The 252,960-nt window shown below is 40.3% G+C and overlaps 5 protein-coding genes and 3 long non-coding RNA genes across 16 annotated transcripts; 3 read left to right on the top strand and 5 right to left on the bottom strand.

Moving 5' to 3' along the window:
- The first annotated feature begins 1,233 nt into the window (after positions 1-1,233).
- On the top strand, positions 1,234-114,150 carry SMPD3 (sphingomyelin phosphodiesterase 3). Of its 3 annotated transcripts, none has more exons than XM_064160435.1 (8): positions 1,511-1,777; positions 78,053-79,693; positions 90,772-90,847; positions 97,880-98,035; positions 102,138-102,227; positions 102,986-103,049; positions 108,069-108,231; positions 109,755-114,150. In XM_064160435.1, the coding sequence occupies exons 2-8, from the start codon at positions 78,356-78,358 to the stop codon at positions 109,854-109,856; spliced, it is 1,989 nt and encodes a 662-aa protein (XP_064016505.1). In that variant the 5' UTR covers positions 1,511-1,777; positions 78,053-78,355; the 3' UTR covers positions 109,857-114,150. The 3 variants fall into 3 exon arrangements, with proteins under 3 accessions (XP_064016507.1, XP_064016505.1, XP_064016506.1); XM_064160436.1 differs by lacking the exon at positions 1,511-1,777 and adding an exon at positions 16,499-16,575; XM_064160437.1 differs by lacking the exons at positions 102,138-102,227; positions 102,986-103,049; positions 108,069-108,231; positions 109,755-114,150 and adding an exon at positions 101,682-101,831 and having other exon boundaries at positions 1,234-1,777.
- LOC135184559 (uncharacterized) lies at positions 72,438-90,949 on the bottom strand. Its single transcript, XR_010306092.1, has 4 exons — positions 90,832-90,949; positions 89,980-90,063; positions 83,962-84,140; positions 72,438-72,692 (listed from the first exon to the last, which is right to left on the bottom strand). It is a non-coding gene; the product is annotated as an uncharacterized LOC135184559 (long non-coding RNA).
- On the bottom strand, positions 101,607-122,524 carry LOC135184558 (uncharacterized). Its single transcript, XR_010306091.1, has 3 exons — positions 122,328-122,524; positions 103,304-103,406; positions 101,607-102,200 (listed from the first exon to the last, which is right to left on the bottom strand). It is a non-coding gene; the product is annotated as an uncharacterized LOC135184558 (long non-coding RNA).
- Positions 122,525-122,579: 55 nt separating this feature from the next.
- LOC135184560 (uncharacterized) lies at positions 122,580-123,557 on the top strand. The gene is made up of 2 exons (XR_010306093.1): positions 122,580-122,854; positions 122,948-123,557. It is a non-coding gene; the product is annotated as an uncharacterized LOC135184560 (long non-coding RNA).
- Positions 123,558-127,585: 4,028 nt separating this feature from the next.
- PRMT7 (protein arginine methyltransferase 7) lies at positions 127,586-146,275 on the bottom strand. Its single transcript, XM_064160434.1, has 18 exons — positions 146,159-146,275; positions 145,156-145,322; positions 143,917-143,953; positions 142,713-142,862; positions 141,428-141,536; positions 140,995-141,107; positions 138,957-139,198; positions 138,637-138,814; positions 136,702-136,829; positions 135,893-136,034; positions 134,860-134,943; positions 133,629-133,676; positions 132,467-132,556; positions 131,654-131,815; positions 130,398-130,472; positions 129,512-129,672; positions 128,330-128,426; positions 127,586-127,799 (listed from the first exon to the last, which is right to left on the bottom strand). Exons 2-18 carry the CDS (start codon positions 145,248-145,250, stop codon positions 127,641-127,643), a joined length of 2,070 nt encoding a protein of 689 aa, XP_064016504.1. The 5' UTR covers positions 145,251-145,322; positions 146,159-146,275; the 3' UTR covers positions 127,586-127,640.
- A 29-nt stretch (positions 146,276-146,304) lies between these two features.
- Positions 146,305-152,028, top strand: SLC7A6OS (solute carrier family 7 member 6 opposite strand). 2 transcript variants are annotated; one of them, XM_064160441.1, is made up of 5 exons: positions 146,305-146,503; positions 147,485-147,862; positions 149,622-149,822; positions 150,569-150,698; positions 151,134-152,028. In XM_064160441.1, exons 1-5 carry the CDS (start codon positions 146,342-146,344, stop codon positions 151,253-151,255), a joined length of 993 nt encoding a protein of 330 aa, XP_064016511.1. In that variant the 5' UTR covers positions 146,305-146,341; the 3' UTR covers positions 151,256-152,028. The 2 variants fall into 2 exon arrangements, with proteins under 2 accessions (XP_064016511.1, XP_064016512.1); XM_064160442.1 differs by having other exon boundaries at positions 146,307-146,503; positions 149,625-149,822.
- A 1,325-nt stretch (positions 152,029-153,353) lies between these two features.
- On the bottom strand, positions 153,354-182,869 carry SLC7A6 (solute carrier family 7 member 6). Of its 2 annotated transcripts, none has more exons than XM_064160438.1 (10): positions 182,618-182,869; positions 175,383-175,946; positions 171,903-172,028; positions 170,107-170,251; positions 167,826-167,949; positions 157,677-157,780; positions 156,743-156,839; positions 156,345-156,494; positions 155,273-155,456; positions 153,354-153,977 (listed from the first exon to the last, which is right to left on the bottom strand). In XM_064160438.1, the coding sequence occupies exons 2-10, from the start codon at positions 175,903-175,905 to the stop codon at positions 153,883-153,885; spliced, it is 1,548 nt and encodes a 515-aa protein (XP_064016508.1). In that variant the 5' UTR covers positions 175,906-175,946; positions 182,618-182,869; the 3' UTR covers positions 153,354-153,882. The 2 variants fall into 2 exon arrangements, with proteins under 2 accessions (XP_064016508.1, XP_064016510.1); XM_064160440.1 differs by lacking the exon at positions 182,618-182,869 and adding an exon at positions 182,382-182,399.
- Positions 182,870-191,851: 8,982 nt separating this feature from the next.
- Positions 191,852-213,283, bottom strand: LOC135184235 (receptor-interacting serine/threonine-protein kinase 2-like). 5 transcript variants are annotated; one of them, XR_010305932.1, is made up of 13 exons: positions 213,197-213,283; positions 210,893-211,054; positions 209,835-209,988; positions 209,485-209,640; positions 209,199-209,347; positions 207,032-207,081; positions 204,151-204,312; positions 202,982-203,067; positions 201,421-201,489; positions 200,512-200,656; positions 199,791-199,922; positions 193,004-193,239; positions 191,852-192,428 (listed from the first exon to the last, which is right to left on the bottom strand). XR_010305932.1 is itself a non-coding variant. In XM_064159790.1 (12 exons), exons 2-12 carry the CDS (start codon positions 211,042-211,044, stop codon positions 193,208-193,210), a joined length of 1,287 nt encoding a protein of 428 aa, XP_064015860.1. In that variant the 5' UTR covers positions 211,045-211,054; positions 213,197-213,283; the 3' UTR covers positions 191,852-193,207. The 5 variants fall into 5 exon arrangements, 3 of the variants coding, with proteins under 3 accessions (XP_064015860.1, XP_064015858.1, XP_064015859.1); XR_010305933.1 differs by having other exon boundaries at positions 192,734-193,239; XM_064159790.1 differs by having other exon boundaries at positions 191,852-193,239.
- Between the last annotated feature and the right edge of the window lie 39,677 nt (positions 213,284-252,960).

A 252,960-nucleotide genomic window follows, 5' to 3' on the forward strand; every position in this document is an offset into this window, starting at 1 on the left:
TGTAGCAAAGATTAGAATAATTATCAAACAGCTGTAGGTATTCCATATGCTTTACCTCACTGTGATCAAGTTAGTATGCTGGTGGTGTATAACACAGAATCAGAATTGGCATCCATTACAACACAAACCTCACTGCTTTAAATCCCAAAATCACTATGCAACATGTACTACCAGACTCAGTGTCAATCTCTCACCATTTAAACTAGCCATAGAAATGAACCTGCACAGCAGGGCACAATTGCATGATCCGGATGCCAACAAGAAAGACTGTTAAATTTAAGAACTACCCAAAAAAGCATGTGCAAGCAGATGAGGAATTTACCTGTTGCAAAAATAGAAGCAGTAAACCTAACTTCTTCTGTGTCACTGACATGGAATAAACCACACAGGAATGAAGACAGTCCACTAAAACACTCTGCGTAAATTTGGTAGTTTTAGCTTTCCATCGTACGGTTTGCCAGGCTGCACCACAGTTGATAAAAACCTTCTTCTAGGTGAGGTCTATGGCCAAGAAATCAGGAATTCAAAGCAATAACGGAAGCCTAACTTAAAGAGTACTCTGTATGTAAGCCCTCAGCACCTTTCAACACCCCAACACTCAGGGTAAGAAATGGGATAGTACTCAGACTTCTTCGCTAACTTGTTAGGAACATCTTTTGCAAGACTCTTGCATTGTGGTCATGAACCAAAGTGTAAATTAACTTCTAACTAAGACTACACTGAAAAATTACTTTTTCTTTAAATGAGCAATTAGATAACTTTAAAATGAACTGATACAGTATTTAACTACTTCCCCTGCTTCACAAGTATCTGAAAAACCCTGTATAAACATTAGAGGCCTCTCTGAATGCCAGATGTAACTGTGTTACAGTGTATTTTGTAGTGCTTTGCTTTTCATTAGCATGGCAAAGTCCTGATTCTATCTGCTTACACCTATCTCCTAGCTACCGAATCTCGGTGAGAAGGAAGGAGCGCAGCTTTCAGGACATTCTCAGATCCTTAAAACTACTAATATCACTTTTTTCACCGCCCCTAACACTACGGAAGCACTGCAGTAGACTTCCGATTAAAATAAGGGGTGGAGGGATAGGGAAGAAAGCAAACAAGAACGTTTTGAAGCCTCTACAACAGCACACCAGTGAGGGGCAGCCTCGGCACCCGAACCGCCAGCCGCGAAGAGCTCTGCGACTCGCAAAGAGCGGAAAACAGCGCTGAGGCGGCGGATCCCTGCGTCTCTTGCCGGCCACAAACCACGGTGAAGCGCAAGGCCCCAGCTGCATGGGGGCCAGAAGACGGCCCCTCTGACGGCGCCCGGCGGGAGGCACCGCCCAAACGAATCCGTCCACAACAGGACTACACGTCCCGGCTGCCCCCGCCGAGAGGGCGGCTGGGAAGTGTGGTCTCTCCGGGCCCTTCTGCTCAGCCCCAGCCTGAGGGCCGGGTCCCCGCCTGCAGTTGTAGCAGAGCGCAGCAGGGCGGGGCGGAGTGGCTGCAGCGCAGCGAGAAGGGAGGCGGGCGGCGGCGCGGCCCTCCCGCGCCCAGGGGCGGGGAGCGCGGCGCTGGCCCCGCCTGTGGTGCTCCGTGGAGCTGTTCAGCGCCCAGGTGCTGAGTCTCCCCCCGGCTTACGGAGGCTCCGGCGGCGCTCCCTCCCCGGCGCAGCGATGGCTCCGGCGCCCAGCCGCCTCCGCCAGGCACTCTGAGCGCCCGTCCGCCCGCCGCGCCCCGGCGTGAATGCAGCAGCTCCAAGCGCCTCTGGCTCCGCGAGGGAACGTGGCAGGTAAAATCTCTCCTTCCGCGCCCAGCCGCATTGCATCCCCACCGCCCCCCAAGCCCCGAGGTGCCTGGGGGCCCCGGTTCCACAGCAGAACGGAAGGCTCACGGACACGCGAGTTGTGTGACGGGGAGCGAGCACCGCGAGGCGGACCGCGGGGAACAAAGCAGTGCAGTGCATATGCTTTTGAAATAGTTTCGTTGTTGTAATTTCCGGGAGTGGCCAGGGGAATAGAAGAGATGCTGACTGATTTGACTGCAAATATCTGAGCTCAGTTACATGCAGAGAAAAAAACCACCCAAATATAATTAATTTGCTCTTGCAATCATGTGCTTATCCTCACGGTTCAGGCGTGTGAAAGATAAAGGCAGTACTTGTCATACAGGTAAGGCGGTGGTATAGTAGAGTCTGCAAAATGGTTTCCTAGAGTACCCTCCTTAACTGTAGTGCTTGTACAGATTTTGCACAACAATAATTATTTCTGTATGGATTACCAGAGCCATCACAGAGCTAGGACATGCAGGAGAAGGTTAGAGAAAGACTAGCATACACATTGTTTCTGTGAATAGGTGTCAGAAAAGGGAGGGAAAAATTCCATTAGCTTTTAAGGCCAAATGACAAGTTCCATCCTACATGAAATCAGTCATTTGCAGCCAGGCACTGTGCTGCTATCCCTGATGCTTCAGGCTTCCTCTTAGTGCTGGGTGATGAATAGGGAATCGAGCAAGCATATTAAACATGCATAATCAAGCAGCAAGTGTTCTTAACTGTATGTGTAGTAGCTTCTGTTGTGAAAGGACTGGCGAGTATTCCTTAGCTGTCAAAAGGTTGTCTGTTCTAGCCTAGAGAGGAGCAAGCTGCAGCCAGACTTCTAAAATTATTACTACTAATGCAGGTTGCCTTATAATTTCTCAGAGTGCATAGGAAGGAGGAGACTGGCAAAACAGAAACTCAGCAGTTTTCTTGGGTGAGAAAAGTTTAACATAGCAGACCTGGATGCAGCCACACCAGGAACTTGTATAGATTTCTATGCAGATTTTGAAAAAAAAAAAGAAGAAGAATCAAACTAAAATTACAATATTGCTTTCCTTAGAGAACCAAATGCCATCTGATTAGCATACTTTTAACACTTATGTCCTGTATCAAGGAAGAATTTCTTTGTGCATAAGGCATCCCCTGCTCTCCATGTATTAAACCAGAGACAGAAAGGCAGTTGCTGGGATCAGTACAGCAGATGTTTAAAAGTAACTTGATGGGACTTGCATCATCTCTTCCGTTATTAAAGGATCTCCATTCTCAATAGAAGCTTAGTTCTTCTCATGCTTTATTGCCTAGACTTTTTTTATACTAAGTTTTAAGGCTCACATATGTAATTCATTTCCAGAATAGCGTGCCTTCAGTTGGTCTTATAGAGGATTCAGTTTCACAGTTCTTGTGCTTTACTGTAATAAGAAGTGGAACAGATTTGCTACCACCTCACAGTCATTGCATATCAAAAAAGTCTCCTTCCAGTGGGCACCTTGACATGCAGGGGCATAATAATCAGGCCCTTAAAAGTAGCCTAGTAGCAACTGAGTTAATCATAAGAGCCTGTTACTGTAAAATAAAAATCTATTTGTGCATATGACTGTATGGAAGACAAGCTTTCCCACAGCCAGTATCATTAAGATTGTCTGACACAACTCCTCCCTGCCTCTGCCTTTTAGTCTCAGCACCACAGAAGCCTCAGAGCACGTGATCAGCTATGTGTGATTTAAGCTGTGCTATTGAATTTTTTCCACAGGGAACAATTACTATAGAGTGACAAGTCAACCATTTTGATCTTAACGGATCTAGCTCTGTTTAGTAACCGTAGCATACACTGCCTAGCCCAGTCTGAATATCTCACTGTGGCAGTTTGCTTCTAATTTAAAAGGACACTGTCAAACCTTAAAATAGGATCTCATTTTTGAGTGGGAATGCAAGAGGCTTAATACTTGAAGTGCACTGTAGACATTTCAGTTGTATATTTTCAGCCCTTAAGAAGCCACTAAATATCAGGAGAGCTAAGAAGCATGCTCTGACCACACCCCTATCCTGCTTTAATTCATAAACCAACACTCAGTGCTTGCTGCCACATTCCTATTTTCACCTGGTCATTTAGGACAAAGACAAAAGCTGCCTTGTGCCAGTGAAGCTTGTGCAGCATGTTCTTAGAGCCAACAATGTGGCCTGCCCAAAATACTTTAAAAAGGACACTTCTGTTACCCTAACATTGTTTATGCTGAAGGCCCTTGCGAATAGAACATTTATGCTAATCACATGTCTGCTTGGGCAATAAACATTATTTTCCTGATGCAGGATCTACAGCAACTCTCCCTGTGTAGTTATCATGCATCCAGCACAGTGCAGTAAATCTCAAGTTGCAATCTCTTAGTGGGAATGTTTATTTTAACTTCTACAGTAGGTTGCTGAAGTCATGGAAATGTTTCCATTACACTTAAGTAAAAGTCTCTTTTTCAAAAAGACTTGCACAAAAACCTGACCTGGAAATATTTGTAACATTAGAGCCACCGCTATGATCACTGTACACAGCATGGCTTTCTTCTCTCAAATACTTGAAAATCCATATAAGCACAACATGTACAGAATGGCTAGGGTTAAAAATTAACATGTGTAATTGAGAAGCAGAGTGGTTTTTTAGTGCTATCTGTACGAAGGAGAGTGACAAGACATATCTTTATAAAGGAGAACAAAAGTACCCTGTATTATCCAAATTATCTTGTACTAATGTTATGCATTGTACAGTGCCAATTTTCTGCTTGAAGTCTGGCAATGCTTCACTTTAAATATAACTAGATTTTGCCTATCCTCATAAATATCTTTAAATTGTTAATGATACTCCCAACTCTACCCTTCAAATAATGTATTTAAATGCACAACGCAATAAACAGTTACTGAACTGCTGCTTCTTACAAGAGGGGGCCTGCTAACCTAAAAGTTAGGTTAGCAGTTCCAGAGGCTTGCTTCAAGTAGATAGCAATATTCTGGGCAAGTTTTGAAGGTATACCTCTTAGCTTGCAAATTCTTAACTACAGATTTTAAATATTTGCAGCAAGTTCTCTGCAACACAGAAGAAAAATTGTAGTCACTCTGCAAGCACAATTGCTACAATCAGATACATTTTTATACTGCAGGTCAAACTCACTGTAAAATCACAGGATCACAGAATATTAGGGCTTGGAAGGGACCCAAGGATATCATCGAGTCCAGCCCCCCTGCCAGAGCAGGACCACACAATCTAGCACAGATCACAGAAGAAGGCATCCAGACAGGCCTTGAAAATCTCCAGGGAACTCCACAATCTCTCTGGGGAGCTTGTTCCAGTGCTCTTTGACCCTTACAGTAAAGAAGTTCCCCCTTGTGTTGAGGTGGAACCTCTTTTGCTGCAACGTACACCCATTGTTCCTTGTTCTATCACAGGGAGCAAGTAAGAAGAGCCTGTCCCCCCCTCTCCTGACCACCCCTCTGATGTTTATAAACATTTATTAAATCCCCTTCTCAGTCTTCTCTTCTCCAGTCCTAGGTTCCCCAGCATCTCCTCATAAGCCATGCCCTTCAGTCCCCTCCTCATAGCCCTCTGCTGGACCCTCTCCAGCAGATTCCTGTCCCTCTTCAACTGGGGAGCCCAAAACAGAAGGCAGTACTCAAGACTTTACCAGGGCAGAGTAGAGGGGAAAGAGAACCTCCCTTGATCTGCTGCACACACTCTTCTTAATACACCCCAGGATCCCATTGGCCTGCTTGGCCACAAGGGCACATTGCTGTCCCGTGGATAACCTGTTATCCACCAGGACTCCCAGGTCCCTCTCCACAGCACTGCTCTCCAGCAGATCATCTCCCAACCTGTACTGGTGCAGTTTATTATTCCTTCCCAGATGTGGGAACTCTGCACTTGTCCTTGTTGAACCTCTGTGCCCAGCTCTCCAGTCTGTCCAGGTCTTGCTGGATGGCTGCACAGCCTTCAGCTGTATCAGCCAAGCCTCTCGGTTTGGTGTCATCAGCAAACTTGCTGAGCAGACACTCTGTCCCCTCATCATTGATGAGGATGTTGAACAAGACTACTGTTAAACAATACCACTGCTGTAAAAAGGCACAGTCCATAATGTGACTGTCCAAACTATGCTGACAAAGATTGATGCAGGAATATTTACTTCCATTTTATTTAGCCTTGAAGAACTAGTTTGTGAGAAACTAATAGTTTGGAGACAGTATTGATGTAGAATTGGAGTGAATATGAAGAGTTTCCCTCTTAACTAAGTTTTGCTCAACTTTGTTTCTAGTGCTTGGGATGGGGTAAGTAAAGGAACAAGAGGGGATAGCAGGTCAGCCCTGCACATAAAGTTCTATTTATCTACTGGCAAGTCACCAGATTTTGGTGATTCCTGACTTAGTCATGCAAACACTGCTTTTTGGTGGCTACGCTGTTGGGACTACTCAGCTTTTACTCTAAAAGCAGGCAGAATGTTACCTTACAGGAATGAGATGAACAGCAAACATCTTCTTTAGTCAAAGCAGGAGCAAATGACTTCCATAATTATAGAAAACCTCAGTGAAGGTGAGAGACATTGAGAAATCTCAGTCTTGTGCTACAAGTCTGAGGTTTAGCAAGTATATTTAAAGGACAGAAAGCAAGCACTCTCTGTGTGAGCTGAACTCTCTGTCCTCAGCGGCAGTGAAAGCCTGGGCAGTACGCCTGCTATTCTGTCTGTTCCGCCCACCGCCTGCGGGCATACTGGGCTTCAAGTTAAAGGCTACTTTGTAGTTTGTGCTCCTCGCTCGTCTGCGGTTCGACAGATAGCATAGATGATGTGGCTGGACTAGAACCCGTCGATGAGAACTGCAGAACATTTATTCTGTTATTCTTTAGGTTTCTTACTTTGAGACTTGTCTGAGGCTGCTCTCAGAAAGTTACAGTTTCTTGGGGTTTTGTTTGTTTTTTTGCTTGGTTTTGGGAGTGGGGGCTTGATTGTTTTTGTTTGGTATGTTTGGTTTTTGTTTGCTTTTTTAAACCTTCTTGCTACTTGTCCCAAAAATGTACAACGACAAAATTTGCAAATACAGCTATGTTAGTTATTCCACATAAGACATCAAGACTAAATTCTGTAAAATTGCTGAAACAGACAGACTTGGACCCAAGACATCCCAGATGTTATAAAAGAAGAATCATATATATTCACACATACAGATAGTCACAACTGATATTCACACATTTCATCAGTTTGGAAAGGACCCTCAAAGGTCATCTTGTCCAACACCACCAGTCAGCAGGGACACCTCCAAACAGATCAGGCTGCCAAGGGCCACATCAAGTCCGATCTTGAAAGTCTCCAGGGATGGGGCACCAACCACATTCCTGGGCAGCCTGTTTCAGTATTTTACCACTCTCATTGTGAAAAACTTCCTTCTTAAGTTCAGCCAAAATCTACCCTGCTTTAGTTTCAAACTACTGCCCCTTGTCCTATCACTGCAAGCCCTTCTAAACAGTCCTTCCCCAACTTTCCTGTAGGTCTCGTTCAAATATTGAAATGCAATTCTAAAGGTCTCTCCAGAGCCTTCCCTTCTCCAGGCTGAACAACAGTTTGGCCTCTGCTGTTCTCTTAGCTTTATGCCTGCAGGAAAGGTCTGTTCTTGCTTACATTTGCAGGTAAAGAGCAGCTCTGGTGACATGGTTTTGTATCTTTGCTTTGGAAGTGCATTAAAATTTCAGCATCATAAGTCCAGAGCAGGTGACATTAAACTGGCATCCTGAAAATACAGGAAACGATTGCTAAAGGTGCACTTTGTTAACATTCCTAGAGCATCTGATGAAAGTTGCACTTTGGAAACTCGTATGTGACCTATGACACAGATCAACTACAGAATTAGAACAAGATTTGACAACTCTGTTTAGTTTTGAGATCATTCAAAGATAACAAAGAAGATATTTACTTCAGGAATATGCTATTAGAGAATGGGTTCCAATTAGACAACATAAGCTGAGAAGTTCTGATTTAAATATGAGGTACATCCAGGCTTAGACTTAGATTAGTGCCTCATTGGAAAATATCACAAGATACAATATAAGTCCAGTGCAAACTGCAAAGAGTGTGTGCTAGGCACCGTTCCAAGTAGCTGAATGCTCACTTAAAGAAAGTTTGTCACGTACAATTGCACCGACTTGAACAGGATTCTATTACTGTTATGTAACTTCAAGGTTTAACCACATACAGCTCCTTAAATTTGAAAGCTGAGATATTAAATGCAAGGTAAGCATTTTCCCTGCGGTACTTCAGACTTCTGTCAGCTGCTGTAACTCAAGAACAATCTATTTCAGTATTAACAATAGCAAAAATAACTTCTGAAGTGACGTGTTGCATCTGCCACCCTAAAGTACACAATCTTTTAATATATTAAAAAAGCTAACTCAAGTTGAAGAGAAAGAATTGCAGCATTGCATTACATATGTCCCTTTTGACTATTTCTAAACAAGTTAATATTTGATTAACAGTTTTTCTTCAACACAGGCTGGGACTTTTGTTGTTTTGTTACTGTTGTTGGATTTTTTGTTGTTGTTGTTGCTGCTGTTGTTCTTTCCCACCTATACTGTGATTCAAGTGCCGTAGACACTGAGCACTTTTAAGCAGGATCTCTTGGTTTTATGTTCTCTCTGCCAAAAGAGGAGTTAAGTAGTCACTTTACTCCACCCACTTAAACACAGACAAAGCTGTGTTGGAAAAAGGGGTAATAATCCATGGACTCCCTTTGGATAACTACCAGCAGAAAGATTCACGATCACCCACCCAGAGTTCAACCTTGCCTGGGAAGATATAATATTAAAGAAAAATTAGCAGCCATCAGTTGAGGGGCTGAAGCTTTCTATGCAGATTACTCCACCCTTCCTATATTGCTAAGCAGAACTACTGAAATGTCACTGATACCAAAACCAATGAGAAATTTTGTCTCACAGAGAAATGACAAGTGAAGATACATTAAACTACTGAGTGTGCCTTAAAATACTTCAAATATCACAGATTGGCAGAAAAACTAATCAGTTCCTGACTCCTCCTGTGAAACCAGGACTGCCATACTGACTGAAGATCAGTTTCAAGCTTTGTCTGCAGAAATGTTCATCCAGCTGAAAGCTGAAGTTGAGTGATGACTCTACAGCAGAAGGGAAAGACAGGGAGAGTCTAGGAACACAATGTAAGCAGGAGTCTCTTATCCAAGCTAAAGAACTGGCAGCAACCAATGAGGAAAGATAACAAGCTAAAGTTTATTATTTCTGTGTAGGCTTCAACACATTAGTAAATCTATTCAAAGGACAGAGAGAAGTCTCTCTTCCCTTGTCCCCTTGAGTGAGAGCAGTGAAGGACAAAGTCCATGCTGGAGTCGCTCAGATCCTCTTTGGGAGGGAAGGAGAGAGAAGAGATCCTGAGAATTAGCACCCATAATTCATTCCTAAGCATAAGGATGCATATTTTACCAACAAACACTGGAGATGAGGATTCTTGTTAGTCATAGAGGATGCACATATCACCACTTTTTTTCCCCCAAAACTTAATGCTCTGTAGAGTTTTAACTTTAAGCTGAAAGTACCCTTCAAACATGGCAAGAAAATGCAAAAGTAAAGATGACTGTGTAGTCTAAAAACAGCAGTTCATTGTTTCTAGTCCCAGGGAAACTTTTTCTTACTCCTACACCAAAGGTGAAAGAATTACTGAAAAATGCCTGTCCTGATAAGGTGCAATTATGTAGATTAATTGCTGCCAGGGTATCAGCTTTATGATAAGCATTCCTTTGAAAGAACAATGACAATGGAAATGAAGCACAAGTAGCTGGCTACCACAGACTCACAGTCCTATACAATTGGAATTAGTGCTGTAAATGGATGGGCATATCTTGGGAATAAAACAATTTTTGTTCACTGAGAGCAGGCCCTGAATTTGTTATTTCAGCTTCCTTGTTAAACTATTCTTTTCCAAATAACACAAGCAACAGAAACAGATAGGTACAACTTCTTAAAAGCCAGCCTTCTAATCACCTCTCAGAACTTCATCTTTGGCCTAATATTCATCTCTCAATATTTTCTGAAGCAAACCAGTAAATCCATCAAAGGTAAAAAGGTATTTCCTGAAATAAATACTTAACATAGAAACCTTTGCTGAAGGTTCCTTTGGCTGTTGATTACAGCAGTCTGAATTTTGGTCTGGTAAGAAAAGGCCATGGAACACCAGAGCAAATCCCTAGGAACACCAGAGAACACTACCATACCAGATCACTGTGTCAGGATAAGTATTGCCTCCTATGCTCATTGTTTTGACTTCCAAGACAGTCTGCATAAGCAGTTTACAACAAATATGGTGAGTTCAACTCTGCCATCTGATAAGATGCTTGAATTCATCATTTCACAATGGTAAGATTGTTCAAGTTTAGTTGGTGGTCTGTCAAAGCTACCTGAAGCTCTTGGAAAGTGTTTCACAAAGAAAGCTTTCCCAAAGAAAGCTTTCCTCCATGCAGTCAGTTTCAAATGTAGATATTTCTTTCCCAAAGAAGCTAGGAAAATCCTGGCAGATGGAAGAACTGGTAAACAGCTTCAGCTCTGGAAAGGCTGCATATTAACTCTATGTCAAACAGAGATTACAGCTCTTAATTTCATAATCTGCCCTTGGACAGCAACTTCTGATAGTGCTGCAGAGTCCATTTCCAGATTTCTTCATTCAGTGCTTATGTCTATGCTACAACAGGAATTATATCATACCATTCACTCGTACAGAGTATGGAAAGTTAATTTCTTATTGGACCCATTATAAGTAAATGAAACAGCCTGCCTTGATTTAGAAAGTATGAGGAAGATTAGTAAATTCTACACAGTGATGTTTCTCTTGCTTTAGGATGTTGAAGATGAGCATGCCTTCGCCAGAAGTGTGACTCATTCAGACAGTTAATATAAATGTAAATCTATTTAATTAGAATACAATGTTAAAACTAAGAAGCTAAAGCCTCTTTATTTTCTATGATGGAAAAATATTATTAACCTATTGCAAAAGTTAAGGTTTTCTTCACTTATACTTCCTTAACTATATTGGCTTAAATTTTGAGAGGCTTGCAAGCAGGAATTTACTTTGATAACTGAGATTTAAAGTATAACATTTTTAAAGTTTGTGAGACCTAATGATTTTAGAGGGAATTAATTGGGAGATTCCTTTTAGTTAATAGGATGGTATGCTAATAGTAGCATCCAGCTCCTTCTAGCCTAGCATGTAAGTAGATTTGGTCTGCTCTTAAAATATCCTTCCAATCACATTCTAGTGAATAGGTTTTGTTTTTTTTTTTTCTTCTGTAGCAAGTTTATTGTTATTTCCAGCACAATAAATTACATAGGCAGTGTGTTCATCTAACAATAATGATATTCCTTGACATTAATGAGGATACTGCTTAGTTTGAACTTAGGCTACACAGTACAACCCCATAACAAGAAGGGAGATAAGTTGTAGCTCATCATCTTGTCTGAAGCTCTCCTGGGTTTGACTGCTTGCTCTTTTTAGCATAAGATACCTGCATCTTCACTTAGTGAGAGGAAAAGTTTATTAGTTACCAGTTCACACTTGCAGAGTTGTGGACCTTTTCAAATTCATCTGCCTCTCATGGTCATACTTAATCATAAGGGCTATCATGACACATGAGAACCTCTCTTAACAGGGTTTTACAGATAATAACTTCTGCAGCCTCAAATACTAGCAATATGCCACCTTCCTACTGGAAATCACATCCTAGGTGCAGGAAGTTGACTTGCTTGAGAGAGACAGAAAATAAATTAATTTACTCTCTCACTCCCTTCCATGCTGCTTTCTAACTTGAAGGTTTTCACTTTCTATACACACACACAAAAAAAAAGGGAAAAAAAAGAAACAGCCTTGGCAATGCATAACTTTTAGTAGAGACTAAAAGCTCTACTGCACCACTGGGATTACTATACTAGCATAAATTCTTTACAATATAGTAATACTGCTTTAACTTCCTAGCCCAGAGCAGACCAATCTAGCATGAATAGACCTTTACCAGCATAACAGCATCACAATGGGAGAAGACCTGTTTAGTTTGGAAACAAGCCTTCCTTGCACAGACAATCCCTCACTGGAGGTATTTAATGACAGGTCTAAATTTACCCTGGAGGTCAGAAGTACAGTGGGCAGATAAAAATACAGCTTACTAATTATTAGATGTCACTGTAAGACCTCTCAGTTGTCTTTATCATCAAGAAACAGCATGAAAGATCCTTAGAAGATGACAAACTTTCAAAATCTAACATGCAAATCAGTGCCCCAAGAGTGTTAATCTCCTGGGGCCTTCCTCATAAGGACAGCTATCAGCTTCAGATGCCTGGCTAATTTGCACTAGCAATAAATGGTATTTGAATTGGTCCAGGAAAGGAGCAGAGGGTCTGAGAAAGGCTTATCAACACATATTAAAAAATCTGCTATGCCTCTATCTTTATTGATATTATTACCTGTGTGATTCATTTCTACCCCTGAAAACTGCACTAACATCAAGTAGCTGTTTATAATACTCTAGACACTAAATGAACCTTGGCTATTGGCAGATTATAAAGCAGATATACTGTACAAAAACACAACAAAATGCTACTATAATAAGGGATACTGTACACTTGAGGCTTCATAAAGCAATTTTGCATCCAGGCTTGACCAACTTACAAGCAAATAGAACTTTTCATCAAAAAGATTGCTAGATTGCTTAGCAATATGCCAGCACCTGAGCTACAAGGCAATCTATCTTATCTGCAACACTGATACTGCTATAAAGAAGCTGTTGTCTAACTTCTTGACAAAAGATACCAATCTTTGGTTGCTCAGGAGCTATTACCTGACTTACATAATATCAGAAAGTATTTAGATGCCTCTTATTTTTAAAGAACAGATTTACCACAGTATCACCAAGGCTGGAAGAGACCTCACAGATCATCAAGTCCAACCCTTTACCACAGAGCTCAAGGCTAGACCATGGCACCAAGTGCCACGTCCAATCTTGCCTTGAACAGCCCCAGGGACGGCAACTCCACCACCTCCCCAGGCAGCCCATTCCAGTGTCCAATGACTCTCTCAGTGAAGAACTTTCTCCTCACCTCGAGCCTAAGTTTCCCGTGGCGTAGCTTGAGGCTGTGTCCTCTCGTTCTGGCGCTGGCCACCTGAGAGAAGAGAGCAACCTCCTCCTGGCCACAACCACCCCTCAGGTAGTTGTAGACAGCAATAAGGTCTCCCCTGAGCCTCCTCTTCTCCAGGCTAAACGATCCCAGCTCCCTCAGCCTCTTCTCGTAGGGCTTGTGTTCAAGGCCTCTCACCAGCCTCGTTGCCCTTCTCTGGACATGCTCAAGCATCTCAATATCCCTCCTAAACTGGGGGGCCCAGAACTGAACACAGTACTCGAGGTGTGGTCTAACCAGTGCAGAGTACAGGGGCAGAATGACCTCCCTGCTCCTGCTGACCACACCATTCCTGATGCAGGCCAGGATGCCACTGGCTCTCTTGGCCACCTAGGCACACTGCTGGCTCATATTCAGGCGGGTATCAATCAGCGCCCCCAGATCCCTTTCTGTCTGGCTGCTCTCCAGCCACTCCGACCCCAGCCTGTATCTCTACATGGGGTTGTTGTGGCCAAAGTGCAGCACCCTGCACTTGGAGCTATTGAACCCCATCCCATTGGACTCTGCCTATCTGTCCAGGAGGTCAAGGTCCCGCTGCAGAGCCCTTCTGCCCTCCAACCCAGCCACATCTGCCCCCAGCTTGGTGTCATCTGCAAATTTACTGATGACTGACTCGATGCCCTCATCCAGATCATCTACCAGGAAACAACAAACAGAATTGGAATAGACTTTCCTAGCATTCAGACCTGCACTTTCCCCATAGAATTTAGGGGCAAACTGGGTGTCAAATGGAAGAAAATGAAATATTTCAGGAAAAGAAATTAAGTGATAGACAAATAAGTTGTGAAAGAACCTAGGAAAAGGAGAAGAAAGCAACTGAGAGTGCCAAGAACTGAAGGGATTGAAATATAGGATATTGTGTGCAGCCATGAAACAATCCTTTGCTTTGAAAGCTTGTGAATAGAAAAATTAACAGCTGATGGTGTACTTGCTAAGACTTGCATCTAGTCTGAGAAGGAGAGTTGTTAAGGTAGTGAGCCAGCAAGACAGATGGCTGGTGAAGGAACTGACACTGCAAGAGCTAGAACATTCAGTAGAGAGGAAAAACAACAGCTATACCCATGAAGGAACTGCTGCCAAGCACAAGCACATAAGTGAAAAGGAATCATGCAATTTCAACAATTTCTGTAAAAATGTGGATGATGTGCTGAACTGCAAGCAACTTACAAGGCCTCAGGCCTGACAGTTCAGTATCAGTGAAGAAGCAAAGAGACAACGGAATGATTAAAAGGTCAATCATTACCCCAAAAAACAGCAGAAAGTAGTTCAGAAGTGTGTGATTTCCTAAGTACACAAAATGCTCAATAGACATAAGCACTGAAAAGATTAATCAATCATTTAGAATTCATTTATGAAAAGCTTGTTCCTAGTATTAATATGAAAAATAGTGTCAGAGGCTAAGATCTGTGAAACCCTGACCCCAGATTCAGAGTCTGTGTGCTAAGAAAATAGTTTCCACAAAGCTTGCATTTCTCACAGCTACAGATTTACTATCAGTAAGATCCCAGGCATTTATAAGAATCAGCTGACAATGCCCATATCTTAAGACTCACCTATTATTTGCAATCAGATTTCCACACACTTTCTCATGTTTTTAGTGCAATTCACTTCTCTTCACATTTACATAAAAAACTCTGGTAAATACGACCATAGCATATTCTTGGAAATAGGAGTAACTGAAATATACAGGGAGTGAAGGTTGCAAGAAGAATGATTTTGAGAACTCAACAGTTTTGCCTGCTTAGAGAAGTATTCTGAGGTCTCAAAAAGTGTTATCAAATTTTGTTACCACTTGATAGCATCATAAGAAGCAATAGTTCTGAAAAAAAGACCTGAGTTGCATAATACCAAAAAAGGCACCTAAATTAGTTTCTACATCGATTAGCAAATTTACTTTTTCTTACAGTTTTTCCAGCCCATTACTGCTGACAGTCATTGGGAACAAAAGGAAAACTGCATACTTCTGAGTCTTGTCATTGTGTTTATGTTTTTAGAATTGCATTACTCCAGAGATACACACTTGAGTGCATGGTGTACAGTTCAAGAAGAAAGCTCATTGTTGAAAATAGCTCTTGCAAAATTCTTTAAGCTATGCTGAGACTTCCACCACTACTGCAGAAGAAAAATGGCTGTGGCATAGACAAGCAGAATTTTTTAAATCCTGTCAAATTTCTTACAGAATCAGATTATCTTTCTGGTATTTGGAAAATCAGATTACTTTCCAAGATGCAGAAAGATTTTTAATACACAGGCCAGGCAACCTAATTAAATAAACAGTATGGGATGGCTCCAAAGCATTATAGATCACACGTTAATGTAAAAAGCAACATAATTATGAAGTATCTATCCCAGACTTTTGGGTACATAAAATAGATTTATGCAAACCACTAATATAATAACGAGAATAAAAAACATCCTCAGAATGACAAAAAAAAAGTCAGCGCAACTGACAAGAACTAATTAATATGTTTACAGTTCACAGAAAAATAGCAAAAAAAGCTTAAGAGTCATCACCAGTAGGACTACCTAAATCTACTACTAATCAAGTTAAAGATGCAGGGAGTACAAATCTTAGAGAAAACCATTCTCTGAAAATTATAGAGATATTGCAGATCAACTGGAATGGAAACAGGCACACAGACAGGTGATAGAGCACAACCCTCCACACCCCACTAGCGAACTATCTACAGCTATATTGAAAGTCAAAACACACTTTCACAGTATTTCTCTTCTTCTCAATCTCCCCTTTTCTGCCTTTCGGTAACAGTTCAGTTCACGTTGTTGCAACCTTACAGCAGTAGTAGTGACAGGGTAGGAAAGCTATTGCTGCCACAAGGAGGTGCTGGGTGAGACTGAACAACAAAAATGCCAGGTGGTCTCTCTGAGAGGATTACTATCTCGCCCATGCAGCACTCATTTAGAGCAGCCAACGTCTGTCAGGTTCACAATCTTTTCAGTCCATACCGAACCATTTCCCAGTCTAGGAACCAGTAGAAGTAAGCTAATAGTCAGCAACTGAGCCAGCTAGATTGGCAGCAATAAAGATAGGTAGGCTTATTAATCATTATCAGCTCTGCTATCAGTTACGGCACCATTTTCCTGGTTTAAAAGTGTACTGTGGTGTTAAAAAGCTTGTTGCATGGCTATAGCAGATACAGGTAAGGCAAAGCAGGGCCTCTCCTCAGGAAGGCACTTCTGAGGCTCGCATTAGACATCTCTAAAGAAACGTAACACTTAAAAGCTTAACATACAAATCGTACTTCACCTGGAGAACACCTGCTGATGGCTCGCTCTCCACTAAAGCTGAGCTGCTGGCTCTTAGCGACAGCAAAATCCTTCTTTCACGGAGCGGCCGCACGTCACAAACCGCAGCCCTGTGCGGTGCTTTCCCGCCGTGTCACCGCCTCTGCTGCCGACCAGCCAATGAGAGCGAGAGTGGCGGGAAAGACGGTTCTCTGCTACCGCACCTGTTGAAGGGCGCGGTCGCCATTACAGCTCCCGCACGGTGGGCGAGGATCCGGTGCGTCTGTGACCATGCCATCTCGGCGGGGAACGTTTGTAGCCAGTAAGCAAAAGGGACTTCTTGCTTTAGCTTTTTTCTTGCAGAAGAAGGAGGGAAAGAAAAAAAAAAGGGGGGGTGGGGGTCAGGGAGAGAGAGAAAAGCCTGCAGCAGTGGCGGCAGCTGAGTAGGGCAGGAGGTGTTCGGCGTATCCGTGAGGGCAAGGCGTGGCCTGCTCTGGCCGGGTTTCCTGCGTCACTCTGCTCCTCACGGTGTGGGTTTGTAAAGCTCTTAGCTCTGTTTCTTCAGTATCAGTTGTTGGAAATAAACCTTGCTAGGTAGCATGGAGCACCGGTGTTTCCACGGCCCAGGCTTTATTAAATAATTCAATCTTTTATTAATTAATTTGTTACAAAGTAAGCCAAGTTTTATTAGTGAGGTCGTATGAAGCGCTGAGGTTTGGGGGTTTTTACTAAGGTGGAAATCCCTACCCAGACTGTACTTGATCGCTGTTTCAATTTGCTGGAAGTGGGGGGCTGAGGTGCTTATGGAGGCAGATGTGCCCTTTGCAGTGCACCTCATGAACAGCCAACCCATCTCACAAGACATAAAGGCAGTCAAAAGGAGCAACAGATTATAAATAAGTCTTAAAGGCTTATTTATTTCTGCTGAATTTATTGAATGAAGGAGGCACAGTCATCGGCCATCGTTCCTGCCTTAAGGGGGTGAACCTGCAAGTTGGGTAAGTACTTTTAATCTTTGCTGGTAGGCTGGGATGCTCTTCCCTGAGTCTTTGCAGCAGATTTTATTGAGATGGTGAATTTTAAGAGCTCAGGATCAAATTGATTAACTATTCTGTGTTGTGTTTGCTCAAGGGGCAGGAAGGCAACATTAAATTACACCCGCTTGAAGTTACTTGCTAATGAATAATGTAATTATACGCTAGGGTATTTAGGAGGTTTTTACATTAATTCCCTGATGTTTTTGCTGTCTCATAAGAACCATCTATGTTTAGATAAGTGAGAATTAACATTGCTTCTTTAGAAAGTCTGTATTTGTAACTGGGATAAAAAGAGTTTGTGTTAAGAAAATAACATGTTTAAATTACCAGGGCAGGTTGTAACAGTAAAAAGCCAAACACTTGCACATTAGATGTCATGCATCTCTTTTGAAGGCAAGAGTTCCTTAGAAGATACATTGAGATTTCTGCTAGCTCAGATCACAGTGTGCCATACAAGTCTGATGATTCTGCATTTTCTGTATGGCAGTTCAGTGATCTAATGGAAACTGACTTTCTGGTGTAACAAGCATAGGAATTGGCCAAAGCTGTCATTTCAGTTTCACGTTAGAACAGAAAAGTGTAAGCATCTACTGTACTGTTGAATTCGAGCATCTTTGAAGAAACTCCAATAAGAAAACAAATTTTATTTGTGTGATTGGGATAAAGAGTTGTGCTGAAGGCAGAACTTTGGCTTTGGTATTCCATATTTTATATTAAAGAACAAAATTTTGAAATCTTTAAAATGTATAATTAAATCTCATTTTGCCCAACGATTCCTGGAGCATGTGTTAATGCTAGGCCCCAGTCAAATAACAAATGGCTATGTTCACTTTCAGAACTGTGTAACTTATGAGTTGAGTGAATATTCTATTGTCTTTTTTGCCCTTGTTATGTAAACTCAGTTCATTTACATAGATGCAATCTGATTTTATTACAGAAAAAGAAAGGTGTGAGGAATTTCTGCATTTTATTTCAGGCCAGTTGTTCTGGCTCTCATCTACTATCATAGCCACATCCTAGGCTGATGTCATTGAGGATCTGGCAAAAGAAGTGCTCAGTCTGGCTCAGAAAGACTAATACATAAAAGAGGGCCTAAACCCAAAACTGGCTCATGGATAATGCTAGCAAGTGTAATATTAGAAGTAGTAAGCATTGTAATTTAAACCAGATTTATTCAGCCTGTTCTGAGTTACCTCTTGTCTTGCTGCTCCCCTGGTAGAAGTACGTAGTGTCAGGAGTCCCAAAACCTTTAGTGGCTGCAATGTTTTGAACATATCGGGGGTTTTTTAAGGGTTTAGGGGCAGGTTTTCAAGTACTTAGCATCTGTAATTTGGAACAGATTTTCAAAAGTGGTTAGCACTGACTATGCTGAGCTCTTGTGAAGATTTGTCCATTTTGATTTTGTGCTGAACTGAACTGATTTGTTGAAAATCTGGTCCCTTACATCTGAGCATGACATTCATAGAATGCTGTGAGGACAGTAATAACATATACAAAAAAACCCCAACCATATACAGCAGCTCCAACTCAATTCAGTACTCCAAAGCTGCCACTTAGCACAAAGTAAGACTGGACTGAACTCCCTGGTACGTGCAAGCAAAGTATTTTCTAGATTGAGAGCAAACTTAACAGCGAAGGTAAGTGTTGTTTTGATACCGCTATTATGCTATACGTGTTTGTATAAAGTATTAGGCTTTTGTGAAAGGGAGGCTACAAGTTCTAGGAATGCAAACTGTCATATGCATTTGGGTAAGTATAGGAGTGAAACGCTTTCATGAAAATTTTTTTAGGAAACCTTTTGTATTATAGTGTCATGAGTTCTGAGACACCACCACTTCTTCTAGCCTAGGGGCTGCGATAAACATTTCGATTCCCTTTCATAGTTATCAGTAGTGCAATTGTCACTGAACTGATTTAGCAGTGTTGAGTCCTGTATTTAAGTAGTTGCAGAACAAACAAAATGAATATTTTGTGTTGGCAAAAAACTCAGTTCGCCGTAGTATTTACTGTCAGAGCTATGAACAGGGGAGTTAAAACAATTCGTGTCATCTTTCTGTCTGGTTATGAGACTTACTATTGCAGATTCAGGCATTGTAAAACATCCTTATTTCTGTTTTTGAATAATTGCTTTAATTTAAATGAATTGTCCATCTGTTGTCTGAAAAAAATGATTCTTTTGCTCAGTGTGCTGCAGCTGATATACTTACAGAGCCAATATACTGATTTTCTACCAAGATTGTGCAAGTTTGGATGTTAGGCAGTCACAAAGCTAGCACACATTCCAAAATTTCTCTCATACTATGTACAATTTCTTATCACAGAGCTACCTGATTAGTTTACAGCTTTGTTTTCGACTATGGCAACAGTATCTGTGAAATTGATAGTGGTCTTCTAGGTAAAGGGCTTCTCAGCTCAAGAGCCTGTGTGGTTTTGTATTATTGAATTTGTAAATGAGTAAAGCTCACTCTTTGGGTTTGGACAAGAAGACATTTGAAAGATCCCTTCCAATGTGATGCAGTCTGTGAATTAAGAATATAAGTTGCCATGATTTTTTTGTCACCGTGGTTTACTGACAAAAGCTTCTGTTGAGAAATTCTTATTTCTGTAGATCTTGATGTCCTTGGTGTCATCATAAAGACTTTTATTTTAGTTGGATGGCACAGGCTAGGCACCATCAATCTGTCTTATCAAGGACATAGTTGCTAGCAAGGCAAGCATTGCTTATTCAAAGTGAACAGCTTTATACCATAAAGCCTCTGATCAATGGTGCTCCTTAGAAGACCAATACAATATATTTGACTCTAACTTAAACAACATCACTATAGCCTAGGTATTTATGCAGACATTTTCACGTGGATAACACACCTGTGCAGTATTTTGGCCTTGTCTTTAGTCCTTTAAAAATCACTATGATTAAGTATCACATAGTCAAGTAAATTCTGTATGGTTGGAGAGCAGTCTGCATTTGTAAGACGTATTTACTGTAGTTATGTGAATTCTGTATAAGAATGTAATGTTTTACTTTTGTTCAGGACACACATAATTACAGATTGTCAAAGTTTTATAGATGGATTTGTAAGTAACATCTGTGTCAAGTCAAGCCATGGAAAGATATTTTCCTTATGCTTAGTAATGTTTTTTTTCTTACTTAGTTTGCTGTCCTTCAAACTTTACAATGCTTTATTAGCATGTAGAAGCTGTGCATGATGTGCCTGCTTTGCCAAGTGGGAATGCAGTGTGACAGTCCTTGTAAAACTTTGCAGTCATGCTTCCTTAGAAGCAGAAAAGCAAAGGTTGCTCAACTTTACTTGATAGAAAATGAATTATTCTGGAGAAGTACATCCCCCATTTTAAATGAAGGAGATATTAGCATGGCTGTTTTACAACAATTTAGGGTACCTTTGTACAGAACTTCCTTATGCACAGTCTTTATCACTTTGTCAATGTAAACCCTGGGAAAATGAAATATTAATTGTTGCAACTGAAGAAACAAACTAATAATGTTCTTTGGGGAAAAAACCAACAGAACAAATTAAGACAGAGATGTATTTTTGCATGAACTTCTGTGCGGTGCTTGCACAGTTTAAATATGGAGTTGAAATAATCCAGATTAAGAATTACAGTTTTTGTAGGAAGGATAGGATACCTGTGTACATGCTAGTGTTGTGCTTGTAGAACAGCTGAGTGTATCTCCAATACACAAATGAAACTAAACTCCAAATGGCTAAATTTAAGTGAATAACTCTAAAAGCAGCAAGATTCAGAAGCATTCAAATAGAGGTGATAAAGGAAAAGAGATTAATTGGTAAAATGACTGCTTTATAGACCTTTCAGGAAGTTGGACTGGAGACTTCAGACATGCTGTTTCTAGCCTGCCAGAGTTATCTACAGCAAATTCCAGGCTTTTAAAAAATGTAATAAATTACATTTGCAATTACATGGTGATTATACAGGTCAAAAAAACCTTAAGATACCTTCCCATAAACAGTCATGAATTTCTGAAGTTTCAGAGGCCATGTAGTTGAATGGAGATTGTATTTTACTTGCCAATTAGCTCTGATAATATGACATTATTTTGTTTATGTGACATTCATGCAGGTTTGGTATTAAAAAAAAATTGACTGTGAGATGTAAGAAAAAATTTTGTTCATTGCTAGCATGGACATAGGAGTATTTGAGTTTCACTTTTCCTAGTGTTGCATAGATGCAAGATATTAGACATGTATAATATACACTCTGAAATTAGAGTGAAATAAAGTTTCTAAAAGTATTGAAATCAGTTTCATGTAGCAATTGATAATGGTTCATCTCGTGGTTTGTTTGTTTGGGGCTTTGGAACACTATAATTGCACATAGCCTATGCATGCTCTGTAGATCAGTGAAAGCTGTTTTCCCAGACACATCACTAGGTTTCTGTGCTTTATCTCTTGTGGTATGTACACACTTGTCATAGTGGTAAATACAGAAGGTTGAGAATATGAAGGGATGTGTTTTATTGATCTTTACTCTTCCAACACAAATACTGAAGATGTTTCAAAATATTAAAAAAAAAATCACCACAGGCTTGAGAAATTTTGTAGCAATTGCGAAGCTTTGTACTTTGATGCACGTACGATGAGACTGGGGCTTCCTTTGTCACTCCCGCACTTTTGAAGGGAAATAACGTAGCCCTATTTTACATCTGTATCCCTTGAATGTCCTTCTGCAAATGAAGATTTAATTTGGTGAGGCTAATCTAAGTGAATCTGATTCAGCTCTCACCTCAATGACATTGTGAGCCCATTATGGCATTATTACTCTCCAATTACAGGCACAAAGGTAAGAAGTGGCCTAGTAATGAAGGATACACACCCAGAGCAGTGTGGCAAGAATGAGAAATGAGGCAAAAATATAACTCTACTATGCTGATACCTATCAAAAGGCCATTTCCTATAAGTGGTTGCTTTGAAAAAGTCTCAAAGAAGTGTTAGCACTAAACATTACTGTGCCACTGCCTGTTCATCTAGGCAACAGACTGGAACTTGTCTGAGATACAGCCATCTACAATTCCTACAGTTCTTTGTGCTGCATAGTACTTGTACTGAAACAAGGTCAAGTGGTTTGGTGTAATTTTATTTAATTTGTGAGAATTAGTGAGGTGTAAGCTACACTGCAAAAAAAAATCTCAACATGGAAGCATATTTTTCTGCTTTAGTGTATAATGTGCTCTCACCTTTGGCAATCAAACGTTTAGTGCCAAATTACTTACTTGTGCCCTAGAAAACACAACTATTTACTGGCATTGTTATTAAATTGATTACGTGTGGTTTAGGATGTTAGAAGTTAACTTTGTGCCTTTCTAAAATCTTCTTTGCGTGAGTAGAATTTTGTAAGACTGACTGAATGTATAGGACACATTTTTGGAGAAACTTTGTTGTAAGATTGCTTCATTTAGACGGTTTTGAATGTGTCACAGTAAACTAAATAAAAGGATTAGAGAAGGAGAGGGATAGTGATTGTCAATACAGGCTAGTGCCTCTATATATTCACATGTATGGTATCAAATGATTTAATAGTGATTCAAAAGTATCAGCATTTCCATACTGAAGGGAAAACAGACCCACAGAGGACTGGTGGCCAGAGAAAACTGAAAAACTTGAGTAGCAAGCAAATAAATTTTTGATGTAGCAACAAGTGAAATCTAAGAAAAATGGCAGAAGCAGAGGCAAAAGTTGCAAGTTCTTTTCAGAGGAGGAGCATCAAACTTCAGGTACTTCTGACAGAAGAGATCCGATGGAATATAAATAGGAGGACTGCCAGCTGGCAGAACAGCAAGTAATAATGAGTTCCACTTAGATACTCTTTTTGCTCTTTCTACCAATTTATCTGCAAATAGTGACATGAAGATTTCAAAGTTGTCAGCTGAAATGTGACATGCTAGGATACAATGAAGTACTTTGGAGATGCAGATCAATGCTCAGTCTTAAGATAGTGCAAATCCGTCTTTAACTACATCAGTTTCTGGGTTGAATTCACTGTTTGGGGCTGCTTGAGGTGCTCATATTGGTGCAAAGGACTTTGTGATAGTGCATATATCAGGAGGGAAGAAGTGCAAAGCAGTCCTTATTGGTGGATGCACACGTTCACACTGGCTAAAGTAATTTTTTTGTGAACATACAAAAAATGGACTTGCACACAGTTTTGTTATTCCTTCCATTTTGGAGTGGCTTATTAAATTATTTAATACTATCTTGCATATGAATCTTACTGGTTTTCTGCTCTGATTTGTTTTAGAGCTGGAAAAATATCACTTAAGTGTTCTAGGTGCTCTGGATACAGTGCTGATGTCAGAAATGTTTTCAGTCCTGGCAAAGGGAAACAGGTAGCCGCAGTTACTGATGAGCATGTTTGGTTGTCAGTGTGTAACGTGGAGCAATGGAGTGCAGTACAGAATTGCTGAACTAGCAGTGGATATGGTAGACTGTTGGGAAGGTATCAGAGCTTGCAAGGAGGCAGAGATAGTTCACTTACCCACCCACTCCCAGTGCTGGCTTTACAAAACTCACTTTCTTTGTGTCCCGTTGCATCCACACAGGGCTGAGCCACATCTTTTGGATGCATTAGCTTGAACTGATGCAAGCTCAGGTGTCTATATTATTTGCAGACTTGGGATAGATGACACTGCTTGTTTAACTCTGACTTTTCTTGTCCCTTGAAGTAAGTATCTTTCTGGTACTTAGATTGTCTTGAGCTTTATAGAAACTTATTTTCTAGGTAGCTTCTCAACTTGTAGGGCTTTTGTAAGAACTGAGTCAGAAGTGAAAGTGTTAAGCACAGTTTGCAGTGCCACTGTTAATGAAGTATGTGCTTGGAATTTTTCTACACGTTGAACTTTTGGGTGATATTAAATGCTTTTGCTGTTAATTGCACATCACAGTATCTTGCACTGAACTGGACCCAAACCAGAAATGGAACCCTCCCTAAAGGCTTTTTCCTCACTGTAAGAAAACCTTCTTCTTCTCTGAACCCTGATTTTTTTTTTTTTTTAATACAGAACATCAATGTAGAGCTCTGTTGCTGAAGTAGTTTGCTTGATTCTTGACTTAGCCACCTTGCATGTTTTCCCTACATACCTCTTAAGTACACTAGCATGGCAGAATCTTTCTGGTCTCTTCCAAGCAAGGCTGCTTAGTTGTGATTTGCCTTACCTTATCTATTGCTGCACTTGGTGTTAGTTTTTATTCTGAACTGCATATGTGCAGTCCAAGTGTCTTGGTTGTTTATTTACCAAGCTTTCTAATGAGCTGCTTTTGTTTTACTTTCCATTACCTTTAGAAGAAGCTGCCTCTAAGTATCCCTTGAGATCATCATCTTCCCTTTCAAGTCCATCCTTTTGAAACTCTCATTTGCTGTGATTCCTATAAAGCCTTTGCAGTGATTAAGCAGTGCTTATCATGATGTTCAAAATCATCTTGTTACTTGTACTTCCCAGTCACTCTGTGCTGTTGTCTAAAAATAAAATGAAAGGTTCTGTAAGCTCTTCAGTGTAGAAATTGTCTTTTTGTACAAATGTTTAGCACAGCAGGCCCAGGAATCCAGGCAAGAGACTTTAATATTGATTTGAGAGAGAAGAAAAAATTGTTTCCAGGTATAAATTATTTTCTGATAGGAAGGTAAGCATAACGTGCCTTCAAAATTAAATGTGTATTAATGCTAACAATATGCAATCATTTTAAATCAGGCTGGCATCCCTACAATGCAAGGAACAAGGAGTTTTTCTTATTAATGGATTTTGTGCACCAGTATCATTTATGTGAGCTAGAATGGTCTACGTGACAAAATAATTCTGTACTCAAAAGCAGCAGTTATTCTGAAAACTTCATAATCCAGAATTCAGGATTTGAAGAAGCAGAAAATTCTTGCATTGGATTGTCTGAGGCTGAAAGCTGGAAAAGAATCACTTTGCCTCTTATGCATTCTGTCAGCTACAAAAGAGCTAACCAAGGAAAGTGTCATCTCCCTAGAGTCTCTTTCCAGACAGAAATACTGTAGGGCAATAATGAATCTCTGAAGAAATTAATGATTGGAAAAAACCAGTGTTTTGCATATAAATGTTTCTAATGGAGCTATGAGCATCACTCTTGCACTCTACTACTTTGAAAAATACTATGTGAATCCCCGTAGCTTTTAGTGATTCAAGACATGAAAGGTGTTGTTTATTTTAATTTATATTATATTCCTCATAAAATATTAAGTAATTCTTTGGTATAAAAAAACTGCTACTGGGTCTTTAAGACTGTACTGAAATATTACTCATAACTTCAAAAGCTTAATTTGCTAATGGATGACATATAAAAAAACCATGATCAGCAGAGCAGTTCCTACTGCCCTTGATGGTAATATCTGCAAGTGTAGAATAGAATTTGTAGGAAATACATGTTTCTGCCAGTATTGTTGACCTGATTAAATGTTTACAAAGAATGCTACACTTTACAGCCACATGTAAGTGGCTTAATTTAAAACTGTTTATCTTACTTTTTTTCTTCTGTGTCATGTCCTTAACATTTGGACCTATACAGCACAGATTTCCAGCTTATCTCTTCAGCCATGGGGAGCAGACTGCCTAGCTATTTTTTGTTTTAAGAGAATTAAGATTCATATAATACTCTGGAACCTTAGAAGAAGAAGATCTGTTAGGTTTTTTTAAGATTAAGGCTATAAGATCACCATTAAATTAAAATGAATGTTAGACAATATGACATGTGAAAATGATGGCTGTTTTGATTGTCTGTCTTCCTGCCATAGCCATCTCCAAACTCTACCCACAAAGTTTACCTTTGTTTAGCAAAGCAGGACTATACAGTAACCTGTACTTTGGTGCCTATAGGTTATTGTCTGGTTTTGGAATGTTGAGAACAAGTAGTTTGATTTCCTCTTGGATAACAGTGACTTATTTACATTCTGCATTACATTTCCCCCAGTTTCAGTTTTACTTTGGAAATAAACTCATAAAATTTAAGCCACTCTGGGGCCTATGACACTTGTTACAACAGTGATGGGTTGAGGATCTCAAATAATAGGCATTAATTTCTGTCTGTAGTATATTTTTAGTTCTTTATCAGGAAGTGCTGTAGTGGTGACTGCTTTTTTTCCTAAGCATTGTATGCAGCTGTTCTTTTCCCCTGGGATAGGTGGACTCCAGTGGTGACTACAAATGTTTTTCGCATGAAGATAGAGCCAGCTCTAACATGGCTTAGTCAGTGCTTATTTTGCTACTGTTTGGCAGCAAGCTCCACCTAATTACTAGGTAAAAAAAAACAAAACAGTGCAGAATCCTTTGGAATAATAGAACTGCTTTAAAAGTAGAAAGGTTCTGATTTCAATGTGTAGTGCAATTCTGAAACAGGATAAAGTGCATCTGATGGGTAAGATCAGCAGTTAGTTCTAAATAAGCCAACTGTATTCTGGACTGTGCCAAAACAAGTGTGGGCAACAGGTTAGGGGAGGGAATTAATCCCCTCTCCTCTGGTGGGAGTCTAGCTGAAGTGCTGTGTCCAGCTTTGGACCCCTCAACACAGGAAGGACCTGGAACAGTTAGAGCAGATCCAACTAAGATGATCAGAGGGCTGGAGCACCTCTCCTATGAAGACAGGCTGAAAGAGTTGAGGGTGTTCATCCTGGAGAACAAAAGGGTCTGGAGAGACATTAACATAGCGTGAGAGTATTTGAAGGGGATGCAGAAGAGCTTGAGCAGAACTCTTCCCAAGAGCATGGTGTGATGGTTAATGGCTTCAAACTCAAGCTCAATTCAGATTGGATAACAGGAAGAAATTCTTTCCCTCGAGGGTGGTGAGGCACTGGAAGAGGTTGCCCTGAGAAGTTGTGGAGGCTCCAACCCTGGAAGTGTTTGAAGCCAGGTTAGGTGGTGTCTTGAGCAACCTGGTCTAGCAAGAGATGTCCCTGGACATGGCAGGAGGATGGAAACTAGATGATCTTTTAAGGTTCCTTCCAACTCAAGCCATTCTATGATTCTAGGAATTACTTCAGTGTGCAGGTATCATCTGCTTTGCCATGTGTGACCTGGATTCCAAAATAGAATTTCTCTTGTCTGGGTTTCTTTCCCAGACTATTTTGATGAGTTTTTTATATTAAATTTTAAATACAAGAAATAATAAATTAGCACCTAACCTAAATCTGCTTTTTGCTTTCAAATAGTTAACCAATAAAAAGCCTTCGTATAGGCTGGCATTTCACTCCTGCTTTCAGAACCAGAAGAATTTATGAAAGATGAGTGGTTGTAAATAATTGTAGAAGTGTTTGTTGCTAGGCTATAGTTGTGACCTCTAAGATTTAGGTGTTCTTTGTCTGTGGCTCTTTGGTATAACTGGAAGCTATCCTTTGTATGATGAACCCTTTCATGTTATCTGAGAAATTTAGAGAGAATAGCAAACACACTAGAGAGAAGGAAGGGAATGCATGGGGACGTAAGACATTGGTTTAATTTGTAGTATAGGTTGGTTGTGAGGTGGTTTTGGTGTTTTTTTGATTTTTATTTTTTTTTTGTCTTCCTGAGTATAGGGAGTTTAATTATGGCTTGATCTCAAACATTACCCATATTTCACATTACTCAGTATTTGTCCATTGGCAATCACCTTGGTATCCTTCATTCTTTACTGCTGGACATTGGAAAAAAAAAAAGTGGAATACATTAAAACTGTTCTTAATGGTTTTAGAATGACTAATTCAAGTATTTTCAAGTGTCAAATCACCAGAAGAGTACTTTTCTCTAAGACACAGTATAACTTTTCTCACATTAAAGGTGCCATCTCATGGAAGTGGCAGATTTCCAGTTACTGTTCATTCCTTTGTGGAAAAGTAAAATTTACGTAAGAGATTCCTAGTTCTAATCCCTGTTTGAGATTAGCATTCTGTGTAGCATGCTTTCTTTTCCTTAGTAAATCCTGTTTGAAAGACTTTGCTGGTTGCAGAAATTAGTCCTATTTTAGTGTATACTCCACAATTTCTCATTTTTCTTTGCTATAAATCCAATTTATGAACAAAGATTGTTTTTCAGACAGGAGCAAAATAACTTCATTTTATTTTTTTTCCTTTAATTTCAGTATGAAGCCTTCACTTTTAGTCCTTGGTGTAAGAAATGGTGACATTTAATTTTACTTAAGTTGGAGGTGTGTAAAATTAACATAATTTGGCTGTCTTTGTATTAAACTGTGGCTCCTGAGGGGGAAAAAATGTAAAATTTGGGAACTGGGATATCTGAATTCTTTCCCTGGTATTGCTGCATGTTTTCTGTGTGACCTTTTGAAATCTTGTTCTCTCCTGCCTTTAGAAATGCTGAATAACTATCTGTGGAAAATCTAGCAATTTATAAATGACAGAAAGCATATACACTGCCTAGGTTTATTTTTAAATCTTTCAGTTATATGAGACCTTGTTCCGTCCATTTACATAAAAAACCTGTTAATTTTGAGTAATCTTAACTCTCAGTATTTTCTGTAAATAGAAAGCCATTCAAAGTCAGGTATTTGTCTGTCTGTGGTTGTGTTTTTCTACAGGTTTAGTTGCAGATATAATTTTTAAACTGTCATGGATTTATTAGTATAAGTGACCTTTTCTGCTGGTTTCTCCAAGACAACAATGACAAAGGAACAGGTGTTCTGGCAGAAAGTTCAAACCAGAGTAGTTCAAAGTAGTTTCAAAGGCCAAGGAAAATGTACAGGTTACACTTCTGCAATGGATACTCAACTTGTCTTACTTTATACAGCTACAGTATCAACACATTGTCTGCACAGCCTTTATTGTCAGTGGAAAGACATAAGCACTTCCATGTGCAGTTCGATTCAGCTTTGTAAATCTGAATGGAAATAGCTGCTTCACAGAGATGAGAACAGACTGCATGGTTATGTCTTTAAAACGTCCAACTTAGTGTGAAAGAAGAGCACAACACATTTGACTGTCTTGTATCACTTTATAATGTTTCAATTCCATACGTCTGTCCTATATGCTTAAACACAAACCAGATTTGCTGCAGTTCTAATATATATTACAGCTACATGACTGTCACTTCCTCACAGAGTTGCACCACATGTCATACTTGTTCTGTTAAATCTATAACATAATTCTTTGATTTTAGAAGTCAAGCATTTGCTTACTGATTGTATTTATCAATTCTTCATGATATCAGGTGCATATTTATGTGTTGTATTGTTAATCCTAGTGCTTATGCTAAAGGCAAAAATTAAAGGATATCTAAAAGAATGTATGAAGAAAGAACATAACTAGAGAGAGAGAGCACTGTAGCATTACTTCAAAATGAAGTTACTCCTTAAGTTACTGTTGGTTGCTCTTGTCTTCTTTCCTTTTGATAACAAGTATGGAATACTAAAGAAATCAGTTGGTTTTTTTTTTAATCATAGAATCAACCAGGTTGGAAGAGACCTCCAAGATCATCCAGTCCAACCTAGCACCCAGCCCTATCCAGTAAACTAGACCATGGCACCAAGTGCCTCATCCAGTCTTTTCTTGAACACCCCCTGAGATGGTGACTCCACCACCTCCCTGGGCAGCCCATTCATTAAAGACAACCTGTTAGGTTATGAATACAAAAAACTTGTGTAATTATGGTAAGAAATACCATTTTCCATCCCAGCATCCTGCTTATATATGTACAGAAAATGTCTTTTCATGGATGTTTTCAGCCTTAATCCACCAGCACTGTTTAGATCTCTCAGATGTCTGTTGTTTCCCAAAAAAGCACATGTGCTTTCACTGAAGATAAAGGACCATAGGCACTCTTTTTTTTGTTATGGTCACTCTTCCACAGGTAGTTGTTAAGCCTGTTATCTGAATAATGTCCAGTGAGAGTGAAGTGTGAAATGTGTTGTACCTTTATTTTTCCATTCATATGATGTCAAGATCTTCCTCTAAAAATAAATACTTAGTGCTCTGTACTTTCTGATCGATTACTATTGAGAAAGTAAATTAACTATATATAAAATGTAGTTTCAATAAGCACTGAAAAATGTTAAATGCTTATTTAGAACTTTTAAAAAAATGTAACTTACAAAGAGGACACACTGAAGCGTAAGTGAAGCTCAATATCTTATGTTGGATAGGATGAAAGGAGAGTATTCCATAAAGGGTTTAGATGTACAGTTTGGATTACAGAGAAGAGCATAAATCGGCAAAGCAGTGCCATCTCTGTACATTCTACTGTAATGCTGATTTTGGCCCAAAGAACATAATTTCCCACTTAAAACCTTCCTTTTTGTAAAAATTAATGAGTAATATGCTATGATTTTGTCTTTTCAGAGGTGTGGGAGATTTGCACATTCTGTATAAACTGTGTGTATGAGAGACTGATTTATGTATACTTATTTGGATTATGCATATGCAGTTAGATACATAACAGATTAAATTTATGAGGTTTTTATTTTTCAAAAGAGCTGGTCATGTATATTCACTGCCATGAAGTAGTATCTCTCTGGCTTTTTCTATTTAAACCCATGTAACATTCATGCCCATGTCCTGTTATTACTGTTTCTGGGTATAATGAATTCTGCCTTTAACACTGCAGGAAGGCAAGTTTCAGAAGGTAGTTACAGCTGTTTTTAATGGTACATATGCAGAAATAATCAATAAGGTGTGATTATGCCTAAATAACATGTCAGGTATCTCCATATATAATATGACTTTAAGCTACTTTAGCAAGTTGGTTTAAAACAAACAAAGTAGTGTAGTCTAGCTAAGCTCCTGGACCTGTGTTTTCACATTCCAGATGGTGTCTTGGTGTATTGAGGAAATGTGCTCTGACACATGGTCGTCCATCACTGTGTGTCTGGGATCCCATAATAAGAAGCACAGAGATTAATGTTTTAATACAGCAAGGTAGCTTTACAATTACATGCATAATGAGAGAGGAAACATGAGGATTGTAAAGCCTCTATCTTTCTATAATTAATATGGAACTCGAATGACCTAAAAATGAAGAACATTATCATCCTGGAAAAACTATCTGTCTTAGGTTTCATTCTCCCCCCATCATGGTTTGTTAATGAGGAAAATCCTTTCCATTGCTATTTTGTACAAAATTACATTCAGCAAGGACAGCTCATTGTCTCCTGAATTATACTTAACACTACCAACTACCGTACAGAACACTTTCATCTCTGCAGTGAAATGTATGTAGCTTATGGTATGGTTCTTTTACTGTGGTTCGTAGTAGTGAGCTAGTGCCCTTAAATAGCTGTATTTTTTGGTTCTTGTATTCTACTCCTGAGAAACTACTTGCAAGATACAAAGAACAGCACTAGACATGCTCAGTTCTGCTCTCTGTCCTGTTCTTGCCCTTTCCAAGATTAGTTTTGAAGGATAGCACAGATTCAGAACCAGAGTTTGGTATAGAGAATGATTATTCCCCGAGTCAGTACTGTTTTCCTCATTAATTTGCAGTTAAGAATGGTTGGAAAGTTTTTTTTTGTCATCCCTTCATTCTCTCAAACTGATTACAGTAAAAGCAAGTTTGGCCTGAAAATTGGGAGAGAGTAAGTTAAGAAAATCTATCCATAGTGAACAGAATCTGTTGTCTGATTCTAATCCAACAGCAGTTCTTGTTGTGACTCAGGAACAGAGCCAGTGATTTAGCTTGTAGCCTTTACAACATAGTAAAGGTTTCTTAGAGCTACAAGATGGAAGTATGTATCTGATTATGCTTGATTCAGTCAGTAAAAGACTCACCAATTTCATAGGATGCAGTAAAACGACTTAGAGCCTGCTACATATTATACAGCTGTCTCTTGAAATGTTAAAAGGTAAGGTCAGAGGTTGAGGCAGTTCAAAAAAGGACAAGAGCAATTTGTATTGAAGAAGCATGGTGGAAAGGAGAGAGAAGATGATTAGCTACCCAGAATCACAGCTTATCAGGGACACAACACTAATGCAGCTAATCCACATAAACCTATTATAGCTAGCAACCATCAACAAGGGAAAAGATGTGCTTCTGAAACCTGGGAGTGAGGAGCATTCATCTAGGTATCAAGTCATTGGAAGTTGGGCATGTTGTGCTGAGGTTGAAGGTGAATGCTAAGTTTTTTATTACTTCAGGAAGACATTTAAAGGGCTGAGATAGAAGAACAAAGAGAAGATTAAGTAAATCCTTAAAATGCTTTACAAGCTAAAAATACTCCATATCTAGGTCGCTATAAGTAAATAAAATATGGCATGGTGTATTTTCATCAGATTGAACCACAAATCAAGTGTTAAATATTGTCAGGAAAGGCCTTTAATATTCATAGCTAATATTTAGCAATCCACATGGAAAACAATTATTAACTTCTGTCAGAGAAAAAACTTTTGTTATTCTTACCTTTAAAAAAAAGGTCTCCTTTTGCCTTGCTTGGCAGCTTACTAGAAGACTTCTGTAGATTTTTTTCATGCTACATCTATTGAATATCTCAATGGACATCTTGCTTGGTTTTATAGCTAATCTTTAGGAAGTAGGCCCAGTGGCAGTAATGCTCATAATTTCTGTTATGCATCATTTCTTCAGTAAGAGTGTGATAGCTTTCCATGAAATATTGTCATTGTGCAGTGTGAAAGGAATGTGAACAGTCCTAAACTTACTGAAATTGTTAGATATTTTGTCCATTTGCTTCTTTACACTGAAAGTGAGTCCGTTTTGTGTAGAAATTAAACATTCTTGAGCTGACTTCAAGCTTGTTGCTTTTTCCTATTAAACTGTTGTCAGGGAAAAAAAAAACCAAGCGTAGTGTCTGTTTCTCATTGACAGAATTAATAGAATAGAATGCTGACAGGATACAGAACAAGGGTAATTTCAGAACTGCTGTTGTGCATCATTCTTCTCTAGCAGTGGAATAGGCAAGTACAACTTGATATCCTTCGACAACCCTCAAGGACAATTCCTTTATGTAAAGTTCTTAATTTGTTTTTTGTATCTTAATTTATATCAGAAGTCCTAATGGAAATACATGTAGCCTTTTTAAACTGTGAGTTCCTACATTGATGTCACTTACTGTCTCAGTTCAGAGACTTGTTGGTTTGGTCACCTACCTGCTGTTGACTGAGAACTGCAAAGGTGTGTCACATTCTGTGGATGTATGTGAAGGATTTATAGCATCATTTTTTTCCATTCACTGCTTTATTATGATGGGTAAAACACCTCGGAGCCTACTTTGAACCATCTGTTAAATAGATTTAATGTTAAATTATTGAGCTGACACAGTGCTCAAACCAGCAGATACTCTTTTGAATGGGTGTAGCAGCATGCTTAGGCTGAGAAGTAAGAAGTGCAGTATAAGCAGGAGAGTCTATCTTTTAATTGAACTAGCTGAAGCTCGTTAGTGTCTTACCATTTATCACTTTTCTGGAGTCAGAACCAAATACTGTGGGAGCTGGATAAGGAGCAACTTCCACTTGGTCTTTTATTTGGGTGCAGTTTTTGCATTAATTATTTTAAAAAATGACTGGAGATATTTGGAGGAATAGGTCCTTTAAAAAAGTAACTTTGTATTTGCTGCTTTCTTATTAATAAAGTGTAATTACTGTCTTGCTATAATAAAGTATATTAAAATATTACTTAAAATACATCTTGTTCACCTCTCAGCAATCCTAGATATTTTTTAGCAGAGAAATTAACATTTATTGAGAGCAAATACCATTTTCTAGTTAGAAAGAGCTTGTAGAGTTAAAGCTGCACAGGATGATTTTTCTTCCATTTTTCTTTTTACCACAGTAATTAGGCACAATGCCAGGCAGCATAATGGAAAATAAAATTTCTTTAATAGAATTTTTTTTCAGGCACTGCTAGACACATACAGACATCTTCTGTATTTTTCTTCCTGGTGAGCCTCTCTTCTATGCTATCTACTATGGGAAAGGCTTTTGGTCTTTAATAAGTTTCTTGTGGGTTTGTTTGTTTTTCCTAAGGTACTTCCATGCTTTTTTGAGGTTTGAGCCATTTTTGTTAGTATGGTGATCAGTCACACTGACCAAAATATGTTGGGGTCTTTTTTGTCTTCAAGCTATCTTAAGGGTATTTGGGGCAGTGATGCACAAAGAACATTTTGGAAGTAACCTCATGTTGTCTTTTATGTTTCTAGCAGAGTTAAATGGGGAGTAGAAAACAGGAAAAAAATGTTTTCAGTCCCTTACATCACTATAACAATGCTTCTGCTGCTCAGATAAGTAACTCTGTATCTGCTTTTGATTTCTTTCTTCACATAGAATCATGCTAGACGTGCTTTTCTGTATTAGTTTCTTAAGTTTGTATTTGCATTTTATGGTGCTTTTTGTGCCTGTGTTTGAGTATTTTCTTTGACTGGTATGTTAAGACCTATTAGCAGACAAACTGTAGAGAAGGTTTTTTCTTTGTTCTATCGGGTTTAAAAGGCTGTAACACCATTTAATTCATGTTGCTGGTCTGTGGTACATGAGATTTTCAAAGCCTTCAGTTTGATTTAGATGGTATTTCTGATTTTATTGAAATCTAGTTTACATGTTGTGTGGGTCTGGTAGTATTCACTATTCATTCTGCTGCTGTAGTTCAGCTATTAGAGTATGACTAATCAAGTTTGGAGTTTAAAAGCTCTCTTAGCATCAGCGATTCACTCAGGAATTAGAAGTGCATTTATTTTCCTTTGCATACTTTTAAAGGCCCAAGTTAAAGCTTTCAGATATAAAATTTGAGTTGTTTAGAAAAAAGGTAGTAGTACACATATAATTGAGTTTAACAAGATTGCTTTTCATGAGTTTGAAATGCATGGGCTTGAAAAAGATTTTATTCTGTCTTGTCAGCTTTCATCAACACTAGTGAACTATATAGCAAGAGACAACCATTTCTCTTCCAAAGCCTGCTGTGAAGCCAAAAGTCCTCTTTTCAGTACTGTAATTTTTTAAAATTATAGTTCAGAGAGTCTCTTAGCGAAAGTTTGACTCTCTTATTGCCAGGACTGCTATCTTCATCATGTCTTTAATTTAGGCTCAGGTTTGCTTCGTATTGACCTTTCAGCAGCATGAAGTAGTGACTGTAAAAAATCAGTCTATGAGGTTTTAAGATTTTACAGGTTTGTTTTGGATTGAGCAAATTTTGTAGCTGCTTTGAGATACTAATTGCAGCCATAGAAACTGTGAAAGTGTTAGTTACCTTGAGAGCTCTTTCCTTACCTCCCATTTCTACAAATAAAACGTAAACATTACTTCTCTATTCTAGAAGATCTGTGCTCATTTTTGTATCTGGAATGAGTTGAGTAGTTCTGACCATTTAATACAAGATTTAAACCATTTCAAATCCTTCATGCTTAGCACAGTAATAACTGAAGTTGTAGGTTTGATTAGTGTCTCTCTGAATCAGCTTATATAATTGGAGTCTGAGCAATGTGAGGAGTTCATATATATGTAATGTTATGCAGTAATACACAGTTAATAGTATGCAACCTGGTGTGTAGCTTGTCTCTCTAAGGAGAATAGCACCTGACCATGCTGCCCAGAGAGTTAATGGAATGTCAATCCGTGGAGGCATTCAAAACCCTGGATGTGTTCTTGTGTGATTGACAGTAGGTGATCCTACTCTAGAAAGGGGTTTGAACTAAATGATCTTCAGTGGTCCCTTCCAACCCCTACCATTCTGTGATACAGGATGCTCACTTTCCCAGTCCTCTATGTTTAACTAATAAGCTTTCGTTGCTTTACTGTGGGAGGGGCATGGCTTCCAGAAAGATCCACAAAATTACAATAACAAACTGTAATGTTATGAACAGGAAAACCTTCCTTACAGAGATGGTGCTGCTTCTCCACAGTGCTTGCAAGTCAGTCTCAACCCTTCTGTGAGGTATATCATGAAATGGGAGAGGATGGAATCTGTAATTCCAGCCTGACTTCGATTTCTTCCTTTCTAGTTACATGTCAGTTTCAGCTCGTGAACTTAGCTGGAAGAATGCAGTTACATGCATTTTTTTCATGATTATCTAATTCCATAATTTGTATTCCAGACATGATTTTCTTTGCTTGAATTTTTGATAATATTAAAATTCAGAGATAGTGAAGGTAAGGATATGTAGGACATTTTTGTATGTGAAGGGAAGAGACTTTAGTATTACTGTGTGTAAGAGGAGTTAAAAGAGATCTACGGTCCAAAATGAATTTGATCTAGAAAAATACATTCAAAGCTGCTGGTAAAGATGATGTTTAAGGTTTTGTTCATGGAAAATATAGTACATCTTCTGCTACTTAACTTCAAGTGTATAATATACAGTCTTGAAGGTCTCTTCTGAGGTGGAACTATTTCTTTTATAGTACACAAAGCTTAATATTAGTCTGGTACATATCCTGCTGAAGAACCTGGGAAGTGTCAGAGATTGGGCTTCTCAGGTTGAAATGTCTTCTCTTTCTTGCTTTGTTTGTATAAGGGATCATACAACACATGCAGGCATTTGTGTGTATGCTATATACCTGCAGACATTCTCTGTGCACCTATAATATGAACTGATCTTACTGATTACAGAAAAGTGGAAGAAGAATAAAGCTACAAACCAGCCAAAACACCCCAAACCAAGCTATGAGTTGTATTACTTTGAGAGAAAAAATCATATGTGCTATTTGTAATTTCATCGCAAAAGTTCTTTACCAAAAATTAGAACTAGTACTCCTATTTGTTACACCTTCATTCTACTCTCCCACTTTAGCATGTTTATGAAAGTATGTGGGAATGCTCATTGGTTGTTTTTTAATCAAGTTCTCTGACCCCTTCATGGACCACATTCAGTTCTTGTAGATATAGTTAGCAAATGTGTCACAATGGGGGAAAGTTGTTCATAGGCCTCAAATATTTAACTTGTATTTGGCTGGTAATTGCTTAGAAGCCAGGACGATAGTAAACTTGAGCAGAAACTGCATAATTTTCTTCAGTGGTTTCTCTTAAGGAGCAGACAAGAATTGAGCACTGATGTACCAACAATGGCAGCAGTTATTGTTCTTGTGTCCATTAACACTGGTGGAAGTCATTTGCCATTCCCTTCAACAGGAAAAAGGTCATGGCTAATAAGTTCTGGCAATAACTTTTTAGCTTGTGTTGAAAGGATGTGTGTAGATATTTAGCATACAAATTAAACAAAAATTGAAATTAGAGTGTGGAGTGTGCTCAACCCCTATCAGGCAGCTGATGTTCTAGTTCTTTGTTGGATTTTTTGCCTCTAATTTTAAAATGCTGCAGAGAAGGTTCAGAGGCTTGGTAGTTTTCCAGCCAGGAGTGTGAAGTAGCAGCTGCATTGAAGCAATTCCTTAACTGTGTTTTGCAAGCCTATGGTTGGTGGTTTATCTTATTTTGCTGTGTTGAATTAAAGGTTGTTGTTCAGAGTTAGTACAAACAGGAAAGACTTTGCCTATTTAGTGAAGGTGGTTTCATTATGTAGCTTCTTTTATAACTCTATATGAAATGCAATCACTTTGCAAAATTGGCAGTCACCTGAAAAAATTCTTTACAAAGGCACTTTGTTATTTTAACTATATAATGTACAGTTGGATTATTTCAGACATACATGAACCAGTTTAAAATAGAAAGCTAATAAATGCTTTCCCTTAAATCTATTGATATTTATTGACTGAGAGCTATGTAAGAATTTCTACATTTTTAAGTAGAAAAATTCTTTCATTCTTTCAGTTATTAAAAAAAAAAGTTTAATAATCTTCATTTGTTCGACTTTGAATTGGCTCTTTTTGTCAGAGATTTGCTGTCTTATGTTTGAAAAGCCCATTGTTTGCCTCTGTAAGGTTCTTAATAGAGCTTTAACAAGAGGCTAAACTTGAACAGACAGAAATGTTTAACTATAAGGTTTGCTCATTCTTGCTCTGAATTGCTTAAATTTTAATCTTATGAACGGCAGCAAGAAACTTCCAGATCTATCCCTTCTCCCTCTTCTGCAGCTTTAGCCCTTGAATTTATTCCCTACTAGTGAAATCCTATAAGTGCTACTGATTCTCTCTCAGCATAATTATTATTTGTGTACTATACATATGAAAACTTACTTCTGTATCTAATTTAGGAAATCTAATTTTGATTGACCTGTAGGGAGAAAAAATATAATACATGTTTCATAAATAGACTGTTCTAAAAATGTTTCAAATATTAGATTGTTAAGATTCTTCAAATAACTTTCATTTGATTAAAATAATGTTTACTTATTCCTAAGTAATTCTGAGTTACATTAATCTAGTTTTGGGTTAAGAAACAATATTTCTACTTAGATAGATAAAAGAGGACTGAAAGGAAACTTGAAATATGAAGCACTAGCATTACATCTTGCTTAGGAATGGTTTGGGTTTTTTTTACTCTGTTTCATGGTCTTTTCATGTAACAGTGTGTGAAGAGCCAGACCTGGGAAACAGGCAGAATTAGCTGGTTATTTTTTCCCAATAAAATTGCACTTTTGTTTTATTCATAAATTTGAAAAAATGGATAAGCTCTTCTCCGATGGCCTTAGCTAACAGTTTAAAGGAAGAGGAGCAAATGCCCAAGTGCAGTACATGCTTCTTAGTTTGGGAACCAGAAGTACTGTGGTAATTTCATTGTAAACTCTGCTGAAATTGATCAGCCTACAGAGGGTTTCTGGAATAAACCTGGGTCATGTAGATCCAGCTCAGCTTCCTCTGAGCTATGGTCCTGGTACTGAAGTTTGATTCTGCTGAGCTAGTTCAAAGAGTCTTTGGATGTGCGGGCTAAATACACTTATATTTGTTCTTGTTCTCATTAGTGAAATGACTTGAGATTCACAGAATCACCCAGAATGACAGAATGTTAGGGGCTGGACATGACCTTGAAATATCACCCAGTCCAACCTCCCCTGCCAGAGCAGAATCACCTTGGATAGGTCACACAGGAAAATGTTCAGGTGGGTTTTGAATGTCTCCTGTGAAGGAGGCACCACAGCCTCTCAGGACAACCGTTTCCAGTGCTCTGTCACTCTCACAGTGAAAATTGTTTTCCTTATGTTCATGTGGAACCTCCTTTGCTCCTCTTGCACTCATTACCCCTAGTCCTGTTATTGCACATCACTGAGAAGAGCCTGCCTCTGTACTCCTGACTCTCACCCTTCATGTGTTTACAATGAGGTCACCCCTCAGTCTCCTCTTCTCCAAACGAAAGAGCCCCTGCTCACTCAGCCTTTCCTCATAGGGGAGATATTCCATTGCCTTAATGTGCTGTACACTTTCAAGCAGTTCCCTGAGGTCCTTCTTTGACTGAGGGACCCAGAATTGGACACAGTATTCCAGATGTGGCATCACCAGGCAGAATAGAGAGGGAGGAGAAACTCTCTAAGTCTATTATGCCCCTGAGTTCCATTGGCTTTCTTGGCCCACAAGGGCACGCATCCTGCAGACTACCAGGATTCTCAGGTGTCTTTACCCAGAGCTGCTTTCCAGTAGATCAGCCTCCAACCTAAACTGCTGCATGAGGTTATTCTTTCCTAGATGCAACACATCTCCTTGTATTTAATTAAATTTCTCTGCAGTCTGTCCAGGTCTCTGAGAATGGCAGTACAGCCTTCACATGTGTCCGCCACTCCTTCCAGTTGTGTGCCATCAGCAAACTTGCTGACAGTGCACTCTGTTCCCTCATCCAGATTGTTGATGAATATATTGAATAGTTTTGTTCTCCATAGCACCCTCTGAGGGACTGTGTGATTCTTTGGCTACTAGTCATCTGTGGGGCTGGTTTTGATGAAACCCTGAATAACCTGGTCTGACCTTATAGCAGACCCACACAGGTGTTGCAGCACAGACCTCCCAAAGTCCCTTCCAAATTGAATTTCCCGTGATTTTATGGAGAGGACTTTGGCATTCTATGCATTTCCTTCATTCATACGAAAATAAGCTACGTTTTTTTAGCTGAATAATTCTTAGATGAGCTATGCAAAGTAAAAAGCTTACTTAATTCAGGCAGGTACAGTGTCTCCTGAACAGAGTTGGTGCTAAACAATACTGATGCTCAACCCAAATGAAGGTGATTTTTGAATAATCAAATTGCAAGAACAGCCAGCAATAATGTGGCTCATTCGTATGCCACAATTGTTGTTTTATGGTAGTAGTTTGACACATCTCATCCATTAAAACGATGATGCAATTACTGTTTACTACTAGTCCAAGTGGCTGGCAGCTGTAATAACGCCAAATAATCAGAAGACTGTGTGCTGCTTACATCATTGAATAAATTACATTTATTATTGTTTAGTCAAGTCAGTTAGCAGTTACCATTTCTTTCAAAATCCAAGTCCTTACCTCAGCCCCAAGTGTTGAAGTCAAATTAATAGGGAGTGGGAAAGTGCAGGCTGAATGACTTTAAAGGTGAGCCAGCTACCAACAGACTGTGCATAACTGGGAGCACTGTTTGGTTGTCTCTGAGGGTGGTTTCATGATACTCTTTAGCCAGTCTAATGGCACGCTTGTACTGTCTGTGCAGGCTTGCCTTCCCTTTGAGCTGATTTAACTCACCATTAACACCATCACAAAGCAGCAATACAGAGGAGAGGAGAGAAGACTGCATTTTCAGCTGCAGCACTGAGCTTTACCTTTACAGAAGTTATGTTAAGCTAACGTGGTAATATGAACTCTGTAGTTACCTCTGATACACTTCCTACTCAGGACTCTGCTTTGAAAGAGGACGTGATGTTCTTTCTTTAATACCTCACAAAATCCAAAATGTCCACAATCTGCTGTGCTGTACTTGGCAATGTTGCAAATTATCATATAATTCTCTTGGCTTGAGGAGATGTGGGACTTTGGCTGGTGCTCTAGTTCTACCCAGAATACAGGCATTAGGCCTGGGTTCCTAAATAATAAGAGAGAATGGTTTCAGTCCATTGATCTCTCTGTTTGCCATGTGTGTTTCTTCCTCACCAAATTCATTGTGTATTTAAAAATCCACAGGGATTTTTTTTGCAGTCACCTTTCCCCTTGTGCCAAGTTGAGGTATATGCCACAGGATAAGCACTGTTAAGTTTTTTAGATCCCTTCTGTGTTCCAGACAAATAATGTTGGTGTGGCTTGTTGTTTTCTCTCCCTCCTCCCCACCAAGAGGCTGAAACTTCTATGTAAATGAAAAATTTGATTATGCAAACTCTGAATTGTCATCAGACTTTACTGAAGAATACTTTAGACAAAGGAAATAGATATTCCTGATGACTTTTCTACATAGCCTATGTATGTCAAAATATGGATTGACAACAAAATAATTTGCCAGATTGTATTACATTAATCTCCCACCTTAAGGAAGAACAATTTTGAATCAAAATTAATCTAAGTTTACATTTTTATATTTTCCAAATGAAATATTTAAGGTTGTCATTCAAAATCCTTTTTTTTCTCAGTTATTTTCCAGAGAAGTCCTAAAATAAAAATGCAGTTATTTCAAATTAAGCTAATGACTTTGAACCAAAATTAAGGTGGATGTGGTAGACACTCAATTCAAAACTTTCTACTTTTGGGGAAGTATTTCAATATTTTAGACTGTTTACTGACCTGAGAAAATAATTTTGTACAGAGCTTTTCACATGACTTCACAGAAGACAGAATCTTCTGTGTTTTGGATTTCTTTTAAAACCTAAACTCTTATGTAGATGAGATCAGCAGCTACTGTAGCACTGGATCACGCTAAAATCTTGATTCTGAACACTTTACTAGCAGATGGATCTTATGGGCACTAGTAATTTTGACTGGTGTGTTGTACAAAAACGTGAGACAGCAGCATCTGCTCCAGAAAAGTCTATCTTATCCATTTAGGTTGGCAAGAACATGTGGCAAGGCAAGGGGATGGAGAGGGGAAAATGACGTGTCAAAATCCCAGAGGGGGCTGTGAGCAAGAGCCACAGACAGAAGCATAATCTTAACATTAGTCAAGGGACATAACCAGGCAGTTCCATCTGAGTAATTGCCAGACTTGATGTGGGGAGGGGGGAACAGATCTGCTCTTTCCCGCAGGCTTTACACTGCATGTTTTAGCTCTTCTGTCACTTACATGGAGAATTCTCTCAACTTTCTTCCATCACTTTGTGCTCCTTTTTTTTTTTATTATTAGAATAATTCCTGATAATTTTTATAAAGGATGTACAAAAGACAGAGTGTGCCCTAAAAACTTGACAGTTTGAATGGAAACCATCAGAATGGTCCAGATAGCAAACTGTGAAGACCAAACTTCATTTTACCAGCACGCACAGGCCCAGCAGCTGTGGGAAAAGAAAGGACTGGACTAGAGGCACACAGTGTAGTGAGTAAGGTGCTTAGCTATTGCCTGAAGACTGTTTGCCCAGAGAGAAGTTGTGTAATGAAGATCTGTCTCTGGACATGTCTGATTCCTTCTGAAATAAAACTTGGAAAGGAAGGCTGTCCTTCATAATGTGAAGGACTTAGTGCTTTTAGGGCTGCTACTGCTTCCATTATTGACAAGAGAGGGCTAAAAACATGAAGCCCTTTTCCTGAACATACTGAGAAAGATGAAACCGTTTCTAAATGTTGTATGTTGGTAAATAATGTGATCCACTTAGCCTGTTTATTTCTTTTATATTGTTTGGGGAGGTCACTACTAGGTTGATTTATTTTTCTATTGGAATTTTCCAGAGATCTTCACTACAAGGTCACAACTTTTAAGGAGTGTTTTGGGTTTTGGAAACCAGAACATTTGTGTATATAAGTTTGTCTTTTTCAATCTCTCAAGAATTCACAGACATTGTGGACTTGAGTTAAACTGATCAGCTCATCCATACTCACAGGCAGACTGTAAAATTGTACTTGCAGGTCTTGCCTGTATAGAGCCAAGTGTAATTGCTAGAGAAGTCAGCAGGAAATCGGACTCGCTTGTATGTGAACCAAGTTCATAAATGGCTGCAGTGATTAGCAGCATGGCTTTTGTACATCCAACTGTTCCCCTGCAGTAAGCCTTAGAATGGTTCTAGAACCTGTCATCATAAAATTGTCCTATTATTGCAAAGGTTGAACTTGTCCCATGTAGAACAGTACTTAAATCAGTCAGTTGTCCCAAGCTTCTTATTTTCTTTAACATCAGATTTGACCAAAATATTAGCAACCAGCGTGGCATTTTCCTTTGCTGAACCACAGGGTACAAATCTCAGGATTTTAAATGCTACTAATCTGTTGCTGAATCCCACTGAGGAGAAAAGGTTGCTGCATAATGATTTCCAAATGGTCTTTAAAATGAGAAAGTAATGTGTTTATTGGGGAAAAACACAAAGTTCTTGTTCTCTAGTATTAGATGTTAAAGTTTTGTGTTAAAAGTAGTTTGATGAAGCACTAAGTTGTCTATGCTGCAGTTGTCCTGAGACTCAGAAATTATTTTGGGGGACCAATAGCGTAGTCAGCATTTTCTGATGAAACACAGAACTCTTCAATTTGGAATGTCATTTCAAATCTTCTCAGGAATTTTGTAATGGAATGTGTTCTGGAAAGTTTGCATATACAAGTAGCTGGGGAGACTTCCTAAAGGTAGGCTGCGGGGAGGGCTTTTATTCAACTTACACATGCAGATTTAAGATGCATCTCTACAGTTAACTTTTCTATCATATTCAGAATGTTGAATCAGTGCCTCTGAAAACTAATAAGAAGAGTATGTCTGTCTTTCTGGCTGGCTGCTTCAGAACAAAATGGTTCAGAGGCGCAATGAAAAGCAGTTATTGTGTTGTCTTATCACTTTTATGCCATATGTTCATTTACACAATTCAGATGGTGACTGTGTAATCCTATCAAGGCTTCTGTAGTGGATGGTGTGGAACTATGTAGAGAGTTTTTGACAAGTGTTTGTGATAACTGTTGAGCTTGGAACTCAGTTGTACATTCCATTTTGCTTGTGACACTTCTTTTGCTAGAAGTTTCAAAAGTAATTAGAGCTCATTTTGCCTCAGAAACATTAATTGTAAAAACCTGATTACTAGGGACTGTGCATGACGTACTTGCTAATTCCATCTAGGTATTCAGTGGCAGAACAAAACCATACAGCTTAAATGTCAAGAATGATGCATTAGTATAAAGTAAAACCCTTGATTACCTGATTACTGAAAACTGCTTTAATAGACTGTGCTTTGCCAAGTACCTTTCTGATGCTTTGCTTAGCAAAGAAAAATATCTACAACTCTGAAAGTGACCATTTGCAGCTTTCCTCTCCAACAGACATTGCTGAAATTTATGAAAGAATAGTAAATATGTCTCATGTGAATGATAGCAAGACAAGCATATTGGTTGTAAACCCACATTTTTTAGTTGGGTTTGTGTTGGATTTTGGTGTGTGGGGTTTTTTTAATATATATTGTTATTATATGGTTGGTTGGTTGGTTTTAAGAATATTATAACTGGAAGATGCTGAGTGTCTCAGTTGTGACAGAAGCGAATCACAGGGTTGAGCAAATGATGCAGTTGGAAGTATAAAACAAATGTAATGCAATTAATTTGGCTTTGTGGCTTACACTCATCAGGAAAATCTAGGGCATCTATTATGTATGACAAAAGTGCTAGTGAATCCAGGCTTGGAAACATAACTTTTTATTACTGTTGGGAATACTGTAGCTGATTTGATAGATAAATGTTGCCAAAAGCATAATGAGAATTGCTATGCCATTTGATAGATACTTAAAAGATGTGGTGGCATCGGATGAGGTTTTGGGGAACTCCATTAGGGAAGTGACTACTCCAAGCCCTAGTGATGCTAGACTGCCAATGACATCTGTATCTTTATCTTCAGATTGCCTTACTTGCAAACTTTCAGTTTACATAGTTTTAGCAGCTGTAATGCTTGAACATGCATTACAGGATCCTGTAGCTATAATAGTTTTTTACAATATGGATGGAGAAATTATCTGTGTACCGACTGTGTCATCCAACTTTAAAGCATTGCTTAAAGTTTGTTTTTCTTTTTTTTTTGCTCTTTCTTTCTTTTTTTTTTTTCTTTTTTTTTTCCCTTTGTGTGGATGGTAATAGAACTCTCTTATGCTATATCTGATATATATTTACCAACTGGTATGCCTAAATCATATGCTGCCAATGATAGCATTTTCTGATTATATGCATCACTTCTGAGGGGTATGATTACAAGTCAGAGACTGTTTGAACGATTAGTGAAGCATATATTCAGGGGATAATTACTAACTTTTGTATGCCAAATCCTGAAGTTTTGGTACTAATTTAAATCTTGGTTATTCTTATGTACAGTACACTTTTGTATGGCAGTTAGGGGACTGACGTATTCTGAGTGATTTTACATCTAAGATGATTAGAATTTTCTAATATGAAGAATTAACAAATAAAGTCAACATTTGTTAATGAGTAAAAAGCATTCTCTGTGTTCCTCAAAGTGCTTAATGAGCTGGCTAAAACTGATAAGATCTATTGGCTTTCACAACAAATATCCTTTGTAGAAGAGAGATGAGGGCACCAGGTGCAGGAGAAAATGGAACTTCTTTTTGTTGCACTATGACTGTTCAGTAATGAATAGTGACAGATATATCAAAACTTGGATACAAAACTGATGTCACAGACCTGTTGCTGTGCTGCTCTGGTATTTCAGTGGTAGAAATGCCATCTCCTTACAGTATTTGAAAGGAACCATGTGTTTAGCATGCTGTCTCAGTATCCCAGTTTTTAGTGTGGCACTTTGTTATCCACTTGTGAGGGTGGACTTCTGGGTGATTTTATTTGAGTCAAAGAAAGAAGTTCTGGAAAAGAGCAGCTCTTTCTAGCGCGTTGCATCTGACCTTTCAGAAGTTGAGACTACAATTTCCTGATCCAGATGGTAGAGGAAATCTTTCTAATAGAGTAAATCTCTACAGATGCAAACAGTTCATTAATAATTCAAATTGCCTGAATTAAGACAGTCATTCCATTCTTTATTTGGTGTTTGAATTAGTGTAATCTTATTTCCTTTATTTCCTGTGCTGCCTTTGCCAAATCTTATTTCGATATAGCATATGATTAGGCCATGCTATGAAATAACATGTTTTAAGGAGTTCTATGACTTTGGTGATAGTAATGTAGACAGCAAAGCCTAGTATGTGTCTATAAACACCAGGAATATTTACAAATACCTTGTGGTATTGTATCATTACAGCCAGTCATTTGCAGTCAGATACCAGTGTGACAATAGGTCTGGTCTAACAGTAATTCAGATAAGAAACTTTCAGATATAAGGCCATCTGTTCAGTGTTTTCTGTTCAGTTTTACCTAATTCGAGTGCTTCTTAAATAATACCTGTTTTAACATTTAGTTTTAAAACCATGCATGATGTTTCATCTTAACAATGAGGTAAACTTGTAATTGCAGTTGATTTTTCTTTTCTTAGTTGCTGTAAAGTTGTGCTTTTCTGTGAGAAAGACAAGAACACACTGCTCAGTTCACTAATAAGATGAAGATGTGTAACTCCCATGTGCTGAGTAACTCTAGATTTCCTAGAGATTTAGGAAAAAACCCAAACCCCCACAGAACAGAAAGGAGAGCAGGTAACAGAGCCTGGTAATATGCAGAAAAAGAATCTTTGTTCTGAATTTTAAAAAGATGTGGTTATATAATGCGAGCTACATTACCTGAGTGATCCCAGCCTACCTAGATAACAAGACATGGTCTCAGCCTTTAGTCAGAGTCATAACATGGAAAAATAAACTAATGCTTGTGCCTGAGCAGTGTTTCAGCTTTCTGGTAAATAGTTTCTAGAGGTTTATAGATCATCTTGGACTGAACTATGGATACTTTACTTACTTGGCCTTTTTTAATTCAAATGCTTCACAGATGGTTCCAAAATGAATTTGAAGAAATGATGTCTTATTTATGATTCATGTTCACTTGCTGCTATCCTTTTTATTAACTCATAAATACATTGATTTTTTTTTAAATTTATCACAGTATTCTACATGTAGAAATACAGTAGCTATGGTAATGAGTGAACACCATTGCTTACAATTCTAACCTTTGTGAAAGGAATTAATAGAAAAAAGGCAGTATCACTTCAAGTTCTAAATTTCCTAATTTCCTACTTGAAAATGAGCAACTCTTCCACCACTAGTTTTTTTTTTAAAGTTAATCATGCACTTCTGTTTTGTGCACCAAAGGTGTCCTCTCTGTCACACAAACTGAAGTGGCTACATCTGGTAAAGACTCATTAAAAATTCTAAATTGCAAAAATAAGAAGATGATCATATTATTTTCTGTAATAATATTTGAAGAAGGGCTTTTCAGGTCAATGGGAACAGTGTTGAATTGAGTGGTAGCACTTAAACTTTATGGGAAAGTAGTTCTGTCTTGGTGGTTTGTTTTTTTTGGGTTTTTTTTTTTCCTCTAATGTCCAGATAACAGAAGTTTAGAAGGCAAACTCGTTTGAAAGCTGCTGTGCAGAACTCAGTGTCACTAAGTCAGAAATGCTTATTAACCCTCACTGAACAAGCCTGGACTCTTGCACTCAAGAAATAGCAGCACTTTGTAGAATAAGGCATATGGAGCTGAACTGAGCTCAAATGGAGGTGAAGAACTGTATTGTTCAATTAAGACAAAAAGTTCTTATATATTTATTTGGGTTTCTGATTGGCTTTTGGCCATATCTGCTTAATCAGTATGCTGCCTATAACCTCTCCTAATAAGAACAGGGCTCACTGAAATAGTGTGAATTGTAAGTGCTAATCAAAACATATTTCCTCCTCTCCACCCTACTAAACATAAAAATGCGTCTAGTAACTTCAGTTCTTCATATCTGCATTTCATACAGATGTTTAAGGATATGCCCTTCTTCTTGAGCTTCTTGTTAGTGGTAAAAGGATATTCTTTGGGAAGAGCAGAATTTTTTGTTTGTTTTCAAGTAGTGTTCTTGGGAGCAAACAAGAAATGCTCTATCACTGGTTTGCAATTTCTTTGAGTTACACACAACCCACAGGTAAACTGAGAGTAACAGAGTAGCATGAAACCCAGGGACCATCCGCCCTCTACACACTGTGGCCATTATAGATGCTATTTCTGCAAACAGCACTGTGAATGACCAGGCACTATGACTTCACTTTGTCAGACAGCAATTGTCAGATTGTGGGAACAGGGACATAGAAGTACTTCTGCATTCAGTTGACCCCGCTGATGGTGACCAAAGCACTTTGAATGCTGGTGAGGAAAGTCAGTTTTATTGGTAGGTAGCAAGATAAAGGACAGTAGGTTTAGAGAGCTAATGTTTTAGGGAATGAGGGAGATAAAGTGGAAAAACTGAGACACAGAAGAAATCTTACATGCAGCCAAGACACTTCTGTTAATTATATTTATTTGCTTATTTTTTAAAAGCTGTAAGGAAGTGGGAAATAATGAAGTTGCAATTTGATTAATGGTTGCCTTCACTGCACTATGAAAGAGATGGATTAAATGCTTTTGAAATAGCGTTGACTTCTAAAAAAGAAAGCAATTCTGTTATTGCTCTCTTTCTTATATCATCTTCTGGTAAATGAGGTACACTTTGGAAGAACAAAACATGGCTGAGATAGCAGTGGACATCATGTCCAATTCAGTCACAGAAGTTTCCAGAAGGTACCAGAATCATGTTTCCTATTTGTTTCTGCAAGAAGCGATGGAGATATCACTACATTTTGGTGCAAACAGACATCACATAAAAGTACTTAACATGCCTGGAGCGATTTTAATCATCGCTTTTTCGAACTACCAGGTAGACCCTTTCATGTATAAAAGAGAGAGTTACATAGACCTTTAGATTGATAGATGACTTATTTTGCTCAGTACTTGTCATGGGGATGTATTCTAGCCCCTCACCATCTCCACACCAATAGGAAATCACTCAGTCACGGAGAAGATGCTTAAGATGCTGTAATGGATAAGGTGTTACTATATGCGTTGTGATTTCCAGATATTTTATTCGGATAGGCTTCTAATCTGTAATATTTCAGTAGTTTACAAGGTACTCTTCTATGGTAATGATATTGAAAGCATGGTATGAGACAGCCTTTGCTTTTAAAATGTTAAACTTGACATTTTTTCTGTATATAAAATTTGATCTACAGATATACTGGATGTTGAGGTATCTCAGGGTCACACCTATTTGAAAAACATCCTCATTTACAAAACAAACAAACAAACAAAAAACACCTAAAAATAATATTTTAAATACTTCTTCTATTTTTTCAATTTTTAAAAAATTTTTTTTTACTAAAATTGATAATGGAGACACCAGAGTGAAAATGAAATATAACTCATTTTGTCCTTAATGTGACTCTGGTCAGATTGACAAAGCTTTTGATTCACATTCTTTCTTGACACTGTATTTAGGAGTACAATCATGTGTATCTATAGCTTTTCCTCCTGCTTTTGTTTGCTGATTTGTTTGGTTTGGGGTTTTTTGTTGTGGAGGTTTTTGAGTGGTTGTAGTTGCTTTGTTTTCAAATCTAAGTTGTGTTTCTGCTTCTCTCTCATACAGGATTGGTTGTTTTCTGAAATATGCCCTCTTCTCCTTTTTGCCCCAAATAAGGAGTCCTCTCAGTCTAAATTTACTTGATCCTGAAGTGAACAAAAATTCATATGACTGCTAACAGGGAAAAAAAAAAGTCATAGAGCCTGCAGTTACCATGCCAACAATGTTCCCTGGGGCGTAGCCACGCTGAGATGAATGCTGTGAAATTAAGCTCTGCATGATAGGTAGGGAGGTACCTTTCCATGTGGCTGTGCGCCATCTGAAGCTTTCAAGTACATTATATTTTAGCATTTGTATGTTTAATCTTATGCATTAATCTGGTCTTTTTGATGTTCGTTTTTCTCTCTCTGTACATACTACAGTTTTGTGGAGTGTGAGAGAATTTGGCCTTTCAGAACACATAGTGTATAGTAAGATCCATGAAAAAGGGATTATAAAATAGATGTGCTATGATGAAGAAAGAGTGGCTTCAACTCAAATTCTGCCTGGCATCTAGTTGTCTTTGTGAAGTTGTCAGAGTTGTATTCTGCTCTCATTTACTTTGGGCATTCACAGACCGTTTGAAGTGGCAATATGCAGGATAAGCAAAATGTAAAAAAAAAGTTTCCCTTTTTAACATGAGGCACTGTCAGAGGACAAAAGCTTACTTTAAGTGTGTTTCTGGGCTTTTGGGTGATTTTTTTTTCCAACTATTATCTAGAGCTGCTATTTAGCTATTTGTCAAATATTAAAGACTGGCCTGCTTTTTCTTAATATTCTGTATGTGTTTACCTAATGCTGCATCCTTCTTTGGAGTCATGGCTTACTCGTCACTACACAAGTACTTTTTCCTTGGATGCAAGAGGGCACTGTTCTCTGTCCTCACTCCTACACTATTTGTGTTTTCTGAGCTGGGGAAGTTGACAAAAGATAAGGGAATGTAATTCTCAGTACGTTTTTAGGCAGGGCATTCACAGACCTTGGTTAGAACTGGGTGTCACAATATCGTCCTATCTGAATGCATTAACTTAGTGACTACTCTGGAAAGGACTTTTGAAAACCTTCCTCACTTTTTGAAGCAAGTCCTTTTGATGAGTTACACAGTTCAGTTGTTTTGTTTGTTTCTCACCCTCCCCTCACAATAGCATGCAAATTAGAGCTATTTATACCATGATGAGCTTATTGGGTGGACCATGGATTGGTTATGTAAGTGAGAACTTTTCCAAGTTCCTGGGAGGTTACTTTGTGCACTAGAAATTCCAATCTTGAAGATTTCGTTTGAAAGCATTGTCATGCTCATGCAGCTCTATAATTTAGATTTTTCTTTTAGGTCATGTTAAACAGTCTTAAAATCAATTACAGCTAGTGAAAAATATCTAAATTGCAATGCTTTCGCATACTGACGTGGTTTTTTTTTTGCTAAAAGCATGAAGTGACAGTGAAATTAATGGTAACTGTGCTTATATAATGTCCCAGTGAGGTTTTCTTCCTTCCAAACCACAGTTACACTGAATGCTCAGCACTGCAGCAAGTGCACTTTGTCAGTGTTTGGTATTAAATATTGAAAATGAAGCTAAAACATGAGATTTCAGCCAAAAAGGTAACTAAGTCTATTACTGTTAGTGATGTGAAATTATAAAAGGGATTAATATATACTGCAATGAAAGTTTAAAAGCTGCTTTGCTAGTGGATAGAAGCTTATCAAGCTGAAACACGTGGGTTGTTGTGTAGAACTGTGGAGTGCAGCCATGTATGCTGGAGACTTAAGAACTGGCGTTTAAAGATAACTAAGATGCTAACAGATCTGACTCCAGTCAACCAGTGGTTTCTTCTGGGAGCAGTATTCTGAGATGGCAGGTGGATCTTCATCTGCTTAAGTCTTTATATTGCACCAAAGTTGCTGAAGTTGTTCTTGACATCTGCAAGCATTGTGCTAATGAAGGTAAACTATAGAAAAGGGACTGAGTGCAGAAAATCTAATTAGGGAACTGTTACACAGCATTTGTTATATTGACACCCAGTACATGGATGATGTGCTCTAATTTTGTGTGATACGTTTCATATGATACATATAACTGCCTGTATTGGATGTATGCCTGATAGGTACAGGCTGTCTTGGACTGCCTCATTTACACAGGCAGCTGTATTCCTATGACTCCGTATGATACATGAATTGTTTGAGCAGTCAGGGCTGACTGCTTACGTGTCCCTAGAATTTGACTGTGAAAGCATAGTAGTTGTAATTCTGACTTAAAGATTTTCATAGCCCAAATTCTTTCCTGTAAAACATACGAATAAGTCAAACAGAGGGCAAAGATTTGGAGCTATCAGTTACTAAAACTTACTTTTTAAATATATTTTATAGAATTCCATTGAATAGATTAGGTTATTTAGACCGCAGCCTGTAGGGATTGTGTGTTGATTAACTGTATAAATGTAATGAACTTCTCACTTGATGAAGAACTTCCATAAGCACACATCAACCTTGCAGAATTTTTCTCATAGCAAAGAAGACTTTGGCTCTAATCTTGTATCATCAGCTTTGGATTTCTCTTGGTCTTTTGGTGACTGAATTGCATAAGACCAAGCAGACTTTTTTTCCTCGTGAATTAACCACATAACATTATTCTTGCATCTCTGCTGCTACTGTATTAAAATGAACTTTGCTGTTATGTTTGTGACCCAGCTTGGAGGAAAACTGTTTTCCAAAAAACTTTCATTTGGTCATATTAGCTAATGAACTGATCATGCCAAGTGTAGTAACTCTGTAAGCCAATATACACACATGTACACACTCTAGAGAATAATGCAGCTTTTACAGGTGCTTCATTGGGAAGAAGCCAGGAAACAGCGGGACATAACAGTAAGATGAGTTCTGTGTACCTGTAGTTAATCTGAAGTTTTTAGTCCTAACTAGCTTTTAATTGTGAATCATAGGAAATCAACTCACAGAGGGTACTTAAGTTTTACATCATGCATTGTCAGGCAGAACACCTGGAATCATGACTGAAGTGGTAACTCTGGGCACTACATCTACCTTCCTCCCACCGCACAGGAAATGAGCTTGGTGCTCTGCTGTGTGAGTGAAGACTTGCCTCTGAATTACAGTGCATCAGATTGTCTGAAGGCGGAAATTAACCACCTGATTGAAAGCGTGCCTCATAAATACTAACTCTAACTGCATTGTAAAAATAGAAAGCATATGACAACATCTAGTTAATAAACAGATGCTTTCTCTTTAGCATGTGCTACCCTTTATCCACTCCCATTTTCTTCAAGGAAGTCACTTGATTTTTCCTGTAGTGGATTCAAATATAGACTGGAATCGTGGAGTTTGCAGCTTGATCCTAGCATGTGCTCATGTGCTAATCTTTATGTGGTGAGCTGCTTTCAGGCTTAAATCCTGAAAGATGTACTTAAAATGGAGATTGGATGTTACTAAATAAGCCTTGATTTATAAAGGAAGATTGAAGAAGAAAATCGCAGTCAAAGAATGGGGTAAAAAGGAGCTGGAAATAGTAGATCCTAATATAGTGCTGGCAGTAGGGATTATAGTAAAAATGCTCCCAGTCATGTTAAAGTGGCAATGGGTTGCTCTCATATTTAAAGCCAGAGTAGCAGAGTTGTGCAATTAGGGCTTCCCAAGATGATGATAAAGTCTGTTGAGTATCCCCAGTGCAATTATAAAATCCAAGAATAAAATTCACCTCACTTAATTACTACTCAAACGAAAAAGCTGGAGTTGAACTCTATGAGTGAGAAAATAATTAAGACTTCTGTAACATGCTTGTAATTTCTGATACCTGGGGAAGGTAGTTCTGAGTGTGTTTATGGCACTGCCAGGCAGATATCAGTGCAGCTTGATTCCTTGCTTTTGCTATTTGAAAAGCTGTTTGGTTCAGCCCTGCTGGCAGATTTGCCTAGCTATTGGCAAAACAAGAAAACTCTAGAGTGTCTGAATGGCTGGTGCTGGTACTAGTAACAAGGTAGCTGTACTTAATGAAGCACCAAATTCTTCAAATTAATTATTTATTGTGCCTTTTTGAAAGGTGCTGTTTTAATGCCAGTACTTAAAATTTCATTTCGGTAATGTTAGCTGTCAGAGTACTGAGAAATTTTATCTAGTTGTCACTCTTTAATGCTGTGTTACACAGATGCTGTTGAACATGTTTAGCCATGAAGAATGTAGTCTCAGTATTCAAGAATTAAAATAACATTGATGTTGCTCATCTTGAAAAATTTGATATAGAACAGTGTGTAGGGTTGCTCCCAACATACCAGTCATTTCAATGAGTTTGTTATTCACAGTATGCTTATATAACAAACTTAAACTGGAACTTTATATAACAGCCTATCAAAATACAGAGCAATAGCTAAATTAAATACAAGTGATTGCAGTGCAGAAAGAGAAGAAAATAAATATGTGATGAAAAAAATAGTGGCAGTCAAAGTGATGCTAAATTTGAGTGGGAGAACAAATGAGATAAACACAGTGCAGGGTGGTCAGTGTAGTGAGATGAACAGTTCAAGTTCAACCACATAGTGTCTTCATAAGAAGACTAACAGATATGTAAGAAATGTTATTAGACATGCTCTGATTTATTTACAGATTCTCTAAAATACTTCAACGTGAATGTGTAAAATGGGAAAGTCTATGCTGGTGACCTTTGAAAGAAAACACAACACTTGAGCTGAAAATGCTATCCCAGGGTTTTGTTTCATTTTCTATTATTTTGTAAGTTAACAAAAAGGAGAGTTCATACTGTGGGATTTTTCTCCATTATTTGTTTATGTATTTATGCCATGGGGTTTTGCTCATGCTTTTACTTTTGTAGTTTTATTTTCCTTGAAGCTTATGCTGTGCAAGTGTTGGCATGCACAAATCAGCAGCCAGGCATGCGGGGATTAGTATGAACAAATAATAACAGCATTTCACTTCTTTTTGTCTCTTCTGTGATGGCAAGGTGTGTTCCATTGGCACTCTGATTGCAGTGCTTTTGTCCAGATGCCTGTTTTTTGGTGCTGCATTCTGAAAGCACTTGATCAATTCATCTTGGAAACATGCTGAGTTTTTACTCAAAGCCTTTCATACTCACTATCAGTAGGTGAAAACTATTACAGTTTGATGATACCTGTAAATCACGAAAATAGAGAAAGAAGAGTCAATAAATGTTTAATGTTTTTTTTACTGAACCAGAGAATAAGGAATCTATGCATAAACAGAAATTTCCTTTCTGCAGTGTTTGTTTGTAAAGATAGTTGAATAGTACAAGGCCTTCAGTAGGACACTGCGTGCTTTTCCTTGCAGTTAGTAAAAGAAGTATTTTTTTCCTACTTTTCTTGGTTGGTTTTTTGTTTGCTTCCAAAGCTCTCCTTTGTTTCTTGAAAACTTCAGCTGTGATGCTGAGCAAATCTCCTAATGTAACTGTTTAGATTAATTTCTTCTGTTCTCTAGTATGCTGCACATTTCACTGGAATCCTAGTTGTTTTCTCATAATTTCCCTATTTTCTGCTCTACTTAGATGTAACTGAGTAAGTTTCAGACTTGTATAACGAACAAGAACTAATTGTATTTAAACCTTCACAAACTGTTAATCTGAGTACTTAAGTGATTGTAACAATTGAATAATATGGAGCAAAACTTTTGACATGAGATAACTTGTACATTCCTTTTAATAATGACCTGAGATGGGTTAAGAAATCTTTCAGACAACAACAACAGATTACTTGAATGCAGTTTATTACATTTTAGTAGTTCATATTTTAAAGGTATCTGTAAAAGTCTGGGTTTCTTCTTATTTATAGAACCAACTTAAAATACTGAGAAGGAGAAGAAATGTGATAGTATAGACTGAATTTTTTTGAAAGTCGCTACTAAGAACCTGAAAGACTTAGACTAAGGAGTGTTAGACCCAAGTTCAGGTGTAGAGTTGCAATGTGATACTTCCACATTTAGCAGTTTGTGCTTATCTGTGTCTGACAGAGCAAGACTTTGGCTTCTGTAGTATATACCCTAATAATTCAAATGTTATTTAGTTTATAAATGCACTAGGAAAGACCCTTTGCAATTGAATTCATTGTTTTGAAGTCCTTTTATGGCAAGCTCTGCTTGCTGCTTCTCTGATCTTTGCCCTAGCCTGTTAGGTTAAGTGTGGTTAGGTGAAGGACAGCAAAAACCTGCTAGCAGCCTTTAATAAGAAATCCTCTAAATGCAAACAGATCAAAGTTACTATGGGAGTGTATTTTATAGAACCCTGTTTTTCTTCCTCTGTTCCTGTTGTCCTGTTGTTTAGCAATAGGAAACAGGAGCCTCCTATCTCTCTGTGTATTTGAGTGCTGCTGCTTTAGTGAAGAAAAAAAGAGAATTTTACACTCTCATTTAGTGATTTAATTGTCTTCTGCTATAGTTTATGAAGTGTTTAGTCTAATGTTTCCAATGCTCAGTGCTTTATACTGGAGAGGTTTGGGCTAATATTTCCTCGACGCTATCAAGTACAAAAAGCTAATGGACCATCTTCCTGTCAGTAGAGAAAGTGAAGGAAGAGAACAAATTGTTAGCTAAATGACTATGATGGGCTGATGCTAGATAATTTAAACACAGGATGATAAAAAGAGATTGTTGTAAAGATAATGGTGTAAACTAAGCAAGGTTACTTGGAGAAAGCAAGTATTGTACATCAACGGCTTACTGGTACTGAAGCCCTGACCATCCCTAGCAGTTTAGCAATATTAGTTTTGGAGTTTTTTCAAGCTCTTCCGTGAAAAATGTTCTGCTTCATCTGCCTGTAGATTCTGTCTATAGAATAAAGTCAAGCTATACAAAAAAAGTTGTTTAACAGTTTTACACTGGAAGAAAATTAAAAAAGCATCTTTGTGGATCAGGAAATATCAAAGAAATGGATTTTTATAAATATATTCATGTAAACAGTCACGGTATACATGCACAACTGATGTTTATACATGCGAAGAGAATGATGGACTAACCCAGTGTTTTCTCTGAATTTTTTTTCCTCCCTGTGTTAAGAATGTTTCAAATGCTACTCTTGATACTTTCTTAAAGCCTCCAGAGTTTCTGAACAAGTCGTTTGCTCCTCTTGCATGTCTATCACATGGTAGTTAGTTGTGCATGGTAGTTAGTTGTGTTGACATCTGTATTAGTAACCTGGGAGGATCCTTTTCTGCCTCCAGAAGCTGTTTTCATTATATAATTTCAAAAGCGATTTCACTTCACATAGCTCTGCTGGCAAATGGTAACTGGTAAGAATGGAACAGATTCCCCCTCCCTCTCTGCCCAATAAAAGTGATTACTGTTAAATGTTTCCAATTCATTAGTGACCTTGAAGAGTCACTAATGGATCAGTTTCCACAGATTGACATTGGAAATAGATTTTGGGATAAAGTCTGTGTCTATTGCAAGTGAACTTTATCCTTAATCCAAAGTGATGTTAAACCTTGAAAATAAATTCCTCTCTACCAACACAGTTTGTATAAAATTTTAATTACCTTTTTATATAAAAATGAGTTCCCCAACAATAGAACATTCAGTAGCACGAACTTTGATGTCTACACATATACATTTTGTTAGTACAAAGATCCATAGCTGAGTTAAGAACCTTAAAGCTTGTATATCACTGCATGTCCATCTAGTTAGAAGCAATTACCTTAAAATGTTCTCTTGCAAAGTAATTACTGAAAATCTCTTGAAGGTAGTGAAATCATTTGGAATGTCTTAGATTTATTTTTCACAACAGATTTTATTTCAGAGCTATTTGTTTTCTTGTGACAACTTTCATTTAAAAAATATGAACTGACCGGATAGTACTGATTTGAAAAAATCAAACCAATGTGATTATACAGAACTGCTAGGTTGATTATGGTCATGCTTTTTATTCATTTGGGCATAGCTACTGAATTCAAGACCCTCAGAAAGGACTTGTGTTCCTAAACACTTGCTTTAGGCACATGGGGTTTTTTGGTCACGTCTAGGATTATTTAGTTTTTAATAATAGCTCTTCAGCACTTCTGCTTTTTTCTTGTGATGACAGGAAAACAATCATGCTGTATCCATATAAAATTATTCAGTGGATTTTTTCACAGAGTTTGGTGTGTGTATGATGCATGCTTCATCCAGATCTTCCTTGCAGCAGCAACCTAATTATTCTCCTGTAAATCACATTGTGAACCAGTCCCTGAACTCAACCTCGCACAGTATTCTAGAGAGCAAACTAGGGGGGAAAAAGGCGATCCAAATGCAGTGTAATTGCTCTTAACCTCCTGCTTACAGAGTATATGACAACCCAGTACTTTTTTTTGCATGTCACCATGTGAAGAATTCTTTTAGCACTGTTTATTGGTGGACTTTTTTATTTAGTTTTAAAGTTTGCTGGTCTTGCTGAAGTAGGTCAGTCTGCATACGGAAGCGACCAACAGGGTTGTTAACTCTTATGCCAGTTAGTACTGGTGCTAAGTTCTCTGAATCCTGTGAGGTAAAGGTGGAGTCTTATTTGACCTACTGAGTTCTAAGGAGACCAGAAAATCTCACCTGTGATGCATTGTATGTGGTGAGGGGTATGTTTCATTCTTCATTCAAGAAAAACCATAAATCTATGTTACTTTCTTGTAGAGGAGGAATAAAGCACTTTCTTGCAGTGTTAGAAAAAGTTAGAGCTGTAACATTGAATGAATTCCCTGGTGACTTTCTAGCAAAGACATTTTAGAGGCACTTGAGCACCAAACTGCATTTTCTGCCTTTTTAAAATCCCTTGTGTGATAACAGAGGTGATTTAGAAAGGCTTTGTTTGGAAAGCTGTTAATAGGACTTTTTACTGGTTTCACAATTTCAGGACAAACATTTTAGCTGCTTGCTTACAAAACAATCACATGTTTTTTTAAGTGCATTCTTAGCATCGAATCAAGTATGAATGTTTGGATACCTGATCTGTATCCCTGAAAAGGATGAACTGTGAGTAGTGAACCTTTTAAGAGATGCCTACACAGAGCAGTGCTTTAGTTCATATTGACTGTTCCATAAATGTGCAAACTGGATTTGGTGCTTTTCTTCCTTACCAGCTTATCTCCAGCTTTTGAACCAGGGTGTCTTTGTTCCTTAGTGAAGTTATGTTTTACGGGCATCATTTGTCACTGGTGTTTTTGTATAGTCAGGGTTATTTATGTGAAAGTTCTTATCACTCTTGGACTATCCATTACCAGCATAACTTCCATGAACAAGTAGAATATGCATAGGAAGAAATGCCACTCCTGGGCTTCTGGCTTGGTTTCTTGATACAGTCAGTTACATTGTTCACTTGTATTGGATGCCATGTAAAGGTTCTGCAAAGTCAGAATCTCACTATACTTGATGACATATTGAGATATCATTAAAAGATAACTGTTGCTGCAAAAAGGTGTAAAACCCAAAGGACAAGATGTAGATCCTAAGAGTAGTAATGGAGAGTTGCTCTGTATTTAGCAAGTACTGATGTCCACACAAAAATACATCTTGGTGGCTATTTTGAACATTAGTGTCAAAATAAACACTATTGTATTGTCAGGATTGCATATATAATCGTATTACTTCTGCTGCACATCTGAGGGACAGTTATCCTGCATTTGCACCTTTGTTTTTTAATAGCAGAGCCAGCTTAATTTCCTGGGTTTTGGAATTTATTAACATCAACTGCAATGGAAAATGTTATTTTTCATTCAGTGAAATTGCATTAATGGGGCTAAAAAGTTGTTCAATAACAATTTTTAATAATTTTGCAGGTTTTTTGTGTGCCATGTGGCATTAACTTAAAGTACTTGGTGTCCTTTTTAAGGGATGTAAAACTAGAAGGGACCATCTGGGTTATCAAATACAAAACCCTCATGATAGTAGACAACATAGTGAGAAACAGAGCTGCTACAGAAGGGCTCACTCAGTATTTTTTTCATGTACCTTCTCTTGCCAAAGATAATGAAGATAAAACACTTCCCAAACCCTTTAGACAAAGTAAAATATATTTTTAATTAAGAAGTGAACTACTGTTACAGGTTTTATCATGGCAAAGAAGCAAAGCTAAAGCATAATGAATGGCATACAAATTGTTAGAAAAAGGAAAGTACTTACAATTAACTCAGAACAGAATTCAGAAGACATGATAGTTTTTGCATATACTTATTGCCAAATGCATTTCTGAAAGCAAAAATGAGCCACTATTTGGCATGCAGAATGTGTATAAACCTCTTAGCAGTTTGGAAGGGACATCAAGAGTATTGAAGAGTGGCTAGCCAAAGCACAACTCGATCATTCTCAGCTGCAAGGAACATTTCATTTCATAGTATACATTATTGTCAAGGTGAATATAAGCTAACAATTCTGAAGTGATAGTCTAATAATGCAGCTGTTCATTGTAAGCAATTGTTAGTGGGTCAACTTCACGTTCATTTGGAAAACCATCCTTTGTTCAGAGAAGGAATGGTGTGTGTTCCTATTACTTTATGCAGATTGGTACCTACTACAGCAGTATTTAAGTTGATTTTAATAAAAGGAGGCTTCTGGAGCCATAAAAGGGGGCAGTCAGTTGTTTAGCTCCTTAACGAGCTCAAAAGAGTGAGATTTTTGTTTCTTACTATCTCTTTAAAGATATATCTTTTTTCTGTATTTGGGAGGCACATACTATATTGAATTAGTCTCTAGAAGAGATTTACAACTGAGGAAATTTCTTCTCCCCCAGCCCTTTCTCCTTTTGGGATCTCTGCACACAGTAGAGAGAGATTCCTATTCTTTTCATATTATCTCTGATAATTCTTCTGATGTTTTTAGGAAGATTTTTGTATCATGAAGTAAAAATACTTTGCTCTTATCTGAAAGAAAGATGTAACTTACTAGTATGGCAAAGGATGGACTTGCAATATTAAATATACATCACAGTAAATCCACCATTTCTTTCCTGCAGCTCTTACATGGGTGATTATAAAACAGCTTATCAGTTCTGCTAGGCAATGGTAATCTATGCAAATACATACATGAAAGTTCATGCACACCTACACACTTGTCAGTTCATATGGATGAAGTCTTGGGTACAAAAGTCATGAGCAAGGTTAGCATGGTATAGAGTCATTTCCCTCTTGAAGACAAGTTTTCCCATGCTCTTTTTTATTTCTTTAACATGTCTTCCAGTTCCTGCCATTTGGCTTCAGTACTGTGAAAGTTGCATAAGCATCATGATCTGCTTCTGTGGAACATATAACACAGGACTGGCAGACAGATTCTGTCCTTGGATCTGTATAGCTCCCACTTGCATAGATTTGAGCTGCTCACAGAAATGCAAAGATAAAAGCTGGCCTACAAGAGTAAAACACACAAAGAGCAACTGCTAACTGCAACTGTTTATTCCCACTGGGAGTGCCTGATCTGCTGAGGTGTTAGGAGTAGATTGTGCTGGAGGTATACAAAATCTAAAAATCAGGCTAGGTTGTTTGTAAACTATCTCCTTAAACTGCACATGCCTATGGATTTTAAGTAATTACATTTCTGGCTGGCTGTACAAATTATTCAGCTCACTTTGTATCTTGAAATGCTTATAAGTGTTACTGTCAGATGATTTTCAGTAATGCCTACAGAAGTAGTTCATTGATCTTGGAAAAAAATAAGTATATGCATTAGAATGATTAAAAATACATATATTATTTATTATTAAGAGTTGATAACTACAATCCATCTCTTCTAGCTCTTATTTGTTAATTTGATTGGGAATTTTGCCTAGCAGAGTGTAAGATTTGTTTCCAAGTGCCATGTTTAATTTATATAGTACCCATACTTATTTAATTTACAATAATTACAGAAATTATCTTAAGACTTCTAAAAAGCCATTTAAAATCATAGCAACATACAGTTAAAGAAGTAATATAGAAAGTTATTAAGTGAATTTGTAGATGCAAACAGAAATTTTAATTACAATAATTGAGGATAATAATTGAGATGCTCCCATCAGGTCAGCAGACAATGCAGGAAGTACAGAACACTGGATAATAAATTCCAGAATGTTAAAGCAGGTGGCAATTAAAATACGTAGCAGAATAAATAAAGAAATTGCCCCCACCCCTCTTCCCCCCCGTTAAAAAAAAAAAGTCCTGTCTATTTGTCCAGTGATCATGGAGCTCTCTTTTCCTTCTTCATGCAGAACATTTCTCTTAAGGCCAATTCTTTCCTAACCTTATCAAGGAATGATACCACCACAGAAATAGGAGCAGATACTGTTTCATACCTGATACTTTGCATAAGCTCAATTCTTATTGGTTTTTTTACCTGTTACTTTCTACATCTGCTTTAAAAACTGTACTGTTGGTGCAAAAAATCTACTTTGCATTTCCAGTACAAGCACATAAATCAGCAATTTCAACAAGTGAGGCACACTAGCAAACACTTAAAATTTGCCAAACAGTGTTTAACACAGAATTCCAAATAATACTGTAGCAGCATTTTTCTTGTGCAAGATAGGTAGGAGCCGTGCTGGTTTAGCAAGCAGTGTTATTTCTTTGTTGGGAGATTCTTGTGTATTTTTAATGAATATAACATTTCTCACCTCTTTGTTTCTTGTTTCACATTGCTTTGCTATTTGCATTCAAAGACTATCTCTTGCTACATTCACATCTTATGTCTGCAGGAGACAAGAAATAGCTTTAAATAATCCCTTTGACAACATTTAGTAGACTCTGCTGGGTGCTAACAGTGTTTTGTATTTCATCTCCAGTGTCTCAGGGAATGATACCAGATACCACTTGAGGAGTTTCAACAGAGTAAGATTGGACAAACCTTCTTTGGTTAGAAATAAAATTCCAAGATATTACTGAGAGGCAGTAGACAGAACTCTTATCCTAGCCTCATCTGTTAAGGAGAAGTAGGCTCTAACATTTATGTGAGTTAAATGATCTCCAGAGGTCTCTTCCAGTCTCTGCCATTGTATGGTTCCTCTCTGTAGGATATGGCAAAAAGTTCAAAGTTGTGGGGTTTTTTGGGAGTATAATTCTTTTGTTTGCTGTATTCCCACGTGCAGTTAGACAGTATGTATTTTGAAAGTTATGACTCTCTGTATTTACAGAATGGTCTCAGTTCTACTTGTAGCTAAAATGCTGGGTGGTGCTGTTGCTGAGGAACTGGTGAATGAGGACTCGATTACCTGGGGCATTATGACTCAAGGAGTGATGCAGTTCTACCTAAAGGGTTTGATCTTTCTGAGGATGTATTTCAAAGAACCTCTCAAAGGTTTTAGACCACAAAGGTGAAGATTACCCTACAAGAGGCATAAAGCCTAGAAGATAATTTTTGGTTTTGTGTAGCATCAGATAGGCTGCCTGAATCAACCTGTTCCTCCCCTTGGTCCTTAGATCTTTGGAACTCAAGCTCCTGGATCCATTGGTAATGACAACCTTTTGGAGGATTCCAGTGTGGTTGTTTACAGTGAACAATATATTAATATGCTGAATGCTTCCAAGTGGATGTTTGAGGTGCACAACTTTAAATAGTCATAGCTGCTATGAACTTTCTCTGTGAACCATAGATTCTCTTGCATAGATTCCACATTTGTACTGATGTAATGCTTACAAAGTTAGAATCAATAAGCTGAGAGAATTAGCCATTATACATGAACAGTTGCCCTCTTCCCAGGGAATCTCATCAGTGACACCATACACAACTAATTTCAACATATCTAAGCAGGTTATAACAGGATCAGAAGCAAGCCTATATTCATAGCACTCAGGTAATTATATTAACTGTTCAGATGAAAGTTATAATTTGAATTAAAATTCGAGTGAAGCCCATTTGCCTTTTAACCAGTTTCTTGGAAATAATCACTGCTGCAGTACACATTGAGCCATTTCATTAACCTTTAAAGGAATGTCTCTCAGTGTTGCTCCTTGGCTGAGATGTTAATATGCTAGTCGTGATGATGGTCTCCTCACAAATGCTGAATTGCCTTCTGCATTTCCATGGCTGTACAGCTGAAAAGAGCCGAGTGTTGTTCTCAAACCACAATTGTGTGTGCTTAAGTGATAAAACAACAAACATTAATTATGGGGATGGAAATGCATCCTTCTTTAATGTGATTAGTATAAAATATAAAGCTCTTATATGTGATGGGAAATCTTGAATAATAATTTGTCTGTCAAAAACACCAAGGCAGACAGTTACTGAACTCCTAGAAGCTTATGGTGTGAAGGGATGAGACACAGAGTGAGAAATAAAGTGATCTCAGTAGGGAAATTTGCTGGACTAGCATTACACAGCTGATCATAGACTCAGTATAGAATTCTCTGTTTTCAGAAGGCAGCTTGTCATCTTATATGCTGGCCAGCAGCAGGTTCAGTAGCTCACTGGGCTCCTGATCAGTGTGATGCCTCCCTAGCAAGCTGTGCTGAAATTCAGGGTCTAACACAGCACAGAATTCAAGAAGGGGAAGTCACCTTGGACCAGGGAACTGGGCAGCAAATGAGGAGGTGCACAGAGAGGTCCAAGAGCTTGCCTTGTGGCAGGTGAGGGGTGCAGGAGCAGGGATGTGCTTTGCTTTGTGTCTCTGCTTCAGCTCCTGCTTAGCAGTTCCTGGGTCGCTCTGTCTCAGCTGCTTATGTTGTGCAATGATAAGGAGACAAAGGCAGGACAGTATTTGAATTGGGACCATGGATGATACCAAGATGTTATAATCACTGAAGCATGCCTTAGAAGTTTGTGAATGAGTGTTTTGTCCTGTGCTGGCTGTTATAACCTTGTGATTTCTCTGATCATCAAACTTATCCTCATGATGCATTAAAACTAATGAAAGTTATTTAGAATTGCAGGGTTAGGCTGTTGTGGAGGTCACCCTTTAATCCTGGCCTGACAGTTCAGTTAGATTTTAATTGAATCATTACCACCGTCTCTTGAAGAGGACAACTAGTTACAAGAAATGCACCTCTGGCTCAGTCCTGTATCATTTCTCTTTAATTTAGCCTGTCTTGAAGGCAGGGTTGTAAATCCAAAAGTAAAGTGCTACCTTGACAGCAGTTGTATGTTGGGTAACTACGAATGCATAGTAGTAACAAGAGGTATTAGCAGCACTTACATCTCTGTGTGCCTTCAAGAGAAAACTCTGAAAGAAAAAATAGTAGGCAGATGAAAAAAAAACAATTCATGTTGCACGATCTGGATTTCTCACTGTGTGAATGGCAACGTCTTTTGTTGGTGATGATCATTTCAGTGTAAGTATACCTTACTTGTTCCTGCTTGGAGAATTTCCATAAAGTAATAGTAGTAATAATACAGACAAGAAGTAGAAGTGATGCAGAAGATTTTTCTTAGGGAAAGAAAGATGTGGTCACAGACTATAGGGGGGAAAAAAATGGGGGCAAATATGTCCTATAGTTGGTATATTGCTAAAAACTAGGCCTGACAAGTTTGTATCAGAAAGCAGACCAGAAAGTTAAGTCACACACCTTGCATTATGATTGCTTTGAGTATTTGATGAGAACATTGCCTAGATTATCCACTCATATGTACTTTTTTTGTGGGGGGTGGTTGTTGTTGTTTTATTGAATTAAAACTTAAAATCTATCCTAGCCTCACCATGTGAAACTGAAATTACAGTAGTTAAACCTAATCAGCTTTCAGCTTCCTTATATGAGGCACAATATCAAATAATCCTCAAATGTCCTTGCTGTGGTTGCTAGAGTTACAGCTGATAACTGCTGCTGTATGTTGTGCTTCCTAGGAAGTCTTGAATGTGTTGCTTCAGAGAGAAGCCAGCTCTTTTGTACGTAACTGGAGAGTTCAAGCTGAGGGTATTCAGAATATAAACGTGTTTTGGTTTAGAGAATTGGTGTCTGCTGATGACAGTGATAGTTTGATATGTGAGGGTTTGACTACTCACTGCCTAGGAAATATGCTGCAGTAAGCTTGTAAGGGAATATGATTTTTACATAGCATAGAAATATACTTAATGGTAATAGTGTTCTATTTTGATTCTTTTGCTAATGGTGTTGTCACATGGGGCATTGTGTTCTTTGTAAGAGCATGCGAAGATGTAATTAGATGTGAACTAACCAAAGCTCTATTCTTTTTGCATTGCAACTTGGCATGCACTTTGCAGGTGGTATGTGCAAGCTGTCTTAAGTCAATTCTATCTGGATTCTCTATGTGTTACTCTTAGCAGTTACAATACTTTAGCATGCCTTTTTTTGGAAATGTAGTCAAGTTAAGGAAGAAAAGGTCCATAAGAGATCTTCCTTGGAGGAGTTTGTGGCATCTGACGTCCATATCCAGGTCTTCGTGTTCTGGTGATGGAAGCAGTATTCAGCTGTTGACTTGCAAGTGACATCATCTTTTGTGTGTAGCAATGAGGAAACATGAGGATTTTGCATTCAGTACTATTCAAGTCCTTTACTCTGACATTAGCTTGAAATACAAAACTCTTAAGGAAGTGTCTGTGCTTCAAAGTACTTTTTTTTCATGTGGCTGTTGGGGCAAGTAGTTTATGTGAGTATTGTGATTGTAGCTGACTGGAGAATTAAGGTTTACAGTGGCCTGCCTGAGAAGCCACACCCACAGTTTGTAAAAATCTTTAGACCTGGCTGAATTACTTGTTGCAGATGTATAGATTTGTGGGTATGAGCCCTTGCAGGTGAACTCCACAAAGAGCTTTCAATCATGGGTCCTAACTAAAACAAATATGTCAGTTTGCAGTGCATACTTGTTATATAAATGCAACATAAATACCTCTTATATAATGATAGCAAGTAACTGTAATGTATCTGGTGAGTGTAAATAGCTTACAAGAGGCCTAAGGCAGGGAATAGCCAATTCACATTTGCCTGTAGACATCAATGTTGGTTATTGCAAAAGCAGTTGTTTCCTCTAAAATTGTTTGTTAGTGATCTTTCAGCTGAAAAGACATGAATGTGGTAAAATAAGGCAGCTATTTGGCTTCCCAGAAATATTCACAAACATAGAATTAGAGCTTTTATTTGTCATTGTTCTGTTTTGTTTGTTTTCACATAATGTTGCAGCACAGAAAATCCTGGTATGTAGAGCTAGAATAATGAGTAAAACTGAATTTAAATAGCAGGTGGCTTCAAAGGACATCTTTCATACTGCAGGAGTGGTTTGGGTACTTAAATGAATTCATTTTGCTGGTATTCATACCTTCCTTTCCTTTGCCAGTTCCTTGTAATTTCACGGATATGTTTGTTAACTATGTATTTAAAAACCTAGTATAATGATGACATAATATACCAAACAGCATGTGAAGGAACCTTGACATGTTTGTGGTTTACCAGCAATAGCTTTAAGGGATTGAACTGGAGTTCTCAAAGTGATCTGAATGTGAGTTGTTCATTTAATTTCTCATAATGCTGAAAATCAAGTTGTGGCACCAGCTGTGTGAGCAGCAGAGTCTTACTGTCCTCATGGCTTACCAGTTGGGCTTCTTTGCCTCAGCAGAGCCAATCAAAATTCTCAATTAGTTTCAGGATAATAACTTCAGAATGCAATTTTGATCTCAGCTACAAAATCACTTCTTTAAATGCAGAAGACAGTCTGGAATACAAAGGAGAAAATATTCATTAGGAAAAATGAACATAACAAAAAAACAGAACACAAACTTTTTAATACAAGGGGCTTTGTCTTTGGAAGGATGAAATGGTTTGATCTTGCTTATATTGGCCTTATGGCTTTTGCCCAGGAGTATTTCCCATCAAAACTGATCAATAATCTCGTTAACCAGAATGACTACTGTAACCAGCTGGTGGGACCTGCTTTTAGGGGTCTGTGTGAGTTCAGCCTGGGCCCAAATTGGCTTGACAATGCTTGCTGCAAAATGCTTCAGCTGTGCTTAGGAACTTTGTGGTTATTTTGGCTGTAGAGCTCAAGAGTGAGTGAACGTGGTTTGAAAATAAATGTCTTCTCTTCCCTAGGAAAAGGTCACTCATTTCAGAGGAGCTGTGTAGCTTGTGGATTATCCTTCTCCCTGGGAATTTCCCTGATGGCAGTCTGCTATTCATAGCTAAGGCAGTAATTTCTCTTGATCATCTTATGATGTGTTGTCCTATTGGCATGGAAAGTTTGATGTTTAATTGCAAGTGGTTTCTTGTTACCTGTAGCCAAGATACAATGGAATTTGAAATTCTAATTTTGTGCTGTGCTGTATAGCTCTGTGTCAGCTTCTGATCTCTCGATTTATTAGCACAACACCTGTCAGAATCAGATAACAAAGAATAAAAAATAATGTTCTCTTCCATGAATTCCCCTCACTGAAGATAATCCAAAGGGTTTATTACTTCAGTTTTGTTGGTGCATTTACTACATGTAGCAATAATTATCTGAGATAAAAACCTACCTACTTTTGGCTCCTGTTGATAGTGAAGTTCATTACATTGCCATTATAATTATTACTCTTTTTACATATACCTTGTGAAACACTTGAGAAGCAGGCATCCAGGGCATGCTGTTTTAAGAAACTATTTAAGTGATCAGGGTGAATTATGTAAGATATTAACAGTATGTTCCCTCATTATCCCTTCAAATCTTACAAAATTTGGGGGTGCATAACAACTGGAATTGTTAATGTCATTCTGTCTAACAGTTCTCTGATACTTTCCCAATGTGTATTTGTTCCTTTGATGCAAATTTACCTCTGGGAGTCAGTACTGTTAAAAGCAATAGAGAAGTACTAACAAATGACATGACTGTCTGCAATACTTAAGTAAATGTATGTCCTGTGAAGTGTTGCATGGGGCAGTAAGCAGGGGCAGAAGTGCACCTAACAGCTAGTAAAGATAACTTTTTAAAACAACAGACACTTGCTGCTCCATCACTGAAGCTATAGGAGTCAGAAAACAGGCTCTCAGATATTAGTGTGAGACAACTTGGGTATGTACTAAGGAACAGATAACCCAAAATCAATGAGACCAGAATCATAGCATTCCATTTAACACCACCTGTTGCATGCAGGAGATAATGCAAATTTACACTGAATATTAATTTCAATTTGGTGCTGAAGAATTTCACCTCTAAGATCATTAGTGACATGTTAAGACCTGTTTTTCTAGTAAAAACAATTGAATATTTTAGGAATGTACTTCTGTCCTTCAAAGTTACTCTTAAAATAGAATTCTGAAGTGAATCACATTGCAAAATGAGTTTATTTAATGGCCAAACAAGACTATGTAGATTTGGAAGATGTAGCAAAAGTCTCTCTGGCGTTAGGCACTGCATCAGAGGTCTGGTTAAACAAAAACAACAAAACAAAAGGATACTTTTCAGGTTTGAGTTCCCCTCTACCCCAAAAAAAATAGCAGTATTCTTGCTGAACAGTTGCAGCAGTAAAACTTACCTGACCAAGTAAAAGAATCATCGAGGATGTAATGTTGTTTATACTGGAGGTAGGCCCAGTTCTGTTTTGGAGTCAACACCTCTGTTTCTCTAAAGCTTTGTGATTTGGATTGATATTATTCTAGTATATGGAAAAATATCATGCATGGAAAATCTAATCTGGAAATGCCATGCACTCATGCACACAGCTTCTGCTAATTTATTAAGTAACATCTGCTTCAATTAAATGTTTTACTTTCAGACACAATGAAAAAAAGCTGGTAATAGTTTGACTCAGTAGAAATTTTTAAAAGCATATTAAATATTTAAAGAATTTTTTTTTAGCTGATGATTTAGAGAAAGGCATCTAGTGTGCATCATCTGTTGGTGATCACACAAGAACACTGCAGGGATTCCTTTTAAATATGGAAATAAACTAATCTGCTCCTTCTGAATATAGAAAACGTGCTGATTTCATTGTAGTTGCAAGAGTAATTCAAAACCAGGGGTCAGGAGTGTGAAATAAAGTGCCTGTACATTGTCCCAGTATTTATAAGTGCATTTAATAACAAACAAGGATGTTTAAAAATCCTGTATTTATAAAGAAAAACAACAGAATAGTAAGGTAAACTTTGCATACAGAAATGCATATCCAAAGTAATTAGTTGCTTGTTTTCACTTGTTCATTATTATTTTTTATATTTAATTCTTGTTAGGTTCTTTCACTGGTTTGTGCTACTCTCTGATTTAGTGGTAGAAGTGTTAGAAAGTTCAGTATTTAGCACAGCTTCTTTTGTTTCTTTTCTGAACTTGGGCTGCTCTGAGTAACAGCACCACAATTTTGCTATTTCAGGGTGTGTTGTGAATTGAGCATCATTTTGTCTGTGCTAGAGAAGTGAGATTTCAGTTTATTCTTGTGTCTTCACAGAGATATTTATGAGCTAAAAAGACTGCATAAGATTCACAGGAGCACAGAAAATGTCCAGTTGTAAGAGACTTCAAAGATCATGCAGTCCAACTCTCAACCCAGGACTGAAGGGTCAACAGAACATGTATAAATGTACTTCAATTTCTTTTATAAGGGTAGCTGTGTTTTCATTCCATTGTGCCATATTTTTATTTCCTTTACAAAGAATTTTGATAATTGTAAGTGAGCTTCTTTTGTAGAAAACCAGATACTTATTGGCAGGGATTTGTGTCAGATTAGCTTTAGGCTAAGATAACTTTTCTTTGTCAGCTGTTAAGAGCAACATCAGCAGTATAAAAATACTCACTGTGGGAAAAATTGATTACTTTTAATTCTGTCTGATGAGCCATGCTGGACTAACCAGAAGCCTGAAGGCTTAGAGTGGTGCTTGAGAAAGTACAGCTTTTCATTTTACAGGAAGCCTCTGCCTCTATTTATGAACTTGACCTGGCTGTATTCAGGCCTCTGAAGGTTTTAAGTGGTAAAAGATGAGTAGAAAAAAATTTTATTTTCAATTCTGTCTTGGACATCCAAAACTAATATTGTTCCATTTCTCTAAGATTTGTTAAACAAACCATCTACAAAGACCAGATTTATTTAGTTATTATTGAATTACTCCAGCTCCTGTAAAATAGAAGGCTAAAGCACACTAAAAGGTGATTTTGTAAATAGAGCCCGTTCCATTTCTATTGTATAAACAGAGCTTAGTGTCACAGATCCATGTATTTGTATGCTGTAGTTATCTCACTACTCAAGTACACCAAATAAGGTCTCAAAATAGAGAGTGTTTAGCTTTCCAGGTACTGAATGAGATCACCAAGTGCTCAGATGTTTTTTCTTCTTCTCCCCCCCTGCTGCCCCCTTAAATCTTCCCTCATGGAAAGCTTTTCTGAAAACTTAAAGCTGCATGAAGTATTCACTATTATTTCCAGCCATTAGAGGATATACTTTTGGCTCTATTTCTTACAAGGCCATAAATATTAATTGATAATTTGGAAATATGTGGTTCTGTCTCCTGTAGCAGGAAAAGCAGTTAGGTTGGTTTGTTGGTGGCTTTTTTTTTTTTTTTAATGAATTCCTGAAGAGGATACTCAAATTATGTACTTAAATTTGTATTGTAAAGTACATTTTCTTGCTGATGACTGGCATTCCTTATTGTGTTGTTTGCATAACTGTGATAGTTTTAGAGGCTTTAGTGGTGTTGGCCCCTCTAAAACACAACAAAACCTGCTTCTATTTCCACTGAAATAATAATTGATTTAAAGTTTTGGCATCTGGATTTTCAGGTGAGTCTTTGCACCTTGCAGTGAAGAAAAACTCAATGCCCTATTAAGAAGTTCCCGCATAGGATGAATCTGGTTGGTCAGTTGATGTTTACAGGCCAGTATTAGTGCAATCACATTCAAATACTAGAATGTGCAGAGATCTCAAGGTTTATTTTAGAACTGGGAGTTAAACTGGTGAGGTTTTCTGGGTTTGGTTCGAAGCTGCTGAAAGCTATTGGTATGACTGATGTGTAGCTCAGTGTATTGACAGCTGTCTAGTCATTGTTGGGTTTGCAGTTCATATGTGTAAAGAAAAGAAGAAATCTTATCTAGGACTGAGAGATATTGAATGTATCTCTTCTTCATTTATGACTCCAGAAGTAAATTTTAGATAAGTAATATCTCTTGTGCCAAGGTGTAATCAAGGTTGCTTGCAAAACTCTAAAAGATGGTTGTTTTCTGTACTAATGGATTCAGTTTCAATTTTCCATCCACTTTGAAAGAAAACTCTCATGTTTTTCAGTTGGTTGTAATTGTTCAGATGTTTTTTAAATGTGCCTTCCCATACATTAGCATAATTTATATTTTAATATTAAGCTTACAAATTTCAATTTTATTTAGATAATAGAAGGTGTGTGGGTATGGATTTTGGCCTAGGAATGTGATCTGGGACTACCAAATTGAGATGATTTGTTTTTGGAAATGAAAAGCTGTTGCCATGCCACCCTTAACTATAAAGCACAGAGCAGGCTTTGCTGTCTGATCATAAGCAAATCTTTCAGTTCTGTCATAGAAAAACTCCAACTTGGGGCACAGAGGTAATGTAAGATACCACAGCAGCATGAAGCTTGGTTTCTCTGCTAAGGTGACTAACCAGGAGACCAGCTACAGCCAATCTTTCGTGAAATGAACAGGATCACTACCTCCCATCCTTGTGGGCAGGCTGTCATGTAAGTGACATGAGCTACCTTAGTCATCTGCCGGTTCCATTACAGAAGAGGTGATGTGCTCTGAGACGTCAAAGGACTTCATGGCCCTGTCTCATTTCCCTTAAGCTACCAAGGCTGTGGTTAATAACAGTGCTGTTATTAGCTTAAATGTATGGCTTTTACAGAGATCCGGTGAGAACTATCATTGAAGTTCCAAAGACTCTTTTCGAGAATTTAGCCTGAGTGTTTGATGCTTCTTTATTTTGAATAGAGTTTGCTTCACCATATCTCTGCTTCTTCCTAAATATACAGGCTTGAGTAGCTCTGTGAACTTTGTGGTTGGTTGGCTGGTTTTTTTTCTGCAGGCACAGACTTAACTGCTGACATCACTGGTATTCAATGGCACTTGCAGATTCACGCTTCTTAATACTTTTTACAGCTTAGTTCAGCTCAGCTAGATGTCTTGTTTAGAATGGCTTCTTGCCTGATGGCAGCCTATGGACATAAAAGAGATTAAAGAGAAAGAGGAAAGGTTAGGGAGAAACTGGTAAACTGTAATGGCAAGTCTGCAAAACCACTTTCCACTTTCCTTTCTCCTTCTGAGACATGCTTAGTTTGAATGGGTACTGCTTTATTCATCAGTACCAGCAACACACCTAATTCAATTTTCATATCATAGTGGAGCCACAATTTTACTGTTTTTCCTGAGATTCTCATAAACTGTAAATTGTCACTGATTTGAGAATTGAGCCAGTAAGTGCTGCTTAAATTCCCTTATCTTGCATCTTGAACTGCTGTGTGGAATGAGCCCTAAAAAAGGATGACAGGATTTCAGTTTAAACATCATACTGTGAAATGATCACAAGGGTACATAAGAAAGCATCTCCCTTAGAGCCACTAACACCTTGAGCTACCTTCATCTCTTGATTACAGTCATGTAATCAAGCATGGAAACACTTCATCTGTTTTCCCTTTTGGAGAAAGTTCTTTTTTTCAGACGAGTAGTTAGTGGTTGAACTAGACTCTAATCAGAAGCATGTACAATAATCATCAGAGGAAAGAGAATCAATGAAGACAGGGAGAATTCATGAAGTGTTTGTGGGAGCACAACCAAATAGAACCATGAGGGAAACCAGAGATTAATTTGTGGTTTGCCTAGTAATCAAGGATCAGAGTCTGAGTGGGATTCTCTTGGGTCTTCATTTTGCTTGTTCTCAGTTTCAAACAGTATTTTTTGCTGCTTTGCTTAGCGTAGTGGTGGCATTGTTGTAAGCTGTGTTTCTCAGCTTCAGATTACAATGACAATAATGAAATAAAGCTGACAAAAAGTCAAGACTACCTAAATAAGCTGTTTCTCTAGAATCCAAATTTAGATATGGAATGCTATGACTTTCTGTGACTACCAAGAAATTGTCAGGATTCAATAAAAAATCTATGATTGTGTGAAGTTATCCACAGAAGAATTTTTCAAATCAGTTAGTCACCTCTGCAGTTTTGTTCTGTTTCTAAACAATAACTGCTCTTGCAGTGATTTACATGCATTTTAAAATACAGCTGAGATGTTAATAGCAAATTGAATTCATATTGCCTGAATTTGAAAGTGGGTTTTAGTTTTCTAAGAAAAATGAAGTTAAAACTTTTCTGACCATTTCTAGACTGCCTGCATAACCTTATTATTGCAGCCTTTGTTGGTTTTCTTCTATCATTTGTTGTCTTATATTGTCCTTTATTTAGTTTGCAAGCTGCATTGGAGCTAGGAGCATCTCTTTTGATCTATGATGTCTCTAGCATACTTCTGGGCATAATTATAATCATAAAAATCTTTGAAACCTTTCCACCTGGTGTCTTGTTATCACTAAAGTTGAGATGTTCTATACTGGCACCATTTAAAAAAAAAGTCTTTCCTTTTTTAGCCTTCAAACATGTAGAAAATAATACAAACAACTAAACAACGCTGTGGTTTACGTCCTTGTAGCACACAAAAATATCTGTTTCATTGCAATATCTTAAATTCTCTCTTAATCTCTCAAACCCCTATGAATAAAGCATTGGATTACCAAGTAATACCCTTCATCACGAGGAATTAGGCACTTTAGCTTTAGGCTCCATCTAAACCATTGCATTAGGAGAGATGTTACTGACGTCATATTTTCCAAGTTGGAGTTGACTCACATGGTGCCTTCTCTCACCCTTTAAGATGTTGCAGGGATAAAATGTATCTGTCATGACTCTCTTAATTCCCTCCTTTTGGGTGGCTTTAGGGCTCTTGCATGTGTACAGTTTCATAGCTAAGAGACACAAGTAGGAAACTTGGTTCCTATTTGTGTGCCAGTCAGTCAGTAACAGCTTTGGCTATAAGATTAATAAATTAGAATAATCTCTTACTTACAAGAGGACTATTTTTCATTGGGGCCTTGATGTGCTGATGTCTCCAGTATGCAAAAATTTAAAGGACATCCATCCCCTTTCTCCAGCTATCATTGTTTAAAGCTTACTGTGGTACCAGAGTTTTTGTTTCCTGCATCATTATTTGTGAGAATTGTTTTAGAATTCATAAATTAAAATGGATAGAATATACTTCTGTACTTGAATCCCTATTGCCTCTACACTTCAACTAGCTAGCAGTGAGGAATGTAGCTGGCCCCTGGTCAAAACCTGTCCAGCAAATCCCTGATTTTTAAAGATGCTACTCTGGTTTGAAGCAGAGAAAGTGTAGAGTCACTAATGTGGCCTTGAACCACTATTCAGTCCTTAATGTTTACCAGGAATTAAATTCTTAGCAAGTGTTTTTAAAACAGGCCTCAATTTGAACAAATTTGCTTTGTGACACTTGCTGTGTAATCTTCCTCTGTGAAAGGATTTCTGATTGCATTCATTTTTCTTCCTTTTTTTACTAATACACTTGATAGTATGTTTGATCTACAGTAAACATTAATTCCTTTGATTTAGAATGTCCTCATAATCTGGATAATTGCTTTAAAGAAACCATTTTAGTTGAGCATTTTATGGTTTGCTGGACAGCTGTGTATCTTGTAGATTATTGATGCTGCAGTCCATTACAGAACCACCAGGAGCTGTGTTGGATTGATTTTATCACTTCATCACACCATTGAACAGGCCTCAACTCCTCTATTAAAATTGTCACTTGCTGTCACATTCCCCTAGCAGTTTTAACACCCTGTCATCCTATACTTAAGGAAGTGCTTATCTGTAGAAGACCTAATTAGACAAATTATTATTATTGCTCCTTTGTGGTTTTTTTTTTTTTTTTTCCTGGTGGGTTATTTCGAAATGGCAGAAGTCAAAGTGACCTTATTGTCTACAAGAGAACTGCAGCACTCACCAGAAAGCCTGGAAGTTGGAATGTAAGGTTTGCAGTTCATCCTCGCTTCACATGTCCCAAACAAACAGTGTTCTGTTTACCCTTGGCACTGTTGTAAACAAGAACCTTTCTGGTCTGCTGAGTGATTATGTACATAGACAGGGCTTCTTTAAAGCATTTAAAAGTAATTACATAATTATATAGGTTTTAAATTGTGGGGTTTTTTTCTGTTGTTATTGGGGGTTTTTTGTTGTTTTTCTAGCTGTAATGTAGACACCTGAGTCTCTTTGGAGCATTCTTCCTAAAGAGTCCTAAAAATCATTCAGGAAAACAAATCTGCTAGGCATTCCCCTATTATCAACATCCCAAAATGCCTTTGGCAATGAGTAAATGCCAAGCATTTGTTACTTGGCACTTGACTAGTCACTCATTTATTTAAACTCAAACATGTTTCATAAGGCTGTGAAAGTTATGTGAAGCTAATCATTAAATCCACAAAAAATAACCTCCTGTGATCCAACCTTTCCAGTTGCTGTCTAAATGGTACCGCCAGGGCAAAAACACATGGGACCTTGTATCCCATGAAGCACAGGTGACTGCCTAGTGTTGGCAGAATGTGCAGCTGGCTGTGAACAGTTGCAGGCTGCTGTACTTGCACTCTGCAGGCTAAGTGTGTGTCGCTGCAGTAAAACACATCTCCTTCTATCTCACCCCCTTTTTTTGTTTTAGTCAGATTTTGGTGATCTTATCCTAATAGCAGTACTTGCATGTTTATTAAGTATAATTTTCTGTCTTGGAAGATTCTATATAAGCTCTCTTAAGATCCAGCTTCCCCTGGATGTCCAGAGCACAGTAGTTAAAAGCAGTTTCCTGCCATCATTTTTATTTTATGTACTTATTGACTTCCTTTTATAGAGTATTTGGGTACTAACCTTTTGGTTTTGCTTTTGGAAGTCTTTATAAACTTATCCCCACCTAACCTAATTTTCCCCCTTTTAGGATTTGATTCCTGTCTTGTTAGTTTTCATTAGAAGTCCTGTCAGTATCTTACTAGGTTTTTCAGACTAATGCTTGATTTCTTGCCCCAGGATTGCCTTTCACTTTCTCGGAAGAAATAGCTAAAAAATCTTCCTCTGTTCTTTTAGTAAAATTCTTCTTTGCCATGAGCCTACTAAAAATATATGTCTGCAAATCTGATGTGCTATGACTACTCTTAGACCTGCAGACTGGGAATCTAGTCTGTGGCAAGAATCGATAAAAAGCATGCGCAGTAAACCGGAGCTAGTTAAGCCATGGATCTTAATGCCTTACTAATAACTTCTGACCCGTACAGTATACTCCTTCAGCACTCTGCTATTGCATGTCTACCACAATTGAAAATATGCTGACAACAAGAACACGAATCAGTTGCAAAGGCTTGGTTTGAAGAAGCAGCTATCTTAAAACTGTGAGAGAAAATTTAAGAATTGCTTTTTAATTCTGATTCTAAGGCAGCATTGCTTTGTAGAACTCTATTTCTCTCTTCTGTGTCCCATATCATTGTTTTATTTGCTATGAAGTAGAAATATTAATGTCATCTCTCTTTATGTCCCTTGTAGAATGCTTAAAATACACATCAAACAGCTGTTTCCATAATTCTGACTCCCTTAGAGTCCTACATTTTAATTGAACTTATGCCAATAAGTATTCTTATGTAGTTTTCATCTCTCCAAGATGTCAAAAAATACAGATGGGTTTGGTAGCACAGTCCATCCTCTCTTTTGCTTACTTAGTAAATGTTTTTTACCTAGCATTGTTCAATACTGTTTACATTCTAGGTTTGAAATTTGAAAGGTTCTAAATGGGAATTCTGCCTTCTGCTTCTCTTACTGGGTAACACCACAGATTAATAACCTATATAATCCCAGGTCAGAATTGCCCAGCTGATGAGACACCTTTGGAAAGTTATCATCTGTCTTCAGAGGAAAGACATAACCCTAGGGTTTTATTTGCTATATTCAATTGGTATTTTTTCCTTCCAAGGTGAAACTTGAGATTTGAAAACAATAATGTTATTGGTGATGAATATTTGAGCAAAACATACAGTAACCGTGTGTAAACATGAGGCTTTTTGGGCTGTAGCTGAATGAAATTGAACTGCAGCTTGAAATAAAAAAATGCTATTAAATACTTGCATATTAAGTGCTAACAACCATTTGCAAGATTGTGAAACAGCAGTGTAAATATTAGTGTGAATGGATTGTAGAATAAACTAAACTCCAAACAGTATTTCTCAGTTTAAGGCCTAAAATTTCATAGCAGGAACATGTTTCATGATACTTGCATTAAATGCTAAATGTACTGGTTTAATTTGCAGAAATAGCAGTCCCTTGTCACTGGAGTTGTCCTAGATCCATAATCTTTAACAGACTATCAACAATGCTAAATTAAACAAAAGGAAAGTAATCTAGAATGTAAGGCAAAGCTGGTATGAGAAAATCCACTTTAAACCTTTAATAACTGTTGCGTGGTTTGTGTCTTTTGTTTTTTACAGATTTCCTTTCTGCCTCCAAAGTGTTCTATTATGGCAGCCTCCAGTGAACAATGACATCCTTTGACAGATACAGATGCCAAAAAGTCAGACAAAAACAGTGGCCTTGTTTCATTTTCACTCCAACACACTGAAATGGTGCTCTTAACATTTTGTTATTAACTCTCACTGGAAAAAAAAAACAAACAACCCAGAACAAACTTCTGACTGGACCTTTTTCCCTAGCCCTCTCCCAGTGTTCTTATGAACTCTTGACACAGTGACATCATGTAGTAGGCCCTAAAGTGTTGTCATAATTAAGTTGCAATGGTTTTATACACTTCCCCATTTCCCAACAGCTTTCTGTCAGTTCTGCATTCTTTTTCCTGGGGCCTGATTTTCCCATGTTACTGGTTAGCAGATAGGCTCGTGGCCTCTTTTGTTCCAACCACCTATGAAAAACGTCAAAGAGCAGATGATCCCTGCTATTTCCATGCACTCTGCATCATTATTACCACTCCCATCTACCTGGCACTATTGGTAGCCTCTCTTCCTTTTGCTCTCATTGGCTTCTTGTTATGGTCCCCACTGCAGTCAGCCAGAAGGCCATACATCTACTCCAGACTAGAAGACAAGCACCATGCCAATGGAGCCACGCTGCTCACTGAATGGAAGGCTGCAGGGAACGGGAAGAGCTTCTGCTTTGGCAGTGCCAACGTTTGCCTGCTGCCAGATTCTCTGGCAAGATTTAATAATGTTTTCAATACGCAGGCTAGAGCTAAAGAGATTGGTCGGAGGATCCGAAATGGGGCAAGCAGACCACAGATCAAAATATACATAGATTCTCCTACCAACACATCCATCAGTGCAGCGAGTTTTAGCAGCTTGGTGTCCCCCCAGGGTGGAGATAACACTAATCGGACTGTTAATGCTGGCATGAAAAGGACAACATCAATGGAGTATAAAGGAGACAATACAGGCTCAAACAACAGTGAGGATTGTAGAGAAGATAAAGGCGTAGCTGGAGAGCCAAACGAGGGAGAAGAGAACACTTGCATTGTCCGCATAAATGGAGAGGATAATGGCCAGATGTCAGACGCAGAAACAGAAGCAATCAATGGCCAGGCTCACGCCAGCGGCCCGGCAGAGCCCTCACTGGAAGGTGATGCAGAGATCTCAAAAACACCAAACCACAAACAGAAGGAAGGAGACTCTGGGAGTTTAGACAGCTACTCTGCCTCACGAGAGTCCTTAGTTAAGGTTCGCATTGGAGACGGTACAGTGGACCAAAGCACTGTCAACAACAAGCTCCTCTACAAAGCTTCGATCATGAAGAAGACTTCAGTGCGGAAAAAGAAACATACAGATGAGACCTTTGATCATGAGATCTCTGCTTTCTTCCCTGCCAACTTGGACTTCCTGTGTTTGCAGGAAGTGTTTGACAAAAGAGCTGCAGAGAAATTGAAAGAGCAGCTTCATCACTATTTTGAATACATTGTCTATGATGTTGGGGTCTACAGTTGCCACAGCTGCTGTAGCTTCAAGTTTGTGAACAGTGGTCTACTTTTTGCCAGCCGCTATCCAGTTATGGATGCTGCCTATCACTGTTACCCCAATGGAAGAGGAACAGACTCCTTGGCTTCCAAGGGAGCCTTGTTTCTCAAGGTAAGAGCCTTTCTGAAGCTGTAAATGTTTAGCCTATCTATGTGACCAGTTATAAAGTTACGTCATTTTCTCTCCGTTGTTTCTATCAGAGTTCAAAGAGACAATATTCAGATCTAGGTGACTTGATATAACCTATATATAGGATCCTGTAGCCTAGATGCTGTGTTGAAAGTGATGGATGTGCATGAAACAGTGGACTTTTGGAGGTAAAACCTGAGTCAAATTACAAGTATCAAAATTGGAACCAGTTTTCATATAATTTTAGTTTCTTTTTTACAGAATCTCTTTGATAACATACACAAATCCAGAGCTTCATAACAGTACAACAGGCAATATTGTTGGAAACCAGTTTGTCCATGCTGTTTGTGGGAATCGAAAAACAATGAAACATCTGACTGCCACTAGAATAATCCAGAAGGAATTGCAATGAAATGTATGGCTGTCCCTCTCTCTTGTTGCTGAAGAACGATTAAGGAGAGAGATGAAGATGAGTAACAAACACAAAACCAAAAGTGCCTGGGACACTGGGGAGCACGGATCTTTTTCCTCTATTTACACAGTTTACTTAAATTAACTAATGGTAGTGAGAATGGGAGACCTGGGGTTATACAGCTGTACATAGCAGAGAGCAGGAATAAAAGCCTGCATGTAGTGAGTTGCTTTTCCAAGACTAGTGGCTGTTTCTGCTTAACTCTTGTGAGAATGTGTCTGTGCTCTTCAGAAACTGCATATTTGGCTCCCATTAATCAAGAAGACAAACTTTATGCAGAGATCCAAATCTGTAGACCCCAACACAGACACATCTGAAAATCTCCTAGAATATTGAAATTTACATGTAGGTGTTTTGTTACAGTTTAGAATGGATTTCACTAACATCTTTCTTAATGCTAGCAAATAAGATGTACTCAAATGGTATCTACTCTCCAGTGCTCATGAGTTCTCAACAAAAGCCACTCGTAGCCATTAAGAATATGGCTTGCTAATAAGGATCAGTGGGGGTTTCTGTACCCACTGTTTGCAATTTGTAAACAGAGCAAAAGAACTTTGGTACTGTGGCTTGAATTGTAAAAGCCAGTATGGGAATTTGCAGTCTGATAGTGGTTCATGTCCATCTGAATAGAGGTTCATAAAACTGGGTCTGAGCTCTCTTTATAACCACATACGAGTGCTGTATATAGCTAAAGGTTATTTTTCCATCATAAAGTGCTGCATGCAAAAACTGAACAGTATTTTGTGCACTACAAATACTACCAGGGTCACAAAGACACCCCTTCAACGTATGCATTTATTAGGGATGAAGAGATTAAAAACAATCTGCTTTCAACTGTCCTGTGCTGAGTCATTGATTTGCTACCTACTGGGCAGGCTGCAGTGCCTCCATTTCTTTTGCAGAAAATTAATCCTCTTTTCAATATTCCACTGGGATGATGAACTTAATTATGGAGTCGCATTGTTAAATAATGTTACAGTTGAGCAGGGAATAGAGACCAGTAATTATGAAGATTCAAAGATGACTACATTCTTTTAAATATGACCATTTTTCCTTGTGTCTGTGTTGTTCTGACACACTGCACTTTGTACTTAAAATACATTTCACTTTGAGTTAAGGCTATCCTATATGAAATTAATTTCTATCTTAATTTTGCGTTAAATGATCATCATTCATTTCTTTCTTTGGAAAAAAAGTCTAGTTAATTTTAGCTTTGAAACCAAGTAAGTTAGAACGTTGCTGGTTTTGATGTGCTTAGTCAGCAGGTGAGTGTGTGTGGACTCTAGACAAAAGCTGCAGGGAGTAAAAGCCTGGTTTGTTTTTGAAGTCTGAAAATCAATCCATTACCTTCATCAATCTTGAGATCTTACACTGGGGTAGCTGCAAACTAGGAAAGTGCATCATAACTGTGGTTGGAAGGTGTAATTCTAACCAGTGCTCTGCCATTCCAAGCAAACAGCTTACATCAATGTTTTTAGATACTTCTTTTGCTGACTCTTTCAGTGTTTGGTATATACATAATGCAGTCCAGTCCTACAATAGTTATCTCAGTGTGGTTTCAATGATAGGTAGGTAGAGAGCCCTGCAGAACAAGACTCCCCTAATTGATTTCCATTAGTACTGGCACGGAGCTAAATCTCTATCCCGTGCAAACTGTGTTGAGTTTCTGACTCCTGTGGAACACTTGGTGTTTCCACTTTTTAAGTGGAAAAGACTTTGACTGGGTTTTATTTAGAGGTATGCTTACAAAGACTGTTCCTTTGCTTAGCTTCTTTCTGTCATCAATGGAACAAATTGCTCTGTAGGTTGTTGAGAAAGAAAGCTGTTAAAAAATGAGTGAGGGGAGAAGACTTGCACAGTTTGAAAACAGGGATAAAACCACTTCATGTTTCCACTCGCTGGGAGGGTGAAACCTTAATTCAAATCTTTTTGGGTCTTGGAAAATACTCAACATCCAAACTGAGAAGAACATCCAGAGAAAGAAGCCATGTTTCATTTATTTAGTAATGTTTGTCTCTTTACTTTATCCCCTTAGTAGTTATATTAAAGAGCTCAGAGCTAAATATTCAATGAAAGTTGCTTTTTTGTTCAAAATTATTCAAAACTGTTTCGAAGGAGCTGCATTACAGAACAGAGTCCTACTGTGCAAGTGTTTAACAAGGTTTTTCCTTTTCAGGTATGTTCTGTTTCCAGTGAAGAAGATCTGATTTTCCATAGCCCCCCGCTTCCTTGTCCTCCTTTCACTATCTAGATTTGAAGTTCAGATGGAGATTTGGAAGGATTTAAAAGATTTGCTTAGTCATACAAATTTATTTTACCTGAGAGACTTAGACAGCTCAAGGGTTATTATTAGTGGTTATAACAACAATGAGCTCTGTGTACTGCTTTTCATTCATATATCTCAGGATGCATAATAAAGAAAGGTCAGTATATGCTTAACAGAAGGAGAAACTAAAGCACAAGGAGGTAGTGATTTGATTGTGGCTTAACACCTGGGGTGTCATAACCAAGGAGAAAAGTTGGAGATAAATTATGGATGCTTTTAACGCTGTTTAATGCTACCCATGTCATGCTATCTGGAGACCTGAGCACAGGAATTTGGTTAGCTTTGGTCTGTTCCTTTTCTAAAGATGTCTGCCACAAAAGATGCTACTGCTGCTTTGATGTAGATCACAGACTGTTTTTTTCCATCTGTATAGGCTAATGCTTTCCAGGTCAGCCCCTGTGAACTCACAGGGATGACACAGTTGTGGACTAGTTATTTGTGTAAAGCCCATTTCCTAGACTTTGATCTCTTCAAACCCTGGCAGTGTTTCAGTCTCCAATCTGAGGGTCTCACTGGGACTTAAGAAGGAGAAAGCCACAGAAAACATAGCGTATAAGAAAGGAGGCAATGTCACTTGCATCTAAGTGACAGTTTTGTGTCTGAAGTGTTAAACCACTGTTCCTAGTCACTGCTAAAGACTCAGAGGAGAAGTTAGCAAATATATAAATCAGCCAATCCATTTTCATACTTTGGCAGTCTGGGCCCTTGGGAGACTCTGCCGTGACTCTCTGTTCTAAGCACTGCATTCCACATTAATTTAAAATGCCAAGGAAGAGAGCCCTTGAGTCTGCTTTGTAGGTTTTATAACTCCAATTGTCTCCTAGAGCTGCTGTGCTACAGACAGAGGAGGGAAGTGGGACTGACACCCATGCTATCTTGTGCTGGTGATTCTAACTAAAAAGCAGGAGGGTATATAGCTGTATATAGCGTGGTGCAGACTGCAGTATATGACATGATGCAGATTGCAGTGTTCTTGGTTACTCTGCAGGTCTTGTACTGATTTTAAATCACAGTAGGTTTGAGGAATTTTAAAGGGAGTTTAAAAATATGTGTCCCTTTCAGAAACTGGATAATGATTTTGCAGTCAAATCAAGTTTAAAAGGTATCAGTGAGTGCTCAGCAGAAGTTGTGTAATGCTTCACCTGGTTGTAATTGACTAGGTTTCAAAATGTCAACATTCATCTTTTGATGGAGGGATTAGCCTGCAGCCTTAGTTATACTGCTGTTCAGGAATGCTGTCTAAGTTCTGGACAGCAATGTAATAAACCCAAAAAACATCCTTAACTTGACCTGATGGGGTACTGAATTGTAGAGCTTGTCCACATTTTCCCCGATATATCAATGGAGTAAAGACTGTCACTGCTGCTGATAAATGTTGTCTCTCTTACCCTGAAATTGTGATAGCTATAACTAACATAAATCTTAAGCCACACAGGACAGGAAAATGCTTACCTGGGATGAAGAAGTGAATGAAAGAGGTGAATGTGCCATTCTCCAAAAGGCTATTAACTGAGGACAGGTTTTGGCGTGGGTTTTTATTCCACTGAGACTGGGAGATATGGAAGTATGGTGCATATAAAGCTGTTCTTCCTACTATTCTTAGCAAGAAATTATTCTGTTTTCTTTAGCATCTGCCAAGGGAGAGAACTTTCAGCGAAAAATAACAATTCTTGCTTAAAACACAGTAAGTGAACATAGAGCAAGAGGAAAACTGCAGTCTGATGGGGTAATTTGGACAGCTAATAGTATTGTAACAAAATCAAAGGGAATCAAAAGGAAAAAAACATGTCTTGTGTTTTTTGCTAAATTTCTGAAAGAACTCGTGTTTAATTAATAATTCCTAAGCTTATTAACAGATTTACTTTTCAAATTCTCTGAAAATTAATGCTGTTCTCAGGAAGTACAGTAATTGTGCAGAGAACATGTTATTATTCATTGCTTAAAGGAAACCTAGCAACCTTTGCTTCATGTGCAGAGCTAAACTTGTTTTCAAAAGAGCTGATATGGTGGTAACAGATGGTAGAAGGAGCAGTAGCTGTGGTTGCAGAACTGCTTTGAAGCACAGTTTTTACTATTTGGCACTCGGGAGATGTCTGCTTTGTACGGTACAATGAGGGTTCCCTAAATCAACCTCTGCCATTCTCCTTCATGGTATTCCTGATGCAGATATATTTTGCTTGGGTAATTTAAGCTGTGTTTACTGTCCCAGGACAACTTCTGTGTGTTGTGACTGAGAGTGAGGGCAGCTTCTGCTGTGCAGTTGCACAACAGAGTGAGGGTGTTTTCACCTGTGGGTGGAACAGAACAGGGGAAAGGCTTTTTAATGACCCCAGTAAAAAGATCATCTACAGATTTCAGTGATTAGATTCTTCTTGTCCTTGATCAGTTTTCCCATATCTACAGTTATCCCCAGATGTACAAAAGAAATGTCTATTGCTGTACATGGATTTGTTTAGAAAACTCTAGAGCTGTGCTGTTTAACTCAGGAGGGTAACCTAAACATTTTCCACATGTTCAGTTTCTGCTCTAAAATGTTAATGCAGGAATTGGGTCAAGGCCAATAATCTGCCTGAGACTTTTTTCAAACAAGAAACAAAAAGCCCCTGACCATGGCAGTGTACTGTGTTCTTTCATGTAATTAATGTTACTAATCGCAGTCTCTCTCTCTTTCACTAATGGGGACAAGTGAAAACTGTTGTGCAGAACAAAATACTGGGTTGAGAGAATGTGAGTTGCGAGCTTTATTCCTCTTCAGAAGAGGAAGAGCCCTTCATTTGTGGACCGATTCGCAGCCACTTCCCCTCACATTTAAGCTTAATGAAATTTTGCCAATGAACTAATTCTGTGAGTTCATGGAAGCATAACTGTTGTCACGTGGCAGGTGGGGAAAAGTAGGATTCTGAAAGAAGTGACTGCAAATGTAGCTGGAAAGAACTGCCAAGCACCAAACAGAATTTTGAGTTGACCTCCAAAACATTTTAAATGTCTTTATTTAATGTGGTTAAATAACATATTTGTAATAATAAATTAGTCATTTTACTAATATGTCTCCTTTAGAAGCTGCTACATACCCCTGAAGGCAAAAGGCAGAGCTGTCAAAGTACTAAAAATAAGACAGATCTTTTTACATTATGCCCAAGCTAACCAAAAATCTACTTCAGGGAACACAAAGCATGGGAATAAAATACATCCTTCTTGGAAGAGTTACCACTCCTCCAAGTCATCTATGTGGGCAGGAATGCTTGAATTGTGAATGTGAGAAGTTTAAAGTTTTCTTTGGCATCTTCTTTGAACAGTAAAAGGGAGTGGGCACACAGTTTGACTGGCTATGCTCATCAGTTTCCTAGGGAAAACTCTTCTGTTTCTCTTGGAAAACTGCTAAATTGAATAATAGAATCAGTCAGGGTTGGAATTGAAAGGAAAAAAATCAAGCAACCAAATAACAAAACCAAAGAACCCATCCAAAACAGACAAAAACCCAACAAAAAAAAAAAAAAAAAAAAAAAAACCCAACAACAATAACAAAGTAAAAAAGGTCCAGTAAGGTTTGATGCAATTTGGGAGATCACCAAAAAGTTGCACTGAAAAGAAAACAGAACTGTCTTTCCACTTTCTTTCCTTTTTCATCTTCCCTCTATTGCTTGTTCACTAACTATGCATAGGATGTCTCTAGCGGTACTCTGACAGTAGCTGAAATCAGGAGTGTATCTGTAAACAGTGTGCTGTTACCAGCATGCCTCAGAGCGTCAAACCCAAGAGGTCTGAACCACCAGCACCTGAGGAGGTATCTCCACTTGTGCATATAGAGTTGCTTTACCTGCAGGAATTCAGTTGAACCTCATGCTGCTGTGCTTTTGGTGGAGCTTCCCTTGAACTTCAACAATACTGGCTATGCATGGTAAGATGAATATTTCTGTGGGAGCTAGCTCCTGTCAAGTCTGTTTCAATGCCCTGCTCTTAATCTCTCTGGGTGTTTTATTTCGAAGGCAAGCAGTAACTAGAGGTCCCTGCTCAGATGATGTTCTTTACAAATGCATTATTCAGGCTTTTGTTTTTAAGGAGAGAGGTGTTCTTTCCACAGAACATGCAGGTGTGCTTTTCAGCCTGGCTAATTTTTTTCCCCCCTAATACAAACACCATCAGCTTGTTTTTTGTCATGAATGTAGAGCTACACACTTTGAAGACTTCTAAAGACTAATGCAAAAGTCTGTGCTACAGTTCACGTTTATTCCAATAATTGGCACCTTCAGTTTCAGCTAAGCTGATGAAATGAGCAGTTTTGCGCATTTACAGTCCCAGATGTGATTAAACTATAATGGCATCCCGGCCTCCTGAAGGATCCTTCTTATTGACCTTTCCCAGCTTTGAGATGATTAGCCATGTGTAGACTCTAGCTCTTGCTACTCACTACATTTCTACTCCAGCCAACAAGACTCTTTCTGCAGTAGCCCTGTTGCCTTGATTTCATGATTTAATTTTTCAATAAACCACAAGTGCTGTTTATTGCCTGACACCAGTCTTACTGGAGCACATACTACTCCTTAGGCCATGTAGGACACAACAGTTACAGGAATCCACATGGTTCTGCATCTTACAGCACAGAATCCAGCACGGTCTCTCCAGCAGATTGTACTAATGTGCTGTGGCATAGAAATGAAATAGTTTTATTAAAAGTACTTCATGTCAAGTGCTGTTATGTACTGACACAGCCAGTGTGCTGAAAACAAAAATTCAGGGCTGTCAGACTGGCACATTTATTTAATTTACAAGCAGGGGACAAATATAAATATGTAGCAATGGCATTCTGAATTCCAAACACAGCCATAGCAGGCTTTCCCCTTTATGGAATTAAACGTCTGCCTCATCTAAAGTGAGTTTTTTTACATACACCAACAGCTAACAAAATGTAGTGTTCAATGGTGTAACTGGCATCAGAATCTAGTCCTAGTTTCCAAATGCTTGACTGGTTTGATTACTTAACCTTTGCAAATGTATGATAATTGCAGTGTATTTTGTACATTTCAGCATAATATTGCAAAATAACTTGTTTCCATCAGAATTATTATATAACTGAGCGACTATGAAACCACAAGTATGTTCCCTAGGTAACTTCAGTTTAACAGGATGTCATAGGCAACTTTTCCCTCTTATATCCTATTTTAAAACACTGGGAACTATAAATGTATTTAAAGCTTAGCTTCCTAGAAATTCTCCTAGATTGGTCCGTGGCACAGCTAATACTATACAGTGATTTTCAGAAAGCAGTATCTAAAATAGTTCCCTACAGAAGGGTAATTCAGTGAATGTATTCCTGCTGCAGAGCTACTAATGTATAATAATTGAGATGAACTGCAGTCAGGTTTATGATGAGGGAGCCATTCTGGCTTCTTTGCTTATATATATTTTCTTTGTAAATGTGAATTTAGAAGTTTCTTCTGTATTAAGCAGAAAAATGTATGTTATCTTTGTGAACTACAAACTTGGTTTGGTGGAATTAGAACCTTTCTGCCAAGATCCACGTTGCAGGCTGTGAAAGGATCACTCTGTTCCTGCAGAATTGCCACATAGCTTCTCAGGCCAAGTCACCACACTCTAATACACCCTTGAAAACAGAGCAGTCTAAAAGTAGTTGCAGTATATAGCCACACAAAGGTAAGTTTTTATGCAGAATTATAGGGCTTGTAATATTCTAGAAGTCAAGTAGGTCTCCTGCCTGCACATCCCATAGTCCTTCTCCATCTGTGAAATGCCAACTTTTAGGCTGGATAATCAGATTTTTGTTACCCATTCAGTTCAGACTGAATTTAATATAGTTTCTTCTGCTGTAACTAGGAATTGACTAGGAGGCTGAAAGGAAATCTGTTTTATTTTCTGGTAGTTGTCACAAATATTTGTCTCTATTGTGATTATATTCTGACTCTGGCAGTTCACATCAGTACTGCCACTCAGTAAAACCCAACTCCCCAGAAGTCTATAGTGTTGGAGGAAATATGAAATCTGCGAGACAGGTTGCTTTGGATGTACTGCTGTGCTGCCACCTCCCAAGGAAATTCTAATTGTATTAATGGCTTCAGCTCTTGCTTTAGAGACTTTCTCTTGTTGTGTTGTTGTTTTTTCTTTTCATTAGCAGAGTGTTTATGAAAGCCCCTTTGCCTCTTTGGCTGTGTGTAAAGTAGCTGCTGTGCAAAGCCGTGGGGTACTGTCCCCCTGTGATGGCAACCCTCAGGTGTATTTATGCTCACCCACTTGTACACAGCAGCAGCCAATCTTTCTTCTAGGCCACCTCTTGTCATTGAGAGTGAAAGATCCTGAGCTGGTTTCAGTACAGATCTGTGCACACAGACACTGCAGGGTACATATTTATGATTACTGGAGGTGAGTGTGATCCCATGCATCCATTGGTTGATGAGTCTGAGGCCTTGTCAAGGACTCCATTAAGGTTACCCAGGAAATTCTAAAGCCTATTTGAGCCAACTTCTTTCTCTTAACTGACTATAATTTAAGTGTGGATGTTCAGCTTTTAGACTTAAATCTTTTATGTGTTTTGGACAGAGACACTGAAAATGATTCCATCTGCTTTAGTCAATAAGAGGATTATAAGCAGCATACCCTTGGTACAAGGCAGAAAACTTTCTGCGCAGTGTTCTCTGTTCCATGTGGCTGCAGTAGATGGCATTGAATGCTGTATGACAAACTTTTTCTCTGCAGCAGGAGACACTGCAAATTTGTAAACTAGTAGAGACTAGGATATATGGTTTGCAGTGCTGAAGACAGAAAATCCTTGTTTTGGTTACTGAGTTTGGAAAATACCATTCACACACCTGCCTGCCCAGGTAGTAGAGGATACAAACTAATGATTTCCCATTTTTCTACTGGAATAGCACACATAGCACAAAATATTGGAGACGGCTCCTTTTAATTCACCTGTGACATGATACAGTCAGGCCAAGGCAGCCTAGGAAGGAAGAAAGAGGCCTGTGTGGTGAAGCTTTTATCAGTCATCTGGCAGATGAGCATCTCCTCTGAGGCTTTGCTACAGTCTAGTGAGCTAAGGAGAATCTGCTGGCTTAAGGGTGAATCCACACTGACCATGTGTCTTCCTTGTCTGCCTCTGTCTTTGCCCTCCCTGAAGCAGGTTAACTGATGGGAACAGCAATGAGAACACCATCAATATCCATTTGGAAAACTGTCTAAAAGGAGACTGAGCAGACTGAGGACAGAATAATGCCAGTTGTTTATTACATACACCCTTAGCTGGAACAAAAAATAAAAGCTAACAAGGCATTGTTGAGTACAAATGACTTCTAAATTCACTTACTGTGAAACTGACTTGCCAGGTATAAAGTGAATCAGACACTTCTTGGCTAGGTGAAAAACAAGAAAACCGCCCAAGCTGACAAAATTGCATCTGTATGAAATAGAGCTCTGCTTGTTATTTCAAGGTGTCAGATGAAATTGTGTGACTCTCACCTGTGGTTTTGTTTTCTGAGCTCTCTGTTTGGCTTTCCTCTATGGGCATTCTCTTTTGTAGTCCAAGAATTGTTGCCACATTAACTGTCAACAGAAAGAACATATGCTCAAATTAGTTTGTTGCCTCTACCTAGATCTTGATTTTCAAATTGCTGGGAATTTTGACTTGAACCTGTATTAGTTCTGAACTGCCAGAACCTTCAGTGGAGTTGAAAATCTAAACCAGCACTTGATATTAATTTTCTTGTGTCCACCAGCACGGGAGGTGCTGCTGTGAGCTGCAGAATGTTAAATGCTTTGCTGAGACATAGCAAAAATCCCCAACACCTGGGGAAGAACGCAAACAAATGCTATGGCATGGAGAAAACAAGGTCAAAGCCACTGCTTGCTTCATGTTTCATCATTCTTCCCAAACTCCCTCAGAATTATTCCTTCTGCATTCTAGTCTTATGCAGATACCAAAATGAGATTGCTGATAATGTTATCATTACATGGCACTTCAGTAATAGGCTTGACTCTTGCATGCAAACAGTTGCTGGGATGCCAATGGGTGGCAACACAACTGTGACAGAACCAGAACCAGTGGGGTGTGTGTGCTGCAGATCAAAATCGAACTGCATAAGTACTGCTGATGAGGAAGGAGTCAGTGTGCTAACAGCAAGTGGAATCCCAGTAAGCCTTTGTGTGTGTGACAAAGGCCAGTGCCACATACAAAGGCTGCACAGTGCGGTTGGAAATGGAGTTGTGTGAACCCTGCTATTAATTGCCTTTTTATTTCCTTCTTCCTTCCAGGTGCAAGTGGGAAGTACACCTCAGGACCAAAGAATTGTGGGATACATTTCCTGCACTCACTTGCAAGCTATTGCAGGTACTGTCCTTATTTCTGTGTCTTGGTTTTTCACTGTTCCTAGGCCTGTAGTTTTATTCCTGTGCAACAGCAGCACACACTGCTCCTCCAGGACTCCCAAGAAGGAAGGTAAGGAAAAAAGGTAGACAAATCTGTCCCTGAACCTTCATGTTTTCAGTCTCCATGTATTACAGGACCCACAAAAATACCCCTTAAGAGATTTCTCTTTGCTTCTTCTTAAACAAGTACTGCTATTTGAGCAAATACTTTACTGTCATCATTACCCAGTAGCCTTTATTGACTTATGCTACAAGCATATAAACTGAAATACGTAACTAGAGGATCAAAAGATACGAACTGGAACAGTTATGCTTATCAGAAATCATCAGCTAGAATAAGTCCAAATTCTCTTACTTTTGACCTGCAAATTTAATCCATCAATAGCTAGTAAGTTAATTCTCTTGGTCATCTTCAAAAGCAGCTCCACTATCACATTTACTACAGTGTGACACAGTGTGCTCTGTGCTCTTCGTTTCATGGAACAGTATTTTTCTAAGGTCATTAAATAAAATCCCAAAACTCTTAGCATGATGTGGAAAGCTTCTGGGGAATTGCCACTGAATTCTCTCAAAAAAGAGTAATTTCTTTAATAGCAAATCTCCATCTGTGTGACATGTGGACTCCAATGCTTCCCATGATCAGACTGGAATTTCATGTAGCTCTGTCAGGTTGTGGTTGAGCCTGTTCCTCCTCAACCATCATAGGACCTTTAATGGCCTTTTGTAATGGTAGTATCTCAATTTCAAGACTCGGCTCTCCTTTTGATTCAAGGCTGAGGTAGATGGGGTGGCCTTATTTTACAACCCAAGCCCAGACAGCAAGGGGAAGAAAAGTTAGAAGCTTGGGCTAATTTTACTCCTTCTTTAGTGTCCCGATACAAAGTTTTTACATCAGGACACTTCTCTGTTTCAGCTGTTTGCCTGAAAACTGACAAATGCTTGAAATTCTTGGGAGATGTTTATGGAAAATTCTCCATGCATGTCTCCCATCTTTTGCATCAAAACTACCAGCTCTATATTTAAGAGTAGGTGTAGTAGTAAAATACAAATCTACCAAGCTTTACTTTGTATAAGATCAGAATTCAATCTAGCCAGAGGGAAGGTGGGCAATCCTTAGTTTTACTTGGCACAGCTGCAGTTCTTGTCCTCCTGAGAATGGAGGAACCAAGACTGCCCTGGAAGGCAGGCCGTGTGCTGCAGTGTGAGGAAGACAGTGATGTATTATAGATGGTAGAACTTTGGACCGACGCGCTGCAATATGTCTGGGTTAACCCAGTCAGGCAGCTCGCATTCATTCCACTTTGTCAGTGCTTCAGCTCCAGAGAGACAGACTTGGGAACAAAACTGCCAGTCCCTGAAGTACATTAGAGAGACTGGATAGTTCTAAAGAAGATTCATGAATTTTTCAACTACACTTTAACAATGTAACATCCTTCTTTGGTTTTCTATTTTTAACTCTGGAATTATGGTAATGTACTGTGAGATTGCTGTTGTGGAGCTGAGATTTGATGCTGTTCTAGTTTAGGTTATAAGCCTCCATTTTTAGTCCTGTTCCTTTTTATTACCTAGAATTGTATTCTCAGTTAGTCTTTGGTAACCACATTGTGAAATCCCTGAAATATTAAAGAGGAATAGAGGGCTGGGAAGAAGAATGGGGAAGTAATGTTCTATTTTCAAAGTCAGACTAAAGCTTCTTCAAGGGTAAAAAGCAACCTTTCATTTTCCTACTTATATTCCTGCTTCATACTTTCAGGCTTATCTGTTTCAAACTACATTCAAATAGAGCAGACAATGATTTAAGAGTCTAACTGTCCTTTGATATATCAGATTAGTTTATGTAATGAAATGGAAAACTAAAGTTCCCAAGTTTAGCAGAACTGTGCTTTCTGATCTGTATCATCTGATTCATAACATTTCACACATTAACAAAATTATCTCAAACCTAGTTCAGGGATGTGAAGCTGTGGTATCTATAAAAACAAGCCCTGTTTAAAAGGTTAGCCATTTAAATCATCCTGCTGTACACGGCTGAGTGCAATTTGGCTTCTCCTCTAGGATACATAAACTTACACTTGACAGTTCTGATACTTAAGATGAGTATAAAATGAAGGGATCCAGCTGCTTCTGGTCAGGGCTGAGCTGCTAATGCGTGTTTCAAGAGATGTGCAGGCTCAGCTCTGTTCAGAGCAATTACTGGTTTTTTTCAGACCTGACATTCACCTTTTTCAATAAAACTTTGCAATTAGGTGCAGCTTATCCTCTCAGTTCTCTTCTTATTACTGAACGGTGCTGTGAAGCAGCTCCTCATTTCCACCATGGAAATAGCTGCATTTCAGTGACAAATGAAGGGATCCTTTAAGGAGACTTGAATGTAATTATTTTCCAAGGAGCTGTTAAGTTTACATGGTTCTTTTATGTCTTTCAATTAGTCCATGATTCATGCTCTGTGCAGCTTTTGCAGCCTAGAATCTGCCCACCTCCCAGTCCCCCTAGAGTCATGCCTCTCAGACCCGACCAAGCCATCAAAATGGAGTAAAGCCAGATTAAAGCCTCAAGCTATTCCAGCCCAGGTCCATATGATGTAGCCGGCAGGACGCTATCTCATAACCTCACATGTCTACTTTGTGTTTAGTGTGAATCTAGTCATTAGCAGAACAGGTACTGGCTACTTGGACTTCTCTAGTACTGGCCTTAGGTCCCACAAGCCTCACACACAGCTTAGGCAGAACTCAGCTCAGGACTGAGAGATCCTTCAGTGTCTGGAATTCTGACTATGCAATCAGAGGCAGCTTCAGCAGTAAGCATCCTTAGGCAGCAATTCCACATTTCTGCAGTGACAAAGCTGGTGTATCCACGCCAGGGTGGCCTGTCCTTGCCCCTTCCTCTCAGCAGTGCTCACACAGCTGTGCCAGACCTGGAGACCTAACCTAGATGAATAAAAGGCTGGGGTTTTTTTTGCTGTTTTGGTGGTCTGCTTCCCCAGCCAATCCTGGACTAAGTAGGTTACAAGTGTAGGGGCCTATCTCATTTGTGACACAGTAAGGTGTGACACAGCCTGCCCAGGACTAAACTGAAGCCTTTAGTTGTGACTTGGAAACAATTTGTTCTTCAGATTAGGCTTTACATCCTACACTTAAAGATTTTTTTATCCTCATCTTCCCCAGGTTCCCTACCAATACATCCCATAGTGCTTATCACTGCTAAGAAGTGCTAGTTTTAAAAACCTCCAGTGGATCTTTTCACCTTCTCTAGACCTGTTAGCTTCTTTGTTCAACCACCAGAGTGCTCCTTCTGAAGTCTTCAAGAGTAGGACAAAACATCTTCCTTTGTATTTAGTACCTACCTGCAGTTCTAAACAAAGCCAGGGTTTCATGTTTCTAGTGACTGGAAAGGGCAAGTATGATTAGCTTATAACCAACAAAGGTGAAGTGTTTATGCCGGCCGAGGTTTCCCACACTACCCTTTCATCCTTCCACAAAATCTGAAGCTGAAAAACTTTTGAAGAATTCTGAAATGCTGACTGCAGCAACCAGCCACAACACAATTATTTGCATTTTTCCAGGCCAGTTGCTGAGGAAAAGGGTGTAGAGCAATTAGTACAAACCTGTGTTCTCTGGTTAATCACTGGTGGAAGTCAATCAAATCAGTGGTTCTCTCTAAATGTTTAATTAAAGCTGAAGGCTGGAAGAAAGAGAATTCAAATGCTAGTGTGCAGAGTTACTACCCAGCTCTTTTCAGTTAATATTTACTTAAGCTATTTCATTCCAGCAGCAGTTTCTGAGATGTCTGCTCCACTGACTCTTCTGGTTTCAGCTTTGGCTTATCCTTTACATAGAAATCTGATTAGTTCAGTTATCTCTTATCTCCAAAGCTATTGATTACTGGGAGCTGGCAAGACTGAGTAACTTTTGCATACAGATGCAAGCAGTGTCTGCTGTATAGCTGCAGTAAGCTGGAAACCATTAGTTTATTAATCTCAGAACACAGTCAGAGGATCCCAACTTTGCCACGGAAATGTAGCTCACTCTATTGTTCGGGCTCCACTAGTGCACTGAGTGCAGTTACATCTCTGACCTCTAGTGGGGATAATCAGAGATGCTAGACTATGACAAGCTATGCTTTGCCTGCAAAGAAATCACAGTAATCTGCTTCTAGAGTTCCAAGGCTGCCATCTCCCTGGGAAAGGGAAACACCCTGATGCTACGTGGTGCACAGGGCAGCTACAAAGGTTCAGCAATCTCACTAAGGTTGCCTTGTGTCACTATATAGTTAATGCTTCTTTAGCAGTAACAACCTATGTTACCAGACACTTCTCACAATACCCTCTCCTAAAATGATTCTGCCTGTCTTTTGTTCTTCCTGAAAGTTTTCTGGTTTGGAGGTTTGTACCTTTTGTGTCTTCCAGTGAAGTGGGTTTGCTGTGTTCTTGATGCTGGTCTGTGGCAGGTTGCTGCCTAAGTTTTATGCCTGTGTGGTAATAATGGCTGCACTGTTTTATCACTCGTCCTAGTGAAGCCACGCTAGATGGATAATTCACAGAAAATGCAAAAGCCCCTGCCAGGAGGCAGTTAAGCAATCTATATAATCGAGAGTTTGGGAGGAGTAAGAAGTTACTGTATTCTTGTCAGCAAGCACCATAATTAAAAGTTTTGTTAGGAGGAAACAAAGGCAGGCCAGGAGAAAATACTGACCTAAGGAAATGAGATAGGAGAGAAAGATTCAGATGCTACAGCAAAATTTGAATAAGCTTCACAGTAATGATAAAGCTGGGATGGTTCAGCATGAGGAGGAGAAGGCTCAGGTGTGTAAATGTCTGATGGGAGGATGCTGGGAAGATAGAGGCAGACTCTCTCCAGTGGTGCCTGGCAACAGGCACAACTTCAAATGCAAGAAGTGTCATTTATACAAAGGAAACTGGTTCTTATTGCAAGGGTGACTAAACACTGGACAGGTTACCCGGAGGTTATGGTGTTTCTAGCCATGGAGATATGCAAAGCCTGACTGGACATGGTCCTGACAATCAGCTGTAGGTGACCCTGCTTGAGAAGAGGAGTTGGACTAGATGATCCCTAGAGGTCTCTTTTCAAGCGCCTGCTTTCTGTGACTCTGTAATTCCGTCTGCATCTTTAGTTAAGCAGAGTGTCTATGCTAGTCACGCACACCTTTTGCAGTTGGTGTCACCTGCTCCAGGCTGAATTTATTCCATGCGACCTACTTCTTGTGCTTTTATCTAGTTATGCCTTTCCTCGGCTTTTGTCACAAGGGGGTCTGTATTTCTGTCACACTGTATCCTTAGGGTACTCTGTGAACTTGAGTGACAAGTAACTAGAACTGTAGGGTAAGGAGTAGATCCAGGAAGCACTTGAACCTGTTTATATGTTACAACCCAACTGGTAAAGATTTATGGCAGTAACACATGAGTGTAACAAAAGAAATAAGATTATTTACTGTTGGCATTACCAATCTGTAAAGATGACCCTGTGGCAAAATGCATACAAAGTTCTCTTTCCTTGTTCTTGTCAATAATTCTGTTAATAATGTAGGATTATATCAGATAACACTTGGTTGAACACTTGTGATTCAGTTTGTATTTAACTGTTGCTTTACCTCCCCCCCTTCTCAAGATGCTTTTGAAAGTCCAGCCCTTCACAGGTTAATGGTGGTAGGAAAGTGAAGTCCTAAGGCTTGAGATTTGTCTGTGTGCTGAGGCAGGTACAGTGCACTGTCCAGGTCACATTTCACAAGTCATGAGCATGCTGGGGACAGCTGTAGTTGAGGTGAGTGATTAGCAAGCTGCAACTCAAATATTGGCCATTTCCACAGTGGCCACTGAAAGCAGCTTGTGTACATACCTAGATGATGTTTTTCATTATGTTGTACACTTTTTTGATAACTAGCACAAAGTCATAGATGAGGATAAAATAAAACTGCAGTCATGGTAAGTAATTTTGGCTTTGCTGCTCTTCCTTCCAGTTGTGACATTGAAAAGAAACCTTTTTTATTCTATAGACAAGTCTCATTGTTCTGACTTGATCGGTCTAGTCTGAATGAACTGTAACTGTTAACTACACATACAGTGAAAAAAAAAACAAACAAAGGGAAGATAATATGGTAAACAACTGTTTCTAGAATGTCTTTCTATTCCTTCCCCACATCAAGTTTTTGCTGTAATCACTTTAAGAGAGATGGTAATTATTTTTTTTCTTAGACGTCAGCTCGCCTAATGTGCCTGAAATGAAGTGTGGTTAGCTGCTATAATTACAGCACTGGTTTGTGTGTCAAATTGTTTCATAAACAAAAACATATTCAGCAACCAATCACTGTCAACCCTTTCCTGTTGCTCTTGTAAAATGAGGGCATGTGCTCAGCACATGTAGCCCGCTGGAAGTTCCCTGCAGCTGGTCAAAAGGCTCTGGCTTGTCTGAAATACTGTCCCCCTAAACCTGCAGAAGTAGGGGAACATGCTTCCCCTTTAGGCATTGTTACTTGAACACAAACAGAACCCTTGCTCAGTGGACTACTACAGTATGAGTAAGTAGAATTTACCACTGAAGTATATTTATTAATAACACTTGGAAGTTAAATGTTTTCATTTCTTGAAATTAGAAAAGTGTCTTATCCTAGAACATGCTGTCCAGTTTTGTCTGAAGTACAGATTTTAACTCTGAACTCGAGATTATAAATGTAGTGCATCAGATCATTCTCCTGTGCCTAGAATTATCATCATTTTGTCTTATCTCTTCAGCCATGTCTGCTATGAATGATTCCACCAGGAGATAGTCAGCTCAGCAAAAAGCATGGTTCCTAATGAGTGTCATTAACAGGCTAAGCACTGTGTACTGAGGATGCTCTTAGCCACACCGTGTTTTATCCTGTCCCCTTTTTCTCAAGATGTCTAGCAATAGCTTGGAAAGTAATATGTGGCTGAGTAACACACTAAAAAGAGGTCCTATTTCTTGGTTTGCTTATCTGTTGGTTGGGTTGTTTGCTACAGGAGATACTACTGTTCGATGTGAGCAACTGGATATGCTTCAAGATTGGCTGTCTGAATTCAGAAAATCTACCTCCTCCTCCAGTACAGCCAATCCAGAGGAGCTGGTGGCTTTTGATGTAATCTGTGGAGATCTCAACTTCGATAACTGCTCCTCTGGTGAGTGTTTCCTTTTCTTGGTGCCTCCCTATTCCAAAAAGGAATGGGAAGGTTCTTGATTCCTGTGGGTATATTCTGGTGACTGGCTTTTGGAGGGAAAGACTTAATTGCTACAGATGCTTCTAAATATGTACTAGCCCCAAGATGAGGCCAGGAGAGAAGCTTATGCTTGGAAGCTCTGCTGAGTTATTAAGCATGGTATTTTTTAAGGCACCAAGAGTAATAATTTGTGACTTGTGGCAGCAATAATGAGGACAGATCCAGTGATGTATCTTTACTTGAATTATGTTGCACTTACTATCTTAGAACTTTAGTTACTGGAGACATACATGTTACAGAAGTTTTCTGGAGGAAGAAGTAGTAAGCCTGTGCAGCCAAAAATAATTTGATAGTGCTTCTATACAGACAGGAGATTAATGCTGCAGAGAGAACTAAACAGTGCTGAATCAATCTTGGAAAAAATTAACTGATCTGTGTACTTTGTGGGGGTTGAGTTTAACAAATTTTAGGGTTTTTTTTAATCTATATTTGAATGTGGAAGGCACTACAAAAGAACACCACACAACCAGTGGCTTCACAGAGATGGTAGCCTTTTCCAAGCACATAGTCTCTGGGTACAGAACACTGTATTTGTGTAGTCTGTGTCTCCCTGCCCAGCCCCACTCAGGCATCCAGCAGTGCTCCATTTTGCCTTTACATGATGGCAGACAACTGCTGGTTTGGAGCTGGGGAATGACTGAAAGGCCTTTTGTGAGACTGGGCCAGAAGCCCTGAGTTAAAGAGTGCACAGGGCAGGGGCAGTGAGAGGGTTTCATCCAAGAGTTCACCTGTGCAGTGTGACCAGGGAGATGTATAGGGAACAAGTGAACTTAAGCTACAGCATTCCAAGTGGGATTCAGCAATTCCAACCAGAGTTTGTGGAGTTACAGGTGAATTTGTGAACAGTGTCTCTACAGGTGTTGGTTCTGTGATCTGCATAAGAAGCCTAGGAAACTGAGGGACAGCAACAACACCACAAAAATAATTGTAAGAAATAAAAAGCAAGCATTGTCTGAGCTCAAAAATAGCCAGTGCTCTCATGCCTTGTACCACACACTTGGAAGTAGAAGACTTTAGCACAGCTGGAGAAACATTTAACTGGGTAGTAAAGATCATCATTCTTCTGCTCATTTCTAGCTCACATGTATAAAAAAACCCCAACTATTAAAACTCAACCAGTCATAACCTCAAAATGGTTGGAGAAGGTGCTGGGCAAGTGCTCTGACTGGTAGAAAAATCCATTATGCACTGTGGAAGCAAAGAGCAAGTGGTAATGGCTACAGAATAATGTAGTTAAATATGTATTAGGATCAAGTATAATGGTAGCAGGCATAGGGAGTTTTCTGGGGAAGAACTGAGGTCATTAACAGGCCTTCAGCTGGCTAAGCTGCTACACAAACAGGCTGAGGAGGCAACTGCAGCAGTCCAAAGGAAGAGAGATAGAAGCTGGGGATGCAAATGGACACATCTGCTGTGATTTGACCGTTTCACTTGCAACTTGCTGTTGGATGGATGGAGCAGCCTGGAGGCAGAGGGAAATTAACAGCCTGCTGCATACTAAAGGGGAGGCTGCCCAGACAGATTCAAATTGAAAGTGAGTGGGGCTGTGCAGCAGGAGTGAAGCTCTGAGGCTGAGCATATGGTCAGTATTCTCTACCCAACAAGTTCTGGCTCTCTAACCAACATCCTGCACAAGCAGAAAAGTATAAGGCATGTTGTTGTGACCTGTCTTCCTAAAGCAGAGGTGAAAATACCACTACTATTTACAGAAGCGAATAGTTAAACACTGTAACTGCTACTAAAGACTGAAAAGTAGGTTCTAAAAAATCCATTTTAATTTTTGCTAACTGCCACTTATTACATCCCCCTCCTCTTGAAAATTTACTCAGCTTGGACATTGAATGAAGCTGGCTATATAAGTTTTTATTTTTAGATTGATTTTTTTCTTCTCTATATGCACCAGGCAATGTGAAAATGAAGGGAGAAAACTTTAAAACATTACTCATTGTTTTAGGGACATTTGTTAGCATTATAGGGAACTGAACATCTTGAGATTTTTTTTTAAGCAATAATCAGCTTCCTGTAATTCTGTGTATGATTTTCTGTATTCTTTCTCCCTCCACAGACTGATAGGGCAAGTAATTAACATCTCTGTGAATATCAAGCTTCTATTCTTAGCTGTATTGGCAGTACTGTTTCCAAAGATCTCTAGGTCTAGGAGTGACCTTATGCTTGTGACAAATTTTCTGCAATTCAGTTTCCCCTCCAGCTATAGACACAGAAGATGATGACAACACTCACATGGTGAATTTACACTTAGTGGGAACATTGCTAGAAAGTGAGTTAATCGGGTTGCTTTGCTCTGACTTGTGTAAAAGGCCATTATGTTTTCTAACCTTTTGTCAAATGATAAAAACCCTTCCAGTCAAATAGGTGAAGTCTATCTCATCAGCCGCATCTTGTTGCTGTCAGTGCCACAGTTGCAAGTTAATCACACCAAAAATTTAATCCATCTTGGTTTGGGGGAAAAGGTTGTAGACATCTGATATAACAAGAGAAGATCTAGAGAAATGAATAAATGCACAAATCTCATCTTCTGCTTTTCCATAAATATTAAACAAACATTTGGCTGTTCAGACAGAAAGAAATCCTCTGCAGTGCATACCAGGCAAATCTTAGGATCAGTCCACCACAGCTCCAGGGGACCCAGGCAAGTTACTTTATTGACCTCCCTGAATTACAAGGATGTTTTCAAGAGACAGCTGTGGCAGGAGATGTAGAGGGAAACTATAAAGGCATAGTGAGATGGATCAGCTGGTGTGGAAGCAGAGGCTGAAGAACGGTCATCTGTGTTAATGACTGTTAATAGCAACATGGCACAAGTGCCGGCAGCAATGAACACAGTGCTGCTGTGCACTGCGGATGTGCTCTATGCCCTCCTGAACAGGGTCAGCGCTTTACACAAGGAGCTCTCGTGATTCCTGCAGCACATGAGCTGCATTCTGTCTAAAGATACACAGCTCAGGGGTCAAAGCTGTGTTTCTGACTTCAAACGAGTCCCTTTTCTTGTGTACTTACATATTCCATTGTCTGGGTGACACAGCAACAGATGTGTTACAGCAGCAGCAGCTCTAAACACAGGCAGATATTCTTTTGGTACCAAGAGACAGCCTTCAAGTGTTGCTGAGAAGTTTTAATCTTGTAGAAGGTGTAAGTGCTGCAAGAAAGAAAGTTCTCAGGAAGTAGTGCCAGTTCCTCTGCTGTTTTACAAAGCCAGAACTGTAGCAGCTGGTATTTTCAAGTTCTGGTTGTGCTTGTTTCCTAGATATGGGGAAGCAGCATGTTAATAGCTCTGTTACACAGCAGGCACAGAGCTGGAATTTGCTTATTTAGTGTCTGACATTCTGATGTATGCATTTTTGTAGATTATCTTACTACATCATCCTGGGGTTTTGATACACTCTGTGCTTTAAATGGAAGATGCACAGTAGCAATGAGATAGAAATTAATTGAAGTTGATAGGTCATGCTGATTGTGTTTAGAATGGCTTTAATGCTGCAGATAATATCCCAAGCAAATTATCAATTGCTTGTCATTTCTCTTACAGCTTCTGAAAAATGCAGTCAATATCAAGTAAAGCACAAGCTTTTGTCTTCAGATTAGGGAGATGTGTTTGTACACCCACAAACAGCCATTTACACCATCATCAAAGTCAATCCAATTCTCCTTGGTGTGATCTAACAACAGTTTTGTACCCTCTACACAATGCAGTATCAAAAAATTGTTGGAAAAGTTTCACTTCAGTTTACAGCTAGAAACTACAAAAGTGTCCTTCACAGGAAGGCTTTATAGGAAAGCACTGTTATTAGCAAGTGTTTGGCAGGGCTTCTGATCAAGAGAAGGTATTGCTGTGCTGTAAAGCTACTCCTGATCTGGGTCAGAGTAGCCCTACAGAATTATACAAGCAGGAAGGAGGATTTGCCTTTTCCATTGTGGCAGAACACACAGTTGTTCACAACATGCAGCTGACGTGCCTTTTCTTCTGCTTGTTCTTTCCCTGCAGAGGACAAGTTGGAGCAACAGCACTCTCTGTTTACACACTACAAAGACCCATGTCGAATTGGTCCTGGGGAGGATAAACCATGGGCAATCGGTAAGACCTCTAGCTGTCTCTGTACAGCACTTAGCTGTCTGTTGCTCAAAGCATGTGGTTCAGTTAACTGGCAGGAAGAGACCTGCCCCTTGCAAGGGTATTTCTGTAGTATGTATTTTATAAACAGAACAGTGTTTTGGTGAATTAAGAAGCAGAGATGTCAAACTTCAGCCCATGTTCTAAACTTCTGCATCAAGCTAGGTGAATGCTTTCCTATACTTGTTTGACTTTCAGAAGTAATCTCCAGATTATCTTAGGGCAAGGGAGAAGGCAGATCCTTGTTTCAGTATTTTTCACATGCAGTGAAAGCCTGCAGCATTTGATCAGAAGTTGGTGTTCTATAAATAATGTAAGAAGACAATTAAAAAGCACTGTCAGCATGTCAGATTCATCTTCTAAAAGATTTGTTACAACTCTGAGAAATTCATACCTGGTGAAATTGAGGGGAACTCAGTGAAGTTTTAGATGAGGAATTAAGACTTTAGAGGAGCAATTATAACTGAGACACATACTAAATTTAAGAATGTGTGGCTGTTTAAGAATGTGGCTTTACAGCTGTGGCAGAAAACCATAAAAATAAAATTTACAGTGGCTGAGAAGCTGTAAGAGAGGAGGCAGTGCTTCAAAGGGGGTCAGTAGTAGGGAGGACTGGAGAGGGGAGAAGCGAACACAAGGTGCTCTTGCTCAGAGTGGTGTCCTCTCCCTCAGACAAGTCACAGGTATGCTGGGACAGTCACATTTTCCTTTTCTGTTCACAGGCACCTTGTTGGATCCTGAAGGTTTATATGATGAAGAGGTGTGCTCTCCAGATAACCTACAGAAGTATGCAATTCCTAATCTTCCTACATGCTTTAGACAATTCCTTAAAAAAGCCAGTTCATTGACTGCTATTTAACCTTTCAAACATTGAAAGCTGCTTATGGGCTATAAACGTGATTTCTTTACTCAGGAGTACTTGGGGAAGAGTTTAAAAAAGGGAAGGAAAACAGCTGCTTCTCTAATAGAATCAGCTTCAGTGGGTGTAAAGATGAGAGCAACTGCAGTCAGTGTTTTTGTGTCTCTAGAGTTGGTCCTACCTGGAGAGGCCCAAATACAAGAAATTCTGAGCACTATGGAAAGGGTGCACAGACAGCTTGTCTGAAAGTCTTCCTGCAGGCAGCCAGTTCCATGATCACAGCACTGCAAAGGACAGCAGGAAACAATACAGTTACTTTTCCTCAAATTAACTCATGAAGTTTAAAATGCCACCCCCAACCCAACATCTCCTTGACCATTCTAGAAAGCCTATAGAATTCGATACACCTCATAAAGCAAGCTCACAAAGAGAGAGGAATTAAATGGTACATCAGATGTGACTAGGAATATGGCTTAGTTACCTATTAACACAGTATTACTTTTAAGCAGAGTTTGGTATTGACAAACAGATATCTTTGATTTCAGCTAGGGGGCTTAAGCAAAATACAAACATCTTAATTTGCAGAAGTCTCAGGATACATTTCTTGAATACCTGCACTCTTTGTTAAATGATGTGCCACTGGAGAGAAATTAAGTTTAAGTTTTAGAGCAGCATGTAATGTAATTCTTTCTGTACCTTCTCTACTCTACCTTGCAGGCTAGTTTAATGCATTAAATATGTTCTTGCCACGACTGACTAGACAAGATGTTCTAGCTGTTTGTTAACTTTACCTCTCTGGTATGTGAATGAATGAGGCTGTGCAGGTGATTCAGCTGACACACAGAACAGAAATGATGTCTTATAGAGGGAGAGTTTTACTAAATACAGTACACTGCATGATACAGATGGACATTCTTCATAGAATTCTTTAGGTGAAGCCTTCAAGTCTTTGTATCAGTTCTGAACAAAGAAATTGAAGTACAGACATAGGGTCAAGGTTTATTTTATAACAAATCCTTATTTTTAATATACTAAGTCACGGTTTGCACGTTACAAAGCCTGGAAAATTCCCAGGCATTTCCATTCACATGTTGAAAACATGCATTCTGTACATGCACAAGGGACTTCTGGAAAGCAATATAAGGTAATTTGGTGCTACAATCAAATCTGTATGGTTCCAAGAGCAGACTTGGAGCTCTTTAAAAAAAAAAACAAGAAAACCTCCAAAAATGCTCTGTGTTTTCAGGTGGCTGTTTGAGATACCAAATTACTTTTGGGGTATTTTATTTTATTCCCTGAAGAGTTACTTGTATGTAGCAATTAAGTTCCACTGACAAATGCTGATAGATACAAAGCCATCAAATGATGAATAAAATTTGAGAGTATTACTTTTGCTACCTCTGTCCAGCACAGCAGTATAACTGCAAAATATTCCTGACTGTTGGTAACAACATAGGCAAGATATTTTGCCTACTAAATGTGGCTTTTGGTTTTCTGCAATACTTTATAGGTCTCCTAAACTGGCAAAACCCCCTCTATTAGACCAGAACTTCCACTAGCTTTTGATGAAAGTCTGCAGGGAAGCAGGAATCTGTGTGTGAATTCCATAGACATGCTCCTATAATACAGGAAACATCACTGTCATCTCTGCAAGGGACTGGTAAATATAAAAACTGCTTCTAAGATCAGTCAGAGTTAAAGCCATTAAGGGAATCCAGTCTTTAAAGACTCTTAAATGTTAGGCAGCACAGAAGCTGTGGAGCACTCACTGCCTAGCTAACAGGATTCACCCATATATGCAGCAGGGTACAGCCTCAAATGGATCCATTCTCTAAATTTCCAATAATAAAACCTTGCCCAAGCCGTGCAGACGCTTAAATTGGCAGTGTAAGCTATCCAGATAATTATTTCTTCATCAGCATTCTTCTCTAGTTTATAAAATAAGCAGTTCACATTACTGAACTAATTAGGCCATAAGAGCAGCAGAACAACTAGTTCTTAAATATCTCTTTCATATTAAGTACAGCATACGTAAAACATCAAACTAGAGGAATACACTTGGTGCAAATAATGAGCCAGTCATTTACAATTATAGGACAGCTAATAAGCTAGATGTAACAATCTGAGCCCTGCCACAGTGCTGGAAGCCACACAAGCTTCTGTTCAGAAGCACTTCCTGAAATGCACAAAAATAAGCTCACAATGATGATTGTCACCTTCTAGCAAAGCAATGGAACAATCCCAGTTCCACTTCTAAACCAAATACAGTCTGGCACAGAACAGCTCATTATAGCACTGCTCAAACAAGATCTCAATGTAAATACTTCCAGGATGCACTGCTGGACAGTACTCAGCAACAGGCTGCAACACCAGTAAGAAAACTCTTCATTAACTTGAGTACCTCTCACCTGAATCAGAGATGGTCCCTTGAGCTTTGTGATGAGAGAGTAAATGTTGCATTATGGCTCCCTTAGCTATGCCTCTCTGGACACTGCAGCACAACAGACCAACCAGCAGCCAGAACACTGCACAACACAGTTTTCACACTTAACCTGGGATTTATTCAGGACTAAAAAATCTTTCAATCAAATTCCAATTGCTTTTTATCCTCTCTTTCCTATAAAGTGAGACAATCACTCTTGCACACCTGAACCTGAGTTTTGTCATTCAGCCAGAGCTGGTTATGTTGACTGACACTGTTAGCATTAGCTGGTAGCACATCATGGCCCCCATCTCCAGTACTTGTGTCTCCTTGCTGCAGAGCCCCACAGCAAGCCATTGCCTGTGCAGTGCGCCAACTTATAGGCAGAAGCAGATGCATCCACATTTACATACTTGAAAATAACATTTTCCTTCCCTCAGCCGTTGTGCATCTTAAATGAATACCCAGCATTCACCAACTTTTAAAAGGAGACAATGGAAGCTAAAGCAGATTCATCTTTTGAATTAATGTAGATAAGTTTTTTTTTCCCAGTAGTACTGCAGCACTAATCAGCACTTTCTTCTGCTTTGTAACTTAATTAGCTTTGCCAAATATAACTACAGTTTTTGAAAGAGGTCAGTCCCATCAAAGAGCTTGCTTGCTGGAACCCAGAAAAAGCATTTCAGGAAGTTAATAATTTGCAGTAGCTCTTTGTAGAATCAGCTTGCAAGGAGAGTGCAAGCAGTAAGCTTATTTAACAAGAGATGGCAATCTAACACTGAACAACACATAGTTCATAAACTGGTTACAATAACATTTAAGAACCTTGAATACCTCCTCAGGTCCAAAGGGATTTAAGAAAAGTTACAATTAAGTAACTACATGACAAGAATTTTTTCATTGTTACTTGCTGAAGGCACATAAAGTACTTCTTGCACATACCAATTTTCACAAGTTTACAGATTACAACACTGCTAAGACATCAGCTGTAGCAAGTGCTATATCCCTTCTGCCACCATTCAGATCCTTCAAAGAGACAAAATTTAGAGAAGAAACCATCTGGATTTCAAACATTAAATCACATCACGAGATGCTGGTGTTCGCTTTTCTTTCATTCTGTACTCACATGCATGCACTAAAACATTCCTAAATGCTATCCCATAAGGCCCATTTAAAGTCAAGTCTTAAAAACTGGGTGATCAAAAGATAATCTCATTTTGTTCCAAGGCGACACTAAAGGCTTTGTACCTCCTAGGAACCAAGTTCATGGCTCAATGTTTCTCCTGTGACAGTTGATGTAGCTTAATGGCATAATCAGCTCTTACAAGGGAAACCACAGAACCTTGAGCTCAGGTTTTGACAGGTAAGTGAAGGGAAATGATTATCAAAGAGGTGGCTTTGAAATCAGTTTGTTTGTGTTTTGAGCCAGAGAGCAAAAACACAGCCTCATCTGTCTCTCTACATGAACAGTTACAGTCTGTCTCTCTACATGAACAGTTACACAAGCAACTGCAGCTGTACACTGTACTTTGTGCATCATGCCCCACATCTGCACCTCCAGCTTGTGCATGCACAGCTGGGTCTGTGGCTTTTAGCTTTGCTTTTGTGGAGCTTCTAGAGGGAACATAAGAAGGTACACTAGCTTTCCTTTCAAATCCAGCCCAACAGCACTGCAACACAGAATGTAAAAACAGAGCAGCAGGGGCCTTTGTGGGTTCTGTGGTCCAAAGATACATTCAAAGCAGGGTTAACTCCAAAGTTAGCTCAAATTGCTTATGGCCCTAAGTATCTTCTGTATAAAACCTGTCATAGTTTAAGCACCCAAACTAAAAATGCTAATGGGAGAGTTGTAGCTCATTTACCTGAACACACAACAGGTATCTAGAAAAATGACTGATTGCCTCTGTGTATGGCCTAAGGTTGGCTTATGTCTGTGCAAGGTGGTGGCAGTACTCATGTCTGCAGAGTACCCTGAGGAACATCATATATAGGAATAAGTTAGCCTGACATTACAAGTACAGTATGAGACTGAGGTCCAAGACAGTAGCTGTTACTGGGGCTTGCTTTAAACCAACTATCACATAACTGACTGTGTGCTCCTGAAAACTATTCCTCATCCAGGCCCTATCTGTAAATTTGGTTGTCCTAGTTTCAGGAGGAGTTGCTCTGATGCCTATCTGGTATCTAACTACTAAGGCTGATCTATGAAAGTTTCCTTCCCTGCTAGAGTAAGGAAATCAGCGGAGAGGCTGTGGGCCGCAGTACATACAGACATCAGGGAGGCATGGTCCTCCTCTCGGAGATTTGTTCTCCTGGCTACAAGGGTAGGTCCACTAACATAGCAGCAGGGATGCCAAACTCATCATGAAGCTTTAAGAGCCCATTCAGCAGTTAGCACAGTTTCATAATGGAAACCACATCTGGAAGACCTGCTATACTGGGGCTGTGGAGAGAGTCTCACATAATGCACAAAGACAGAACACCCAAACATCGGAAGCATTTATCTTGTGTTTTAATGAAACAGGGTGCTGGAAAGTGAAGAAGGAAGGAAAGCATATTTAGTGTATCCCACCAGCAAGAACCACAGTTCCAGTCAGAAGGGGAGGAAGGCATCACTGAAAGGAAATGGGAGGAGGATTGACTATATGCTCTACACAGAAGAGGGTCTCTACCTGGAATGGAAAGTGGTGAGTTCCACTCAAAGACAGCCATAACACACAAAAAACTTGCCTGGATGGCACTACACCCTGTTCCGCTTAGGTTCAAATTCGTACTCCAAGGAGAATGCACTGCTCTGCCATTTTCTACTCAGGATATGAGTACCAATTGGTAAACTTACTTAAGATGAAGTTATGGATTCTGGTAGCAACACTGGTAGATATGCTGCTCTCCACAAACAAACCAACCAACTTGTTTCCATTTCTTACACTTCAGCCAGGCTAATACACCTTTTACACTATCCATTGTTGAAGGACTCTGAAATCTATTATTGTGCCTTTTCTTCCCATGTACAATAACATCTGCGCTGCTCCTGATAAATCAGACTTCTTTGTAATGTAGGTAGCCCTCACCTGGGTTCACGTGCCAGCAGCTGGAATACTTCACAATCTTTCCAAATGTCTGGATGTTCTTTTATTATGTCTGTTAAAACCTACCTGATTTACAGGTGCGTGACACACAGGGAAAAAAATATCAGGAACTACTCCAAATAAGAACTTGCAATCTACTGTCTGCCTCCTGCTGTAGGATTATGCCTTACAGAGAGCTCTATGATGAAAAGGATAAAATTATTTGCACACTTACTGCCCATACGCCAGAGCAGAGCTGCAGAAGCAGGCAGCATGATACCAAACTCTTTGTGCTCTGCAGACTCAGCAGCTAGGTTCTGTTAAAGCTTCCTGTTTCAGATATACAAATGCCCCTGGCACAATTGTACAGTAAAGTAATCTTATATTTTGCATAAACACCAACAAAGCCAATATTTGATTAGTTTTTAAATATTTTAATTATTTGAAGATTTTTAAAACACACATTAAATCTTTGAGGCTTATGCTCGCAGCATGAAGAGAACTAAACCACCTGTGCTTCCTGCAAGCAATTTCCAGAGTACTGGGCAAAGCAACTCCTTGGCCTGCAGGAGGGGATGACTACACTGCATCAAGTGAGCATTAGGGCTGCACCACCCTGCTTCTCAGAAGGAAGGAAGCAAGCAGTGTTTCCTACAGAATGGTCAGTTTGGCCTATGAAACATTGCTAGAACAGCAGCTGCATTCAGAGTCACAAGGAGCAAGGGTTCCAAATTGGCTTAAGTTCCCACAAAGTTCCTCCAATAAAGCCAGGCTTCCTTCTCAGACACATATCATACCCCCTTCTGCCAGGTGAGGATGTTCTCACACCCATGGGTTACCTACAACCATATTACTGATAAGTCTATGGGGAACAACATAGATATTGACTGTAAATGGAAAGAAAAGGTGCTACAGATGTCACACAGACTAGTTCAACTAGTATCATACTGATGGTTCACCTCACCAACCACACCATACCAAGAAGCTACCATTAGTCACACCAAGCTAGACTGGTCTCATGTGTCTGCTAACACAGTAAAGGATTTCAAAGGAAATCGAAAAGAGGCAAAGAAGCTGAGTCCTTGTATGGCACAACAGATTGGTTTTCCAATTCTTGTCTTATATTTGTTTTCTTTCTGCAGGAAGTAGAGGAGTTCAGCTTTATTACCCAATTAGCAGGCTTAACAGACCACCTACCAGTAGCAATGCGCCTTGTGGTGTCTACAGGAGAAGAGGACCCTTAAAACTGACCAGCTTTGAAAGACTAGAAGAGAGAAATGCTAACAATATTAACGAAATATCAGAGGAATGAACTGTTCTGGTGCCACATTAGGAAAGATGACCAGACCTGACCTGGGCTAACCCCAGAATGTACTAACCATGGTGGCTATGAAAAGGGAAGAAAGGGAAAAGGTTGTGGCCACAAGCCATGGTCACAAGTTGCTCAGGCAACAGGGCAGGCCTGTACGACAATGCTTTCACTGTGGACTGAACGGAACCAAGATGGAAGTCCTAATTCCTTCTGAACCAGTGCCATTCTTACTAAAAACATGTTTTTATACTAATATATAGCACAATTTAGTTTGTAATTAGTCTGTGAGTTAGTGATGCTCAATGGTTTTTTGCATAATTTCTTTGTATAACTAAGAAGCTGAAGCTTTTTTCTTTTTTTAGCCTGTTAAAGTTGTAGTAGCGTGCTTGCATCAGTAGCATGCGCCCGCACTGCATGCCACTCTGAGATAAACTAGTCAGTAAGATACTACGGGGAGTATCAGAATGGAATGGAGTTCAAAATTCAGATACCAGCCAAAGCAAGGCATTCTGGGACTGGCAAACTCTTCTGTCATTATAGATAGGCCTCAAAGCAAACAAACAAACAAACAAAAAATCACTGATTTGCAGACCAGTATCATCTGTCCTGACCCATTTATGGGTACTTAAAAGATTTGGATTGAAGACTTTAACAACACAGTTCTACACTTATTTCAACTGTGTTCCCACTGAAATTATAAAGTGTTTTGTCTAAATGATGACTCCAGAATTGGGCCTTTAGCTTTCTAAACTTAACTTATTCCCTAAGAAGTAGTAAGGTTCCCCTCTAATGCCTTTTCTTTTGTTCCCATAGGTGGGGCAGTCCTGAACTATGGTATGGGACAGTAGGTATGTTACAGTAGTGAATAGATTCCTGTAGTACCATTGGTAACACCCAAGCCAACATTCTGCCTTAGCTAGAAAGAGTAATGGGGAAATAGCTTGTAAAATGCATGCTAGATATAGTTAAAGTAACTGTAAGCGACATTTGGGGGGGAAAAGTGTAGAAGTGTATGACTGATAAGGCAGGATAACCTCAGCTTCCTCAAGGAATCAGTACACTAAAGGGAAAGTGTAGCATGACTACCTATAGAGAGTGGATCTGCGACTCTCAATCTTAGGGAGCTACTTCCTAGGATCAGAGGGTTTATGTCTGTCAGACATGATTCTGTTATACACTCACAGGCTTTAATAGGGGTCTTGCCATCTAATTCATGTGTTCTTTCCACCACAGCTCTTTAAATGTGGGGTCCCCTCTGCCACCTTAGCCCAGTGACCTGATGTGCCCAGCCTCTGTAACCTTAAAAACACTGAAAGCTGAGAATTGGGTCCATGACAAGACTTGGTGGGGTGTAGGGGTTTAGACTCAGAAGGGTTTGTGTTGCCAGGAGAACAATGAGATCCCTTGCATTTTAACTCGGACTTAGTTTCTGCTGCCAGCTTTCTTAACTTTAGTGTTATTTCCTCTTACATGACAAATTCCTTGTGTTAAAAAGAGAAGAGTTAGTGTAATACTTGTACTCACTCCATTAAGTAAACTCTTCAGTTATGCCGGCCTCAAACTCCTGAACATTTTAGTTTACACCTGTTGGGAATCAGCTTGAGCTAAATCAAAATAGATTTAAAGTAAAAATCTCAGTCTGTATAGCCTCTCGTACTGGCTTTGTTAGCTACAGTAAAAAAGGGAACTTCACTTAGGTCAGCCTAATTTCCAAGTAGAGAGACTCTTACTAGTGGCAAGAGTACTGGGCTAACAGTACTGGCTAATTCCAAGCAGGTCACAGGCCACTGCTCACACTCTCTCACTGCACTCAGCTCTGACATGTTTTACTCCTAATTTTCCAGTCCTTGGTGTCCCTTCAGCAGAGACTGCCTACAAACGTACTGTGCCAAACCATGGGGTAGTCTGCAGGTGTCACCCATGTGGACTCAAAAATGGAACCAGACTTCATTCCCCTTTTTGATAAAATTAGGAATTCAAGTTTACAGCATCAGAGACTTCATTGTACTATCCCAGTGCATCACCCTTTTCCCACTTTGTACGTTTCTCTTTATACCTATGTGCAATGTGCTTTTCTGGTTTCTTATCTCTCTGCCCAATTCAGAAAAAAACTTGTATCTGAGACAATGCTTTTAATCCTCTTTTCTACCTTGCTTGTATTTTATTAACCTTTTTAAACAAACAGACAGTATTGGTAGCCATTTGTGTGCTGTCCAGCAGCAAGATTAAACACAAGGTACAGTATTTTTAATAGCTTTCCTAACAATGTAAATTACAATTTAGTATCAGCCTCACTGAGTATCAGTTGCAGGAGCTGAATATGACACTGTGTGGGATAGAATAATAAAACTACTGCCAAACAATACTACATTATCTACAGTAAAACTAACATGGTCTCAATTACTTTCAATGAGTTCTGGAGCTTTGTACTGACTCAAAACCAGGCACTTCTGTCAACTTTCTGAGATATGCTGAAAACTACTTTTTGAAATGGGATGTAAACTGTTTTAGAGTTTGGTGTTCTTAGTCTCTCAGTGCTCAAGTTGTGAAATAGTCTCTCTAAACACTACACATACAGTTAATAGGTCTAGGTAGCTGAAGTGATTTACTGTCTTAAGGATGTAACTGCAAGAGTGACTCTGGGAGGTACAGCACTGTGGCACCACTGTGCTCCTTTTTCACATTGATCCTGTGCTTTCCAAGGCCATGGGATGCTTGCAGTAGTCAGCACGTACTTTAGACAGGTACTCTGAATAGGGCATTTGCACTTAAAATGAAGACAAAGAGGATGTTGAGAACACACCCAGGAAATCCAGCCCTGGATACCTTTTTCAGACATCGGTCCCACTTTGTTTAAGGGCAGCATGGCCCAATTTATTAGTAGGACATTATTTATAAGAAATTGGAGTTAAGCCTACGCCACTGTGCTTATCCCACCTGGTACAGGGATTCCAGGTATCCTCAGGAAGTGGGTGGTAATACTGTTCTTGCTTTACTGTACCCCACAGGGATACTGCAGATGAAATGCATCTGTTTTTATAAAAGCTATGGGACATTTTCTGTTTCTCATATTCAATCTGCATTTTACAACAGTGCTTCTAGAACACATGAACAAAAAACACAAACAAGAAGAGCTGAAAACTATGAACTGCCAGAAATTTCGAAGATGTCAGGTCCCTACAAAGTTGGTACATTTAGATCACTTCAAAAAGACAACCTACAGAACACAGCCTCTTGAGCACATTCAGATCCAGTTAAGCTGTGTGCAGTTTGAGGGTCTGAGGAATGTGTAATCCACCTGCTTTGCACCACAGCTCAGCCAGAGGAGCAACAGTGTCTAGTGTAAAAATCATTTACACCACTAGTGGTGGCCAGCTAGTTGTAACTCATCACACACTGGATGCTTAACAGAAGCTGTCTAAAGTGACCAACTTGCACCACAAGAGAAGCTTGCAGTAGAGAAACTGAGAAAGCTGTCTGGTGTCACCAATTTATCTGCCTTGTGCTGGTTTTATGACCAAATTTTGTCTCAGCTAGTCTGGCTAGACCCTTACTTTTGCTTGTTGGGTAAGGCAGTAAGACTTAAGGAACTTACAAATCCAATAAAGAATAACTGTTAAAGACGGCCTTTGTTTGGTGTCGAGATTAAGCTGATCTGGCTGGCCCATTTGGTCTCTGTGCTACCCCAGGATTACATAGCACCACATCAGTGTCAGCACATATCAGCAACTCAGAAAGGAAGCATTTTTACCTCCTCCTGCTCCACAGAATGAGAACAGAAATACAATTCAAGCACTTTTGAAACACTCCCAGTTTTAACAACCATTACAACAAGGGTCACACTGTTAATGAAGGCCTCATGTTTCCACACTATCTTCTTTTAAATATAATCTTGATGCTTTTACAGACTTGTATTATTGCTGAGGTTTAGAAATCCTATACTAAGAATAACCTTTTTTATTTCAATGATTTTTCGGTATTGTATCCTTCTGAAACCTGATGTTTTTATATGGTAAGCACACACCCTCCAACATTTTGTTATAAATGTATTAAAAAAATTTAAAAGTAAATATTTTCCTTGGTTTCTTTGCCTGCAAGAACACCAGAATCTCAGACCTGATAAAAAGAAAGTATTTTGAACAATAGGGAGGGTTTTTTGTCTTTTATTGGTGCTGAAAGGAATAACTGGTTGATGCAAACAAGGTAATAAAATTTCAAGGCTCAAATGATTCTGTGCAGTGCAGTTTTTTTGGTTTTACGATGCAGAGTCTGACACCCTTAACAAAATCTGACTCTAGGGTGCAGTTTGGTGGGTCAGGTATGGTCTCACTGTGTGCTAGGCTTGTTCTAGGGAAGCTGCAGAAACAAGTACTTTTAACTTGTCCTCCTCCTTGATCTCCACTGCTCAAACAGCCCCTGCACAGACACAGCCAGCTCCATTCAGAAGGTCTGCACCTTCAGACAAGCATTCAGAGCACAGGCTGCAAACCCCAAACCTTGCGTGCCTTGCACTAAGGCCACGCTCCAAGTACAAGGCTATCCACTCCACACTGCACTTTGCTGGTGTTTAATATAGGACTCTAACAGCCATTTCTTACTGTGCAACTGCACATACATCTCAACAGTTATCTAATCCCTTTTGTCTTTATATTGCCTAAAGGTTGTTAAAAAACAAAACTACCTTCTATTGTACATATGTCCTTAGGAAATCCAGGAAGAGTTAGACTGAACCATTTAATTTTTGGTTTTCTGAGCAGTCCTCAAGAACTGCTAGAAAATTCCATCTCAGAGAGTTCACTTTTTCCACAGAAAGGAAGGTACCAGTGGAACGCAGATCATAAAGGAAGGAACACAAGTTTCTTGTCATTAGCTTGGGAAGGAACCACTCCATCTTGTGAGCTAGGACATCAGAAGTTGACGTCTGCAGCTCTTTCAGGTTTGTGTATCTGATGCACTGGACTGTAACAGACTTCATTCTCCAGTGGTGGATTCGCAGGACATGTGTCCCCTACCAAATCTATCTTTCCAATGCTTGCATTATTACCTGAGCAGTTTATGAGTTTGAGTTCCCCTCTATGAAGTACTATAGGCCCATGAGGTAAACCACAACCATTTCTCAGATAGTTCCATGTCTGGAACTAAGAACAAGTACAGAAAACTCTAACTCCTTCCTGATCCCTGTGCCCCAGGGGTTATAGTGCACTTTGTTATGAATCCATGCCCACAGCTGCCTGTTGGTCAGCACTGTAATTGCAACACCATCTGCCTCTTTGGCTACTGTACAGATTCTCTTGGCAAAGCACCTTCAACAACACAATCTCCACATCCCACTGAATTTCTTCTCAGACTGCCATTCCTGTAGCCCTTTTGAGTATTTAATACTTTTGTGTTCCATTCTCACAGCTGCAGCAAATTCAAGTTGTTCATCTACATTTCCATGGCCTTTCAAAAGACATACTCTTACCTTCTCCTGCTGTTTTTGGCTGTTCCAAATTTCCCATCCACCACTCCCAAATCTCTAAGCCCATTTTCCTCCATACTGCCCCTGACATCTGGGGAAGGCTTTAAGCAGCCATCTGTGAAATCAGTGAGCAGGGCTGTCTAGAAACACTGTCAAGAAAATGACAATCCTCTTTCTTATCTTTTACATAATTAAAAATCCAATAAATCTAAGGATAGCTACCTATTAGGTCTACATACCCAAAGAGAATTTTCACCAATGTTTCATCAGGGATGTATATTTATTCACTCTTCCCTGACCCCCTGCTAAAACCCTTCATAAGCCTGACAAGTATTCTGTTGTACTGCAGATCATCTGAGCTGCTGAGGTGGTGGTCAGCCCTGTCCATGCTGATACCACTGCCTCTTATAGCAACAGAGGTTTCTCCAGTTCTGCCCTCACCACTTATCAAGTCCCATACCTTCCTCCTGTCTGACTCACGTGCTCTTCAGTGAAGAAGACTGCATCACTGTCCTGTCTTTTACACAGCACCCAGCACTACATTGCCAAGGAAAACCCTTCCTAAGTGCCAAGAACCATCTGAACAGTCAGCTAATAAAAAGATATTACCTGTAGCAGAAAAGTGCAACAGCCTTCCTGTATGCTTTAAGCAACAATTGACCATAATCACACAAAATAAAAGGACCTTTCCCCTTTTTCCTATTAACATAGTATCACAGTATCACAAAGGTTGGAAGAGACCTCACAGATCATCAAGTCCAACCCTTTACCACAGAGCTCAAGGCTAGACCATGGCACCAAGTGCCACGTCCAACCTTGCCTTGAACTGCCCCAGGGATGGCGACTCCACCACCTCCCCAGGCAGCCCATTCCAGTAGCCAATGACTCTCTCAGTGAAGAACTTTCTCCTCACCTCGAGCCTAAATTTCCCCTGGCGCAGCCTGAGGCTGTGTCCTCTCGTTCTGGCGCTGGCCACCTGAGAGAAGAGAGCAACCTCCTCCTGGCCACAACCACCCCTCAAGTAGTTGTAGACAGCAATAAGGTCACCCCTGAGACTCCTCTTCTCCAGGCTAAACAATCCCAGCTCCCTCAGCCTCTCCTCGTAGGGCTGTGCTCAAGGCCTCTCACCAGCCTCGTCGCCCTTCTCTGGACATGCTCAAGCATCTCAGTGTCCTTCCTAAACTGGGGGGCCCAGAACTGAACACGGTACTCAAGGTGTGGTCTAACCAGTGCAGAGTACAGGGGCAGAATGACCTCCCTGCTCCTGCTGACCACACCATTCCTGATGCAGGCCAGTATGCCACTGGCTCTCTTGGCCACCTGGGCACACTGCTGGCTCATGTTCAGGCGGGTATCAATCAGCACCCCCAGATCCCTCTCTGTCTGGCTGCTCTCTAGCCACTCCGACCCCAGCCTGTATCTCTGCATGAGGTTGTTGTGGCCAAAGTGCAGCACCCTGCACTTGGAGCTATTACTTTCAGCTGGCTTTCCTCTCTGTGAACTGCCTGGTTCCTAGAAAACAGCACCTGCTGAGCCTGGTCCTCTGGAAACATCCCTAAGCCAAAGCTTCACCTTCTCTCACTCCACACATGAGCATCTCTTACTTCCCAAAACAAGCCTGAGCAGTTCCCACCGCTGCCAAGCCCTCTCTTTCCTTTTCCTCTTTGACCAAACCTTTGATGTCTCCAAAGTAAAACGCAGCAGAACAACTCCAAACCACCTCAAGTGACAGGATATGGATGGTAAGCCAGAGTGTCAGAATATCTTTTATCTGTATCAAAACCGCATATTGTTACAGCTCCATCAATTTTCATTGTTATACTACATCTGTTACTACAGGCTTTTTGCAAGGCTCTGATAAAGCTCCTCAAGTGATGGCGTCACACACTAAAAGCAACCAGAAGCTTTTAAAGCCCCATTCTATTAGCAAACATTTGACTCTTCCAAAACCCAGCAACAAGATGCGTCACTCTGATGAGATCAGCAGAGACCTCAGTGTGATCCTGACCGCAGTGCTGCCATCAATATACTGAATATTGATACCTCTGACTGCATCCTGCCCTGTTGAAATGGAATTTGCCTCACAGATACACACAGTTAACACTGTATTAGCTAGAAACTGACATAAATCCATCTGCCTTAAGGACACAGAGGATGATGGCTAAGACACTGCAGTGCCAGCACAGAGAGACAGCTGCCTGTAGAGAAGACAGTAGCACATTTGTAAAGCCGGAGGACACATCTACACATTTAACCTGGGAGCTGTGTCTACACAAATGCCAAGCAGAACAACCCACAGGAATTACGATGCAGCTATGGACATAACTGCTCTATTCCATAATTGTTCTTCTGATGATAGGATTCTGGATGATGCAGTAAAACAAAGTGATGGGTTTCCCAGCAGTACCACAGCATCACCTGTTCCAGAACCTGCACAGGCAGCCTCCAACACTTTTGTATTTAGAAGAAGCAATGTGGGAACTCGGAACCACAAATAACCCAACGGCAGCATATTCCAAATGGATCCTACTGCTGTGAATGAGATGAACATGATGAGGAGATGACGACGCCTTTCTACATCACCTTTGTTCTCCCTAACGAGGTTTGTGAACTAAATCAGCACAAGACTCTGACCCTGTTACAATTCGGGGAACATCCTCACTACCTTTTCAGAACTAGGGGCAACTGTTACCTTTTTTGTGTTTGGCTGCAACAAGTTCTTATATACTTTTCAAATGCAAATCCAGAATTCTGTATATCCAGCAAACGCCAACTGGATCTTTCCTCACCATTAAATCTTCTCCCGAGGTCAGCTGCCATACTGACACCAGCTTCAGCAAAGCCATTGCTACGTGTTTCTTAATGCTTAGCAAGGACCTTCAGGATATCAAGGAACAAAAGGCAGCTGTAAAGGTCTGCACGACATCAATTGAAAAAACCCAATCCATCCTCAGCCTAATGTAGTGCCAAGCACTCTGCTAAATATATTGCTAATGAAAGGTGTATCACACGAGACAAACCAATCCTCAGTACACAGCCTGGTCTATTATCTCATCCCCAAAATAAGACTATTATGAAACTGGTTTTTAAAACCTATTTTTTGTTACTCCCTGGTTACATATAATTTCTTTAGCACGTTGGCCAAGAAAGCTATTTACGGCCACAGCAAATTCAGACATTTAACAAAACATGTCTTGTATCTCACAATAAACACATAAGAGGGACTTCATGTGGTAGCTACTTCATTAATTATTAGACTGGTGTTCTTGAAACTCTGTGGTGTTTCTGAAATAATGGTGCTCAACCTGGTGAGATGTCTCTTGCCCACAGCTGACCTTAACTGTTCTTCCACCTCACTGCAAAAACCTCAGCAGCTGTGGGTTCCAAAATTAGAGCAAACTAGAAGCCATAAATGAAGTGTTTATTATACACTGATGGAAAGACAGGCTGAGTCTGGTTAAATGCTGAGCAGCTGCTCCCGGCCTGCTGTAAGAGGTCCTTGTCCCAGCTTAGGTTCTCAGAGGTTGACAATTAGAAGAAGCCTAGTCCTGTGGTCAGAAACCAAGTTCAAAACTAGTTTCCAAATTATCACATTGGAATGCAAAACAAACAAAGAGAAATTCCTCTCTCAAACCCCAGTGCTCTTCAAACACAGTTTGATGTATTTTTAAAAAGAGATTATACAGTACAGAACTATACACAGCAACCCAGAAGGTCCTGCTTTTGGTTTGAGGACAGGAAAAAGTACAGTATTTCTTATGCTTCTGGACAGTTTATTCTTTTTAAAAACTAATTGATAGTTGTATTCACATTTTAAACATGGGCAGAACTGGTGCTTACTAGCAGAAATCCTTCAAGTATTTATAGCTCCTTGTCAAGGCCCTGTATGAGAAGACTCTTAAAGCACAGAGAGGCAGGCAGTTGAATGGAAGAACAACTGGAAAGAGGAGATACTGAATCTGCACACACACTAGAGAGATTTCAGGGCATCTAAAAAATAAAAAGCCCACAACTAAAAGAACATTAAGAAAGAATGAGTAGCCCTTGGTTATTTGGGAAGCATAGTATATACCACTGACTTGTTTTGTGGGTGAGAAACATGATCACACCTTACATTTAGTTTTAGAGATACTTTTTAATTAAATCTTATTTTAAATGTAATTATTTGATTAGCTGTTGCCCAGCCACCACAGGGCACGCAAATACAGACTGTCTCAAGAAAAGTCATAGCTCTCAGCTTTTAAGGGGAGGTAAACAATGGGAGCAGTGTATGTAGTTCCAGCTAGAGGCAGACACAAGTGGAATATTCTCCCTCTAAGCAAAGGGATCTGGGCAGCAGCATCCAAAAAAGCAGCAGGAAGCTTGGCAATGGATGTAAGGCAGTGCACTGATCTGAACAGATGATCTCCTGTGAGAAGATACCTTCATTTATTCAGGCAGCCTAACTGCCTGGCACTATGACAAGTACAAAAATGGCAGTATTCTAAGTAGGAACACACTCTGACGTCAAGGGAGGCTTCAAATAAAGAATGGCCTAAACAGCACCTAAGAGGGTCATGACACAACCTCCATGCAAAACGCCTGGTGGTACCTAGTGAGTGTCAATGTGCAACAAGGAACATGCTGCCAATTGCATCTGCTCATTAGCACATCTACAATGAGTGATTAGAGATCAACTCTCCATACACAACCCTGACAGCAACTAGTTCACAAGTGCATCTTAAACGATCTGAGCTACTGGTGCCTCTTTTGGAAGGGAAACACTACTTGTACCTCTACCCTGCTGTTTCATTCATATCCTCAATAAACAATACATGAAATCCATAGCCTGGCAGTGCACACATTGCACACATTACATTGCCAATAAGAGCCTGGCCTTGGAAGAGTTTCTTGTCTGTGACAAGCACAAAACTCACAGAAATAAAATGCATACACACCTGAAACCTGTGTAGTGCAGCAGTTTGCTACAACGGACAAAGAGCCTATTTGGTACAGAAACATAAAAATCTGCTACACACCATGTCTTTCTTTATCTGCTTACATTTTTGGAGGCTTTTAAGATGTATTTTGCAGGGTATATGCCAAGATAATGTGATAAAAGGTGACAACATAACAATTAACATGGAAGTTCACGCTACAGTTCATTTGTTCTGCTACGCAACATAGAGAGAACTGCTAGGTTTTGTAAAGCACTAGTCAGTACTATGCAAAAAGGGCAGCATGTGGCAATGCAAACCTCTGCGATCTAAAGAATAAAATATTTGGTGTGTGAAGGAGAGGAGACACAACTTCCCAAACAGTTTCATACAAAACAAACTCATGGTATTGCAATATACCAACACAGTTATCAAGGAGACCAAAAGGTATTAACATGCTGCCTTCAACAAGGTCCTCATCCTTCATCACTTCTGTAAACAGAAACACCCTTTGCTGAGTAAAAGTGAGTCTCTGCCTAATTCTAAGAGACTCCTTGGCTTACTTTCCTGTTAGCCTCCAAAACTTCCCATTTGCACTCATGACAGACTGATTGGTTCACAGAACATAAGAGAGATTGGAAGAATGAAATAAATAGCCACGGGTCTTAAGCAAGACCAAGGCTTCATGAGGAATGATATCAACTAGGTGGTTTGAGGGATCATCACCTAACAGAATAAAGCTACTCAATTTGGAGTCCAAAGACAATTTTAATCATTCAGACAAGAACACTGTACCAGAGACAGTAACATAGATAGCTGCGGTTGTAGGCAGCTGAAGCTAGCCTGTGTCACTTAACACAAGAGGTATGAAAACACTGCTACAATCAGTTCTTTTTAGGAGGAGGGGGAAAATGCTTTAAAAAATGAATAAGGGATCAGACTTCGACAACACTTCCCTCAGGGTCTTCAGCCTTGCATGTGTACACTTAAACAGAAGTAACACTAAGCTGAACCTAAAACTGTGCTCTGCAACTAAGTTTCCTTTTCTCCCTCACTGCTCTCTCACTTCTTCTTCCTAGGGCAACGAAAGTTCTGACATAACATGGAAAAGTATCTTCGATGGGGGCAGAACCCACAAATCACCCTTACATACGGTCTTTTTGTCAGTCAACACAGCTGGAGAAATTGCTGATGTACAGTAGTATTTGTAAAGGCATCTGTAGAAGAACAAATGAACCTTATGGCTACACTAGATCTGAAATAAATTTTAGTTAACACTAACAAAAAACCCCAAACCAATCAAAGTGTTTTGGTTTGTACTTATAGAGAAGGTAAGCGTGTTCAAAGCATTTCTCCTTCTTCAATAGGGTTTTTACTACAGGGCCATAGGGCAGAGGCTCCACTCAGAGGGAACAGATGTATTATGAACACCTGAACACTATCAGCTGAGGAGGTAAGAGACCCTAAACACTACTGCTATTTTAACACAGCAGGAACATGAATATTCAGTTCTAAAGCTACCGTCTTGGTTGGTTCTTAGCTTAGTCTCTGCCTGGAATGTTGATTCCAGTATCGGAATACAAACATGACAAAATAGTAAGTAAAATGACACGGTACGAACAGTGCTTCCACACCAGTCTGTCACCACGTATGTGCTTGGCTTGCTCTGCCTCAAAGTCAGAGGCACACTCCACACGCCAGTTTTGTCCAAAACCCACTACCATTCTAAAACAAAGAAGCCTCCAGGCCACACCAAGTCTGTTCCCTCGTATAAACGAGTGGACTGGAAGCAGATGCAGACACGACTTCTTTTACGCAGCCAACGACCAGGCGCACTGGAAGCGCAGACCCAGCAAGGCCGGCCGCAGCCCGTCAGGAGCGGTCACCGCGGCGAGCCCGCCCAAGGCCCGCCCGGCGCGCCCCACAACGGCAACGCTCACGAGAAACCGCTCCACAGACTGAGACACGGCACCCCAGCCGGCCCAGCCCACCCGCGCCGCGCACCGCCTTCCCCAGCCCGGCTTACAGCGGCCTTCCCACGGCGCAGACTCGGCTCGCTGCTCCTGGCCACCGCCTCCTCCGCCGCAGAGGGGAAGGACAGGGGAGAGGACGCCCACCCCTTCCCCGGCGGCGGCCAGGGGTCAAAATGGCGCCCAGCCGGCCCGGGGAGGGGCCTGGCCAATCAGGCCCGCGCGCTCTCCAGAGGGGCGCGGGGGGAGCCGCCGGCACAGGTGCGGGAGCGACGCGGGGGTGGCGGAGTGCCGGAGGCAGGGGCAGCGGCAGCCCGGGCGCGCCGCCACCTCCTGCCTCGCCCTCTCGGCCTGCGCTGGCAGGCTCGGGGCAGTCGGTGTAGTGCTGCTCAAGTCTGGACGCATTAACGGCCCTTTGTGGCTAGAGCAGGGGCGCAGGCATCAGCCCCGCGTTATAAGCGGCGTGTGGTTACCCGTGAGGCGGGCATGAGACTGTGCGTGCAGACCTTCAGCTACAGTCACTTCAACCATTCCTAGAAATGCTGCAACGGAGACCAAACAGGACGCGTTCAAGTGCTGACACGTAGGCTGCTTCCATCTCCCACCCCTTCCCCCTTCAGCGCCGCAGCTTGATTTATTTGCTCATTATAAAGGTTGTGTGTAATTGGTTCCTTAGATACTCCAAGCAGTCACTTTGAAAGAGTAGAGACACAGCAGGATCCACCAGCCTTGAGACACAGGAGTCCCCGCAGCCCACTGCAGCACCCACTCTTTCTTCCAAAGCAGGAGTGCAACGCTTCACCTAGACAGTGATGTGCAAGGCAAGAAAGAGCAGAGGCTATGGGAAATAAGGGGAGCGAGACATGACCCCACAGCAGTCAGGCTGCTGTTGCAGCAGATCACAGAGCTGCGCTCCAGCAAAGCCCCGAGGAAGAATGGATTGGTAGCCAGTCTTGTGTGTAACTGAAGGGCTAAGAAACCCTGGGACTGTGCCCACATCACTGTCAAAAGCACCATCAGACCTGCAATTGTGGGGCTTTCCCTTTGCATGCAGGAAGATAATCAGCTCTCCTTTCATCACTGCCCCTGTCCACAAAAGAGGCATCTTTAAGGCTCTCATATCCCAGACAGAATCCTGCTGGTGGGGAAAATAGTAAAAATGGGTCATCTTCATGATAGCCTTTCCAAACAGAAACAAAGCCCTATAGCCTAGCCTTGCAAATATATAACCTATATACTAAAAATACAACTTGTATCTAAATATACACATTTATATGTGTTTAAAACCCTGTGGTTTTAATTACAGAGGTACCCAAGGATTTGTTGCCTCTCAGCCTTTATCTGCTCTATCTCGGTCAAATCTCATAAGGCTGCATTTGAAATCACACTGTGCTAAGGAAACAAATGATTAAAGCAGAGCAAGGGAGTCAGGGGATTAGTTTATTCTGTGTGGCCTTGAGCAAGTCATTTTTAGCTCTGAGGCCCTAATCTTACAGTGAGCCTGGGGCAGATGAAACACTTGAACGCCCACACAAAGCACACATAGTTTGTTCTTGTCTGGAAACTAAGGATAACACCAGATACCTCTTCCTGAGAAGCATCCTAATCATTACTCTGCACTAAATTGCTTGGAAATGGGGAGTTTTAAGACAATTAAGTACCAAACCAAACTAACATATTGCAATGCCATTGGAATCAATAAGGTAGAATGACAATAGAAGCACTCATTGTATTCATCTCACAATAGTCACTGGAAAAATGTAACACTAGGAAGCTGTGATGGTCTCTTTCCCTCTTACCAACCAGCTGTAACTACAAATAGAATACAAAAGATAAGTGACTAAATGAATTACTCCTGAACTGCATCCTCTATCTTGTTAAATGCAGGAAGGCTACACAGGGCGGTTTCAAAGGGACTAATGAGGAAGAAAAGCAAGCTCCAGGATCTCAGCCTTTGAATTGCCCTGCCTTCAGACAAAAGGTATACCAAATAAAGAAACAGATCTTGCAGCAGCCATGACTTAGAAAACACCCTTACAAATGCAAAATTTGGCCTGCACTGAGACCATGACAATTTCACTGTCTTAAAAGCATTCATTCTGTGTACTCACCCGGAGACAGTGCTGCCTGCCTGCCATCTATGGCAGGTGTATAACTTATTAGTTTTACCAGCAGCTGGCACTTTTTGTACTGGCTTGGCATTTCTGCGCATGTATGTACAGTGTATCTCATAACATCACCAGCATTTGATTTGCACACAAGATGAGACAGGAGCATGGCAAGGCTGGAGATGCGCTAGAGGTGTCACAGCGGCTTCTCAGCACCCTCTTGTGGACTTGTGGCGCAATAACCAGAATCAAACGATTACAATTCAGAGCTAGTTTCTTTGCTTATTGCTTTTGCTTATTTCTGAAGCAAAACTGCAAGAGGGAAGTTAGATGTGAATGGCAAAAGTTTGAGGTTTATAATTATTTAAAATCCCTGAATAAAACCTATGCCTTTAGTGCAAGCATCTCTTGTGCCACAGTAAGGAATCTACCAGTTACACACTGGCTCTCAGGCAGCAGATGAACTTTAACACTATTAGTTCAGTGGTGGCTGGGGATCCTATTTCTATTAAAACATCCATCTATGCCTGCAGGCCTACTCAGGATCACAGCTGTTGTCATTTAGGAAAAAAAAATTGCCCATAGTGGCCACATAGAGTAAGTTCCTTCCAAGAGAAGATAGGATTCTTGTTCTGCTTATTAAGATGCCAGTAGCCAGAAGCTCTTTCTTCTGTCAGGTCTGGGAACAAATGGGAGTCTGAATAGTGCCACTGGGTAGATGTGTTTTTGTGATAAAGAGGCCTTCCTTCCCCATGTGCGTGTTTGCAGTAAAATGCCCTGTGGAAAAGGACAGCAACAGAAGCACTTTTTGTAGTCTATTTTTGTATGCTCTATAAGGAATGGCCAGTATCTCCCTGCAAGCAGCTCTTTTCCACACAATTTACACATCACACTAGATTTTAAAGTTCAACCTGAAGAATTCACAGAAGCCAAGACTGATATATACACTAAATATTCCTAAAGACACGTGAACAAATCTTTCCCCAAGTCATCCAGATTTGTATCAACACAGATATGTTTTGCATGCACCAGAACTTAATGAGTGGTGAGATTTACATGGTAAGAGTGTGCTTCAACTTAACAGCTTCCAGCATGTTCTGACCAAATCTTCAGAGCAGTATCAGTGCCTGTCTAAATGCATAAGCATAACCAACAAGCATTACTAATGCTGATCACATTCACGTGCACAAGGTTTCTTGAGCACATCTATCAGATTTTGTTCCTCTAAGGAACTCCCAAGTGCTACATCATGCTCAGCATTTCAGCTTTCCAGCCTTTCAATTTTTTGGACAGCAGTGATACAATTACTGCTGCAGGTGTTACTGAAATGTGAGCTACTTTCCCTCAGATGCAGAAATATGATTAATTTTAATGGCCACAGTTTAGTTCTCGAAGTTTAGTTCTGCAGCTTTGTGAGATACTCCTGCTAGCCCATGCCCTTCACTTTCACTACACTCACCTCTGAGCATCTCTGTAGTCCCAAGTCTCACAACACCAATAGGATTTAAAAAGGATAACTGTCAGTCACCACACCTAGTATCTACTGCAGTGCCCACATATCTTCACCATACCTAACAGTGGGAAAAAACCAGAAATTCTCATCAATGTGGATTCTTTCCTTTGGCATTTTAGCAAATGCATCTGTTTTTTCTCAGGAAGCATGACTCAGGTACATTCAGAGTTATCTTTGAGATAGTTAACACCAGACATTAAAATATTCTAGCTTTAGTTCTTTAATTTTTCAAACATACAAATTCTAATATATTGCAGTTAGACTTCTCTGTTCCCCTTGGAAAATCGTGTTTCGGTGAGAACCAGTTAAATCCAAAGCACCTTCAGAAGCTCTTCCGACTGCAGAATGAGAACAGCAGCTCATGTGTCAGGAGGCAGCATCTCAGGTTATCTACTCCAGGAGAGGAGAAGCTATACAATGCATGCCTTACCTGTTCAGACTTGCACAACTGTCTCTGTGCTCTTTTTGTAATAACAAGCCAAGCCTTCATCATTTAAAAGGCTTGGCCACATTGTTCCCTTCACAATTGTACAGCTCGTGTTCCCAACATGAACAGATTTGTACTTTCCATACTTTCAGTGGACTAGGCAGAATGTATCAAAGTTAGCAATAATTGTTTAAAGAACAGTAACCTATATATAAGAATATATATGTTCAAAGTCTGTAAGAAAAAAGTCTGAAGTTAAGCATCTTAAAAGTACAGTTTTGAAAAGTGAAATCCACAGATCCCCATGGGAGCTGCAGGTTTTCTCTTCTAGTGAAAAATATGAATCTAATCATAAAAACCTTTGTCAGGAAAATAGTTCTGAAAATTTTGGAAGTATTTCAGGTGGTTCCCAGACCTATCAATAGAAGAAAAAATCCTACTCACCAGAGTTATGTGTCAATGGTGACCAGGAAAGCTACGCAGAGCAGGCTCCTGCTCCCTCATGGCTTCTTTATGGTGTTCCCTTCACTTTACTGAAGTTGCTGCTCAGAGGAAACAAGAGTACCTTTGGTAAGCAGTTATCCCTGCAGCTGGCTGACATCATTTAGGACAGGCAGCACATTGATTTTCTGCTTCCTTTAGTAGGTCACACATACAAAATGGATACACCAATTGACTGTTCCTCTAAAGCAGAATTAGTCACTCACACAAAACTTCTACCAACACAATCTGGAATGCAACTAAGAGAACCTCAGCTGTGGACATGTGCTATTGCAGAACAACACACATCTTGGCTAAATTCTCTGATGGAATAAGGCCACATTTTTGACCATTTAATGCATACTGTGTATCTCCTTAAGATCTACAAGTGTTTTAGACTACAGCTCTTTTTCTTCCATTTTTGGTCAGACCACCATCAATCTGTCACTTTCAATTACCTTGAGTATGTACATTTTCTAATTACCAGTTACACCTTTCCAGACTTTGGTCAGAAATGCATCACCTCAAACTTCAGCAGAACATTAACTGTTTTGCAGCTTCATAGCATTGTTCAAACCCCCAGAGTTTCTCATTGAAACAGATGGCAACATATGTATATAAACCCTGTCAGGAATACTTGTCCCTAAGAAAAGGTTCCTCTCTACTTCTGTATCTATGTATTTTGAAAACAAAGCAATTAAAATTTAAAGTCTGTTTCAGAGCAGTCAGTTTGCAATCTGAGCCAAATAAAAAAACAACAAAACAACAAAACATCTGCCATACAAAAAAAAACCCATAAAAGTTTATTACAATTTAGGAACATGAGCAAAAGGAAAGTATTTTACAATAGCTTAAAATCCATGACAATCTCTCCTGTCTTTGTGTCAAAATTGATAGCATAAGTGACAACACTAGGAAGGTCTGTCAGAGTTTCTGATTCAATAACAGAACTGAAGAAATAGACAGCTTGCTTGCAGTGGGGATTCCATTCACAGTTTCCCTACAGGAAAGAGTTAAAAGTAAAAGCAGTCAAAACTCCAGAATATCATTACTAGGCAGTTAAAAGCATTAAGTTCCCAGTTTGGCACCCAATGATCAAGTAGTTACCACTTCCACTGCCATCCATTTCACTACAGGAATACAGAATTTGCAATACTACACTGCACAGTGAAGCTACAGAGGAAAAAGTAGATTTGGTAAAAGAATATTTAGACAGAATATCAAAACCACTTACTACTGCCCCTCAACTTATTTTGCTTTTGTTAAACTGAGAAAAGGGATTTGTATAAATAAGTTCTACTTTGAGCTGGTATCATATTTAAGTTTGATTGTGGTTCCAAACTATGGGAGCATTTAGATCCAATTCAGACTCTCCTTGCTCCCCACCAAAACTATGAACAGGTAGTTCTACTAGTTTTGTCTATATAGTATTGAAATAGGGTAACAAAGAGCACTACTTAAACCAAGGAAGGCCACCAGAGACCCATTTTTCACCTACAGACTTTGACATAAATTAGATTGAAGAAATACCTTTTCATTGGAAATCTGCATCAGTCCTGTATTAATGGAGATGCCAGCAGCAAGATGATACTCCATCCACAGAACTGCTCCGTGGCTTCTGCCTTTCCTGGGGAGAGGTGGAGGCAAAACCTGTCACTTTATACAATGCTGACAGCTTATACACTGCACCCATTCCTCAATTGGTTTAGGTGAGAGCTGTAAAAGTATGAATAACTTGTTTCCTTAAAAAAGAACAGTTAACAGATGAATGATTTGGCAAATGGGTAGCAACTTCTCAAGTATTTGCATATATGACATCTAAAAAAGACAAGGAGAGAAGAATATGTCATAACTAAATCTGCTCAGAACCACAGTCATTGAACTGGTGCATTGTATGGCAAATTTGGAGAATGCTTCCTTCAAAGACTCCAGCTTCTCTTGTTTCTCAATCTGGAGGGAATATTTACCCCACAGACCATCTCACTTCCAGTGTCTGCTCCACAAGGGTCAGAGATCCTGCCACTTTGTCATCTGTGAATAGCTGAACTAGTGCAAAGGCAGGGAGAACCCACAGAGATGGTTCTGGATTTCATGAAAGCTTGAATTATGTTTCACAAAGACAAAAAATGTACAACTAACTTACAGAAGTGCTTGAGGCACATAGGCTCAAGATAGTTAAAAATAATGTTCCCTTGTTGGTTTTATTCATTAACAGCATTTCAGGTACAATCAAATACCATCTGCAGTTAGAGTGAAAAACATCTCAGAAGACATGTGACAGATCAACACTATCAGTATTACAGTCAAAAAGGAGAACAGTCTACACTTTCAAGCTATTAAAGACAGTAATTTGGAAAGCTAAGTAATAGCTTTTTTCTTCAAGAATTCAGCAACAGAGAACAAGTCATCCAGACAATGGTTTATTTACTTTAAACTATAAAGTATTTAAGGTTTAAATCATAGTAACATCTAGAAAAATGTTATTTTTGAAATACAACCATATTATCTGATTGTTACCCTCACTGGTCTGGCCTGTTGTGAATACCCACAGGAAATTTATACCAGAGTAGCATCCTCAACTTCAGGTCACTGTATTGAAATGTGACAATTATATTCCAACTAGGTAATTGCAACACATAAAGAGTTTGAATATGAGGTAAAAAAACCAAACAGATGATGACAAAGAGTATTTATTGCAATGAGAAAACTCACCGTAGAAGATTTACAGAACCCTCTGTGCTCAGACAGTGCTGGGGTACAGTCTTTCTGAAGTCAAATGTCAAAACTTCCTGGGGGTCAGAGAGTGACTTGCAAGGATATTCCCACAGAGGGTGAGGCTCTGCTTCCTTGGATTCCCTAAAATTCAGAGAATTCTGAAGAAAGAAAATAATAAAACTATCTGAAAACAATCCAAAGGCAAACAGTGTCTGCTCTCAAGTCAATTATGTTTACAAGCTCAGAGGATTTAAGAAATAAAGCTACCAGAGGACAGGACTGCACTTCTTGGACTCTATGCATGAACTAATGGCTACAACTGTAGCTCTCAGTAGTGAAATGGAAACAGGCACTTTTGAAACACAATACATTTAAGTTTTTTCCTCCCTTGAGATAAATTCTACTCTAGAACTGCCTGTACTGCTCCACAAGAACTCTAAAAGCAATCTAAATGGCTAACTCCAATATGGGTTTCAACAATACAGCTCTAGGAATTGGTACAAATAAATCTCTCCCTTCACATTTGTGTCTCGGAAGTTTAAAAGGGCAGTAGGATTCATCTATGAGGAACTTGCAGCTGATTTGATTTCAAGCTCAGAATAACATTCAGTGAACACTGTTTGTCTTTTTGAATGAACAGAAGTCATTTGGAAACAGTGCAAAGTACTGCAGAGACTGACAAATGAAAGAAACACACAAAAACTCACATCCCAGGAGTCACCATTCTGAATCACCACCACACTCAGGCAAAACTGAAACAATGGTCTGCTGCCTAACATACAAGTTTTTCAACACTCACTAAAAACATTTTTAAGCCAAAGTGAGTTTTGCTTTGTTCTGTTTTGCTGAGACTTGTACTGAAACTGTTTTCAGTCCTGCTTACACTAATCATGTCATCCATAGTCTGGACATCGAAACCTTCACAGATGCCACATGGACTCCGGATTCTCCATAAGTCCTACAAAAGAAGACAGAATTTTGTTTGGCTTTGAGGAACTAGGAATCTTTACATAATTTCAGCTGTAGATCAGACATTTGCTCACAAGTCAAATACAGATTCTTGTGCAGCCATACTTCCTAAACCATAAGAACTACAACAAGGATCAAAACTCACTGCAATTCTGGGAAAGTATTTTGCAAAGCAGTTAACTCTCCAGCCACTCTTTCCAACTCCTCCATCTCTACTTTAAGGGAGGTATGGATTTGCCAAAATTAAATCCCCAAAGACCTCACCATTTCCATTACTCAGCACAAGTGCTCCCAGTCTCATCAAATATCTTGGCCTATTGGACCATACTTCATGTTTGCAAGCCAAAGATTAGTAATCACTGCACTCCTGCTGACTTCAGCAATCCAGTGGACAATCTTCCAGTTCAGCTTTGCCTTTTCTTGGACTACATGAATGGTTTCTCAGTAGACCAAGAACATACACCAGCCATGGAAATATATATTTTATTACCTGTTCATTGTTGCACTTAGCAACCTCAAATATTTCTGTTCTAGAAATGAAATTCTGTACTAGCAATTAAAAAAAATGCTGCTGTAATTTATGTCTGAATGCAGTTAGGAACCACAGTGACTATCAAGACTCCCTGAATGGTGTACCTGACAGAACTATCAAATCAGATAGGTTGCATCCTGCTCTCTAAACACAATTATGGACTGAACTAGTTTATTAACAGAAGTAATCAAATTCTTCCTCCTGAATCCAGCTTTTGCCAATTGCTGAACTGTAATGACATATCCCCATTCTGACAAGACAGAACAGTCCACAGAACCAGTTCTGCAGAATACTTTACAACTGCTCCTTCTGTCTAACTGGTAAATGCAGAGGTTATTAAAAAATCCATGGATTCCAATCTTTGAGTCTAGATTCTCACTGAAGAAAGAGGTACATGTACAGATAAAATAACAGCTTTTGAAACAGCTTAATGAAACAGAACAAGTTAAATGTTCTACCAAAGTAGCTACATGGAATTGTCTCTGAGTAACTACATAAAAGAGTAACAAATCTGGATTCAGGTGACATGAACGTTACTCTCCATTCTGCTACCACATTGCTGAACAATCAGAAGTCATCACTTAAAAGAAGCTGGAAGAGTGCTCTATTTTAAGATGGATAGTTCTAAGCAATCTCACCTGAAACTCCACAATCATCATATGCAAAGATGCAGCCTGAGGTAGGACAGTGACATCACTGGTGAGGTGGCTGCTCACAGCTGTCCTAGCATACCAGAAATAGAGGTTATGCCACGGCAACAAACTTGTGGTAAAAAATGGCTCTCCCACAAGGACAGAAATCTTGGCAAAGAAAGGAGGAGATAAAAAATACATTATAACAGAGAACAGCAACACAGGCCGTTTGTATCTTCAATAGCTGACAATACAACATAGCAAGTGGTCATCTAGATAGAAACTTGTCCTGCTCCAGAAGGATTTCATTGCTGCATACACTGCAAAACACACAGCTTTTTGTGGTTTTAGTTGGAAATTTTCAAACTGAATTTTCCTGCAACAATGTCTGAGACAAAATACTGCAGTAATAAGCTGGAAGGCTTTGCAGAAAGAGTCACAGAATTTTGACATTTTTAATTTCAGGAAGTTAGTACTTCCAAATGCAATCTTCTGAGTGTCTGGAGAAAGAAAAGCAACAGCCTAGTGCAATGTACACAGTTAAACCAGTTTCACTGCCCTTACAACTGGTGTAGATCATGCAGGAAGGGTAAATCAATCTTTTAAAATCAAAGCAAAAGCCCTCCCACAGTCTTTAGTCTAAGCATCATTTAGTTTCAGTAAGGCCAGTTCTGAAGCACATATTTATTACACTTTCCATGAATGGGATATAATGGGATTCACTGTGGGTATGGAAGCACTGGGGGAAAGCAAGATCCATTTTCAGTTTCTGCTCCCCATCACCTCACTGAAAATGAGTACTGGACAACCACAACATACCTTTTTGTCTTCCAAATGAGATGATGTCAGTGACTCAGGGTGTGCTTCTAGTATTTTAATTTTATCTTCAAGATTATTTGCTTTAAAAAACTAAAGAATAAAAACCCAAAGAGTACAGCATCTTTATCCAAAGCTACAACTGAGACTCAAACTCACACCAAAACAACAGTTTATTAAAAATAAACAAAAAAGAAACCAATAGCCAAAAGAACTCTTTCCAAAACTGCCTAAAATAACTCCTTAGGATGATGTAAGTCTGTTCTTGAAGAGTACACACACTTAGAGCTAACCTGTCACACAGAATGAACTAAAGCACATGCCCTACATAGGCCTTCAGTTAAGTATAGAGAAAGGCAGATAACACAAAAGTCAGCTCACCTTCATTCATTTGTACAGCAGAGTCAAGAAAGATAAAGATTACTTAATCTATAAATACATTGCATATTCTGCTTCTGTTTGAGACCAGCTTTGCATCCTAACTTGCCTATCATCTGTTTTTATACTCTTAAGCCACAGGCTGAGACAGACCTCTTTCAAAGAGAGAGCCAACTCAGAGAGACAAAGCTCAACAATGACATCAGGAAGCTGCTTCTGGTCACTACTTAGGGACACCAGTTGTCTCTCCTGAACAGCCTCCACTGGCAAGGCCTTCTGTGCTTGAATCTACAGAAGCATCCACAGTTTGTCTCAAAGACGCTGCTGCTAGATGCCACTTTCCAGGTAAGACTGGTGCAAGCTACAGGATGTTTTCACATTCCACTAATGCTAAGAACTAAGCTGTTTGGCTTTTATCCCCAGTGTGATGACAGCAGCAGAGCAGCAGCTCAAGCAGACAAGCCAAGAGGCATCTGCAAGCAGAGATCAAGCCCTGCCAACTTCCTCGTCTCAGCTCAACTTCCACAGTGGCCTAATCAGCTTGTGGCTAAATCTGTGAGACCAGACATATCTGCAACAAGATGTATTCCTCCAGCTATCTGCACAGAGCTCTGTACAAAGACTCCCCAGCATATCCCACCTCCCACAGTATTGTCATGCTGTATGATCACTTACATTAAACTGATCTAGCTTCCAAGCAACTGATATAAAGGTAATCCAAGACACCAGCTCTGCACTTAGAAATGCCCTAAGTTCCTTTACTGCTGTTACAGAACTGATTACTCACTTTTTGCATGACAGAACAGGACACTGCAGAATTTTCTACTGTAAACACCTACAAGAAATACACAACAGTTAGTAAACTACCTTTATAATTTGCAATTAAAAGAATATGTAAATGAACAATAAAGGAACTATTTTCATGTCCTAGTGAATACAGTTCATAAGAACCACATGTCTACTCCATAAGCCACTGTCATGTAGCTTTTTAACAACACTCCCAATTACTGCAGGCTAAACAATGCTGTTTTCACAGCCATACAAGAAAAAAAAATGAAAGAATGCAAATATTTACTTTCCATTTGAAGATGCATATCACAGAATGAATCACAAAATGTCAGGGCCTGGAAGGGACCTCGAAAGATCATCTGGTCCAGCATTCCTGCCAGAGCAGGATCACTATATATAGGATATTAACACTTCCTCTAGCATACATTTATTCCTGAACAAATGCAACCTCCATTAGTGCTTTCTCTTGTAAGTGTTTAATATGACCTGACTGGACCAGCTAAGAAGAGCTCAGATGTGCTGTGCTGCACATCAGCCTTCTGAATTAAGAAAAACATTAGCTTTTAGTTAAAACTGGTGAATAATTGGGCAATATGCTGCTGCAAGGCTAGGAAAATATTAGGGAACTCTGTGTCTGCCCTGATCATTTCCTCTCTCCTGGATGTCTGTGACTGGCCACTACTAAAAGCAAAATACAGGGCTCTAGCACCTTCCTCAGAATTATACTGCATCACATATTCACAGATACTCTGTCCAACTACAATGGATTTGAGTGTGAAGAGCCCCATGAGAGAAGACATTAAGTACGGTATATACACACATAGACAGCCTGGCAGCACTCAGCTCATGTTTACACAGAGATTCAGTATTCTTACTGCTTCCTACTTTGCTGTTACACAGACCTTTCATTTCAGAATAGATAATAAATTGAATTACATATTCCAAAAGCACTAATATATATATGTGTGTGCCAGTGAACAGGAATCAGTGGGGAGTGAGGAACACCACCTCATTCAATGCTGCACACTGGTAAACACCGAAACTGGTAATTATCTCCTTAGACTTCAGCTTGATCATAGATGAATTTCAACACAATTGGAGTGGCCTTCCCACTTGTCACTGAAAAGGCATTGGAAATGATTAAATGGGCTGGAAATGCTGAGCTGTATGAGAGAACTAAAAATACTAAGGTAAAAAGCAAAGATTCAGAAAAACAAGAAGTACTGTACCTGCTTCGCTCCAAGATAGTGAGCCAGCATGGGCAGCAGACTGCCATCACTGATACAGAGGCAAACACTATCCATATTCAGAACCTACAGAAATCAAATTTTCATTCTTATTTCTTCTGCAGATGTAAAATTTTTCAATTTCTGAACAGTTTTGGTGACATTTGCCCCCACTTTATACAATTCCATATCAAATAATGACGGTGGTTAATCTAACTACTACAAGCAGAACAGAACAGTGTCAGAGTTTTTCCATGTCATCCCCTTGGTTTAGATCAGAAAAGGTTTGTACCCAAATGTCTTGAGTGTCCTTATTAAGCTATATATACAGCTTAGCACAATTTACAAGCAGATATACACAAATATTTACAGTTATATACAAGTCAGAAGTAATACAGAAACATAATACCCCTCCCAGAAATCAGAGTCCCCAGGATGACTCCTGGCCCAAACCCCTTTCTCCCACCCTCTTTCCCTCCCTTCAGAAATAACCAGATCAACCCATGGATATCTCACATAATAAATCTGAACAAATCTGAGGTGGAATGTCAAAAAGATGACAAGGAGGTTTGAGGAAAAAGAGGGTTAGGTCAGATTAGAGAGCTGAGGCAGATATAGACAGAGACCAGACCGCCAGAAAGAAGGAACAGAGCAGAACTGGGAGCTAACTGAGAAGTGTGTGAGAAGTGAGTGTCATATCTATATTTTGACTAGTTGTGTTTCTCAGCAGAAGACTAGGGGATATAAGGTACTGTTGGGTTTTTTTCTCAGTTCTCATAGCTAAGGATTTCATTTCTCTCAGTAAAATATTCCAAATAGCCTCAAACCAGACACGGAGATGCTACATGTTCCTATATGCAGAAACGACTGCTTACAATTTAAAAAGAGTAATAACTGAAGTTTTTGTGACACTATCTAACTTACATCTGCAAAGTCCTTTAGCAGAGGAGAAATTACATCAATAATTACTTCAAATAAAGCAAAACACAGATGTATCACAGAAGCCAAAAAACATCTTCAGGCAGGACACACTCACTTTCATCAAAGCCTTGATGTACTGCTGTGTTCGTTTCTGGTCGTTTAGCTCCCCAAAGCGTGGTCTGTTCCAAAGGAGATGAGCCTGACATCTACAAACAGGACTTTCAACACGAACATCAGTTTTATTCTCCTCTTCTTCTCTGCAAAATACAGCCAATTAACTACAGCACTAGTAACATATTTTTTGCAGACAGGTATATTTTAGCTAGCACACATGCTAATGCACATGGATTCCGCTGTCAGTCATTCCAGTTCACTAATTCTGCAGGGACCTTTTTTCTAGCTTTGCATTTCCAAATGGAAAGGGCCAGTTTTCACCTTTTTTTTCTTCAAACAAACCAACAAAAAACAAGCAAGAAGACCTCCACCTTTCCCACTCAGAGTGAGGTACTTTTGGCTTTAATCTTTCAACAAAGTTGTTAACTAATTTAGATTCCTAAGTCAACAAGGCACAGAAAAATCAGGCATTAACTCCTAAAGCTGCCACTGTGATCACAACCAACAAGACTAAGCTCACTTTTTAATATAAGTAAAAGGCATTAATCTCAAAAAGACACTGCTGACTAACAAAACAGATACTGGGAAGAGAGTGAATGGCAATTAATTCACTTCTTTACCTAGACCTCAGCTCAGCTGAGCCATATTTTAGGATTTCTAGAAGCTTACCACAAGTGTTTGTTCCCTTGTCACAGAACATCACCAGGTATAAGGCAGGAGCCTGTAGTCCAAACCTTGAATGTGCTATTATGCAGCAAACACTTGAGACTGGAATAAAATACCACCTCTTTCCTGCAGATGTATTGTTACCTGGCTTTCTGCAGCTTGTACCACAGAGAGTACTCATCACGACAGGCAGTCAGGCACACCTTCTCACCCTGGAGAATGGGCTCCTCATTGGGAAGAAAATACACACACTGCATCCAGTGATCTCTCCACTGAAAAGGGGTTGATAAACAGAACTTCAGGAACTAACTCAAAAACAGTATGTGGAAAGGAAACTAATAGCAGGACATCAATTAGTAAGAATGGGAACAACTGTGAAACACTAATGTACATCTAGCTGAAAGAATTATGTTGACATTAGTAAGGCTAAATAAGGACTAATGCCAGAGAGTGAATAAACATACTTCATATAGTTTCCCTACAACAGAGTAAGCCTGAGATCACTGGCCTGCACTAGTTAAGCCTGTGTGTTAGAATCACAGAACCAGTCAGGGACCACAAGGATCATCCAGTTCTAACCCCACTGACATGGGCAGGGACACCCTACCCTAGATCAGGCTGTCACTGCCTCATTCAGTTTGGTCTTGAACACCTCCAGGGATGGGGCCTCAACCACCTCCCTGGGCAAACCATTACAGGCTCTCACCACTCTCATGCTCAACAACTTCCTCCTCATGTCCAGGCTGACTCTCCCCACCTCCAGCTTTGCTCCATTCTCCCTAGTCCTGTCACTACCTCATAGCCTAAAAGTCCCTCCCCAGTTTTTTTGTAGGCCCCCTTCAGATACTGGAAGGCCACAAGAATGTCACCTCGGAGCTGCCTCTTCTCCAGACTGAACAGCCCCAACTCTTTCAGACTGTCCTCACAGCAGAGCTGCTGCAGCCCTCTGAGCACCCTCCTGGCCCTGCTCTGGACACACTCCAGCACGTCCACATCCTTCTTGTAATAGGGGCTCCAGAACTGGATGCAGTAGTCCAGGTGAGGTCCCACCAGATTGGAGGAGAGGGGGAGAATCACCTCCCTGGCCCTGCTGGCCACACTTCTGATGCAGCCCAAGCTCTCTGCAATTGCACACTGCTGGCTCATGCTGAGCTTCTCACCCACCAGCACCCCCAAGTCCCTTTTTAAAAAAAATATTTATGAATTTATTATATTTATTTTTATTACTATTAATTTACTATTTTAAATTTAATTTTTAACTTTAATCAAATGGAAAGCAAATCCAAAATACCGTTTGCATTTCTTAATGCAGTTTTACTTCTGTAGTCCACTTAACACCAAATTGCTGACAATAACCAGTGGCTGGAGCCTCATGCATCACACAAGGTTGCCTAGTGTCACTCTGCTGTGACAGCACCACTATTTTGTGCTGCAAAAAAGCCATTTTCTGCACTGCAGACTCTCCAAGCTTCATTCTGAGCTGACTGAATGCCCACAGGAGTGATGGTTTCAAATTCAAAACAACATAAGCATAATCATTTTGCAGCTTACTTATGACTCAGCTGATCTTACTAGTAAATACACTCATAAAAAACCACATGATTTAATAGTGATCTCTTAGTCCTATAAATACTCAATATCAGCCCAGCACTATCCCATAACAACCTTCATCATGGGCCTATGAATCTATTACTGTAAGTTTTAACACTTTGGAAGTTCATTAGAAGAAGCAGACCACAGACTAATATTTTGACAAGGGAGATACTCTAGTTAAGGAAAAATACATGGGAATGTACTATATAAAATAAAGTAACATAAGGTAAGATAAAATAAGATAAAATCTGGAATATAGCTTCAATGTTAAAGCTTCACATTAGAGCTTACATTTAAGTTTGAGATTAAACAAAGCCTAAAATGGGTGTGTACTAAAGTTAACATTTATATGATTTGATTTCTTTTACATTAGTAAAACTCCTGCAGAGTTTAAGGAACAATTGCTTAAAACACCCAGTATGGCCTTTACTCAAAGCAATTACTATTAGTCTTCTGATGACAGTATGTGAAGGCTCAGTATTTTACCTGTAAGGCAGAAGTGGATTTTACCCAGTATGGAGCCATTGTGCAATTTATCTTCCCGGAGGGGTCCATGTCAATATCCCACCAAGACAGGACAATTTGTGCTTTGCCAGATTTTACAGGATCCAGCTGCACTCTGTAGCAGGTAGAAGCACTGCTGACTGGCTTACTGAAATCCACACTGCAGAGAAACATTCAATATGTAAAAAGAAATAGCTCAGCATCCTTCAGAATTTCTCATTAGCTTCCTAAGCTGAACACACAACTTATATGAAAGGCAAAATAGGAAAACTGTGTTTTGGACAACACAATGCCTACCTTACCTGAACATTGTCACTACATCACTAAGGATACTGAAGTCACTTGAAGGCATCTGGTTTAGCTGGATATCACAAACAGAAGGAACCCCTGGACAGTTCTCCATTTCTGGAGGGGAGACAATAATTTTTTCACCATCTTCTCCTTCAACATGAACAGGAAACAGTTTGTTCCAGGACCACATCCTTTTGGATTCCACTAATTGGACATACACTGTTGCCCTGTGAGGCACTGCCTCACATCCCTCCTGTCAAAACAAAGGGTAAACACATTCAACAAATGTGATTTATTAACATGCATAAGAGTTACCATCATGCATCATAGAATCAACCAGATTGGAAGAGACCTCCAAGATCATCCAGTCCAGCCTAGCATCCAGACCAGACCAGGGCACTAAGTGCCTCATCCAGGCTTTGCTTCAACACCTCCAGGGATGGCGACTCCACCACCTCCCTGGGCAGCCCATTCCAATGCCAATCACTCTCTCTGCCAACAACTTCCTCCTAACATCCAGCCTAGACCTCCCCCAGCACAACTTGAGACTCTGTCCCCTTCTTCTGTTGCTGGTTCTCTAGGAGAAGAGGTCAACCCCAACCTGGCTACAGTCTCCCTTCAGGTAGTTGCAGGCAGCAATGAGGTCTGCCCTGAGCCTCCTCTGCTGCAGGCTGCACCCCCCCAGCTCCCTCAGCCTCTCCTCTCAGGGCTGTGCTCCAGGCCCCTCACAGCTTTGTCGCCCTCCTGTGGACACCTTCCAGTACTGCAACTTCTCTCTTGAACTGAGGAGCCCAGAACTGGACACAGTACTCAAGGTGTGGGCTGAGCAGTGCTGAGTCCAGGGGCAGAATAACCTCCCTTGTCCTACTGGCCACACTGTTCCTGAACCAATTTAAAGAGCAGTTGGACTGGAAGCTTTATCTCTTACCTGTGAATTATGATACATGTATCTGTCCTGCTCAGTGTGGTTCAGCAGGGCCAGATTACTTTATTAACCCTGCACAACATCATTTTACCAGCCTCAGTTAAACATGCACTTTCATTTTCATTCTGAGATAAGATCTATCTTGGGCTTCTCAAGGCAGATCACTAATAAACTATCAACATTAAACCAGAGTTTGTGAATGCAATGAGTAAAGAACAAAAATAATGGCTCCAATGTTTATGCAATGGCAACTCCATATCAATGTTTAAAGAGCAGAAAATATACAAGTTGTTCTAAACAAGCACTGTGAATGAAGAGCTAACTGTGAATTTCAAGAACAATGCTTTTACAAGAAAGGCTAATTACAGTTTAGGGCAACATATGAAAAGCAGTAAAAACTTATGAAGTGCTTTTGTCTTCATACATAAAACTGGTAAAATAAAACTTAGAAACCTAAGGTATTGTCATGGTGTTAAGTTATAGGCTGGACCTGATGATCTTGGAGGTCTTTTCCAGCCTTGGTGATTCTGTGAAGGAAAGTTTTTAACTAAGAAACAAAATGTGACAGGGTAAAGGAGAAAGCCCTAAAATTATGATCATAGATTACATATCAAAAATCCACTGCACATTAATTTCATTACAGTGTTTCAAGTACTTCCATAGGCAAAAAAAAACATGTGGAGTAGCAAGGGATCCTTGACACAAATTCCTAATCCATGTTTAGAAGGTGAAGCATTTTAAATTGAGGAGAAAATACTAAATGAACTCTTTAGAACATCTTGGGACCTATTGGCCATCGAAAAAAACTACCAAGCAAAGCTGAAGTCATACTTGGATGCCTTCCTGAAAGAAGTCTGTTAACCAGCAAGTTAGTTGTTATAACATAAAGCAAGCAAGTGTACTTTCAGAGCCTGTGATGTATACAGTATGTACCCCAACAGCTTTATTCCAGGAAAGAATTTAGTAAATTGTTTTTTCCACTGAGTATGGTATTAGCATTGCTGAAGGTGTATTTATAAAGATTACAGAAGCCTAAATGAAGTATCACCTCTATCCTACTCCAAAAAGACAGAAGAATTTCTTCAGGGATAAATCTGACATACTATCCATTTCTGTGTTCTCACCTGCACAAGGTATTTGTGTGCATGCTCATAGGATGGTAAAGCTCCTTCTCCTATCAGCTCAGTATCAAACAATTCTGTTACCAGGATGTTTGCACGACAATGCATATCTCCATCTAAAAAGACACAACACAACATGCAAAATTAAGACTTCATGTAATTTTCCAAGATGCTACACTGAAAACACAAGTAATTAAAAAATTCACTCCTGATAGAAGAGTGCAAACCATTTTCCCTTAGATGTGGAACATAAATGACTGCTGAAACACTAATGCACCACTTCCTTTTGAAGTAAATTTCCCAAGTTATTTTCTAGAGAGTAAAGCATTTGCTTGTTTTAATTAAAAACATTTGGAAAGGAAGGAAGAAAAAGACATTTTCATTCATAGTTTTGAGGTACTTGCCAAATTTTCTAACCCTAGCCTATTTTATTTACCTGGGCCAACTGTGACTTCAGTGGAATGCTTGTTGATTACCTTGATCCTGTCACAAAAGCCATTTTTCTCCACTATCTTCACAGCAGCATCAGCCATGGGCTTGAAAACCTGCAAACAGCAGAAGTGTAACCAACTGGTAAGCTAACATCAGCTTTCACAAATGAAAGGGCACCAACGCAAAATGCAGTGTATTTACTCCTGCAACAACTTTAACATCTTTTCTATCTTCTCCTTTTTGAAGTTCTTTGCCAAAAAACAACACAGCCTCACTTCCAAAGTTCACAGAGCTTCAATGTCACTGTTACAAACCATTGGCAGCCTCCAAAAGCTACTGTTAAGTTCACTTTTGATAGGCAGGAATACAGCTTTCTGATTTTTAAAAATAAAGATGCATCAAGAGAGGGCCCAAGAGTTTTAGATGTGCTCTTTTCCATGCTAAACACTCCCAGCTCCCTCAGCCTCTCCTCACACGGCTGTGCTCCAGGCCCCCCACAGCTTTGTCGCCCTCTTCTGGACACCTTCCAGTACTGCAACTTCTTTCTGGACACAGTACTCAAGGCGTGGGCTGACCAGTGCTGAGTCCAGGGGCAGAATAACCTCCCTTGTCCTACTGGCCACACTGTTCCTGATACAGGCCAGGATGTCACTGGCTCTCCTGCCCACCTGGGCACACTGCTGGCTCCTGTTCAGCTACTCTCTACCAGTACCCCCAAGTCCCTTTCTCCGTGGCTGCTCTCCAGCCACTCTGTCCCCAGCCTGTAGCACTGCTTGGGGTTGTTGTGGCTAAAGTGTAAAACCCTGCACTTGGCCTTGTTCAGTCTCATCCCACTGGCCTCTGCCCATGCACACAGCCTGGCAAGGTCCCTTTGTAGGGCTCTCCTACCCTCCAACAGATCAACACCTGCTCCTGGCTTGCTGTCATCTGCAAAGTTACTGATGCTGGACTCAATCCCCTCATCCAGATCATCAATAAAGACACTGAACAGGACTGGGCTCAGCACTGATCCTCGGGGAACACCACTAGTGACTAGAGAACATAGAACACTATAAAACTTGACTCAGTAGTGCTAATCTGTACATTTACAGAAGGCATTCAAAAAATTATAAATATATATTTTCAACCATATTCTTAGATCTAAGTCTTTTTGACTCACTTAAAAGAACCAGTATTGCTCTTCAGAAACTACCCCACAAAACTGCATTCAGGCAGAATTGCATTAAATCTTTGAAGATAAGTTAGGAACAAGAGTGCAGAAGTAAGTGCGAGCTGTGACAAATGCTTACCTCAACTGCATAGCAGAAATCTGCACCTGCTGCAGCTGCCATCATGGAGAGGAGCCCTGTGCCAGTTCCTATGTCCAGCACAATGGCTTTCTCACCTCTTCCTTTCACTCTGCTCACCGCAGCACGAATACCTTGGTAATATTTTGTGTTCTGTGGAGGGGAAAATAAAAAGAAGAAAAGAGATCATCTACCTGTTACCTAGTCATACTTTCAATGTTTGTGGAGAAACCTTCCATTCTCAGAATGAGATAAAATTAGGTAAAAGTCTCCACACATTCTTTATGCTCTAAACATACCAAAGCCATCTGCAGCAAAAGCAAGAGGTTTTCTCATTACTCTTCCCATACAGCACCACTCACATAGTGCCTACAACAGCCTAATCTTGGATTTAGATTCCTCTCTTCATCTACTGTAAAACATTTATACTCAGCAATGGAAAAAACAAATGCTGTCAGCTACAGTACATGTACATGCTTATATTTACTTCATAACAGTCTGTTGTAAGACATTCCACATGATTTATCAAGCCTTTCCAAAGGATACACTATCTTTGGACAGGATTTGGAAGGTGTGTTGGATCCCATTCCCAACAATTCTAGTTAACACTTCCCCTATGTAACTCCAGTGGGGTTGTTTTAATTACTTAGGCACAGCCTGCTGTCTCTACATGGCTTATTGAATACTTGATTCATGTTTCAATTCAATATGAATTTAAGAGTCACAGAGAAGACACCATAACAGGCTTTTAAAAAGTTATTGATTAAATGGTTAATTAAATGGCTAGAGCAGAAAGAACACTTAAATCATTCACTCCAGGCTTTATCATGCCTATAGTTATAGTATCACAATTTTCTTCTCAGTAAGAGCTAAATATACCACAAAAGAATAGACTTTACCTGCATTCCTATAAAAAACAAGAAGCCTAGATTCACATTTACAGCCTCTGAAATCTGATTTAATTAGCTACCTCTATCAAAAATGCCATACACAGAACACAAAATCAGCTACCAAATGTAAATATCATGTTCTGCAGGAAACCACAGAATAGGAAGCCATATGTTGATCTAAGATCTGTTGATCTGCTGTAAAGGGCACAAATTTGATCATCTTTCAGAGAAACCTGTATAATCATGCAACAACAGCTATTCAAAAGAAAGGAAGTGGGTCTTTTCTCACTATTCAAGGTTTTTTCTTCTATACTTACTCTGTCTTTATCGTGAAGCATATCTGCATAGCGTGATCTACAATAAAAAAACATCCAGTTAAAATACTACATACTGCAAAGTACAACAAAAATGCTAGATCTTACATAGCCTCCTTTGCTCCATCTTATTAAGGTTACTGGTTTCCATGGCCCATAAATGCACAGATAACTACAAGCTCTTTGAGGATCTCTTTCCCAAATAATGTCATTTCAGTGATCTGGTCATCAGCATATTCATGAACTCATTAACAGCTGGCACATATCAGCAATGGATCCAATATTGAAGATTTAAATTTCCTTGAAGCCCATTTCTTTATGGGTCACACTACTTTAAATACTCCAAAAGTATGTGTTCAGTTCTGGGCCCCCCAGTTTAGAAGGGACATCGAGATGCTTGAGCGTGTCCAGAGAAGGGCGACGAGGCTGGGGAGAGGCCTCGAGCACAGCCCTACGAGGAGAGGCTGAGGGAGCTGGGATTGGTTAGCCTGGAGAAGAGGAGGCTCAGGGGTGACCTTATTGCTGTCTACAACTACCTGAGGGGGGGTTGTGGCCAGGAGGAGGTTGCTCTCTTCTCTCAGGTGGCCAGCACCAGAACGAGAGGACACAGCCTCAGGCTGTGCCAGGGGAAATTTAGGCTGGAGGTGAGGAGAAAGTTCTTCACTGAGAGTCATTGGGCACTGGAATGGGCTGCCTGGGGAGGTGGTGGAGTCGCCGTCCCTGGGGCTGTTCAAGGCAAGGTTGGACGTGGCACTTGGTGCCATGGTCTAGCCTTGAGCTCTGTGGTAAAGGGTTGGACTTGATGATCTGTGAGGTCTCTTCCAACCCTGATGATACTGTGATACTGCAAAAGCTAACATTCACAATATCTCTGGCCGTGACATTAAGCTCTTAAAAAAGTACTAAGGGATCACACAATTGGCAGTTATTTATTTCCCTAGGGATTTTAAAGCAATTTAGGCAATGCATTTTGCCACATCTCTGTCAGCATCACTGACTTCACTGTCAGCATTAAGATCAGCACCACGGAAAACATCTAAAAGACTTAGAAGGAAACTACTGGAGAACACTTCACAAAATCCTGTATTTACAGTTCTCCACTTTAACATTTACCCTGTCCTACAGTCTGTTCATCTTGTGCCCTGGAAAACTCTACAGATAAACCCCCAGATTGTCACAAGCACAGGTCAAGTTTGCTCTTTTTTGCAGTTTTAGTGGAACAGGATAGTTATAGCAGCATACCTTGCAATTTCCTGATGGTAGTCATAGTTCTCATCCTCTTCCAGCCACTCAATTGCACCAGTGGTTGGATTGGCTCTTCCACAAAAGGTCTTCATGATCTATTGTGTTGTTTATGTCTTGTGCGTAGCTTTGCTGCTTTGGCATCGGTGTGTTACTCAAAATACTGGCTGTAGAGAGGAAAATAAGAACGAATTTTCCAGTGTAAACCAGAAATCAGTTCAGCTATTCAGACTCTCTTTTTACAAGGAGTCACACGGAAAAGGTGAGGGTGATGGGTACGAGTCACTGCTGGGGAGATTCCAACTGAACACAGGGACAATGTTCGCCGTGAGAACCACCAGCCATGGGAATTATCTCCTCAGGGAAGGGATGGATTTTCCAGGCACTGGACACTTCTAAGATTGGTTGGATCAGACGATCCTTGAGGTCTTTCCAACCTGGTATTCTGTGATTTTATTACACCTGCCTCGGCCAGAAACGCTGCTCACTGCCTTGCACCTTTTAAACTCAAACCTATCACCCCGATCTGCAGGAACTCTGCCCAGAAATAGCAATACAAAAGACACAAAGCACCAGTACATCCCCGAGGAAAACCCCCGTCCCCAGGGCGACGCGCATGGTGCCGCGGGAGGCCGAGCGCCCTCACGGGAAATCGCTACAGCCGCTGAGGCGGAACCTGCCAACTCTGGGCAGCGGCAGCGCCGCGGGGACCGGCGGCATCCAGGGCTGAGGGGAGGCCTAGGCCAGAGCAAGGCCCCTGGTGCTCGAAGCTCCTTGTGCCTTGGCAGCAGCAGCAGCAGCAGCTCTACCGGGAGCGAGCCTCACATCGGGACAGCCCCGTCACCAGCAGAGCGGCCTCGGCCCGGACCTCAGCAAGGAGCTGCGCTGGGAGACCGGAACCTTCCTCGCTATCCTCTGCTCTAAATCGCGAAGCCGCGGCCTCGTTTTCCCCTCGGGGCCCTGCGGAGACCCCTCCGCAGCTCCCGATGTGGCCGCCACCTACCCCCAGACCGCCACCACGCCCGCCAGCTGCCACCTGCCCGCCAGGCACGGCGGGCACGGAGAGGGCTGCCGCGGCCGCGCTCCGGCGGGACGCGGTTCCGGAAGGCCGGGCTGCGGCTGGGCGGGGTTCCGGGGGACGAGCCGCGGGGCGCAGCCGCCTCTTCCGCCGGGTGGCTGCGACGCCATGGAGCGGGCTGCGGTGCTGCGCATCAAGCGGAAGCGCGGCGGGACTGAGCCGGCCGAGGCGCTACTGCTCGCCTGCAAGCGGCTGCGCACCGAGGAGGGCAATGACGCCCAGCCTGTGGAGAAAACCCTCTTCAAGCTGGTGGCGACCGTCTCCTCCAAGGTACCGTGGCCCTGTCACCGTTCCGACGGCCGGGGAACGCCGTGCTGGCCTGATAGACCCTCGTCCCATGCTCTTGGCTTCCCCGCGTCTGACCGGCCGGCAAACGCGTGCGGAGTAGGCTGTGCTTTGAGAACCTGGCACAGAGCGACCCCGTGAAATACTCTGTGCAACACCCACTTTTCTAGTGCTTATAGATTGTTCTTCGAGTATAGACTACAGAATAGTCGTAAGTGAAGCCTGAACTTCAGCTTGTTTGCGTACTGAAGCTCAGCCCTACAGGGCTAACAACTTCTATCCACTGTACAGCCTTTTATATTGGATAAAGTGGTCTTTTTTGGGACTAATCTTTGTAGGAGGTTGTAAAAGGTATCATGCTTTATATTTAGGACCATTGCAGTCATCTGATAGAACAAGAGGAATGTGCCAGAGGAGATTTAGATTGGACATCAGGGTTGTTAAGCACCTGACCAGGCTGCCCAAGGAAATGGTGGAGTCTCCATCCCTGGAGGGCTTTCAAAGCCATGTAGATGTGGTGCTGAGACACATGGTTTAGTGGTGACTTGGTAGTACTGGGTTAATGGTTGGACTTGATGATCTTACCAGAACAACTTCATGGTTCCAAAGGCATGTGGTTTTGTTCAGAGGGTTAATCTGTACCACAATATATACTGTTTAAAAATCATAGAATCATTAAGATTGGAAAATACATCTTAAGATCATCAAGTCCAAAAATAAAACTGAAATAATCTTCCAATTTAAAAATATTTTTTTACTTTTTTCCTCCTTATCAGGAGAGTAGTGTGACAGTTGTGTGGCTTTAGGCAGTAGTAGAAGTTACTTAAGTGTTGTTAGGAACATAATGTACAGCAGTCCTCAAATAGGAAGCACTAGTAATAGCTATTATTAATCACTTCTGGGAAAGGGTATGACTTAATATGTTGATGATGTCATTGCAGTCCTTTTTTATGTTCCTCTACCCAGAATGAACCGGTTCAAAAATATGTACAGAAAGCGATCGCTCGAGACAAAGCAGTGCAGAGTCTACAGCCCTCTTTAGGAAGCACTCAGCGAATCCTTCAGGAGCTGCGCTCTTCCACGGAACAGAAAAGGAAGGAGAGCCGTTACCGTGTGATAGCCAGCCATCGACCCAGCTGTGCTGAAACAGCTGCAGCTGTCCCAAATGCTGAGGCGTCGAGTGGTGGTGACAGAACGGACTCTGAAGCAAGGGAAGATGCTTCACAAAAGGAGAGCACTGCTGTTGATAAGAGTTTGGACTGCTGTGGGAAATTCCAGTTGTTTGATATTGAACAGGAAGAGGAGCTGGAGGGAGACTCCAGTGAAGCTGCTGCAAACCCACAGGTCAGCAAAACAGTGTACTTGAAGTACTTTGATAGCACTGTTGACTGGTACATGTGGGCAAACTGACTGCTGTGGAGTTGTTTTGCATTGTAAGTATTCCACTATTTAACAGGAGCTTTAACTAGGTACTTGCAAGTTGGAAAGTAGTTGGAAAGCTAATCACTTTCATGAGAATCCTTAAGTGCACTAATGCTGTTGAGACAGCCACGTGGAACTGGCTGCTAGAGGAAGAGCTTGTACCTTGCGTTTTTTTCTGTACTCCATTCTGGTGTATAAATTCTCTTGTTCATCCGTTAGGTGGATCTCTGAGGTTTTCTACTAACTGCCCTACCTGAAAAGGAAAAAAAAACTAGTTCAGTGTCTTCTCATCTACTCAGATACCTAGAAATGTCACTTGTAGGCAAGAATCATTAAAGGAAAAGATAGTGTTGAGCCTCCTTTTCTCAGAATTCCAATACTGTGAGTTTGGTTCGTGGCAGAACTCTTGGTGTCTGATAGACTGCATGAGCCTTTTTAGTTGGGGGAGCATCTGCTCAGTGTCTAGCATGGTTCTAAGTATGAAGAAGCTTTGCTTGCTGTGTAGAGCTATAGAGCATGAAGAGTGTTCTCTACTAGACTCGTAAGCATATGGGAAAGGTAAGAGGGCTATGTGTGCTTTATTTATATTCACTGTATGTAAGCATATGTGAATGCTTTACTGAGGCAGCACATCAAAGCTCTGAGGAAAACTTAAATACTTAATGTTACAGAAAATAGCCAGGAGAGGAAGGGTTTTACCAGCTGTCACCTTCAGCATTATAGATTATCAAATTGTAGTGTGAGCTCTCATTTTTTATTAAGACGTTAAAACAGACAATTGGAGATGTTAACTAGTCCCTATCATGCTGATGGTTCAGAAAACAAGAAATGAATCTGAGTTAGGTAGTAGAATTTTTACACTTACTCATTTAGAACTAGCACTAAGTCTTGAAAGCAAGAAGTGAGCTTTCTTTTTCATTCTGTAAGTATTTTGAAGTGAATGAAAGGCTGGTCTCTAGCTGTTCTTTGGAATCACTGAACTAGTTCAGGGGGTCCCACTGTGGAGTGGACAGGATATTCTGAAAAGCTCTAGCAGAGAAAAAAATGGCAGCAAAGATCTGCCTGTGTAGATCTTCAAGCATAGGCCATTAAAGCAAATAATTTATTAGGAAGGAGAAAGCTTGAAATTTCTGTAGCTTGAAATGAGGAAATCAAGGAAATAAAAGGTGTTATCTCTAGGACCTCTCAGCCTTTTCCTGTTAATCTGTCACATGCTCATTGTTTCTCCTGTACCTTTTGTGTAGTGTAGTCTACTTGCATGTTACCTGCAAGTGCTGCTTTCCTGCAGCACTGCAGGTGTAGTGTTCTACAAAGCACAGGCTGCCTCTGAACTTGTCTTTCAACCACCATGTCATGAGATAAAGATGAATGGTTCTACAGGATTAATTATACATCCTTCAGTAGTTTCTAAGGGGCTGCTCCCAGGAGTTTTCACTTGTTATCTGAAAGAAGGCATGGCTGCACACTACTGCAGTAATTGGAAGATTCTTGGTTGTCTTTTCTGTCCTCGGTTGCTAATACTCTAGATATCAGCATTCCAGTGGGAAAGTGTTTTTATCTAGGATTTGAGAATGCTCTTTGCCTACCTGCTGGCTGCTGTCTACAAAGGAAACAGTTGTCTGTGTTAAGTCTCTGTGTGCAGAGCTTCAATGGAATTATGCTGCTTTTTTTTTTCCCTCAGCAGAAGACTGATCCAGATGTGATTCTTTGCAATGCAGTAGAAATGATCCGTGAGCGTTTACATGTTTCTGAAGACAGTAGGAAAGGAGACCATGAGAAAGAGGATGAATATGTTTATGACATCTACTATATGGAAACAGCAGCTCCTGGCTGGATCCAAAACATCCTTTCTGTACAACCCTATCAAGAAGAATATGAACTGGTAAGGGTGTGGGAAAACATCCTTCTTAAATAGAAAAGCCACAAATAAAGATGCTTTAAAGTTGCCATGCCAAAGAAAGATCCCTTGAGATACTACATGTATGTTCAATGACTTCTGTGTTAGGCTTCTCCCAACTGTCAGCCTGGGTTCCTGCAGGTTGATGTTGATTCAAGCAAATTAGGATACAATGAAAACTGAAGGGCTAGCACTAATGTACTCAGAAGCATTCAGGCTTCAAGTTGCCAAAAAAGTTTTGGTACACAAATAGCTGAAGTAATTCACAATTCATTTGTGATTACAAAGCAGTAGTGGAAAAAAAAAATCAAGGGGACACAACTTTTTCAGTGTTTGAGGACTTTTCACATGAGATACTTGCTTTTAATAGAACTGTTCTTCCGTGACTGGAGTTAGGAAGCTAAATGTAAGCTTGAGTCTTACATTGTGTAGATATTGCGATAATAGACTTGCATGTTGGGAACTAGAAACTATTTTTCTTGTCCTTTATCTGCTGCTTAAGAGAGCAGGATTCATTTAAATACTGATCTCAGCACATACATGCTGAAGTAAAAAATCTAAATGTGTCACTTTTCCACCTGAAGCAGATTACTAAATTACAGTGAATACATTGGCAACAATTTTTACTAGAGGTAAATCTCTCTGGACTTTTTATGATCCCATATATTCCTGTACAGGTGGATGAAAACCTCTGAGTGATGTCTGTATGAATGTTTTGTGTTGACTTGCAGGTACCCGATGATCACGGTCCAGCAGAAATATATGAGGATGAAGATGATGAAAACGATGAAAACAACTGGCGCAATGATTACCCTGATGAAGATGAATTCTTACCTGAGGATGACTATGATGGAGAAAAAGGTATGCCTGTCATCAATACTGTGCATGTATAAATCTAATCCTTTTTACAGGCCATCTCTAAAAAAGCAACTTACAGCACTGCTGGGGAAGTGTTCTGCTCTTAGAGTAAGTTAAATCTGCTTAAAGAAGGATCATCTTTCTTGGGACTATAAGCATCTGTTAGTGTTTTTGCAAAGTTAGAATTAAAAGCTGCATTTGAACCTGCTGCAACTCCAAATGACTTCTTGTTCTGAGAAAGAGATAATTTGCTTCCAAAAGTTTGTGTAGCACTGCCTCAACTTCCTATCCCAGTGCACTTCAAGCACGAGTCAGACCTCACCTTGTATAATTGTCCAGACTTTGTGTGTATTAGTTGCTCAAGAAGCTTAAAATCTGCTCAACCTAATTATTTAACTAAAAAGAAAGGATAATGTAAAAGTGTTGCTCTTTCTTTAGAGTCTGAAGAGAGTCTCAGTGATGAAGACCAGTGTTACAGGAGAAGAACATGGAACAAATACCGGCAGGAGGTTCTGCAGGAATTCGGTTATGATGAGATTCAAGATCTGGATTCTGACTAACAGCCTACTTTTGAAGATGCTTTTGAAAGTCATACTGCAGTAGAACTGACAATCCAAACAGCTGCTGGTGGCTATTTACAAGAATATTAAACTGAAAAAAAAAAATACAAACCACAAAAGAGACAATAAAAGCTCACAAATAGCTGGACAACCATTTTACAGTAAAGGCTGGGATCAATCTTTACATGGATGAGCTTTAAGTTAAACTGTTGCCTGTCTGGCATTCTGAAACTTGGTGACTGGCATGGTTCACCCTAATGCTTACTGACTATGCTTGAGTATTAGATACTAGATTGGGATTCCAGTACGTGTTGAAACCTTTTACTACTCAAGCCACCAACTTCATCTGGTAGATTTTAAACAGATGAATGTGAATGTGGCCACTTAACAGTACAAATTTTTGTTCCAAACAAAAGATACTACATACTTTAAACAAGATTTCTCTGCTCATTCTGTGATGCAGAGATTGTAAAGGAACTTTGTTGGGTTTTTTTTTTCAAAGGTGCACAGCCAAGCATTTTTAACTGTACTTAGAGCACCTCCATATTGCATATGTCACATTTCACAAGATAACATTTGCTGTGATGACAAGTGGAAAAAGACCTGGTGCTTTCTACTGTGTTTGTTCCTAACATTCAAGTTACTCTTGTAACAATAGAGTGTATAAAATGCCTTGACCTGTCCATTTCACTGCTGGATTTCCCTCCAGTAGTTTTCCTACTGGAGTAGAACAAAGTGTGCATTTAAACTGTAAATAAAAACTTTTTGCGTAAGCTTTGTTTACTTCTTTAAAGAGCTGGTATAGCTGAGGCCCTGTCAGCATTAACTTTCATTCATACACCTTTAAAACAATTTATTCTTGCCTCTTTATGCACACAGCATTTCAGCACTCCTACTTGCCTCAGAAAAAAAGCCTTATGTCATATCAGTGTCGATTCACGGGCTATAGGTTGCAGGATTTACTTTAGGTTGATAAGTTTTGGCTGCTGTGTCAAGGTAGTGGAGGCAAAATAACATTTTTTCTTCCTCCTTGCTTTCACAGAAAGGTTAACAGGGCTGCTAATCTAATTCACAACCCTAGGATGTTAAATGCTTTGCCACTGGAAGATTCTCAACTTGGACAGTGGAGTAATTCTAATCATTAAAAAGCTGTATTAGGATAGCTAAATGCTAATTTTCATCAAATACATGTTTATGCACCAACTGTGCGCAAAGTTCCTCACCTTGACTGTTAACTATCTTTAAATCCCAATGCTGCTTCATTAAAGATGACCTGAAATTCCATTTTATGTTATTTTTGCCTATCTACTACTGATTCCCACTATCTGTAGCTTTTTGTCAGTGCAAAAATACACATACTCTCACTGATACTCAAATGCTGTGTTACAGTGGCTGAGGCAAATCTGGTACAGCATTTGAAGTCTCCATTGCTTCAGCCAGAATCTGGTGACTTGGTTCTATTTCAAAGCACAAAGTGCCTGCCCCTATGGACAAACTCAGGTCAATTAGGGTAAACATTCTGCACCAAGGTAAAAATTCCAAGTATGTTTTTGAAGTACATATCACTGCTAGCCAAGGAGAGTGGTTTCATGTTACCTTTTGCTGCAGCAAAATCCAGTATCAGTGTCCTGCTGTTAGGCTTGTGGCTTTGGAATGAGAAATACTACTGCTTACTTTGTATTTCTGTTTTTATTCCTATTTTCTCTCCCTGCTGCTCCCTTCAGGAGGTACTGACACACAGCTTCTCCTATTAAAAAAAAAGTGGGTTTGTTCTGTGAGTTTTTAGTCATTTTCTAGTGAAGAGCACTGCACTTTAGAATGAGAACTTTTTGACTACTGAGGTAAATACTGCTCACGAGTGTTTTACTGAAACACCTCAAAATCAAATGCTTAAAGGCTTCAAATATTTTCATTTTGGATATGTCATAAAGCCTAGCAGAAGCTAGCCAAGTACTAACAGGCAAACAGGAAAGAATCATCAAATGTTAATCAAATCTTCAGTGCCAAGATGCTTTGTTAATTAAATCCTTGCCCCAGGCAGATGCATTTTCACACAGAATAAAATACCCATCTATAAGGAAGAAAGATTGGTTCAGTCTTTAATGTAGCACAACTTTATTCGTTTTTCTTCTAATAATGACAAATTTAGGTATTTCTTTGTGACCAGTTGTCTTCTGGGATAAGAACTGAAATAGCACAACAAATCATTTCATGCAAACATCCATCAGATTTTAAGCTGGAAATGACTTCTGGTCTTTCAAGCCAGAGTGGGTTTCAGTCTGACTTAAAAACATACTACTTCACCACCTGGTTCTGCAGAAACCTAATTTGATCCATTAGCTCTTACCATTTTAATACCAATTCTGAAGAAGGAACTGATGTGTAGTTTGTGTGCCTGAAATGAGTAATCATCATCCAATGAAAACATGCCCTGAAATTTTGCTGCAGTTTAGGAGGGTGACCTGTTGCAATCTACGTGGGAATTTAGCTGCAAGTAAGTACATTTTCAGTGTTCCTGAAAGATCACTGGAAATGTTTTTTTCCTCTTTTTTCCAGTTCCATCTCTTCCCTTTTGTTGTCAGAATTGCTTTAGCTTCGTTCCTGTTTCTTGTAACCACTTTAGAATTTCAGTTGGATTTGATTTCTAACTTCTTTTCTTCAGCTGGGTCCATCTCTGTTAAAACACAGTAACAGAGCAGCTGCATGTTCCGTGTGACCACATCTGCACAGGAAATTGGAGAGAAGTCAGAATAGATACCTACCTCAACTCTAATGACATAATATGCATCAGACTAATGAAAGTTTGTTGTCAAGAATGCTGTCTCACGTCTCTTAAAGGAAACAAGCAACAGAAGTTAATATGAGAAGTGTCTTCCACTCCATTTTTTAAAACATGAAATGTTTAAAGCGGTTCTGTTGATACCCTGAGCTCTTCTTGGGCACCCTGCTATGTACCTCAAGTGAAAAACCTCTGCTCTCTACAAGTAAAAGCATAAAGCTGGTAAAGTGCAAAAACAGCACACAGGAAAGGGACAAGACTGCCACACATTTAACATATTCACTAGCTGCTGCAGCACCACATCCTGTTGTATTCTATGGTTATGTTATAAACCTTCCCACACCCTTCATCATGGTTTTCTGACATAGTAACAACAGTGTGCTGCTGGAGAAAAAAGAAACGTCTATTTTAACATTTAAAAGACAAAATTCCAGCCAGTGACTGACATGAAATCTACCCATCTCCAAACACTCACTTCAGTAAAGCAAGGCAGTTAGCTTGCATTACCAAGAATGTCCAGCCCTTTTACAGTCATCAATCAACTCTGCTTAAAAAAACAGACTTTTGTGTGCTTGCTTAAAAGAGAAGTGTATAAAAGCAGAGTGAAATCTGCAGAAAGTGCATGCAGTGGACATAATTTGGGTGTAAAAACACATAGAAAATCAGTGCATCCTTTCACTGGGTCTGACTGGGGTGCTGTGTTTTGGATCTGTGGCTCAAACAGGGCTGGTAAGACACTGATGCTCCGGCTATTACTGAAGAACTTTAGCACAGTATCAAAGTTTTCTTTTTTCCCCTCACACTTTCCCTTCCCTGCAACCAGCATGATGGAGACAGGCAGGAAATCCAGAGGGAGTATGGCCAGAACAGCTGACTCAAACTAGGTAAAGGGATATATTATGCCTATATCACACACAGCAGTAAATATAGGCAGAGGACGAAGTGTGTGCATGTGGGAGGGTGCCTTCCAAGGCGGCTGCTTGATAGGTCTGCTTTTGGGAGACTGTGATTGCCTCTGCAATCCCTTTGGATTTTTAACCCCTTTGCCTTCAATTACTAAACTGTCTTTTATCTTGACCAGTAAGTCTGCTCACCTTTGTTCTTCCTGCTTCCTTTCATTGCACTGAGGGGATGCTGGTGAGCAAGAAGCTATGTGGGTGCTTAGCTGCTGGCTGGTGTCCACAAAACTCCTTTTCATCAACAAATCTAACCACATCTTCATCTACAAAGAAACTTACCTACGAGTTTGTTGACAAACTGAGGTCTCCTTGATGCAGGTAAATATACTCCCAAGAAAAAGACTGGAATTCCAGATAAAGCAATGGCAATTCCAATCAATGAATTTACAGTGTCACTGTAGAGTGGCACTACCACCAGAAATACTGTACATATACAAAATATTATTGGGAAAGCCACACTCAGCTGGAGACAGAAAACCAGAAAATGCTTGTTAGTGAAATAGCCACTGTCTACAGTTACAAACATTTTAGTGAAGAGTTACAGACTTCCCTATCAACCCCACTTTGTGAAACTATCTGCTTCTCCTCTTGTACACCATCTACTTGGAACCATAAGCAAGCTGCAGAATTATTCTTTGACAGAAATGCTGCTACAAACAGCAAAAGCAATCAACTATGGTAACTTGTGTGTTGATGGCAGCAGGAAGTGGTTTTAAGACAAATATAAAATAAACCAATTAAAAAAAAAATCAGGAAACAAGAATGATTTTTTCCTGTAGAGTATCAACTTAGTGTGAGAATGTGGGAAGAGGATTAGTTGTTAAACTGAAACACCATCACAGCTAAATGTGCTCCGCTTTGACAGAATTAATTAACTTAAGCATTCCTAATTAGAGATTTTTAATCCAAGAAAATAGGCTAACTACTCTGTTAGCCAACTGGGACATTCTCCACTTGACACAAAAAGAGGGATATGGACTGAACTAAGGTACACTACAAATATGGCTTATTTTTTATCTAGCAGGCAGGCTTTCATGATAAAATATAAACTGGAAGGCACTTTTTATGTCACAGGATTACAAGATGTTAGGGGATGGAAGGGACAGGACAGTACTATCTAACACAGATCACAGAGGAACACATCCAGACAGGCCTTGGAAGTCTCCAGAGAAGGAGACCTCACAACCTCCCTGGGGAGCCTGTGCCAGTGCTCTGGGACCCTTACAGTCAAGAAGGGTCCTGATCAATTTTTAAGCTTTAGACATAACTATATAGTCCAGATTTTAGACAGTACATTCACATGACATGAAAGACAGGGATTTTAAACAATTCAGTACTAAGCATACGTTACCTTAAGAGGCCTGGGTCGGTCTGGTTCCTTCCATCGCAGATATAACTGCCCAGCAATAGACAGACCAACAAAAAACCAGTAACTGAAACTGAAGTAATTAATCAGCTTGAAGACATCTTCCACAGCCAGGTAAATAAGGGTCATAACACACTGTCAGAAAAGAATAAGAGAAGTTTTAAAGTTATTGTTTGTGCTGCTTTTTGCTTTAAAGTAGCACCTGATACTTCTTGGTGTGCAGCATGATTTTATGCCTCATAAAAAAACCCAACCAACAAACACACAGACTCAGAAATCACCTTGATGACAGTGAACCTGAAGTTCTCTCTTGTGATTTGTTGAAGTTTTTCAGTAAATAACTCACATAGTTACATGTGAAGAGCTGAAAAGCACTAACTTACATTGAAGAGCAGTGCTGGCACAGGTGTGAACCTCTGTACATGGATCATAGAGAGCAGATCAGGAAGGTGACCTTCTCGAGATCCTACAAAAAACAACCTGGGGGGAAGAAAACAAAAGCCAGAAAACAGATGTTGAGGCCAGAGGTGAGAAAGAATGTATCACAGAAAATTAAAAGAAAATGTTATTCAAAATAAGTAATTACACCACTGAAAACATTCTGGTTTATAGCAGAAGGTTTTGGTCCCAACCAGAAGAGACTGCCAGGACTCTATAAAGGCGCTCAGCCACATGCTCAAAAGACAAACACACAGAATTTTGTTATCAACTTCAAATAGTTCTACACAGACTACTTCATCAGATCACATTCAGATTTGTTCCCAGTGCAGAGGCACTGTACCTGCATTCAGTGGACAGGAAGGGTCTCAAAATGCCTGAATAAGTCTATCGAAAACCTTCCCTATTTACATCACTAATCAGTGCTGAGAGGAAAGCTCCTACACCGTATCCTAAGCTTTTTGCTGCCTTTGTTAATAGTGGTAGCAACTTGTAAACTTTTTAACTTGGAAAAACCTTATGACACAGTGATTCAAGAAGTCACTAAATTTTAAGTAAATACATCTGAAAACAAGAAGTTGCTGTTCCATGAAGTAAAATGGATGATAACTCAATGCAAATAATCAGGCAACTCCAGGACTCACAGACAACATGTGTTTAATCTTGATCTGTACCTAACATGCAGCTAGGAATGCTTTGGAGTACTAAGGCAGTTGTTCAGGGTGCAGGTATGCACACACACACAGAGCTTTATTTTACCATGCTTATTCATTATAGGTTCCATTACAAAAGTGTTTTTGCCCCCCTCATAGTAGATGAGCATAGCAGTAACACACAAAATACTTCTGAACATCCATCGAACAGAAAGATAAGCTCTACCTTGATGATGCTAGAATGGAAGCATTAAGTCCACCAAAACAAGAAAAGGCTACAGCAATGGGAATTGTCCAGCTGAAGATACCAAACACCTGGTCAGCAAAGGTCTGATGAAAAGGAAAAGAAAAAGGAAACATGAAACTATTTGCAATAAAGCATATGTACAACAATGACAACAAAGCTTTCATCACAAGTCTGTATATAAGAATAGCAGTAGAATAAAGGCAATCCAGCTCAAAGAAGCACACAGCTTTAAAAATTTATTTATGCAGTCTAAATAAGCACAAACTTCTTTAGTCAATCACCTGCTCACAAAAAAAGAAATGTTTTTAGGATTTCCTCACCTATCCCAATACATTTCATTATTTAACTGAACTACAGCACTTGTGTGTAACACAGTAACTGGAGAGAAGCAAGCATAAAAATATCATTGCATATCCCAAAGGGGAAGTGTCACTGTCAAATGATAAATGCAGTCACCAGTGCACCTACATATAACAGATTCTTAGAATAGTGTCTATTTCCCTTCTTCTTCAGTTTCCTAAGCAACATCCTCTTTTGCTTTAGTTCCACCAGGAGGGCTCTTCTGTCACGACATGGCAAAGGACAGAGCAAGTATCTTACTAACAATCATTTGTTAATGTTGCTAGACAATACTGCAGGCCAACTATGGTGACTTTCCATGACTGAGCTCTGAAACCAAGTAGCACTCAAGTGTCACAACCAGCAGTTAAGCGTCATCAATTGCCAGTGATATGGGACCTATCATGAAAATTTGATAATGATTTGCAAGATATTGTCCTGATCAATTCTCTTCAGCCTCCTGGATAGAGTTAAAAAAAAAAAAGGAGAGAGACTTAGAACAGCAAACAAAATGTTTGAAAAATTAGGAAATTTAATACAGGAAGACTGACAGACACTCTCAATCTCAGTTTGAGCTCTGTACATGTCTGAACATCAGCATATCTGGAATCAGGCAGAAATTCATCCATGGGTTTTGTAGGTGGAAGCCTCCCCATCCCAGTTCTACCTACTGACAGTTAAATCACTTCCATGGTTTCTTCTAAGAAAGTATACTAGCAGTCATTGTAACAAAAGGCTAGACAGCATGAAATCACTATTTATAGAAACAAAAAGGTACAAGTTTATACCTAAGTGGTATTCAAACAAACACAAAAGGTTTTGTAATTAGAACACCTCAGCAGGTAGCAGTAATCTTGACTGAATTGCCCCAGGAACATGATCACCAGGAGCAGTTATCATGTGTTTTCTGAAGGATTTTTGTAGGTCAAAAAAAAAAAAGCACAAAAGAAAGCAATATATAGATTTTGTGTGTGTGAAATGAGTGATTGATTTTCAGGAGGCAAAGTCCTGCATATAACACCAGTCTTCAAACCACAAAGCACAGACAAATCTGCAGACATAAAACAAAGCTTGGCCAGCTGAAGTTTCCTGTTCTTTGTCTGGATTGACAAAAGTGCTTTGTTCAGCACCTTTGCTGCCTAGGTTAAAGTTCAGCATCCAATTCTACTTAGCTGTATACCATCATCTGTGCAAAAAAATAAAATCCATTCCATCCTTTTGTGTAATTTAGTCGAGTCTCAGCAATAGTATTTCCTGCTGCTGAGGGACAATACAAAAGCAAAGAATGCTAGTTACCCTGATTCTTACTAAAGCACCTCTCTTCCTGACCTCTTTTAGTTTTTATCCCTCAAAATGTAGCTTCAACACAAGGCTGGAAAAAGGCACACTCACAGATCCCCACAGAAATGATAAAAGCTAACACAAGAAAAGAAGAATAAATCCATCTATGAGTCCTATCTCATGCTGAAATCAGAACACCCATTTAGCAAAAGACCATGCCATAAGAAATGTGTTCTGTATGCCATCTATCACCCATCTTCAGTCAGTTGAAACTGAATAAGCAAGTAGTAATTTACATTGATCATATAAATGCGTTTCTGTTGGCCAAGAACAAACAATTGGTAGAACCCACTGTGCTTCTCTCAGATCCTCATTGGATCTAGCTGCAGCTCTGTGAAACCTGGTCTCTCAAAGCAGAATATAGCCTATAATGATGCAGTGAATGAAGACTTCTTCACAAGAAGTTAAGAATGAGGACAAAATGAAAATTATAATAGGCAAACGTTTTAAAGGATGATTTAGACCTAAACTGCTGATTTCCAGAGCTAAACAGCAAAGGAAATTACTTTGCACTGGTAGAGGATTTTATTGTTTTAATGTACAAAGCTAAGATATAGAATTCAACAAGATGTTAGAGAATTAAGATGTTTAGTATGGTTGCCTAAAGAACAAGCATTCAGATCAGTAATATTAACAGCTAAAGTTAGAGAAGAGGAAGAAAATGTATGAATGTAATCTTATGCTGCAGGATGCAGATTAGCTAATAGGTCATTTGAAGACACTTTCCCCCCTCCAATGGCAAGCTGTCATTTGCTCAAGCATTTTCCATTTCCTTTTGAAACCCCTAGTAATGGCCAGTGTGGACTGACAGATAAGGGACTAACCTTAGAGGTAATTTCTATCTGTACATCCAATCTTTCTAAAATATACTAACGTTGCTTCATACACCCTGCAAAACAGCACTCATATGAGCATAAAAAACACAGAGAGCTAAGGCAAAGGTAATGGTATCACTGCCACAAGTTATACACAGATCAAGACCCTGTGGACTCCAGTGTACTCTGGATGCAAGCTACATAACGTCTAACAACTGTTCCATGTCTAAATAATTAATTTCCTTAGATATGCAAGAGTCAGGTTCTTCAAAAGAGAGGATAATCTTGCAACAGCCTTTACCAAACACTGTCATTCCCAGTATACTTTCTAATACTGTAATTTGGATTCCTGTGAAAGCAGAGCGTGGAGCATTAACTTCAAGAGCTTAACATTTCCCTAAGTGAGATAGTTCAAAGAGTATTTTAGCTGAGAATGACCTAAAAAATTCAGCTTGGTTTGCCAAGTAGTTCTGACTGCAAAAATCATCTTTCAGCAAAATGAAGTTGAAAGGTACCTGAAGTTTGGCTAAACTGCCTAGTGATACTAACTAGCTTACCATGAGAAGTATAGACCTACCTGCCCTTACACAATTGTTTTCTGATAGGATTTTGCCCTCATTTCTAACAAAAATCAGCCAAGTTCATGTATCACTACCCGAACAATAAAAATGCTTTTTATTCCTCAGAGTATACACTTACAAATCCTTCAACACACTCATTTTAACAGACGCCAAGAGAAGTCTTCTCCGAAACTGAGCTCTACTCTCTTCTGAATAAATGATAAGCCCAAAGATCCCTAGAGTGTTTCTTACAGAAAGCACTACTGAAGTGTCAGTAAAAGTGGCCACAAAAAGCATTCAACTGTGTGGATGTCAGAGAGTTATTTTGCATAAGACAGAAGGGCAGAGAAAAGTACAAAAAACAGTCAAGTTACCAAGCACATAAACTGCGTGCACTGCATCAAGAGGTATAAAAAAAAGGGGGGGAAGGAGAAGAGTTAGTGGCTGCTTTCTGCTAACACTGCTATTGTACAATCATGGATCCTCCATTGAGCTAGACCTGAGCACCTCCACTTTAACTACCACGACTTATGGCAGCAGTGAAGTGCATTTATGAAAACAAATGAGCTGGCAACAGGGGAAAGAATGGAGCATTCACAAGGGTGTGCAGAGGATGACAGAGGAGCCTACCTGGAGGCAGCTATAGCAGAAGCATTTAGTCCACCATAACAGGAGAAAGCCACCACTATGGGGATGGATTTCTTCTCAGGTTTCTTCTGAGAAAGTCTAAAGAGCAAGAAGGATTAAGAGATTAAATTGTCATCTCTGCTATAGTCTGACAAGTCCTGTAGTCCAGACTTGACTATAGCTGCTTCTAACAGCTAGGAAATAGTAAGAGAACTCAGTGGCTGATACAGCACTTGCAGTTACAGATTAAGTCCTTTTATGCCCTCCCATCCATTAGACATCTAAGATATACATACATACAGGCACACTGTAGAAAGACATACACCTGGAGTTGTTACCCCTTGTTGTGATTTTCATTTTTCCCAAACCATCAACAAGGAATAATAATGAAGGAAGAAGCTTCCAACATGCACTTCTCAGCTGAACTGCCCTTATTTTTTTATTCCCAGAAGAATGGCCAAAAACTGAATTACAGCTTTGTTTTGTGACAAGAATGTATGATTAAACTACATTTTCTTTTTTATCTTGGGTTAGTGTTATCCCATGATCATCAGCTGGTAACTTGTGACTGGTTTGCAAGAACACTTTTTTTGTCCTTTTAAAGATCCAAACAACAATTGTATAAAACCAGGCTGAACTAAAAGCAGCAGGAATTGCCCCTCTTAATGAGCTGCCACAACAAAATACACAGGATACTGTCTCACATCCAGCAATCCAGGAACACAGATGATTAGAAAGAGCAGAGTTTATGTTATGAACGGTAAGATGAGAACTGCGTCATCCCATTTAGCTGCACATTAAAGGTGCACTTAGAGACACACACACACACACACACACACACAAGTCAGAGAGCATAAGGAGTTATGAGTGCAAGCTAGACTGGCAAAGCACCAGACAGTATTGATCAGATGGATAAACACAGAGAACATTATCCAATGTGAAAAAGAAACTTACATCAATTTGTATTTAAAGATAATGAGGCATTTCTACCAGGAAGACTCAAAAGACATCTGCAGAGCCTCTTTAAGTAGCTCATTTCAAGATCCTATTGCACATGTGCACTTTTCCAGGCTCAGTTCTATAACACTAATACCAAGAGTCATATACTGACTAGAATCAAAACTGACTAGTATCTTGGAAGTGCAACTAATTCTGCTTTGACTTTTCTCTTGAGGCACAGAATAAATGCATTCTCACATTGCAGGGAGACTTGGCAGTCAGAACTACAGTGTTTTCTCTTGATTTTTAGCTCCTCAGGTCTCACAAAAGCTATTTCCTGAAGGAATAAGAAAAACTCTGATTTATGGCAATCAGGAAGCCACACATGTTAAAGAAATCCAATGAGTAGCTGAAGTTTTCTTCCATTGCCATAAATTATCTTTGTCAAGATACTGTGTGACAGTTGGACCAAATTGGGTTTAACATCACTTACATTAAAGGAAGGAAGGAGAGTGCACATCAAATGGAAAATCTGTAAAGGTGCACAAGCAAGCTGTGTACATGTTCAGGTTTTCTCTAATTTTTGTTACAACCACCATTCCTTTGATTGCTTCTACTCTCTCTCTGTATCATTGGCAATGTCTTTCTTGGAGAAAAAGGTGGCAGTGCTGTGCAAGGTCCAGCATGAAATTCTCTCTTTCTTTTTAGGCCACTCAGTATGATCTTATGGTAGGATAAACCAACACTAGTCTCTTCTGCACAGCTCACATCAAGATTACAGATGCCAGCTCTATCAGGAAAGTTGTTTTGTAAAGGTCTTCATGGAGGTGCTGATGATACTTGATTGCAGTCTTCTTGGGTGTTTATCCTGCTTGTGGCATTTTTAACAGCTAGCTGTACAGGTTCAGTATTATTCCAGTGCCTCTAACCTTTCTCATAGCAAAAGTATTATGTAGCACCCCTTAATGTTCTGTCTCTGCTTTCTAGACTGGCCTCCAAAGCCAGATAACTTCTACGTAACTGGCAGCAGGAGCGTTGTATTGGTAGTCAGCTAGGGCTAGCTCCAAGAAATAAGGCAAATGACTTACTGAACAGCTGTCTTCTGAAAGCAACTGCCTGACTCTACCAAAGGGTTCTTCCATTGCAAGGTACAGAATGTGCATTTCATCCAAAGCAACTCTACTAGGAAGTGCTAGTGCAAGTGAAGAAGGTGATCCCGGCTTTTTGGCAGGGAGGTTGGACTTGATCTCCCCCTAGAATCCCATGATTCTATAGCATGACACTGGCAGACAAAGACAAATAGATTTTCCTCTTCAGAAAGGAAGCAGGTGACTGACCAAATGGAGGAAGAGAAGTAATACTCAAAAGGTCTAAGAGTATCCTAAGAATTTCTGTCTGAATTCATTTAAAAGAAAGAGACTCAACATTTGTTAAGCTATACAACAAAGATGAAAAAAGAGCTAAAACACATCCCTGGTTCACAGAGGGAAAAGCATGTCAAAACAAAGCAAGTTTGCTCTAGAATATGACTACCCCAAGGTAAAGTGGACTGATGATCATTGGACTGACAAGATGGTATTGAAAGAGGCCCCTGAAGTAATCACCTTTATTCCAACTCTACCAACAATGCTGCAGAGCTCCAAGAAAGATGACAGCCACACAGGACAGCCAACTGTTCACTTCAACAAGGAATCATTTTTTGCTTTTGCAAGCGAGAGAAGCTGCCAAATATTACCTCTCATATTAACTGACTGACTCAAAAAAGACATGACCAAACACAGGAAACAAGTAACAAGCTATGCACTGGCAGCCAACGTGTTCTTTCCTCTCAGAAGATGAAGCAGGCCAAACAGTGCTTGCAGAGTTGGTTGCCCTCCTCACAAAGTACAGTGCTGCTCAGTGACAGAGGACAGTGAGGTAAAATTCCTGACACAAGTCAGCTGTGAAACTTTGACAGCAAACTTTGAGAAAGGAAGCAATTTCCATCCACGTGGTCGGCAACTGTCTCAAGAGCATTTGCAGAACTTCTAAGCTACACAAATTACTTAAAAGAAAAAAACAACAACCTTGAGGTATCATTTATCATTTGTTTCATATCATCCTTTGAAAAGACTTTTTTCATCTTCCAGCCACCAAGATAACATGCAATGGGATGTGCAAAGAAACTACATTTCTTTTACTTAGAACTTTTACTTTCATCACTTGGAAACTGGAAATAGTTTCCCCTTCCCAGCTCAAAGCCTCTTAACTGAAGTGAATAGGAGAAAGCTACTCTATTTCTTCCCAAAATAGCACTAAGGAAAGATTAAAGTTAACTGCTGCTTTACTGCAAGAAAGACTAAAATGCAGAAGCATTTGAACCATGTTTCTCTAGGAAAATCATTATTCTAATCTTCACCCTTTGACTACAAAGGGCAGCAATAAAAATACAGCAATCTCTACCATATACTACATGCAGAGTATGTAGGCAGATCAAAGTGGCTCATTTTCATCAGATTAGGCTTTTTTTGAATGGCTTAATTGTCTCTTCCTTTCTTCATTCATCTACTGACCACAATGCCTTAAGTCTTCTTAAAGATTCCACTGAGGATAAGATTTTCTTATACCACCCAGGGAAACGTCACTATAAAATGCTTACATTCCTTTATTACAGGATGGTTTTCAAGTACAGAACACTGAAGTCATTAACTCTTTCCTCCCACCCATTCACTAGAGAACTATGGCTGCATATTGAGTGTTTAATTAGGACTGCAAATGCATTTTTGAAGCAACTCTGCCAGGTATAGCCATTTGGTTTTGCTTCACATTGCTTAGCACTGGGGCTAAAAGGCACCTTTCAGAACAGGCTAAATTGGAAGACGATCTTCAAGGGCATAACTACTGCATTCTGCTACTACAGTCCCACCACACATAAGCATTCAGTCCACAGGATGTCATCAGAGGTAAAGTAAAATACTCCTGAAGCATGCATAGTCAGGTCCTTGGTGCTAACTGCGCTACTTGACCGCCAGCCTTTCAGAGGCCTGCATGTGATTAGTAGATCAACTAAATGCATATTGGCAATAAAAAGGCATCTTTAATGAGTCATGTGTTAAACATTAAATTTCAGCTGCACTTTCACCTCACCATTCTAAAAGAGACCTAAGTAGGGGTAATCAGAAGACCACCATTTGCCAGCTGGTGAGACATCTCAGCAAAAGTGTCTTTCAGTAGAAAATTACTTAAGTTTTTTAGTGAAAGTGTCTGGCAGTCCTGAGATCTAGTGAAAAGCACAGCTTTAGACTTCAAAAGTGGTTACTTAAGTTCCACTAAAACTAGCACAAGCAAATTCTCTAATAACATTGGAAATCACAACCCTTTTTTTTTCATTCTTCTCCTACTCAGTATCTCTGCATGCAATTAGATTGATCTTTCTTTTTATCTCCTCCGTGTCTGGATGTATCCTTGGCCAGCTCTGAGTATTGTAATTTCATGTAAAATTACACAGAATGGGTATATGCATAAATGTATACACACAGAAAGAAATAAATACATACTCAGTTTTAGTCAAGAACAATCTCGAAGAACAGTTAAGTGTATTTAAATTCATAAAGATTCAGGCCTGGCTTTCACATGTATAGTAAGGTTCAGGCATTGGGCATCTGTTGTCACTCCTTCATCTGGCCATCTACTGCTGCTGCAGTGCTACCACTAGCTGTGTGCAGCATCACAGATGCAACAGGCCCACTCTGAATTATTCCCCAGTCTCCCAGAGCAGATCCATTTTCCCGATCCCATGCACCAAATGGCTGTACAAATCTCTATGCTGGCAGAGGGCAGGAGCATTTGAGTAGGCTTAGACAGAATATGCTTAGCAGATAGGCTAGACTGAAGAATTTCACTGCTGTCAAGGAGTGACATCAAAGAAATAGAAAAACACCCAGTAGAGTGTTGCTTTACAAAAGTCAGGATGCACTGTGGGTTGGGTATTGAATCTTAGTGTTGTCTGGATTAATTAATTTGAAACAAGAATTAAAAATTCACTGGAGGAAGGCATTTTATATGAGATACTAGAGCCTGCAACAGATATAAATATTGATGGAGATTTTATTACTCCTTAGCATCTGCACACTGAAAGTTAAATATTTTCTATCCTTGTCTTGTTTTGTTTGAGTCTGAAAGGTTTTACCAAGGTTTCCCCCATATATTTTCTATTTTCAGCTAAAAAGAAGCAAAGAGCAGAATTATATTTATTTCCAATATATTTTGATATAAACATCTGCATAATTACATTTGAAATAAGTTACAGTCCACATCTAAACTTTCAAAATAGTTTATGGTAAAGTAAATGTAAAGATTTCTCAAATTTCAAAGGAAGCTGAACAAATGCTTTTGTGGAACCATCTGCCTAAATACCCAACACAAGAGTTTGCTGATATGCTAAGCCAATTTTTAATCATAGTAATCCTCTGTGGGAACAGACTGAATACTTCCTTCACTTGGATATATTTAAAACTCTCTGTCCATTGTCTAACTACTTACACTGGGAATCTAAATGGGAGGAAAGCAACTTCTTTTTCTCCAATTTAAACAACCAGAAAGAGGATTAAATTTTCCAAGTGCCAATTCTAAAGGATACAGTAATCAGAACTATCCAATTAATTCACTAGCTACAAGGCAAAAAAACTCAAGCACAAAAAAAAACACCTTCACTTTTGCTTAATGATGAGCTTTAAGTAAAAAACATGTTTTGACCAGCTTTAACTTTAAGAAGCTTATATATATTTTAATTGGATTCATTCTTTTCTCCATGCACAGAAATAATGTATTTCAAAATATGAGAAGTTTTCTGAAATTAATAAAAGGCTGGGAAGGCAGCGATTTAAGTCATTAAAAAGGAGACACAAAGCTAAACTTTGTCAGAGCTGAGCTGCAACACATCCATTCAGGGATGCATGGCACCACTTATTAGCTCAAGAGAATGTGACTCAGTGGAACACTGGCCTGTGTCCTGCTCCAGCTCTCTAAATGCTGTGGGATGAAGGAACGGGGGAGAAAATTACGTACTAATGAGTCTAATTTATCATCTCCTCAAAGTGCACAAGTCTAATCTTTGCAAAAGACATTGACAAGATGCATCTGTGCTCATTTTAATGAATCTGATCATATAGAACCACAGATTTAGTCAGGGTTGGAAGGGAACACAAGGATACTCCAGTTCTAACCCCCTTGCCATGGGCAGGAACACCCAACCCTAGATCAGGCTGGCCAGAGCCTCATCCAGCCTGACCTTAAACACTTCCAGGGATGGGGCCTCAACCACCTCCCTAGGCATCCCATTCCAAGGTCTCATGTGATTTTATTAAATATTATTCTTTATTTATTTGTGACAAGTTGTTCTGTCCTCCTGTTCTGAGTGAAGTACTGGAAGAAAGCAGGGAGTTTTCCTGTTTTGTTCCTCAAAACAAAATGCAGCCCTAAATGGTGAAATGTGAGTAGTGTAGCGTAATACCACACGGTCAACTTACCACTGCTACAGCATCACTAGAAAGAATGGCCTCGACATCCAGCACTGTATAGTAAGCTATATTGGTCAGAATATAGATGACAGTCACAATTGGCATAGACACTGCAATAGCCAGTGGTAAGTTCCTGCAAGAGAAAAAAGAAACCAGACCCACAACACAGAAAAAAAAATCCATTAATAACAGAGTAAACTTATTTGTTTACGTCCTTTACCTTAGACATAAAAGGTATGAAGACAGAATAAAGATTTCAGAATAAGTATCTCTGGAAGGTCTTAGATTCTTTTAAAACTAAACATTCTAATATAAAATTAAAAAAACCTCAACCAAACAAAACCCCCAACTTTTTTGTAATAATGATGTATAAAAAGAGATTTTATGTGACTACTCTTCAAGTACCCTAATTTCAGGGCTTCAGCTCTGTACTAATAGGCTTCTAATTTACACGTTGTAATTTATTTCCTGGCCACATTAATCAGCACAACCAGAATTTGAAGGGGCTGAAGACCACTGCACTCCTCCCTGGTGAATACTTCTAGCAGCTACTTCTGTAGCTGATGCAGGGAGACATACTAAACCAGACCATGATCTCACCTCCACTCATCACTGCACAGGAAAAAAAAAACCACCCTGATCACTCTGCATAACTGTGGAAAGCAGAGGTACAGAAGGCAGATCCAAAGCTACTGCACAGCTGAGAATCCCAGGATACACTGTACCTTACTAGCAACCATGTCTAGAAAGTAGTATTAAAGAAGTCTAGATTAACGTGAGACCATTTCAAACCTCTAGATGTAAACAGGTAAGATTTAAAGCTGAGACAGACTCACAGACACAAGTCTGCAGCTCCATAAGGAGGAAATCTGCAAAGCAGAAGCAGAAGCAAACTTTTAAACTTTAGGTTTGGGCTTTTCTCAGCCTTATTCTTCCCCCAGAGCTTGCAGGAAAAGCAGAACTGAGAGTGTTACACTTGCATTTATCCAGCTTGAACCCAACCACACCATGCTGATGTGGATGAGCATTTGCCATGAACATAGTTTTCAATAACAAACCAACAAAACAAACAGTAGAAAAATTAAAGGCACTTTAGAAGCTTCCTCAAAAATTGCCTGAGGCCCAGAATTCCAGATGGGTCTGCTAGGGAAGCAAAAACCAAAACACACACCACTAATACAAACCAGTAAATTAGTAACTGGGAGTTCCAGTTCTGCTTCCAGGTTGCACACTCACAGTGAGAGATGTGTGAACCTCAGTGTTGAGAAGAAATAGAATTAGAAAACCACGTAGAAATTAATTCAGGAATGCTCTGTAATGCAACAAGCTGAAATGGCATTTTAAGGCCTTTGCATCACCCAAGACAAATGCCAAGAGATTACTTCAAATTTGAAGTTGTGGATCACAACTTTTGGCTGGACAAGCACGGGGGCACTACGAATCAGGTGAATATGAGGAATATTTGAAGGACCAAATGACTGATGTAAACTCAAAATGTACTTCTCATCCATATACATATAACAAATCATTGCAAAACAATTTAAGGAAACACTGTCAACGTGAACTTCAGTCTGACTGAAAATAGCTATTCTTAAAATAGTTACCTACTATTTTATCATTTTAATAAATAACTTTCCTGGTTAAATAAGTGCACAGCATAGAACTCAGGGGTATCAGAACAAAAAAGCAAAAGTAAAAATTAGCCAAACAAAAAAAGGTTTGAGAATTGAAAAGAAACTAAAACAACAATTTCTTCTATTCTTTATCTTTCTGTTGTAGCAATCTGAGCTGTTCCTTATAATATGAAGTAAAAACGATCAAAAGGGATTCTGATTTTTGACACAAAGACATCTGCTTACAGACTGAACACGATCAGTCAAGTCAGGCTTTTAGAGCATCAATTCACGGAACAGAATAACATTCCTAAGTATGAAATCAGAACTACTGCACAGATACTGAGCATGACCTACACCTATGTAATTGTTTCACTGTAATACTAAAACCTATTGTCACAACCAGCAGCAACATCTTGAACCAAAAGCACATCAAGCACTGAATACAGCATCCTACAATCATCTGCACTTACTTATTCCTCCTTCCCCCCACCCCCTTTTCATTTCTAAATGGAGTTTAAAACTATCAAATCTTTGCTAGTGGCTGCCCACACCTTCATAATCTAAGCACAGAGAGGTTCTATTCATTTCTGTAAAAGCTCAGAATTAAATAGCGAGACAGCCATGAAACAAGCAATGTGGGAAGTATCCAGGTTTAGAAAGCTCCAACTCCTTACCTTTCTGGGTTTTTGATCTCTTCTGTTACGTAATTGAGGGTATCCCAACCCGAGTAAGAGAACAAGGCAGAATAGAGTGCAAGGGAAATGTCTCCAATATCCAAAGAGGATCCCTCAAAAGACTTTTCGAAGTGTGATGAATAACCTGCGTGTGGAAGAGGTGCAATGAAAATACAAAAGACTCAGAAACTCTAGTGTCTTCAAGGCAGCTTATTAACCTCTTTTTCCAGTTCTGCTCTCTGCTTCACACAGGAGAATAAGCATGGCATTTAAACTACCAAAAAATATATCTTCTGAGGATGAACACCTTTGCCCACAATAGCACAAGTACAGGAACAGTAAGCTCAAACTGAGCTACAAGCAAGTGGCAATGACAGTACCCAGGCTAAGGGTAGCTTTTCTTTTATAAATATGTTATCACCTGCTCCATCCTGTTACATTTTCACTCATTCAACCCACGTGGAAAACAAAGTTTACAACCAATTTTAGGTATCTATGACAAAAAACCCCCAACCACCTGAAGAGATGACTAAATTTTAGCTATTAAAAACAGAAAACTGAGAACAATTAACAGAACCTAAGATACTGCTATTCTGAGATAGAATTTTGCCAAGAAAAAAAGCGTGTGTTTTTCTGCATCAGTACTTGTGAGACCTCGTACTCTCTTTTGACATTAAACAAGGCAAGGCAAAGCTCGAGTGGCAGCTTTAAATATGCAGAGTATTTCAAATACACAGACACATGGAAACAAGCACAGAAAGCCAAGTTACTCTCTAAATTTGATATACAGTGCCCTGTACTATGTATTCTGAAATGGTTAGGTTTCATCAAAACTGTCCAGGCAAATACTGGAGGTGTCCAAAATATCTTCATTTTTTTCTCTTCCCTATTTTTTTATCCTAATAAAGTGCTGCTATTTCCTTGGCACAGACATCGGCAGAGTAACTCCAGAGTTAGGAACAAACAAAGCAGATAACAACAAGGAAGTCAGTAGTGAAGAAGCTTGGTATCTACAAAACAAGGGATGGGCAGATGTGCTAAGGATTAAACACTCCAGTGTGATGCTCGCATATGTGTATTCTTGCTCCATTCGTACTAATCACCTCGCTCATGGACTTTCAACAATAAGCAGTTAAAGCAAAGGACACCACTTGTCAGAATGCCAGAAAAATACATTTATGGCAGCTTTGAATGCAGGATGATTTTTTACAACTAACACATTCTCTCCAAAGACAAGGCTACGGGCAAAAAGAAGTTCACAATGCCCCTAACTTGTAGGCTCTCTCTCACAGCAACTTTCTAATTCTCAACAGCTCTAACAGAACTCAAGATCTGGGCAAACAAAGAGCTGCTATCCACAAAAACATATTCTTACATATTTATTTTTGCAGTAAGTTACACAAAATTCATTCTGTAAAGGAGAACAAAAAAAAAACCCAGCTGATCTCACTGTAAAGCATTATGTCCCTTACAGCAACTTACAGCTTTCTCTGTTCCCACTGTGTTTTGCTAGCTCTGTATTTTTCTGGTTTCATTTCCTTTATGATTTCATATTGCAGGCTGTAAATTCCACAACATTGCTGAGCAATCACTTACCTTCTCTTACCTAGTTCAAAGTCAAGTGAGATAGGAAAGATACTTATGATATAGTCCCACGATACTGCCCAACACTGGCGCTATTTGTGTCCTCAAAGTGGCTGTATTATTTGATAACACACGGATAGATTTTATAGTCTTTAGACAGTTACTCAGTTGAACTGATAAACACAAACCTTTGCTTTAATTTTATAACTTACCCTGGAATATTTTAACAATTCCAGTTGTAATGATGACAATAAGAGCAATAACTTTAGCATAAGTAAATATATCCTGCACTCGTGTTCCCCATTTAACATAGGCACAATTTATAAATGTCAGAAGACCTAAGGAAAAAAGAAAAATGAAGAGCATTTGAACAATATTCACTCTAATGCCTTTTTCAAATATTTTCAACTATAACACAAACGTACACTTACCTGACATAGTAATATTTATGTTTAACTAAGCAAAATACACTGTGAAAACATACTGGTTTAAACAAAACAGTAGGAAACAGATGTTCTAAACACACTGTTTAAAGAGATGGAAGGAAAAAAAAAATCTTCCCCTTCTCTGATTATACACTTATTTTCCTGTTATCCCTCATCAGCTGAATTCTGTCACTATTCCTGAAGCTAAAGAAACCACTACATTAAATAATTCATTTCAGTGTGTCAGTATTCTGCTCAATGAAAGATTACCTAGAAATTCCCTTAGCGAAGATATAAAAAGAGGAGTTGAAAAGTTTTTGTAGCATTCCTTGCTCCCAACGAGGAATTCAACATTCATGGGGTATGTGCAATACTAAATATGGTCACAGGTGACTCAATCCACTCTCCCAGTTGTACTAAACTCCACTATCAAGTGAGAAGAGATCTGACCAAATAGCATACACTTTACAGCTAATGCAATGGTAATTAGGATATTTAAGAACTGGCAGTAATGAGTATTCTGAGCATATTTCTCCTCTTCTCTAAAAATAAACTAGTGTCAGGCCTATTTCACAAGATGGCAATGGAACTGAAATGAGACTTTCAGATTTCACCAACATTTCGGTAACGGTGGCTAACTAAATTTACTCACATGATCAACTTCCCCATGCTGTTTTCACAGCTCTCAACATTTTGCTTTTGCACTTATTACTTTTTCTTCAAGTGGAGAGCCAGACAACCTCACCCTGTACAGGATTTGGTATCTCCAGTGTTTTTTATTAAGAAAAAATATGCATGAACTAGGATTTTCTTCATGTGGATAATCATTATTGATTCCACCCCAAAGTTTAGATATTTTCTCCAAAGATTTTTTTCTCTAGCTAGTAAAAGAAGCAGTTATATTCTACTGTAGTTTTTATCTCCACACAGCTTTATTGCACTATACACTTTATATATGTACCTAAATAAAAAAACAAGCTTGACTGTCTAAAGGGTAAGGTAGTAGCAAAACAAAATTCAATGAAAATGTGATCAATCTTTTCCTTTCCAATAATAATGAGATTATTAAGATAAAAATTAACTTAGCACAATTACCAAACAGAAAAATGGTAATTTTTAAAAGGCAACAAAAGAAAGGTAATACTCTCAAAAGTATGGCACTAGCATACCATACAGCTTGGGCAAGTGGAATAGCTGAAGGAGATTCCACTGAGCTTGGCAAGATGATGGGAAAAAAACCCAGTGGTATCGAATTTCAGAAGTCAGAACTGCTGCAGCTCCCAGAGAGCCCTCAGGAAAAAACAGCTCTGCTTCTCAGTATCAATGATCAGCATTATCTAGAGGGTATTTGCTCGTAGGGCTTTTATTTCAGCCTTTTTTTTCCCAATAGCAACATTCATTGGGAGTAGTTAAAATCAACTTCTTTTAGTGACTTAGTCTCTGCTTCAAATTGTCTCCTACATTTTAAAAGGAAACCAAAATCAAAGATTATCAAGAATCTTTCCTTCACTAAAACCATTCTCTTCTATTTCCTTTGAACTTAAACTTCCTGAGAAGATCAGTGGCACCAGATGCTACCCACTGCCAAAATGATTGACAAAGCAATGCTGTGTAACACTAAGACTGATCTCACATTAGACCTAGTATTGTTCCCAGTACAAATTTAAAAAGAACAAACATATACCCCACAACAAGCCCACCTGTTCTCATCTACAGTCCGTACTAACCAGCTCTGTATCCAGAGCTAAGAGTCCTGTCAGGCCAGGGAGGAGTGTAGATTGTAACATAAAACGAAGCTGTAAAGCAGAGGAGTGAGTCTGGGACACTCAGAGCAGGGCAGAGCAAGCGCTTAAATCATAAAATTACTGTTAAAGTTGTACCATCTGTGTGAGAGTGAGCTTGCTGTCACATGTCCCCTCTAAAGAAAAAGCTGCTAAATTTCCTCCTAGCAGCAAGGGCACAGGATTGTCACACTGTTTTTCTACATCTCCTATTGCATCACTTTGTCTTAATTTCTTGCTTTTTGCTGAACTGCCTTTTAGAAGGGCTAATTCCCCTCAGATGCAAGATACCTTAAATGGAAAAGCAGATTCTCCCTGAATCTCTGCCAGAGTACCTGGAGATGGTTGCTGTTCGAGGAATGTGAGCGTGACATTACAGGTCCTTCATTTCTTCCCTGAAGTTGTCACAACACAATGTGGACGCACATTTGGAAGAGAATGAGGGAGACTCAGGGAATAGAACTGAGTAAGCTTACAGATGGTTTGGGAGAAGTTTGTGATTATTCTTCCCACTACCTGGACCAGCACATTAGTGCTTTTCCAACAGTAACAAATTAATTTACTGAAGTGGAAAGGGAAGCTGAAGTGCTCACAGCTAGTTACAGAGGTCAAATTTCTGTTGCACAAGCTACTTGCTGTCTTTGTGCTTCCCATAATCTAGTCCTACACAGACAACTGCAGTAAGGAACAATTGAGCTATTTCAACAAACTCCCTGTTGCCTCAAAAAGGAAGCAGCAAGGAGCAGCACATTTCCCTGCAGCACAGCATTGGCAGTAAAAAGATCAAGCTCTATATATCAACTTCAGTATAACAGGAATGGCATCTCCACAGCTCATAGTGACTGATCACTGTGGGACAAAGGGTTGCCATACAGATTCCTTGAAGTGTATTTTTCACTCTTTACCAGAAATGCAATATAAACATCTTTAAATAGGAAATACCTAAAATGGAATAAGACACACAGAGTACAATCATACTGTTTCATTCTCTTGATACAGAGCTTTGCAGCTTTATGACAGGTACTTTTGTACTGACATTAATTGGAAGCATAAAGAATATTCTTGAATGATCTCTTGACAACCTTCTAGAGTAATTATGTAGGCATCTTAACATTGACAAGCCATCATAAAATAAGTTACATTAAACTTGTAGCATAATAGCTGTTTTGCTATAACTCTTAGACCACACCAAAATTATCTTTGATTTAATATACCTGAGGTGGGGGAGAAAAAACCCTTCCCTCCCCTCCATTTTAGCCATGCAAGGAAACTTGGAAGAGTTAAATCCCTTGTTCTGCTTCTGAAGGAGAAAAGGAAATTCACTGACTATCTGCAAGTTATTCATGTGCTGGAAATTCTTCTCCCCATTCTAACTCAAACCATAGCTGATTCAGTAGGCAACAACCCTGGGAGTTGGTAGGATTTGTTTTAATAAAACTTAACCATGGATATAAAATTACCATAGTGAACTCCAAGAAATACTTACATTCACAAGCAGCTGCTATGAGACGGCAAGCCAAGTACGGAGGGTCACAAGAAGGGAAGAAAGGTTGAACTATGTAGTTAGCAAAGGTGATGGCAATAATGGCCTGACTAGTAGGCTCAACAATTAAGAGTGAGGTCCACAAACGAATAAAAGCAATGAAGCTTCCAAAAGACTCCAAGATATATGCATAGCTGGCTCCTGACTTTGTAATAGTGGTTCCAAGTTCAGCATAGCAGAGGGCTCCAAAGACTGAAAAAATTCCTCCAATTGCCCAAATTACTAAAGACAATCCATAAGATTTGCTGTAGATGAGAACTCCTTTGGGAGAGACAAAGATACCTGAACCAATCATATTGCCTACTATGAGGCTTATCCCATTTACCAAAGATATTTCTTTCTTCAGTTGCATTGTATTTTGTTTTTCCTGTGTTTCACAGCTTGAATCTGTCCTGTCTGGCTTATTGACGGGGCTGTATTCAGCCAGTGAACTATTTGACTTCATACAATTTGTCCTTTCTTCCATTGTGGCAAGACTGTGAATTCTCCACGACTCCAAAACACAATCTAAAACAAAATAAAGACAGCTGAAATATGTTTTTTAATCCCAGGACTTTCTTGACAAATCTTCTTTCCACCTTTCAACCCGATGATTTACAAATGGAGAAATTCCCTCTTGTTGCTTCATACGTTTTCTTGCACAAAGGAAAATCCATGCATGCTTAAAATGAACAGAAAAAAAAACCCAGCCCCCACAGAGCACAAGACAAATTCCAATATAATTTAAGCTGGGAAAGGGACTTCTGCCTTTAGGAAAACAACAAGCAACCAAAACTGAAGGAAGGACATAATTAAAGGATTCCAATGCTGAGAAGGAAGAAAGAACAAATAGAAGCAAAGTGATGTGATATAGAAAAGGCAAGCACCCTAAGACCAAGCTGGAAGTTCTAAGCATGAACATAGATTTATTGCAGCACTAAAAAGACTAATCAAATTATTCTACTGACTTATGAGTGATCTAATATCAGGGTCACACATATTATTAATGCAGTGAGGGCTCTTGCTAAGGCAATATGAAGAGATACTTACTCCAGAATCTCCTTGATCCAGCTCTTGCGTTTTCACTGACAGTTTGCTCCCTCCCTAAATCTATCCCCAGTTCAATTACCCCATTTCTTGGGAGTTATCTAAGAGTACAGGCTGCACATGAAAAAACCCACAGCAGTTTCAATCCAAGTACCTCATGAGCATCTGTACTAAAAACACAGACACAAAATGAACTTTTTCCTCTGCTTCAAAATTGACTATTTGTAAAAGGCTTATCTTCTCCTCAAGTCTCCAGGATATTCTCCTATGATTTCCAACAGCAAGTTACTGCTAGTAACACTTATTAGCACAATAACATACTGATAATTAGCAGCAATTCTGAGTAAAGCCCATTTTACAGAAGTTCAAGAAAGAAATAATGGAGAAACAGCCTTGTATTGAAATCACCTTCAATGGCAAGTGTACCTTTGATAACTTAGGTCATCAGCTGCATAAAGAACAGGCCCCATATAATTACTAGAAAGCACTGCTATTCACTTGTCCTGCTCTTCTTTAAACCCCTTGAACTATATCCCATGGAACAGAAAAATTAAAACCTCTGGGTCAGCTAGAAGAGAGCAGCTGACCTAGCCAGGCAGGGGAAAAAACAGGCTTTGTGCTTTTTTGTGGTAACAGGAATCTCACAAAAGGTTTTGTTATTCCAACAATAAACTTGTCAACTAAGCCTGGGGATGCTGAGGGATGAAAAGCTGGACGTGAGCCGTCACTGTGCGCTCACAGCTCGGACCCAGTTGTGTCCTGGGCTGCATCTCCAGCAGCATGGGCAGCAGGTGGAGGGAGGGAATTCTGCCCCTCCACTCATCTCTGCTGAGACACCACCTTGCAGTGCTCAGGCCAGCTCCAGAGTCCTCAGCATAGGAGAGTCATAGGCCTGTTGGAAAGGGGCCAGAAGAGGCCACAGCAATGATGAGAGGGCTGAAAGCCCTCTGCTGTGAGACCAGACTGAAGAGAGTGGGGGTTCTTCGACCTGCAGAAGTCTCCAGGGAGACTTTATTTTGGCCTTCCTGTACTTAAAAGAGGCCAAAAAGAAAGATGGGGACAATCTTTTGAGCTGGGCCTACTGTGACAGGACAAAGGGTGACAGGTTCAAACTAAAAGAGAGAGCTCAGACTAGACAGAAGGAATAATTTTTTTTTTTTTTTTTTTTTTTTTTTTTTTACTGTAAAGGTGGTGAGGTCCTGGCCCAGGTTGCCCAGACAGTCAGTAGATGACCCATTCCTGGAACCATTCCCTTCCAGGTCAGATTGTTTGGAGCTCCGAGCAATCTACTCTAGTTGCAGGTGTCCCAGCTGACTGCAGGGCAGGTGGACTAGATGACCTTGGTCCCTTCCAACCTAAAGCATTCCACAACTCTACGAAAAACTCTCAATATGGGGATTCTGAAGGGTCAGTATGCAACCACCCAAACCAGGAATGTATTTGTGGATCTAGTAACATACAGAAGCTTCGCTCATGCAGTTAGAGGCACTTCCTTCTGGAGGGAAGACTTATTAATCATACTCTATTACAAAGGCAGCACTAATATATTACTGTACAGAAAAAAATCTGGCTTGATATCCATGAACTTAAACAGCTGCAAAGATGTCAGTGTGATAAAGATTATTTTCCATCAATTAAAAAGTAGCCTTTACTAAGACAGGGTACAAATAATTTACTGAAACACATTACATCATTCACCTCCAACTCATCAATCATTCAGCTTTTTCCATATTAAAATAAAGACTGTGTGCTTTCAAAAAAAATCCAAAATGAGATCCTCAATCTGTTTAGTCATCTGCCTTCTGACTTATTTCCTTCCTCAATATTTCAAAGAAATACTTCAAAGATGATTAACTACTAAATAATTTTATTATAAATGCAAGTCAACACCTTATCTAGTACCATACATACAATCACAAACCATCAAATATCATACTTTTAATTAGACTAATTTTTTTCAATATTTCTGAAATAGCAAAGTTTAATTTCTGAACTTAAAAGTTTCAATGTTATAATGAAGCATCTCCAACAAAATTAATCAGGACAGAATCAGCCACACACTGTGTACAGGTAAGTGTGCCTAAAACTGCAAAGAAAAGTAAAATCAAATTCATCTCACCAGGTGTTACCAGTTCTTCTTGTTATTTACTCTTCCACCTATCTTGTGCCAAATTCAGCTGCAACCACATATTGGCAGAGTTCCTGTTACCAGTATAGCAGAGTTAAGCCTTCAAAAACACGTGGCCTATGAGCTTGTAACATGTTTGGCTTGTTTACACAACAGAAGTTGACTTTTTACTGTGTAACTGAACATACATTTTTATAATACTCAATTTCAAATATGATGCAGTCATCACAAAGCATAAATGTGTAAACCACCAGGACAAACAATCAAAGCATAAGTTTTCATGACTAGCTTGACTATAAGTGGATTTAAAGAACCCTTGTGACCCATGAAAATAGCATTCAGCTCCAAATTGAGTCTTTTTATTTCTATTTTGATGCAGACAGGACACTAGATGCAAATGTACTCCAGAAGGCAAATCACTCTGAACAAGTCTCAGTGAAAAAAAAGTAAGAATGCTACAGTTGTTACTAGGACATTCAACTGCCAATCTGAAAATACACCATGTTCATTCTCAGCCCTTCCAGATACAGGACAAAACTGAGTAATACATTGTGAACTGATGGATGCAAGCCATCATTTTGGTGATAACCACACAGCTTTACAATTTATTGCTCCACATACCCTAATCATCATTCTCATTCCTTCCTGGAATACCTTTCAAAGTACAGCTTGCTCAGAAGAATAAACATTACTTTGAATATTCAGGCTTTTTGATGATTTGATTTTAAAGTAACTCAATCATTCAAATTAAGTCAGATCTGCAGTTTTGCACTGTCACCTTGATTTACCTCATGGTCTGAAGTTCAGAGGTACGTTCAATTACCAAGACCTAAAGACCCTGCCACTGTTCAAGTGCCTCCTCCTTAACAAGTAGCACCTGATTGCAGTTTTATCCAACGTCGTTATTCATGACCTTGACTGTTTCCTGCTCTACTTTCCCTAGGAAAGAATAATCACACTCTCAGTGCAGCTTGTTTTGTCCTCCTATACTTTTTCTTCCTCTCCGAGTCTGCCTTTGTTATTCCCAACATCAGGTATCTGCTGACAAGATTTGCATGAAGGTGTGTTTGTGCCACAAATGCCTCACTCAAGATCTGGCATTTCATCTTCCTCTCTGACTTTGTTTGGTTTATCTCCTTAAAGCCTTCAGGGCAGGAACTGCTTACTTGCCTGAGTAGTGTGTCTTACTACACCACCTCTCTAACAAACAAGTTTTTTCCTACAAGCACTTCACTTAATCTTAACTGGAACTAAACTCAGCAGCTTTGACCAGCTGGAAAAGGCTGCAAATGAAGAAGCAGAGCAGATACTAGAGAAAATAGTATAGTGAAACCACTACATATAGTAAAAAAACATGATCCTGTCGCAAGACCATTACTTATGTGGAAACAGAAGACAGGCTTGGAAGAGAAGAGCCAAATATGAAGAGTATTTATTTTCTAACATAAACCAAGCCTGTAACAGCGCAGCTAAAACCACTCTCACAACAGCCTCTAATGCTGCCAAAGCCTTGCCACAGAACTGCAATGGCTAATGGAGGCTTATGCCTTCACATAAGCTAACACATGGATTTCCTCATCACTCACTCACCCTTGTGCAATACTAGTCTTCAACTCTTTTTTTTCTTTCTGCTGATGGTTGCAGCTGTGGAGAATCTTTTTGCTGATATGCCCAAGATTCCTCCCCCCACCCTGAAATGACACTGCTGTTGATACAGAAAGCTTTGATATGAAATCAGGACAGAGTGACCTGTAAGTAGGATCACTTCATTGTCTCACCAAAAATAAGGCCTGATAAGGCCTCTCACATTTTGGCCATGTACCAAAGAAGCAAGTCAAGGTTAACATGCAGTTACCAAAGTACTAACATCACACTGGAGGGTGGCCCTTCCTTTAAGCAGAGAAAGGGGAACTATCTGCCAACTTTCCCTCTATCCTACTGAGCAGGACAGCAGCTGACCTCTCATTTGTTCAACCTAGGATGAACATGCAAGTGGGTTTAATGACCAATATGAAATACCAAACTGCTAATAATCTTACAATACCCACTTACTAGCAGGTTCTTGCCTCCATCTCCACAGTGGTCTTAACTGCATAAAACAGCTCTTGTTGTAACACAGCTTTATATACCTATTTTGTCTATTCACATATACCAGCTGTAAAACTCCTGTTTCTGAACACAGTGATGGGCCCTTCAGTAAGAGTAAAGATTCTCCTACAGAAGCCAACAGCATGAGAGTCTTTGGAAGTCATGCACCAGCAAAACAAAGGTATGCCCCAGAAACGCCTAGCCCTGACAGTGCATATGTTTAGGCACCTCAGTATGAACATTTCAGTGGGAAAGGCTTAGACTGTGTCTAGTATGTGTTTTTCTTGTTTCTGTGGAGAGAAGAATCACTTCCCTGCCATACATACAGTCAGCAGACAGGAAGCCCTTGCAACAAAAAACAACTTCCAATGTAAAGATCTGATCTCCTCCACCAAGACTTTTGTGCTCACACATGCAAACACACCATCTTTACAAGTATAAACACCAGCATAAACCTTTGATGAAATAGATTTAGTTGCTACACCCAATTTAAAAAAGGCCAAGGTGTGTTTACTATCTAAAAAGGTATGAAAGAGAAGTTACTATGTCAACGGTTCATTTGATAAGAGTATCAGTGATAGCAGCTAAGTTCTGACTATAAACACCAGTGACACTACTGCACGAGAGACGTTCACCAAATACACACTGTCCACATGTTGGGACAAATAAGACTATGAACATTAAAAAAGCAAAACACCTATCATCAGCTCACAGATATTCAGCTACAGTGTCTGAGAAACTTCTCAAGTACCAGTCCTAGAAAGATCCACCTCAGGAATATTACTCCAGATTTGAAATAAAGTCACTTTAAAGGTAGGGAACTGTGCTAAGTACAAGTTGAAAACAACATGCCACTATATCCTTCACACTTCTAATTTATTTTTATATTTCCAAGGCAAAAAAATAGAAGCAAGTTCGCAAATAGGGACTTAGTGGCAGACAAGTCTTGATTTAGCCAGAAGTGAGGTTAGGAGGACATGAGGAAGCTGCAAGGAGGGCAACATCAGGTGAAATTCGCACAATAACTCCCAGGTAGACACAGAGTGGACAATAACAGAGTTTGTTAAACAAATTTATCTTACTTTTTGCGCTGGGGCACCCAACTGGAAAGCTCTCAAAGGAGGGAAAGGGAACGCCAGGAGGCACATGCTTACCTACAAATCTATACCCATGTGTGCTCTTCAGCCATAACTCACCGTCACGCCTACTCAGATGGCATTTCACTTCAAAAGCACATAAACGATCAAAATCATTACCAAATGCCAGTAAGCAAAGCCATGCTCGCCTGAGGGGATCTCTAACCTCGCTCCAGTTCCCTCCCACAGCCAGGGTAACAGAGCAGTTAGAAATTGCATGCACCCATCAAAAACCATCCTGTTACAAACCAACCTGAGCACCAACCCCTCTACCTGCCTGCTGCCAAGCTAAACAAAACACGTGGCTCCAAAAAAACACCCTCACGTCGGGATGTGAACATATTTCACGCCTCTTCAACAGCCCCGGGAAGGCAAAGGCTATCCCGAGAGGCGGACGCCTCAGCCCCGATGCGTGAGGCGGCAGCGGCAGCGGCAGCACCAGCCGCCGTCGCCGCCGCCCTCTCAGGGCTATCAGGAATGAGGTACCCGCAGGTGTCTGCCGCTGAAGCACCCTTTTAAAAACACATAAACACACGGCGTTAGTCGCACCGCCACCCCTCACACCTGCAGCCGGCCCGGTTAGCCGAGGCCACCAGCTCCCGGATGCTGCAGGGGAGGCGACGGCGCGGAGAGGAGCCGGAAACCTCCGCCTGCACCGCAGAGCTGCTAGCCGCCCCGGCAGCCTCCCCCCGTTTAGCTCCGTCCCCTCACCAAGGTGGGAGGGGAGCCCGCCATTCGCCGCGGTGCTGGCCCCCAAGTCAGCTGCCCGCCGGCTGTAGCGGCACGGCCGCCCACGTTACCTCCGCTCTCGCCGGCAGTGCCGCCGCCTGTCCCCGGGATGCTCGCTCCTTGCCGCACGACACGTGATGGCGGCCGCCCCGCCCCGCAGCCCCAGGCCCGCCGCGGCCGCCGTCACCTCCCCGGCAGGAAACTGCCGCTGCCTGAGGGAAGCTGCCTCGGGCCCAGTCTCCAGCCCGGCAAGCGCGGGTTTACCTCAGCCGCGCCGCGCCCTGTGCGTAAGGAGGGCTGCGAGTCCTGGCTGTCACTCCCCCCACGCCCTGGCTGGCCCGGAACCGTCCCTGCCCTTTTCCTCAGGCACAAGATGGAGAAGAGGCTTATCTCTGGCGGTACAAAACTGGCGCCTTTTCCCAGCCTGTGGGCTCGCTGCCTGCCCGGCGGCTGCCGCAGGTGGAGGTAGGCCCTGCCCTCACGCCGAGATCTCTGAGCAGAGGTGGGAGCCTTGGGGACACGGAGCTTCTCTCTCTGAAACCCTGGGGAGCAGCATGGCAAACAGTCACACGCACGTGGGTTTGCACACAAACGAGGGTCCTAAGAGGGTCAAAACACCCAAATCTGCTGCTGTTTTCGGTACGATTACTAGGTGGCAAGCAGCAGCCACAGTGGATATGGAAATATAAAGGGAACCCCTACAACGCTACTCTAAGTGTGTGCCTGCCTTCAAAAGGGACACAACCACACCCAAAGCCTGACTCCCAATACCTCTATCTAGTGGATCTGTCAGATTTGTGATTGAATACTCTGCAGGATCTGAAAATAGTCGTGACTAAGTGATTTGCCATTCAGTACTTATCTGGGGTAGCATAAGGGAGGCTTTCTTCTTCGCTGTGCTCTAGCAGATTAATAGTTGCAGCATGTCTAAGCCAACGAACTTCAGGCTACAGCCTCTTCTCAATGCTCTTTTGCTGCCCTTTTTGCTGTTCACTATTAGGCAAAGAGAAGGTCAGTGTCTGGAAAGACAGCAGGGCTCAGGAGACATGATAATCTTTGTTTTGCTCAAAACAATGTAATTATTCCTCCCCCAGTCTAAGATGATTTATCTACAGTCTCAAAAGGATGAGTCAGAGATAGATATTTTTCCATAGGATATAGAAGGCTAAAAACCTTAGGACAAAAAAAAAAAGTCATAAAAGCTGTAAAAGAGCAGGGAAAGTCAAACTTCACAGTGTTAATACCCATACATGTGCCAGTAAATGCAGTGTTGGAATCCAGTTCTGCTGCTGCCAATAAGGCTTACATGTCATAATTTCCTTACTACTTCTTCTCAGAATTCACCTTGTCTTTTGTCAAGGAGGTGTTTTTCCTTCATTGCCACAGAAACAATCAGCATGCAAAGCAGCTGCTGCACTTCTCCCTATCTATAGATATTCCTTACATTGTGTTTGGACCAATGAATCAAGAAAGTACTTTTTTGTTTAGAAGTTGGCGTTTTTAAGTGCACGTATGAGAGAGGTCTACACTGCACCTAATTCCCAAACTACAGGGCACCACAGCAAACCAAACAGTCATTTGTAAATCAGAATCTGAAGGGGTCTGATCATCTCAGCTCTTTAATTAACTTCGTTTCAACTCTTTGTTTGGCTTTTGTCGGGTTCGGGTCTTGTGCAAGTACGTGTAAGGACACTAAGTCTTTTACCTCCTAAAACGACTGACAACGTTGCAGCATTGTCAAAGCAAAGAAAACCAGTCTGGCTTCTTCTGGATCTTAACAGCCCTGATATGTGACTTTGTTTTTAAGCCACTTACACAGAGCTGATAGAAGATGAAAAGCCCTGGAAGGCAATCTCAGAATATAACTCCTATTTCTAAGATATGAAGCTAATCGATTGCCATTATAAAGATAATGTGGGTCAGAAAATAATTATTAGATGGTAATAGTGTTTAGTCATTGTTATAAATATTGATAGTGCTCTATTTTCTGTAATTCTAGTGTAGCATCTCTCAGGTAGATGGATACTTGCAACAGCGATCTAGCACAGTGATAAAAAATTGATTGGGTGTGAATGCAGAAAATGCAGCTGATTTCAGCTGGTGCAGCCTTTTAAATCCTATCAGAAACTGAATCTATCAGAGATTACATTCGTTCTTTCATTAAAAAAAAAGACTCATAAAATGTGAGATAATTATAAAATTGCCTTTGGCAACAAGAAAGAGGCAAGAGCTAAGAAGACATAGGAAATAAAGCATTAGGCGTGTACTGGAAGTATAGAGGATGACATTTAATTTTAGAACCTCAAAAAAGTTTTATCAGGAAAGATGTCCATTTGGAGATTTCAAAATAGAACTTCACCCTTTGAATTCTACACACTTGCAATACTGTAGAGGCTGGTATGATAGATCTAAAGTAAGACCTCATCATAAGGCTATAAAATGCTCATAACTTTATGAGTTAGTTTCACTGTGGAAGCCAAATGTAAATCTGGACTCCTTTTTCTTTTTGTGCTGCAGATTACCTGTATAAACTGTGTTCCTCATTCTGGATCCTCCATAAATGGCCACTGGTAAGTTATGTTTGTACAGGACTGTGCATTCTCTAAGCAGTATCAGAGAAAACCTTTGAAAAAAGCCCAAAGACAACAACAACAAAAAACAACAAACAAAAGCCAACCCCAAACCTCCCTTTGTTTCCGATAGGATTTTATTCACTGCTAATTTAATCAGAATAGGACCTTTCAGCTACTGAGAACAAAGTCAAACTGAGCTTTGCTAAGTGTGTGAGTTTTGCTTCATCTGCTCTTTTTTTCTTTTGGTCTGTCTAACATTTCCACTTAAATACACCTTAGAAAATGTAATTAAACTAAAAGATGAAGATGAAACAGATTAAGTGCTCCTAAACAAACCAAAACTGAACTTGCATCAGACTAAAGGAAACCAAATCCACAGGGTATTCATTAAATGGTTTCAGAGCATGACAGAGCCAAGGGAAAAACTACTGTTAATCAAAGTGAATCTGAAGCTCAGTCATCAGCTTTGTGCTTATTAGCAAGTTAATTCTGTGTGCAGGTTGAGTTTAAGCATATGCTTACTGGGTAAGTTCCCCAAGAATGTGCTGCTCATGCACTTAATTCATGGAAGAATGAGCATGTACTGAGCTCCTTAAAGGTCAGCATTGAAGGTGTGTTGTGCATGTGTAAGTACTACTCAACATGGAACTTGCTATTAACTGTGGGGATGTTGTTTCCATCACGTGTTTGAGGGTTTACCTTGGTTCCTTTTCGAATGTGCCTCGGCACCACTTTTATGCTTCCTTTGAAATGCATGACACAGGAGCTATTAATAGGGATCATAAAATAATTTGGGTCAGTAAATCTGTGGCTTTAGCCAGATGCCAGCAAGTGATAATTTTTATAAGTACCTTTGGCCTCTTAACACAGTGCCAGTCATGTAGTCTGTCTTTCAGGAGAGCAGTGGAAGCAGTTAAAAATGAGTGTAAATTCATCTCTCTTTCTTTTTTGATAAATAAATCAATTGGTCTTTTTGCCCCTCCTTTTTATCTTCCTTTTCCTGTCACACAAATTTCAGCTGTGGGTGGTTTGAGCAGTAATACAAATAAGAGTGACTGCAAGCACCAAAGTATTAAGCAATTAAAAAAAAAGAAGTCTAAGTTTAGGCTTCTAAATTTATCTTCCCTGGCTCCTCACTGTATGTCACTTCCACTGGCTTTCAGCATCTGACTGGCTCTGATACTTCTTGGTCTCCTCTGTGAGGCAATTCTGCTCACTGAGCTGGCATAAAACAGTCATTTTGAGGAGGTTAGTTTTTTAGTATCATAATCACAGAAGTACAAATAGGGAGTAAACTAGGATCGGAGAGAAAAGGGAGAAGGTAATGGAAAATATCCCCTTAAGGACCAGAAACTGTGGGATGGCTCCATCTTGTCCAGCTACACTCATTTAGATACTCAGGAGAATAACATCAGGCTGCCTTCTATGGAAAACTTGGCTTCTATACATTGCAGTTTTAAAAAACAGATTGTGAAATAAGCTTTAACATCTCATCTTTTAATTTTATTTTTCCTATCTGGTTTCTGTTGCCTTTCAGGTAACTTTTCACCATCTCATCTGCTTTCATCAAAATGTATTATTTGCTTGTAGAGATCTTTGCTGTGTATGATTACAAGCTTTTCTTGTGCAGCACTGTACATGCTGCAGAGCAGATGCTGGAGTCAATATCTTCCAAACAATGGACAAGTTTTCAAGTGTTATCAATAAAACTTTGCTAGGAGAATGAAGAAATAACACCTGAAAATTCCAGAAACATTTCAAAGGACACCAGTGGGGTTCTTTTATCATAATTTTGATTATGATAAAAGAAGAAACACTTCCTGTTTCTATTCTATTCTGCCTTCCTGTAGGCCCCTGTCAGATACTGGAAGGCCACTATAAGGTCTCCTCAAAGCTTTCTCTTCTCGCCTGTCCTCACAGCAGAGCTGCTCCAACTGTGTGATCATCTTTGTGGCCCTCCTCTGGACTTGCTCTACCAGTTCCATATCCTTGTGTTGGGGGCTCCAGAACAGTATTTCAGGTGGGGTCATACAAGAGCAGAGTAAAGGGAGAGAATCCCCTCCCTTGCCCTGCTGGCCATGCTTCTCTTGATGCAGCCCAGGACACAGTTGCTGTCTGGGCTGCACTCACACTGCAGGCTCATGATGAGCTTTTCGTTGCCCCAGACCCCCAGGTCCTTTTCCTCAGGGCTGCTCTTAGCCATTCACCACCCAGCCTGGAATTGTGCTTGGGGTTGTGCCAACCCAGATGCAGAACCTGACACTTGGCCTTGTTGAATGTCATGAGGTTGGCTTGAGCACACTTCTCCAGCCTGTCCAGGTCCCTCTGGATGGCATCCCTGCCCTCTAGCAAGTTGACTGTGCCATACAACTTGGTGTCATCTGCAAACTTGCCGAGGGTGCACTCAATTCCTTTGTCCATATATTAATATGGACAAAGTTAATATTACTGTTGGGGTTTTTTTTGTTTTGTTTAATTTTTTCCTCTACTTTAATCTTCTCTGTTGTAAGTGGGGTGTGCAATACATCATGCTTTTCTCAGTCAGTTGTGGAGGTTTGTTTGGAAAAATAATCATTTCTATTTATATCTATTTTTAAAGATTATTTGACTTAATTTTTTAGGAACTAAATCATTCAGCTCTGACACCCCACCCTTTGATGATTCAGATTTTCTTATCTAATTGACTTTGTAAACATCTGGCTTTTTATTAATGAGAGGATGAATAACTGGCTTCATTTTCTTGGAAAACAGCACAGGAGTTAGAATAATTGTTCCACCAAGGGTCAGAAAGCAGCAGGGATGTTTAAAGATAATGCTGCTTGTCAGTGTCTGTTGTGAAGGCTAATAAAAGTGATTATACAAAAGGACAAGCTAAGGAGGACTTCTAGCTGTGAAAAATAGCTTTTTAAGGATAAATATTTTTTCTTGTTTCAGGTCCAACATTGGTATGTGGGAATACACAGATTATTAAGTCCTTAGTGGTAGTGCTTTTATCCCAGTTTGACAAGTATTTAGGTGAATTTCTTTTGGGCAAGACAGTTTGAATACATCTCTTGGGTTGTTTTTTTTATGGTTTCGGTTTGGTTTGGTTTTTATATTATGCAACTCTCAATGCCTTCTAATATGACTGCTCAGATTTTATTCAAAACAATACAGTTTCTTTTTGTTACAGATTCTGCTATGGTTTGTTTGTTTGTTTGGTGTTTTTCGATTGAGTAGTTTGGGGTTTTTTTGGATACACATTCTTCACTGGTGGTGTCTCTCTGGTGAAAAGCAGAAGTGTGGCAGCTGACAAGATTCTGATGATACTCAGCAGTAGTTAACATTGATACCCTATCTGCAATCAGCTAGTTACTGGAGGCTGAAGCCAATGTCATCATGTTGTTTGTATTATCGTGCTGAGTCCAAACTTTGCAATGTAAATTCAACCAGATGTGCCTTAGCAGAGCTACTTGGAATTCAACATGCTACAGCACAACCCATCGGTGCTGACCACACTGATGTGTCTTTGTTTTTTGTGCACTCTTGTTGCCTTTCTTCTAATTACTGAATTATTCTGAAATGTTTGTACCATACAAATCAATTTGCACCTTTTATAAAAGAATTCTTTCCATGTTATGTAGAGAACTTGAGAGAGTCATTGGGCACTGGAATGGGCTGCCTGGGGAGGTGGTGGAGTTGTCGTCCCTGGGGCAGTTCAAGGCAAGGTTGGATGTGGCACTTGGTGCCATGGTCTAGCCTTGGGCACTGTGGTAAAGGGTTGGACTTGATGATCTGTGAGGTCTCTTCCAACCTTGGTGATACTGTGATACTGTGATACTGTGATCACAGTGCTATACGGTGGTAGGAGTAATAGTTGGGTGAACAGATCATAAGGACAACCTTTATTCCCCAAACTTTCAGACTTCTGCAGGATTACATAGTTGTGTTTGCTCCCAATTTAGGCTGTCTTTAAAAGTGAAGTTTCCCAACACATAAACCCACAGACCCACACAGTGTTTGAAAACTAAATATGCCTGTGCATGCTGTCCTTGATGAAGACATTTTGCCTAGAATGTGAAAAGCTTTACATGTAGTCTTTGAAACATGTGGAAATAGTGACAATTAGACTTGAATTCTTAAGTTTATATAGCATAGGAATTCCTTGCAAAATAAACTGTGTTTTTTGACAAATATGAGATCAGACACCTCCTTGAAGTTTTTGCAGAAGACTTCCTAAGCAGGCATGTCCTATGAGTAAGACTTTCAGAAGGCCTCAGTGTTTCAAATTGAGATGTGAAATGTTTTAACACTGAATTTCCAAGGTTAGGGAAATTGCATTTTATTGAAACACAAGAGGATTTTTTACCAGTCCATTTGCCTTTTTAGTAAATAGGATAGCCCTATTAATGGATTTAGTCTTCTGTCTGCCGGCACTGTTGTTCCAATTTCTAATCCATTCTTTGCTAATATTAGAAGGTATTCAGCCCTAAAATTAAAATGATGGTTGGCTTTGCTAACTTTTCAGAACCAATTTCTCAGCAGGCTATTTGTGTGTGTTTTGCACTTTGCTCTTTTGTTCTGCACTTGGCTCCTGATGACTTGGTGCATACAATGTCCTGCAGAGCAAATTGTAGTGGAGTAATTAAAAACTACCAAGAGTTTCCCAAGTTACGCAAGATCCCTACAACTATGAAACTCCCTTTCAATTTCCCAATCACATACTGTGAAGTGGCATAAATCAAGCTTTGAGAACACTCAAAAGCTGTGCTGCAAATACTTACAGGTATATTTTTATCCCAGAGAAAAGTAGTTACTTCTGTTAAAGTTTGCTGCAATCTTTTTCAGTACTATTTTTCTTCATTTCGATCTCACAAGCTAAGAGCATTTTAATTATGAGTAGTGTTGTTTTAAAGAGATATGATCACTTATGCAGCATTGGTGACACTATTGTCTTGACTTTCACTTGAACCTGGAAGAGTTAAGTGAAGTGACAGCAAGCACTTGGGCTTCTTTGTTAGTGCTGGGGTTGTATGATAAAGGAAACTGAACCTGATGGTTGTGGGTCTCATATTACTGCATAGGGAGGTCAGGGAGTTATTTTTAGCTCGATGTCACTAGTCTGGGGAAATTTGGAAGACCTCAGCCTCTTTTGAAACTCTAGGAGATGGCCAGGTACATTGTTGAGGTGGGTCCTTAGTGTCATCTCAGCAACAAGCTTTATGGTTGGAATGTTATAATTGTCCTCATCTCACACTTAAATTGGCTGATCATGGAGGTTGCTCAGTGTCACATTACAGCAACAAGTCTGTATTTGTTCTCATTGCAAAGGACAAGTTTTATTGCTAAAATGTTGTATAACTGGAGAAATTGTTCTTTTGGATTATTTTAGGCTGGAATAACATCTATCATAGTTGCCTATAGTATTTTGTCATTAAAACAAAGAAAGATTTGCAATAGGTAGAACTGAAGCAAGCAGATGAGAGCTTCATTTCATACTCTTGGAGGTAGATACAATGTATACTGTACAGTGAAATTACTGTAATGTCCTGATACTTTTAATTTTATTCTTTGAAAAGTCTTCCTTTGACCAAGAAAAAAAAAATCAGTTATTAAATAGCTGTGAAAACAGACAAGAAAAATACTCTTTTTATGCCCAAGTATGCCATAAAATAGTAAATCCATAGTGAACTTTTACCTGCAGCTGTCACTATGCACAGTAATTAGTACAGTTAATTTGGACTGTTATAAGCAGAAGAGGCTTGACCACAGTATGTGCACCTTCTCCTGCTACCAAATATGAACATAAGGAACACTGAACAAGAATGGCAGCTTTCACTGCTGGAGGCTAGTTTGGGTGAAGAAACTGAGATTTGCCATCAGATTATGAAACAAATAGTTTCAGACCAGCTCAGGTATATGGTTGGGCTTAATTATCTTGAAGTTTGTTTCAACCTAAATGGTTTTCTGATTCTGAGAATTAAATTGCTGTATTGACATACTAGTGATGGAATTAAAAAAAAAAACATTCCTACCAACACATTTAAATAGAATGCAACAGCTGGGGAGCTAAAACCTTTTATTTATCCTGTAGAAAATTAAATCAATGACTGCCAGTTTTAGTTTTGAAAGGCATGATAATATAAACCAGCACCCAAGTGTCTTCTTCTCTTGGATATTTCATTAGTTCCATACTTAAAGGTGAGATTTCTATAAAACAAATAAAACTGTAACTTTGCACACCAGCACATAATTGATTTTAATGGAGAGAACGGGTTTTAACCAGAGATAGCAGACTCTGTTTGAACCAGCTCTGCAGGACTCATAGCAGAAGGGAGGAGACAGGAGTATTGGCTTGTTTTGCAGAAAGCTTCCCCGAGTGGAAATATTTCTTTGGCTGTAAATCTTTTTGTGTCATACAGGGTTTAGCAAAACTTGTCTGAGATATGCAATCTATCAGGAAAACAATCCAATTTCTATGTAAGGTCATGCCAGTTCAGCTCAAGTAGCACTCTGTCTTTTTTTTCCTATGGGTTTGTCTGCATTTTAGCATTGTATGTTAGGTTCCTTTATGTTCCTGTGGTTTCTATGCCAAAAGAGGGAGAAAAATATATTCATGCAAAGAAAATCCCACTGTAAAAACAGACAAAAGGGGACAAGAGAAGGTTCAGGGTAATTAAAAACCCCTTATATATAAAAAATAAGCTCTTATTAACAATTTATTTAATGTAAAAGAATGTTTTTTAGAGGCTTTCATAGGAAATATTTAAGGTATCTTGCTTGGTAAAGATTGCCCTTTAATAAAGATGGAAAAGAGATGACTAGTCTTGATCTGCAGAGAAGCAAAAACATAGGAGCACCTACTTTTCCTTTCAGAATTCATGGATACACTGTAGAAGGTGGAAAAAACCTCCAAGGCACTTTAGTTCAGGCTTTCTCAATCCCCTCTTCCTGATAGCTGGCTTGCTGACAGGCACATGTGTTCACAAGTAGATTTTAGTGAAATAAATATTTATTGAGTTACAGGACAGTTATGAATATTGATTTATATAACTCCCAGCAAGACAAACAACATTAATTTCTCTCTTGAAACAGTTTAAACGTTTGTGTTTTGTATACATATTGAACAAGCTGGGGAAAAAGGCTTAGCAAAGCTGCTTATTTTGTCAACTAAAGAGCTCTTGTTCAGGTAAAAGAAAGAAAAAATTCTGTGAATGTCATGAATATTGCTAATTGCTCCAGGTGTGGGAGAGGGGAAGACTGTCTTCATAATGTCCTTTAAATCTTCTTGAGCACCTGTGGTTGAAAGCCACTCCAGAATCATAAAGCCCTAAGGACAGACAACTGGTTAGTCTCAGGTTCACTGCATGTTCACTACCTCTGCTCCAGACGCTTATATCTTTCCTTCACCTGATGTTTGCTAGACCAAACAAACACGGTTTTATCAACTTGTCCTTACAAGTCAGGTTTCCTCACTGCTTCTCAACCTTCCTCTCTCTCCTGGGCTCTCCTCAGTCTGTGCTTGGAACAGAATATTGTTTTCCAGTCAAAACATTGCCAGCATGGAATGAAAAACAATGGTTACTTCAGCACCTTGCACACACACACACACAAGTGAGCATGGCAGGCATTCACCTCACTGTTTTCCTTCTGGTTTCCTGTTCTTTTGTGACAGGACTCTGTCACATGTAAGTGCTGTACACATGTGAGTCATTAGGCACATATTTTGCAGCTATTTGAAGGTCAGAAATCTCATAACATTTACATTTTTCCCCCAGGTCTATTAGTCACTTCTCTTTTCTTACCAGGCCCTTTTTGATCAAAGGAAAACAAATATGTTGTTAGTCATTCTGTTAGCATTTTTCCTTGAAATTTAAAGAAAGGACTGACTGTCCAAGGACTTACTTGGAGTGTAGCCAGGTACTCCTGTAATGGCAAAATTCAATGTTATGCCTTCTGCTTGTATAGATATCACTGTTGCTATGTTGAAAGTTTAAGACCAATAGTTGGAAATAGATGTTGAATTGCTCAGGAATGTTGTCACATTTCACGGGGTGAAGAAGCTTCTATTCTGAATCACTGCCATTTAATTCAGCCTGGTTAAAAGAATCAAGTTTCTTCAACTGAAGCATTCCTCACTCCTATGGAAGAGGAAAGGTCAAGCTTTAGAGCTCAACAAAGATGGCAGTTTGAAGCTATAGTTCTCTGTAATTCTTACTTGGGATATGTTCTTGGCAAAAAAGTAAAGGCAGAAAATAACAAAATGCTGATCACAAATTTCTGTGATGTCAGCACAAGAGCTGTAAATAGAACATCTGAGCTTCTGGTCTACCATTTCTGTCCAGTTGGGATTAAGCAAAATGCAACACTGCCGCTACCGGCAGCCTTTCTGCAGCACACACTGAACTTAACTGTAGACATCAGCATGTTCTTGCAGCTATGCTGACTTCAGTGTGACACCATTTACTCATTAAATGTGTTATTTTCAGGCCTTGTCGTGTCTTTTAACTTATGGTGGACTTAACATCTAAATTGAAGGAATTTGTTTCACTCAGCTGCCATACAGAGTTTGTGTGTCAAGAGAAGTCAACCATGCACTTGGTAAAGGAAATGTAGTGCCAGGCAAAGCAAGAGAGGGTTAAAGAGCAACATCAGAAACCTGCTAAGGCCTTTTAAGCTCCAGTATCATATTTTGCAAAGGGGGATTGAAAATAATGAAAGGGAATATAGAGCAGGAAAATATTTTTTTGTGTCTTAACCTCAGTAACCTTATTGTCAACACGTTAGTGGAGGACAGCATTAATAATAGCTGTATCATCAATAAATAGCAGTAAAGAACCGTAAATTCTCTATGCCTGACCCAGTAATGTTTGGGTCCTTCCCTAATGTACCAGTCCCACAAGTGTTTACATGTGCACTTAACCTTCCTTAGAAATCTTTGCACAAATAGCTCAAGTGACTAAACCTGTGCAAGCATGAAAGTGTTTGCAAGGTTCTGTAGAATTCAGACTTGAACAAATAAAATCTGAACTCTTGAAGTTTGTGTGCTTTGCTTAGTGCTTTAGTTTTTGCACATTTTAGACTAGCTACATGGTGTAAAATTCTTCTCTGTACATTACACTAGCAGATCAGTGCTTTATGAATGTGCACTTGCCTTCCTCTGCTGTTCTCTGGAGCTGTTTTTAACAGGCACTGGTGACAACTATTGAGTTGTATTTATAGCTTTGTTTTGCTCTCTCCTAGAAGGACTAATCCCTTTGACGTTTCGTTCCAGTGCCTCAGATTAATTTTCCACAAATTAACCTCAAATAAATGCCAATGCAGATGTCCTTGCATTGCAGGAAGTATCCCAGCTAAGATAAAGGGGTTGTATAGATAGCAGAAAGAGCAAGGGACAGTAATTTTTTTTTACAAGTCAGCAAAAGATAGCTGCAGCCAGCATCAAGAAAAAAAGATATATTACAGTAAAGTCAGGAAAGTAACCATCTGTTCTTTTAATACATCTAGAATTTGAATATAGCTTACCATTTTTAATATCTATTAATGCTAGTATTGTCTTTTCTGAGTAACTACAAGAGATCACTCTGTATGGTCAGTCCCAATGTGACTTCTTTCTATCCCCTTGGCTGTTTTCTTGAGTTACCCATGCTTTATATTTCATTCCTGGAACTCTAGACATTCTTCATGTTCAAGCCTCACTTCTTCTGTAGATACTGAAGAACAGTTTGATTCTTCTGCCTTTACTCTTGCTCAGTGTTATTTATGCTACATTGTTTTGTGCTGGACAATAGAAATAGCAAGGACAATAGAAATCTTGTCTAAGGAGCTATCTTGGGTGCAAGCAGAATTCTACAAGCTTTAAGCAGTTGGATATTTCACACCAGTGATCAGTTAGATTAATACATTTCTTGATATAGCCAACACCTTATCAGCCTTTATAAGAGTATAGAATCAAGCAGGTTGGAAGAGACCTCCAAGCTCATCCAGTCCAACCTAGCACCCAGCTCTAGCCAGTCAACCAGACCATGGCACTAAGTGCCTCATCCAGGCTTTTCTTGAACACCTCCAGGGATGGTGATTCTACTACCTCCCTGGGCAGCCCATTCCAATGGCAAATCACTCTCTCTGTGAAGAACTTCCTCCTAGTATCCAGCCTATACCTCCCCTGGCACAACCTGAGACTGTGTCCCCTTGTTCTATAGCTGGTTGCCTGGCAGAGGAGACCAACCCCACCTGGCTACAACCTCCCTTCAGGTAGTTGTAGACAGCAATGAGTAGGTATTTTGGGTGAGACAAAATTATGCTAGTCTCAGGCCACTACATTCTAGCTTTGTGTCCTAACTTTTCGTATCAACAGCAGTTTAATTTCATACATTTGTAACATCCCTTCAAAAATACCACACTTAAAGACTCCCAACAGCTGCAACTGTCAACAAACCTCCAAATTTAAATGCTTGTATTACATAAGGGAAAGTTATGAGGAAGTCTGTGCTACATCAACTCAAGCACACTTAGAGCAAGGTTTAACCAAAGTATCAACACAAACCTCAAGGATTGATTTCAGTTCAGCAAGGTGGCAAAAATGGTGGATAGAGTTAATTATTAATTGACATATTTAAAGAATTCTAATCAGACTTTTATGAACAGAAGTAACAAATTTGGCTGTGGTTTATAACGGGATATAAACTGTCTTCTTGGCTTATTGTTTAAAACATTTTGGTAAGCATAACATTAACACAGTAAAAGAGACCTAACTCTAAGGTCACATCCTATTACAAATACTTAAATTGGAAGGCTAAACATGAGGAGAACAAAAATTTGTCTATAAAAACAGATAATATGTGCTCTCACTGGTTTGCTGCCAGTTCAGCAATTAACAGTTAAGTCTAGGCTCAGGTCTGGCATCAGATGATATTCTCAAGTAGGCAGCTGTTTAAAGAACAAAGCCAAAACTGTTTCTATATCAAAACACATAATGACAAAAACATCAGCATAGCCTGCCAGCTGGCACATCTTTCCAGAAGTCTAAAGTGCCCAGCAAAACAACTCAGTGGGATAATTTGTGAAAACTGATAATTAAGTTTCAGCAATATTGCCAATTTTTCTTAGGGGTCTGTAAATTTTTCACACAGGTGAATAATTATTTGGTTTACTCTGATTATTTTATGCCTTCAAAACAGGGAAAATACTATGAGAGAAGTTCTTTTTCACACAAATTGGACATCCTTTTTTATCACACTGTTCAAATTCCCCTCTTAAAGTACAAATTGGAAAAAAAACCAGCGGTGAGGTTTAAATCCTTTAATAGACAAAACTATTGTCAACATATTCTGATAGTACATTGTTACAGTTAAAAACAATGTCCATCTCAAGACAGTCTTCAATTTGTGTAAAAAAAATTGCTTATGGTTCCAGCAGCATTTGTAGTAGGTGATATAATGAATTTGTTCTCTCTTAAGTGTGCCTAGAAAACTTATTACTGTCCAAATACTAAATTGCAACCAGCCAAACCACTGAATTCAACACCTGGCTTGAAACTGCAGAGAGAACATCAGAGGTAAACAGAGTAACATGGTTTTACATTTTAAATACATGTAGATTTTCTAACAGCTTCTCATCTTCATCCAGTGCTGTGAAGCTTGAAGGAATCCCTCAAATGCTTTCAAAAAAACCCAGTGTCTTATATAACCTCATTTTTCATTCTAATTAAAATAATCTTATTGCTTCCTTTACAGGTCAGTGGATCCACCATTTCCAAGTGATCAGCTTGGCACCTCTTCTTCCTGGTTTAATTTTGCATTTGAACTGCAGACATACTTGGAGAGCTACCTGGATGTAAGGTATTAACATTTTTCCATTTAATAAATCCTTTAAACCCCACCTCTCCAGAGTGCTGCTATCAGTGCTTGGAGAACAGTGGCTGGAAAGCAGCCCAGTGGAAAAGGATCTCGGGATGCTCACAGATAGCCAGCTGAACATGAGCCAGCAGTGTGCTCAGGTGGCCAAGAAAGCCAGCGGCATCCTGGCCTGTATCAAAAGCAGTGTGACCAGCAGGAATGGGGAAGTGATTGTGTCCCTGTACTCAGCCCTGGTGAGGCAACAGCTTGGGTGCTGTGCTCCATTCAGAGTGCCACAATACAGGAAAGGTGCTGAGGTCCTGGAGCGTGTTCAGAGGAGGGCACTGAGGCTGATGAGTTTGGAGGGTGTCATACAAGGAGCAGTTGAGGTTGTTTAGTCTGGAGAAGGGAAGGCTAAGGGGATATCTTATTGCTCTCTACAGAAACCCAAAAGGAGGTTGTAGTGAAGCTCATGCTGGTTTCTTCTCCCATGCAACTCATGATAGGATGAGAGGAAATGAGTTTAAGTCATGCCATGGGAGGTTTAGATGGGACATTAGGAAAACATTCTTCATGAGAGAGTGGTGAGGTGTTGGAAGAGGATGCCCAGCAAGGTGGTGGAGTTGCCATCTCTGGAGGCATTCAAGAAATGCATAGGTATGGTGCTTCTGGCTGTGGTTTAGTGGTCGTGGTAGCACTCAATGACCTTACAGGTCTTTTCCAGCCTCAATGATTCTATGATTTTCAGAGCATGTGAGCATTTGTGAGAACAAAATAATATATGCAAAATAGAAAGTTTCCCAGTCTTACTTAAGGCCCTATTGAAGAAATATTTCTTGATCTTCTTCCGACTTTCACTCTAACAGCTGGCTTAGACATGAGGTCACTTCTTTCCTCTTTGTCCAGTAACTGTTGTTTACAACCCTTATTTGGAGGGATTTAGTAACAGCTGTTTATTCCAGAGTGTGACCTTCAAAAAGTCATGGTCTTTTTTGCTCTGTTGTAAAAAATTAAGGAAATAAGGCATCATCTGACTCGAGCTGCGTTTGCTGTGGCACACATTGCACTCCTCCCATCTCTGAGGGAGAATTTCCAAATGAAGAATTCGTTACACCAGTGCTGGTAATTTCTGCAGGCAGTCCTTGACTTGATCTTTTGATCCAGCCAGCTTTTTCCACTGGAGGACTGAAATCCTGGGCTGTAGGAAGAATTGACTTCAGTCAAAGGATTACGAGGAAGCAGTACAAATCATTGCAGTTCCTAAATACCAGGGCTCTAAGGCATGTAGCCAACTACAAGCAAATGACAACCAACAGCCCCTTTACCTTAGGACAGCTGGGCAGTGTCTGCCTTGTGCCAGAGGACTACATTTGGTTGCTGAAAGGACAGTCACTACAACCTGTGCTGCCTTCTCTCCAAGGCAAAGGCAGGTGTCCAGCAATGCCCGAGCACGGCCAGTCACTGTCGGAGAAGAGGAAATTGTTTCATAATCCGTTCGGGACAGCATTTGCTGCGAGCGAAGGACATCGAGGAGGTGATTGAGGCATCCTTCTGTCATGCAGTTCAGTATGGTCTGTCTCTGGCAGGCTAGTATGTGACAGCAGCTGCCTTTGCAGCACGGATCTTGTGTGAAAAGGAAACATAAAGGAGATAAACTAAGTGCTCTTTTCTTCCAGAAGTTAGCAAGAAATGTAACACCAGCAATAGAGATTTAGTGGAGGAAAGGAGCAGGAGAAGTTACTTTATTTGCATTTTTTGGTCAAAATTAGTCCAAAGGTCAGATTACAGGAAACAGGCATTTATAAAGATTAAGGGGAAGGAGGCTTTCAGGTCTCACACTGTTCAGCCAGCATCTGAATCAAACTTTATGCAAAGTGGCTTGGCTCAACACAGATGAGAAAACTTTGTTCTGTGGAAGAACAGATAGTTCACGGTAGTAGGATTGTTTGAAACATGTAGTTTGGAACTTGGAATTTGAATATAGATAGTAACAAAAGTAAAATTCTTAGCAAAATGGTCAAGAGCTTTGGGTTCTGTCTCTTTTTCACAAATTGGTTAGAACATTTAGTTCAGACATTCATGGCTTTAGCCTAGGAGTAAAGACCATACACCAAGAGAAAAATCAATAACCAAAAGCTGTTGCTGCTTTGAAGAGCTTGCCTTTGTCATTCTGATTTCTGATTGTAGCCCACAGATTTCTGTGGTGAACTTTCTGCAAGAGCTAGTCTGTTGATTTATCCAGAAATTACATCATCACACAGAAGTAAATTGAAGTAGAGAAGGATGGTCAGCTAGATATGAGAGCTATCCTTGACCAGCTTGCAAAAAGGTAGCAATAAAAGGCTCCCAAACTATTGCCTCCAGGCAGAAACAGGCTTCATAAACCAGAAGCTGGCCTGTTCTGCCTCTGTTCAGTAGGAAATGAAGGGTCTCTTCTCCTCCTAGTCACCTGTTTCTGTAATCAACAGCCACTTTTGCAAAGATATAAGATACATGATGTTAAATTAAAATATTTCCAGGGTTAAAATATTAATGCATTCAACATTAAAGGTGTGCTATTAAAACAATAGTAAGATTTACAAGCTTTTCGGAACTATTCTCAGCTTGAGTATAACCCTGGAAAAGAACAAGCCCATGCTCTCAGTGGCCAGGGCCTGAACTTTTGAGACTATAGGAGCAGCTACATACACATAAACATGAGACATTTATATCAAAATTGGAGGAGTTATTACACAAATACCTGAAAACATGCACAAAGTTTAGTGAGATCTGTGTCCTCTAGCCTATAAACAACTCATTGACTAGGACATGGCCAAGGAGAATATTGCCATCTCAAATTGCATGTAGTGTCTTACCTGTCACTGCTTTATCAGGATGTCTAGGTTGTGGTTTGTCCTTAAGCTGACTGCTTTCTTTGCCTGCAGCTAAACAAGGTGCAGGAACTGTGCAAAAAGAAGTGGGTTTTCTACTGTTCAAGCCTGGGTGATCTAGAAGAAGTTTAAGAGGAGCAAGATGAGACTTTTTAATTTAATAACATAATAATATAACATTACATATAATAATAATAAGTTAATAGAGAGAAAAAGCTCTTGAAGTATGTCTCTCTCTGCTTGCACAAATGAAAACATTCAAATAGGACAAATTCATGTTGGAAAGACAAAAGAAGTTATTTATATAGGAGTAGTGATTACCAGGAATCATTCAACATGTTCCTGGCAATAGAGCCTTTTAAAAACTTATCTTTTTTTTGTTGGCAAGTTACAAAAATCCCAGTTTTTCCTGGTGACACAAGGCAGTGTGGCTCCCAGGAAGGGCTTGTTCTGTCAAAGCCACAGATCAGGGTTCTAAAAACAATTTTCTCAAAAAAAATTATGGTCTATACACTTAACCAAAAGGTATTGTTATGTCTCTAGCTCTCTGCAGTGAACTTAGGCTTCAGATAACACCAGTAAAGGGCACAGCTGTATGCAGAGAAGGGACAATTTTACATAGAAAATGACATTTGCTATGGAACAACTGCTAATATTTATCCTTTTCTTAGAATAGATGGAGCTGAGCAAGTTTCAATGTAGAGACCTTTCTTTGTTGTTGAGTTCTGTGGGACAGTGTTTTCTCTTCCTGCGTTGTATGCACTGCTGTCAAGTAGAATAGATGGCAGGCTTGGCACCATGCAAGGAATTTTCTTGCTGATTAAGTGCTTGGGTTTTTGTGGACAGATAACCTGAAAAAAATCAAAATAGACAACTGTTCTTAAAATTATTGGCAATTTTAATCCCAAAGCATTTTCTAAGTAGCTTTGTCTTGAAATGTCAGGCAGTAATATCATGGAGGTATGCAGCTGTGGAACCTACAGACACACTTCATTCAACTTTAGCTGGTTACTTCTGATCAGTGTGGCAGAACAGATCCGTAGGCTAACTGTCCTGCAGTTTACTGCAGACCAGGGTTGCTTCTGCAGCCCGTACTGCCAGCAGCAATGGGTTGCTAGAGGGCTGTTTAAAGCCAGCTCTGACCCAGACATGTGAGCTTCAGTTCTATTTCTGTACCTTTCAGTGTAGGCAGGCTTACCACAAGTGCCCCACCACTTTGAAAATGAGAGTTAACTGTGTTTTGGAGTTAGTTATCACAAAGCAGTTGACTTTACTCTAAGAAAGCTGGTTGAAAATGCTAGGATTCAGATGAGGACTTTCTCCAGCCTCCATTGTATATGCTACAAGAAAGTTTAGGTTTCTGTTATTTCATAGGGACCTCCTCAAGAAAGGCAGGTTCAGAGCAACTTTTAAGTAGAGGAGGCTGTTTTTGCAAGAGCCACATCGGTCAGCTGCTTGGAAGATGGTAAAGCAGTGGGGTTTGTTGGTCAACTGGCTGGAGTTAATCCTGACTGGGGATGAAAGAGCTAGAACACTATGCCTCACTGTGAAGGCTGGCAGAAAAAAACAAGAGTCTTAATGAAGTAATCTTGTAAGACTCATGCCAAGTACTCACCTCTGAATTGCACATGCCTGTCTGCAACGTGTATATTGCTGAACCTTTGCATGCATTAAGTGCTGTCTCCTGGAAAAAACAGCACAATAACTCCGGTTAAGTGTACAAGGGGTTTGTTCAATTTACACTCGTTGGGAGCAACAATTTATACTGACACTAACAGTTGACACTGACTATACACTATACTGCAAGGTACACTGAGATGTAGTGACAGGGAATTGCACAGAGCACTTAAGCATTTCAACATGTCAGTGGGCAGAAAATCTGACACAACTGTGCCATGTTAGTGTTTATTCTGGTCAAATTTATTTTAAACCCCTATTTTGGTTAATATAGGGGAAGGTGAAAATAGGCCTCTATTGAGAGAGAGAGGGACTGTACAAGCTGTAACCTGTTTTCCTTTAGGGATCCAAGCAGCAGGGCTGTCCTGTTTTTAGTGTGCCAAACTGTCTGCAATAAGGATGTGTCAATACTTGTCACTTTTTTTTCCATTTGTATGTCTGCAGTGTATTTGTGAAACTGGTTTTTTAGTTTCTATCCTTATTTCCAGATTGATCTATTTTCAAGAAACTTCAGCAGTGCATTCAGTCATTTTGAACATGCTATCAGTTTGGTTGTTTGAGAAATGAATAGTGCTTTTTGCTAATTTAGCAGATACAAAGATAAAACCTTGCTCAAGAGAGATTGAAACATGAGATTATGGAATATTTGATAGCACAATCCTAAACATCAACAGTAGTAAAAAACACTTGGACTATAATTCTACCACTTATTAAAACATTGATTAGTTCTGCTCTATAGTCCCAGAATGTGATTGCAACATGGAGAAATGACTCAGCAGGCATTAACATAACCAACTCACATAAATACAGCCACAAAGCTGACAGGACAGTCTGGGTTGTGTAAATCCAGGCAGAGTTAGGGCACTTGTTCAAGAGCTGAAGTGTCTATTGCTAGCTTCTTGACTCTAAGTTAACCAGATAGGATACAGCTATATTTGTGGCAGTCAGATTTGTGCCAGATTTCCCATAGCAGCATAGACATATATGGAGTGAGCTGTATCCCTCAACCCTTGGCTGTTGCCCCGTCCATTCCTGTGGTATCAGAGAACCCTCTTAGACCCTTAGACAAGCAGTGTCCTGTGTACGAAGCACATCAGTTTAGCAGCAGTGAAGCATACTGAAGTGCCAATACTGCAAGAGGTGCAAACACTAAGTTTTGGACTACACAACTTCTAACCAGTACATACAACAGAAATTGACCTTGGTTCTGGCCCTAATCTGATTTGCTTGAGGTTGATATTTGTTCTCACCCACATGGGCATACCAGTCTGACTACAGCTGGGGACTGGAAAGAAGCTGTCATATGTTTATTGTTGCATGTGGCAACTTATGTAGTTTCTGGAGAACCTCACAGTATTTATTTTCTACAATTCCTGAATGAATCCAAAGTGCCAAAAAGCACCCTCCATGTCTCTGCCATGTCTGATAAAGACAAAACCTTTCCTAGGTTTGGACCACAAAGATTGAGATTGAAAGAATCAATTGAATTTTACACTAACCTTTGCATCCATCACATTGTAGATTGCACTGGAAATTGCCTCCTTATTTATGCTAGCCACAATTCCAGTTAGAAGGTCTGCACATTCTGCAGGGATAATAAAGCCTTTTAAATACCACATTGCCTATGGAAGCATATATATATATATATATATATATATATATATTTATTTAGGCATTGGCATATTGCAACCAACTTTACTATTATGTTCTTAAATATTCATACAGACGTGGTGAACTTATTTGGAAAAGGGTTATACATGACTGTATAACTATCATAATAAAGCTGTGTGCAAATTACTTCCTCAGCACTTCAGCTTTGGGTCCTTCACTAAAAGAAAGACACTGAGGTGCTGGAGTAGTCCTAGAGAAGGACACTGATGCTGGTGAAGGGCTTTTAGGTGGAGTGGCTGAAGGAAATGAAGTTGTTTAGCCTGGAGAAAACCAGGCTCAGGAGAAACCTTCTTAGTCTCTACATCTCCTCGAGTGGAGGTTTTAGTGAGGTGGATGTTAGTCTCTTTTCCTTAGTAAGATGTGACAGGATGAAAGAAAATAGCCTCAACTTGCACCAAGAGAAATTTCCTCACTGAAAGGGTTCTCAGGTGCTGGAATAGGCTTGCCAGTGCAGTTCAGTTCCCATCTCTAGAGGCATTTGAAAGAGGCAGAGATGTGGTGGTGAGGGACATGGTTTAGCACCAGACTTAAGAGTTAGAGAATGGTTGGACTTGATGATCTTAAAAGTTTTTGCCAACCAAAATGATTCCAAGATTCTAAATTTTAACTTTTTTTTTTTTGCTACCTTTTCAGAAACAGGTGATAAACATAATTCCACTTAAGTAAGCAATGATGACACACTTCAAAGGGAATTGGTTATGTATAGGAATCAAGAAATGCTGAAGACAGGTTGTTCTTTGTTAAAGTAGTATATGTCACTGACAATACCCCTCCCTCTATTTGTACTCATTTTCTTAGCTTACTACACACCATTTTGGAGATAAGGAAGCCATTTCTGGTAGGAAGGTTGAGTTAGAAAATCCATCTACAGCATTTTTGTGAGCTAAGGTACTGCCACTTCAGTTGCTCTGTCATTGATTTAGAGTGCTAGAATAATGTTTCCAGCATGACTGTCTCCATTAGAAATCTTCCAAAGAAAGCAAATGCTGGTTGTTACCTGCACTACATGGTCTGCAGTTTGGTTCTTGATGCCAACACAGAGCAATGAGGTGCAATAATTTGTTCCTCTCAGGCAAATCACTTGATATAAACTTTTCTGAAAGGCTGGGACGCACACCGCTGCAGATTCCTGTCAATACTTCCAGCAGGGTTGCTTGACCTGCAATTTATAGGGAAATGTCACAGCAGAAAATGTGAAAGTCATCAGAACTCTCGTTAAATTATATTCAATGCAAGTGATTTGGTGTATTTTAAAACAAACTCTGCTATTTCTAAAGCAAAAGTACATTAACCCTCTGTATATGCAAGCCTAACACCTTGCATATGCTAACCTCTAACGTATGTGGCACAGTTGACTTGCTAGAGGGCAAGAATGCCATCCAGAGGGACCTGGACAGGCCGAAGAAGTGGGCCCAGGCCAACCTCATGGCATTCAACAAGGCCAAGTGTAAGGTTCTGCACCTGGGTCAGCACAATCCCAAGCCTAAATCCAGGCTGGGTGATGAATGTCTGAGAGCAGCTGTGAGGAAAAGGACCTGGGGTTCTGGGTAGATGAAAAGTTCAACATGAGGCGAGTGTGCTGGACTGCATCAAGAGCAGTATGGCAAGGGAGGGGATTCTGCCCCTTTACTCTGCTCTTGTGTGACCCCACTTGGAGTCCTGTGTGCAGTTCTGGAGTCCTCAGAACAAGAAAGACATGGAACTGTTAAAGCGAGTCCACAGGAGGGCCACAAAGATGATCAGAGGCCTGGAGCACCTCTGCTATGAGGACAGGCTACAAGAGTTGGGGCTTTGCAGCCTGGAGAAGAGAAGGCTTTGAGGAGCCTTCCAGTATCTGAAGGGGTCTTACAGAAAGGCTGGAGAGGGACTATTGACAAGGTCTTGTAATGACAGGACAAGGGGCAATGGGTTTAAACTGGCAGAGGGGAGATTCAAACTGGATGTTAGGAAAGGGTTCTTTGCAGTGAAGGTGTTGAGACACTGGCATAGGTTGCCCAGGGAGGTTGTGGCTGCTCCATCCCTGGAGGTGTTTAAGGCCAGGTTGGATGAGACATGTTCTAGTGGGAGGTGTCCCTGCCTATGGCAGGGGGTTGGAACTGAATGGTCCTTGAAGTCCCTTCCAACCTAAACCATTCTATGATTCTATATGCTAACCTGTACTTACTGCAGCAGAGCATCTGTCCAAATAACTCATACAGATATGTAAGTACACACAGTGAACTACATGCAGACAGCTCAGGATACCTGTCATTATTAGGGATACATTCTAAGCACACAATTTTATCTAAAGCCTTACACCTGAATGTTAAGAATGTCACTGACACTGTAAAAATAGAAGTCTCCTTTGGGCAGCCACAAGATGGCAGCCATAAGCTGCATGAATACTGAGAGTCTTCTGCACGGTATTTCTGAAAGGTGCTCAATCTGTAACATACAGGAGTGCCTCAGTCAGGTTTGCCGTGCAGAAGGGAGCCTTTGGCAAAGAAGCATTTAAATAATCTCCATCTCTAGGCTCGACAGGGTTCTGGACAACCTGAGAGCAGCCAGGAAGAAAGGGACCTAGGGGTACTGGTAGATAGTAGCTGAACATGACCCAGCAGTGTGCCCAGGTGGCCAAGAGAGACAATGGCATCCTGGCCTGTCTCAGGTACAGAGTGGTCAGTAGGACAAGGGAGGTTCTTCTGCCCCTGTATTCAACACTGCTCAGGCCACCCCTGGAGTGCTGTGTCCAGTTCTGGGCTCCTCAATTGCAGAGAGAAGTTGCAGTACTGGAAGGTGTCCACAGGAGGGCGACAAAGCTGTGAGGGGCCTGGAGCACAGCCCTGAGAGGAGAGGCTGAGGGAGCTGGGGGGGTGCAGCCTGCAACAGAGGAGGCTCAGGGCAGAGCTCATTGCTGTCTGCAACTACCTGCAGGGAGGCTGTAGCCAGGTTGGGGTTGATCTCTTCTTCCAGACAACCAGCAACAGAACAAGGGGACACAGTCTTAAGCTGTGCCACGGGAGGTCTAGGCTGAATGTTAGGAGGAAGTTGTTGTCAGAGAGAGTGATTTGTCATTGGAATGAGCTGCCCAGGGAGGTGGTGGAGTTGCTGTCCCTGGAGGTGTTGAAGCAAAGCCTGGACGAGGCACTTAGTGCCATGGTCTAGTTGATTGTCTAGGGCTGGGTGCTAGGTTGGACTCGCTGAGCTTGGAGGTCTCTTCCAACCTGGTTGAATCTATGATCTAGTTGAGGATGCTCCTATTTACTGCAGAGGAGGTTGCACTAAATGACCTTTGGAGGTCCCTCCCAAACCAGAGCATTCTATGAAGCAGGTTGTTCCTAGACTTACATCTATTGCACAATGCTTCACAAACTAAGTTCTTTAAATCTCCTTGCACTTTCATCTAAGGAAATAAGATTCCCAGTTTATGGAAGAGAATTCAGCATAAATTGGCATTTCCAGGTTGGGATTTGAAACCCATGGCAGCTTTAAAAAGGAGCATTCTGCTCATTTGGTTAGCTGCTTGCCACTAAAATGTTCCCTGACTTGGTATTTGGCGATTGTCGTTTTAAAGTTATATTCTTCCTCACTAAAGATAAGTGAAAAACACAACTTAGGAGCAAAAGTGCTTCAGCAAGCATAGAAAGATGATACAAACTGGGTAAGAAGCTATGCCTTTCCCATTCAGAGACATTATCTTCTCTAGAAACCCTGAGGATTTTTTAAGGGATTCTAATCCTTACATCCCATAATGTGAAGCTTTGTCCTGTAACAGTAATAGAAGGCAAAGGGACACAGAAAAGACAATGCTATTTGTGTCATAATTCCCCTATGATAAAGGAATTTGTGGAAAAGATTTGGGTAACACAAAGTCTGCCATGAGCAACAGAGATAAATACCTTCAAAAGGTTTCTGTCTGCTTAGGCTCTCCCAGCACAGTAGTCCAAAACTGAAAGGAAAAGACAAAAGAGCAGCCATTAGTCATTAGTTTGCAATCCATGTCTATGTTCCCATTTCCAAGAGCAAGGCTACTGAGTTAAGTGAAGGGAGTTTTTCAAGACACAGCCTATACAAGCCTTTCCTAGTTTGGAAAGATCCTTTTTCCTGCATTATGAAGTTTCAGTTTTCAGCTGAGCTGCTGTTATCATATGATAATATATATATCATAGGTATATGTTATCAAACATAGATCTATGTTTTTCTAAACATAGGATGAATTGGAATGACATTTCAGATGACCCTTCTATCTCTATTTGCTCTTGTCAATTGCAGAACTTTTTGTTCTCCTTTGTGTTCTCTTCATCAGGTACTGACTTAGCAAAAACTTGATTCTGACCTGCTACACATCTTGTTTCTTCAGCAGGTTTTGATGTGGCTCCAAATACTTTTTTCCCTTGTCTAACATCCTAGGAAGCATTCCAGTGCTACCATAGATTTACATACACAACTTGCAAACCAAGAGGTATATAATATGTGGTTGTTTGGTAAAAAACACTCATTTAGAAGCTAGGAGGCTGCTTGAAAAGAGAAAGCAGGCTATGGACACTTGGAAGCAAAGCAATCTAAACAGGAGGAAGCAGGTCTACAATAGACCCATCTGCTTACTTGTGTATTTTATGCTAGAAATAACTCCATCTTCTGTCTTTATTTCCCTGTAACATCTGAAAGTTCTTTTCTTCAAATGCCTTCCAGGAAGACATTAATGTCATGTGAACATACATGTACTTAATATTGCAGATGACACATACTTTTGTTTTCTGTAGCACCACTGTCTAGACGTGCACCTGCCTCATGTACTGAGTGAATCACATCTGAGAATCTAAAATTATAGAAGAATGACATGTTGCAAAATGAATTGTGCTACCTGAACATAAGCCTCCACTTTTCCTGTCCAAAAACAGTTATGTATATGAACATCAAATTAGTCACATCATTGAAAATCCTCTCAGGGGTATGCACTCTTTGAGTCATCTTAGAGACCAATAAGTAAGATTGGGGCTGGAGAAAAACAGACTGAGAGGGGATCTTCTCAATGCTGATCAGTATCTAACAAGAATGAGATGAGAAGATGAATCCAGACTCTTGTGACAGAACAAGGGCCAATGGACACAACCTGGAACGTGCTAAGTTCCACCTAAACACAAGGGAAAACTTTTTACTTTGAGGGTGCCAAAGCCCTGGAGCAGGCTGCCCAGAGAGGTCATGGACTTTCCTATTCCGGAGAGGTTCCAAACCCACCCAGACCCTGACAACCTGCTCTGGGTGACCCTGCTTTAGCAGCAGGTTTGGACTAAATCATCTCCAGGAGGTCCCTTGCAGCCTCTACCATTCTGTAATTCTGTGAGCCTGCCTCTGTGACAGTAAAGCAGGAGTTTAAATTTGTTGCTTCCATAAAACACATGAAAGCAGAAGTGTGAGAAGTGTGGTCATGCTTAAAAGTCATTCCTGATGTTCATCCACAGGCTTTGCACACTGGCTATAGAGATGTGTGTCCATACAGACAACAGTTGCAATTTGAGGTTGGCTCATTTATTGAAGGATTTAATGTCCAAAGGCCCACATGGCCTTATGTAATTTTTTCTCCTTTGGATAAATCACTTTGTTTTAAAGTGTGAACGTTGAAAGACTCAGGAGGTTATTTCAGCAGAGTCTTAGTAGGACACTACTGAGAGAAAGGGCTTAGTTTAACCAGGGGTTCCTCTCAGTGTAAACAATTCTTCCTGAAGCTAAAGCCAACACCAGTTCATGCTTAGAATCTATGTAAAGTAGTTAAAACTTTTCTAAACATATTTGAAAGTTTTGGCATCTGTGTTACACTTTTTAAACATTTAGGTCCATTATATAAATATTTACATGAACTTTGAGAGCAGTTCTTAACCTTCATATTTTATTCTCCAAATATGGGGACCTTTAATTCACTGCTGTAACTTGCTTCCTGTGAACTACTACCTCCTGCATTATGTAGAGCTGGCATTTTTATTGTAGCATCTTTGAAAGCAAACACTTCAGCACAGTGTAGATCATAGCAAGGACTAGGTATGACCTACTCTTAGAAATCCCATTCACCTGTAAATGTCAGCTTCCTGGGAAGGAAGGCCTCCTTCAATTATTTCAGGAGGAAGATACACTAAATCACAGCAGTTTCTTTGATTGCAGTTCTGCAAGTCTGACCTCAGTTTCTGCTTCCTCCAGTTGGTTAGACCGTAATCTGATATCTACAGGTGGGAGTAAAAGTAGATCTTAGTAACAATACTCAGAGTCCTGGTATTAAATGTTGACTATTAGGATAAATACATGCAGCAATAGGACAGTGAGTGAATTTTACATGAACACTAAATGTAGAAGCTCCTACCTTGGCTCTGTACTGCATGTCCAAAAGCACATTAGAAGGTTTCAGGCTGCCGTGGCAGCAAGCAGGTTCGAGGCTGTGAAGTTGATGCAGCCCTTCAGCCACATCTGACAGGATCCTTATGAGCAAGGGAAATGGAAGCTCTGGGTACAGCTGATGCTGAGGAACAGAAAAGACAGGTTTTGGTAGTGTGAAATTGTTCCTATTCACATTTTCATTTGCATACAGATCTACAAGGTAGGAGCTAAAGAACAGACTGACTGACTGCTGCCTATCCTTTATGTTCTGGTTGTTCTCTGTTGGCTGACCTTGTAATTAATTTTGTCCCATAAGAGGTGACTTCTTTTATGTACCTCGTGGATGAGTGAGTGGAGGGATCCATTGTTCATCCATTCAGTCACTATCCCCACAAGTCCCTGGTACTGGTAAATCCCAAGAGGAGCCAGGAGGCGTTCAGACTCATAGCGCTTGATGCTTGCTATATCCTGAAGTAGCAACTTCCACTCTCTGTAAATAAGAGAAAGGGTTAGAGGTAAGATAGAATTAAGGGAATCTCATAGAAATAACTGAACTTCTGTCACAGATTCATTTTTTATTAGTTTTATATTAGATTTTAAAGATCTGATTATTTCTATGGTACTTTTGAGCTGAAAATCTATTGAAATTAAAATTCAGTTGATTTCAAGAGATCTGAGCTCATTCTCATTGCTCTAACCAGCCTTCACATTGAAACTTCAGTTTCAGTCTCTCCTGTTTGCAGTGTTGATTCACAAGCCTCTAAACTAGTAGCTGGAAGTAATTAAAAGTTTTAACACTTATATCCATGAATCTAAATATTTATCACCAGTGCTCAGTTAAATATTTTGCAGCTGCAGCTAAATAGCTTATTCTCCCAGCTTCCCTAAACAGTGTGTAGTGTAAACAAGAGACCAGAATAGTAGAGAGAGAGGAAAGTGAGAGTGGCTTTAGTTTAGGGAGGAAGTTTAGAGTGAAAAAGATGATTTTAAACAAGCTCCTAAAGAAATAACAAGTGTTCAGATTACGAAGTTAGTAGACTTCTGTTGTCTAAAACCAAGCAATCCTTCCCCCAGCCACAAAAAAACCCTTAAATCTTTTAACCTCCACAAAAATGTAACCCCATAGCATGCAGAGTACTACTGATCAGGATTTGTAGACATTATTTTAGTAGAGCTAATGAATGATTTCAGGATTAAACCCTACTTTCATAAACATGTGTAACAAAACACAAAGCTTGGTTCTCAGTATATCTGACTCTGTGTTGCCTCTTGGCTACTCACAATTCATAAGAATAGAGATGTGTTTAGGGATCAGATGGTCCTGGGTGTGCTGTGACTCACTGCAGGTGGGTGCTGCCCACCTGTGTGGTTAGCAGGTGAAACAAGACACTTACCTCTCTGTAGTGTCCTGGCTGGTCAGCAGCTTGATGGAGATGTGGGTGTTCCAAGAAAAATGAAAGGCTTTGAGCGCAAAGCCTGAGCCCATCCTGGTCAAGGTGAAGCTATCCAAATCTGCCTGAGCTACTGTAGGTAATGATTTTGCCATTTCTTGATGCCTGTTTGGGAGAGAAAAAGAGGCAGAAAATAATTTTTACACATTTGAAGCACTATTTTTGTCATTAGTAGCAAAGCACATTGAAGCTGCACGACTCCTTCCTGCTATTATCCTGATCCAACAGGCTTCCTTTTACTACTCTGAGTCAGAGTTCCCTTAGTGCAGGAAAAATGCACTAATTGCAAAGGAGTGTCTGGACCATAACTTGTAGTCTGAGGCTGCAAGGTGCTAATTAATTGCTCATTATTTCCATCTGATGACTCTGAAATGTTGGGCCATTATTTATGATATATAAATGTGATTTTAAAGTGATACTGAATTATGTAGACAAACCAGGCCAATAATATTTCCCCTACTTCTCATGAAAAAGGCAATTGTTCACTAACTCATGTTAGTATGTTCTGCATCTTTCTTGCATCTCTTTAATACAATACCACATATGAACACAAAAGCAAGGTAAAAGGTCAATTTCCTGGCAGAGCTCTGCTAAATGGAGTTGTGCCTATACAGCAGCCAAATTAGTGAATTTGGGAAATCCTCTCTCCATTCAGTACCTTTCTAGCACTATCTGAATGTCTCAGACCCACTTCATGGCAATGCATGTGGATTAGAGATAATCTCTGCAAAGCATCACAAATAACATTATCAATTACATCCGTGAAGCTAAATTAGGGTAGAGATAACCAAAGTCAGTGGTGAAAGAGGAAAACAAGAAAATAGATGGGATAAAAACATTGGTAAGGATTACTGCAGGACCACTGGTCAGTGAATCAGAAGAACTCAGACTGGAATATTCCCTTCAGGGTTCCATAGACCAGAGCCATAAAAAGAAACACAAAGGAACTGAAGTATCAGGGTTAAGAATTTGAAATAATCAGTAAGGACTGTTGAGTGTGATTTGTGTCCTTCTAGAAGATGGGATCTACAAAAAGAGCTACTTGGAGCAGGAGGCCTGAAAGTCTTCTGACTTTGAGCAGATCCCTTACTCTCCACAAGTAAAACAGAAACAGAAACCTGAAGATAAATTTGCCAGTGTTCATGGCTCCTTTTTTTTCAGTTGATCTCAGTATCCCAGCTGTGACATGCAGACACATTCACAGAGGGGTACTAAGCTCATGTTTGCATCTAACTGTGATCAAAATGCAAATGGGAATTCAGTAGCTGATTTGCCAGTTTGGCTTTAGCAGTATTTGATTCCAAGAAGAGAATACAGCTGATATTTTTGCTTTCTGTTTGGTGACTGTAGTTTGACAGTAATAGCTGCCTTAGGTGCTTCACTTAGAGTTTTCCTAAAGGATAAATCCAATATGGTATTGTGCTGATGGGCAGGTCAAAAGTTTCCTAGAAATTGAAAAGATGCCTCTGAATGGAATGAAGTGTCTGAAAGGGCCATTTATCCTTTCAAGTTGCAAAGACAGACCACCCAGATCTACCAATTTTAAATATAAAGGAGACAATGAAAAGCTTAAAATTATGCCTAAGTTTTATTGCGTACTACACTATATAATAATTTAAATAGTCAAAAGAATTTACTCAAGCCCAAGTATAGTACAAGGAAGAGAAATCTTTCTGTTACAAGCTATGATGAGCCAAGTATCCTGTGTCTTGACTTTGTCTATGTTTCTACATCTGATCTTTGAGTAATGTGCTGGTGATCTCTGAAGGAGCTTAATCCTCAAGTGGGTCTTTTCTTCATCCAGGGGGCTACCCAGACACCTAAAACAGCTGGAAGGACTAACCTTGGAATATGAAGCTATCATGGAATCACAGGTAACAAAACTTCTCTCTGTGCTGTTTGCTGTCAAAGCCAATTATTCCATAATTCTGCTCTTCTGAATGCTTTAACTCCTAGACACTTTGAAAAACTCACTATCAAACCACAAACCCAATATTTTTTATAAGACCTTTGAAATGAACAGTTACAGATAATTTTTTAGTCTGACCCTAGAAAGTCTCAGACAACTTTTCCATCCTCTCTTAGCTAGGCAGGCAGGGGCAGAAGGGAAGCTGGTGTAGATCCTTGTATTTGAAGTGTCTCGTTTTAAAAGCAGCTAACAGCATAGATGTTTTCATCAGTATGAGAGAAGCTCTACATTGTGATAATCGACTCAATAAAAGAAATTGAAAACAAAAATCAACTTACCTCTGGAAATACGGGCATAAAAGCTAGGGAACAGCAAAGTGAAACTACTGCAGATACCAAGTGTGAGCTGGCTTTGAGCTGCATTCAAACACGGCTCAAGCTTTCCTGCATGAGTCAGCTTCTTGTTGATCTCTCCTTTCATTGGCTGCCTGCAAACATCTAAAATATCCTGCTCGGATAGACAAGCTGTAACTCTTTAGTGGCTGCAGATGAGTTTTTGCTGTCTGATTTGTTAACTGCCTGTTATTAATGAGAGGAATTGCAGAAAAGGAGGTTGGATAGCTACTTTCTGCCACAAAGAGGAATGCTGAGAGAGAAATCTATATAAAAATGAAAAACACCATATTGGACACAGCCTAAATACAGCCCAGCATGTAGTGCTGCTCACAGATTGTGCAGCTGATGGTTATCTCTGCAGTAGATCAAGCCAACAGCACAACTACAAAATCCTTTTAAACATATTGAGTCAAGTTGATCTCAAAACAGGATGAAAATTGCCTCCTCACCCCCTTTTTTTTCCCCTAGTTACAATATAGGTAAGCATAGAGGTAAGGTTATGTTGCAAAGAAGAAGGATCAATTTGCTGCCATGTAGCTCTGATTAAAAGGATGTAGATGTCATGGTGTAAGTGAAGTTGATCGTGAGCCAATGTGAGTGCGTTCTCATCACAAGTGGGAAAGTTACATGCTGGGCTACACTGGAAATACATTCAGCAAAGAGAGAAATCATTATTCCTCAAAGACTCAGAAACAAGGAGGCTGCATCTGAAGTACTGCAGGCTACTTTAAGGTCCTCACTTAAAAATGGATGAAGTAGGCATCTACCAAGATGAGGCCCTAAAGCACACAACTTAAAAGGAGAGGTTGAGGGAGCTGGTGTTGTTTAGTCAAGTGATGTAGTCTGATAGAAGCCTACAGCTGCTTCGAAGTCAGTTATGAAAAGAGAGCCAAATTCTTCTCCACAGTGGCAAGTAACAATGGCATAGAAGATATCTCTGCTACAGAGATTCAAGTCAGATGCTAGAAAAAGGTTTTCACCAGGTGAATAATGCAGTGCTGGAATGGGCCACTCAGGTTGCAGTCTCCATCCTTTAAGTTTTTTCTAGTCTCAGATAGGCAAAGCCATAGCTGTCCTGATCCAGCATTGCTGGTGGGCCTGCTTTGAGCAGGAGACTTGGCCTGAAAATGCCCAAAGTCCAGAATGTTTTAAACTCTGTGAAAACTATATCTGGCCTAATTGCATCCTGCTGGGTCCCCAACATATACATTCACAATGAAGGTTGATGGGACTGAATGGCTTCAGCAGAAATAGTCACTTCAGTTGACCAAATGTCAAACTTTTCAGCCCATCAGGACTGCCTTTATTTACAGAATCTGACTTCAAATAACAGTGTCTGTCAATGAGATTACTTCCACAGACTTCTGTTGGGTTTGACCCTGCAACAGGGAGGGGAAGAAGCAGTAGGGAAGTTACCTAATCTTCCTATGATCATGGGAAAGTCCCTTGTATCTAAAAATCATGTGGCTAGGGCTCCGGGGCCTGAGAGGGGGCACACTACAAAGAGGAAGCATGGAGTAAACTTCGTGTACAGTGCATTATTTCCTGACAGCTACTTGGCAGGCATCAACTTTCCCTGCCCTGCACACCCCTCCAAAAGTGAAATTAGTATGAGGGAGCTGGAGGAGCACAAGTGAAACAAGTGGTTGTAATGCTCCTGTGGAAGGCTGGAAGCACATCAAGCTGCTGTGGCCATGGGCTTCTCCTCCTAGCTTTGATTTATCAGTAACATATTAATTTGTGCCTGTAGTCTACATTTCTGCAAATAATACATTAAAATGTTTTCCTCTGTTAAAGATATTAGTTTGTCAGGCTCAGACTGTACTGCAGCAGAATTACAGCTGTTCAACATCCATAAAACTACTTAAACTTCTTAGGGGGAGCTTTGTAAATAGTTTGAAGGACTTAATTTTGCAGAAATTATTTGATACTTAGCCTTAGATATTTCTATATTTTTAGAATATCAAATGCTGGAGAAACAGAGTACAAGAGCAATGCTGCATTTGTTTACTCCTTTTGATTATTTACTTATGTTATCCTTTCAACTCCAGACCAGCAGCCTTCCAGCCTACAGGATAGCTGGAGAGGGACTTTGTACAACGGCATATAGTGACAGGATGAGGAGTAATGGCTTCAAGCTGGAAGAAACTAGATTTAACTTACACATTAGGAAGAAATTCTTCCCCATGAGGGTGGTGAGGCACTGGAACAGGTTGCCCTGACAAGCTGTGGTGGATTCAACCTTGGCAATGTTGAAAGCTAGATTGGACAGGCCTTGAGCAGCTTGGTCTATGAGGTTTGCCTGCCTATGACAGGAGAGGGGTGAAACTAGATGATCTTTAAGGTCCCTTCCACCCAAACCATTCTATGTTTTGGTGATTATTTTAATCTTAAAAAAACCCTCAGTGTAAAACTATAAAGCTAAATTTTAACCCATATTCAGAGAAAACAGAAACATACAGGCCAATCTGCAGTGCAAGTGCAAACTAATTAACCAGCATAGGATCCATTAATTGATACAAAGATACACAGAGATACTGGAGAAGAACAGACAGCTCTTGTCAAAATCAGTAGCTGCTTGATGCCTAGAGACTGTGTACTATCATCAGATGCAAGAAAAGGCAGACTGTAAAAGAAATACCACTTTGGATACACTGGATCACATGCAAGGAGAACAATGACCAGGAAGGTGGTCTGAAGAGCACTTAGGACCGTTAAGTGTTTGCAAAACTCCTTCCACAGTGAGCAAATCCAACCATCATAACACACAGCAGACACTGTCTGACTACAACTGCAGGAAGAATTCAGAGACACTATGTTATTTCTCCTATGCTCCTGTGCAGCCATGGATCTTGATACAGCAAATCCAGCTATCATAACACACAGCAGACTGTGTCTGACTATAACTGCAGGAAGAATTGAGAGACACTATGTTATTTCTCCTATGCTCCTGTGCAGCCATGGATCTTGATACAGCAAATCCAACCATCATAACACACAGCAGACTGTGTCTGACTATAACTGCAGGAAGAATTCAGAGACACTATGTTATTTCTCCTATGCTCCTGTGAAGCCATGGATCTTGATACAGCAAATCCAACCATCATAACACACAGCAGACTGTGTCTGACTATAACTGCAGGAAGAATTCAGAGACACTATGTTATTTCTCCTATGCTCCTGTGAAGCCATGGATCTTGATACAGCAAATCCAACCATCATAACACACAGCAGACAGTGTCTGACTATAACTGCAGGAAGAATTCAGAGACACTATGTTATTTCTCCTATGCTCCTGTGCAGCCATGGATCCTGATACAAGGACCGGTTTTTATTTCATTCAAGACACTAGCAGTAAAAAACCCACTGTATTTCATGTTTTCAAAGTGTCCAAAGAAGGTCTTTTAACATGTAACTGTAACAATGAAAGAAGAACTAGAACATTTGTTTTTTCAAGCCAAACTTGGTTTGGTGGATCACTTGCAAGCTAAGACAGTATATGGGAAACACAAACACATTCTTAACATCTGAGCATGCTAGAAGTAGAAATAACAGTGGATAAAGACAACACTGTTTAAGACCAGTGGTTTATAAGTCTCCACCTCTTATAAATTGTGCAGAGTGAACTCAGTTACAACCAAATTTAAAACAAAATGGGAGCTTTCTGATAAGCAGCATTAAAGGATCACAGCATATGACAAACTATTTAATAGAGCATGGGCAATAAAGGAATGACACAGTACCAGAAGGCTGAAGCACTAAGATGACCCAAATACCAAAGCCTCTGATGCATGTTAAGTAAATACTACACTTTGATATTTCAGAAGAGTTCCCATCATCATTTCTCAATCTGGTTATTCCAGTTGAACCTCTGTGCAAGTTAACTTCTGGCAAAGAAGTATGTTCTAAGGTGCTGATTCTTTGGAATATTGTGTATTTCAGAAGGGCTTGCAAGAAGTGAATATTAAAATGATGTGAGGCTTCAAATTCATGGGATTCAAATGCTCTGTATTGCACCCTTATGAAACCTAAGCTATAGCGCAGGAGTGCAGCCAGTGACATAACCATCTTGTTCTAGAAGGTAGGACTCCAAATTGCTACAGTTCCTGCCCACTGTAGTAGGGTACTTAAAGATACAAAATAATGGTGTCCATTTCAAAGCTTTCTTTATTCTAATTTAAGAAAATTATTTTCTCAAACACCTATACCATACTATTCTGAAAAATAGTTGTAACATTCACCTTATCATTAATGAGATTACTAAACAAGAGTAGCTGCTGGTCTTAGGTAGCTTCTATAGAATCAACAGGGCCAAGCACCTCTGCTAATTAAAATGGGCCATAAATATGTATTAATTCTGTTTTAAATAGTGGAATTCTAAACAGGTATCACACAATTCATAATTCACATAAATGGGAAGGATGAAGGACTCCTAGACTTCAGAGAGCTTAGGGCATCCTATCTCAAGTTGTTAAATGGTTTGTAAAAGGTGTCCTAGACAACATCCCAAATGTTTATGATCTGTTTTGGAACCTGATGTGCTAAATAATGTTAAGACAGGGTGGAGAAATGCCCAACCTCCAGGTCTGTCAATTATGTACCTGGGGATAAATAGTAGCAGCAAGCTAATGATGAAATGACAGAGGCCTAGATTGTATGACCTTGCTGTGAATATATAGCATAGATATGTCAGAGGATACAAGCAGGCTTTCAAAACCTTTATGCACACCAACCAAAACTGAAGCTCTTGTAGGCAAAGGAGACTAGTGATCTCGTGCTTTTCTGAGGATACCTATTCCAAGGAGAGAGAAAGTGCAGCCATGTCATCAAACCCCCAAAAGAAGCCCATTCTATGGAAGAGCACAGTGCTAACATGCCTGGCTCTAGGGTTTTCCACTGAAAAGTGGGCAGGCTTTTCAATTGGCTTGATCTTAAGTGTTGTGTTTTCTCTGCATGTATGAAGATATACAAGTGAGCACAAATGATCAACGTGGCATTAAAACCCATCTGAACTAAATGTCATTTATCCATTGTGGGGCTGGTTTGTTTGGGGATTTACTTATTTATTTTCCAGAGTTGCAGTAAAAGGTATGTTAAAGGCATCTGAAAGATAGAGGTTGGTACTGACTTTGTTTTAATTGTTAGTATAATCTAGTCTGCTTGTAGGTCACTTGCATTTAAGTGACAGGTAGAAGGGATTTTGAATTGCTGCAATAAACATCAGTGGACTTTTGGTCATCCAGGAAAACACTCACCTTATGGTGAAACTGTACTCTGCTAAAATTAGCTTCTGCCAAGTTCATGGTCTTTGAATTCAATCATTAACACACTAAACTAAAATTAAGTCCAACACTGATGGAGATAAATACTTCCTTCTCTTCTTTGGAAAGCAGCCAACTAACACAGAGGTCATGTAAAAATGAGAGCTTGCTTTGGTTTCCCAATAGTCTTCCCAATCACAAGTGGCATTTCTGTTTGCAGACCAGAGAAGCTTTTGTGAACTTGAGAAATTTTATCAGGAATGGAATCCACAAATTGCTCAAGTGATGTGTAGAAATAGTATCTAAAAGGAAAAGTATCTTTCTTTCTATCTATCTTTATATATACATAAATAAAATCTACTTGTGAAACTTAAATCCTATTCATACTTTTAAAATAACATTGTATTAACAGATCCAGCAGTAATCAAGGAACTAAGTACAAGTTTCAGCTTTCATTTGGAGGCTGACAAATCCAAGCCCTCTGAAACTCTACTTATTACAGCTCCAAGAGTTTCTAAGACAACTGAAAAGAACAAGACATTGGGGGCTTTCTTCCACATGGTCTCATTGAAAACATTCATTTGAGAGGCAGAATTTTTGAATGTTTGAGGTGGCAACATTGCCTACAAACTCCTCAAAAGAGGCTAAACAAGGCAGCCCTTGGGTTTTGCTGAGCACTTTCTTGTAGTACATTTTTAATTGCTTAGCTGATGGAAATCACCATTATTTCTCCTGTGAAAGTTATGAGAAAAGGGGACATGCAGCAAGAGAAACTTGTAGGCACCATCCAAAAATGCTAGAGGACTCAAGTGCTGTCTGCCCTCGGAGATGTGTGCCTGCTTTGGTATGTGGCTAGCTTTCTTTAGAAGTTGTCTTTTCATTTGCAGCAAAGAAACTTGACTCAGAAATATGTTAATGATCACACAGTTTAAGAAAAGGTTGTAAATCTTCTTTTGGGACAGATGTTTTAACTTTTTCACTTCTCAGAGGTCTAACTCTCCATTTTAATACACTGAGAAGTACACTCATAACATCATCCTAAATACTTCTTTGTCTTTTGCTTTTTTTAAAGCTGACATTAGCAGTGTGGCATCAGTGAAAACAGGCTGGATGGGCTGGACATTGTTCTGTTTTCTTTCCAGGAAGTAGCAAGAAAAAGAAATGACCTGTTATAAATTCCCCCATTCTACTCTAAAGGAAACTCCCCCCTGCTTATCCTTGTACTGAGGTGACATCTACATCCTCTTCCTCCTGGCTTCAGTACAAGAAAGCAAGTAGCAAAACAGACATCTGTCTGGAAAACACCACCAGCCTTAGGGAAAGCCATCATCTTTCCAGCTTATGTAGATGCCAGGAAACGATCCAGGTTCATGGCTGCAAGAAGCAGGTGGCATTGAGCCTGTGTGTGCACAACAATATGCATCCCTCCAGAAAGCATTTTCCTCTTAAAGAAAAACACAACAGCATTTTGCAGCATCTTAACCAAATTTAGTGGCTTCCTGGAGGTGTTCTAGGCTATGTTGGATGAAGCCTTGAGCAACCTGTTCTAGTGGGAGATGTCCCTGCCTATGGCACAGGGTTGGAACTAGATGATCTTTGAGGTCCCTGCCAAGCTAAACCATTCTATGATTAAAAGGCAAGGACTGTGTTGCCACTTAGAAGCAACTCATGGGGATGAAGGACTAAGCAAACCAGAGTAACCCCGAGCACCAGAACGTGCTGAGGACCAACCAGCTGGAAAGCAACTCAGCAGGAGGAAACCTTGGGCTCCTTAGTAGATAAGCAGCTGAATGTGAGGCAGCAATGTGCTTTTGCAGCAAGGAAGGATGATGAGCATCCTGGGGTGCATTAGCAATAATGTTGCCAATAGGTCAGAAGAGATCACTGGTAAGACCACATCTGGGCCTCTGTTTCCAGTAACCTGTCTGTTGTTACTTCCCAGAGGAAAAGTGATACTTACAAAGAACATCATGATAAGCATGAAAGAAATAATGGGCACAGTTAAACAACTAAAGGGTGGCCTGTCAATACAGTTTGAGCTGTGTCATGTGGCTTTCATCAGGTAACTTTAATTTTAGTTATCTAAGGATTTTTTTTCATCATTTTTTTCCCCTCTTATCATGGGGAAGTTGTGGTTGGAGGCTTATATGAGTTTAACCACTGCCTTTTCTTGCTTGCCAGCAGAGAGCAGTTACTTAGCTTTCCCATCCTATGTGTTTAATAGAGTAAAAAGTTATTGTTAGATCAGATATAGCACAACTAGCAATGCTGCTACTCTTCTGTTACTGTCAGAACTCTGTTCTTGATGCTTTCAAGTAGTGCAGAAGAGTCTCTGTACAGTGTCACATTGTGATACATGTTATAAGTATGCCACAGATGGAAATGAGAGTGAGCAGTCAGAAAGTCCTGCCATTATATGCCACAGTTTATTAATAGCAATTCTAAGTACAATTGGATTATCAGCATCCACAAGCTCCTATTCATGAGCTTTGTAAAGCTTGGCCTACAAGGAACACAGTGCTAAAGCTATCATACCACATTTCAATCTGTACCCTTTGTAGGGTATTGCAAATATCTAAGAGGTTTGACCTATGTTTTACTTAGGAAGAAGATTCCTAGAGATACTGACTTCCCAAAGCTGTTTGAAAATAAGGAACTTGGTAGAAAAAAGAGAGAGGACATGCAGGAAGGTGAATCAGCAGCTCTACAGTAAGAGGTAAGTTCTCACTTGGCTCTGTAGACTCTACTTCTCACTAGCTTCAGCATACCTGAATTTAAAAGGCCAACCACAAGATGCAAGTTTTCAGAAAGTCATGCTGTATGAATTTCAACTCCTATGCAACTACTTATAATTCAAGTAACTTTCCAGTTCTGTCCATTCTAGCTGCTCTTCGTCTCAATTTCACATGGGCTTGATTCTATTTCTTTTGGTCCAAAGGAAGAAAAGCAAACTCTAAGATGAAAGGCTGCCATAATGATTTATCCTATATCAATGTTTTATCTGTTAGAATGTTTGTTTAACCAAAATAAAGTTACTGTGTTACTCCTTTTAGTCAATGTTCATGATACCCTGATCTAGGGTAGGGTGTTCTTGCCCATGGCAGGGGCTTGGAACTAGATGATCCTTGTGGTCTCTTCCAAACCTGACTGATTCTATGATTCTATGATTATTACTATCAGATGCAAGAGAAGGCGAGCAGGAGCCATAAGGGACAGGGTGCAGGCAGGGTCCACGTCCTTACCAGCAAGGACTGCAACAGCCAAGCAAGTAGCATGGAACAAAGGAGACTTAGCAGTCAACATTCAAGTCCTGAGAAAAGAGACAAGTCTGAGGGCAAATGTTCAGTCAGCAAGGTACCAGGCTTGACTCAAGCAAACCAGCAAGGTGGTTCAGAGGAGAATCAGCAGGGGAGTACAGGGGAAGAATAACCTCCCTTGTCCTACTGGCCACACTGTTCCTGAGACAGGCCAGGATGCCACTGGCTCTCTTGGCCACATGGGCAAACTGCTGGCTCATCTTCAGCCTATTGTCTACCAGTACCCCCAGGTCCCTTTCTTCCTGGCTGCTCTCCAGCCACTCTGTCTCCATCCTGTAGCGCTGCCTGGGGTTGTTGTGGCCAAAGTGCAGAACCCTGCACTTGGCCATGTTAAATCTCATCCCGTTGGCCTCTGCCCACCCATCCAGTCTGTCTAGGTCCCTCTGCAGGGCTCTCCTACCTTCCAACAGCTCCACAGCTGCTCCTAGCTTGGTGTCATCTGCAAACTTACTGATGCTGGACTCAATCCCATTTGTCCAGATCATCAATAAAGATATTGAACAGGGCTGGGCCCAGCACTGATCCTTGGGGAACACCACTAGTGACTAGAGAACACTATAAAACTTGACTCAGTAGTGCCAATCTGTACATTTACAGAAGGCACTCCAAAAATGAAAAATATGTCTTCTCAACCATATTCTTGTGAGATCTAAGTCTTTTTGACTCACTTAAAAGAATCATGTGCTAGTCTGAGCATTCATAACTGAGAACTGAAAAACTTAGCTTGTTTTTAAAGACCCTGAGTTCTCCACTTCATATCCATAAGAATAAAAAGGTGTTAAAGAGAAGAATCTGTTTATACTTTGTCTTCTTATACCTCAACCTGTCCAACTACCACATTATTACCCTTTCCCTCTTACTTTTTCAGAACTTGGAAAAATGTTGGGTTTTTTTCCCCTGCTATTTCATCAGTGGGGTTTTTTTTCTGGTAGATTTTTATAGCCTTGCTAAACATCCATTTTCATTCTGAGAATCTAGGAGCTATTTTTAGAAGGGAAAACTACCTCTCTCAGCATACAGTAACAGAATTGCTTTTCCTTTCTACAATTTCTGCTTGCAAGTTGAATCTCAAGTTACTTTGCATATATAAAATAGAAAACAAGTCATAGTGCAGGGCTAAAAAACTAGAATAGGAAGCTGAACTGAAACTAGCAGTTTGTATGCTGACAATATTGTCTCCCTTGCTGGGCTGTGGTGTGTAGCTGCACTTCTCTCTTGCTGCCTTTCCTGTAAGTGTGCTTTCTCTACACTTGTTTTACCTCATTGCTTGGGGAAGATTGGAAGCTGTGGCTGAAGCAAGTCTGGTGTGTATTTATAATGCTTAGCCAGAAAAGCTGTGACCCTAGATGAAAGTTGTTGTAGAAGTGCTGGACAAATAGGTATAAGGTGTAGTGGTAGATATGCAAATGTTTGAGGTGGAAGGTGCTAACCAAAAATAGGAATGAAAATGGTAGAGGAATAGGACTTGCCTGATAAACAAGCAGATGACATTTGCTAGTATTATTTATGTGGAGATCTAAGCAGAGGAGCATGTGAGACATTCTGAGCTTACAGCAGAATTGGTAGGTGAGGAAGGGAACAGAAACCTGCACTTCTAATATCAGAACAGATAGTTGTTTTAAGGCCATAGGAGGCAGGAAGGTAAGAGGATTCCAAAGGGCTGCACAAACAGTAGGAGCCTTAGGGGACCACCATAGAAAATGGTTCATCTCTTTAGTTGTGATGATGAGAATGTTTCTTTTGCATCTCTGAATGTTACAACAGGCTGTTAATGCTCACTATGGCTTTCTGACAGACAACTTTTGCTCATGTATTTATGGACATCCCTGTTTCACTGTTCTTTAACTTCCCGCACTGTCCTTTACACATCTCTAATTTACATTATGAACATTCCTTTTTACTCCTCTTATGAGCTGGGTTGGGTGTCACTGGTCAGTATGAATGAGTAATAGTTTCATAGCTTGCCAGGAAGCTTTCCATTCGTGGCTGGAGGGTTTTGAGGGGTTAGCTGCTTGCTCGGCCCGGTTCGACCACGTAGAGGCAGTGTGGGATCACGCAGCATCACTCCATGCCGCCTCCATCGTCTTTGTACTGGGGAAGTAGTGGCGGACTGCTGCAGGAGCCACAACCAGATTCCCTGTTGTGATGGTTTGGGAGTTACCTGCCCCCACACGCAATGAAATCACCCAGACTAGACTCAGCTGTCTGGAAGTTAAGGAATTACAGCTTAGTACAATTTACAAGCATATACATACACAATATTTACAGTAATATACAAGTTAAAAGCAATACAGAAACACAAAGTCCTTCTCAAAACAGTCTGATTGCCAGGAGGGTCCCAACCTCTCTCTCTCTCTCTCCCTCCTTTCAAAAATAACCAAATCAACCCCAGTATATCTCATGTGATAAATCTGGATAGATCTGAGGTGAGATGTCAGGAAGATGACAAGGAGGTTAGAGGGGAAAAAAAGGGCTAGGTTGGATTAAAGAGTCAAAGCAAAGGCAACCACAGAGACCAGACCACCAGAAAGAAGGAACAGAACTGAGAGCTGAGCAGTGTATGAGAAGTGTCTTATGTATATTTTGACTAGTTGTGTTTTCTCAGCAGAAGAATGATGACTTATGAGGAGAGGCTGAGGGACCTGGGGCTTTTTAGTCTGGAGAGAAGAAGACTTAGACAGGATTTGATACATGTTTATAAGTATATGAAAGCTGGCCAGGAGTGGGGGGGGACAGGCTCTGCTCACTGCTCCCTGGGATAGGACAAGGAGCAATGGGTGTAGGCTGCATCAGAAGAGGTTCTGCTCAACACAAGGGGGAACTTTTTTCCTGTACGGGTCCCAGAGCACTGGCACAGGCTGCCCAGAGAGGTCGTGGAGTCTCCTTCTCTGGAGCCTTTCAAGGCCTGCCTGGATGTGTTCCTCTGTGATCTGTGTTAGATAGTATTGTCCTGCTCTGGCAGGGGAATTGGACTCAGTGATCTCCTTGCGTCCCTTCCAACCCCTAATATCCTGTGAGCCTGTGATGTAGGTTTGTCTTTCTTTCTTTCTTTCTTTCTTTCTTTCTTTCTTTCTTTCTTTCTTTCTTTCTTTCTTTCTTTCTTTCTTTCTTTCTTTCTTTCTTTCTTTCTTTCTTTCTTTCTTTCTTTCTTTCTTTCTTTCTTTCTTTCCTTCTTTCCTTCTTTCCTTCTTTCCTTCTTTCCTTCTTTCCTTCTTTCCTTCTTTCCTTCTTTCCTTCTTTCCTTCTTTCCTTCTTTCCTTCTTTCCTTCTTTCCTTCTTTCCTTCTTTCCTTCTTTCCTTCTTTCCTTCTTTCCTTCTTTCCTTCTTTCCTTCTTTCCTTCTTTCCTTCTTTCCTTCTTTCCTTCTTCCTTCCTTCCTTCCTTCCTTCCTTCCTTCCGATGCTCTTCCTTCTTTCCTTCTTCCTTCCTTCCTTCCTTCCTCCTTCCTTCCTTCCTTCCTTCCTTCCTTCCTTCCTTCCTTCCTTCCTTCCTTCCTTCCTTCCTTCTTTCCTTCTTTCTTTCTTTCTTCTTCTCACAGCTAAGGATCTAATTTCTCTCAGTAAAATAGTCCAATTATCCTCAAACCAGCACACCAATGTATGCAATAGAGGGACAGGTCACAGTGCCTTGGAAGACTGAGCAGAGAAAGCAGAGGAAAGGGGAAGGGCAGAGTTTTCCATGTATTGCTCCTTCTGACTTAGTAGAGTTTATAGTTGCTCACTCCTTTATGAATATCAAATCAGGAGGTTGATGACTGCTTTCTGGGACTTGTGCTGTCATATGATCAAGTGCAACCAAGAGCTGAAACCAAACATCCTGTCTTGGTTTCCAGTTAGTGCTGCTTTTCCTTGTCACATGGGCAGTGTGGAGCATAAGGTACAGGCACGATGTGCTATTTACTGTTGGTTGTTATTCTGCTGACCCTGTGGATAAAGGAAGAGAGATTTTGTGATTAAAGAACAGAGCCTGGAAATATGATTTCTTTCTTCTGAACTTGGTGCTTCTGCCATGGAGCTTTGGGTGTGACTGCAGGCAAGTCACCCAGCGGGTTGTGCCTCCATTACCTCCCCAGTAAAGTTAACAGGAATACTTTTATGAGGGAAACTCAAGGTTCATTTAAGGAGAGACCAGTGGAGATCAGTGTCAAGTGGAATTCCTCAGGAATCTCTACTGGGTACAGTGTTATTTAAGATCTTTGTCAGTGATATGGGCAGTGTCATCGAGTGCACCCTCAGCAAGTTTGCCAGTGACACCAAGCTGCATGATGCAGTGGGTTCACTTAAGGGCAGCATTGCCATCCAGAAGGGTCTTGACAGGCTTGAGAAGTGAGTCAGTGCCAGCTGCATGAAGTTCAACAAGTCAAAGTGCAAGGTCCTGCATCTGGGTTGGGTCAATCCCAGGCACAAATCCAGGTTGAGTGCAGAATGGGTTGAGAGTAGCTCTGAAAAAAGAGACTTGGGTGTTTTGATTGGTGAGAAGCTCAACATGAATCAATAGTGTGGTGTGGCTGGCAGATCAGGAGAGGTGATCCTCTTTTCCTCTGCTCTTGTGAGACCCCATCTTGAACTGCATCCAGTTCCATCATAAGGACACAGAGCAATTCCAAAGGAGGGCCACAATGATGATCCAAGGGCTGGAACACCTCTGCTGTGAGGATAGGCTGAGGGAGCTGGGGTTGTGTAGCCTAGAGAAGACTCCAAGGGGACCTTACAGCTGCCTTCCAATACCTGAAGGGATCCTACAGGAAGGCTGGAGAGGGACTATTCATAACAGTGTCTAGCAACAGGACAAGGGGGAATGGCTTTAAGCTGAGGGAGAGTAGTTTTAGATTGGATCTTAGGAAGAAGTTCTTCTAGAACAGGTCACCTGAGAAGGTTGTGGATGCCTCTTTCCTGGAGATCTTCAAGGCCAGATTGGATGAGACCTTGATCAGTCAAGTCTAATTGAAAGGTGTCCCTGCCCATGGTGGGGAGGTTGGAGTAGATGATCTCTGAGATCCTTTCCAACCTAAACCATTCTATGGTATCAGTGCTGTTTCTGCTAACCAGTGAAAATGTGAAAGCCTGGCCAGGAACTAAAAAAATAATCTTCTGGGTTTTAAAGCTTTCCTATTAATATAAAGAAGGCTCTTACCTTGAGGCAAGAATAGCTACTTAAAAAAACCAAAACAAACCCCAAACCAAAACCATTAAAAAAATGGTTGGTTTAAGTTCTCTGAAAGAATATTATCTGCAGTTAAATAATTTAGCAAAGCAAATATGAAATGGCACCAGACAAAGTGTTGCCATGTGGTTGATATGCCTGACCCAAAGGATTCCCAATTCACCAGAAATGTTGGGATTTCAATGAAATGAACATTTCCCTGGAATTTTAATGTCTCAGAAAGAGAAAATGCACCAAATGTGCTACACACACAGAACCTGTACTCCCAGGACTCCACAGCTGTTTGAAAACCTCGGTCTTGACAGTTTCACAGGGCCATGAAAAACTCACAGACAGATCTAACACATGCAGCTATTTTCACAGCCTTTTACTCAACACCTACAGAATTGGCCAAGAATCAGTTTTCCAGAGTAGTTGGCCCAGCTTTGTCTCTAACTGGGAAGTTGCATGGTGGAGATCCTCAAGGACAGGCCCTCTGGTGTGGTGGTGTGGCCAGAGCTGGGATGCTTATGCTGGCCAAAGTCCTGGGGCTGGTTGACATACAGAGCTGAGAGTGTTAGGAACATACCTGTCTGATCTTGGAGCATTTTAGGTCATGATATTGGGGTAATTCCACTGGGTAGGCCTGTTTTGGAGGCACTGATCTGAAGCATGTCTAAAAGTATACCACACAGATGAAAAGATTGAGTCAGGAAGGACTTTGCTTTTCCTTGTTTAAGCAGACAGATTCAGTAGTAAATTGAAATTTAAATCTGTAAAGGTCAGCCCATAGCACTACACTAATTTTTGGAGTGCTACCAGGGGTTATTTATCAATTTAATCATGGGGTTAGAGAGTGTGTGGTGGTGAAAATGCAATGAATTGCTTTTGTCCATTCAAAGCTAAAATTAAGCACAGCATTAGAACTGTTACATGGCATAGTTCTGTTAAGAGTGGTGACTAAGAGATAAGCAAAACCCAACCCCCACACCAAAGCCCCAGCAATTATGGTTTTCAAAATGTTCATCACTGCTCTGAGATCAGTCAGAATGCAGGGATTTTGGAGAGATAGAGAGGAAGGACCAGTGCAAGACTCTACTGTTCTGAAGAAGCCTGCCAAAAGAATGGGCAAGGAAGAAGAGTTTTCTTACTGTGCTTTACTTCCAGAGAGCAATGCAAAAAGGCTTTAAACCAGAGTCTGGGTTTTGTGAGACATAAGTGACAAAGCTTCTCTGAAGTGAAAGGGGTTATGTAGAAAAAAGGGTTTCATCACTGCCAAAGAGCTAGCAGAGCCAGTGTCCAAAACATTTCTGGACAGTGTTTACACAGGGATTATTTCCAGTCACAACTCAAGTAAATTTCTGGGCTTAATTATATTCTGGCTTCAGTAGGTTATTTAAGCCTGTTCTTGATCTGCCTAGGGAGAGTTGTAGAATTCAGGAGATGCATTGAGATATCAAGATGAGAGCTCCTAGACTTAGCAATACCAAAGCTACTCTGGGCCTTTTTGAACTCCAACCAAGCAAAACACTTTTCACATGGCTGATTATATGAAGCACTGTTTCACATCTTCAAGTTGTATTTTTCAACAGGAGCTTCTGGATTACTGGATCCCTAGCTCTTCTTCTTAAGAGAAGCTCTCTTTTCTCTTTGCAACTGTTTTCAGCTGTTTGTGGTTGTCAGTCCTCACATTCCCTGAAAAGTCAGTCCAAACTATCAAACTGAGCTCAAACAGAAGAAAGTATAGATGTAACAAATGTGGATCTGCCCATACCAGTCACGGTTCTGCAATGGGGAAGAAGAGCAAACTTCCAGTCATTATGGATCCCTCTGAATTCAATGCCAGCTGAACATGTGAGGGTTGGTCTCTTCTGCCAGGCAACCAGCAACAGAACAAGGGGACACAGTCTCAAGTTGTGTCAGGGGAGGTCTAGGCTGGATGTCAGGAGGAAGTTGTTGTCAGAGAGAGTGATTGGCATTGGAATGGGCTGCCCGCGGAGGTGGTGGAGTTGCTGTCCCTGGAGCCTGGCCGGGGCACTTAGTGCCATGGTCTAGTTGATTGGACAGGGCTGGGTGCTAGGTTGGCACTTAGTGCCATGGTCTGGTTGATTGGACAGGACTGGGTGCTAGGTTGGACTGGATGATCTTGGAGGTCTCTTCCAACCTGGTTGATTCTATGAAGGCAGAACTGAATAATTCCACCACCGCTTTATACCTGGAGCTCGTACAACTCTTTCCTGGAACTTTACCAGATTTTAGATAGCTTTTTTTTTCACATGTTGTGATGATACATTGTTATTGGCATGAGAAAAAAAATCCTAGTTAATAAATAAAAACAAATTGTCCCAGGAAATATTAACTTGAGTGCTCCAGTGCATTTTGGCACTTGTCCCTGGCATTAAAAGTCTTCTATATTCCATTATAGTCTGTTCTGTTCCTAATTAGTTAAGAAACCAAGTACCTTGGATCAATTCCCACCTGATACTAGCAGGCAAGTATTGTGGAGCCCTTTATATAACTGTCCTTTAGTTATGAAAGACAGCAAGCCTTTAGCAGTACAAGCTGGAGACCAGCAGCAGCAGGATGAACTAAGTGCAAAAAGCTGTTCCAGGTGAGTTGCACCAGAGATGTGTTGCAGTCATGTGTTCAGTTAGGCAGAAATGTCTGGACCAGATTAAGGGTTCAGCTGTCTGACAGTGCAAAACAATGGAGATGAGTTTTTAAAGAAATGTCCAAGGGACTTTTGAGCTTTCAGAAACATTTGTGTGTAGGAATAGTTTGAGGTATAAAAGATGAGTTAGTGATTTTTTTCCTCTTTCATTTTTTTTTTTTAACAAACCCAAACGACAAAGTATTGCTTTATTCTTTTAGTTAGCACTTAAGGAAAACAAGGAATGTGAGCTATTTCCCTAGTAGATAGTTGTTCTTGCCAAAGTCTACAATGAACACTCAGTCAAGAGTGGTACTTCATCCCAGACTATGCTGAAAAAAAGGTTTGAGTCCTCCCGCTCACTTGAGTCCAGTGGTTTCCGAGCTATCTGCTCTCCTTCTGATCATTCCCCTTCCTGTATCTTCAGAAGTTCTTCCAAATGCTCTCTCTGTATGTGGGAGGCTCGCATACCTCTTTGCTGCCACATTTTTTTGCTGTGATTCATATACAAAATTATCCATCATCACTTGTTGAGAACTAAGAAATCCCCTTTTTATTTCTGTTGTCTATCCAGAAGAGAGAGAGCCTTCACTAAAACTTGTGGATAAGAGTTAAAGAATAGTGTATCTAATGAGAGATCACATCTTTCATGTTTGTAAGTGACATGACTTGGATAGAATATAAAATGATAGCTTTATACATATTATCTGTCAATATAGGAATACATAAAAGCTTATATTGGGCCACACTGAGCAACACAGACCCACAGCAAAATAAAGGTTTCCTAAAGGATCTAAAACCAATCTACTGTTTACCTTCAACTTGTTTATTAAGCAACTGCCTTCTATCACAAGCCACCAGCAGGCATGCACTTTGGGTAGCTGAAAATGTCATTATATAGAGCAGAGCCTACTGAAAGTTTCCAGCTGTGGTTTTAGCTTCAACAGTAAACAAATTGGAGATCCCCACTAGGTTCTTCCCTCTGAGTGCTCAGGTTACCAGGAGGGATTTGTGGTTACACCTTTCCTCAGCTCTCTTTCCCTAAAGAGAGTTTTAATTGCTTTTCAGATTCATCCCTTTACAACAGCTTATACTCCCAAGCTTACACTCACCATGCACAGTGTTGGGGAGAAGCAAGGAAGGAATCTTCTGCAATGGAAGATGAACAGTGTCCTTCCCAGCAAAGGCTGCAGTCCTGGAATACCTGAACAAGAAAGCAGAGCAGGTCTGGTGGTCATTGTGCAGATCCAAGCTGAAAGACAGGTCTAAGAGCAACACAGAGCAGTAAGACACTAAGCTGTATACCTCTCAGGTAAAGGGTTAAGGGCAAAGTCTGGATCTTAAATGCAGTTCTTGGGCCAGTGGGATCATGGCATGTGGGTGGAGGCCCTAAGCGACAATGGGGGCAATTGGGAGCTGTTGGTGCTCTCGAGAGCTTAATCCGTTCCAGCAGGTATGAGAAGAAGGGGGAAAAAAACCCCAAACCCCAAACAAATAAGATTTTGCTTCTTGCAGTGGAAGTCATATGTTTAGCAATGTGAGGGGCTGAAGGAATGTGAGTGAAGCATTGGTTGAGAGAGCAGGAGCAGATCTGGACCAGTGTGCAAGAAAAGCTTTGTACAAGAGGGATTTGTTATTCAGACTGTTCCAAGGACACATGGCTTTGGATGCCTTGGAACAAGTAAACCAAGTTATTTTTCTGAGTAGCTTTTCTTCCTTGCCTCCAGTTACCCAACACTGCCTTGGTCAGGCAGATTTACATTACATTTGTCACTATCTAGATTTCTGCAGAAAGGTTTCCTTCTTTCACTGAACTGCTTTGTTGTGTGGTTTCAGCTTAACTCTACAGCACGTTCATTTGGACACTGGTCTTTGAAAACAATGAAGACATTTATTTAGTAATCTGGGTGTATTTTAGCTTCCAGTGCAGCAAATATTTATTGGACAATAAACAAAATTCCTAAATAAATTAATTCTTACAACAAGGAGGATGGAGAAGGATAGAGAATCCACTCTGAGCTGAGACAAGAATGTCAATTAAAGTTATTTAAATATTTGAATCTTGTGGGAAATCCACATGTTTTTCTAATGGATTGTATTTGTCAAAGTGTCTTTGCATGCTTCTATCTCACTTTGAATCAATATAAGCCTTCTCCTATCTAAAACAATCCATGATTTCACCATTTACTGGGAGGTACAATGTAGCACTGTGCTCAGGTTAAAGAAGCTGGATATCCCCAAAACAAAAGTTTCCCCAAAACAAAAGGCAGAGGTATTTTAAAAACTATTCTGTGAAGGGAAGTCACTTAGACTTATTTGAAGGCACAGCCATTCTCAGGCTAACTTGTTTCCTATTTCTATTCAAATACCTGCCTGGCAGCACTAGTACCCTATCATAGAATCATAGAATCAACCAGGTTGGAAGAGACCTCCAAGCTCATCCAGTCCAACCTAGCACTCAGCCCTATCCAGTCAACTAGACCATGGCACTAAGTGCCTCATCCAGTCTTTTCTTGAACACCCCCAGGCACGGTGACTCCACCACCTCCCTGGGCAGCCCATTCCAATGCCAATCACTCTCAGGGGGGACCTCATTGCTGTCTACAACTACCTGAAGGGAGGTTGTAGCCAGGTGGTGGTTGGTCTCTTCTTCCAGACAACCAGCAACAGAACAAGGGGACACAGTCTCAAGTTGTGCTGGGCGAAGTATAGGCTGGATGTTAGGAGGAAGTTGTTGGCAGAGAGGGTGATTTGCCATTGGAATGGGCTGCCCAGGGAGGTGGTGGAGTCACCGTCCCTGCAGGTATTCAGGAAAAGCTTGGATGAGGCACTTGGTGCTGTGGTCTAGTTGACTGGCTAGGGCTGGGTGCTAGGTTGGACTGGATGATCTTGGAGGTCTCTTCCAACCTGCTTGATTCTATGATTCTATGAGGTTGGAAAAAGAGACCTTCACATCAAATTGGAGTAGGAAGCATTTCTGAAGAATGGGTTTATAACATATTCAAGGCATCAGAAAGTTCTGAAGGTGCAGAAATTCATCTGGGGCATTTTGAAACATTTGAGTTTGAGAGTCAGTGCCTGTGAGACTTGCCTGGAACTTCAGGCTGTGCAAGCTGCATTCCACAGTTTGCTTCCCAAGGCACCTGAGCAATATCCACTACTGCTGCAACCCCCTGTTTCTGTACCCCATGAATCACAACTGGAAGAAAGGGGATTAGCAGAGGCGCCAGTGGGATGAAGGAGCCTTAGGAGCTCATGATGCCAGAAGAGGTATAGAGGGTCAGACAAGGTGAGAGGGAACAGCTCATCCTCACATGAGCCTTGAGGCATTTTCTCTCACTTGAGAGTAATTGAGGTCTTCTCAGTGTTTGGTAGCCTTGTCATGTGCTCTGCAACTGCTTTGCCTAGAGGACATACCTGTGAAAAACTCGTGGGAATTTAATTTTGTGTGTTTTATTACAGCTGAATTCAGCCTCCTCTTGCCCAGAGAATGATAAAATGTTCTGTCATGCCAAGCAGTCTAGTTTACTGCATTTCTATTGGGAGAGTGGTATCATGGAATAATGAATAGTAACCTGCTCCTGTTTTACCTGTCTCCAGAATACAGATTTCAGAACTAGCAGTGTTGAGTTTATGTCTGGAGTTTTTAACCTCCCAAAATAACAGAGATTACATTGGTCAGAGCGCTGGCAGGAGAGCAGAAAGGACCAAGCAGAGAGATTATTTCATGCAGAAGAAAATTGGCTTTATGTTTGAACATGTGATAAACTGATCTTTATGCATACTGTCATAGACAATTATTTCCATTGGATGCAGAGCTGTTCTGGAGACAGTTTGGTCTGACTGAGCTGAATAAAGTGCTGAAAATCAGAAGTTGTTCCTGAATCCCACCCCCTCAGCATGCTCCAGTCTCTGCTGGAGTTGTTCCTTTAATGAATTAATGTTTTTGTGCATCTTTAAAGGGACAACAATCTATACTCAATGCTGAGCTGGAAAAACAAGGATTCTTCCTCAGTAAGATCTTACACTTCTTTTGGTTTTATTTAGTGTGTTGAGGCATGATTCAGGATATTGAAGGAAATGAAAACACTTTTGCTAATTTTGCTGACCCTTCAGTTAGGATCTGGTTGACAATCATTTAATATTATATATATATATTATAGAATCATAGAATAGTTTAGGTTGGAAGGGAACTCAAAGGTCATTCAGTTCCAAACCGCCTGCCGTAGGCAGGGACACCTCTCACTAGAACAGGTAGCTCAAGACCTCATCCAACCTGGCCTTAAACACCTCCAGGGAGAGAGCAGCCACAGCCTCCCTGGGCAACCTGTGCCAGTGTCTCTACACCTTCACTGTAAAGAACCCTTTCCTAACATCTAGTTTGAATCTCTCCTCTGCCAGTTTAAACCCATTCCCCCTTGTCCTGTCATTACAAGACCTTGTCAATAGTCCCTCCCCAGCCTTCCTGTAGGCTCCCTTCAGATTCTGGAAGGCCACTCCAAGGTCTCCTCAAGGCCTTCTCTTCTCCAGGCTGCAGAGCCCCAAGTCTTGTAGCCTGTCCTCATAGCAGAGCTGCTGCAGCCCTCTGAACATCTTCGTGACCCTCCTCTGGACTCGCTCTAACAGTTCCATGTCCTTCTTGTGTTGGGGGCTGCAGATCTGCACACAGTTATGTGCATATATAATATGTGCAAATATAATAACTCCCCAAAGCTAAGCAAGAACACCAGTCCCTATGAGCTATTGAGATGAATAACCACAGAGACAAAAATCACCTGTTCATCCATACAGCAAGCAGAGGAAAGGTTGGCCCTGTTTTCCTGGACATGCTTATTTTCAATATGGAAAGGTGATTTTTGGAATATTAGAGTAGTCTTTCTCTTGTAATTTATTTATCTGCCTTCCTGGACAGACTGCTAAGAGTCTTGCAGGAGCTTATTTTACAGTTGTGAGATTATGAGGGCAAATTTCAATGGTTCTGAGCAACTTTACCTGGGATCTCCATCTCACTCCCTTACTCTCTGTATTGAAGCTTGCTCCTGAGCCTGACACTCGGTTTTGCTGCTTGTGTCTGGTGGGCTTGCTTCTCACCCTGACCTTGTCACTATGGACCCTTCAGCAATCACTGGCCTGCATTTGACCTTGGTTATGCTCATATTGAATTCTTGGCTTGACCTTGCACTTTGTCACTGTGAGCCTTTCTCATGATCTGGGCTGTCAGCTGGCCCTGGCTGTTCTCCATGGCCCTTGCCCATGGAAGCCTTCAGACAAAGTTCAAAGGCCATTTTTCAGGTACCCTACTCATTTTCATTAACTGCTTTGATTGTTCACTACTCTTGGTCAGCTTGGAAGTAGTGACATATAAATCATGAGATAAAAAGTGAAGCAAGAATCTAGTGAAAGTAAATGTAGTAAATGAAATGGAAAATGTTTTGGGGGGTGGGTTTTTTGTGGGTTTGTGTTATTTTGGTGCTTTTTTTTTTCAAGAAGTGAGCAGTTAAAGGTTTTCTCCTTCCTCATCTTAAAGTACCTCTTATTAAGTGCATGAAAATCTAAGGTCAGATAACACTGCAGTTATGCAATGCTTGGTAGCATTTACTAGCTGTGGATTTTGTGTGCTGCACCTTTCCCTCTACTTTCTGCAGGAAGAGCTGGCTCAGGGTGATGCAGCCAATGATTAGAGGCACAGTGTACTGCTTTGAATAATTTGTTGGTGCTTTCCTGTCTCTATTCATTGAAAATAAAATACTTAGTCTTAAAATATACATTTGGACTTCTTGGAGCCTCATGAGGAAGACTTTATGCTAGCTTTTCTTGACTTCTGCACCTGCTGAATGGACTGAAGTTGAATGTGTTACTCACCTTGCAGCTATGGAGCCAGAACCCACCTTACTTTCTTGGGAATATGTTGGTGTGGTGTCAGCACAGGCTTTGTTCTGTCTGCTGTAAATAATAGAATTATAGAATCAACCAGGTTGGAAGAGACCTCTAAGATTATCTGGTCCAACCTATTACCCAGCCCTAGACCATGGCACTAAGTGCCCCATCCAGTCTTTTCTTAAATAGCTATATTCTTGAATAGCTATCTTATTTCCAAAACAAACTCATAGTGCCTTGCATCTGGGAAGTACCTCACACCAGTCTAGAGCCTTCTTTGGTTTCTGATTGAGCTGGGCTAAGTAAACCATCTGTACAATATTTATGTATCCATAATGCAAACAATACAAGGCTGAGAGCCAGCAGCTTGTTGAATGCTGCTGCATTTTGCTAGCTCCTCAGACTGTAATGATAAGAACTGCTTTTGACCATGATATCCACATTTGGCTTGTGATTGGACTTGAAATACCTTCATTGGTGATGTCACTCAGTATTTCTCAGACCAACTATCCACGAGATGGCACTTCGAGTATCCTGATAGAATCCATCCAGAAATACCACACAGAAAACCATGCTGCATTATCTCTCCAAATTTTTATTGTGCTGCCTTTGATTTTTCAGTGTCTTAGGACTGGCATCAGATCCAATCTGTACCCCCAGGTGCAAACCCTCTGAAAGAAATCACACAGAGTAGACTCTTTCGAACTGTGCTGCTCAGCTTTTATGCTTGTAGTTTTCCTTGGAAACAGCCATCTAGATATGGCTATAAATTTCCATGGAAATCTCCATCTCAGTGTGGCTAAATATGGCTTGGTCAGTCCTGTTGTGAAGCTGCATGAGGTGAAAGCTTTAGAAATGTGGTTGCAGGCCACTTGATACAGATATGCGGCCAGAAGCCTTTTGAGTGTGTCAGCTGGAGTTCACCAGGACCATTCTGGGTTTAGAGACAGGATGATGCAATACCACAGGAAGGGAGGCAGTATTTTTCTAGAGAGTAATATGTCTTATTGATTCAATAAAAATGTAGCTGTAAGTAACTTTAAAAGCTCCCAATAAACCACGAATCTGAAATATGTTCAGTTTTTATCCCACCAAGTGCTGGGATTTCCAGATTACTCATCCAGAAGGATGAAAAGTATACTTACATGTTTGGAAAAGGCCTCTCATTATGTGGTAAAAAATCAAATGTTCATCATTATAGATCTGTAGAAATGACCTATCTACACTGTTTGTGTTAGCTTTTTGAGCTCTGAAAGGATTACAGTCTCCTTTTCTCAATGTGTACAAGCATGCTTTGAAAAATATTCCCTGCCCATGCAATATGACAGCAATTAGAGGACAGAAGGTTCAGAGAGCTCAAGTGACTTATTAAATGCCACTCAAGTCTGAGACAATCTTAAAAGCAGATGTTATCAGGTATTGCTTTTAGTAACAAAGTAATCTCTTCCTTTCACATAGATTTCTTCTGCATCTTTCCCCTTAGCATAAAGACCAGGAAATAGCTGTTTATACTACGGTGATTGTGTCAAGATAGGACTTCTAAATAATTCTGTCCATTGCTTTGAAAACCATATTTTGAATTTACATTAACACTTTTAATGTCTGGGCTTAGCCAAAAAAGTGCTCTGAAACACAGGACAGTCAAAAAGTAAAGCCTCTTCTTCTACTGTGAAGTGGTGATTGTGCTGCTGTCACATCTGACAATTTGAGTGTCAGACAGTGACCAGAGAACATCCAAGGGAGCTGTAACAAGCTATGGAACTGAGTTACTCCTTGACAAGGATGAAAACCTTTTTGTCCCTCTCATAGGGCTCATTACTTACTGTTGATCTTGCTGAGGATACACAGGTCAATAAGAGATATGTTTAAATCATCTTATATAATAAAACATCCTGAGTGTGCTATTTAGAATGAGGGTAAAGGTGAAATGGACTTGCTGGCAGATGTTAAATGGGTCAGGGAGAGGGAAGTTAAGAGCCAAGTGATCAGTATGGTCTCATCATTGTGGATCAGGGCATCACTCTGGGTTCATCAGCATGAATAAAACCCTGGAGCTGAAAGGTTAATAACATACCTTTCAGTCTCAAACTGGCACTTCAGGAGTTGTCTGACCAGCTTTGTAAGGGGCTGGAGTGTGCAGATGTTAGATTGGAGAAACTAGAGCTTGTCTGTGCTGCTCTCAGCAGCAGTTACGGAATTGAAAGAGCACATGAGATGTTTTTAAAAGCAAGAAAGGGATCTCTGAACTTCTGTTTCCACACAGATGGAAGCAGCAAGTGCTGGACTGCAACAGACTGTTCAGATCCACCCTGAATTATTTGCACAGGTTGCTGCTGTGAGCCAGGCAAAGACCTGCAGGTACAACCTGAAGAAGCTGCTACCATAAATACAACTGCAGGCATGTCTGGATATCTGCAATCTCTTTGGTTTGTTTGTTAACTCAGTGTTTTGCACAAACATTAATACTCTTGCATCACATAGGGCTGTATATTTACTGTGTGAGTGGGGCACTCTCCTTCTTTCTGTTCTCTTGTCTTCTGAGACAAGTCTCTGTAAATGTCTTTGGCAGAGATTGTTCCACAGACAGATTAGGAACACACCTCTGGAAAATGGACAGAGAATGACAGGCCTTGGTGCCATAGGCTGTACTTCTTAAACTGGTTGGTGTTATTTGGTTTCACAGAATCACAGAATGAAGGGTCACCTAGGGCAGGCTGCACAGGAATGCATCCGGGTGGGTTTTTAAAGTCTCCAGAGAGGGAGACTATAACCTCTCTGGCAGCCTGGTCCCAAGGCTCTGTCACCCTCACCGTAAAGAAATGTCCTTCTTGCATTGAGGTGGGAACTTGCTATGTTCTGGCTTGTACCCATTGTTTCTTGTCTTATCACTGGGTGCCACCAAAAATGGACTGGCACCTTCATCTTGACACCCACTTCTCAGATATTTATAGACATTAAGAAGATCCTCTCTCATCCTTCTCTTTTTCAGACTAAGCAGCCCCAGGTCTCTCAGTCTTTTTTCCATCAGAGAGATGTTCAAAGACCTGCAGTTGTCCTCACAGCTCTCCATTGGACTCTCTCCAGCAGGTCTCTGTCTTGAATTGGGGAGTGCAGAACTTGACATGGTACTGCAGGTAATGGTCTCACTAGGGCAGGGTAGAAGGGGAGGAGAACCTCCCTAGACCTGCAGGACACACTTTTCTTGATGCACCCCAAGATGCCTTTGGCTCTCTTGGCCACAAATGTACACTGCTGTCTCATGGGATGACTTTGTGTCCACTAGACTCCAAGTTCTTTCTCCATGGAGCTGCTTCCTACAGGACGTACTGCTATGTGGTGTTGTTGTTCTCCAGATGCAGGACTGCACTTGTCCTTATTGAGCTTCATGAAGCTCTTCATCCAGCTTTCCAACTTGTCCAGATCTCAGTGGATGGAAGCACAGCCTGATGGGGAGTCAGCTACTCACTTCTGTTTCATATCTTCAGCAAAAATGCTGGGTGTCCACTCAATCTCTTCATCCAGGTCATTGGTGAAGATACTGAACAAAACTAGACCCAGTACTGCTCCCTGGAGAACACCACTGGCCACAGGCTTTACCTGTTAATGTAGATTGGGAAACATTATTCTGAGCTTTCCCTTGATAAGGTGTAAGACAGAGGAAGACTGGTCCAGTCCAAAGCTCTAGAAGAGACCTAAGTTCACTTTTAATATTAACATGCTTAAAAATGAAAGCCCTACTAGAAAAGGAGCAATCTGCTCCTAGTTTTATTAGTATTCTCTTTGCCAGGTTTATCCCTAAGACTTGGAGATCACTGCCTTGGTGTGTGGAAAAACATTGTACCTCTTCTTATATTACTGTAACCTCATAATATGGCAATTATGTAGGAAGGACTAATGCAAATGTCCTTGAAACTAATGGGAATGCTTACCTTTGCTTCAACAGGCCTTTCTGTTTAATGTGGTGTGCTTTGACTCAGACCCCACTTAAAAACAAAACACACAAGATGTTCCAAATGTAAATTTTCAGGTGTGTTGACAGGCATCTTCCTCCTCAGCAGCCTCCTTCTTGTTAATGTTTCAGATGAGGAGATTGAAGTGTATGAGCTACATTTCCAAGATGAAAAAATGTTAATTGTTTTTTCACTTAAAAACATTCTGCTTTGCTTAACGCTAAACTGAGTAAAACCAGAAGGAAAAGTTACCCTAGTTGCTATGAAAAAGGACATCTGCAAGTAAGGAATTAACTAGCTGAGGTTGTATGCAGTTCTGGCAGCTGCCTTATGGTATCTCAGCTAACAAATTCCCTTTCATGTAACCATCATGGGTATTCATCCAGAAATAACTCCTTCATGATACCTGACACTAGGCCTGTTAAATGCAAGTTCTATAAATGTGGCTTTCAGGCTTCTTTCACATGTTGCTCAGCCACCTTTTTGTATGTCTTAGACTTCTCTCAAAATAGCTTTGTGTTTTGGAGCTAAATAAACCAGCAAGGTTTTGTTTGTTAGAGGTATGTGGGGTACTTGGTGTCCCCCCTTTCCTCAGCAGGCAAGGCATCTCTGGAAATGTGGGCTATTGTCATTCAAATGGAATACACCAGTTTTCAGAGCAATCCTGTGATGAGCAATATCCTGTGGAATAGGATGTCCTGTGTGATGTCTCTCTCCACTGCTGGAAGCTGTTTGCTGCTGAAACCAGCAAGCTTCCTCCAAGGAGTTGTTGCACCTAATCATCTTGAGATAGGATTATTACCTTAAGGGTCTTTCTACTCCATCTGCCAGCTGTAACTAGGTGAACCTGCCCTCCTTTGCAGGGAACATTCTTTTGATGGACCAAAGCATTCCTTTGTCAAGTGCTGAAATCGCTGCTCTGCTCCAGTGAATATGTCAGGGTTCTTTCCAAAGAGGAGGTGGGCAACTGATTTTCAAGGACAGGATCTCTGAAAGACTGAAGTTGAGACCAGGCAGGGTTTGATGAAAGTTCTGCCTGCCTCAATTATTTCATTTCCCAACAGAGTCACAAACACGAACGCTCTGCTTTGTGGCATGTTGCTTTTTGACGAGCTCGTACCTGTACCATGGGCGTGAGGCCAGCTTGTGCAGGTTTCAGAAGAGTATGCTTCTGCTTGGCTGAAGAAATAAGAACACAAAAAGAATCATTTGGTAAGTTTCAGCAAGGAATTTTGGATGGAAAAACCCTTGGAGGCAGCACAGGTTGCATTACGAGAGTCATTTTGAAACACATAATGTGAATTAGGTAGTAAAGTCACCATCCTCTTCTCAGAAAATTAAGTTAATTATTATTTCTAGAAGTTTAGGAAAGAGTAGGGGAGAGTGGATAATGTTTTAACAAGTTGACCTTCCAAGTTCGTGGGTGATTTCTCAGTGCATGTTAAAGATAAGATCAGAACCTGTAGGACAAACATGCAGCATATAATTAGTTTTAACACAAAGTTCAACAGACTTGCTGTAATGTTTCCATTATTAACACCAATGCCTATGGGAAAGCATGCAAAGTTTCTGTAGAAACTGTGATTCTGTAGCAAATGGCAGCAACTCTGAGAGGTGTGAAACTGAAAACGAAGGTATTTATGAAGACACAGAAATATTGAGGCCATATAACTGTTTCACAGTGGCCTATTACACAGGGAGTAGGGGTTTCAGCAAGAATGGCTGTGTGAAATGCATTCTGTCCTGGTGATGCAAAAGGGTTTAGCAACTACAGCAGAAGAGATCCCTCTTCTTTTGAGATCTCTGTTTCCAGCAGAACCTGCCTGAGCAGGATGCTGTGTGGCTGAGGAGATTTCACAGGCATCTCAGGCCAACAAAACTTACTCACAGCATGCAAATGTGGATCATTCCTAGGGGGGATCATATTCTGGTAAGTAAAATGAGCTTGTGTTGTAAAATAAGTATTACAAACCCACTTAGTCTATTATATTAGAAAGGCTGTAGCACTTTTGAATAGATGCTCAGTTTTGTGGATCAGGAACAGGAAGGTGTGGTGCAGGTTGTTCTTGTAGCACAGCAAGAAATTTCATGTGAGTAATTTTTTGTGCCAGAGCAGCCCTGTGGTTGAAGCAAAGTCCAGGGGAGCTGAGTTTACTTCTTGCCTCTGTTCTGGTGATTACTAAGCAGACATTTAATCTCTATGAACTGTTTATATATCCTTAAATGATTGAAAGCTTTTATTTGACACCCAGTCACACCTGTGTGATACTTATGACAGACTGACACCATGTTAGTGTTAGAGGCTTTTTGCTTCTGTTATGAAATTCTCCTGTTGTTCTGTAAGAGGATTTCTTATGTCCACCTGTGTGCCACCTAGGTATTTGATTGGACTTTTTCTCTGCTAAACTTGTGCATTTGTGTTGAGCTGTGCACTCTTCGGTGCTGAGTATGGCCTGATGTGCTTATTGAGGAAAGGCAGTGAGTTAATGGTAAGGGCAACAGTGGCCTAACAAGGTTCAATGGCAAGGTATACACTAGTATTTGCTATGTAGAGGATAGGGTCAGCTAAAACTGTCAGGGAGACCCTCCTTGAAGAGTAACCTTGAGAGGTGTCCCTACTCAAGGGGAGATCCTGGCATGCAGCCCACTGCAGCACAGGAATGCTCAAAGGGCCATGGACTGTCCAGTACTTAAAGAATCAGATAATTGATTTATAGACATACTTACTTATGAACTATAGACACTGGCTTCTTCCAATTTGGTCCTGAGCTGGGCAGTGGCTGTTAGGTTTATCTGTCTGCCCTGAGTGCAGACAACCAGACATATCTATTGGACTGCCACTGGTTATTATCTCTTGAGCAGAGTTACAGGAAATATAGGTCAGGTTGGAGTGGGAGAGTACACCATGGCATCAGGGCACACCTTAGTAAGGGCACTTTACTCAAAATCCTGTAGCATGGTATTATGGAAAACTAAATAGAACAAATCTATGAATTTTTAAACTTTCCTTAAACATGTTTCATTGTGATAGTTGAATTAACACTGGTGAAAAACTCCATTAGAATTGGGAGGATATGTGGTAAGTTTTGCCTAATTCTAGACATGCTTGCAACTGAAATTATTTTGCTTAAAGATACATTATCTCATTCTGTCTCAGGATCAATTGACTGCCATTTGACTTTAATATGATAGCTTTGATTCAACAAAGAGTTTGAGGAACCTAAGAATTGTCACAAACCTCTTTCCTCAGCAGAAGTACTCAGCCATGGTGTCTGCTCTTACCCGTGAGTGCAGCTGCTCTTTGTAACCTCAAGATGCTTAAATTCAAATCAAATCCACAAACCAGAAAGGTAATTTAAGATAATGTTGAAAGTGATTAATTTTGGTTTGTTTGGCACCCTTGCAAAGCTTGGATGATTGCACATTCTTTCTCAATGTGCTTGTGCTCACATTGAGGTAGTTTTATTCACAGGCCAGATTGAGAAGTTGAATAAAGTTTCAGGTGTACTCATGTAGGCTGATAACAGGTGGGTTGGTACATGATGTGAGAAATGAAAATGCCTTTTAGCAGGGGTGAAGGCTTATCATGTTCTTGGTGGGTTTTAGCTTAATTTTTGTGATGGTTTGGGGTTTACCCCGCCCCCCCACACTTTTGAATTGCCCCAGCTAACTCAACGGACCCTGGGAATATAGATGAAGCAATTTATTTACAGCCTAGCAGAATTTACAAGCAGCTAGTTACAATATATACACTATATACAATTATATACAGAAATATACAAAGGATAAACAATACAAAAGCACAACTCCCCTCCCAGAAACCAAGGTCCCCAGGAGGGGCTCTCAAACCACCCCACCTCCTCCCCCCGGCCCTCTCAACCTTACCCCAGTTCTCAGAAGAAGAGAGGTGCAGCCAAGAGGTTAGGGGAGCATGGTTAGTAGGAGCAGGGTTAATGAATGTGACCAGGTCTAAGGCCAAAGCAAGAGTGAGAAACAAAATGGAGAGATAAGACTTTCTCATCCCAGAGTTCTCAGCGTGACTGTGAGAGAAGTAGACACAACTGTTTTTTCATTTCACTGCTGTTATCTAGTTCTTTACCAAAACATTCCTGCTTGCTTCAAACTAGCACAATCCACCCTTGTCTACTTCGCTCAGAGCATCGCTGAGAATATCCAATCTAATCTAAACCAATATTACACTAAAACAATATATATACAAGTTCAGTTCACACTTCAATCAGATGTAGGTGATTCAAAAGCTCAGAACAGGGACTCCCAGGTGATGTTGGGTTCGTGCTCACGTACTGTAGATTCTATCGTAGATTCTCTCAGTGTTGGGCGCCGATGTTACCTAGAACAGAAAAACTCCTAACAGCTTGAATTTAAACTCTCTCAGCTAAAGTTAAATTTCTCTGTAGAATACACTGGATTTCACCATTCTCCTGCATTACCCAGTATGTATGACCAGGACCTTCAGCAGAAACCACCCCTCGGACAGGTTTCCCTTCGCCCGAAGGAGAAAATACCCAAACAGTTTTCCCTAACAGATTCTTTTCACGTACAACAGGAACTTTATCACCGTTTACTGTTTGGACCAAATCTGATTGTGCAGGTCCTGCTCTGTTTACTGAACCTCTACTATTTACCAACCAGGTAGCTTGTGCTAAATGTTTGTCCCAGTTTTTCAGAGTTCCACCCCCCATGGCCTTTAGGGTGGTTTTCAGCAAACCATTGTAGCGTTCAATCTTCCCTGAAGCTGGTGCATAGTAGGGTATGTGATAGATCCATTCAATACCATGCTCTTTGGCCCAGTTTTTCACAAGATTGTTCTTGAAATGAGTACCATTGTCTGACTCAATTCTCTCTGGAGTTCCATGTCTCCACAAGATCTGTCTCTCCAAACCAACAATGGTGTTATGTGCAGTAGCATGTGGAACTGGATAGGTTTCCAACCATCCAGTGCTGGCTCCTACCATCGTTAGCACATACTGCTTGCCAGAACGAGATCGAGGTAAAGTGATGTAGTCAATCTGCCAGGCTTCACCATACTTGTACTTTGACCATCTATCCCCATACCATAAGGGCTTGATTCGCTTAGCCTGCTTAATAGCAGCACAAATGTCACAGTCATAGATGACTTGGGTGATAGCGTCCATGGACAAGTCAATTGACCTATCGCGAGCCCATCGGTATGTTCCATCTCTGCCTTGATGTCCAGATGAGTCATGGGCCCACCGAGCTAAGAACAGCTCACCTCGGTGTTTCCAATCAAGGTCAATGTCAAGTTCAGAGTTGGTATCAACTTGAGAAATCTTAGCAGCTTGGTCTGCCTTCTGGTTATGTTGATGTTCCTCAGTTGCTCTGCTCTTAGGCATGTGTGCATCTACGTGCCGCACCTTCACTGGAGTTCTCTCCAGCCGTGCATCAATGTCCTGCCATAGATCAGCACACCAAATAGGCTTTCCTTTCCTCTGCCAACCATTCTTCTTCCAGTCCTTTAGCCAACCCCATAGAGCATTGGCTACCATCCACGAGTCGGTGTAGAGGTAAAGGATAGGCCAATTCTCACGTTCAGCCACATCAAGAGCAAGTTGAACAGCTTTTACCTCAGCGAACTGACTGGATTCTCCTTCGCCATCTTTCGTTTCAATAACTCTCCTGGTTGGACTCCAAACCGCTGACTTCCATCTTCGCTTGTTTCCAACAAGACGACAGGAACCGTCTGTGAACAAAGCATAGTTCTTTTCCTGATCAGAGAGATCACCATAGGGAGGAGCTTCCTCAGCACGAGTTATTTTCTCCTCTGGAGGTTTAGAACAGTCTGTGCCTTCCGGCCAGTTGGTGATCACCTCCACCAGACCAGGTCGGTCAAGATTACCCATTCGTGCTCGTTGGGTTATCAAAGCCATCCATTTAGACCAGGTTGCATCTGTGGCATGATGTGGTGATGAACCTTTGCCCTTGAACATCCAGTTAAGAACTGGCAGTCTAGGAGCTAAAAGCAATTGTGACTCAGTTCCAATCACTTCAGAAGCTGCTTTCACTCCCTCATAGGCTGCTAGAATCTCTTTCTCTGTTGCAGTGTAATTTGTCTCTGAACCTCTGTAACAACGTCCCCAGAAACCAAGTGGACGACCACGTGTCTCGTTTGGAGCTCTCTGCCAAAGACTCCAAGTTGGACCATTGTCACTGGCAGCCGTGTACAGAATGTTTTTAATGTCCGGACCAGATCTCACAGGACCCAAGCCCACTGCATGGACTACTTCTCGCTTGATCTGATCAAAGGCTGCTTGTTGTTCAGGTCCCCACTCGAAATTGTTTCTCTTACGAGTCACATCATGCAGAGGTTTGACAATCTGACTGAAACCAGGAATGTGTAGTCTCCAAAATCCCACCACGCCAAGGAAAGAAAGCGTGTCCTTCTTACTGGTGGGAACTGCCATGGTAGAGACTTTGTTGATCACATCCTGTGGAATGTAACGGCGACCATCCTGCCACCGCACTCCCAGAAACTGAATTTCTTTGGCAGGTCCTTTGACCTTGTCTCTCTTAATGGCAAAACCTGCTTGCAACAGAATGTCAATGATTTTGTTACCTTTCTCGAAGACTTCCTCAGCAGTTTGGCCCCACACAATGATGTCGTCGATGTACTGGATGTGCTCTGGAGCTTTACCTTTCTCCAGTGCATTGTGGATGACTGAGTGACAGATGGTTGAGCTGTGTTTCCACCCCTGAGGCAAACGATTGAACTGGTACTGGATTCCTCTCCAGGTGAATGCAAACTGAGGCCTGCACTCCTTTGCTATAGGAATAGAGAAGAAAGCATTAGCAATGTCTATGGTTGCATACCATTTAGCCTCCTTCGATTCCAGCTCGTACTGGAGTTCCAGCATGTCTGGCACAGCTGCACTCATGGGTGGCGTCACCTCGTTGAGGGCACGAAAGTCAACTGTCAGTCTCCAGTCGCCCGTAGGTTTGCGCACAGGCCAGATGGGACTGTTGAAAGGTGAATGAGCTTTCTCGATGACAGCCTGACTCTCCAACTGACGAATCAGCTGATGAATGGGCAACAAAGAGTCACGGTTAGTTCTGTACTGCCTATGATGAACAGTTTGAGTTGCAATTGGCACTTCCAGGTCCTCTATGTCATGATGTCCCACAACTGCAGATTCATCAGAAAGTTCAGGTCTAATAGACAATTTCAATTTATCATCCTCAATCTCTACAGATGCTATTCCAAAAGCCCATTTGTGACCCTTAGGATCTTTGAAACAACCTTGTCTCAAAAAGTCAATTCCCAGAATGCAAGGCGCATCAGGACCAGTTACAATAGTATGTTTCTTCCACTCTTTACCAGTTAAACTGATCTCAGCCTGTACCTTAGTTAACTCTTGAGATCCACCAGTGATTCCAAAGATAGAAATGGACTCTGTCCCCTTACAATTAGATGGCAATAAAGTACACTGAGCACCTGTGTCAACTAAAGCCCTGTATTTCCGAACTCTTGAACTGCCAGGCCACCTAATGAATACATTCCAATAGATTCGGTTCTCTCCACTATCCCTTTCCTCCTCCTGGCTGGAGGCAGGGCACCCCTAATGCTGAACATGGCATGTAGGGTGTACACAGTGATTGGTGTTGTTGCGAGAGGAACTGCAACTGTTGGAACAATTGCAGTTGCTCTCGGGAGCTGAAGAAGTGACAGCTACTTTCCTGGCATTGCTGCCTCTGTTTCTGCCACTCTGCAGTTCCTTGACCCTCTTTGAAAGAGCTGAAGTAGGTTTACCATCCCATTTGTTCATGTTCTCACCGTATGTGTCACGCAGAAGTATCCACAGTGACGCACATGATTGCTGCTGTCTGGGTGGAATTTGTCTCCTCCTGGCTGGAATTGCCTTGCAGGAGGTGGGCGTCTGTTTCTGATGCAGAAACATTCACCCATTCAGATGATGCAGGAACGGTATCCTTTACCAGATTGGTAATGTTTTTAAGATCCTCCTTCAGTTCTTTCATGGTATTCTCAAAACCATCTTTCATGCCCTTTATTTCAGAAGTCATAGTTTTTATGGCACAGATTATACCAGAATGTGACAAGCTGTCCTCAATCTGCCTGAGCTGGTCAGTGAATTCACCAACAGTAAAAGATCTTCCATTATCACTCCTTGCTAGGAACTTACTGGCCAAGATGTTAGCATAGGATGAAGGAGCAAGCTTAATAAGCTTCTTCATGAGACCTGTTCCCAAAGGAATATCGTCAGGCTCATGAGTGCCATGATCTCCATAAAGCACTTCCTTCACAGCAAACTCCTTCAGAAGCTTAATTCCCTGCTCAACGGTGTTCCACTTCTTGGCAGCCCATGGCAAATCATCTCGGGAAGGATATCTCATAGCCACAGCCAACAGAAGGCGTGTCCACAAGCTAACCCTACCAAGAGGACTTGCCAGGTGTTTGTCCACTCCACTCTCCTTAGTGAGTGGTCCCAGCTGCTTGGCAGACTTGTCTCCTACCTGCAGGGCATTAGCACCAATGCCACGGCATCTCACTAGCCAGCTTAGGATTGGCTCACCTGATTCCCTTGTGTATTCCTTCCTAACTTCCCTGACCTCTCTGAGTGGATCCTTGGAGCCTTGGATGTCATCTTCCTCCTCCTCTTCCTGTTGTTCTGGTGGTGCAAGGGCCTAACACAATCTTCCTCATAGCATTCCTAAACTCATTGGAACCATCCTCTCTCCTGGCAGCTAACCTCACAGCACTCCTCTCACTTGAGTATTGTTGTCTCAGCACATCTACAAGGTCTCGCAGACTAACTGCCTCCTCCTCCTCCTCTTGCTGCTGATCACCAGAGGTCCCCTGTCTTACATCCTCCTGCGAACCACTCTTTGTCTTAGCTTTTGCCTTAGCAGGTGCCAGAAAGGGCCTGAGCAGCAACAGACTTGGATGTGTCTGCTGGAGGGATTGAATCTTTAGGAGTCAGACCTGAAGGGTTTGAATCCTAATGGGGCTGAGCTGGTGCATTTGAATTATTGGAGGTCTGACTTGGAGCATTTGTATCCTTAGGGGTCTGACCTGGAGCTTGTGAGTTCAAATCTGCCTTGCTTTTAACAGGAGGATTTTGGTTCTGGTCTGCTGGCTGGGGGTTCGAATTAGCTGAGCTGGTGTCATTAGGATTTGGACTGACTGGCTAGCGTTACCAGCACTAGTAGTAGTATTAACATTAGTGGGATTATTTGCCTTCCTCCTGGATGCCTGCCAACCCTGAGGTGTTTTCATTTTGCTGGGAACATTCTGATTTTGGGTACCTGCCTGTGCTCCTGAGGCTCCTGCTAAACTCTGTGGCTTGTTTTGGTTATCCTTATCATTGTTTACGTTAGTGGCGGGAACGCTGGCTGTGTTCCCAGAACCTACAGAGGAGGGTGGAGAGGCTGGCAAGGGGGAAGCCAATAACTGTGTTCCCTTGTTTTGCTGTGAAGAGAGACTGCTTCTGAGACACAGAATTTTTTCCTAGCTTTACAGAAGCTGGTTTTGAATTTTTCACCAATAATGCCAAAATTAATATGAATATTAAAATCATGAGGGCAAATATTAAAAACTGTGAGAAGAAAAACAGTTTTACACGAGCATTTCTATACAAACAGTTGGAATTCCTGTCTTAGGCTGGATGACCCTCATTAGAGCAGTGGATTAAAGCAGACTCTCATTGATTGTAACATTATTGACAAAAGCTCTTGTAATATCACTTGGTAATATTCTCAGTGACATTAAAACCAGCATAACCAAGAATAAAATCACCCCAGCTCCAGAACATGTTTGAAAGCCTTAGCTTTAGCCTTCTTATAAGCCAGATCAATGAAATAAGCAACAATTTGACCTTTTAACCAACTAAATACCAAGAAAACAAAACCAGACCAGAGCAATGCACCAACCAAATACAATAGCTGCTTGATTAGCTTCATCTTAATTCCCAGAGCTAATTTCCACTCACTGAAATATCTAGCCCCACGTTGGGAAAGCCAATTAAAAATGTGATGGTTTGGGGGTTACCCCGCCCCCCCACACTTTTGTATTTGCCCCAGCTAACTCAGACGGACCCTGGGAATATAGATGAAGCAATTTATTTACAGCTAGCAGAATTTACAAGCAGCTATTTACAATATATAAATTTAAATCATTTAAGTACAGACATAAACCAATGTTTTGTTGGTGTTAAAATTTCATAGTATTTAGATGCCACTGAAATTATTGCCTTTAAATATATATATATATATATTTACTGAACTTATAAATTCTCTCAACAGTATTGTCAGTGGAAAACATTTTTCCAGACCCTCAGTTCTCTGGAATCTTGCTCCTTTGCAGTGCATTTTGCAGTGCCAGTCAGCATGCCAGTGTGATTCTAGGTCAAGAGCTGATTTCTTAAGTGCCATAAAACATTCCTGTGGCAGTGTGAGACTTTATTTTTCAGAGGTACTGACCTTGCAATGCACTGAATGCTGAGTGCCAAGAATCTAGGAAATGATGTTTCTCTTATGTCTTACCATAGTGGGGGCATCAAAGCTGAGCAAATAGACAACTGGTACATGGTTTGTTGTTGCTGCTGAGACAATTATGAATATCAGACTAATTTTCTTCATGGTCAGTAATAGAAAAGCTTTTAACAGCTCAGTGGGCTCAGGGGTTCTCTCATCAGGCAGATTCCTGGTTGAAATAAAGGTAGGGAGTGTTTTTGAAGTCCTGCATGTTACCTTGGTGCTGCTCAATAGCCACTGTGTCTCTTTCAGGTTAGCTCATGCACTGGCTGTGCATATACTTTGTTTCTTTCAAATAGGCATGAATAACATCCACTCCTGAGACAAACCTATTGGTGACTTTGCATAAACTCTTCATGTCTGCTTTTTTTCCAGGTGACAGAATAAGAGAAGATCAAGATCTGGCCAGGGGATTTAGTGCAATTTGAGCTCTTCATGATTCAGTACTTACTGATGGCCGCTTGCCTCCTGAGGTATGAGGTGAGAACATACTTCCTCCCACATGCTTACCCTTGTTATTTTGCTGAGCTTTATTTGTGAACAGGAACTATCAGGAAAGTCCCCACTTTGCTTTTTATCAGGCATGCAGGTGATGGCACTGGTTTCAAGAACAAGCTGTGCAATGAAATTTTATTCTACTTTACACTTTTTTTCACAGTTCCTGTGTGTTGTCTCACACTCTGGCACAGGTTCAGGCAAAGAAACTTAATAAGAGTAGGGACCAGCTTGGACTGGAATCTCAGGTTGTAATAAATTGTCTTGTGATCTCAATGCCTATTGTAAATGAAGCAGAGCTAGTGATAGGAAAGGATGGAAGCCAATCAAAAGGCTGCTGCATAGACCTATGTTTAAGCTGTGCTTAGATTACTGGATGATGTGCTTTTTATATCTCGGTTTGTGAGATGTCTGGAGGCCTAGAGAGGCAAAAAGAGGTTAATATAGGTTATAGAACGGCTTCTGAGTTGGGAATAAGTCAGAAGACTGAGAGGAATATAATGGGACTATGTAGAGCTGAGTGGCATGGAGATGGATCAGTAATCTCTCTTTTATACAAGTGCTAGAGGCCACATGTGAAATTATTGGGAACTAGATAAAATTAAATGGAAGGTGCTACCAAGTGTGTACACCTCATCAGATTCCAGCCTGTTTCTTCACCTTCAAATAGCTGGAGGTAGAGGAAGACACAAAACAAGCATCAGATGCTCATCCCTTTCTCTCTGAGTGTCTGCTGATATCCACTGCTGTGGATAGGGAACAAGGCTTGATGGCCCTTTTGAGTCAGTCTCACCTGTCTCATGTCTGTGCCCCTACAAGCAGTGCAGATAGAATGAGCTCTAGCTGCAAAGTGTGACAGCTCAGGCACGTGTTCAGGCAAAGCTGCTTGCAACAGCAGAGACAAGGACGAGCTCCCCATGTCAGGGCAGAATAGCTCTGATCTGCAGTTATTGCCCACAGCCTTGCACATTAACCTTCAGGGTGTCAGGAGTGCAAAGGAAGGCTTTTGATAACGCCTTGATCAGAGCTTCCAGCAAACTGATACCAGAGATAGCCCATGCTCCTGGTCAGCTTGGTGCCACAGCCTTCTGCCCTGCTGGGCACTGTCTGTCTGGATTGATAAACAGAGCAAGTCAGGTACTTTGTTGTCACAGCTCTACTGTGTGGCTTTAGCCTTGAGGGAAGAGGTCACATAATATTATTGTCCTCAGGATCTTCGATAGAGGTTTGGCTTGATGATTCAAACTTAGCATTTTCACAATCAGGACAAATATTGAGCCAGAAACACCTCTCCCCTTTCATCCCTGCTTGGGACCTTTTCTCTGTGGAAAACCAGAAACAGCTGCCAAAAATGTGAGCAGAGTGTAAATAAATCCTTCTTCTCTATGGAATAACTATTGGCAAGGACACAGAACTATTGTAGAGTCTGTCATCTGTAGCCCAGAAATACCTGCCTGATAGACAAAGTAAAACACTTAACCCCCCAAAAAACCCCACAAAACCAAACCCAACCAACCAAACACCACCAAACCACCACCACCACCCCAACCCCAAACAATAACAACAACAAAGTCATTTGTGAAAAAAAAAATACACCTGAAACAGGAGGAGAAGCAAGGAAGACACTTTTAGTGAAGTTTCTCTCCGCAAACAACTGAGATCTTCAGGGGATTTTGGGTTTTGTTAGATGCTGAATACATGTACTGAAAGAGAGTCCTTGCTGCAGCAGTATTGCACACATATTTGGTTGAGCTAGGCTCAGCTTTGACATGTGCAGAAATGGATGACTGTCAGCAGATGACTGGAATTACACAAATCACTAGGTATTTGTAAAACCACTGCACTGGGGAATTAATTACTGAATGGCTTTATTCTTCTGCAGAAATCTTGCTGCTTTCTTGCCTGTAAATTCACTCGGCCAGATCTTGTCAGAGTTCATAGTGTTTACAAAGGCCTGTGGTGATAGGACAAAGGGCAATGGCTTCAAACTAGAGAAGAGCAGATTTAGATTGGATGTTACGAACAGGTTCTTTACTATGAGGGTGGTGGAAGACTGGAACAGGTTGCCCAGGGAGTTGGTCAGGGCCTATCCCTGGAGATATTCAAGGTGAGGCTCGAGAGGGCTCTGGGCAACCTGGTCTAGGTGAGGATGTCCCTGCTGACTGCAGGGCGGAGTTGGACTGGGTGAACTTTTGAAGGTCCCTTCCAGCCTGGACCATTCTATGATTCTAATTTGTGTGTTCTTAGGCTACAGAATCCACCCCAGAATATATGCATGTATCTCAGACCAGCGCATTCCAGGCTCCAACACTCCTCACAACCAGTTGTCTGAACACCTGCATTCCTACGGGTGGGTTCTGTTTGGGTGCCCACAGTTTTACAAGTATTGTAAAGCTTTGACCTAGGTGGAGTCACTGTCTCTGGAGGTGTTCAAGAAAACACTGGATGAGGCACTTAGTGCCATGGTCTAGTTGACTGGACAGGGCTGG

The sequence above is a fragment of the Pogoniulus pusillus genome, chromosome 20, assembly GCF_015220805.1.
Source record: "Pogoniulus pusillus isolate bPogPus1 chromosome 20, bPogPus1.pri, whole genome shotgun sequence".
Classification (NCBI taxonomy): domain Eukaryota; kingdom Metazoa; phylum Chordata; class Aves; order Piciformes; family Lybiidae; genus Pogoniulus; species Pogoniulus pusillus.

Excerpts from the sequence above, each read along its gene's own strand:
- PRMT7 (XM_064160434.1), bottom strand. The coding sequence starts at position 145,250 with ATGAAGACCTTTTGTGGAAGAGCCAATCCAACCACTGGTGCAATTGAG. Across the intron at positions 141,537-142,712 it reads ATTTCTGCTATGCAGTTGAG|GTTTTCAAGCCCATGGCTGA; the intron begins GTAAGCATTTGT and ends TGCTGTTTGCAG. Across the intron at positions 133,677-134,859 it reads ACTATCTTGGAGCGAAGCAG|GTGTTTACAGTAGAAAATTC; the intron begins GTACAGTACTTC and ends TATTTCTTGTAG.
- LOC135184235 (XM_064159788.1), bottom strand. The coding sequence starts at position 211,044 with ATGGCAAAATCATTACCTACAGTAGCTCAGGCAGATTTGGATAGCTTC. Across the intron at positions 207,082-209,198 it reads CAGGAAGCTGACATTTACAG|TTTTGGACTACTGTGCTGGG; the intron begins GTGAATGGGATT and ends TTTTCCTTTCAG. Across the intron at positions 204,313-207,031 it reads CAGACAGAAACCTTTTGAAG|GTCAAGCAACCCTGCTGGAA; the intron begins GTATTTATCTCT and ends TATAAATTGCAG.
- SLC7A6OS (XM_064160441.1), top strand. The coding sequence starts at position 146,342 with ATGGAGCGGGCTGCGGTGCTGCGCATCAAGCGGAAGCGCGGCGGGACT. Across the intron at positions 146,504-147,484 it reads TGGCGACCGTCTCCTCCAAG|AATGAACCGGTTCAAAAATA; the intron begins GTACCGTGGCCC and ends TCCTCTACCCAG. Across the intron at positions 149,823-150,568 it reads ATCAAGAAGAATATGAACTG|GTACCCGATGATCACGGTCC; the intron begins GTAAGGGTGTGG and ends GTTGACTTGCAG.
- SMPD3 (XM_064160435.1), top strand. The coding sequence starts at position 78,356 with ATGGTTTTATACACTTCCCCATTTCCCAACAGCTTTCTGTCAGTTCTG. Across the intron at positions 102,228-102,985 it reads GGATAAACCATGGGCAATCG|GCACCTTGTTGGATCCTGAA; the intron begins GTAAGACCTCTA and ends TTCTGTTCACAG. Across the intron at positions 103,050-108,068 it reads TCTCCAGATAACCTACAGAA|GGTGCTGGAAAGTGAAGAAG; the intron begins GTATGCAATTCC and ends TTAATGAAACAG.
- SLC7A6 (XM_064160438.1), bottom strand. The coding sequence starts at position 175,905 with ATGGAAGAAAGGACAAATTGTATGAAGTCAAATAGTTCACTGGCTGAA. Across the intron at positions 172,029-175,382 it reads CATAGCAGCTGCTTGTGAAT|GTCTTCTGACATTTATAAAT; the intron begins GTAAGTATTTCT and ends TTTTTTCCTTAG. Across the intron at positions 157,781-167,825 it reads CTAGTGATGCTGTAGCAGTG|ACCTTTGCTGACCAGGTGTT; the intron begins GTAAGTTGACCG and ends CCTTTTCATCAG.